Raw genomic sequence first — 287418 nt, forward strand, 5'->3', positions numbered from 1 at the left:
CCACCCCACCTACCTACCCACCCAGGGGGCAATGCGAGAGTTCCTGGGAGGCTGCGCACTCCCGAGGCTGTAACTGACAGGAGCTTTACTCCAACCAAAACACGCCATTTGTGTTTTCACACACGGCGGGAGGAGAAGCGGCCAATCAGTGACAAGAGAAGAGCAGGAAGCGCTCCTCCCTCTGCGGGAGCAATGGCTCCGTCCGTATTCCAGGCTTTTCCGCTCCCTTCTCCCTCCCCCTCCGGTTGCCGCAGGGCGGGCCGCACTCCCGCCTGCCTCTCACCACCTCTTCCCCTTCCAGCGTAACAAACGATATGCTCCCGACTTCCCGCTAGGGAAGGCGACCCCCGTTACCGGTCAGACCACCTCAAGCACCCATCCCCCGCCAAACCGCCGGCCCTCCCCCAAACCAGAGTCCCGCTCCCCTACCTAGCCGAGGCTCTCTGAGGAGCCGGAGCCCCAGAGCACAGCCTCTTCTCTAGGCGGCCCCGGCGGCTTCCGCTGATTGGCGGGGAGCTGGCCAATGGGTGCGAGACGGTGGGCGGAGGGGCCAATGGCGCGGCGGGAGGGGGCGTGTCCCGGGTGCCCCTGGCGCCGGCGCTGGGAATCCCCGTGCGGTCAGTGGCGTTTCCGCTCGGGCAGCGGGCTGAGTGAGCTGCTGCCGCCGCCGCCGCCGCCGCCGCCGCCGCCGCCGCCGGGGGAGGGGCGGCCGCCGCCCGCCTGCGCTCAGAGACTCACGCAGCCCCAGTCCCGCCAGTCCGCCAACACAGTAGTGCCGGCCCCCCTCCTTCCCTGGCCCTCCCCCCTCACCGCCTTTGGCTCGCTCCGCCTTTTTGCCCCCCACCCCCACCTCACGGGCACGGGCCATTCCCGGCCAGGAAACGCCGTGGCGCCGCGCTGGGCCTAACTCGAGTCCTGCTGCCTACCGGGAGTGCCGTGCGCCGCAGCCCGGGCCCAGGCCTGGGACAAGGTAAGGGTGCGACAGAAAAGAGAGACCTCCCCTCACCACCGGGCCCCGGGGGAGGGAAGGGTCACCTCCTCCGTCTCCTCGCGCTTGCTCTCGGGACGTGGGCCTGGCCCTCCCCCGGCTCTCAGCAGGAGGATGCTGCCCCTTCCCATCCCCCCTCGCCCCCCCCCCCACACCGCTGCACCCCTCTTTCCCAGGCGGAGAGGCCCCCTCCTTAATCTAGTCGACCCCACTACCCTTTTCATGTCTTTCCTGGGTCAGGACGTTTCCCCTCCCCCCACGCCTCTTCACCCCTTTTCCTGTGAACTGCCTACTCCACGTATACCTTTTACTTGAGAATAGGCCTCTCGCCGCCCTCCTCAAAATACACAGCACACTTTTTTTTCCCCTCCCCAAACCCCACCCCCACCCCCGTTCGCGCGGCCTTGTGACAACTCTGGTCGCTCTGGGGCCCTCGATCTCCCCCCTCCAAGAATGTTCCTGGACGCCTTTCCTCTCGTCCTAGGGTCCCTATTGCAGATGATTGCTTCTTTTCCCACACTAAAGACGTTGGCCTTCGCCACCCCCACCTCACATTCTTGGGCTCTCAGTGGCGTATGCCCCAGTATCTCTGAAATGGCCCCACTGAATTTGTAGGGTTCTAGCTTGGAGTTGAGCCAGATTGTGTCGTTTTCCCTGTCTTGGGCGTGGAGAGAGATCATTTGAGAATATCTTTAAAGGCAGAAAAATGTAGCCTCTGTTAATTGCCTTTCCCTCTGCGTGGAAGCCAGGGATGCGAAGTGAATGGTGGTGAGAAAAAGCCCTGGTTTTTAAGTAGGTGAATCGCGTGACAAGGAAAGTTTAACTGTTGGGAAAGCCCCTTCTATGCTAATTTATTCTATAGAGCTCTTTGCTTGTCTCACTTCTTGGGAATAACTGGTCTTTCCCTTGGATATTGATGCTGCAGCCAGCTCTGCTGGTCTGGGTCAGGGGTGCGTGTATGACCTGCATTTTCTGCTTTCTCATGTTACTTGTGCAATGTGTTCACCACCAAGTCATTTTTTGCCCAGACCTCTGGGTTCCATTGGGCTTTGTCTATACTTAGTTCATTTTTCTAGTTTTCCCTGTGCTCATAGTACTGAAAGAATCCCCAGGTTCTCTGATAATTTCCTTTGTCATTTTATTAAACAAGTTGCATTTAAATGACATATTTGTGACCAAGGTCATATTTACATTTTTTTTGTTGTTGGGCAGATGTTATTTAGCAATACTTTGAGTAGGATCCAGCTGAGTTGAGTATTCTGAGCTCTTCAGGAGAATGTGTACCCCCTATTTGGGAAAAATTTCTTGATTAGTTTTATATCATTAATGTTTTTAGGTCACTCAGAAAAATTGTAAGTGGTAATTTTAGATGTGTGGAATCTGAGCTAGTACTAAAGCAGAGAATATTCACATTATCAGAGGTTTCTGGGCCTCTTGGAGGACAGAGGTAATTTTTTTATTGGATTCCTACCAGTTTTCTCAGGCGGATCATTAGTTTTCTGTTATAACCAAAAATTCTAACCTATTATAGGATTAAAGTCTTTAAGGTTTACTCAGACTGTCATTATGTATAGGAGAATGAGTTGTGTCCTTTGGTAGGACATGACACAAGCCTCTGTCCTTAGTTGAAATTTTATATTTGTCTGTAAGGAGAGCATTTGGCAAATTGGCCTTTTGAAGACTAAAGCTTAATCTTCACTCTTAAATTGCTGGCTTATTAAAATGGATATTTTGGATTTGGTAAGTGTTGATTTTTCTAATAAAAAGCTTTATTTAAAACTAAAAGGGTGACCTTAGGATTGTTTTTTCTTCTAAAGGCATAATTCCAACCCTTCTGGCATGAGGCACTGGTCCCCCCCCCCAAAATGTGTAAGGAGTGGGGGTGGGGTAAGGAGAAGGTTGTTCCTTTGGGTTGGATCACAGGGGTGAGTATGCAAGGCAGCAGCAGCTGCTGGCTCTGGAGCTGTGGTTGCTACGTGAGAAGCTTGAGTAGTGCTGGCTGCTGTCTCCAGGGAAGGACAGCAGTGCAGCGTCCATTAATGCTGTTGGCTGCAGGGAGCTGCACTTAGGCAATGGCTGCTTTAGGACTAAGAAGAAGCCTTGCTTTCCTGGGAATTTTCACTGCTGAGCTGGTTTGCGTTTTATTGGTGGGGAGATGAGAATTAGCAATTCATAACCTTCTACCCATTTATGGATATTTAGCATCTGGAAACTGTATCATAGTTAAAGACTTTTCTTTTTTGTTTGGTTTTTGGGGGTTTTTTTTGGCAAATTTTTTATTTGTATCTAGGGATTTTGCTTGGCTAGGACTCAAAGTTCCATTCGAGTTTTAATTTTTCAATCCATTTAAAACCAAAGTAGTAAGAATTTAAGGATCTTCCTGAGAACCAGAATGGGGAAAACATCAGTTTATTTTTCTGCAACTGACCTGCTTTTCTCTATCTCTTTAATTGTTAAATTAATTTTAATACTTCATTGTTTGTCTCCTTCCTTCCTGTTGTGAGACCATATGTAACCTTATTGAACAGATGTTTTGCCAAACATTTTACTCATTTGGAAATCTTAAACTCTTAAAAGAACTATCCTTTTTGGAATGATTTCTAAATATAAATATCAGGTATTTCCTCTTATTTTCTTTATTAGTAATAGACCTCCCCAGATTAGATTATTTCTTTAGAATTTGAACTATAATATTGATTCATTATAATATGTGTTGAATATATAGTCTTCTAAGATCACAAGGATGTATATGTTTGGCTATGATCCATCTGAAATATAGGGCAGACTAGAAGTAATAATCAGAAATCAAATAAATGCAGTGTTCAGGATACTTGAGAAGACAGCCTCTGAGCCTCTTATTTGGTCTCCCTTCCCCCACAGTTCCTACACTTTAGGAAGATCTCTGATTAAGCAGAACAGTTTGTTGAGTATGGAGGTACTTGAAGGAGAACCATCACTCTAGTACAACATCAGTTACATATGATACTTAACAAATGCCTGTGTGATGTTTTCTTTCCCCCTAAGACTCTTGCATCCTGTATATTTTTTCCTTGAGAATTTTGATAGGATCAGTTTTGTGTAAATGTACACAGTAGGTGTGATATGACTTGGCATTTGTGGCGGGAACCAAAAAGAATGGAAATGAGTTTTGTCATTCACAAATGTGGCTTGTATTGTTTCTCAGTGATGAAAGCAGACTAATGAAACAGAACTTTAAGTGAATAATATTTTAGGTGGCTCTAATTCTTATTACTACCAAAATAAAAGATGTTGTATCAGATAAATAAGGTTTGGCTCATACTGGCTGTTTAACATAATTCAGTTTTGTCTTTTAGTTTAAGTCATTGCATTATATGGAAGCTACCTTAAAAATCATTGCTTTAACTTGTATTTCCTGTTTGGAACTCCCTTGTGATCTTAATGTAATCATTTCCTTAAAAGCATAAGGGGCCTTTTTATAGGAATTATATGAGTATGCTTGAAATTTTTAATATCTTTTGATAGTATTTTGTGTCCAGGAATTTACATATTTTCTGGACTAATTTTGGCCTTTCTGGAGAAACGTGGGTATTCCATTTTTTGCTTTTGGACACGAAAATAATTCAGTACAAAATGCAGATGTGCAGACAACCAGTTTTACTTTATCCTTTTCATATTCAAATAACTTACATTAGGCCACAATTAAGGACAGTCAGTGATTGTTGGATACAACTCATTGAGAAGTTGGATCATGAATAGAATAAAAAAATTCTTCTAATTTTTGGTTCAACTCTGGTGATAATTCAGTTTTACTTGAAACTAAAAGGCCTAGTGAATTTTTTTATAAAAATTGTTTCAGGTTTGATAACTAAAAACATTGAAAAGGATGTTTTGTTTAAAACAGAACTTTGCAAAAGTGAAAAAATATATTTACTAATATAGCTGGTGGTTATTTGTAATTTGATTAAAAACATCCTTTCAGAGGCACTTACTAGAAGAAAAGTATACAGTACCTGTTGTAAACAGGGATTCATTCGTACCATTCTTCATTGCCAAAAATTCCAAAATATGTAGTGAAATGGCATTTTTAACCTTTCCCTTGATGCAGTGAGTGATTTCTCCTGTGGTAAGAAGTCCGGGAAGTTCATGAAAGGTTGATAAAATAACACTTCTTTAATTTCTCAATACATGTTTTGTCAAATCAGAGTCTTATGAAAAGTATCCTTTGTATATTCATTCTAAATTGAGTAAAAGATACCCCATAAATTTGGGGTATTGGAAAGCATCACTTTAGAGAATTCTCTTATTCTGACAGATATATTTAAACACTTTATTAAGAGAACTATGAGAGATAATAAAGAAACAATGAAGCAGAATCTGTCTACTTTGTATGAGCCCTCCCTGAGCTAGGAATTTGTAATCCCATCCTGCCTCACTCAGTTTTTCCATCATATTGATTTTGTTTGCTGAGTACCTCAGGGAGAGAGATGTAAGGGTCACGCTTACTATCTTTGATATAAAGACAGCGAAAAGAAATTTTCTGCTTATTGGAATAATGTCTTAGTATTTTTAAAACACTAAGACTATTGGCCTGTTTTGCCTGGCATATATGACTTTCTATTTGATCTGCTGTGCTCTTCTGTCTTCCTTGAAGTATGAGAATTCTGAGTTTGATGGCAAATTGAAGTAATAAGAATCATTTCTTTAGCCTGTTAGTCATGTGCATATACCTAAAGCTGAGGATACTTACTGGCCTATGTTAAGAATCGCAAAAAAAAGCAGTAGACATAGGACTTTATACTGAATTGGTTTGTATCTGGGGAATCAAGTTTTTGATGTGCTACTTAACTGAGGGAAAATGCAGGATTCCTTGCTGCACTATTTGAAAAATAGATGGAAGCATGGGAGGAGCCTGAGACCTCTGCAGCAGGATTTGGTCTGAGTAGAAAAGGAAGATTTTTGTTTCAAATTGCCAGCTGCTTATGTCAGACTGACTCCCTTATTATGCTTCTAGTTGGCCTGTCAATATGGCCAAACAGCTAGATAAGTGCAGGGCAGGACAAAGGGCTCTTTGCACAGCAGGGAGGCAGTGTTAGTGGGGGAGGGGCAGGAGGTAGGAAAGGCAAGAGAAGGAGATTCTTTTCCTTGGGAGATTATTCAGTTTGGCATACAATTAAAGAAGTCATTTATAGTTCCCACTCAAGCATTGAATTTGTGCCAGCCATATACTGTTAACCCCCAATTTAGTGTATCCCTGAATATCTGGTAGGAGCTCATCCCCTCCTCCAAGGAAAAGTAAAAAAAAAAAAAAAAATTGGAGCTTTATATAGTTTAAAAGAAAATAAATCTCATGTCCTCTACTCGCCTAAATACAAATCACTTCCTGAGTAGACCAGTTCTAGAGTGTTTTACAGCTGAATTCTCATTAAAAAAAGATGGAACAGAATCTTCTGTCTGAATAAATGTGCATTTAATAAAATGTGTATTGTCTTATTTGGATTAGGATTAGACTGGAATAAATAGAATAATTTGTTTCCCTTTGTGAAATAGTTGCATATTGTGAGCTCCATTTTATATCAGTATTATGCTGAGAACCCTCCAGCAGAACCCTCCAGCATTCATGTGTTGGGTTGCCATCAAGTAAAATGCTAACTGCAGAAAGGCTACTTAGTTTCAGTCTCATCCCTGCTTCCTGGAGAACTTGCTATTCCTTGAAGATTACCCACCCACCCCCTTTTAAATTAGGCACAGCCTTGTTTGTTACATTTATGCTCAGCTCTCCCTCCCAAGTAGGATGGATGCATTTAGCTTATTAGCATTAATATGAATCACAGAGTTGGAAGATATTTTTCATTATCTGGTTAAGCAAAATAATAAGGTTTAAAATATACATTAAAGTTTGAGCCTCTAAGGAAGTTTTCATTTAAAATGTTAAAAGTATCAATGTCCTGAATAGTAAATATAGTTTAAAAATGAATATCTAGTAGGTGTGCCATTTCCTTTTTTTAGTGTTGTTTTTTATTTTTATTTTTTAATTATTCTTATTTTTTTTCCATTATAGCTGGTTTACAGTGTTCTGTTAATTTTCTCCTGTACATCAAGGTGACCCAGTCACACATACATATATATTTTTTCTCACATCTTATTAAAAAAACAAAATATTAAAGAATTGCATTCCTAAATTGGATAGCAATTATTTTGATTACAATTGGATTCCTAGTTTATAAAAAGTTTATTCTGAGGTTCTTTGAAATGTTGACCATATTTAAGAGAATTTGATTTTTAGAAATAATTGGCTTGAACTCAGTTTTCCAAGAGTACATCTGTTGCTTGAATTTAGATACCACCTGTATTGTAATGTTCTTAAACTAGCCCTTAAAGTTTTCCCTCTGTCCAGACTGCAGGAGACGATAAAGGAAATTGGAGTACTAATTTTTACTTAGGGATTCAGAGCTTGTGGCTGATAGCAAAGAAAAGATGTTTTAACTTAATAGAATAACTTAAAACTGCCTTTAGGAGTTCCCGTCGTGACTCAGTGGTTAATGAATCCGACTAGGAACCATGAGGTTGCGGGTTTGATCCCTGGCCTTGCTCAGTGGGTTAAGGATCCGGCGTTGCTGTGGCTTTGGCGTAGGCCGGTGGCTACAGCTCCAATTGGACCCCTAGCCTGGGAATCTCCATATGCTGTGGGAGCGGCCCAAGAAATGGCAAAAAAGACAAAAAAACAAACAACAAAAAAAAAAGCTGCCTTTAATGCATATTGTAATACTACACAAACCTAGCCAAGCTTTGTGTCATTTCCCTCTGTAAAAGAAACATAACTGTGTTACCTCCTTAACATTTATAATTTTATGTGCAGTGGTCTTGGCAGTAGTGATATATTTTGACCTGAAAAGGGAAATTTGAGTGACTAATTATCATTGCCATTAGAAGTTTTTAAAAAATCTGTAAAATAGTAACAACATTAACATGAAATTTAGTGAGCTGTATTTTTTATTCCTATAGATACTTAGGATAGTCATTTCTTCTCTTTATAATTCATTCACATGGATTATTTCCATAGATTTGTGAGACTAAAATAGAAGCCATCTAGTTCAAACCCTGGCCTCCATTCCAGACAGTTTTCTCTGCATGTACTTAAACCCACATTGCTAGTTCTGTAAACATCCTGTACACATAAGCGTGTACACACATACACATAGTTCCCAACTAATTAAAAATCTCTTTATTGTGGCTTTTAGTCCTCTAATTACTTGAATCTTGCCATGGGCCTAAAAAGTTCCTGGTGAAAGCGGGGGCATATTTTAATCCTGAAGGTCTTAATAACTGCTTTAGCTCCCCAAACAACTCATCTCATTTTCAGTAAGACCTGGTCATCAGTAGGCTAGAATGGAGGTGAAACGCACAGCACTATACCTCATCTTGCCTGTGCAGCAGTTCCACCTTATTTCCTGCTATTATTATCCTGTAACACCTCTCCCCAGCAAAAGAAGAAAGTAGGACAAAGGGGGAAATTGGTTGGGCTAATATGATTTTTATTATGGTTAGATTGTGGATTTGTTTTTTATGTACAAATAGAGCTAATTTGTCCTATTTTTGAAAGTCAGTAGTGAAAGAGATTTTATAACTTTAGTATCTTATAATGTTTCCTAAAAAACATTTCAGTTGTTAACCTTACAGGTTTTAAGCACACTTACTTTTCATTGGTTCGTCACATAATCATTTTTACCACCAGATGGCCACTGTATTATTGGCTTGAAAAAAGGGAGAGTCTTCTGTAGATAATATTTGCAATCTGAATTGGGAATTACTAATTCATATAATTCATATAGTTATATAAAATAAGGTTAAAAATTAAATATGTATGCTTGCCCCTTTGCCTCGGTGGAGGTGAAATTAATTGTTTGAATATAGATTTTTCACTCCTCAGAGTTCTTTCTTCCAACTGCATAAATTATGTTCTTCAAGCCTTCTTTTTCCCACACAACTCCCCCACAAGACATTTTATTTTTTATCATTTTTATTGTTTTCTGGTGCTGAAATTTTTCCCTCCCCATTCCTGAAATGTGAAGATAAAAACCCAGTACTCTAATAGGGTGAGTGTACTGCTGAGTGTAGTAAGAGGATTATTTTATAATTCTTAGAAATTATGATCTGGTTAGGATGTTCTATATTTAATGATGTCGACTTATTAATTTTCATGTATGTCCAGGTGGATCTCATTGTTTTATGTTTGCACCCATTGTCATTTTGTATTAGGTGGGGTTTTGTTTCTTTTCCTCCCTATCTCCATGTTTTGGGTTTTTTTATTCCTGTCCAGTTGTGGGTTTTACCTGTGTTGAAAATTTCTATTTCCTTCCACCAACCTCTGTGCACACCACAACATATACAATTTGTATTCTCAAAGCTCTATGAAGGAGGATGTTCTGTAGTTAATAACCAACTATTTGGGCATTCTTGGTTTCCAAGAATGGTATTGTTTATTAGGAAGAACCTGGAAGAACCTGTTGGCATTTAGACTGCCTCTACATTTATGTTACATTTTCCTTTATTAATGTAGGCTGTTGAGAATTGACTTATTCTATAAGAGAAACTAGACAAAAACAGAAGGGCCGCAGTTAGATCAGGTTATTTAAAAAATAATTGTTTATTATGATAACATTTGTGATAGAGTCTAAAGGTCATTTTTAAACTGTATTTTAGTTCTAAAGAATTTAATCTCCTAAAATAAAACAAAGAGAAGAACTTCTGAGGCAGTGTGACTGATGGCATGCTGAATGTAGCATTAGATTGTTGTATGAATACATAATTTTTTTTTGGTCTTTTTGTTTTTTTAGGGCTGCACCCACAGCATATGGAGGTTCACAGGCTAGAGGTCCAGTTGGAACTATAGCCGCCAGCCTACACCAGAGCCACAACAACATGGGATCTGAGCCACATCTGCAACCTACACCACAGCTAATGGCAACTCCGGATCCTTAACCCACTGAGCAAGGCCAGGGATCGAACTCGTGTCTTCATGGATGCTAGTCAGGTTCGCTAACCACTGAGCCATGATGGGCAATTCCCTGAATATATAAATTTCTATTTTCTCCGTTTATGATGCAGACTCCTATAGCCATGCAAGTTAAATGTCTTTATGTCCACAGCTTCATAAATATTACTTTAAAAAAAAAAAAAGATTTGAAGAAATTATAGAAACAAGCCCCATTTACTTTTTTTTATTTTTGGTCCACCCCACAGCATATGGAGTGCCTAGGCCAGGGATCAGATCTGAGCCACAGTTGCAACCTAAGCCTCAGCTGAGGCAACACTAGATTCTTAACCCACTGTGCCAGGCCAGGGATCAAACCTGTGTCCAGTGTTCCCAGTTCACCACCAGTTCTGTTGCATCACAACAGCAACTACAAATTTTTGAAGTCCATTTTTGATTATTTTTGTACTTGCTAGACAAATTTAGTTTTATTTATAGCTTTTAGAACCTTAATTTTGTAGCTTAGTAATAGCACAAAATAAAGGTGGCTTGACATGGTATCCATGTATGTTTTAGGATGGGACTAAATTGTACCAATTTGTTACATATTTTCATATTTAGGCTTTTATTGAAAAGATTTACCCAATATTTTAAAACCTATGAAATAGCATAAAATATTCACATTTTAGTAGATAGCCATCTGTTGGTGGAACATTATATAAGCAATGCTAAAACCAGATATTTACTTAAAATCAAAAATGTGAAAATTATGTTAACATGTATGGAGGTCTGCAGTTACTATAACCGTATTACTTTAGAACAAGTAGGTAAAAAAAATGCCAGCCCCAAGGCTCTTCCTTTGGAGTCTAGGCTGGTTGACCTAATCAAAACGTTTTTGTTTACTCTTCCTTACTTTACCCCTAGGCTGTTAAGATTGAAGTGTTGCTAGGAATAAGGTATCCATTCATATATTGAGTAGAAGTCTGATTAGGTCATGTGTGCAAGCCCATAGGAAGGCATGAATTTTTAGAAGAGCAAGGCTCTCGGTAAGTGTAACTTTCCTCTAATAGTTTATTATGAATAGTTGGTATGAAAAGGAATGGTTAGAGGTTTGCAGGATACACTGAGCAAGAAGAGAGATAGACATATCTCATTTGATATAAATATGTCAGACAAGAGAGATGAAAAGTAATTTTTTATGTACAATGCCTTAGCTTTTCTGAACTCAATAATATTAAGATTGTATTTCTGTGGAAAATAGCTTACCCAAAGGATTGAGTTGAATATCTTTTGTGAAAATGATATTTTAAATTTGATCTTTTATGGATAGAGGAAACTTATGTCTTGATTTCCATACGATAGTCCTGGTTTATGTCTACCAAGTAATTAGTAATAGCATCCCTTTCCCTCAGAAATGTCCCGCTTTGGACCATAAATTATATGCTCACCCTAATTAGAGAGGATCATGAAATTTTTCATCACTCCATAGCAACACATTTTTCTTTTCCAGAGCTCTTCTGATTCTTCTATCCGCTAGGATTTTTCTCTTGGCTTCTCTGAATTCGCATTTCTACATGGACAACTTAATTTTTTTAATTTTGTAATTATAGTTTATTTACAATGTTCAGTCCATTTCTGCTGTACAACAAAGTGACCCGTTATGCATATATGTATGTTCTTTTTCTTGTATTATTTTCTGTCATGTTCTATAGTTCATAAGTGCCTGGATATAGTTCCCTGTGCTATACAGTTGGACCTCATTGCTTGTCCATGTTAAACGTAATAGTTTGCATCTGCCAACTCCAAACTCCCAGTCCATCCCATTCCCTTGCTCCCCCAACTTTGGCAACCACAAGTCTGTTCTCTATGTCCCACATGGACAATTTTAGAATAACTTTTTCTTTTCTTTTTAGTTGGTATTGAGGGAGGGGATAGATAACAGATTTACTTTTTCTATTATGAAAAATTCCAAATACAACAAAATAGAAGGAATAGAAAAATGGACTCTTTTTCTCATACTATTTTCCATCATGTTCTATCCCAGGATTTTATTTAAACCATTCCATATGATCAAGATAAGGTCCATATAGTCACTTGATTGATAAGTTTGTGTCCTTCTAATTTATAGGTTCTCTCTTTTTTTCATATAACACACTTGTTAATGAAATTTATCACTGTGTTGAGTTAGCACTCTTGGTTTTTGGAAATTTATATCTCCATGATGTCATTTAACATATTCTGTTATTAGATGACCCTCCCCCCATATTTTAAGTAAATTAGTGATTAGATCCATTGCAAGTATACTTTATAAAAAGTACTGTGTACTTCCATTAAGAGTTATATAATGTCTACCTGTTTATGTGATATCAGGCAGCTGTCAAAGACCCCACAGTTTCTGTGTGTGTAGGTTCTTTGGAGAATTTACTGTATTAGAAACTAAAAGTGAGAATACTTTTAAAATATTTATTCACTAATTTTAGAGTAGCAGTAACAAATCTTGACATAAAATGATTGTTATGAAAAGTAATTTTTAATAGCATTGTTTTACATTTTTGCAAATCTCTTTAGTAACTGCTTTTTTTTTTTTTGCTTTTTGGGCCTCACTCACAGCATATGGAAGTTCCCAGGCAGGGGTTCCAATCAGAGCTGTAGCTGCTCACCTACACCACAGCTCAAGGCAATGCCAAATCCTTTAACCCACTGAGCGAGGCCAGGAATCAAACCTGCATCCTCATGGATACTAGTCAGATTCTTAACCCACTGAGCCACAATGGGAATTCCTGGCAACTGCTTTCATATAGGTGCTTCTACATTTAATTTGTTGTGATAAGTTGTTTTGGTTGAGGACTGAAGAAAATCTGGCTTTATACAGGTGTGTAGTTGAAAAGGGGAACACTTAACTCCCTGAATCTCAAGAACTCTAGAGTTCTCAAGTCACATTTTGAGAAGAGTAAGCTTAGATCCATTATTTCCTTTATGGTTATGAAATAGTGATATTCTATCACTATTTCATTATTTTCTGTAATACTCTAATTAATTATTTGGATACTGTTTGAAAACAAAATTAAGATCAGTACTTGTTTTCTTTTTATTAAAGTATACTTTATTTACAATGTTGTGCCAATTTCTGCTGTATGGCAAAGTGACCATATATGTAAATTCTTTTTTTTTTTTTTTTTTTTTTGCAGAAAGAGACACTTAATATTTACTGTTCAGAACAATGTTCTGGCAACCAGGGGGCCTCAGGGGTGAGCAGGGAGAGCCTGGTGTCCTTGGCTTTACCAGGTCACTGGAGGATGGGAATGTGAACCAGGCCCAGGGTCCCCTGTTTAGCCAACTTTTGGACTGGGCAAGAGAGGAAGTGGGTGCAGGGCTGGAACCCTGCTGGTGTTGGCAGCTGCCTACCTTGGTCTGGTGGAGACAGCCTGGGCCACTGTCCAAAGGCGGGGGGGTATGGTGACCGGCTCAGGACAGAGAGGCGCCTGTGATTCCCCCACAGGGCCCCAGCAGTCGGGGTCTACATTCTTTTCCTCATACTATTTTCCATCATGTTCTATCCCAGGAAGATTGGATATAGTTCCTTGTGCTGTACAGCAGGACCAACCTCATTGCTTTATCCATTCAAAATGTGATAGTTTTCATCTACCAATGCCAAACTCCTCATCTATCCCACTGCCTCCCCCCTCTCCTTTGGCAACCCACAAGTCTGTTCTACATATCTACAGAACATGTTTCTGTTCTATAGATATGCCCATATTTTAGATTCCAAATACAAGTGATGTCATATGGTATTTCTCTTTCTCTTTCTGTCTTTACTTATTATGAGAATTTCTGATTGCATCCATTTTGCTACAAATGGCCTTATTTCATTCCTTTTTATGACTAAGTCGTATTATTGTGTATATAAACCACATCTTCCTAATTCATTCATTTGTTTATGGACATGTAGGTTGTTTCCATGTCTTGGCTATTTTGAAATAGTGCTGCTATGAACATAGGGGTGCATGTATCTTTTTCAAGGAAAGTTTTGTCTGGATATATGCCCAGGAGTAGAATTGCTGGATCATATGGTAGTTCTATATTTAGTTTTCCGAGGTACCTCCATACTGTTTTCCATAGTGGTTGTACTGATTTATATTCCCACCAACAGTGTAGGAGAGTTCCCTTTTCTCTACACCCTCTTCAGCATTTGTTATTTGTAGACTTATTAATAATAGCCAATCTAATTGTTGTGAGGTAGTACCTCATTGTAGTTTTGATTTCCATTTCTCTAATAATTAGTGATGTTGAGCATCTTTTCATGTGCCTGCTGGCCATCTGTATGTCTTCTTGGAGAAATGTCTATTTAGGTCTTCTGCCTGTTTTTTGATTGGTTTGTTTGTTTGCTTTGTTGTTGAGGTGTTTGTATATTTTGGAGATTAAGCCCTTGTTCATTGTATCATTTGCAACTGTTTTTTCCCATTCCTTAGATTGTCTTTTCAGTAGGTTTTGGGGGTGGGGTTGATTTCCTTTTCTGTACAAAGCTTTTAGGTTTGATTAGGTTCCATTTGTTTATTTTTGGGTTTTTTTCTATTGCCTTAGGAGAGGACCTAAGAAAACATTTGTATGGTTGATGTCAAAGAATGTTTCTTCTGTGTTCTCTTCTAGGAGTTTGACGGTTTCTTCTCTTATGTTTAGGTCTTTAAGCCATTTTGAGTTTATTTTTGTGCGTGGTGTGAGGGTGTGTTCTAGTTATCATTGATTTACATGCAGCTGTCCAGTTTTCCCAACACCACTTGCTGAAGAGACTGTCTTTTTCCCATTTTATATTCTCACCTCCTTTGTCGAAGATTAATTGATCGTAGGTATCTGGATTTATTTCTGAGTTCTCTATTTTTTTCCATTGGTCTGTATGTAGTACTTGTTTGGTTTTTTCTTCCCTTCTTTACTTACCAGTTCTAACAGTAATGGGTTGGTAACTTAGCAACCTCTAGAAGTGAGCAGTGAAATGTTTTATTATTATTGTGTACTTAAAATTTCATATCTGTTTATATCTTTCAGTCTCTTACAGTTTTTAATTTTGACATTTGGCTCTTGGCTCCTAAGTCCTTTTTGCCCATTCTCAATAGTTTCCTAGCTTTTTTTTTTTTTTTTTTTTGATTCCTTGCTTTCTAATATGACAAGATGTTCTAGGATCATTTTGTGCATTTCCTGCCCCAAACCTGGGATTACTCATTTCTACAAAACTCTGGTTTCTTTAGTGGGAAATGGTACTTAGAGACCATGATCTGAGTGTTGGGAGTATTTAATGCTCTTGGGTTGGGACTTGTTTCTAGGCCTTTTCAATGGGCAGAACTAAAAAATGGTTTCTTTCCTTTCCTCTTTTTTTCCTGTTTTTAAAATATCACTGGTTGGTATTTGATAAATTCAGTTTTGAACTTAGTGCTACATAATATTTACAGAAACTTAATTGTTTCTTTATGCCCCAAATCCCAATTTCTACTAATAAATGATGTAATTACTCTTTGCTTTGTCCCACAGCACACACACAACAGTTTTATTTTATTTTTTATTTATTTATTTATTTATTTATTTTTGTCTTTATAGGGCCTCACTTGTGGTGTATGGAGATTCCCAGGCTATGGGAGCAATCAGAACTGTATCTGCTGGCCTGTGCCAGAGCCACGGCAATGCTGGATCCTTAACCCACTGATCAAGGCCAGGGACTGAACCCACAGCCTCATGTATGTATGTCGAGTTCGTTAACCACTGAACCACGATGGGAACTCCATACACAACAGTTTTAAAGTGGCAGAACTGGGAATTCCCATCATGGCTCAGCAGAAACAGTCTGAGTAGTATCCATGAAGACACAGGTTTGATCCCTGGCCTTACTCAGTATGTAAAGGATCCGGCATTGCTGTGAGCTGTGCTGTATGTTGCAGATGCAACTCACATCTGGTGTTGCTGTGGCTGTGGTGTAGGCCAGCAGCTGCAGCTCCGATTCACCCCTAGCCTGGGAACCATATGCCATAGGGGTGGCCTTAAAAAATAAAAAGATAAATGAAATGGCAGAACTGGCAGTACTTTTTTGTATGAGTACTGAAAAGTGAGTTTGTTTTTGCCCTTAGGATATATCTCTTCAAGGATATATAGTCACATTACAGTGGTTTCAGATCACTTGGGATAGTTCTCTATGTGGTTGATATACCAACTTGATACACAGTGAGGTTAATTTGTTTTATTTCACTTTTGGATGTTTCAGGGATTAGTTTCTGTTTTATAATTGTATAAAATATGGTAGTTGAATGAAATTTGCAAATCTGAATATAGTCAAAGATCTAGCTTCTAGTTTTTTCTATTTTTTCCTCTCCTTGTCCCTATGTGTAAGACTTGACAGATTCATTCATTTATGAATATTATTTAAAGTGATATTTTATCATGGTATTTGTTTTGTAATACAAGAAGCATTTAAGTTAGTTTATTTACTGATACTGTCTGCTTCTAGATTTTTCAGTAACTAATAGCTTTTAGGCCATGCAAGAGGAACATAGACCTTTCTTCTAGGATCCATAATTTCTTGCCTTGATATAAACAGTTCAAGATAAGAAACCTCCTTCTCAAGTAAAAATTATCTCTTGAAATGCTAGATCATTTTCCATTTGTCACTAATGATTTCAGATACTTAAACCTGATGATCACTTGGGACACTGGTGCTACTTGTAATAGAAAGGTCATCAGTAACATTTTTTGAATGGTTCGCCCTTAGACCTGAAATTTAGATGTTACATTAAAAAGGATGTCATCTAATTTTTACCTTTGTCTTTTAAAAGTCAAATTATTTGATTGTATTAAGTTTTAAGTTAAAAATAAAATAGTTGAAAATCCTAAACCTGTTAAATATAAAATCTATTTTGTCCTTTCAAATTATAATATCTAAAAGGAGTTATAATATCATTTCATTAATCTGTCACATTATATTTATTTTATAGTCTAAAAAATATTAAAATCAAGATATGCAAAATGGTAAAGCAGTCGTGGTTAAAGGCATGAGGATTCTGAAACTGGATAGACCTTGGTCTATTTTGCAGTTTTCTTGCTCTGTCCTTAAACAGGTTTCTCAACTTGGTAAGTTTAATTTTTTGATTACACAAGAATAGTACCTTACTCGTAAAATTGTTGTGGACATTACATGAATTGATGCATGTAAAGCGATTGAGGACACTGTGGCTATTAGAAAGTAAGCACCCTGTAAATGTTAACTTTTATTTTGCTAGTTGTTATTATTAGGAAGATATGATCAATCCTCTAAACTCTATCTGCATCTTAGGATAAGTAATGCTTATATGTTGTAAATACAGCACCTGATTTTCATAACTCTACTATATGAAAAGAACCAACTGTTAACAGAGGAATAATAGAGGTGTCTAGCTAAAGTTTGAGACTTCTAGCAAATACGCCAGTGCTTGCCATGTAAGTACAATTATGTTAAAATTTGTAGTAGAGAAGAGAACTTTAAGGGAACAAAACTCTTTTCAAGATGCTTTTCAGAAGTTATTAGAAGTTTTATTTGAAGTAGCTTTAGGGCACCATGTATACTGAGGTAAAGGAATTTTTTTTTAACTCTGGAATTTTAGGGCACATCAGCCTTTTAAGTGCCTTCACATAAAGCTGTGGCTCCCTATTAGGTCAGGTGTTTGTGGTTTTTAGTTTTGGGTTTGTTTGTTTTGTTTGTTTATTGAGGTATAATTGACAAGATTGTAATATATTCATAGCATACAACATGATGATTTGATATACACACATATTCTGAAAGGATTCTAACAGTTAATTAACACATTCATCTCTCACATGTTTCCCTTGGTGAGTGTGTGAGAACCTGTAAGTTCAAATATCTCAGCAAATTTCAGTTTTACAGTATGTGTTAACATTAGATCCTCAGACCATATACACGTTTATCATCAAAGTTTGTACCCTTTTACTAACCTCTTCCCATTTCTCTTTCATTCCAGCTCTTGGAAGCCATCATTCTACACTGTTTCTCTTGAGTTCAATTTTTTTTTCTTTTTTCTTTTTATCAATTCCAAATGTTAGTGGTACCATGAAGTATATGTCTGGCTCTTTCAAGGATCTATTGACTTTTTTTTTTTTTGGTTGTCTTTGGGAAAATGTCTGTTAAGGTCCTTTGCCTGTTTTTTAGTTGAGGTTTTTCGTTTTTCTTTTTTAGGCTGTTGAGTTTGAGTTACTTAAATGTTTTTGATGTTAACCCTTTATCAGCTATGTGACTTGCAAATGTTTTCTTCCATTCCAAAGATTGCCTTCTCATTTTGTTGACCGTTTCTTTTGCTGTGCAGAAGCTTTTAGTTTGTTGTGGTCTCTCTTGTTTATTTTTGCTTTTGTTATCCTGGCCTTTGGTGTCAAAAAAGTCATTGGCAAGATCAGGATCAAGGACCTTATCCCCTATGGTGTGTTTTTGTTTTTGTTTGGACTTTTAGTGCAGTATATGCAAGTTCCCAGGCTAAGGGTTGAATCAGAGCTGCAGCTGCTGGCCTGTGCCACAGCCACATGGGGTTCAAGCTGTGTCTGCAACCTACACTGCAGCTCATGGCAATGCTGGATCCTTAACCCACTAAACAAGGCCAGTGATTGAACCCACATCCTCATCCATACCAGTCAGGTTTGTAACTCCCTGAGCCACAATGGGAATTCCCCCTGTTTTCTTTTGGAGTTGTATGGCTTCAGGCCTTACATTCAAGTCTTTAATACATTTTGAGATTTTTCTCTGTGATGTAATATAAGGAATAAGGTCCTGTTGCCTTTTTTTTTTTTTTTTTGCTGCCCTTGCAGTGTGCAGAATTTCCTGACGCAGGGATCAAACCCAAGCCACAGCAGTGACAACATTGGATCCTTAACCTGCTAAGCACCAGGGAACCCCCTCTAATTATATTCTTCTGATTGTGGATATTCAATTTTCCTGGTACCATTTATAGTAAAAAGAGACTATCCTTTCCTCATTATATATTCTTTTTTTTCTATGAATGAAAAATTTAATTACATACATTTCTATGTTACATTTTAATTATATACAAATTTAAGAGCCTCTTTTCTTGCACAGCCTCTATGATTTACAGAAATTATTTACATAATTTAGTCAGGAAATATTAAAATGCTGTTGTATAAATTTACATTTAAAATTAAATTCAGATTTAAAACAAACTGATTTATAGGAAGAGTTAAATTTACAAGAAAAATTATTCCATCACAATCACCAGCTCTCAAAGTACTATGATTTATATTTTAAAATAATTTATCAGAAGTTTTTCCCATTCCCCCTTCCCCTTTGGTAATCACAAGTTTGTTATGTCTGTGAGTCTGTTTCTGTTTTATAAATAAGTTTGTGTTAACTTTTTTAGATTTCACATATAAGTGATGTCATATATTTGTCTTCACTTATGTCCCTTATTATGATAATCTTGAGGACCATCCATGTTGCTGCAAATGACAGTATTTCATTCTGTTTATGGCTGAGTAATATTCTATTGTATAACAGCTTTAGTAACAGTTGGATCAGCAGAAAGATACTTCTTAAAATTAAAGGATATCCAAAGAAGTCCTTATTCATAGCTTTTGTTAAATTTCTTCACTTTGTTGAAAAGTAGTTTACAAGTACATGCATAGGTTTATTTCTGGTCTCTCTAATCTGTTAACCTGTGTGTCTGTTTTTGAGAGAACACTATTTTGGACCTTCGTAATATAGTTTGAAGTCAGGAAATGTGATACTTCAAATTTTTCTTTCTGAAGATTGCTTTGGTTATTCAGAGTTTTTTGTAGTTCCATAAAAGGAATTTTAGGTGTGGTGTTTTTTGTTTTCTCTGAAAAATGTCATTGGAATTTTGCCGGGATTGCGTTGAATCTGTAGATCACTTTGTGTAGTATGGGCATTTTAGCAGTGCTCTTTCAGTTGATGAGCATAAAATATCTTTCCATTCACTTGTGTCTTTCATCAGTATTTTACAGTTTTCAGTGTCTAGATCTTTCACTTGGTTAAATTTACTCATAAGTATTTTATTCTTTTCAGTTCTGTTATAAATAAAATAATTTCTTGGAGTTCCTTTTGCGGCTCAGAGGTTAACGAACCCAACTAGGATCCATGAGATTGCCGATTCAATCCCTGGCTTCTCTCATTGTGTTGGGGATACAGCATTGCCATGAGCTGTGGTGTAGGTCCCAGACACGGCTTGGATCTGGCATGGCTGTGGCTGGCAGCTGTAGCTCTGCTTCAGCCCCTGGCTTGAGAACTTCCACATGCTGCAAATGCAGCCCTAAAAAGCAAAAATATAATAAATAAACCTGAAACATTTTTAAAAATTGTTATAAAAAATAATAATTTCTTTTTCCTGTAGTTCATTGTTGGTATATATAAAGAACTGATTTTTTTTTAACATTGATTTTTTTTTTTAATCCTGTGACTTTACTAAATTTGTTTATTCTACAAAATTTTTTGGTAAAATCTTTAGGGTTTTCTAGATATACCATGACATCTGCAAACAGACCATTTTACTCTTCTGATTTGGATGTCTTCTTTCTCTTTTTTCTTTCATTTCTTTTTCTTGCCTATTGCTTTGGTTAGGATTTCCACTACTGAACTGAATAATAGTGATGTTTAGTAGAATGCTAAATAACAGTGGAAATCTTTCTCTTGTTCCTGGTCTTAAATGAAAAGCTTTCAGCATTTCACCATTGATATTAGCTGCGGGTTTGTCATATATGGCCTTTATTATGTTGACGTACCTTCCATCTATACCTTATTTGCTGAGAGTCTTTTAGCATGAAAGGATTTGGAATTCGCTAAATGCTTTTCTGCACATATTGGGATTATCATATCATTTTTATCCTTTTGGCTGGTGATGCCCAAAGTATATGGAAGTTCCAGGGCCAGGGATAATAAAGCAGAGCTGTAGCAGTAACAATGCCATGTAGTTAAGCTGTGGGCTACCAGGGAAGTCCTGATTTTTATTTATTTATTTTTTTCCCTCACTCTCTAGGGCAACATCTGTAGCATATGGGAGTTCTCAGACTAGGGGTTGAATCAGAGCTACAACCATCAGCCTACCCCACAGCCATAGCAACACTGGATCCCTGACCCACTGAGCGAGGCCAGGGATTGAACCTACATTCTCCTGGATACTAGTCAGATTTGTTTCTGCTGTGCCACAATGGGAACTCCCTGATTTTTATTTTATTTTATTTTTTTTGTTAATGTGTATCACATTGATTTGGGTAGATGAACCATCCTTGCATTCCCAGAATAAATCCCAATTGATGGTATGTGATCCTTTTAATGTACTGTTGAATTGAGTTTGCTAATATTTTCTTGAAGATTTTTGCATCTGTGTTTGTCACAGTTATTGATCATTAGTTTTTTTTGTAGTACTCACATCTGGCTTTGGTATCAGGGGAAAATGAGTTTGGAAGTGTTCCCTCTTTAATTTTTTGGAAACTTTTTGGTTTGTTTACTTTGGGATTAGAGTGAGATTGAGGAGTGTTAAAACGAATTCACATGAGATGGCAATACTTAAGATATAAGAATGGGAGTTCTAGGAGTTCCTGTCCTGGCGCAGTGGTTAACGAATCTGACTAGGAACCATGAGGTTACGGGTTCAGTCCCTGGCCTTTCTCAGTGGGTTAAGGATCCAGCGTTGCCGTGAGCTGTGGTGTAGGTTGCAGATGCTGCTTGGATCCCATGTTGCTGTGGCTCTGGCGTAGGCCAGTGGCTGCAGCTCTGATTAGACCCCTAGCCTGAGAACCTCCAGATGGCGTGGGAGCGGCCCCAGAAAAGGCAAAAAGACAAAAAAAAAAAAAAAGAATGGGAGTTCTAGGAAATGACAAAATGGTGGCTAAAGTTATCTTACCCCTAAAACAAAACAGGAACTAAATTGCACATTTAAAAAAAAAAAGAATTTATCTTTTAGAGATACATGCTGAAATATTTATGGATGAAATGATGTATTACTGGCATTTGCTTTAGAATGGAGAAAAGGTGAAATAAGATTGACTGAGTTAGTGATTATTGAAATGATGTAAAGTAAGTGAAGTTCCTTATAAAATCCCGCTTTTATCACCTGTTTAAATTTTTCATAGTAAGAAGTTTTAAAGCTTAAAATTATAGACGTGGCTGTTGTGGTTCTTGGTTAAAGCAGATTAGTCACATACTCAGATGTTTTGGTCTCCCCATTGGTGCTGCTTGCCTTCTGAGCCCAATTCCTCTGTGACTTTCACGTGATATTTCCAATCAGTGGAAAAACAGTGACTACACAGATATACAGTGATTTTGTACTGAGAGGGAATCTTCCTATTTTAAAGAAGTCTGTTTAGATTTCTAGAAAGCATTCCTGACAAGAATTAAGACAGGATTGAAGAACAAGTGGGTAAATCAACAGTATGTTCAGAAAAGGAATGGATATATGTGTATAAATAACTGATTTACTTTGCTGTACACCTCAAACTAACACAACTTTGTAAGTCAACTATACTCCAATAAAATTTATATTTTAAAAAACTGTATTTAGGATATAGTAGATTTCATTTTATGAGGTGGTTGAATTTCTAAAAATATATCTTATAAATATCAGATCAATGGCAAACAGTTAAGATTTCTCTAAGAAAATTAATAGAGTATTTGACTAAGGGTGCAGATTATTCTATGACTGTTAGCAAGTCTTAATGTTAGTGGATTTAAGTTACCAACAAAGCTCAAACCGTAGATTCTTCCACTTCACACTATTGCCTTGGAAGCAGGAAATTGGTTTCTATTTGCTTTCCTTTTGCTCTCTATTTACTTCTTTAATATTGTAACCCTACATACCAAGAGTTGGTATCTGCAATATGCTAGGTATTTTGGTAAGTTCTCTTAAGGATGTTATCTTACATAATTCTCAGAGAAGTGCTCTAGAGTGGTTTACAAACAATTGAATCAGAGTGATCGTACAACTAGCAGTAAGGTGAGTCAACTCTATGATTCTAGGATCTTTTCATTATAACATATTACTTATATTATTTAAGGAAGTCCCCATCAATATAATGGGCCCTTTGTTCTTCTCCTTATTTTGGGTGTTGCCATCCATCTGTAGTTTTTCTCTTTTCACTTTTATCTTCTAGGGTTCTTTGCCTGTAATTGGATGTGGATAGAGGAACTGGATGGAGCTTTATTGAACTTTGTCTCCTACTAGACTAAGTGTATATTTTGACTTCCTTGGTATTTAAAAAAAAAAAAAAGTAGGCCTCTTCCAGTCACCTTTCAGTCAGTTACAGGTTTCCTTCATTCTAGACTGCCTGCAGTTCAGGAAAGGGTGTAGATCACAGGCTTATGAATCCCTTGAATTTTTACCTCAAGTTTTGTCGCTATATTTTTGTGAGGAAAAAGTTCATAATCTTTATAAGATTCTCACAGAAATCTGTGATTACTTTTCAAAAAGTTTAAGAACCTAGATAACCTAGGATTTGGTTCCTAAGAGACTGACTCAACTCAATTGATCCTTCACCTGAAAAGGGGCCCCCCTTTGACCTATTGAGCCAAGCAGCAAACCATCACAGTGTCCACCTAAGAATATACTTGTTTTCTTATGAAGAAATAATCTGTGAATTATTTTTTATGTTTGAAAATTTAAATAATTTTGCTATTAGAGATAGAAACCTACTTGTATCACGTTGACATAAATGAATACTCATTTTTGCTTGGTAAATCAATTTCCCAAATAAAATACCTTTTAAAAGGGAAATAGGCATTCCTGTAGTGGCTTTAGCGGAAATGAACCTGACCAGTATCCATGAGTATTCGGGTCTATCCCTAGTCTCGCTCAGTGGGTCCTAAGTGAGCTGTGGTGTAGGTCAAAGATGATGCTGGTGCAACAGAAGAAAGGCTGGGGGAAAAATGTAATTGTAATGTATACATGTAAGGATAACCTGACCCCCTTGCTGTACAGTGGGAAAATAAAAAAAAATTAAAAAAAAAGATGATGCTGGGATCCCTCGTGGCTGTGCCTCTGGCCAGCAGCTGTACCTTTGATTCGACCCCTAGCCTGGGAACTTCCATATGCTGTGGGGGCAGCCCTAAAAAGCCAAAAAAAAAAAAAAGTGAAATGAAAAAAGGAATTAATAATAGGTCTAGAGGTCAGAAAAGCTTCCTAGAGGAATTTGTCTTTCTATAAAATAAGAAATGGTGACAAGCAGCTACCAAACATTTGTCTTTAAAATTTTTTTTGGCTTGTAGATTAGGATTTTATGGAATTATAATAGGGAGATAGTCAAATAAATGTTGACTGTAGTTTCCCTCAAAGAAAGATCAGGCAAATGCTGTTTCCTTTGGACAGTTCAGTAATGCAGAGTTGGTAGGAATTCAATGAATGTATGTGTGTTCAAATAATAGCTAAGAAGTATTAAGTTTGAAATCTGCTTGAAAAAACAGTAACAAAGGAATTCCTTTCATGGCTCAGCAGTAATAAACCCGACTAGGATCCATGAGCACGCAGCTTCTATCCCTTGCCTCGCTCAGTGGGTTAAGGATCCTGTGACTTAGGTCACAGACGTAGCTTGGATCCCGCATTGCTTTGGCTGAGGCACAGGGTGGCAGCTGCAGCTCCGATTCAGCCCTAGCCTGGGAGCTTCCATATGCCAGGGATGTGGCCCTAAAATGACCAAAAACAAGAAAAGCAAAGAAAAATGATAACAAGGTAGTTATACCCCAAATGAACTTTGGTATATTAATACTAAAGCAAATAGAGAAGCCTGCCTTGTGGGTTTCCTTCTTGCTTTCATGTACACATTGGGGAAGAGTTGGAATTTAAAGCATGAAACATAATCTTGAATCTCGGTAGATTCTTAAGAAACCCTAAATTCATTGAAGAACCGTGGTTCATGTTAAGTTTTTTTGAAAATTCATCATTGCTTTAACAGGGGGCTCTATGGTGGTTTAGCCCAAGGAAGGCATCTTTTTAGACAGGGATCTTCTTTGTTTCCCTTTTTTTGTTACCTTAATAGGTATCATCTGATATATTTATCAGAGTATAAATTGTTTAGTCCTGTCATGACTAAATAGATAACAGCCTTTAAGGACATCAATGAAAGGTTCTTGTGCAGAAATATTGTCAGTTATCCATAGTTATTATTCTTGGACACTGATACTTTGTGGGCCAGGAGCCCCAATTGCAAAGAAGCTAATGTGTTGACCAATTCATGGTATATTTTTTAACTGTATTTTCCGAATCAACATAAAAGATTTCCTGCACTTTTTTGGGGGGCTAAAAGTCTGAGATCAAGAAGTAGGCTAGGAGTTCCCGTCATGGCTCAGTGGTTAACGAATCTGACTAGGAACCATGAGGTTGCAGGTTCAGTCCCTGGCCTCGCTCAGTGGGTTAAGGATCCGGTGTTGCCATGAGCTGTGGTGTAGGTCACAGACTCAGCTCGGATCCCATGTTGCTGTGGCTCTGGCATAGGCTGACGACTACAGCTCTGATTGGACCACTAGCCTGGGAACCTCCATATGCCAAGGGCGCAGGCCTAGAAAAGACCAAAAAAAAAAATGCAATGTAGGCTAGGTTGATTTCTTCTGAGACCTCTCTCCTAGACTTTCAGATTGTTGCTCTCTTGCCTCTTTATGTGACTGTCCCTATGTGTGCACATCCCTGATATCTTTGTATGTCCAAATTTTCTCTTATGAAGACATTGGTCGTAATAGATCAGGGTCTACCCTAATGGCCCTGTGACTTTTTAAAAAATTTTTTAGTTGATGTGTAATTAACATATTAGTTTCAGGTCTACAACATAATGATTTGATATTTGTATTTATTGTGAAATGATCACCACAGTAAGTCTAGTTAACATTTCTCACCTTAAATAGTTACTTTTTCTTTCTTTCTTTTCTTTTTTTCCCCCCATTTATGGCTGCACCTATGGCATATGGAAGTTCCCAAGCCAGGGGTGCAGTCTGAGCTACAACTGCGGCCTATGCCACAGCCTTGGTAACTCTGGATCCAAGAGTTGCAACCTATGTCATACTTGTGGCAGTGCTGGGTCCTTAATCCGCTGAGCAACGCCAGGGATCAAGCCCTTATCCTCAAGGAGACAACGTGGAGTCCTTAACCTGCTGAGCCACAAAGGAACTCCCAATTTTTTTTTTCTCATGATGAGAACTTTTAAGATCCATTCTCGGAGTTCCCGTCGTGGCGCAGTGGTTAACAAATCCGACTAGGAACCATGAGGTTGCGGGTTCGGTCCCTGGCCTTGCTCAGTGGGTTAAGGGTCCGGCGTTGCCGTGAGCTGTGGTGTAGGTCGCAGACTCGGCTCAGATCCCAAGTTGCTGTGGCTCTGGTGTAGGCCCGTGGCTACAGCTCCGATTCGACCCCTAGCCTGGGAACCTCCATATGCCGCGGGAGCGGCCCAAGAAATGGCAAAAAGACAAAAAAAAAGAAAAAAGAAAAAGATCCATCCTCTTAGCAACCTTCAAATATGCAATATAGTATTATTAGCTAGTCACCATGCTATAGATTACATCCCTGTGACTTACTCACTTTGTAGCTAGAACTTTCTACCTTTGACTCTCCCACCCACGCCATTTCTTCTGCTTCCAAAAATTTTTCCACTTTAAAAAAACTATCTTCATGGCCAAAAATATTGGTTACCCACTACTATAAAGTTATTAGTTGTGATCTATAAGAAATTTATCAAAATCTGGAGCATAGATTTTTTTTTTTATTTATTATTTATTTTTTTGGCTTTTCAGGGCTGCACTGGCAGCATGTGGAGGTTCCCAGGCTAGGGGTCTAATCAGAGCTGTACCCACTGGCCCACACCACAGCCACAGCAACTTGGGATCTGAACCATGTCTTCTACCTACACCACAGCTTATGGCAACGCCAGATCCTTTACCCACTGATCGAGGCCAGGAATCGAACCCGCAATCTCATGGTTCCTAGTCAGATTCGTTTCCACTGTGCCATGAGGAGAACTCCTGGAGCATGGAATTTTTTTTAAAAAGATGTCTTAGGGGGTTTTTGGGGGGAGGGAGGTACCAAATACTGGAAAGGGAAAAAAATACTCAAAAACAGGTAATATTCAACATTTAGGAGTATTTTACTCAGGAAAAAATAAGTTTGTAAATTGAATATGCTCTAACAAAAAGGATGAGTAGAAGCTAACTCCTGGAGTTCCCACAGTGGTGCAGTGGGTTAAGACTCCAACTGCAGTGGCTCTGGTTGCTGCAGAGGTGTGGGTTCAATCCCGTCCCAGGGAGGTGGGTTCAATCCCGTCCCAGGGAGGTGGGTTAGGTGGCCATGTATATATGTGTGTGTATGTATATTTGTGTGTGTGTGTGTGTATATATATATATTTTTTTGTTTTGTTTTGTTTTTTAAGCTAACTCCTAAAAGGAGTATTTCACTCCTCTTTATTCAGTCTAGAATTCTGGGCTTTGCTTAGGGTACAACTCTGGTGGGACAGGAAAACCTATACAAAAAATTGAAAGAGACAATAACTGGGAAATTTTAACATCATAAATGGTTGTGATTGTATTTTGCATAAGAATTTGGAAGAATTCCCTTTCTGGCTCACCAGGTTAAGGACACAACATTGTCTCCATGAGGATAAGGGTTCAATCCCTGGCCTCCCTCGGTCAGGGATCCAGCATTGCTGTAAGCTGTGGCATGGGTCACCAGTGCAGCTCGGATAGAGTGTTGCCTTGACTCTGGTGTAGGCCTTAGCTGCAGCTCAGATTCAATCCCTGGCCCAGGAACTTCCTTATGCTACATGTGCAGCCATAAAAATTTAAAAAAAAAAAAAAAAAAAAGGAACAACTTACTATACTAGTTGTATTCATTTAAAAGTACTGTTTTGTTCATGTCTTTACTAATGAATGAGAATTTTGCTCCCAATACAACCGAAATGTTTACTGAAAACGGTGTCAAAGATGAGCATCTGTGTTGAGGTTTTAAAATTATTTTTCATATTAAGATCTCCAGAGAATATTTCTACAGTCTCTAATATTTTTGATGTTTTTGCACAATGGCAACTCTTAAAATTCCTGGGTCTCATAACAAATTACTAACTAAGCTAATGGTCCAGAGATGTTCTTCCTCTTGAACTTCTAAGGAAATAATATACTTACCATAACAAAGATTTCATTTTAGTCAGTAACCTTCTATAAAGGTAAATACAGGCTTGTTTTTTGCTTAGGCAAAAAAGTGTACATCATTGTTTCCTTGAGTTGATCAATGTCTTCATCATTGTTACCTTTTAGATTACAAATTATCCTGAGTTTAATTTTGCTGTTAATATAACTTACAGAGAGTAGTTTGATAATAGAATATGTAGGGGTATATATTTGCATTGACAGTGGGCCTGTTTTCCACTGGCTGGATCTTAAGACATCTCTGCTTTGTGGTTTATATACAAATCAGCCATATATATCCCAAATGTTTCTATTACTGAGTTATTTTTTTGACTCAAAACATACCTCTGTGGGGTAGTTGAGCTTTTTTAACCCTAAGTTTGTCATCACTCTAAGGTTCTCTTATTACTCTTAAGAAACTTCTCATTAAAAGCACGGCCAGGGGCAGGAGGCGGGGGGACGGACTGCCACCTCAGATTGCTAGTGTGATAAAATCAATCCTTCTCTTTAATACACTGGTTTATCACCTTTATCTGCTTTGGTGTTTCTTCTGTGTTTTATCCATATTTACTTATTGGTATAGCATTTACGTATAGAAATGCTAGGTCACAGATATGGGTCACGTGGATACTGTACTTCACTATACTGTAAGAAGAAATTTGCATACCCAAGAACACAAGAAATTTTATTAATAACAAACTCAGAGCAAAAAATAATCACAGTGATTTCATTTTTAAGAAATTTTGTTGTTAACAAACTCATAGCAAAAAATAGTCATAGTACCTGCAGCATATGGAAGTTCTTGGGCTAGTGGTCGAATCAGAGCTGCAGCTGCGTGTCTTTGCCACAACTACAGCAACACTGGATCAAAGCTGAATCTGTGACCTATATCATAGCTTGTGGTGACACCAGTCCTTAACCCACTGAACAAGGCAAAGGATCAAACCCCCATCCTCATGGAGACAATCTTGGGTCCTTAACCTGCTGAGCCACAGTGGAAACTTTTTTTTTTTTTTTTGGCCTTTTTAGGGCTGCACCCATGACATATGGAAGTTCCCAGGCTAGTGGTCCAATCAGAGATGTAGCCGCTGGCCTACACCAGAGGCACAGCAACTCTGGATCAAGCCGAGTCTGCAACCCACACCATAGCTCACAACAATGCCGGATCCATAACCCACTGAGCAAGGCCAGGAATCGAACCTGCAACCTCATGATTCCTAGTCTGATTAGTTTTTGCTGCACCCTGTCGGGATCTCCTCCAGTTTTTTTTAAGTAAAGAATAATTAAGATATTTTTAATAGCCATAAGTGTATAATTGTAAAACTTAAACATTTCTCAGCAAATCAGTTTTGATGAATTCCAGTAAACTTTTTATCCAGTAATTTTTGCAGTGGAATGATAGTTTGTCTTTCTCTATTTATGATGAACGAGGGACAACTTCGCTCAGCAGATGTGATATGTATAACTGATATTTCTGGCATTACCTTTAAAATAATGCTGTTGAAGAGGAGAGGTTACAGATAAAATAAGACTGGCTATAAGTTGATTGTTGATTACAGCATCAGACAGAATAAATCATGTGATCAAAATTTTGAAGGGAAAAAAAACTAGTGAATAGCTCATTAACAAAGAAGATGGTCTTACTACATTTAGGCAAAGGAGTTTGAACTAACCCCATAGGTATTAAGAAGCCATTGTAAGTTCCTAATAGTAGGATGATAATGATCGAAGTTATGCTCTAGAAGGTTAACGTCATGGGAGAATGAAGAGTAGACTAGAGGGTTGAGAACCTAGAGGTAGTGAAACCGGTTCATTGCAACCTTAAAGTGGTGAGTAGTATTGGCGAATGGATGGATAAAAGATAGTCTGTGAAATATTTTGAGGGAGAAAGAAAATCTCTATCCAGGCTCTCAGTGTGGTGCTACTGCCAGCACAGCAAAAAAATGAGAGGTTTGGGGTTTTGTTGTTGTTGTGTGTTTTTTTTTTTTTTTTTTTTGGCCATGCCCACAGCATGTACAAGTTCCCAGACAAAGGATCAAACCTGCGTTGCTGCAGTGACAATGTCGGATCCTTCATTAACCCTCTGTGCCACAAGAGAACTCCTTGATGAGCTTCTTAATGTTTCAGAGTTTCTTCTCTATCCAAGGGTAATTAAAAATGAAGGCATCATATTTATACTACTGAGACAGAACTCGTAGAACAGAGTTTTGATAACCTGTTTAAAACTTGAGATCTCACATCTTCTAGGTTACTTGAATTTTTTGGTCATAGACCTATAAATGCCAGCTAGATTAAAGATGGCTAGCATAATTTGTTTTTTCATTCCTAGAAAAAGAAATTGAGAGCTTGTTGCTACCTTCTATTAAAAGTTACCTCATGGAACAGCTGTAAGAAAATTCTTTGGTTTTGAAAATAATGCCTGATCTAGGTTTTATTTTGACAGTCCCAGCCCAAATTTAGTGAAAAAGCAACTGAGATCTCAGATGACATCCAGTGTATCCAGTAATAGCATTAAAAATGTTTTGGACGTATTATGTGGCCATTGGGTTAAGAATCCAACTACAGCGACTTGGGTTGCTGCAGAGGCACAGACTTTATCCCTAGATTGGGAAGTTCCATAAGCCAAGGGTGTGGCCGTTAAAAAAAAGTATATCACAGAATTGTTAAGAATTTGCAGTTAATTTTCATTTTAAGGTTTTCTTTTAGGATGTAGAGTGTCTTCTAAGGAAGAGACTGAGGAATGTTGAAATTATCTTGGGGAGTTCTTGTTGTGGCTCAGCGGAAACAAATCCACCTAGGAAGCATGAGGTTGCGGGTTCGATCCCTGGTCTCGCTCAGTGGGTTAAGGATCCCACATTGCTGTAGCTGTGGTGTAGGCCAGCAGCTATAGCTCCAATTTGACCCCTAGCCTGGGAATCTCCATATGCTGTGGGGGTGCCCTAAAAAAGATGAATTAAAGTGAGCAAAACAGATTAAAGAACAGTAGGGTTATCAACTTTCATCTTTAGGGACTCTTTGGGAAGTAGAATTCTGTGAGAATTTCACTTCTACTTTTTATGCTTTTGTAATGTTTGTGTATTTCTACAAGCATTTATTTTTATAATAAGAATGAAGATACAGGAGATCCCGTCATGGCTCAGTGGTTAACGAATCCAACTAGGAACCGTGAGGTTGCGGGTTTGCTCCTTGGCCTCGTTCAGTGGGTTAAGGATCCAGCGTTGCTGTAAGCTGTGGTGTAGGTCGCAGATACTGCTCGGATTTGGCATTGCTGTGGCTGTGGCTGGCAACTACAGCTCCAATTCGACCCCTAGCCTGGGAACTTCCATATGACTCGGGAGCAGCCCTAGAAAAGGCAAAAAGACAAAAAGACCAAAAAAAAAAAAAAAGAATAAAGATACAGCTGTTGGTTGAGAGAGGATCTTTACTGTGGGTATCAGAATTATTAAGCTTTAAGTTCCTTTACTGCTATATACTAAGCTTCTTTGTCTGCCAAATAATTGCAGAACATGTATAGTCAGGTTCTGTTCATGATTTGAAAGTTCTGGCAACCTGTTGTTCTTTGTTCTATTAAGAATTCTTTAGGAGTTCCTTGGTGGCCTAGCAGTTATAGGATCCTGATGTGGTTTAAATCACCTCTGTGGCTTGAGTTTGATCTCTGGCCCAGGAACTTCTGCATGCTGCATGTGTGGCCAAAAAAAATTTTTTTTAATAATTTTTTATGAGACCAATAAATGGTAACTTTTGCCTAAATAGTGTAAGAGATTTGTAGAAAAATATGTTTTCAAACTTGTCTGTGTCACTGCTAACCTTTGGAGTGGTTTAGGGTTTTCTTTCTTTGATGGGAGGGTTTTGTTTTCACTTTAGGTTGACTCCTTAATCCTAGAGACACACTTTAGGATTTCCTTTCCCCTTCATGATTGTGAAAATGCAGTACTAGATACATAAGCAAACCAAGAGAGTTTGCAAAGTACCTAACCTCTTCTACTTGGGTAAGAGAAACATCTTAAAATAGCACTTAACATAGTTTTCTTTTATACATAGTAGTTACGCATCTCATGATTGTTGAATGACTGGAGAAAAACCTGATAAATCTAGATAATAGAAATGGAAATCCCAAGAGAGCCAGAAATGTTAATCTTGACTTGTTTGTCTAACACAATACCAGGAATAATTGGTGCTTAAGTTTTTAAAATTTTGTTTTAATTCAAACATTGCTGTCTAAAATAAGTAGTAATTATTGGGACTTCCCACTGTGGCTCAGTGGGTTCATGATGCAGTGTTGCTTCAGCTTGTGGTGAAGGTTGCAACTCTGGCTCAGATTCATTTCCTGTCCTAGGAACTTCCATATGCTGTGTGTGTGGCTGAAAAGGGGGGGAAATAGTAATAAAATTAAGTAAGTAGTAATTACTTTAGTAAATAGAGCCTATACAGTAAAATTCTAATTTTCTTTCTACTTTACTCCACCACTGTGTGACTTACTATAAATTAACTTTTTTGTAACTCTTGTTTCTTCATTTTTAAAATAACGAATTAGACTCTAAACTTAAAACTAAAGTTTTTATCAACTGGAGAAATTTTGCGTAAAGTACAGAAAAGCATAGCTTTGGGGGTTTTTTTTTTTGGTTTTTTTGGTTTTTTTTTTGTTTTTGTCTTTTCAGGGCCGCACTCACAGCATATAGAGGTTCCCAGGCTAGGGGTCAAATAGGAGCTGTAGCCACCGGCCTACGCCAGAGCCACAGCAACACAGGATCTGAGGTGCATCTGTGACCTGCACTATAGCTTATGGCAACACCAGATCCTTAACCCACTGAGCGAGGCCAGGGATTGAACACACAACCTCATGGTTCCTAGTCAGGTTTGTCTCCGCTGTGCCACGACAGGAACTCCATAAACTGTACTTTTATACAGTATAGTTTATAACCCACTTTGTGCATAACCCACTTTGTCTGCAGTAAGTATACATGGTTTGCATTTCAGGATTTGAAAATGAAAAAGGTATGGATTGAGAGTCAGCAAACACAGGTAGGTTCTTTTCTGATCTAGTGTGGTACATGCCTCTAAAGCATGATCTGAGAGTTGAAACATGGTAAGATAGAACCTTTAAAAAGTCTTGGGAATATAACTCTTTAAAGAGTTCATTGTTCAGAGTTCATTGAGAGTATCATCTTTGAGACTCAGAAGCCTAAAATTTTCCTAATTGATTATTGTCATAGGTAGAGTCTTCGCATCCTTGGTTAGTTTAGCAGTAAAAATCATTGTTAAATGGGTTATGAATACAATATTTCTTTTTCTTCATTGTTAAAATAATTTAAGATTGGAGTTCCCATCATGTCACAGTGGAAACAGATCCACCTAGGAACCATGAGGTTGCAGGTTCGATCCCTGGCCTCACTCGGTGGGTTAAGGATCTGGTGTTGCTGTGAGCTGTGTGGTGTAGGTCGCAGATGCGGCTTGGATCTAGCATTGCTGTGGCTCTGGCGGAAGCCGGCGGCAACAGCTCCGATTAGACCCCTAGCCTGGGAGCCTCCATATGCCGCGGGTGCAGCCCTATAAAGCCCTATAAAGACAAAAGACAAAAAAAAAATTTAAGATTATAGCGTTTAGTTTTACTATATATAGCATGTACTCTTATTCTGTTACTCGTCCCCCCTTCCTTTCAAGTACAACAATGTATGTCTTGGCCTCTATAATATTACCATTAATGAAGTTTTTCATGGGGAAAGAACTTCTTACAGGATTCCCCATCCACACCCCCTGCCCCATCCTTGCCGCATATGGTAGTTACTGGGCCAGGGATTGAATCCTAGCCATAGCTGCAACCTTTGCCATAGCTGCAGCAATGCCAAATCGTTAACCCACTATGCTGCAATGGGACCTCCTACAATAGGTTTTTGTTTGTTTTGTTTTGTTTTAAACTAGGTTTTGGAGTTCCCGTTGTGGCTCAGCAGTTAGTGAACCCGACTAGCATCCATGAGGACACAGGTTTGATCCCTGGCCTCACTCAGTGGGTTAAGGATCCGGCGTTGCTGTGAGCTGTGGTGTAGGTCACAGACACGGCTCAGATCCTGGGTTGCTATGGCTCTAGCGAAGGCCAGCGGCTACAGCTCCAATTTGACCCCTAACCTGGAAACCTCCATATTCCACAGGTGTGGCCCTCAAAAGACAAAAGGACAGAAAAAAAAACCCACCAAAAACTAGGTTTTAATTACCACCTCTTCTAGTAAACTTAGAGCTTTTGTAGACATCAGTTTATTGTGCCAAACCCAGTAGCCCCTAGAGGGAGGTTAGACGGAGGAGCCAAGGGATAAACAAGTGTTGAAGAAGAGGTGAGAGAAAAGGAAAACTTTATCTTGGCTCCTAATTATTAAATCATGGAGTTTCTTCAGTCTCTTATTTGTTTATCCCAACAGTTCTCTTTTCTTCTTTTCAGCCCTGAACTTCTAGATCCTTGCCTGCATTAACTTGCTCCAGACTATAAGCCTAACTTAAAATTTACACTACTCCAAGTAAATGAACTTTTTACCAGATCTCTGAACTTTCTCTTTTCTTGGAGTTCATCTCTTATTTTCCATGCTTACTGCTTACCTCTCCAATACTTTTTTCCTCCCATGTTTCCCACATATCCTTTTCTCACATTATTTACTGTAACAAAATTGAAATACTCACTGTTGGAGACAGTGAAAATAAATTTTAGCCACATTCAGGTTATTAGTAGTAACTTCTCTTTGTTTACATGTATTTAAAAGTTTCAGGGAGCCATTTACATTCTAATTTACTACAAATGATAATCCATGTGCACCTATGAGTCAGCAGAACAGTGAGAAAATGAGAAAACTGAGACTTTTCAGACATTTGCATGAATTGCCTGAGCCAGTACCAAGATTCATAGAAGTTTAGAGCAGGAGAAAAATCTAATGAAGATTTTACTTTGAGGAAGTTAAGGTTCATCTATAAAAAAGATTTTCTGACTAATTAAGTTGTAGCCTAGATCTCACATTTCCTAACTCTTAATGTAGTACTTGCTCTTAACATAGCTTTTCTTCTCCCAAGATAAAAAGCTTTATGTTACAGTACAACAGCTGTGTTTTTCCTTGATATTTTAGTGTAAGTTGGAAATTAAAGGATAAGCGTGTAATGCGGCTGCAACATTAGTTCCTAAACAAGTTGGTTTTAATAAAATTTCATTTGTATATTTATTGCATGTTTAACTATTTTTGATTTAAAAATCAAGTTGAGGGGTAGTAGTCATACAAAAAAAAAAAAAAAGTCTTCTAACATTCTTTCCCCATCTTCCCTTTTTACTGTTTGGTCATTCCAAAAGTAGAAATTTTAAGTATAAAAATATTTAATAATAGAAGTTCCTGCTGTGGCACAACAGGATCAATGGCATCTGTGGAGCACTGGGACGAAGGTTCGGTTCCCCAGCCCTGCCCAGGGGGTTAAGGATCCAGCTTTGCTGCAGCTTCAGTGTACATTGCAGATGCATTCTACATTGCAACTGTGGCTTGGGTCTGATCCCTGGCCTGGGAATTCCATTTGCCATAGGACAGCCAGGAAAGAAGTACTCAAGATCAATTCAACCTAGATGTATAGCAAAATTTTGAATAATGAGTAGATTCAGAAAATGAATCTTAAAATTAAAGGTTATTTTCTTTTAACCCTTATTGAAAATTTTTCTGACTTGTCTCTTAATTTAGTTGAATTTATTAATTTATTGGACTACTATAAAGATCCTTTGCCGCCAGAGTTATTCTGTGTATCTGTTCATTTTCATTATTTATTAGTTTAAATATAGGTATAGTAGATTAGACTGAATACATTTCAGAATACTTTTTTCCCCCCACATCACAGCATATGGAAGTTCTGGAGTCAGAGCTGCAGCCTTCACCACAGCTACGGCAACATCGGATCTTTAACCCACTGTGCCACAGTAAAATCTCCCAGAATGCATTAGAAACTTGTGTTTTTAGTGAATCCCAGTTAAAGGGTTATTCCTTTCAAAAAGAAATATAGTTAATTATGGCTTCTGGCTAGTTGGAATTTAGAGAAAAATGAAGTGTATTCTATACAGGGTCTTTTATAATGATTTTTGTTTTTTCCATTATAGCTGGTTTATAGTGTTCTGTCAATTTTCTGCTATACAGCAAGGTGACCCATTTACATATACATGTATACATTCTTTTTTCTCACATATACAGTGATACAGTGTCTTTTATTTAGTATGTGAAGAGGGAAAAAATTCTAGTAGTTTTATGACAGTACTATGTGAACAACCTGACATCAAAGCTCTGAAAAAGAAACCAGGCCTAGGAGATGAAAATCTAGGTAGGATTTTTAAGTTGAAGATATTTTAGATTCTACGATAGTAAGTTGTGGTTAATAGGAGGAAAATTATCATTAATTCTCATATGAGATCTGAAGTAATTGCTGCCCTTGAGAAAAGTGGGCATTGAAAACTGATATTATTCAATCTGCCTTTTATGTCAGCCTAAGCAAGATTTTTTTTCTGTAATACATGCCTGTTTTTAACACTTTGAGTTTCACATAATTTTTAAAATACCTCATTTTTAAAATGAAATTTGCCTTTCTGGCCCTGACTTAGTGAGTGTACATATTTGTCTTTACTTTGAAATCTCATAATTGGACCCTAGATTCTAGAGTGCTTTTAATACTTAGGGTAGCCACTACATGCCAAAACGTTTTGGGTTTTTTTGTTTTTTGGGGGGGTTTTGTTTTGTTTTGTTTTGTTTTTATGAGAGTGAGGGGGAAAAGTGTAAAATTTTGGTGTAAATAGCTTGCTGTTAACATGGGAATTCATAAAAGTAAAAATGATCTGATTGGTTTATTTAAAATTTAATAGAGGAAAAGCCAAAGAAACTAAAAAGGGACATCCTCAAAATGGCTTGTTTGTATGTCCCCAAATATATATTCACTTACATGTTTTGTCAGAGACCAAAATTCAGGAAGAAAAATTTGGCTTCCTGGTGGTTTCTGGAGAGAATTGATCAGAGATTGCTTCTTGGCTAAGTTGCTGTCTGCATAGGCTGTTAACAATTGTTTCTCTGGTAGCAGATCTTGTTCATCAGCATTGCATCATTTCTGGGAGAATGGCCAAGGTCCACAGCCACAGTACAAAGACTGTCTGAAGCATATGAGGCCTGTTCTTTTTCTGAAGCGGCACTCCTCTTCCTGCCAGTCCTCTTCACAGGATTACTGAAGCAGACTTGTTCTGAATTTCTTTCATTGGATTGGCTGTTTATTGGACTCTAAACTCCCAGCTGCTTCCGGCTCACCTGGCTGATGCAATTTCTTTTTCTGAAATCTCTATTGGAGTTGTTCTTAAAGCACTTTTGTCTGTCTTCTCTGAGAGTGACCAGACATATCAGATGGGTCTTGTGCTTTCAGCAAGTCATATAGGAAAGACACTGTCAGAATGTCAGATACAAAGACTGTTGACTGTTTCTGAAACCAATTTAAACAAATAATTACAAACCATTTCTGGCATGTTCATAACAACCTGTTTCTTAGAAATTGTATGTAAATGGTGGCTTCTCAACAGGCTGGTTCTGCTTCTGAGTCCAAGAACTTAACTACGCTTCCTGGGGTTCTGATAGATTGTTCTAGAAATAGTAAATTGAAATGCAGTTGAAGTTCTGATGCATTCCTTTTCCCCCCTTCTGTATACTCGTGTCCTTATTTCTCTTTTTGCTTCTGTTATTCTTTCTTTTTTGTTGTTGCTAAGGGAGTCTACTTCTTTGACTTAATTTTTTTCTTCCTCTTACTGTTACCTTCATACTTTTTAACTTTTATTTATTTTTTTTTTTTAGGGCCACACATGCAGAATATGGAAGTTCCCAGGCTAGGAGTCGAATCAGAGCTACAGCTGCTGGCCTGCACCACATCCACAGCAGCACCAGATCCTTTAACCCACTGAGCAAGGCCAGGAATCGAACCCACATCCTCATGGATGCTAGTCGGGTTTGTTAATCACTGAGCCACAAGGGGAACTCCCATACCTTTTATTTTTACAATTCTGAGTATACTCGTTTAAAATTATTTCTAAAGAATAGATTATTTTCCAATTCTTAATAAAAAGTTAGAAATCTATAAGATATCGATGTAAAGTACATTTTTAAAGTTTTTTTAAGTTTTTTATTTTTCCTTATTAGAGCCCCACCTGCAGCATATGGAGGTGTTCCCAGGCTAGGAGTCGAATTGGAGCTGTAGCTGCTGGCCTACACCACAGCCATGCTAGATCCAAGCTGCGTTTGCGATCTGCACCACAGTGGGATTCTTAACCCACTGAGCAGGGCCAGGGATCGAACCTTCATCCTCATGGATACTAGTCAGATTCATTTTTGCTGAGCCACAATGGGAACTCCCATCATAAAGTGCATTTACTCTCCATTGCCGGTAACTGGAATCCCACAAACAGATCTGTTCATTTTTATGATATGTTAACATATAACATGTTTAGTACCCCCTTCTGGCTAATGTTAAATTTGACTCTCTGCCTTCCTCCTCTCCCCCCTACCAAGCCCTGGATCATCACTTATTTTCCTTTCCTTTTTGGAGTGTAGGAAGCTACTTAAAGCTCTGTTTTCCACATTTTCCTTTGAGTAGTTGACCACAAATAGAATTAACTATTTGCCACTCTATAGTAGGACAGTAGGATGGTAGAATGGAGTGGGGGCAAGAAAGGAGTAGTATGAACTTTAGTAGTTGATGGTAGATCCCTGTCTGGAGAGTAATTCTGACATTCAACTAAAGAAGAGCCTCTGATTTTAGGAATGGGTCAGTAGAGAAGAGAAGCACCTCCTAGGAGAGATGAAAAAATCCTTTGGGAAATGGGAGAGAATTCTCATTTGAAGGAAAGAAAAAAAATTTCCCAGAGACGATATTTACCAATTTTTAAGTCAAATAAAGACATTTTCCTTTTATGTCCTTTGTTTTAATAGGTTCTGGCTTTATAAATAAGTGAGATGACAATATCAAGGGACAAAGATATAGTACTAAGTGGAACACAGAATGGTAAACAAGGCAATATACAGAAATGAAACAGAATTGTGAATAAAGTATTATTTCCAGAAGTTCCTGTTGTGGCCCAGCAGTAGCAACCCAACTAGTGTCCATGAAGAGTCGGGTTTGATTCCCTGGCCCCACTCAATGGATTAAGGATCTGGCATTGCTGTAAGCTGCTATGTATGTCACCGCCGCCGACACAGCTTGGATCTGGCTTGGCTGTGGCTGTGGTGTAGGCCAGCAGCTGTAGCTCTGGATCAGCTCCTAGCCTAGGAACTTCCATATGCCACAGATGTAGCCCTAAAAAGACAGAAAAATTATTTCTGTAGAATTCTATGTGTCTATCTATGTTATTTCTTTTATACTAATTATGTCTCAACTTTTTCTAGGTCTTCAGAGCTACTGGCAGATAATTTTGGGGGACTTCATATTCAGAGGTCTATAAAAAGGTGACTGAGCCAAATAAATTCTTTTAATTTGTTTGAATTTTTGTATTTTAATGAAGGCTAAAATTATAATTTTGATATAATGGTGATCATAATTTATTCAGAGAATATTCTCAAACACCCTTTATGTGCCAGGCACTGTTCTAAACTTTGGAGCTACAGCAGAGGATGAAACACAAAAATCCTTGTTTTCACAGAGTTTATGTTTCTGGTAGGAAGAGAGACAGACAAATTGTTTACAAGTAAAAGAAATCTTGAAACGGTTCCACCTAGAGACACTTAATTCTTTGCTGTTGTTGTTATTGTTGCTTTTTAGGGCCACACTTGTGGCATATGGAAGTTCCCAGGCTAGGGGTTGAATCAAAACTTCATCTGCCAGCTTATTTCACAGCCACAGCAATGCAGGATCCTAGCCAAATCTATAGCTTATAACACAGCTCATGGCAATGCCAGATACTTAACCCACTGAATGAGGCCAGGGGTCAAACCCACATCCTCATGGTTACTAGTTGAGTTGGTTACCACTGAGCCACAATGGGAACTCCAATTCTTGTCTCTCTTTCTAGGACATACCTCCAAACTATGTGATAAATTAGTAACTACTTTATCTACTAAGCTTGGTAAACTGTAGTTTACTAACTATATACTATTATCTTATAAAACTAAAGTAATTATAATAAAATACTGCATATGGATGGTCTGTTAAAAGTTTTCAGTTAACATTTTAATAGCTACATTTTGCAGAGCCTTCTTTAGGGAAGGAACTAGTTTCAGGATTATATGGGAACTTTGGTTTTGTTTTGTTTTCTAGTTTAAAAAAAGTGCCATTATTTTGAAAGCATTATTTGGAACAAGATAGCCAAGCGCTTCATCACAAGAGTAGAAGTCATGTAAAATTACCCAAAAAGAAAATGGAAGAATGCATGGGAAGAGAAACTCATAGTTAACTACTTAAAGTTATTTATCAACTGTCCAAATTAGCTAGGTCAGGAATTTATTCAGGAATGTATTAATCACTTGCTCATTTATTAAGGAGATACTGTCTGAAATGATTTCTTCTTCTTTTCCTTTTAGTATTCTTTTTTAAATTACTTAGAAAAATAACTACTGTCAGCTTAGTTTTCTAAGTTTTCTTTTATCTAGACACCTACTTTTTTATGGGCATATAGTAGTAATGGCTATGGCAAAGGATTTTTTAACAGTGTTGGGGAAAGGGGGCATCCTTTACTCAAAACACATGGTTAAGATTCCTGTGTCGGTCATGGGTGGTATGATCATTATTAGAGTCTGCTCTGGTTATTAAATCAGGCAGCCTTTGGGTTGTTGTTTTTTTCTTTCTTTCTTTTTTTAATTCAAATTATGCTGTGAAACCAAATAGAGAAAGAATAGTAACCAACAGGTCCTCCCCTGACCCCCCACTTTTTCTTTTGCTTTTTAGGGTTGCGCCCATGGCATATGGAGGTTCCCAGGGCAGGGGTTGAATCGGACCTATGGCTGCTGGACTGCACCACAGCCACATCAACGCAGGATCCAAGCCACGTCTGCAGCCTACACCACAGCTCATAGCAACACCCGATCCTTAACCCGCTGAGCAAGGCCAGGGATCTAACCTGTATCCTCATGGATGCTAATCAGATTCATTAACCACCATGCCGCAACAGGAACTCCCCCAATGTTTAAATATGCCCCTTTGGGTTTATTTGATAAATATTCTCTCTTCTATTATTGGTAGATTTTATTTCAGTTTCCAAGAGCCTTGGAGGATGTAGTCCTCTACTCTGTTAGGATGTGTTGTTAGAGAAATCAAACATTTATGAGTAAGATTGGCCCAAAGGCATAAAGTTATATTAGTCACTTCTCTTTTATGAGCTGTGAGGAAGCAGTAGGTTGGAAGATTTGCCCTTCTCGTTTCAGTCTCAAGTCTAACATGTCACCTCAGGTTGAGTAGAAGCAGGTATATTGCCACACCCAAATCTGGAGAGTCCTGGGTCCAATTAGTGAGATCTAGCTCTTTCAAAATGTAGGTGCCAGGGAGGACTGCTTAGTTTATAGCTGTTCTAGCATTTTAAAATAATGATACAAACAAGTAATATTACCTTTATGTGTTGTTAAAAGTCTTAGCCTGATTCATTGGTCATACTTGGCTTTTTTAACCTTTCATTTGGTTTGATTTTTTTAGTATATAAATAAACATTTACTGCTCTTGTCTTAATCTTAATTTGTCTTAATCTGTTAATAGAATCCTATTAATATCATGTATCAGTATATCAGCCATGACTTCTTTTGTAGTCTTCAGCAAAAATCTTTATTAACCTAGGTCTTTAACATTCACATTGACTTTCTTTCTTCCCACATAAAATGCTTCTTGTTTCATTCTTGTTTTTTTGTTTTTTGTTTTTTGTCTTTTTAGGACTGCAACCGCAGCATATAGAGGATCCCAGGCTAGGGGTCCAGTCAGAGCTATAGCCACCAGCCACAGCCACAGCCATAGCCACAGCAACGCCAGATCTGAGCCAAGTCTGCAACCTACACCACAGCTCACGGCAGCACCGGATCCTGAACCCACTGAGGGAGGCCAGGGATCGAACCTGCAACCTCATCGGATTCTTTTCCACTGTGCCTCAATGGGAACTCCTTATTTCATTCTTTTAATGCTTTTTTGTTTTTTGGTTTTTTTTAACAAAACTATAGAATCACTAATGTAAAATCAAAGTACACTTTTTCCCTTTACACTGTACCTCCAAATCTCTTAATCTACCTTTGTTTCTTTACACTTTGTTAGTTTGAGAATCTTTCTGTTCTAATTCCACTGGCTTTGGTCACCAGCTCAAGGTGACCATACAAACTTTTCAAATCTTTACCATGAAACTATACTCTTTGTAGTTTGTTTTTATTTGTACCTAATGATGTTACATCACAAATATAGTTAGATACAGTATCTTCTCTCAAAATTATAGTTATTAAAAAGCTTTAAAAGACAGAAAAGCATATTCTATGAGAGAAAGTGACAGTAAGAAACAGTTGTATTCAGTTGCATATAAACAAATTGATCTCTTATCATCGTATTTATTTTGGAATGAATAACATTATTGACTAATGGTAAAACTCTTTTATTTGTGACCAGGTAGAGTGGGGGGGGGCAGTTTAAATGAAGATCCTGAATTGTTAAAGAAACTATGAAATTTCTTTTAACTGTTCTCTGTCTTAAAACTTGTTAGTTAGATCCTAGGATGCCAGAAATTTTTGTTGGATAAGCAGTTGTGGAATGGGAGGAATGTGCCTATTATTGGTGAGCAAACTATTACGTTCCCTTTATCTGAAAAGGAAAAAAATTAAGATAGAAATGAAAAGTGAGCAAAACTTTTACTACCTCACTTTGTGAAACATTAACGCAGAACATAGTAAAAATGGGACAGTTGTGTTGATCCCTTGTAATTGTTTTATATTTATCCCTTAAAAGTGTTGTTCAAAAAAATAGAAAAATATTCAATAGCATTTGCAATAAATTAAAAAAACTGTTGACTAGATATTTTCCTTTTCTGTGGCAGGATTCCCCATGTCCGTAACATGTTGGTTAAGGCTCTGCAGCTCACCCCCACTCTCAGAGTGGCCAGTCTCCAATAATTGGACCCCGTGATTTCCACTCTCTGCTGTGTTGGACGTCATGAGCATTGCAATCCCTCTGGGAGTCACCACACCAGATACATCCTACTCAGATATGGCTGCTGGATCAGAGTAAGTGCTGCTTCCTAGGTAGTAGGTGCATTGCCAGATTGTGTGGAGATAAATTTCTTACGGGCATCTAGTAATAAATACATACAGTATTTTCTAAACCCAGGCCTAGCCCACTGTAAATGACATTAGACCTTTCCCTTTCACCCATAGAAGCTAGAGGCAAAAAAGAGTTAGAAGGGGGAGGAAAAGAATTTGGGGGGATGAGAATTCTAAATAAATAATTAATAGAATTATATTTGCAAAGTAGTGATTACATTTTCGTTTGTTTTGATGGGCAAGGAAGATCGAAATAAGTGGGTGTCACTACCTGCTTCTATAGATTATCTGATGAATGCAGTTGATAAGGAGGAGTTCTCTCCAACTGATTTTCCTTGAAGGCCTCTTCCTATGTACTTCTCATTGTTCTAGAGTAAAGGGGCTACAACTATATGGGCACATTACTTAGACCTGATATTTGGGATAGAAAATGTGGAAAGTAGTGTCATCTGTTTTTTATAATACTCATTGCCTAGAAAGAGGACCTTCAAAATCAGTGGTACCAAACTTTTTTTTCAGCTAAGAGCAGCTTTAGGAAATCAGAATTTGTCGAAAAGTCCAATCCCTAAAATAGACTCTCAGTTCTTGAAGAATTTAAATGCCAAATGGCAATGAAGGTAGGCTTTCATTATAAAACTTTATATATTATTCACAGTTAATAAAAATTTTAGCCTTTTGTATCCCTTCTCTTTTAAGTTGTCCAAGATTCCCCCTGCTCACAGATTCCCCCTCTTGTCCTTTTACCTCCCTTGTACCCAATCTTCCTTGCTTACAGAAAGGAAGTGGAAGCCCCCTACCTTTCAAGACGAAGTGGCACTACACCAGGATGTGAAAGTCCAGCGAAAGAGACCCAAGGGGCCTAGGGGGCAGCACACCCCCAGAAGCCAAGTCTATTCCAGGCAGTACCAGGGATTAGGGTCTGGGCTGGAAAAATCCTGGTGTTTTGAATATGTTCAGGTCCAGTTCAGACTCTTGATCCCACAGCCACTTCTTGAGTGAGGTGGGTGTTGCTCTAATTCCCCTGTTTCTCTTGCCATTTTCACAGTCCCTGGGGATTCTTTCCCCTTCAGCAAAGTAAAGAAACTGTACCAGAATTCTGGGTTCAACTGCATCCCTGATTATAGTGCTTTTCTTCCTTAAAACTGAGAATATTAGTAAAGAGCATGTATGTTTCTTCACAAAGCCACCTAGGATAACTGAACTGTTTACCTACTTCCTTAAAGAGGAAGACTTAAAATGAAGCTACCCTAAGAAGCAGTATATTATATTCTGGGGTAGTCTAGAACTGAAAGCTGTTTTTAGCCCTATTCCATATAAAAATGAGGATGGAGGGTGGGGGAAGTGGGAGGATGGATTGTGTTTATTTTTATTTTATTTTTTGCATGCCAAGAGATTTGGTTAAGCCAATAGCTGGGACTTACAAATTTACAACTATTTCCCAAAATAAAGTATTTTAAAATCTTCCTGCATTAATAGATAACATAGTTGTATAGTGTTAATGGATTTGTATAAGACCAACCACTAGGCTCCTATACAGATGACTGACAAACTATATGAGTAGACAGTATTAACATTTGTGGGAAATTTCAACAAAAAGATTATATCAATGAGTTTGGGATTAATAGATAAGAAAAATACCTAAAGCAATTAATTATCCCTAAAATAGGTATTTTTCCAGAGTACAGAGCTGACTGCCCATAAATATTGCTAGGGAGTCCAGAAGTAATTGCAAAATCAAAAAAAAATACTTCTGGCCTAAAAATTTGACTATAATGTTTCTATTTCCTAAAACATTTTAATTCATAATCTCCAGACATATTTCTGATACTGTGGTCATAGCTAATTATAGTTACTTGTTTAGTATTTCTACAAAGCAAGAGAATGTCAACAGTTAGCTCATACACCATTCTGTTAAATTATTGATGGTATTTGTTAATGCTTCACCATGCATATTTCACTGTCATGTATATTCCACTATTCTGGGCACTCTAAGATTAAACCTGGTATGAAGGACAACATATTCAACTAAGTAAAAGACTTAGAACTTACCTTGTGGAAATTTAAATCTGATGGCAATGGTATGCATTATGCTTTTTTTTTTTTTTTTTTTGTGTATTTGTAGGAAAACCTCTAGATGTAACAATAGAAGCAAAGACTTTTTTGAATTTACAGTACTACCATAAATGAATTTCAGACATTTTCTAAGAGGTAGTGTTAAAGCATCAGGCTGCGTATTGTACTTAGAGCACAAATTGATCTATTGTAAGCATGGCTTTTGGGAATGTGCCCAACTGTCATAGCAGGTCAGATATAGGGGAAGAAAGGCTATAGTTACACTTGCATAAAATGGTTGGTTAATAAGAGATGCAATCCTAATACTCCAAATCTTTAATCCATATTTTAAAACATAGATAAGAGCGTGTGTGTGTGTGTGTGTGTGTGTGTGTGTGTGTGTGTGTGTGTGTGTGTGTGTGTGAAGGAATATCTTAAGAAATCCTGTTGTTACCTCTCAACGTGTAACTATGTATTTAATCAATGGCCAGTTTGGAAATTGCAGTTTCCTCAAAAGATAATGAGCTTAAAGTTTAGTATTTGGCACGCATAGCCATATATTAAGTGCTATGCTTGACTAGAAAGTATTTTGCAGTGGGATGGCCTTTTAACCTCCACAATATACATTTTATTTTTATTCCGTAGACTTGCACATGAAGTGCATATGTTCATATTTACCCAGTTTGGAGATGGGTAAGATACAACCAACATAGCTCCATCTCCATGGCCATCTTTTATTTCATGCCACTTTCCTTTTTCCCGTCCAAAAAAAATCCATTTCTAATAAACAGCTGTCATGTTTCACTCCATGTGTTCAGTGGTACAAAATCTCTTGTGTAAAATATGCAGCTCTTTGGAATTCTTGTTTATCAAATAAATTAACAAAGTTGTAATATAAAGTTACTACTTTCTCTTAACTATTCATCATAGAAACTAAAATCTACCTTCATTTTATTAATGCTTGTTTGCCTTTGGTTTCATTTAGGAAACCCTACCTGTTTCCTAATACTAAGAGCTGATTGCCTCTCAGTGAGCCATGTTCAGATCATCTTTTTCTCAAGAATACTGACCTGCATTCTTGATGTATCCCCCCGCTCCACCCAGTTCTCATCTTGCAGACACTTTTAAGTAATAAAAATGCATGCACTTCACTAACAGAGAATACTTTCCTGTGTCTAAAGTTCTTCTTCACCTAGAAATTACCTTTGCTGTTATTTATAAGATCCCTTCTCACAGTTTTGGAGCATATAACTGGGTGAGTTGGATACATATCAGAATTTTCTTTTGTCCCTCACTTCTCAGCTGACATTGCAGCACATTGAACTACACACTTTATTCCTGCCAAGTACTATATAATGTGTATTCCCAAGCAGGAAGAATGAATATTACTTGAAGCAAACAGTATTCTTTATTTCTCTAAATGACTCTTTGATCAGTTGCTAAAGCTGAGTTATGCCTGTCTTTGAAGTTTCTAATTTGTGAATCTCAGTGCTTATTGATTTAAGTGACAAATAACCCATTATTCAATTCTGCAAAGTCAAACAGTATTCCTTAACTGTCTTTCAAAATTCTGCAAAACCTAACCAGATAACTAAGCAATAAGACTTAATTATTTTTGTCCCAAAACTTGAATTTGTCCTTTGCCATTTAAGCCTTTTTTTTTTTTTTAATCAAGTTAAGGCTTACATTACATTTCTAAATTTGAACACAATTATAATTTTTTATGTTAAAAAAATTGTATTTGAACAGTTTATTTTCCACTTAATGAGGGTATAAATCAAGCTTCTCAAGCTTCTCACTAAGCCGGGTTACTTAAGATTATGTAATTTTCTCTAAAGGAAGAAAGTTATTCTAGTTTCCAAACCGATTAGGCATAGTGGAAAGAGCACGGGCTTTGGGGTCACACATTGTTTCACATCCTGACTCTGTCACTGTGTGACCTTGATGAAGTCATGTCACAACATCAACTTCTCATTCTGTAAAAGTGGGGTGTTATTTACCATGTTTAGTAGTTGCAGAATAAATAAATTAATACATACAAAGCACCTGGCAGATAATGGGCAGTTCAAAGTGGTAGCCAATACTGCTGTTGTTATTTGTCACAAGACTAAACTTCTGAGTAGTTTTGATTAGTTTGAAGTTTTATGGTATTACCATGCAGCTATTAAATAATTGTGTCCTTGATATGCTTGCATGTCATTGATGGATGAGAAATTATTACTCTGATATTTGAAAGGTGTTTGGGGGTTCATCAAGATGAGAGGTATGATAAATATAAGATGCCATTGTTTTTACCTGTACTTTCTTCAGGGTATCCTGTCTTGGTAGTGAATGGAAGAGGGCCTGGTCCCTGGGGCAGTGCAGAAGGCACTTTCATCATCTCACTCACTGCAAATGTCATGTGAGGTTTCATGGAAGTATTAAGAGATCCAATTAAGAAGAATAGTTCTGAGTCTAAACCAGCCCAGAGTGGCTTCTCTAGGGGAAACTCCCTGCTCAGCTGGTACGTTTGTGTTTGTCATTAGGGACACCTTGTATCCCAGGTGCCTGCCTTGAGACATCTGCCTGTACTGGCTTCATGTTGCACACAAATCCACATTGAATAACACTCCTACTGTTATTTATAGGGTTAGTTGTGTTAATCAGATTGTTTCACTGAGTTCTTTCTCTTATTCTAGTGGCTGGTGGTTGTGGAAAGAGGAGGGGTTAGAATGGGAAGTTAAATCTTAGTTTCAGGGAAGATTAGGTGTTATGCTATCATGCATTGCTTTTCGCCTTTGTGCAGCCCTGAATCTGTGGAGGCTAGTCCAGCAGTTAATGAGAAGAGCGTGTATTCCACTCATAATTATGGGACCACTCAGAGGCATGGGTGTCGAGGACTGCCTTATGCTGTGAGTATGCATTTGTTTCTCTCCAGAGCAGTGATCTTCCTGGAGTGTAATCCATTCTTATACATTGTGACTTTCTTGAAATGTTTATATGCAGCATGACGAAGTTGCCCCTTTTGCACTTCCCTGCCTCCAGCGGACGTCTAGCCCTGCATCATTGTTCTTGTTTTTATGTCCCAGTTGACCTTGGCATTTTGTTTTATCACTTTCCTGGTTGAAGCCAAAAAACGAAGGGTACTACTTTCTTCTTTCTTTCCATATGTACCATACTTTAGGGGAGAGAGGGGCCAGTGTTTGGACACTGTTGATTTAAAAAATCTTATTTTCAGGATCATAATTACGGAGCCCCTCCTCCTCCGACACCTCCTGCTTCTCCCCCTGTCCAGACGATCATCCCTCGTTCTGACCTGAATGGCCTGCCGTCGCCCGTAGAGGAACGCTGTGGAGACAGCCCGAACTCTGAAGGAGAGACTGTTCCTACCTGGTGTCCTTGTGGTCTTTCTCAGGATGGCTTCCTTCTCAACTGTGACAAGTGCAGGTAAGATCGTGTTCTATCTAAATCCAAGCCTGGGTTACTGGGATTAGGGTTTCTTATTAGTAGGGAAAAGCTCAAAGTATTCTTTCTTGTGTTTGTTAATGTAGATGATTCCTTAGTGCTCCTTGGCTCGAATTCTCTGCACTAGGTGAGAATTGCTGACAACAAGGAATGAGAGATTGATGTTAAAGCTATTGAATTTGATATGAAATTTAATGTCCTGGAAACATTTGGTAGGTGGGAGGAATGGGGTAGTATATGCAGAGACACTTCTCCCATGTGTGCAGTAATGTGCTGCATGCTGTTGAAAGGACTACTTTAAGTTTATTTTCCCTCTTTAGGGGAATGAGCAGGGGGAAGGTTATTAGACTTCATCGGCGGAAGCAGGACAACATATCAGGTGAGCAGAGATGGGTTAGGCCCATGTTTTGACATATACTATTTTATGATTTTAATATTCATCCCAAGAACCCCTCTTGTACGTTCCCATGGTCCCCAGCTCTTTTCATGGAGAGAGATTGAGGTCCTCTCAAGACCGCTGTAATTCTGTTGTTGAGAATTAAATGTATCCACAGTCAACATTTTAGCCCTGAAGTAATCAAAATGTTCCCTGTGAGCACATCTGCGCGCACACATCCTTTTCTTTGTTATGTATACATTGAGGCAGTGAGGACTAAATACATACAGTGTAGATAAGTGCTATATGCTTAATGGCAGTTATGTAGAGTCTTGTTTTCATATGGAATATGGTTATTTATGTTCTACAAATTACAGAGTTAATAGTAGTAAAGACTTCTGGATATTGGCTGGATCTCAAGAAATAAGCTTCTTTTAATGAACTTTTGAGGCTTTTTGTACAACGTGAACTATGAAATAACCTTTTTTCAGGTGGGGATAGCAGTGCAACAGAAAGCTGGGATGAGGAGCTTTCTCCTTCCACTGTGTTGTATACAGCAACACAGCACACACCTACAAGCATCACCTTAACCGTTAGAAGAACCAAGCCCAAAAAGCGGAAAAAGAGTCCAGAAAAGGGTCGTGCAGCACCAAAGACGAAGAAAATCAAGGTATGAAGGGCTAAAGTATCTTAAATAATAGAGGTATGTCTGAAGTAGCTCAAATTTTGGACCAAGAATGCACCAAAATTCTTTAAAGAAGTTTGATCCAGATGTTTGTAGGGCCACTTTTGCTCTCCTTGCAAAAACCAGCTAATCAGTGTTGTGAACATGTAAACCAACCTCTCTTCTGCCACTCCATACCATCACAACTGGAAGAAAGTTTCTTTTATTCCAGCCCCCATCTCAGGTATGAAATCCTAGCCCCACCTGGCTCAAGCCCATGTGTGCTGCAGCCTCCAGTCTAAGCTTCTGCTGTCCTGTAGTATCTCCTGCCTCCTCAACCCCAAAACAGTGTGCAGTTCTTGTCCTGGTACCTGCCCAACTCATGTCATTGGTTGATTGTTTTTCCCTTGTTTCAAAAAATTGAGGGAACATCTCTTGAATGGTCTAGGCTTACTCAGTGTTGTGGTCACTTTCCTGTATTCTCAACTAAAAAGTTTTCCAGGAGGAACCTCTTCTGTTTTGTGTTCTTTCTTCCCCATCACAGCAACTTTGTTGCTCATAGGTGACTTGCCCACCCCTTGTTAAGGGGATTGGTCTTTGTTTCCTTCTTAATTTCAAAGCTGGTAAATCTGCAACCTTACTTAACATTTTAATTTACTTTTTCTTTTAGTGTCAGGGTTGCACATAGGATTTAAGTGATGCATGCTCTTCCCTATTAATTACCTAATTCAGCAATGGAAAGTATTGGAATTAGCCTTAGACTTCACTGGCCTTGTGTTACCCCTATTCTTGATAAAAGTGTGGGGAATTCCATTGTATTTGTTACCTAGGGAAAAGGGGACAGAATAGAACATTAGTTCTTGCCTTAGTTTTAGTCTCAGATAGGTATAACTGTCATTCTTGGTACCAAGTTTTGTTTTGTTCTACTTGTTTTCCTCTTTGGGATAGGCATTTCGAGAGGGATCCCGGAAGTCCTTGCGGATGAAGGTAAGGGGTATTCTTCCCTGATGCTGTGTTTTACTTCACTGTGATCTTGCGTTTTGGTCAGCTTCTTTCCTGACATTGATGGTCTGGGAATCTTGGACTCTGCTTTTCATTAGTTTGTAATTGTTGTCATTCAGTTTTCATAGAGGCTTTCTCCAAAGTAGATTTTCTTAGCCATTTTCTGAAATATTTTCCCTTTCTGTAATCAGCCTTCATTTATTAGTTTTTCATTAGCTGCTATTCTGGGGGTGGGGGTAAGTGACATTTTGCCAAACAAAATGAGACTGATGTTTCCTGTCACTGATTAGCCTCAACCTCAGTAGTAAGAGTTTTCCAGTGATAGAGGATCTCTTGTAAATCCACCCTAGCACCATGTGGGCTTTAATTACCAGTTGGAAGAATAAATTTCATCAGTAGAAAAGTAATAGAAGTGATAAGAATTATTCTTAATGGAATTACTTATTTTTGAGCTGTTTTCTCTTGGCGTATGTATTTGGTATAGAAGACTCAGATGATGTTAGTATGCTTCTTTTCTTCAGTTATCAAATAAAAGAGCTTACGAGGCATGATTTTAAGTAGTGGTTGGAGAGTAGAGAAATTATGTGCAATGATTTAAAGGGACTTTCAGTTACTAGGTGATAAGGAAATGGTGTACCCAGAGGAGATTTATATACTGTCTGGTGTCTTCTTAAACTGTGTGTACATATAGGACAATATACCTCCAAACCATTACTTATGCCTTCAAAGCATTTAATTAGAATTAAAATTTAGCTTAATTCAGACAGACTTGTGGTTGCCGAGGGGAGGGAGTGGGATGGACTGGGAGTCTGGGGTTGATAGATGCAAACTATTGTATTTAGAGTGGATAAGTAATGAGGTCCTGCTGTATAGCCCAGGGAATTATATCTAGTCACTTGTGATGGAACATGATAGAGGATAAATGTGAGAAAAATAATGTATATATGTGTGTGACTGGGTCACTTTGCTATACAGTATAAATTGATAGAACACTGTAAACCAACTATAATGGAAAAAATAAAAATCATTAATGAAAAATTAAAAAGATCTAGCTTAATTCTATAAGTATTCCTATGCCTGAATGTGTAGATGGTATAAAAGCAGGATCTTTCATGTTGACAGTTATGTAGCAAACATTAAAATCTTTCAGTGGGAGTTCCTGTCGTGGCTTAGTGGTTAACGAATCCGACTAGGAACCATGAGGTTGTGGGTTTGATCCCTGGCCTCGATCAGTGGGTTAAGGATTTGGCGTTGCCATGAGCTGTGGTGTAGGTTGCAGATGCAACTCAGATCTGGCATTGCAGACCCCTAGCCTGGGAATCTCCATATGCCACAGGAGCGGCCCTGGAAAAGGCAAAAAGACAAAAAAAAATCTTTCAGTGAAGATAAACCTTCTTAGGATTTATTTTTCTATATATTTGTACTTATAGGGAGACCAGCATGACTCATGTTTAAAAGATCACAGATGGTGGAGTTCCCATCATGGTGTGACAGAAACAAGTCCGACTAGAAACCATGAGGTCATGGGTTCTATCCCTGGCCTTGCTCAGTGGGTTGGGGATCCGGCTTTGCCGTGAGCTGTGGTGTAGGTCGCAAATGCAGCTCAGATCCCAAGTTGCTGTGGCTGTGGCATAGGCCAGCAGCTATAGTTCCGATTCAACCCCTAGCCTGGGAACTTCCATGTGCTGCAGGTACGGCCTTAAAAAGCAAAAAATTAAAATTAAAAAAAAAAGTTCACAGATGGCACTTTTTAGTAAATAAATGTATAAAATTAGAAGGCATCACCTTGCGTATACTTAAAAAAGACTTGTTCGTGTCTATAAAAGAGATGGGAGAGGACTTAGAGCTCAAGATCATCAGAATCCTAGGGTGTCTTAGAACACAGTGGCTCTTGCTTGATTATCTCCTGCAGGGAGCCATTTACTTAGAGGAGACCTTAAATAGACATAGCCTTGATCCTATCTTTTAAGCCCTTTTCTCTTTTATCAGCTAAGTATTATAACTTGCCTTCAGAGGTTTGAAATCTTTTGAAAGTTATTGACCAGCTCTCCCAGAAAAACTACATGTAAATCCCAAACATTGCTTACAGTTTTGCGACGTTGACAAATAGTTCCATAAGCATGTTAAAATTTAGATAACAAAAAAATACAATTTGGTTTATTTTGATTCTCATATCAGAATTTTAAGTTAAGTTATAAATTTTATACCCAGAATTTATTATTAGCAAAAACTCCACCAAAGATCTGAGTGGGAACAAGATCTGTTACTTGGATTATTTACCCCAAAGTTCAACTTCCTTACTGGAGACTGCTCTAAACCAGGATATCTCAACCTCAATATATTGAACCAAATAATTCTTTTGTATGGAGCAGAGCTGTCTTTTGCATGACTGTAGGGCATGCAGCAGCATCCTTGACACAAGTACACTGGAGTTCCCGTTACATCGCAGTGGAAACAACTCCAACTAGTATCTGTGAGGATTTGGGTTCAATCCCTGGCCTCACTCAGTGGCTGTGGCATAGGCCGGCAGCTGCAGCTTCAGTTTGACCCCTAGCCTGGGAACTTTCATATGCTTCAGGTGTGGCCCTAAAAAGCAAAAACTTAAAAAAAAAATTTTTTTAATAACAGGTACCAGGTGATAATCAGAAATTACTTCAGATGTTACTAAACATCTCCTTGGTGGTGGAATCACCTCTGGTTGAGAACCGCTGCTCTAAACTCACTGAAATGGGGTCTTCAGTTCTCTGAAGAATGGGATAGAAGAATAGACAGAGCTATATTAGTGTTCAATAGCTAAAACTTTGGGAAACGTTTCCAATATACGTTGTTTAACAAGTCATAAGTTTAGTGATCATACTGGATGCTTAAACCTGGAAATAACTGTTTGGGCACCTTTAATCTCTAGTCTTATAAGCACCTTTAAGTCCCAAGTTTTGTACTTTTCTTTTGCCTAGCTGTTACTAACACTTCAAGCCAATGATATTGTGTTCTCAAAGTGTTGGCCTTAGGTGTTTGTTAGATCCCTTTGTTTATCGTTTATTCTTTTGGACTCTAGTAAGAAACATGGAAAACAGTGGTGTTTTTTCCTTCCATTTCCCTATTCCTTGGGGAAAAGATAAAAGATGATAGACAATAATCAGTCAAAACTAGTGATACAGAAGTGTAGGAAAGTAAATGTTATGATGGGTTTAATGCTTACTCTGTCATTCGTGGAAACCATATTTAATTTTTTTTATACCTGTTGTTGCAAGTTTAGAGTCAATCAACATGGATTTGCAGGTAGCTTTGGTGCTATAATGTCTTTTCCTTCTAATCACTAGTGTGACATCATCATTATCAGTGTTTGTTTTGTTTTCTAATGATACATTAAGTTTTAAACACCATGGAGAAGAACATGTAGCAGACTTAAGCTGTGTCTGTGTAGCTCAGGCACATATAAAACTGTCTATTTAGGAAGATGTTGCTGAGATGTAATTATCTTTTCTCAGTACTATAGTATCCTGGCAGTAGTTTTCCTAGATAAGTGTGTATATAGCAAAGTACCTCTCAGTGTTCCTTACGCTGCACCCTTACCCATGCCCATCCCCACACTTCACCTCTTTTAAACTGTCAAAAATAGAGTGCTAGAAGGATGTATTCTAAATGATAACTTTTTCTCTGGGAGGTGAGATGATGAGTTACTTTTTTTTTTTTTTTCCAAGAGAGATTATTTTTATTTGAAGAAAACTGAAAAAAACTCATACGCTTAACATATCACACCTTTAATAAAACTCATATGAGTTACTTCTTTATTTGGGTCACCTGTGTTTTTAGAATGAACATGTATTAATTGTATTAATAAAAATAATGAGTCATACAAAAACATTCTCTTAGTATTAAAACCATAACTGATGTTTGATAAGTATTGAAATTTAAGTAGCGTGATATTTTGAGGTGTCTCTAGTGTTTGTTTTTATGATTTTTCTTTTTTTTCGGATGCTCCCTCAGCAACCTGTGCCACAGCTGTGGCAAAGCCAGATCCTTAACCTGCTCTGCCACAGTGGGAACTCCTATAAAGATGTTCTTATGAATTTAATGTCTTTTTTTTTAAGTATAGTTACAGTGTTTTGTGATGTGATTCTTACAAGTTTGATTTTATGGCTAAAAATGGTCATAAAATAAGTGATGGGATGGAATTGCAGTCCTGATTAATATCTTTACTCATAAATGAGGAAACTGAGCCTCTTACCTTATTAATAATGAAACCATGATAGAAGCCAGATCCTGACTCCCAGGCCATTATTCTTATGCCACACCAACTGCCAAGGGAAAAAAATTTTCTCTGGAAATTCAACCTGTTCCCCTACTCCACCCCCACCCTCACCCCCACCACTTTTTTATATATAGACTCTCCTAACCTACATGACTTTTGTTCTCTACAGAATTCTCCTTCTGAAGCACAGAATTTAGATGAGAATACAACTGAGGGATGGGAAAATCGGATAAGACTATGGACTGATCAGTATGAAGAAGCCTTCACTAATCAGTACAGTGCAGATGTACAGAACGCCCTTGAACAACATCTTCATTCTAGCAAGGAATTTGTGGGCAAACCTGCTATTTTAGACACTATTAATAAGACTGAATTGGCCTGTAATAATACAGTTATTGGTTCCCAAATGCAGGTAAGGATCAAAGGGTTAAAGACTCTTTAAGTAATTAAGGTTATAAGAACCCAGGAAGGGAGTTCCCGTCATGGCGCAGTGGTTAACGAATCCGACTAGGAACCATGAGGTTGCGGGTTCGGTCCCTGGCCTTGCTCAGTGGGTTAAGGATCTGGCGTTGCCGTGAGCTTCGGTGTAGGTTGCAGAGTTGCAGATGCGGCTCGGATCCCGAGTTGCTGTAGCTCTGGCATAGGCTGGCAGCTACAGCTCTGATTCGACCCCTAGCCTGGGAACTTCCATATGCCGTGGGAGCGGCCCAAGAAATGGCAAAAAGAGCAAAAAAAATAAAGAAAGAAACAATGAACCCAGGAAGAAGACATATTTTGAAATTACATTTCTTTCAAGTTTATAAGGTGTTAGAATAACAAATTAGCCAGACACTGAGCATCTTTAACCAAAAGCAGGTTATAGTAACTAGAAACTGTTCAGATACATATTTTTAAACTATGTATCTTCATTAATTAAAAATAGATAAATTAGGATATATTTTATACTGCCTCAGTAAGAATTATTCAGATTAATAGAAACCTAAACTCGTGCTTTCTCATTCTTAGATTAGCAGTAGAGCTGCTAAAATCTTAATCATGTATTTTTCTTTGATTTTTCTTTTTTTTCCTTGCCTTCAGGGATTAAGGGGTGGCAGATTCACTAGATGGAGCCTGTTTCCTAGAATTACTGTTTTATGAAGTTTTATTTTAACATTAATACCTGATCATTAAGCTAAAAAACATATATAGGAGTTCCTCTTGTGGCTCAGCAGTTAAGGAACCCAGCTAGTATCCATGAGGATGCAGGTTCAGTCCCTGGCCTCTCTCAGTGGGTTAAGAATCTGGCGTTGCCGTGAGCTGTGGTATAGGTTGAAGACGTGGCTTGGATCCCTCGTTGCTGTGGCTGTGGCGTAGGCCAGTGACTGCAGCTCTGATTTAACCCTTAGTCTGGGAACTTGCATATGCCACGGGTACAGCCCTAAAAAGCAAAAAATAAATAAGTAATATATATAAATAAAACCTACAAATATTGGTGCCTTTTTCTTAATTAGGAAGTATTTTATATTTTATTTTTTGCTTTTTAGGGCTGCATGTGCAGGATATGGAAGTTCCCAGGCTAGGGTTTGAATTGGAGCTATAGCTACCGGCCTACGCCACAACCATAGCAACTCGGAATCCAAGCCGTGTCCTCAACCTACACCATAGCTCACAGCAACACGGGATCCCTAACCCACTCATTAAGGCCAGGGTTCGAATCAGCAACCTCATGGATACTAGTCCGGTTCATTTGTGCTGAGCCACAATGGGAACTACTCAATTAGGAAGTGTTTTAAATGTCTTTTAAGCTGCTGTTGATATTGTCTAATGTTAATACTTTGATTTTATTCAGCTACAGTTGGGAAGAGTCACTCGTGTTCAAAAGCACCGGAAAATCTTGAGGGCTGCAAGAGATTTGGCTTTGGACACTCTCATAATAGAGTATCGAGGCAAAGTCATGTTACGGCAGCAATTTGAGGTCAATGGGCATTTCTTCAAAAAGTAAGAACATCCTTCTTGGAGCATTGAGGTTCAAAGTGGGTCTGGCTGAGCAGTATGGCTGTAAAAACCATCCTGGTTGATAGTATGCTCTCGAAGGAAAAGATTACTCAGATAAGCTCATGCCTTTCTGCTGTTTGTAGACAAGTGCAAATAAATCTGCAAATTGTTTAATGTATAAAGTGACAGTGACTCCTTTCCAAGCCAAGCATTCCTTGCTTTGTGCTTATTCTTTAATCAGAAGCAGACAAGCATGTGATGTTTTTCCAAGTTTAGGCATTGCAAAGGATTGCTGCTTCTTCTGTCAGCATATGCTTCTTGTTTGAAGTCATGGGGTGGCCTTTTTATTTGTGTTGATAATTACAGGAATTTTAATTATATCCCTAGACCATATCCCTTTGTGCTCTTCTACTCAAAATTCAATGGTGTAGAGATGTGTGTGGATGCACGTACTTTCGGTAATGATGCTCGGTTCATCAGAAGATCATGTACACCAAATGCAGAGGTAAGATTTTTGTAGCAACTTCTCTTTGAATGGAACCATCAAAAGGACAAGTCAACTGAAGAAACAGTCTGAAAATTTCACCCATATTAAGGTCTGTAGATAATGGTTATGATCTTTAATTGTACGAAATGAAAAACAGAAGTAATAATGCTTGAAGTTTCCTTCATGGCACGGTAGTTAACAAACCCGACTAGGATCCACGAGAATAAGGGTTCGATCCCTGGCCTCTCTCAGTGGGTTAAGGATCTAGTGTTGCCATGAGCTATGGTATAGGTCACAGACACAGCTCAGATCCCACATTGCTATGGCTATGGCATAGGCTAGTAGCGGTAGCTCCAGTTCAACCCCTAGCCTAGGAACTTCCATATGCCGTGGGTGCAGCCTTAAAAAGCAAAAAAAAAAAAAAGAAGACGAAGTAATGGTGCTTGTCTTCTGTGAGGATGGGGACAAGAAATGGATTTTCTTTAGAGAACACAGAAATGGAAAAAAGCAAGTTAGCGTTTGCTAAAGAGAACAAGCTAGAAAGGATGAAAAGTCAATGAGATTCTATTAAATAATCATCATATAACAGAAGATGATATTATTTGGCCAAAACTAAGGTGTGTAGTTGCAGTTTTTTAGAATTTAGGTGTTAGGGTTGTAAGAGAGATTCTAGACATTTCTATCATTCATTAGTCTGTATTCTGCATAATGAGTGCAACCACATCAAATGCAGGAAGCAAATCTACAGAGTTCTTACAAAAGAATTTTAATTTTCTCTTATAACTAATAACTTTAAGATAGAGAATATTGATCTTCGGGAGTTCCCATTGTGGTACAGCGGAAGTGAATCCGACTAGGAACCATGAGGTTGCCTGGGATCTGGCATTGCTGTGGCTCTGGCATGGGCTGGCAGCTGTAGCTCCAGTTAGACTCCTAGCCTGGGAACCTCCATATGCCATGGGTGTGGCCCTAAAAAGAAAAAAGACAAAAAATAAATAAATTTAAAAAGATACAGAATAGTGATCTTAACCCTATAGCTAATATCTCAAAATTTCTCCATTTATTTCTAGAAATATCATAAGTTTTCAATTATTATGATAGTTTCAAATGAAATGATGTAGTTAAATAACAAGATTACCATAACTTTAAGTGGGGAGATATTTGGGTAAAAGGTTATCCTCCTATGGAGAATTCCTGGTCTTTTTGATAAATCATAACCTTAAGCGTTGTTCACACAGGTGCGACATATGATTGCAGATGGGATGATTCACCTCTGTATCTATGCTGTGTCTGCCATCACCAAGGATGCTGAGGTCACCATAGCATTTGATTATGAGTATAGTAACTGGTAAGATCTCCACAGCCTTTGCTAACATGAATGGCCTTGTCTTACACATTAAGCTATTCTATTAAGTCTGCTTTTGTGCCTTACAGTTCCTCCTCTTTTTTTTCACCTAGTCTTTTCATAAGTAGTGCATTTTCTGCCTAGAAATTGTGGAGGGAAGAATAGACTCAGGGTGTTTTTTAAAGAGACACAAGTACAGTGAGATATTGTTCATCAGTCAAGGCTGTTTTCACTTACACCTCTGTAGAGTGAATAACACAAAGGACATTACCAGGTACTCTCAGAAATTGCATTATCTGTTATTATACACACAGCACCTGTACCAGGGATCATATAGAATAAGAATACAAAAATTCGCCCCATCCATTCAAATCGTGTAATCTCTATATATGACAATGCAGAAAGAACACATGGCAAGTCATAGATGATTATATGATGGGTTTTATTAAATGGATGCTTTTTCCCTTTGGTCCTTTCAGGCAAAAAGGGGTTATGTGGTAAACTGATGTTTAACACAGATATAAGAAAAGGTATTAAATAGAGTCTCAGAAGGTAAAAGTAAAGACATTGTGAAAGTAGACACAAGTATGGCCCCTGTAGACTCTGTCACTGATTCACTGCCAACTAAATAGCATAAAGACTGTTGGAAGAATTGAATTTAGTGGGATATGTAGGAGAAGAGTTGGGGCTATAGAGAAACACAGAATATTGGAAATATCTGTAGGACTCTAATGTCTCTGAAAGATAATATCAGAGGAAATTACTGTAGTAAAATTTCAAGAGAATGAATAGGTAATATAACTGATTTTCAAGGGTACTGAGACAAGCACTTTTGGTTGTTTCTCTGGAGCAGTAATTATAAAGTGGACTGTGCATGTCACAAGGGGAACCGGAATTGCCCAATACAAAAAAGAAATCCCAATGCTGCAGAACTGCCACTTCCACCTCCTCCAAGCCTACCCACCATCGGAGCAGAGACAAGGCGTAGAAAAGCACGACGGAAAGAGCTAGAGATGGAGCAGCAGAATGAGGCTCCAGAAGAGGATAACAACCAGCAACCAGAACAAATTCCTGAGAAAGTAACTGTATCCAGTGACCATGAGGTAAACTCCTTGGTCAGAGGATGTTGCTATGATGTTGATCTTCTCCAAATGAGGAATATTCTAGCTTGACACATGTTGTTTTATGTAGGGAATCTATAGTAACACTTACTACCCTTCTTATCAAGGTGGGTGTGCTTTCATTCATTCTTTCTGACTTTTTTCAATGTCAAGAACATTCTTTCAGGTACTTTTTCAAGTTTCAGTCAGAGAAGGGGGTTTATCACCATATGACCCCACATGGATAATATAAAGCACTAGAAATTGTTTCTAGAAAGTTTTAAGTTACCAGGGTTGGAGGAGGGAACCACAAGGATTGATTTTTCTTGGAGCCTAAGAGTACAGCTGAATATTGCCTCTGTCTCAAAGGAAATAGACAATCCAGAAGAAAAAGTAGAAGAAAAAGAAGAGGTTATAGATGACCAGGAGAACCCAGCTCATAGCAGGAGGGTAGGTACCTGCTGATTTCTGCAGCCTGTAGCATGTATACCCCTTCTCTTCTGAATGTGTCTTCTTTGATAAGTTAATATACCATCACCTCTGGGTCACAGTTTGGGTCTTCTCTGTAAAGTGGATTCCATTATGTTTTTTTACAGACATGGATCCACATAGTTCACCAACTTAAATGAGGATAGTTTTAGTTTTAATTTTTTGTTTTGTTTTGTTTTCTGTTTTTTTGCTTTTTAGCGCCACACACACAACACATGGATAGTCCCATGCTAGGGGTAGAATGGGAGCTGCAGCTTCTGGCCTACACCTTAGCTCTCGGAAATGCCAGATCCTTAACCCACTGAGCGAGGCAGGGAATCCAGCCCATGTCCTCCTGGATCCTGTCTTGGTTCATTAACCTCTGAGCCACAAAAGGAACTCCACCAAGAGATTTCTTAACAGCATTCTTGTTCCAAAAATTTTTTTGAAATAACATATCTATGCTTTGGCTACTTTCTCTGTTAAGGATCCACTGTTGCCACAGCTCTGGCTCAGATTTGATCTCTGGCCCAGGAACTTCCGTATGCCATGCATGTGACCATTTAAAAAAGAAAAAAGAGACCCATATGGATTCAAAAAATGTTTTTCATGGCTGAAACCAGTCATGTTTATTTCTGTCCCTGAGAAGCTACTTAAGAAAATCTAGTTGAATTTTTTTTTTTAATTCTGAAAATGCAGAGAAAAATTGGATTTGATTGCTGTTTTTCTTTTGTATTAAAAAGTTTCAGGAAAAGGAGTTCCCATCGTGGCGCAGTGGTTAACGAATCCGACTAGGAACCATGAGGTTGCGGGTTCGGTCCCTGCCCTTGCTCAGTGGGTTAATGATCCGGCGTTGCCGTGAGCTGTGGTGTAGGTTGCAGACACAGCTCGGATCCCGCGTTGCTGTAGGCTGGCGGCTACAGCTCTGATTCGACTCCTAGCCTGGGAACCTCCATATGCCGAGGGAGCGGCCCAAAGAAATAGCAAAAAGACAAAAAAAAAAGTTTCAGGAGTTCCCGTCGTGGCGCAGTGGTTAACGAATCCGACTAGGAACCATGAGGTGGCAGGTTTGATCCCTGGCCTTGCTCAGTGGGTTAAGGATCTGGCGTTGCCATGAGCTGTGGTGTAGGTTGCAGACGCGGCTCGGATCCTGCGTTGCTGTGGCTGTGGCATAGGCCAGTGGCTACATCTCCGATTCGACCCCTAGCCTGGGAACCTCCATATGCTGCAGGAAGCGGCCCTAGAAAAGGCAAAAAGACAAAAAAAAAGTTTCAAAATAGCTGACCTTTTCTGAGACTTTCAAGTTTGACCTTGCCTTCCTTTGCAACTCTTTGCAACATTTAAAATGAAACGCTTTCATTTTAGTATTTATTTTATGTTCTGCAAGATACATGTCTTGTTTTAATTGTGGTTTCTATAAATGTCCATGAATTTCCATTAATAATACTTGTGAAAAGCTGTCCCCTTCTCCTGGTTGAAGCATCCTTCTATGCTAATGTTATTTCTTTCTAGACTCGGGAAGATAGGAAGGTTGAAGCCATCATGCATGCTTTTGAAAACTTAGAGAAAAGAAAGAAGCGGCGGGATCAGCCCTTGGAACAAAGCAGCTCTGACATAGAGGTTACTACCTCTACCTCAGAGACTCCTATGGGAGAAGAAACAAAAAATGAAACCCCTGAATCTGAAGTTAGCAACCCAGTTTCAAACATTGCCATCCCAAGCAACCCACAGAGTGTTGGAGTAAACACCCGGAGGTCTTCCCAAGCAGGGGTAAGATGACTTGACTTCAGGCCCAAGACAGCCTCAATTTTGCTTATGTCTATTACCTATCTTTTTCGAATGCTTGTAGTCAGCATTTTCAACTTCGCGTTATATTGCAGTAAATAGGGCGGTTTATAATCAGCCAATCTGGGAGTTCCCTTCATGGTGCCGCGGAAACGAATCCGACTAGGAGCCATGAGGTTACAGGTTCGATCCCTGGCCTTCCTCAGTGGGTTAAGGATCCAGCATTGCCGTGAGCTGTGGTGTAGGTCACAGACACAGCTCGGATCTGGTATTGCTGTGGCCATTGGCATAGGCTGGCAGCTACCGCTCTGGTTCAACCCCTAGCCTGGGAACCTCCATATGCTGCTAGTGCAGCCCTGGAAAAGACCAAAAAAATAAAAATATTATCAGCCAATCTGTGGGATTTGGAGAGACAGAATTTGAATGACTAGAATGCCAGATAAATTCTTGGTGGTAAGTTCTTAAAAATCATTTGGGGAGTTCCCACCGTGGCACAGTGGGTTAAGAATCCAATTACAGCAGCTTGGGTCCCTGTGGAGGTGCAGGTTCAATCCCTGGCCTGGGAACTTGCGTATGCTGCAAGTGCGGCTGTTTAAAAAAAATTTTTTTTTAGTCATTTTGCTTCTCTTTGGCCCTCTGAATAGCACGGTTATATACCTGACCTTTCACAGGATTCTCAGAATTAACTCTCCTTTCCTTTTCCTACCTTAGCCATGAATTCTAAGCCTTAAGCTAAAACCTCAGTATCTGAGGGAAAACAAAGGGAAGAACTATCTTCTCTGTTGAGAATCCTAAAAATTAGGTGGCTATTCTCAACTTTTTGGCCTATTTTGTAAATACTTATTAGCAAGAAATAATTAACCGAGACATTCTGTTATTGCATCTTTAGCTGATTTTAATATATCAATTTTGTAAGGATTACAGTTGAAATTAATGGGGGTTTTTGTTTGGTTTCTTTTGCTTTTTTTTTTTTTTTTTTTAAGGCCACACCTGCGGCATATGGAAGTTCCTAGGGTAGGGGTTGAATTAGAGCTGCAGCTGCCAGTCTATACCACAGCCAGAGCAATGTGGGTTCTGAGCCACATCTGCACCCTACACCTCAGCTCATGGCAATGCCAGATCCTTAACCCAAAGAGCAGGTCCAGGCTTTAAACCCACATCCTCGTGGATATTAGTCAAGTTTGTAACGCACTGAGCCACAACAGGAACTCCTGAAACTTTTTAATGCTCACTTTTTTTTACCAGTAAACATTTAGAATGCTTAAAGTGAATAGGAAACTGACCAGAATGTTTACTGACAAGAAATTTCTGGTAAGCAGTTGACTTTGCTATCATTATAGGATGTTGCCGCAGAAAAACCAGTTCCCAAACCACCTCCAGCAAAGCCCTCTAGGCCCCGACCGAAGAGTCGAATTTCTCGATACCGGACCAGTTCAGCCCAAAGACTAAAGCGTCAAAAGCAGGCCATTGCACAGCAGGCAGAATTGTCACAAGCTGCCTTAGAAGAAGGAGCAACTAACAGCTCAGTAACTCCTACTGAAGCAGGGAATGTCGACAGTTCAGGAGAAAATAGACAATTAACAGGGTCTGACCCAACTGTAGTATCAGTTACTGGATCCCATGTCAACCGTGCTACGTCTAAATACCCCAAAACCAAAAAGGTAAGCTCAAGTATATCTTCATAAGTGTAGTCTGGCAAAAGGTGTGGCCTAGTAAAGTGAAAGGACTTGTAATCCCCAGGGGGAAAAAAATAATCTAAGAATTATTAGATTGAAAGTTTTAGATAAAATGGCTATTAGTTGCAAAAGGCTGAGGCCACCCTGCTACCTTACTATTGTTTCCATAATTTTTAGGCAGAGCTTAAATTTCTGATAACTGAAATCATTCCTCCCGTAGTGGTCTTGGAGAAGGTGAAAGAAAACACTCTTGTGCTCTGAATGCACAATTCATACTTCCTGCAGCTGCTGTATCTATCTATGTCCTAGTTTCTAGATGAACCACACTGCTGCCTCTGACTTTGACATCTGCAGCATTAACTGACATCCTTTTTTTTTTAACTTAGTATCTAGTTACAGAATGGTTGAATGACAAAGCAGAGAAGCAAGAATGCCCTGTTGAGTGCCCTTTACGGATCACCACGGACCCAACTGTACTGGCAACGACCCTGAACATGCTACCTGGTCTTATCCATTCCCCATTAATTTGCACCACCCCCAAACACTACATTCGCTTTGGCTCACCCTTTATCCCTGAGAGGCGTCGAAGGCCACTTCTGCCTGATGGCACGTTCAGCTCCTGTAAAAAGGTATGTTTGTGTTTACATGTTCCTGTTTTTGTTTTTTTTAACCTAGGATTCCTGTAATGGTGACATATCTAACGTGGTTCTCTAGACAGCCGTACTCTACCCATGTGAGTTTACAATGAGTTAGCTGTTAAGCCGTGAATTCTAATGCATTAAGGGTCGGTGATGTATACTGTATTTTTGGTACTCAATTTGTGAGTATTCACTGACGTCTTTTCTGAAAGCCCTTGAGGTTACTGAGTTGGGAACACACAGCAGTTGGAGACTGAGTAGGGAGGGATGTTTTGTGTGTGCTCTGTGGTGTTGGTTAACATGTCCATTGTGATTATTGTGTGAGATTGGGCCCCAGGTACTCTAGAGCACTGTTGCACAAGTAAAAAGTGATCAAATTGTGTTTTGAATGAATTCAATTGATATTATCATTTGAATGAGAATAGAGGAAAAGTCTATTACAATCGGCATAATTTCTGTTCCTTGATCAAATGACAAGTTGGACTGTTTATTCCCTAGTGATTATGAAACCTACTATAAAATTTCCTCTCTTTTTCTCTTTCTCTCTTTTCCCTGTAGTTACATATTGTTTTTGGATCTAGTGGCAGTAGTATTGGTGGTTGTTTGGTTTTGGAATGCTCTTTCTTAATTCCCAAAAGCCCTGCATATTTTCCAAAGGTGTCTCAAGAATAAATCATGCCCTCAGACCTATGACGTTTTTGTTTCTACAAGTATAGAGCACCCTTTCATTTGGTCTTCCTTTGAGGTAGAGTCTGTTCCCTGGAACACCCTTTTCTCTTATCCTCAGATCTGGATTCAGGCTGCCTTCCTCAGTGTCTGCTATTGCCCTCCTCCACTGGCATCACGTACATGAGGATGCTGCATATAGATTATTTGATGTGATGAAGTCTCCAGCTCCAGGCAGGTCTTCCCTGACTCCTCCAAACTTAAAGCTTTTCTCTTTTCCCAAAGAGCAGATAATTATTTCTTGGGGGGAGGGGGCATGAAAGAAGAGCCACAGTGGTGTGGGATATGGAGGGGAGGAGGGCAACAGGGATCTGTACACAAAGGAAGGGGACTTCCACTGAATGAGCAGCATACAACAAAGAAAGCCTTTCCTAATTACACATCTTATCTAAGTGTTTGAGTCACTTAGTGGTTTATTTAGGGGAAATTCTTAAGTGGAAAAACTCCTAAAGAGAAACTTGACCATGAAATCTTTACCAGAAGGTTTTGTGGATAATGGAATAACATGAATAACTTTCAGGTATCAGAAATGAAAACACTGACAACTTTCTTAGGAAGAAAATAAGACTAGAAATTTGCCAAAATGATAAAGGATGGTTGGCTCTCTGGAGATACCAGTTTACTTATCCTGGCTATTTCAAAAGGAGAAAAAAGTATTCGCCATTTAATGAGCATTATGATTAACCTTATTCTGTAATAATTGGGAAGTTCTGTTAACTCCAAGTATGGCATGCAAAACTAAACTCCTTATTGCGTTTAGCCCCATCTCTCATTAAGAGTAATAGCTCGGAATCAGGCTGTAGTGGCTCAGGTCGCTGCAGAGGTATGGGTTCCATCTCTGGAGCAGCACAATGTGTTAAAGGATCTGGCATTGCCATGGCAGTGGCAGAGGTTTCAGCTGGGGGTTAGATTCAATTCCTTCTGAGGGTGGGGCTGTTAAAAAAAAAAAAAGAAAAAGGTGGCGTTCCCATTTTGGCTCAGCGGGTTAAGAACCCACCAAGTATCCATGAGGATGTGGGTTCAGTCCCTGGCCTTGCTCATTGGGTTAAGGATCCAGCATCGCCACGGGCTGTGACGTAGATTACAGATGCAGCTCGAACGTCATTTCTGTGGCTGTGGTGTAGGCCAGCAGCTGCAGCTCTGATTCGAGTTCTAACCTGGGAACTTGCATATGCTGCAAGTACGGCCCTAAAGAGACCAAAAAAAAAAAAAGCAACAACTCAGAATCTTAACTACATTTTCAGAGTAGTATTGAACAATTAGAGAAGCTATAAATATGGTCTTTTGTTTGGAGGAGCAAGTCAAAAGAAGGGTTAATACATATATGAAATAAAATAAATTTTTTCCTTTTGTTCTGGGTATAGAACTAGGATATTAACTTTTGTCAACTCAGATATTACAATTTGTTATCTTAAGGGGACAGGAGTTCTTGTGGCACAGTGGGTTAAGGATCCATTGTCACTGCACCAGCTTAAGTTGCTGTTACGGTGTGTTTAATCCCTGGCTCGAGAAATTCCATATGCCGTGGGTATGGCTGAGAAAAAGAAAAAAAGGTTAGACAATTATTACTACAGATTAATAGTCTGAATTGTAAAGAGTATGGTCTAGCCATGCTATTTGAAATGACATGATCATTCTGATGCTGGGTTATAGTCTTTCTGTTTCCATCTTGCTACCCCAAGTAGTAGAGTTGTGTGGAAATAAAAAAACATGTAGAACTGTGACTTCAGATATGATAGAAAGTCCATTTCTTAGAGCCTTCTTTACCTGCTTATTATTTGGGACTTGTATTTTTATCTCATTGAACTCAGCTTTATCCTAGGTAAGGATGGAGAAGATTTTTTTTTTTTTTTAAGATTGGTTAGAAAGTACTCATTCATGTAGTGCAGGACCTAAGATTTCCATGATTAAATAAAATTGTAATAAATTTATAAAAATCCCTCAAATGAGAATGTAAGTTAGATGAGAATGACCATCCTCCTTGTTATTAGTTTAAACAGTTTATATTCCTAATAGGCTTACTCTTTCATCTCTGACTGAAAAGCTTCATATGTTAAAAGCAGTGTAAAGTTGCTTATTATATTTGCACCTAGATTCTTAGAGTATTTGTCAAAATGTTTGATGATATCTCTATAGTTAAACTGAATAAGAGTTCTTAACTAGCATGTTATGGTGTATCTTTTGTTAGATTTTTACTTGTTATTTTAGAATAGAAGCATTTATATGTGGCTAGCAAACTTTTCAGTAGTATCCCTCCCTGTTCTTGTTCAAGCTCTAAGTTTACCTTCTAGGCATAATACGTGTGGGACATTTGGTCTCCCATCCTGACTGAAAATGTAACACCGTGCTTTGCATTGATATTTCATTGTGTGTACTGGAGGGTTATTAATCTGTGTATCTCTATATAGCACTGAAATTCAGTTGAACAAGTCCTCACTGAACATATGTGCCCAGTACTAAGCTCCCAGCTTTCCTCACATGCATTCTCTCACTTAGCATTTGTGATAACCCTGTGAAATTGGGCTTTTGGCTTAATTTACAGATCCAGAATCTTTGGCTCAGAAGTGTTAAGTAACTTGCCCAGAGGCAGGCATCTAGTAAGAGGCATGGCCAAGTTTCAGTCCAGATCTTTGGACTCTAAAACCCAAATTAGTTCTTTGCTCTTTCTCCATCGTAATGAAACTCTTTAAGACATTCCTCTTGCCCATCATTAAGCTTCTTAAAAAAAAACTCTTTTGGAGTTCCCGTCATGGCGCAGTGGTTAACGAATCCAACTAGGAACCATGAGGTTGCGGGTTCGGTCCCTGGCCTTGCTCAGTGGGTTAAGGATCTGGCGTTGCCGTGAGCTGTGGTGTAGGTTGCAGACGCGGCTCGGATCCTGCGTTGCTGTAGCTGTGGCATAGGCCAGTGGCTACATCTCCGATTCGACCCCTAGCCTGGGAACCTCCATGTGCCGCGGGAGCGGCCCAAGAAATAGCAAAAAGACAAAAAAAAAAAAAAAAAAAACTCTTTGATACAGAGCTTCAGAGAAGGTTCTTTTGACCTTAATAACCATAGCTAGAATTTAGGGGGGGAAAGTTGTCTAAAGTTAATTTGTTATCTAATAAGAGTGATTGGAACTTGTTAGATACAAGAAGCTGTTCACATTCCTTCATTATGGGCCCTACAATATTGTGTAGACATACAATAGAGGAAGGAGGAATGGGTTTGATCATGTTTTTGTTTGACCTTAAGCTAACCAGAGCAGCATCTTATTCCTTAGACTACCTCTGTCCTGGCTTTATTTTCCCTTTTTGTAGTCCTCAGACCCAGATTATAAGGTCTTTTATGGGTGTATCTACTTGAACCTGGGAATATAAGAAATTAAGTTCTTTTAGAGGAAAGCACAGCGACCCCAAATGAGTCCTGTCATCTGCCCTGAAAAGAAAAACTTGTCCTAAGGTATCTACAACAAAGGATTTTGACTCATTTTGTCTTCCTGAGCCTAATTCTCCCCCATCTCTATGTATAATGAATACTTTGTACAAGATGACCTCCGAGTTCTCTTCTGTGTAAGGAGCTATGGTTCTGACAGTTCGTCTTTATCTCAGTATTTTATATATAAAAGAGTTAGTTCATACTTGGCCTTTGGCTTTTTTTTTTTTTTTTTTTTTTACTTTTTAGGGACCTGGTCATACCCTAAGATGTTGATGTGATTCAGTTGACTGTCGAGCTCTCTTTTTTAGATATTTATTCATTCTTTATCTCCTCATATTTATAATTTTATTTTTGCTTTCATTTAGCAGAGCACAAAGCTATTTACATGATTTCTTGGTTTTTTCACATTATTTCCTAAGAAATAATTATTTGAGAGCATAAATCTATTAGAATTGCTCTCTTGTTAAAGAGAATATTTACTTACCTGTAATATTTGTTCTCTAAAGGTGTAAAGTTATAATCACCTTTGCTCTTCCTATTTGGGATAGGGTCTGACTCAGAAATTGATGTTTATCAAAATTCGATCTGTCTTATGTCAGGGCAGGAGAACCACAGAGTGGTGAGCAACCTACAGCTCTGTATCTTAAGAGAACACAATTACAGGTAAGAAATTTTCTCTCTTCCACAGGATGCATTCTAACCTAAATTTGTTTCCATCGTTTTAGACTCCAGTATTCAAGACAAAAAATGTGACTGACTAGAGAGCCCTTTTTGACTTTTTTCTTCTTTTTGATTCTGCAAAAGGTCACTTATTCTGGTGATTTGCATTATTCATGCGTAATTTAACCAAACTACTTAACATGGAGGGGAAACTCATAGGATATTCTGAGAGACTTTTTGGACATCTTTAGGTACTTGTAGTGAAGAACTATTTATTCTCATCCAAAGTTTTCTTGTGAATCTTTTCTATTATTTCTTCAGATATCCCTGGCACAAGGCAGACAACTCTTGAGATCTTTTATCTTCCTTCTGTGCACTTAGTTTTATCATGTATGATAAGAATCTCTCTTAAATACATGATGAGATTTCTTCCTTATCTTTTCCCATTTATCTCATTTTAAGCAATGTGAAAACTTAAATAATATGTCTGTATTTTTGGTTTGTTTTTTTTTAATGGGACTTTATTCTGTATAATCCAGGTTTTCTCATTTGTGCCCTATAGAAAGAATTAATGGGGCAGTATCCTAAAATGCTGAAGCACAAGACAAAACATACTTGACTGTGGACCTGAATGTGTTAGATTGTTTCTCTCACCATTCGATGTGTAATGACCTGGTTAATGCATTTAAAATAGGTGAACTAAATGATTTTAAATGATTATTAATAATTCTCTGCTTCTTTTCCCATTATAGCGCTGGATAAAGCAAGCCTTGGAAGAAGGGATGACTCAAACATCATCTGTACCCCAAGAGGCTAGAACTCAGCACCTATACCAAAGTAATGAGAATAGTAACTCTTCTAGTATCTGCAAAGACAATGCAGGTACGTGTCTCAAACCTTTCTGAATACATGAGCAATGATTATTTAGGGTCTACATAAAAAGTTTCAGTATGCATACTTTAAAGGTCTGCCACAGAAAAGAAATAGCACTGTTCTCTAAATAGTTACTTTATATCTGTCTTTACAGAGGAAGAGAGATCTCAAGTCAGGAATCAGTTTTCCCAGGACGACAAAGAAGGAACTAGACAGTGTACAGATAACAGCAGGAATGGTTATAAAAAGGTTAGAAATATATAAAGTAGTAAGTTTAGGAAACCTATTGCCATAGTTAATAAGAGGGGAAATAAGCAAGAAAGATGTGGAGGTGGGCACTGTTCAGGAAAGAATCAAAATTATAGGTGATTGAATTGGGTGGAACTTATTTGGAGGGGCAGGGAATGATTGAAATAAATGAGAAATTATTATGAAATGGTGATTTTCAAAAGAGTCTGCCCAATTAGGTTTGGTTTTTTTTCTTTTTTGTTTTTTTTTTGCCTTTTATGGCTTCATACTCGGCATATGGAGATTCCCAGGCTAGGGCAGAGCTACAGCTGCCGGCCTACAGCACAGCCACAGCATTGCAGGATCTGAGCCACATCTGCGACCTACACCACAACTCAGGCATCACCAGATCCTTAACCCACTGAGTGAGGCCAGGGATGGAACCCGAAACCTCACGGTTCCTAGTTGGATTCATTTCTGCTGCACCACAGAACTCCAGTATAAATTTTTTTAGGAGGCATCACCTTGAATCCAGTTTGAAGTCCTCATGAGTTTTCAAACTAGAGAGTCCTGAAAAATCATCTAGTCCATCCATTGTTTTCCAGTGACACTTGGAGCGATTTTCATTGAATTTCATTTGAATGCACTGATGCATGGACTTGTGATGCCAACTTAACATTCTTTGGGATAGTCTTTTTACCAAAGTTTTCCTTGGTAATACTAGTTTAATTGAAAAGTTCCCTGTGATTTCTGTAAGTTTATCTCAGAATCAATTTTGTGAATATTATGCAATCAAAACAAAATACTAGCAGTTCCCATTGTGGCTTAGTAGTAATGAACCCAGTCTGTAAGGATGCAAGTTTGATTCCTGGCTTCGCTTAGTGGGTTAAGAATCCGGTGTTGCTGTGAGCTGTGGTGTAAGTCACAGATGTGGCACAGATCTGGCATTGCAGTGGCATAGGCCAACACCTGTACCTCTGATTTGACTCCCAGCCTGGGAACTTCCATATGCCATGGGTGTGGCCCTAAAAGTAAATAAATAAGATGCTGAGGTTCATGCAAGGCTATAGCTAACATGATAATATTTCAGATTTCCATAAAAACCACCTCATTGTTGATATTTGCTCCCTGAGTAAATGCGAACTTGAATTAAATAAGGAGATTTGTGCTAGTAATATTGACTTTATATTCAAATTCTTTTTTGTTGTTGTTTTTTGGTTTTGCCTTTTGCTAGGGCTGCTTCTCTCGGCACATGGAGGTCCCCAGGCTAGGGGTCAAATCGGAGCTATAGCCACCAGCCTAGGCCAGAGCCATAGCAATGCGGGATCTGAGCCATGTCTGCGACTTACACCACAGCTCATAGCAATGCCAGATCCTTAACCTACTGAGCAAGGCCAGGGATCGAACCTGCAACCTCATGGTTCCTAGTCAGATTCATTAACCACTGTGCTACAACGGGAACTCCAGTATTGGCTTTATATTAAAATTCTGTATGATACTGGGAAAAACATAGGCTACTAAAAATAATTATTTTCAAATTATTGACTTTTTATTTTTCTGTCCCCACATTTGGATTATACTTTGTATGTTATCATATGTGTAACCTCAGGATAATAAAATCCCAGTGTAGGAGTTCCTGTCGTGACTCAGTGGTTAATAAACCCGACTAGTATCCAAGAGGATGCAGGTTCAGTCCCTGGCCCTGCTCAATGGGGTAGGGATCTGGCATTGCCATGAGCTGTGATGTAGGTTGCAGACTCGGCTGTGATCCCGAGTTGCTGTGGCTTTGGCGTAGGCCGGTGGCTACAGCTCTGATTCGACCCCTAGCCCGGGAACCTCCATATGCTGTGGTTGCAACCCTAAAAAGACAAAAAGACAAAAATAAAATAAAATCCCAGTGTAGAAAACATCTGGAAGATAAATGACACTGTGTGTTTAAAATATCTTACCCTCTCTACCAAAAGATAAGGGAGATTTACTCAGACCAAGTTAATATAAAAAAAATGCTGGTTTTGGATATTACCGAATTTGTTGGACAGCTTTTAAAGAATATGCTTATAATTTAACCAGCAATCTTCTATCTCATATACACACAGACATATGTGTATGGTCTGTGTGTTTTGTGTGTTGTATGCATTTAAGTTTGGGAAAAAGAGTCTGTATTAGCAATTCATGTCCTGAATGGCAAAGACTCATAGGAAAAGTGCACTTATTACTATGTGCCCTGGTTGGAATGGAATTAGGACTGTAGTCACCAACCTTTATTGAACTTCTCTCATCTCTACCAGTGAGAAATATTCAAAGAATGTACCTTGCCTTTAAGGTACAACATAAACAGAAAATATTTAATTGAAACTAAGTAGTACTCAAGTGACTTGGTATACTGCTGCAAGTTAGTGTAAATTCTGAAGAATTATTTTTATGTTTTGTTTTTGGTTTTGTTTCCCTCTCCAAAAGATCAAGAAAATGTAAATCAAGAAAGGGATGGCTGTGGCATAGACCAGCAGCTACAGCTACACTTCAATCCCTAGCCTGGGAACTTCAGTATGCCTCAGGTGCAGTGCTAAAAAGACCAAAAAAAGAGAGAGGGAGAGAAATTGGTGTAGTAGAAAAAAATCTACTACAGACCTGAATTTGAATACTATCTCTATCCTTGTAAACTACGTTAGGCAAGTTATAAAACCTCTCTGAGCCTCATTATGAAATAGGTATGGGAGTTCCCTTTGTGGCTTAGTGGTTAACGAACCCAACTAGCATCCAGGAGGACATGAGTTCAATATCTGCCCTTGCTCAGTGGGTTAAGGATCTGGCATTGCCATGAGCTGTGGTGTAGGTCACAGATGGGGCTCAGATTGGTCATTGCGGTGGCTGTGGCATAGACTGGCAGCTACAGCCCCAGTTGGACCCCTAGCCTGGGGTGCTCCTTCCCTTGCTCTGCGCGGACAGGTCCCTGGGAACCTGTACATAAAGCACAGTATCAGACCCTAATAGGAATTATTACTGTCATCATTCTACACAAAATTCTATTTCTTATGAAGCATTTATGAAACATTTGCAGAAATCAATCAGAAACTAGGATACATTAAAGATTCAAAGTTCCCAGAGTCCCCTGGTGGCTTACCAATTAAGGATCTGGCATTGTCACTGCTGTGGTACAGGTTCAGTATCTGACCTAGGAACTTAGACATGCCAAAGCTCAGCCAAAAAAAAAAAAAAAAATTCTAAGTTCCTAAAAGCTTAAGTCGTATAGAAATAAAAGGTATTACTCTTGAGGCAGAGGAGGACATGATGTACATTATTTGCAAGTGAGGTGGATATATACCTAGGAGAGCCTAAATAATCATTGAAAAAATTAATATTTCAATAATACCACTAAAAGAAACATATATATATGTGTGTGGCTAGGTCACTTTGTTGTATAGCAGAAATTGGCACAACATTGTAAGTCATCTATACTTTAATAAATAATAATACCACTGGATATACAAAAATTAATAGTATTTATGTACCAAGAAAATAAATGAAGGGAAAATTTTCATTCCCAAACTTAACAAAATTAAGAAACTGCCTAGGAATAATGGTAGGGACATGTAGAATAAATCATTAGTGAGAAATATATAAGCAGTTTCTTTCCTGTCTTCATATAATTTACATCAAACTAGCTTATTATGGTGTTTGATTCAATGATCTTAGAGGTTTATCCTAAAGTAACGTATAACACAAATGACCTTACATACAAAACAAACCCACAGAACAGACATAGAGAACAGACTTGTGGTTGCCATGGGGGTAGGGGTTAGGGAGAAGGCATCGATTGGGGGTTTCAGATTAACAGATGCAAGCTATGATATATGGCATGGATAATAAAAAGGTCCTATTGTATAGCACAGGGAACTATATTCAGTATCCTGTGATAAACCGTAATGCAGAAGAATATGAAAACAAATGTATATATGTATGTATAACTGGATCACTTTGCTGTACAGCAGAAATTAACACATTGTAAATCAACAGTACTTCCATAAAAGAAAATTCAAAAATCAAAAGAGAAAATAAGAAAAAAATTGAAAAAGAATGATGAGGAAGTATTTCACCCAGAAGTATAAAACTAGTTTCTAATATGAAACTAGAAGCTAGTAATTAAATTAGTAGAATAGTGGTGCAATAATAGATATGTACCTATGCAACAGAATAACAAGAAACAGGCCTCGTATAAATGAAAGATTTGATAAATTATTCTGGAATTTCTGCTTCAGAGGTTGGAAAAAAAGAACGTTTCCGAAGTAAATTCTATGCACATTCAATTTGTTTCTTTTGATTATAGTTAAGTAACAATGTTTTTGTGTCTTTAGTTTTCTGAATTAATAGAGGACAAAAATATTGGGAGAAAGGATTTGCAATAAAAATGGCAGGGGAGTAATATCTCTACTAGTAATTTAGTAAGATTTATCTTATGTATTACAAATACTTCTATTCCTTAACCTTGTAATTGTTGTTCTAGGTACTTCTTTTTTTTTTTTTTTTTTGGCTTTTTGCCATTTCTTCGGCCGCTCCCGAGGCATATGGAGATTCCCAGGATAGGGGTCGAATCGGAGCTGTAGCCACCGGCCTACGCCAGAGCCACAGCAACACGGGATCCGAGCCACGTCTGCAACCTACACCACAGCTCACGGCAACCCCGGATCGTTAACCCACTGAGCAAGGGCAGGGATCGAACCCTCAACCTCATGGTTCCTAGTCGGATTCGTTAACCACTGCGCCACGACGGGAACTCCTCTAAGTACTTATGCAGAAATAGATGTGAACCAAAATTTTTGTACAAAGTGTTAGTCTTGGGATTATCAATAATTGTAAAATACACACAGGATTAAAACAATCTGAGTTTCAGAGTTCGCATTGTGGTGCAGCAGAAACAGTCTGACTAGGAACCATGAAGTTGCGGGTTCAATCCCCAGCCTCACTCAGTGGGTTAAGGATCTGGCGTTCTGGCGTTGCTGTGAGCTGTGGTATAGGCCAGAAGCTATAGCTGAGATTCGACCCTTAGCCTGGAAACCTCCATATGCCGTGGGGGTTGTTTTTTTTCTTTTTTTTCGTCTTTTGTCTTTTTTAGAGCCACACCTATGGCACATGGAGGTTCCGAGGCCAGGGGGTCCAATATGAGCTGTAACTGCCAGCCTACACCACAGCCACAGAAACAGGATCCAAGCCTTTGTTTGCCACCTACACCACAGCTCATGGCAATGCCAGATCATTAATCAGATCATTAATCAGAGCAAGGCCAGGGATTGAACCTCCATCCTCATGATTACTGGTTGGGTTCATTAACCACTGAGCCACAACAGGAACTCCAAATTTGTGGTTTATCTTCTATTGTACCTGCTTTTTTATGGAATACTATACAGTAGCATTCACTCTTGATGTATTAAATTACCCCCCACGAAAAAAAAGCATTGTACTACTTTTAAATTAGGTTTCAGTCATCTGAATCTTGACTCTGTAAGAATATTAAAAGAACAGTATATTATGACCAAATGAAAATTTTTCCCTGGAATGTAAAGGTGGTTCAATATTTGAAAATGTATTCATAAAATTAACTTACTATCCAGCTAAATGGAGGAGGGGGGGAGTAATAGGATAGCAAATGTGAATCTAAGAATAAATCTAATAAAATAACATACTTTTTTTTTTTTCTTTTACATCTATTTGAAAAGAATTGGCAGGTATGCTTCATGGTGAAACTAGTTAGATTATATCTTTAAATGGGTTATCAAATTATCTTACTGTTACCATTCTTATTTAACAACATTTAGAATTGTTATCCATGGAGTTCCCGTCTTGGCTCAAAGGTTAACGAATCCGACTAGGAACCATGAGGTTGAGGGTTTGATCCCTGGCCTCACTTAGTGGGTTAAGGATCCGGCGTTGCCATGAGCTGTGGTGTAGGTTGCAGATGTGGCTCGGATCCCGCGTTGCTGTGGCTCTGGCATAGGCCGGTGGCTACAGCTCCGATTTGACCCCTAGCCTGGGAACCTCCATATGCCGTGGGAGCAGCCCAAGAAATGGCAAAAAAAAAAAAAAAAAAAAGAATTGTTATCCAAAGTGATTGCCAAAAAAAAAAAAAAATACTCTGTGAGATAAAAGTATTGGTAAAGAGAATGTGTATGTTATTGTATACAAATAATATATTTAATTGAAAAAGCCAAGAGAATTAACTGAAAAACGTGGACATCGATAGGGTAGCTTGGCACAAAAAATATGTGAACATTTTCTTATATGTTAGCAATAACATTTAGATAATATTCAGTGAGAAATACATCCAGTTCACAGTAGTAACAGGAAATAGGGAACACTGGGGCATAAACCTGATTTGAAATGTAGCAAATCTGTAATGAAGAGTGATGTAAATGAAGGCATGAGTAGCTAAAAGATTATACCACTATGCTGAATGAGAATTCTCCACAAATTATTCATGAATTTAATACAAGCCCAGTCACCATTTGGAGGATGGGGTAATGTCAGCATAGTTGAATGATTTCTACAGTTTGTTGACATGAACAAGTATGTTGGAATAGGCAAAATATTTTGGAGAGCTAGAGTAGAATAACTGGAAGTGCCCAAACAATTTCACTAAAAAGTGGACAGAATAACATTCTGGTAGGACAAATGTTGTATTTCAAATCAGTGGAGAAATTTTGATTATGCTGCTTTATACTAAAGTATGTTCTATTTGAGTTAAATTGAAAAATTAAATATGGGGATAAACGCTAAATAGGTCAGTGTTTTTATAGTTTTGGGTTGGGATGTCAAATACATGCATCTCAGAGGCAGAAAATAAAGGAAATAGTTGATACTTATGACTGTATAAAAGTATAAAACATTGTATAGCCAAAAAAGACTCTTAATATTAAACTATAATTGTAGCATTTTGGTCATGGTCATGGAAAGATTTTTGTTTTTATTTATTTGGTTTTTTTTCACTCCCTCAAACCATGTAGAGTTCCCAGACAGTCTATACCAGATCCTTAGGTCACTGGGCTGGGCCAGGGATTGAACCTGTGTCCAGTGTTTCAGAGATGCTACCTATCCCATTGCACCAAGTGCTCTGTGGGCACTCCACAGAGATTTTTTTTTTTTATCACGACACCCATGGCATATGGAAGTTCCCAGGCCAGAGATTGAGTCCGAGCCACAGCCTTTACTTACACCCCAGCTGTGGCAATGCAGGATCCTTTAACCACCTTTATCAGGCCAGGTATTACGTATTTCTGAAGGAAAATAGTAGGTTATTATCCAGTATGATTTAGACAAGAGTCAGTAAGGCCATGTCAAGAAAGAGCTCAAGATGAAAATACACCAGGATACTCACAGTACCTTAATTTGTGGATGTGATTTCAAGTTACAAATGTATTTCAGTGTGTGGATGTTTGTTTATATAATCTTGGGAATTACTTGAGTAAAGGTTTAAAAAAAAAAAGTAAAAGATGGATTTAATCCCTTGAAATTTGATAATTATGTGTGGCAAAAAGAAAAATTAAACTTGAAAAAAATTTCAAGTGTAGTGCTATTCATCGAAAATATAGGCGTATTACAAAGTAAACTTTGGGCAAGTATCAGATCTGGGTTTTTTTGTTTGTTTGTTCGTTTTGTCTTTTTGCGTTTTCTTGGGCTGCTCCTACGGCATATGGAGGTTCCCAGGCTAGGGGTCCAATCAGAGCTGCAGCCACCTGCCTATGCCAGAGCCACAGCAACGCCAGATCCTTAACCCACTGAGCAAGGCCAGGGATTGAACCCGCAACCTCATGGTTCCTAGTCGGATTCGTTAACCACTGTGCCACGACGGGAACTCCACAGTAAATATTTTAAAAGAACATTATAATGCTAGGTCCAACACTGTGACTGCTAAAGGCAATTTTGTAAATGATAAAGTTCATTACAGAAAAGTTACAAAGTTCAGATAAACTCTCCCATCCCCAAATCAACTTAAAGATCATTCACTTAAAATGCATTCACTGAGTTATTCAACAAAACAGATATGATACTGGAGTTCCCATTGTGGCGCAGTGGTTAACGAATCTGACTAGGAACCATGAGGTTGCGGGTTCGATCCCTGACCTTGCTCAGTGGGTTAAGGATCTGGTGTTGCTGTGAGCTGTGGTGTAGGTTGCAGACATGGCTCGGATCCTGCATTGCTGTGGCTCTGGCGTAGGCAGGTGGCTGCAGCTCTGACTGGACCCCTAGCCTGGGAACCTCCATATGCCGCAGGAGCAGCCCTAGAAAAAGGCAAAAAGACAAAAATAAGTAAATAAGTAATAAAATATTTACTGTTTAAAACTCTTACAGTATAAAAGGTATTCTAAATATGTCATGAATCACATGTTTGTTTTTCTTGGCACTTTTCAAAAGGAGAAAAGAAAAAGAAAACTTAGTATCTGGAATAAAAGGAATATTCAAGTATACTTCTAATCTAGGAAAGTAAAAAATTCTGAGATATCAAAAAAGGAAAATATGTTTCTCCTTTTTTTTTTTTTTTTTGGTCTTTTTAGGGCCATATGTGAGGCGTGTGGAAGTTCCCAGGTTAGGGGTCAAATCAGAGCTGCAGCCTCGGCCACGGCCACGCTAGGTGTGAACCACATCTCCATCCTACACTGCAGTCCACGGCAACGCCAGATCTTTAACCCGCCAGATCTTAACCTTGAGAGGGACCAGGGATCGTACCTGAGTCCTCATGGATACTAGTCAGGTTCATTACTGCTGAGCCACAACAGGAACTCCTTCAATATTTTTTACTTTTATTTCTTCTCTATCCATTTCAACATCTACTGCCCTAGTTCAATGCCCCCATAACTCTGTTTTAACTATTCGATTAACTTCAAAGAGTTTCCCAATGTCCACTATCATCCTAACCATTGTTGCCAGGGGATCTTCTCAAAGCATAGCTTTGATGCTGTCCCAAAACTTTCCCTCAAAGGTTTAGGATAACTGTCACTCCTTCTACCAAGCTTTGGGGATATAATTTAACCATATGATTAAGAATAAAAATGGAGGAGATCCCTGTGGCACATAGGGTTAAGGATCCAACATTGTCATTGCAGCAGCTTGGGTCACTGCTGTGGTGCAGGATCAGTCCCTCACCCAGGAACTTCCTCATGCCACAGGCACTGCCAAAACAATAGTGCTGGGTTTACAGAGTTACTCAAATTAAATGTGGTAATTCACATAAAGCACATGGTATAGTACTTGGTATGTTAATAAGCATTTGCAGCATAGTTTTTTGTTTTTTCTTTTACTAACACATGATTACCTCTGTTGAGGTTCTTAAACCTATATTAAACATGTTTTATATTTTTTTCTTACGCATTTGTATACCCCTTTAAATAGAATACATGGTAACAGTTTTCCACACACACCTAGTTCACTGGTTTTCATATAGTAGGTACTAAGTAAATAAATAACCTTGAACTGTAAATGAATAAAAGTAGATTTTTCCTCTGAGAAAGTGAGATAGGTACATTAGCCTGAGTGGTCACAAAAATTTATAGCCTTTCTTAAGTAGATGTAAAAATATAAAGAACTGCTGGAAAATAGCAAAAATATATAAAAGGAGTATGGAGTTCGCATTCCAGAAGCTTGAGCTGGTGACATGGCAGTTTAGTAAATGGTAATTTTTAAGATGTGTCACAGATTTGAGATTTCAGAAACTCAGTGTGAAAAATGTAAGATTATATTTTATGCTACAAGAGGTTAACTCAGCTCCAGTCATTAAAAGTGTCACATTCATCTCATGATATTTTGGGAGGTAGAGAGTTTTGAGAATTACTTTAAGTGTGGCCGCTTCTTTGGGCTTTTGGTTTTATTATAGGCATGAGACAAGAGATGAGTTATGAGCCATTATCAGCTAGAGATTAATGGCTTTACTACAAAGCCTCTCTTTAAACTGTAGTTTCAAACCTCTCATCCCAGCTTTGTATTTCACAGACTTGTTGAGCCCATTAAAGAAATGGAAGTCTCGCTATCTGATGGAACAGAATGTCACCAAGTTATTGCGGCCTCTTTCTCCAGTCACACCACCCCCTCCCAATCCAGGCTCAAAGAGCCCTCAGCTGACCACACCTGGCCCATCTCACCCAGAAGAGGAGTGTCGAAATGGATACAGCCTCATGTTCTCACCAATCACATCTCTTACCACTGCTAGTCGCTGCAATACTCCTCTACAGTTTGAGGTGATTTGGGATTGGTGGTTGGGTGTGCTAAATATGAAGATCATCACTTGTACCTCCTCATTTAAAGTAGACGTGCAAATTTTTCCTTCCCATATTCTTTGCCCATCTTAGCAAGAATATGGGAATCCTCAGGATCATTGTGACCTATTACCTGGTAGCCTCTCATCTTGGCAGTCCCCCTACTTCCCAAAATAGGACTAGTGGTCCCACTCGTGACATTTATCTGTCTTTTGCATGCAATTCATAGTCTCCATAACTTCAGATGGTAATCATGCTAGATTTTCATCTTTGCCTAACTATATGCCTTGGTTAAAATGGGCCTCTAGGACTTCTCATGTGGCTCACAACAAAATGGGCCTCCAGCTCTGTAGTAACCATTAATGACACTAGCCTGAAAGCTCTCAGGTCATACTGATTTGTTGTAACTCTGTGTCTAGGCCTTTAAATCAGTGAAATGTCTTTGTTATTTTGCATTCTCATTGTAGCCTTAGTAAACTGAATTTAGAAAGCATTAGGGTATACTTTATAGCAAATTAGAGGTTTTTTTCTTACTCCAGGTTACTTTTCTTTCTTGTATTAGGAATGAGAAGTAGAAAGAGGCTACAATGTGCATTTATAAGAAGAAGATAGATGATACCTACTCTCTTGTCAGCTGTTTCAAAAAGTTAATTCCAAATTGTTTTAGTATTCAAGTTTGAGTAACAGCAGGTTTAGGAGGTAGAATCCATGTACATTTAAAAAAAAATGTATTGCATGTTGCTTTGATATATAAACAGACACTATCTATTCTCAGAAAAATTTTTTCCAATAACTAAATACACTTAGGTCTGACCCTAGCTTGAACTTCTCCGTATGTGTTCTTCAGTGAAAGTTAATGTTCTAACCAGTGCCATCCTAACTGTTCAGTTTTTATGAGTGCAAACTTTTAAATGGCTGACTCAGGTAAATAACAGTGTTGAAAAGAAGAGGCAGCTATTCTGTACCTAAACTAAAACATTAACTAACTTTTGGGACACACCTCTTTCTGAAATATAACCTTCCTCGTTACATTTAATTTTCAGGGTGGTTACTCTTTACCGCATTCCCTGTGGCATTCTTTTTAGCCAGATTGCAAAATAGCTGATGCAGACTTTACTAACTTTAGTCTAATTGCAATTAACTTTTCAGTTAGCAGCTAAACTTTGACAGTAAAATTTCAGGAGAAGACATATTCCTTGGGGGAAAGTAGATTATAGGAATAGGATTTCATACTTTATTATAATTAGAGGTTTTATTTTAATTAAATGTGAAATTAGAAGGTAAGTCACCTTCTAGAAGGGCTGAATTTAGCATTCAGTATTTGGGTAACTATTAAGCAAATATAAGGGTTTTGGGGATTTTTTAAAATCAGTGATTATTTTAGTGATGCATAGTTGTAAGTATATTAGAATACTAAGAGGGAAAGAAAATATTTTAATAAATAGCCCATCCCTTCAAAAAGTGTAGTGCATGTTTTTACTGTTTTAGTCTCATGATTTAACTAAAGAAATTTGGCCTTTTTCAATTAAAAAAATTTCATCATCCTGACCATCTTTATCACCAATCTAATTTCCATACTCTTTCCTACATTCTAATATGTGGAGGTGGGGAGCCTTATTTCCATCCAAGACTGTGACAAAGAGTCAAAGAATATCAGAAAAATGTTGCAAGATCAGCTTGATTGAGGGAAGAATATTTTTGAAAGGAAAAATGTTAAGTATTCCAAGAGAAGAATGGGAAATGCCAAGGGAATGATTTGAGGAGACATGTAGTGGAAGAGAAAAAAGATCATGAGGAAGGGAAAGCATCACAAAAAGAGTGGAAGCAGCACTGGGAGGGGGGAGGTCAAGCTTAATTAGCCTCTGCTTTCCACCAAACTACCCTTCTCTTGTCTTCTTGCCTTAAGAGCCATACCCCACCACCCATCTAATTTATACTACCACCCCACCAAGTAACAGCCAGCACCCCTGCTCTGCTAAAGCAGCCTCATTTCCCCTGCCATAGGATAGATCAGCCACCCAGGCCACAGCTGTCTAGAGGCTGTAACATTAGGAATCCCCCCGCCCTTACCCCTGAACCCTTGTCACAGCTACCACCATCATTTTCTACTTATTTATCTTTCATATTTTCCTGTCTGAGCTCTCGGCACAGTTCCTATTTGATACGGGAGTGCTCCCTCAGGCCAAAGCCCTAAAGGTAGCCAGGGACTTGAAGCTTGAAGTGTACACATGTGCTGCTTTGGGATTGGGTTTGTTTTGTTTTGTTTTGCTTTTTTGTTTTTTTTTTGTTTGTTTGTTTGCTTTTTCCCCTTTTCCCTCTCCCTCTTTCCTCCAAAGTATAATGGATTTAATATTGAAGAAATTGAAGAACCTTAGTAGAGGTGATCAGATCCAGTTGGGTTATGTTAAGTACCATCTAGCATATGAGCTAGAGAGTCCATCAGTTGTAACCCCTGTAACTGTTGTTCAAGAGAAACTGGCCATCTCCCTAGCCCTACTGGCCCCAGCATGCTAAGCAATTTCCCTGGGTAATGGTGGTGGGCCTTAGTCACACAAGAGAATGAGGAAATGTGATCAGAACAGGGTGTGGGGTGAAGTTGAAAGGTGCCCTCATGGAGGAATGAGTGGTAGAGTGCCCATCAATAACAGATACTATAGGTTGCTCATATCTCATATAACATAGAAAGATATAGAATAAAATCTCACAAATTTAACTTTTTTGATAGCTGTTTGAGATGTTTACTTATAGCATGAAATATAACCAATGTATCTTTAAATGCTTTCAAGGACACCAGGAAGCATTTTAACAAGTCATTCTGTCCATTGAGATGAATTCTGCATTTAAACATTTCCCCTGTGCATTCTCCCTGCCCTCCCCTCCTCAAAAAAGTTGTGGCTAACCATCTATGCTTGCCTTTGCTTTATTTTTTGTTTGTTTTGTTTTGCTTTGAGTAGATGAATAACAAGATGCTTTTCCCTCCTCTAGAACATATCCTCCCCTGAGAGTTCCCCTGCGAATAGGCCCGAGTCCCTGTCACCCGAGGTAGTTATTACACCATCTCAATCACACTTGGAGGCTGAGAGTGAGTGTGCATGAGTGTGTTCTTGCGTGTGTGGGAAGGGCTGGGGTATCTGATTGAATGGGGGTGATGGGCTAGAGAGTGGCTGATTGGTCACTCTAAGTTGAGTGTATCTTCCGATGTGTGACTGTGTTTACTCAGAACTCTCAATGTAGATGGAGGAAAATAAAGTAGCTGTGTATGTGTGGTGGGATTTGTTTTTTTGTTTTTGTTGGGGGAGGGTATGGTTGAAGAGTTCTTTTAACAAAGAACAGAATCTAGAAGTCAAGTTTAAAGGAGCTGAAGATGTGGTGGGAACCTTGTTCAAGAAAATCCAACAAAGTGTGTTTGTTAAAAAAGGAAAGTTAAATCACCAGTTGGTAGGAGCTGTCTTTTGGTATTTATTATCTTGGGCCAATAAAGGAGCCACTTACGTTGGAAAAGTTAGGCAGTGATTTATACCTTATTCCAGGGTGAATGCGATAGCTCTGTTTAAATGGGTATTTTGAGCTCTGGTTGATAGATTAAGCAGCTTCTTTAAGAAGGAAGAGTCATGCCTCTCAGCTTTCTAAGGCAGCCCATGGCTTCTGTGACTCTAGCCTCAATTCTGCAGTGGTTGGGAATGGTTGCTACACAAAGGATATCTCTTAGAATATCAGTTGAGTGCTTTTCTTAGAAATCCTACTGCTTTGAAAATATTAAATTCAGATTTTAGTGCTAGAATTTCTTACAAGATTTGGACAAATGTAGTAACGATTTACTCCATGAATCCACGTGGAGCATTTTTTTCTCTTGAAGAGAAAGTTGTAGTCTCTCTGAACTGTTAACCCCACACCCTCCCAGTAAAAAATTAGTGCTAAACAGGTGACCAAATCCTGAATGAGTAGGATTTTATAGATCTGTGTGAAACTGAAGAAGATTGTGGTCTTAGTGTACTAGAGGTTTTCTGGATGTTTTTTACTCTATCTTGTAATAGATTTAAAACTCTTTCTTCTCAGTTGCTAAAGATTCTCAGCTTAATTTGGAGGCTGACATGGTATATAGTATCTGGGTTTCTGGTCCTTTTCTTTCTAGAGAGTTAGCTTTAGTTGACATAGTGGCAGAAAACCTTGATGTTCAGAGGTAATTATGACCATATAGATGGGTTTATTTTTGGTACGTTTCAGCATTTCACGTGCTCTGCAGTGATGAGCATTAGTGGTCTTGTGGTGTGTTGACATACATTAGAGGATGCAGAAAGAAGAATTGAGTGGCCAGAAAGTTTTATGAGAAACACACCTACTTAATAGTGAAAGCGAGTGAAGAACTGATTGGTTGATGTCTTCAACTAACACCATTCTCTTTTTCTGAACCAATAACTTAAGTACTAGACTTCTCGTCTACTTTGTATTTTCTTTCACCTTTTCCCCTCCTCCCACCTTCCATCAGTATTAGTTTAGAAATGAGTAAAACAGAAACCAGTTATCCTAAGACACCCTTTTCACCTCTGTAGCATCCATGGGGCTCAGGTAAAACCCTGATTATGCTGCCAGTACCTGAATGTAGTACAAGGTGACTCAACAAACCTGATGAAAGGCTAAGCAGGCAAAACTGTCACATTTGGCCAATTATCTAATTCTGACTTTCCCAGTATTCTCATCCAGAAAGATTTTCAAGAAATTTGGGAAAGGCCAGGGTTCTTTGGTCATCTGGCATATATACACTGGTGCTACATGGGACCTATACAGATGTTAATGGCTTTCTCTCTTCTACTTCTATGCCTCTTTCCTTGTTCACCTGTGCCCCCTCCCCCATTTCCCTTCTTTTCTGCCCTTTGACTTTTGCCTTTTTCCCCCACCCCATTTCTCCAATGATTTTTATTCTTTCAGCTTTGTCACCGGAAAGACCTGGACTTGACAAAAGTAGGCTACCTTGACTCCAACACTAACAGCTGTGCTGACAGACCTTCCCTGATCAACTCAGGTCATTCTGACCTGGCTCCTCATCCTTCTGTTGGGCCCACCTCTGAGACCAGCTTTGCAAGCAGGACTGGAGATGGACATCAGACCCTTGTGAGAAACTCGGACCAGGCATTTCGGACAGAGTTTAACTTGATGTATGCCTACTCTCCATTGAATGCTATGCCTCGAGCAGATGGATTATATCGAGGATCTCCCCTAGTAGGGGATAGGAAGCCTTTACATTTGGATGGGGGCTATTGTTCCCCTGCAGAAGGGTTTCCCAGCAGATACGAACATGGTTTTATGAAAGACCTCTCTCGTGGATCCATGTCACCTGGAGGTGAAAGGGCTTGTGACGGAGTCCCATCTGCCCCCCAGAACCCACCACAAAGGAAAAAGGTAAGTGTTTCACATTTTATAGGCCTTTTTGAAGAACATTAACTGAATAAGTCAGTAGATTTTTACTGAGGTAGCACTATGTTTTCAGCACTGTTCTCAGTGTAATGAAAACAAAGATAGTCGTGGTTTCAGCACGTCCATTGAAAGACTTTTAATACAATTTCATGAGTGTTGTAAATATTCACCACATTTAAATGCCTACCATGTGTGTGTTGTAGTCTTGGCTAGGCAGTTCAAAGGATAAAGCATTGAAAAGGAATAATGCTACTTAATGTACTTTGTTTTTGCTACACTGTGCAGTGGCTTGATATGAGATCTTGGCTCCCAGACAAGGGATTGAACCTGGGCTACAGTATGAAAGTCCTAACAATTGGGACCACACCAGGAAACTCCCTTGTGGCACTTTTCATGTTTTAGGTACTTACTTCAGCATTTAATCTCACAATAATCCTGTAAAATGAGTAATTTCCCATTTTGCAGATGATGAAATTAAGGCAAGTCAAATAACTTGCCCAGGGTCACACAGCTAGTACATGGAAGAGTCAGGACATTACCCAGGTCTCTCTGATTCCAGATTGCATGTTCTTGTTGCCACCATGCTGTATCATATCCCCTTCTAGGTTCTGCCCTCATGAAACTGATAGCAAGTGAGACTGAGTTTAGCAGGTAATTATATTAATAATGATAGACACTCCAAAGGAGTTGTTGAGATATGATGAAAACAACTTAACAGTGGAACATAGCCAAGTTGGATATATGGAGGGAACTTTGAGAACAAATGAGGCTCGTAGCCAAGTTTAAGGGGTAGTAGAGTGAAAGGTGGCAGATCACTGATTTGGCTAATCTCAAATGATAAATTTGAGGAAGTGAAGATGTTACAGAAGAAAGAGCAGAAATGAGCAACTATGTAACACTCCATAGATTGAGCACCAGGGATGCAATGTGGTTGCTATTGAATGTTGCTATGGTGTCATATGAAAAGTGAGGAGAGTCTGGAGGAGAATACAGAGAGGGCCAGACAGTGGAGAGCTGGTGTGGGGTCTGCCTTGTAACAAGTAATCCTGTTCTAGGAGTCACAAAGCCAAAAAGATGCTTTTTGTGTCAGTGGTTTTCAACTAGGGGCATTTGGAAATACATGGAAGTATTTTGAGTTTTTACAACTTCTATTTACTGGTCAGAGCTAGAGATGCTTAATGTTCTCTGTGTGACAGTCTCAAATAATTGCAGAATATCTGTGGTACTCTTGTTGAAATGTAGCCTAGTGGTTGTTTTTTGTTTTTTGTTTTTTGTTTTTTTTGTCATTACAACGAAATACGTTACCAGATTGTTATTAACTTTTTTCCAAGATTGTGCAAAGAAAATGCATGCACAAAGTTATCTTTGCAATTTTGTTATATTTTGTGTTTGAACATAAAAATGAGACACCTAAGCCGATAGAAGGAGGAAACAGTGGTAGATAGTTTGGAATAAAATAACATTGGGTTTCAAAGACTGTCGCATGAATAGTATTGACTATCAGTAACAAAAATGGAAACAGTCGTTGGGTTTTATTCATTATGTGCAAAAGAGGTTGGAATCATGATTTGTTATTTCAGAAATATTAAAAATATAGGGCAAGCCTATTTTTTACCCTCATAGAACATATAGTTTACAAATATATTAGAATATACTAGACGTTGTAAGAGGTCAGCAGCCTCTGTGCGCAGTGTGCTATGGCAGCAGAGAGGAGATGGACTAGCAGGCGAGGGAGAGGAGTTCTTTTGGGGCAGTCAGGAAAGAATAAGGGAGATAAATGGTGAGAGAGGAAGGAGTTTCCAAGTAAAAGTTTTCTGGTGCTGACTTGCTGAAATGTAAACAGGAAATCATTTCCTGGCTCCCTTTATTTACATTAGTTTCCTTATGTGTAAAACAAAAACAGTAATAAAGCCCTAGTATATCTTGAAAAATCGAGCACACTTTAAAACTCTGAAGCATTGCCTTTTTTAAAAAAACAAGTAACTCCAGGGATTCCTAGGGAGTGAGGAAGAACTATTTGAAACACTGGGAGACCTTTTCAGCTATACAAACTCCCAACTCTTCACCTTCCCTTTTCTAGGTGCTGTACCACTGTTGCAAATAACTATGACAGCACAGTTCTATTACTGGGAACTGTGAGGCAACAGGTTTTTTGGAAGGTGTAGTAAAGGTTGAGGTGTTCTGGTGAATGCCATTTTCAAAAATATCTCCTAATAAATTGTTTTCCTGACCCATATTTGACTCTTTTTTTTTTTTTTTGCTTTTTAGGGCTGCGCCCATAGCATATAGAGGTTCCCAGGCTAGGGATCTAATCAGAGCTACAGCTGCCAGCCACAGCCACAGCAATACCAGATCCAAACCACATCTGTGACCTGCACCATAGCTCACAGCAATGCTGGATCCTTAACTCCCTGAGCCGAGGCCAGGGATTGAACACACAACATCACGGTTCCTAGTCAGATTCGTTTCTGCTGCACCATGATGGGAACTCCATTTTTTGACTAATTTAAATATTTAGCTGTGCTCAGATGTTTCTCAGACCTGGAAAAAGTCACCTGTTGGTGCCTGCTTTGTTTACATGGCTTGCTAGTGGTATACTATGGTCCCGTCCTCTTTCGCCATTGCTAGTGATCTACTAATGATGTCTAGCTACAGTCTTGTTTTTTGTTTCCTTCCTAGGTATCCCTGCTGGAGTACCGCAAAAGGAAACAAGAAGCCAAGGAAAATTCTGCTGGTGGGGGAGGTGACTCTGCACAGAGCAAAAGCAAGTCTGCAGGAGCTGGGCAAGGCAGCAGTAACTCACTTTCTGACACTGGTGCCCATGGTGTGCAGGGATCCTCAGCCCGAACCCCGTCTTCCCCTCATAAAAAGTTCTCCCCATCTCATTCCTCTATGTCTCATTTGGAGGCAGTAAGCCCATCAGATTCCAGAGGCACTTCATCTCACTGCAGACCTCAAGAGAATATCAGCAGTAGGTGGTAAGTTTATCTTTAATGCTTTACTGATTAAATTAAGGAGGGATGTGTACATCTAGGCTAGCTCCCAGTTTTACCTAAAATATACGGGAATGCTTATCTGAGAAAGCCAGCCAAAAGCCAGCCAACAGTGCCACTTACCCTATTCAGCTGATTTAATAGTGTCAGCCATAATCCCTAGCCTTACAGAAGCAAAGAATTGCCACCAAGCCTGCAGAACAACATGTTGGACAGCATATAGTTGTGGACACAGAGGAGCTATTTTATTTGCTGGGCACTAACACTGCCTCTTCTGTTTTCTCATTTCTTGTGAAAGGTAAGTCAGGAGTTCAGTTCAGTTCCACTTAAATTAACAACAGATGTCTCAGTTCCACGTGGCTAGCATATACAGAGAGAAGTGACATGTTCTGAAAGGAATTGTCTGATTTAGAGGAGACCGCAAATAAATAAACAGTACTAGTCTCAAGTACTGAGTATCAAATGAATGAAATAAAGAATGAGGCATTTCATTCAATGAATCAATGAAGTCTGAGAAAGAAGAGACATGGCTCTAATGATTAATTTTCATTAATCTGTTAAATATTAAACTACTACATGCCAGGCACATGACTTCAGAGAAGATAAAATTTAGCATATTAAGATGGGGATTAAAAGAGATACACATCTTTAAATCCTCCTTTTCCTTGATTGCTTTTTCTTTTCTTTTTTCTTTTTTTTTTTTTTTTGTCTTTTTGCTGTTTCTTTGGGCCACTCCTGTGGCATATGGAGGTTCCCAGGCTAGGGGTCTAATCGGAGCTGTAGCCACTGGCCTATGCCAGAGCCACAGCAACACAGGATCCGAGCCGCATCTGCAACCTACACCACAGCTCACGGCAACGCCGGATCGTTAACCCACTGAGCAAGGGCAGGGACCGAACCCGCAACCTCATGGTTCCTAGTCGGATTCGTTAACCACTGCGCCACAACGGGAACTCCTGATTGCTTTTTCTTTTCAAGTGTTTGTTGTTCTGCGCCTGGCATAGCTTGAGGCAGAAAAGAATACCTTGTTTTAAATTGGTCCTACAGAAAAATAATGTTTAAAAAGAGGGTGTCTAAAGAGAATCTGTTGTATAGCCCTTTTGTCAGAGCTTTGTTTGTTCTAGACTCTTGACTCTGAAGTCCTTTAACATAAACCGGCACCTTTTGCCTTCACAGGATGGTTCCCACATCAGTAGAAAGACTCCGAGAAGGAGGGAGCATCCCCAAGGTCCTCCGAAGCAGTGTGAGGGTGGCCCAGAAAGGAGAGCCTTCCCCCACGTGGGAGAGTAACATCACAGAAAAAGACTCAGGTGAGCCCATGGCCTTCTCCTGCCAACCAGGTTCAGGGACACATGAGCCAGGCTCCACACAACTCACACCAAATGCTGGGCTGAGGTGAGTTCCTTTCTTAGGCAGTTGGGCTCCCCTGTGTGCAGAGTTTCCAGTATAGTCTTGCTTTCACTCTTTGGGGCTATAGCATTCTTAAGATCTAGCATTGCTTGCTCTCTGTCTGCTCTTTTTTCCCAAAGGATATCTTTCTGTAGCTCATCTCTCCAAAGGCCTGGAAATCACCCTGATGAAGGATGAAGAGAAAGGAGGAGACAGGAATCAGATCAAGCGTTTAAAATAGCCCATAATTAGGAGTTTCCTGGTGACTCAGTGGGTTAAGGAATCTGATGTTGCCACTGCTGTGGCACGGGTTCGATCCCTGGCCCAGGAACTTGTGCATGCCTTGGGCGCAGCCCAAAAAAAAAAAGTCCATGATCATTTCTTTTGCCCTTCTGGCATGCTGCACTTAACTTGATTTGTCAGAAAGAAAGCAGCATGTGTTGGTGCTGGCATTGGTGACTTGAATGAACAATGGCTCTCTCTCATTTATTGTAAAAAAATGAGTTTATTTCATATTACTTTCCAGACCCTACTGATGGTGAAGGCCCAGAGACACTGAGCTCAGCACTCTCTAAAGGAGCAGCCGTTTACAGCCCTTCCCGATACAGCTACCAGGTGAGACAAGAAAGTGCTCATCTCTGGGCATAGGAATTTGTTCTGGGTTCCAAATGTGTGTGATCCTGGCCATCCTTTGCAGTTGAGATGCCGTCTTTGCATATAGTTTCAGCAGCCTTGGAAATATGTCATCATCTGCTCATCTTCAGGTAATAAGTCATGCCAGAAAAATTGTGACCAAAGACAGCCATTTTACTTTTTAATCCTAAAAAGAACAGATGGTTAAGAAGATGAAGAAGAAGAAGAAAGTAGGGTATTTTAAATATTCACAAGCCTAAATGGCTTAAGTAGGGACTTTTTCACCTCCTTATGCTTTTCCTCCCAACTCTTTCTAGCTCCTGCAGTGTGATAGTCCACGGACAGAATCACAAAGCCTCCTTCAACAGAGTTCCTCCCCCTTTAGAGGACATCCCACCCAGTCTCCAGGATACAGTTATCGAACTACTGCACTGAGACCTGGGAACCCCCCTTCTCACGGTTCTTCAGAATCCTCCCTCTCTTCTACGTCCTATTCCAGCCCCGCCCACCCTGTGTCCACAGACTCATTGGCCCCATTTACGGGGACACCAGGGTATTATAGCAGCCAGCCACATTCTGGAAACAGCACCGGCAGCAGTCTTCCAAGGAGGAGCTGCCCTTCTAGTGCTGCTAGCCCTACCCCACAGGGCCCCTCAGACTCGCCGACCTCAGACTCGGTTTCCCAGTCCAGCACAGGAACTCTGAGTTCCACCTCCTTTGCTCAGAACTCTAGGTCGTCATTGCCATCAGACTTCCGGACTATCAGTCTGCCCAGTGCTGGGCAGTCAGCTGCCTACCAGGCCTCCAGGGTATCTGCGGTTTCCAATTCACAGCACTACCCACACCGAGGGAGTGGGGGTGTGCACCAGTACCGGCTCCAGCCACTGCAGGGGTCGGGGGTCAAGACTCAGACAGGACTTTCCTAGGGCTTCTGGATTTGGGCAAACAGAACTGAATGAGCCCATAGCTGCTTCCTTCCAGCTGCCTCTGGAACCTAGGCCGAGCATATTGCTGAGGAAGGGGGTACAAGGTGCCAGAGGATTGGGTCTGGTCGACAAGAAACAAGACTTATGGTCGCGACTGGCTCTGGCCTTGGAGAAAGATGTAAATCTTGTCTGAAGCAGAGACTATAAAGAAGTTTCTCCCTGCTGTTAAGGGTACATTGTTGACAAGCAAATGGTGTTTCGGTTAGTAATGGTTCTAAGTGCAATGAGTTGTGTTGAAGCCTCCATCTCCCATCCTTGCCTGTAACCTGAAGTCACTTGTGCAGTGAGGATATCTTTTTAAATCAAAAAAAAAAAAAAAAAAGTTTTCAAAGGAAAAAGTGAAAAGAGCCAATCTCAAAGCCCCAAGCCATCTGAGTAGTGTTAGGGTTTTATGCACTTAAGAAAAAAGGTAGGTATGTAAATGTTCACCCTAAGACAACCATTCCAAAAGCAAGTATCTGGCCAAGATGTTTCCACCAAGAATATTCCCTCTTTTGTCTTAAAAACATCAAGAAGAAAACGGATAGTGAAGCTTGGAATGTGCTCTGACTGAGGGGTGCCTGGATCTCTGAAGAAGAGCTCATGTTCAACTCTTGATTATTCAGGAGCGGATTATCCTAGTAGGTTGTCTGAGCCTCCAGCTGGTACCATCCATTTCACAGCTCAGTAACCCATGAAGTAAGTAGGCAAAGAAAAGGGATACATAACTGAGATGTGCCAATTTCGTTGCTACTTATCAGCTGTTGGCAATAAATTTGATTAGGAAGGGTCCCCCATGCTTTGGGAATTGTTTGAATTTTATTTTTTCTACTCCCCATTAATCAGGAGTTAACGATCCCCTGAGTAGGACCGCCTCCATGATTAGGGAGCATGCACTCGTGACTGCAGGGTAAGAGTGGAAAGACATGTTTGTGGAGTGGCACCGACAGGACTGTGATTGTGTGTGGGCATGGCCCACGTTCCTTTGGGGGATGCTTCTTTGAGAGTGGCCTAGGTGAGAGTATTCTAAAGCCACCCACACACCTACACTGTTCTGGATGAGAGACGAGAGCAGACTGGCTTCTCCCCATCAGTGCATTGTGCCTGTTGTACACCCCTGGAGTAGCCCTGGAGCCAGCCAGGTGGGGTACACAATCTTTTTAAATTCCATACGGTTGCCAGCTTATTTCTTTCACTTGTTTACTGTAATATCTGGTGTGTTTTTATTTATCTAATTTTGTATTCAGTTATAACCATGGTAGGGGTAGCAAATATATGACAGGTGTAATCCCTGGTGCTGCAGTGGACCTTCTTTCTTTTGGACAAGATAATACTGTGAGTCTCCCTCCTTCCTTCTCTCCAGTTTGTTTTCTCCTTTTTTCCCTAGCCTCTTGCATCCCCTTCCTTTCTACCCTCTCCTACAACTATCATATGCACAGTCTTCTCTCTTTGTGTGTGACTGTTACAAAATTTCACTTTTTCAAAATTGAAATCAGGTGTTTGCTCAAATGAGGGGAGATTTTTTTTTTTCTTTTTTTAAATGCTGAGACATCAGCAGAATACTTTTCTTTCTGATGTTTCCCCCACAAAACCCATCAGTCTGGGAGAGAGTTGGGAATGGAAATCATGTTGCCTGGGATGCTGGTTTCTTTGTATATTATATAAAACGTATGTAAATGTCTCTCCATTTGAGCTGGGGTTTGCATTCTCCCCTTGGCTATTAACCAGGGGGAGAGGCCAGCGGGCAGGCGGCCCTCACCCTGCCTGGCACGTGCAGAGACCCCAGCCACTCTGTGTGGGCAGGGTGCTGTCAAGACCAGACCTCTGGGGGGGGTGGGGGCGGGGGGTGGGGGGGAACTCTTGGAAGGGAAGAAGTATCACTTCTTTCTCAAGTGGAGTGTTTACACCTTGCTGTAACATTTGAACTTTCACAAGAGATGTAATAATTTTGATAATAAAATTCTTAACCATAATAATCATAAGTTGAGAACTTTGTCCAATTTTGTGACCTTGCCTTGCCTGGTTTTCCTAACTCTGTCCTTAAGTGAAGAAAGCAAAATGGATACATGTTCAAGAGGGTGCTCTTGGTAGAGTTGTTTTGCCCATAATGGGCTCAGGAATACGGATTGATCTTCCTTCACACCCCTTTTTTTTTTCTTTTTTTTTTTCTTTTTTTCTTTTTTACTTTATAGGGCCACACCTGCAGCATATGGAAGTTCTCAGGCTAGGGGTCAAATCAGAGCTACAGCTGCCAGCCTACACCACAGCCACAGCAACTCGGGATCCAGGCCGCATCTGTGACCTATAACCAGCTCTTGGCAATGCCAGATTCTTAACCCACTGAGTGGGGCCGGGTATCAAACCCACGTCCTCATGGATGCTAGTTGGATTCTTAACCTGTTGAGCCACAGTGGGAACTCCATGATATTCCTTCACACTTTTATGATTAAAATCAGGCCATTATTAGGACCAGTCTGCAACAGTGAAACTGAATTTTGAAGACAAACTTGAACTGGACTGGAGTTCGTGACCTTGGCCTCATTTATTCCACAACTATTTATTGACCTCTTTTCCATTCAAAGATAATACAAGGCAGGGAGTTCCCATCGTGGCTCAGTGGTTAACGAATCTGACTAGGAACCATGAGATTTCAGGTTTGATCCCTGGCCTTGCTCAGTGGGTTAGGGATCCGGCATTGCTCTGAGCTGGGGTGTAGTTCGCAGATGCGGCTATGATCCTGCTTTGCTGTGGCTGTGGCACAGACTGGCGGCTACAACTCCGATTAGACCCCTAGCCTGGGAACCTCCATATGCCACGGGAACGGTCTTAGAAAAGGCAAAAAGACAAAAAAAAATACAAGGCATTGTTTTTGATGGTGGGTTTATGCTGATTAGGGGTAAGCAGATAACATTTCTGCTCTCATAGAATTTACATTCTAGAGCAGTGTGGAAACGAACCTAGTCCATAATTTCAAGAGGTCCTGACCGTGTTATTATTTCATAGCAGGTATGTAACTAGGGAGATTGAAGGGGCAACTCTGGATTGGTTGATCCAGGAGGTCTCTAAGAGGTTGACATTTCAGCTGAGATCTCAGTGATCAGGAGTCAGTCATGGAAATCAATATGAATAAAGATCTTTGCAGTAAAAGATACTTAACAAGAAAAGCCTTGGTTGGGATAGAGTGAATAAGCAGGGCAGGGAGAGGGGGCAGCAGATAGCAAGAAGATAGGGTCAGATCATATAGAGCATGTCTCAGCAATCTTTCTATAAGGAGATAGAAAGTTAATACTTAGGCTTTGCATGCCATGTGGTCTCTATCCCAACTATTTTACTCTGCCCTTAAAGCATAAAGACAGTAGGCAATACTGGCTATGGCCAGTAAACAGTATTTACAGAAAAACATGGTCAGTCAGATTTGGCCCCCAGGTCATAGTTTGCTGGTCTCTGATGTAGAACCTTGTGGGTTTCGTTTAAAGAATCTGCATCCTAGTGGGAAAGTCACTGCAGGATTTTAAGCAGAGAAGTGACATGATCTAATTTATGTTTTGTTAATTGGTTAGTTTTTTTAAATTACTCTGTTTTGATCCAGGAGGAGTTAGGAATAGAAACCAGGAAACCAGTCTGGAAGCTATAGTAGTTCAGGCAATCAGCAATCCAAGGTGGCTTCTATGTAAGTGGTCATAGGGAGAAAGAAGTACTTAGAGTCAGGATGCTTTTTGTAAGTAAACAACAGTGCTTGCTAGTGAACCGGTGTGTCAGGGTTTTGTTCTAACATACATTTCACAAACATTTATCAAGAGAGAGTTACAATAGACTGCATTTGCTAATAAACACAGGGGAGTCAAAGACAGAGAAGATGCTAATTCTTAAAGAAGCTTAGAAAGTAACCAATTGAAGACAAAATTAAAATCATTGTCTTCTTAGAATGCCTAGGTGACCTTCCACAAGCCACAACTGAATTCTGCTTGCTCAAAGAGGAGAATAGGTGGGTGCGTAGTCCTCTTTTAAAAGCATTTTGATATTCAGCGTCGTATTTGGTCTCAGTTCTGTGATGAAAGCAGGTGAGGTGCTAGAATTTAAAGATGAGAAATTGAGGTCTAGTGCAGTGTCCTGTCTCTACAATGGAGCTTCTAATAATGGAAGAATAAGCTCATCTGATTTTTGTTAGAATTGAAAGGTTCTATTTTATAATTGTTTATTAGACAGCTACTGTGCTAGGCTGTGCTAGGTGCTAGGAATATGAAGGTAAGTAAGACACCCTTATCTATTAGGAATTTGTAGTCTATTTGCTATTGTTACCAAGTGTCTGCTCTGTTATTAGGTACTTTGCTTTTGATGTGGTATAAATGTTAGGAGCTGAACTGTATTAAATAATCAAGTGCATTAGTGCACTTTGTACACAACTTCTCAGTTGTGGTTCTTCCGTTTATGTCCATCAGCTATCTCATTCATCCTTAACAGTGTGTAAGGTATTATTATCATTTTACAATTTTAGTTTTAGAGGATGCAAATGTCCAAGATTTTGCTCTTCTAAAGGCAGACTCCACCTGACAGTCTTAGAAATTTTGCAGTTTACCCAGGAAACAAATAGAGATAGCTAGAGATGCTTCAAAACTGACTACAAGCAGTGGCGCCTAGAAGTTAAGGATCTGGTGTTGCTACAGTTATGGCTCAAGTCACGCCTGTGGCTCAAGTTTGATCTCTGAACTTGCAATTTCCACCTGCCATAGGCACAGCCAGGGTGGGGTCCGGGGACTGACTTAACTAGCTGAAAAAGTGTATTACACCCTTTGTTGCCTTAAAAACAGCAATCTGGCCTTTTCATCTCTCAAGCATCGGATTGATGGTTCAGGGTTTTCTGTTTAGCAAAGGACTCCCTGAAGAAAAAAATTCAGAATTGTCCCACTGGAGGAGGCTATTTACTTTGAAACTGCACTGATTATCAATTCATCGATTACAGAGGGGACAACCTCCATAACCTGCTATGAAACTTAGAGAGATAAAGGTCCTGTGCTGAAAATAAATAAAGGAAGCAGCTTGGAAAAAAAGCATAGTTATGGAAAGAGATGGTGTTCTCCTCTAACTTTTCCCTGCTTTTAGGTTCAAAAGCTTACCTGGCAGAGAATATGAGATAATAGTTTTGAATATTCTCACATACATCATAAAAACACACAGAAGTCATGATAGCAAAACAAAACCTTGGGCAACTTTGTAGGAAAACTGGGTATCCCCGTGACCCTCAAAACAAAGGAAAGAAAGGGCATTTCCCTGATGGTCTTGTGGATAGGACTCAAACACTGACTGCTGCATCTGGGTTTCAGTCTCTGGTAAGGGAACTAAGACTCCACATCACGCCTGCATGTCAAGCCCCCCCCAACCAGAAAAAAAAATCTCACAAAGGAAAGAAACGACCAATAACCACAAGATCTGCGTGGTAATCACGTTTTGTTCCAGAGAAAGCAATGGCATGTCTGATGTGTCTCAGAACTCCACAAGCACTCAGTCAGAAGTTCAATGAGCCATTGTGAAAATGACAGACTAGGAGGGGCTTGCTGTATGTACAAAGAAAGGGCACTTGGTTAGATCTGAAGGGGTTGCAACACTTTGGGCCTAAGAAAATTCTAAATAGCAAAGTTCACAGGATTGAGCACACAGACTACTGATAGAATCCAAATTGAGCAAGACAATAGAGTTGGAGAGGTAGAGGATCCCATTAAATGAAGTATTTTGAATAAGAGTGTGAAGCTAGGATTGTCCATTTAATCCAGTATTACCCTTCTAGGAACAATATGAAAGTATTAAATAATTTGTTCTTTAACTCCTGAGAGAAACAATTGATCATAAATTGGTCAATTAAAGCTGAATTTAAACAGCTTTTATTTTCACAGTCCATATTTTAATATTTTGCATGAAAAAAAGTACTATAGAACCTTGAACCTAGGAAAACTAATAAGTCGTGCCTTCTAAAAGTGCAGGAAAATCTAACTTGTATAGTAAATATGGGCAACAGAAAGGAACAAAGTCAAAATCCAAACAAGTACAAGAAAGCAGAATAATATCTGCACAGACAATGAAAGCATGCTAATTTAACAGAACAAAAAAAAAAAACAGGTATACAGATTGAGAAGGAAGAAGTAATAAACAGTCTTTGTTCACTATGGACATAATTGTTTTGTAGAAAATCCAAAAGAATCAATCCCCCTCCCCCAAAGAAAACATGCAGCTAATAATCAATTACATCAAGGTTGCAGAGTACAATGTTAATGATAGAAATATCAGCTGCTTTCTTATATGCCAGCAACAAACTATTGGAATTTAAAAGTTAAAACAGTTAACATTTATTCTGGAGCCAACAAAAAATGAAATAGTTATAAATTAAAATATCTAGAAGGCCTATATGGATAAGACTATAAAACTGATGAAATTAAAGAACTAAATAAACAGGAATATTCCATGGTCATGTATGGAAAGATTTGATGTCAGGATGTCAATTCTCAACTTGATTTTTGGATTTGTAATCCCAATTAAAACCCTAGCAGGTTATTTTGTGGCTATCCATAAACAAAGCTTATACACAGAGGGGAAAGACCCAGAATAGCCAACACACTGTTAAAAGGGAAGTGTTCTTTAGGTCAGACTTATTCTAAAGCTATAGCAATCAAGACAGCGTGATAATTGGAATAAGAACAAATGGATTGGTGGAAAAGAATAAGAATGCCCATAAAACAAACCCACACAAATGTAGTCAACTGATATTTGACAAGTAAGGGCAATGCAATGGAGAAAAGATAGTCTTCAACAAATGGGGCTGGCACAGCTGGACATCCGCATGCAAAAAATGAGTGTAGACACAGATGTTGACACTCTTCACAAAAGCTAACTCAAAATGAATCATGGACCTAAATATAAAAAGCAAAAGTATTGGAGTTTCCTGGTAGCCTAGTGGTTAAGGACTTGGCAGTTGTGTGTCTGGCAATGACTTCTCAGATACAATACCAGAGCCATCATATGCCACGGGTGCAGCCAAGCAAGGGGGGGGGGTGGATAAATTAATCAATTGATCAGTCTCCTGGAAGGAAAAGTACGCAGCGTCTTCCTTGACACTGGTCTTGGCAATGATTTTTTGGCTTTGATACTACAAGCAAGAGCAGCAAAAGTAAACAGGTGACATTACATGAAATTTAAAAGCTGCACAGCAGGGAGTTGCCGTCGTGGCGCAGTGGTTAACGAATCCGACTAGGAACCATGAGGTTCCGGGTTCAGTCCCTGCCCTTGCTCAGTGGGTTAACGATCCGGCGGTGCCGTGAGCTGTGGTGTAGGTCGCAGACGCGGCTCGGATCCTGTGTTGCTGTGGCTCTGGCGTAGGCCGGTGGCTACAGCTCCAATTCGACCCCTAGCCTGGGAACCTTCATGTGCCTCGGGAGCGGCCCAAGAAATAACTAAAAAAAGACAAAAAAACAACAAAAAAAAACTGTACAGCAAAGGAAAGGAAACCGTGTTCAATATGAAAAGGCAACCTACTGAGTGGGAGAAAATACTTGCAAATTATGTATCTGATAAGGGGTTAGTATCTAATAGATATATAAAGAACTCATAACTGAAAAATATTTCAATAAAAAATGGGCAGATCTAAACAGCTATTTTTCTATGTAAGAAATACAGATGGCCAACAGGTACATAAAGGGTGCTCAGCATCATTAACCACCAGGGAAATGGAGATCAAAATCACAATGAAATACCACTTGAGCCCTGTCTGTGGGGATATAAATTGGTGCACCCTCTCTGGAAATCATTATGAAGGTTCCTCAGATTAAAAATAGAACTATAATTAGGGTTCCTGTTGTGGCTCATTTGTAACGAACCCACCTAGTATCCATGAGGACGCAGTCTTGATCCCCGGCCTCGCTCAGTGGGTTGAGGATCCAGCATTGCCATGAGCTGTGATGCACGTTGCAGACATGGCTCAGATCCCGCTTTGCTGTGTCTGTGGCGTAGGCTGCAATTACAGTTCCAATTTGACACTTAGCCTAGGAACTTCCATATGCCTGGGTGCAGCCCTAAGAAGATGTAAAAAAAAATAGAACTATCATATAATCCAGCAATTCCACTTTTGGGTGTTTATCTGAAGAAAACAAAAACACCAAGTCAAAAATATGTTTGTACCCCTGTGTTAACTGCAACAAGATAGGGAACAACCTGTGTTTGTTAGTGGATGAATGGATAAAGAAAATGTATGCATGACAGCTATAAACAAAAAATGAAATCCTCCCATTTGCAACAACATGAATGCACATTGAGGGAGTTCTTCCTGAGTAAATAAATTAGAGGAAGACAAATACCTTATGATCTCATACAAAAATATAGAGAGTCTTCAAAAAAAAAAAATGAGCTTATGGGTACAGAGAACAGATTGGTGGTTCCCAGAGGTGGAGGATGTGGGGTTAAGCCAAATGGGTGACAATGGTCAAAGGTCAAACTTGGAGTTATAAATAAGTCCTGGGGATGTAACACAGCATAGTGACAATAGTTAATAATACTGTATTTGCTTGTCACTAAGGGAGTAGATCTTAAAAGTTTTTAGCACAATAAAACAATTTTTGTAACTGGGTGATGGATGTTAACTAGACATTGTGATCATTTGTGTGTATGTGTGTATATATATATATATATACACATATATATACAAATTGTGTGTATATATATATATACACAAATTGTGTGTATATATATACACACATACACACAATTTGTATATTTATGTACGTATATATAGATGCATTATGTTGTACACATGAAACTAAAAATGATACATGTCAATTACATCTCAGCTTTTTTTTTTTTTTTGACTTGGAGTTCCCACTGTGGTGCAGTGGGTTAAGAATCTGCAGCTTAGGTTGCTGCAGAGGTGCTGGTTCAATCCCCAGCCTGGTGTAGTGGTTTAAAGGATCTGGTGTTGCTACATCTGCAGCTCAGATTCAGTCCCTGGCCCAGGAATGTGCCATGGGCATGGCCATTAAAAGAAAAAAAAAGTAAGACTTGAGTGGGGAGAGCATGACAGCATATCTGATAGCCTTTATATCAGCCAATATGACTTTAATTTCTTTATGGTCAGGATTTTTTCACAGAAGAGAGGTGACTTTAATTTCTTTATGGTCAGGATTTTCTCACAGGAGAGAGGTGAGAAGCACTTTTTCAAGAAATAAATGAATTTTCCTAATTAGAAGATCCAGTAGATAAAGTTGAGGTCATAAAGTACAAGTTAAGGAAAATTTTTACCTGAAGAAACTTAAAATGATGATAAGGAAAGGAATAATGTTTAATTTACTATTTAACAGTTTAGCAAATCAGTCAAGCACATTGGTTTTTAAAGGCTCTATTTCAAGATATTTGTACATTTTAAGGTCCAGTGGTATTGACAGCCACCAGTAGGTATAAATCCTACTAGAACTCGTCAATTCATATGAAGCTTTATTTGTGGTTATCTACAGAATGCTTTCCTATCATATCTTGGCAAGATAAAATAGCCTTATTTTCAAATGGGCAAAGGTCTGAACATACACTTAGTATATATGCAAAGATGTTCAACATCATATGTCATTAGGAAGTTGCAGGTTGAAACAATGTGATGTCATTTCCTACCTATTAGATTGACCACAATCCAAAACACTAATCCCACCACATACTGCTGAGGATGTGAAGCAGCTGAAACCCTCACTCACTGCCGGTTGGAGTGCAAAACTTGGGAAAACATTTTGGCAGTATCTTACAAACTAAACATGCACTCAGTATACAGTCCAGCAGTTGTGCTTCCTAGTTTACACCCTAAGAAGCTGAAAATGTATGTCTATACAGAAACCTCTTTATAGATGTTGTAAGCAGCTTTACTGATAATTGCCAAATCTTGGAAGCAATCAAGATGTCCTTCAGTAGGTGAGTAAATAAACTAGTATTTCTGAAAAGTGAACTGTTACTCAACACCAACATGAAATGAGCTATCAAGCCATAGGAAGAACATGGAGTGGAGTTTCCACTGTGCTGCAGTGGGCTAAGGGTTCAGTGTTGCTGCAGCTGTGATACAGGTGTAGCTGCAGCCGTGGTATAGGTCGCAGCTCCAGTTTCCCTGGCCCAGGAATTTCCATGTGCCATGGATGAGCTAAAAAAGAAAAAAAAAAAATGGAGAACTTAATGCATATTACTAGTAGAGAAAAACCAGTCTGGAAAATCTACATACTATGCGATTCCAATTATATGGCACTCTAGATAATGCAAAACTGTAGAGATGGCGAAAAGATCAGCAGTTGAGGAGGGGGGGGGAATGAGTGAGAGGAACACAGGATTTTTAGGGTGGTGAAGCTATTTATGTGATACTGTAGTGGGAAATACATGCAATATACATTTGTATATACCCATAGAATGTGAGTGAACCCCATCCTAAACTATGGACCTTGGGTGAAAATGATGTCCAGTGTAGGTCCAGCAGTTGTACCATTTAGTGGGGGTTGTGGTTAATGAGGGAGGCTGTGAATGTGTGGAGCAGGGAGAATATAGAAAATCTCTGTACCCTCTGCTCACTTTTGCCGGGAACCTAAAGCTGCTCTAATAGTCTTTGTTCCAGTGACAAATACAGAAGACTGGCAAAAAAAAAGACATGTGTTAATACGTATTTCCAAATAAAGACAAGGCAAGGGAAAGAATAAATACCAAAAGTTTTATCTCAAGACTTTTCCTGAAATATTTCAAAGTAAAAATTGACAGAACATGTTGCATACCTTGTAAATTCAACCCAGAATGGTCAATATCAAAATATCCTAAAATTTTTGGAATGTAAAGTAAAGGAAAAAAATCCTTGGGTATCCAAGTAACTCCTAAAGTTACTTATAATGGAAAGAAAATTAAGCTGTATCAAGGTTTTTGAGAGCAACACATTATAGCAAAAGAGTAACACGTTTAAAATACCATGACTAAATGAGAACTTTCATACCAACTATACAATAGCAGCAGACTGTCATCTGCATTCAAGAACCTAGGGAACTTTATTCCCATTAACTCTTAGGAATCTGTTAAAAACTGAGCTCATTCCGGCAACCAAACTCTAGAAACATCAACAGAGGGAGTTCCCATTGTGGCTCAGTGGAAACAAATCCAACTAGTATCCACGAGGATGCAGGTTCCATCCCTGGCCTCGCTCAGTAGGTTAAGGATCCAACATTGCCATGAGCTGTGGTGTAGGTCACAGACGCTACGCAGATTCCATGTTGCTGTGACTGTGGCTCCAATATGACCGACCCCTAGCCTGGAAACTTCCATGTGCCACAGGTGTGGCCCTAAAAATCACACACACACACAAAAAGAAAGAAACATCAACAGAAAGTCTAGTAGTGAGTTAATTAAATGCAGTTAGCTACTCGAACAAAAATGAATGGGGAATATAAGGTGAGACGTCAGCTGGTTTATGTGAGTTAGGCAGTGTAAATACAGAGCAACTACAAAGAAGTAAGAAAATATTTTTTAGTGATTATACTGGTGGTGGTATATCTGAGGGCTTTAATATCGGATAAAACAAATGAATCGTGGCTCAGTGGTTAACGAATCCGAGTAGGAACCATGAAGTTTCGGGTTCGATCCCTGGCCTCCCTGGAGTAAGGATCTGGCATTGCCGTGAGATGTGGTATAGGTTGCAGACACTGCTTGGATCCCGCATTGCTGTGGCTCTGGCATAGGCCGGCAGCTACGGCTCCAACTCGACCCCTAGCCTGGGAACCTCCATATGCCAGAGATGTGGCCCTAGAAATGGCAAAAAGCCAATTAAAAAAAAAAAAATCCATTGCCCTTGAGAACCCAGATTCTAAATGAGGGGGAAAAAGGTGTCATTGATGTCAAGACAGAGGATGTTAAGCCAAAACCTTTCTTATATCAGTACCAACTCAGGAAGTTTTGTGTTTGTTTGCTCTTTTTGGCCACGCCTGAGGCATATGAAAGTTCCCAGGCCAGCAATTGAACCTGAACCAGAGCAGTAGCCTGAGCACAGCAGTGACACAGAGTCTTTAACCACTAGGCCACCAGGGAGCTCCCTAATGAGGTATTTTATCACAGACAGATTAGATAGATCCCATATCCACATATGTGTGTGTCCATATCTTAGCTCTATCGACTGGGAAAGGCTTAGAAATAGGGCTTCCTAGAGAAATGGCAGATTTGGGGATGAAGGAGAAAATGTCCAATATCAGTCTAAAACATCTTGTCATTATCAGAGAGCAAGGATACTATCAAAGATAATTAGCGTTAGGTTTAAAAGACTTCCGAGGTGGCTACCAAGTTTCTCTTTGGTTATGGTCAAAAAGGTATCATAGTTCATCTGCCCGTACATTTGTTTTATGCTGCAGCATGTCTAACAAAGAACAGAATCTTACATAGCTGCAATGAACAGGCAAACAACGCTGTTGCTAAGTGGCCTAAGATCATTTGAATCCAGGTCCTCTGTCTGATTTATTTGTGTATTTCTAGAGCCTGGCAGTACCTGACCAGAACAGGCATTTAACAAATGTTTTGTTGAATGAGTAAATAAATCCGAAGAAGGCTCCAACCCACACAGGTTGAATTTCAGCACCTAAGTGAGCTCCCAGCACCTCCGGGTCTGTTTGGATGCCAGCAGCCTTCTTCTCTGCCTCAGTGGACTTGAGAGGGGTTTCAAACCAGAGCCTGGTTGGAATCATGGAATCTGGTGAGTTCTCCCCACTTCACTCTCCTTAGTCACCCCATGAAATAGTTCTCCATGTCCTCTGGCTTTCCAGGGTTCTCTGCTTTTACCATTTCCCATCCTTCTCTCCCAACTTTCCTGTGGTGCTGTCCTCCTCCATCTTGTCTGTCAACCTTTACTGAATACAGTTCTCTCCGGAGGACACCACCTCCTTTGCAGCCCTTGATGTGGAGGCCGCTCCTGCTCTCACTTCTCGTTGCACGGAGGGTCTCCCCAGATGTCTCCAGACAAAACTTATCTTGTCCCTCAGATAAAAATATCCTGCACCCACCCCGAAGCTCACACATTTGGTTCTTGTGTTTCAACCCTCTTCACTGCTGTCGTTTTAACCTTCCAATGTCTCTCTCTGATTCTTTCTGCTTTTTGGCTTTTTAGGGTCATACCCATGGTGTACGGAAGTTCCCAAGCTAGGGGTGAAATCGGAGCTACAGCTGCCGGCCTACCACAGCCACAGCAATGTGGGGTCCAAGCCATGTCTGCAACCTACGCCATAGCTCACAGGAACACAGGATCCATGGCTCACTGAGTGAAGCCAGGGATTGAACCCGCATCCTCATGGATCCTGGCTGGATTCGTTTCCACTGTGCCATGACGGGAACTCCCTCTCTCTGATTCTCTCGAGTCTTAACTTTGGCTTGTCTTCTCCACCCCACTTTCTCCCACTGTCCTTCCCATTTGGGTGGACATCCTAACCAGGATGCCTCTCATCACAAAATCTTTTGCAAGAATTACTCAGAATAATTAGAAAAAGAAGAATAAACAAAACATAAAGTCAGCAGAAGGAAGAAAATCATATGAAGATCAGAGAGGAAATCAATAAAAGAGAGATTCAAAAAATAATAGAAAAAAATCAATAAAACCAAGAGCTGATTCTTCGAAAAGGTAAACAAATTTGACAAACCTCTGGTCAGACTCACCAAGAAGAGGAGAGGAAAAAAAACAAATAAACAAGAGAAATGAAAAAGGAGAAATCTCAGTGGATACTGCAGAAAGACAAACCATAAGAGAATACTATGAACAATTGTATGCTAACAAATTTGACAACCTTTAAGAAATGGACAACTTTCTAGAGACTTAAAGCCCACCAAAACTGAATCAAGAAGAAATAAATCAAGTGAACAGACCAATAGCTAGAAATGAAGTTGAGTATGTAATAAAAACATCCCTATAAACAAAAGTCCAGGACCAGATGGCTTCACAGGTGAATTCCACCAAACATACAAAGAAGAACTTATACCCATCCTTCTTAAACTTTTCCAAAGGTTGAATAAAAAGGAATACTCCCAAAGACATTCTCTGAAGCCAGCATCACCCTAATACCAAAAGAAAGATACTACCAAAAAACAAAATTATACATGCCTATCTGATGAATATAGACACAAAAATTCTCAATAAAATTTTAGCCAACAAATTCCAACACCATATAAAAAAGATCATACACCATGACCAAGTGGGATTCATCCCAGGTTCATTAGGATGGTTCAACATATGCAAATCAATCAATAACATACACCACATCAACAAAAGAAAAATCAAAAACCACATGATCATTTTAATAGATGCAGAAAAAGCATTTGGCAAAGTCCAACGTCCATTCATGATATAAAAAAAAAAAAACTTACCAAAGTGGGTATAGTGTGAACATACCTTAACATAATGAAAGCTATTTATGACAAACCCAGAACCAATATATTACTCAATGTAAAAAAGCTGAAAGCCTTCCCACTAGAATCTGGAACAAGACGAGGATGCCCACTCTCACCACGTTTATTCAACATAGTATTGGAAGTCCTAATCACAGCAATCAGACAAACGAAAAGTATCCAAATTGGAAGAGGTGAAATTGTCACTTTATGTGGATTACATGTACTATATGTAGAAAACTCTAAGGACTCCACACAAAAACTACTCAAACATGGGGAGCTTGGGGTTAATAGATACAAATTCTTGCCTTTGGAACAGATTAGCAATGAGATCCTGCTGTGTAGCACTGGAATATGTCTAGTCACTTATGATGGAGCATGATAATGTGCAAAAATAGAATGTGTGCATGTATGTGTAACTGGGTCACTATGCTGCACAGTAGAAAAATAATTGTATTGGGAAATAAGTATTAAAAATAATCATTTTAAAACAATTGTCAAACAATAAAAATGGCAATAAGTACATGCCTATCAATAATCACTTTAAATGTCAATGAACTAAATACTCCAATCAAAAGTCACAGGGTCGGTGACTAGATGTTAAGCCTTTAGCCAGGCTCATTAGGGTTAGCATTAGACAGGGAAATAAAGTAAGAAATACAAGAGGAAAAGTTACAACTGATATCACAGAAATATAAACAATTCTAAGTGAATGTTATGAGCTGGTATAAGTCAATAAATTGGACAAACTAGAAGAAATGGATTAATTCCTAGAAACATACATTTTTTTCAAGAATGAATTAGGAAAAATTGATAATCTGAAGAGACTGTGTTGAAACTGAATCAGTAGTCAAAAAACTCCCCCAAAACAAAAGTCTAGGAACACATGGCTTCACTGGGGAATTCTACCAAACATATAAAGAGGTAATACCTCTCATTCTCAAACTATTCCAAAGAAATAAAGAGAGGGTAACACCCCAAATTCACTCTACAAGGCCACCATTAATATGACACACACACACACAAACTTCTCAGACTGATCAATGAATTCAGCAAAGTAGCAGGATACAAGATAAACATTCAGAAACTGGTTGCATTTCTGTATACTAATCATACTATCAATTAGAAAAGGCATACAAAAATACAATACCTTTTAAAATTGCACCCCACAAAATTAAAGACCCAGGAATATACCTGACCAAGGAGGAAGACTTATATGCTAGGAACTATAAAACGTTAATCAAGGAAATTAAAGAGGATTCAAAGAAATGGAGATATTCCATGCTCCTGGGCTGGAAGAATTAATATCGCAAAAATGGCCATACTACCCAAAGTAACCTACAGATTCACTGCAATCCCTGCCAAATTACCCATGACATTTTTCACAGAACTAGAACAAACAATCCAAGAACTTATATGGAATTTTAAAAGACTCAGAATTGCCAAAGCAATTCTGAGGAACAAAAACCAAGAAGGAGCCATAGCTCTTCCAAACTTCAGGCAATATTACAAAGCCATGGTGATCAAGACAGTGTGGTACTGGTACTAAAACAGACATACAGACCAATGGAACAGAATAGAGAACCCAGAAATAAACCCAGACACCTACGGTCAATTAATCTTTGACAAATGAGAAAAGAATATAAAATGGGGAAAAGATAGTCTTTTCAGCAAGTGGTGCTGGGAAAACTGGACAGTCGCATGTAAATCAGTGAAACTGGAAAACACCCTCACACCATATACAAAAATAAACTTCAAATGGCTTAAAGATTTAAATGTAAGACAAGACGCTATTAAACTCTTGGAAGAGAACATAGGTAAAACATTCTCTGACATCAACTTTACAAATGTTTTCTCAGGTCAGTCTCCCAAAGCAACAGAAATAAAAGCAAAAGTAAACCAATGTAACCTAATCAAACTGACACACTTTTGCAACACAAAGGAAACCCCCCAAAAAAACAAAAACACAACCTACAGAATGGGAGAAAATAGTTTCAAATGATGCAACTGACAAGGGTTTAATCTCTAAAAGATACAAACAACTTAAACACAATTCACCAGCAAAACCAACAACCCAATTGAAAAATGGTCAAAAGACCTGAATAGACATTTCCCCAAAGAAGACATACAGATGGCCAACAGGCACATGAAAATATGCTCAATGACTAATTATTAGGGAAATGCAAATCAAAACTACCATGAGGTACCACCTCACACCTGTCAGAATGGCCATCATTAACAAGTCAACAACAAATGCTGGAGAGGGTGTGGAGAAAAGGGTCCTCTCCTACACTGTTGGTGGTAATGTTATTTGGTACAACCACTATGGGAAACAGTATGGAGGTTCCTCAGAAAACTAAATATAGAACTACCATATGATCCAGCAATCCCATTCTTGAGCATATATCCGAACAAAACTTTCCTTGAAAAAGATACATGCACCCCTACATTCATTGCAGCACTATTCATACTAGCCAGGACATGGAAACAACCTAAATGTCCACTGACAGATGAATGGATTTAGAAGCTTTGCAATATATAAACAATGGAATACTACTCAGCCATAAAAAGAATAAAATAATCCCATTTGCAGCAACATGGATGGAAATAGACTCTCTAAGTGAAGTCAGAAAGAGAAAGACAAATACCACATGATATCACTTATATCTGGAATCTAATACATGGCACAGAGGAAACTCTCCATAGAAAAGAAACTCATGGACTTGTAGAACAGACTTGTGGTTGCCAAGGGAGAGGGGGAGGGAGTGGGATGGACTGGGGGTCTGGGGTTAATAGATGCAAACTCTTGCATTTGGGGTGGATAAGCAATGAGATCCTGCTGTATAGCTCAGGCAACTATATCTAGTCACTTGTGATGGAACATAATGGAGGATAACGTGAGAAAAAGAATGTCTATGTGTGTGACTGGATCACTTTGTTGTACAGAAAACTGACAGAACACTGTAAATCAGCTATAATGGAAAAAATAAAAATCATTAAAATTAAGTAAGAGCTGAAGAAAAAGAATTACTCAGAATATTCAGGTCAAATACCTTTCTAACTATAATCTCCTAAACGTCCAGCTCTTTCACATGCCTTAATTTCTCCATTTTCATTGTCAGTCTGCCCCATTTTCCCATAACCAGCCTATATCTGATGGTGGGCCTCTGACTGTGCTGACCTTGCACCTGCCTTCCAGTTTATATAGTCTTACTTCTGTGTCTACCCTCCCATCTCTTGGTGCCACCATAGTTTCATGGTCACTAATCAGTCCTTTCATATCTTTTGACAGCTCCTTTAACAGCTGTTCCAAATTTTCATCATTCTTCTCAAACCCCTTGCTCATTCCCTTGACTTTCAGTAGAGAATATTGCCTCCTGCTTCACTGAGAAAAATGGATGCCATCAGGCAAGAGTTCCCTAACTAAACCTTATACATCCTAGCCTTTTCCATTAGCAACCTCTCTTAATCTTTGAACTCTTACTGGCTATGACCCACAAATATTCAGAACTCTTCCATATTTAAAGAAAAAGGGATTCCATTTCCTCCTTTAAATTACATGCTGATCCTTGTCCACTGCTTGTTCACTATGTACACTTAGCATTTCCTGAATGAATGGAGTCATTTCTTTCCCCTTCTTAGCCACTCTTCTCCAGAAGGTGATCTTCTCAGTTAGCTCCCATTCTCTCCCTTAACAGGCCTCAGTGTGGCTCTCCTCACACTCCTCTGAACATGCTTTTATCAAATCCAGCAGTGGCCTCTTTGTTCCCAAGTTTAGTGGGCACAGATTTCAGTCCCTAATTCTCTGCTCCACCTGACCAGTTGAACTTCCCCTTAAGTTCCAAGTCCTTGGTTTCCTTAACACCACGTCCTCACTGTTAAGTAGCTCCGACTCTCCTTTTGGACAGCCATTCCTCTGACCTTTATACATTGGTGTTTTCCAGTGATTCGTAGCCCCATGCTCTCTTCGCACTACACAAGTCACCCTGAACAAGTTCATCTGCACTTCACGTTTCAGCCATTACATGCATGTTCGTGTTTCTCTTGGGCTCCCAAATCCATGTAAGTCAGCTGACTACTGGGCAATCTACCAGGATGTCCCATATGCATGTCTCAAATTGAACTGTTCATCTTGTTCCCCCACTACACTGGCAAACTTTTCTTTTCCCCTAAGCCAAACGTTTTAACTGTCCTCCTTGATGCCACTCTATCCCTTATCCCCATAATCGGTCAGTTACTAAATATCCTCAATTCTACTTCCTAAATATAAAATTTCTTACCTCTCTCAAAACCACTGCCATCACCCTGCTTCAGGCCTTCCCTTTCATTAAAACTGATCTTTCTGGAATGCATATCAAATTGTATTTTTTTCAGGCTTAAAATCCTTCCCTGGTTCCCAAGGGTCCGAACTGCTGTACACAGCCTCTAAGCCTTTTCATCATCTGGCCTTTGCCAAGCTCTGCATGTTAATCTCTGACTCTCCCCACCTCACAGTTTACAGTTCAGCATTACTAAATTGCTTTTACTTCTCCACAGGTTCAATTCTGTTTCTCACCTCAGTCTCTTTCCTCAAGCCGCCTACTCTTTCATGAATGGCTTTCCTGGCACCTGCCTGCCTACCTCCTGTTCATCCTACTGCAAAACCTTCCATCCCCGGCTCTACTCATCCCACCTCAAGCCACACAAGGTACTCACAATACCCTGCACCAGGTAGATTTCACATTGTTTTTTATATGTTTATTTCCCCAATCAGACTGACCTTGAAGGATTTTGTTCAAGTGCTCAGCAAATACTATGTTCTCAAAGTATGTTGAACGAAGGCTCACTTACCAAGTGCAAAAATTATAATCATTGTAGTTCCCACATGAGGCGTGTTACTGTGTGCCAGACACTTCAAAGCAATTCACACGCATTCCCTCGCTGGTTCCTTAAAACTTCCCAGAGATCACTGTCATCATCCCCACTTATTCGGTGGGGACTTAAATAGAGGTGAAGGGACTTGTCCAAGGCCACACAGGCTGAGAAGGGTGGAGCCTTGTTTTCAAGCCCATGCAGGAGCTGGCAGACACTGCCAGCTGGCAGAGACTGCCAGCTCTTCTCTCCTCTTTCTTTGGAAACGTCTCCAATTGTATTTGTTAACAGACTACATTTCAGTTAGGTGTGCTGTGTGCCTACTCAGTCTTGTGGAATCTCCAGAAGTCTCCTTAAAACAAAATGTGGATCAAAGTGACTAGAGCCCCAGCAGCCACCCTGGGCCATGAGGTGTCCTTGAGGATGGAAGCCAGGATTGAAAGTGTTCCGGGGTTCCTGATAAAACTGGCCATGTCAGTCATGGTCTGGCTACCTCCAGTAAGCTCTGGTAATATGCAGCCACACCTGATACAAAGGGTCAAGTTGAATCTAGCCCTTCTTGATCCCCTGGGGGCCAACTCAGAGAAGGAGAAGCTAGCATGGGTGATATAAAGTGTTTCTTTATTTGAACGTCATTCCACCTGCACTGAAGCTCAAATCCAGCAGCAGCAGAAGGGGTGAGGACCAAAATCAGTTACCAAATTGGACGACAGACAGCGCGGACACATTCAGACATAACTTACTAATGGGGTGTAGACAACACCAAGCTATCCTAATGACACAGCAACGGCCCTCGCATGGCCAGAGCTCAGGGAAGGACTGTGGCTCCCTTGTTCCCTTCTCAGAAAACTCCAGTCCCACCTGAAGGCTGGCCCTGAGCCATGCAGGGGCCTGTGGAAGTTTCTTGTGCTGGGAAGATCCCAGCTTCTCCAAAGAGAGGGCCTCCCTTTCTCAGTTCACACTGGAAACTGGAGAAGAGTGATTCCCGTGCCCAAGCAGAACCGTGAGACAAGGCTGCGGGGGGGTTTCCCCATGGCCTCGTCTGAAAGCTCTTCTTGGCTAAGCCAGGCCTGAAAAGACCTTCGATCATTTGATCCTACCCATGGTGTTTTCCTCCATGGGTACTGGTCCCCAAAGAGGAAAGTCCTCACATTCCAAGACCTGGAAGGACTTGAGCAAGTGGTGCTCAGAACCTCCCCCCCCCAAAAAAAAAAAAATGTTGGAGCTGCCTTGGCCTCTCCTGAGATAGTCCCCCACCAGGCAGAGGGACCCAGGTGGTGCCACAGCCCACTGGTCCAGGCATGGCTTGGGAAGGAGTGCCTCGGTGGGCCACTCAAAGTGCAGCCTCTTTCAGGGACCAAGGGACCGAGCCCAGGTCAGGAACAGACAATCTCCTCTGCTTCAGTCTCCTCCCAAAGGTGAAAGCCAAGCCAGCCGTGGGTGAGAGCAAACCACAAAGTGCTGTGATGGCTTCCTGGCCCCCGAGAGCCGTCTGAGCCATAGGCTTGGCTGCAGCCTCACCTGGGGCCTCTGGCTGAAGCATCTGTTTCCCCCCTCTGCTGAAGCCTCAGAGACAGGGCTTTGGTTTGGTCCCCAACTGAAACTCTTTCCCTTCCCTAAGGTACTTGGTGTTCCTCCAGCTCCACCAACACTGCCCCCTTCACCCCAAGCTCCTGGGTGATTATCCTAACTGCCCCTCTCTCAGCCAGAGCAGCAGCTGGAAACCACCCTCCCTCTCTCCCACTAACCTGCTCCGGGATCACCTGGACTCGGTTCTCCTGATGTGATGCCTCAGCCTCGGAGGAGGTAGGTTCTAATTTCCTCCCAGGGCACAGGGGTCTGTGGCCCCCTTGGGCAGCAGGCACCCATGGGGGAGTGGGCTCTCCCCTCGTAGAGGGCACACAGCAGCCTGCTCCCCGCTCCTCCGAGTCCTGTCTCCTGGCCTCCCACAACTCACCTCTCCCTTTGTCTCCTTCCCCTTCCTCCAGCTCTGGGCACCTCCCCGCCCCCACCCCAGTTCTCCATCCATCACCCCCTCTCTGTTCACTCTTCCTCCACCTCTGTACCTCCTCAGTCTCCCCCTCCTCCTCAGACTCCCTCCCTCCTCTCCCTATCTCTGCACCTCCCTCTTTCTCCCATCTCTGTCTTCTCCCCATTTCTAGTCACTTGCTTTGAGTTCCTCTCTCTGCTGCCTTCTAACATTCGGCTTTGGTTTGGATCTTGGAGGAACTCACTTTTGCCCTCCTCCCTCCCCACCACAAGGCTCCCCCAACCCTTCCACTCAGCCCCGGACCTGGTGGGGCTAGGAGAGAAGCACAGTGCTGGGGCTGGAGCACAGGGGTAGCTGTTTGCCCAGGAGGAGGGAGTAGAGAGGTTCAGGGTCAGAACTTCGTAAGTTCCAGGTTTCAGGAATCCTCTGAGGACCCAGCACGTGATTCCAGTTAGAGTGCAGGCTGGGGACTCAGGCAGAGGATTTCTAGGGTCTGTCTTGGAAACCCTAACTCTCAGGTCCAGGTCCTATGGAAATGAACACAAGGTTGCAAATACATGGCACTCGCTGCCTTTCTCCCAGGCGGACATGACATGGCAACATGCTCCCCCTCCACAGCTGGAGGGGTACCTGGAGACAGAAGTAGGCACACGAGATGAAGCCAATCGGCCACTGAACTGGGGGCTGGAAGAGGCCATCCACACCCCAGACCAGATGGCTCTACCATCAGGTCCGCAAGGCAGTGAGGAGGGGTCAGAAACACCTGCAATCTCCCTCCTGTGCTCCCTGCCAGGCGGGGGAGATGCCCCCACAGGGGTTAGAGAGGGATGAGAAGACTCATCATCTGCCCCACACACACCTACACACACACACACACACACACACACACACACACACACATTCACTCATGCCTTGGCTCTAAGCATGCCCGTCAGGCTGCAGACCCTGGGCAGACCACAAGGCGAGAGGTGGGAAGAAGGAGGAAGTGGGGACAGGGTTACAAGGCCTGGGGAAGGGGACAGGGGGTACCCTGTTCAGAGGTGACCTGCAAGTTCAAGTTATGCAGAAAAGTATCAAATAGGCAAGACAGTCTCTGCTCTTGGCAGATGTCGGGGGGGGAGGGGGACATGAGAAGGGGCAAAGGGGTGATGCATCCCCTAATTCCCACCCATGGGTCCCCCTCCCCAACCCCCAACCCTGACAACAGGGCCACAAAGTCTGTGCTGTACAAAACAGGCCAGAGTCAAGGGTCCTGTCATTGGTGAGCCATCTGAGCAGGGAGAAGGCCAGGCCAACCCCAAGCTGAGCCACTTGCAGCCCCAGTGGCCAAGTGCCACCAAAACGGGATCTCAGCACTGCCTCCGGAGCCTGCCTATCTTTGCTCAGCGTCTGTATGAATAGGGCCCCAGTCAGCAGCTGACCAGCAGGCCCTATGCTCTCTCCCTTGGTGCAGTTCGGACTCCTGTGGGAGAGCTGGGAGCAGGCTGGAGCAGGAGAAGAGAGGCCCCAGGGCAGCCGGGGGTGCTTGGAGCTCTGTGATGAGATGATGGAACCATCATCAGCCAAAAGAAAGGTAGGAAAGAGTCTGGTCTGCCTGGATCAGTGTCTTAGTTGAGTTTCTGCAGGAGGCTGGGGACCAGAGGAGGGGAGGACAGAGCCAGGCAGCAGCCCTCCAGACTGAGGGAGGCTGGGGAACCAGAACCACGGTGCCTCCTGCCCCTGGAGACTCTGCAGGGCCCCCAGCCAGGATGCAAGGGAGGAGGAGGCCAGGGACTGGGGGCCAGCTCCCTTCGGCCAGTTGAGGGAGGTGCAAAACCAGGCCTTCCTGGGGCCTTCAGGGCCTCCTCCCCTCCCCCAGGCTGCATCCCAGTCCCAACCTCTCTTCAAAGCCTGGAGCTTGCAGACGGGTAGCAGGTGAGAAGTCAGTCCAAGACCGGGGTCTTCCCTCGGAGCTTGAATGGAGGGATGAGAGGGCAGGAGAAAGACAAGCTGAGGGCAGGTCAATTCCTGGGCTGTGGTCCTGGCCTTCAGGGTCCCTGTGAGTGAGCGACGGGACAGGGGAGGACTCCCCATCCAGAGACATCACCTCCTGGCCGCAACACGGAGCTTACTGTAGAGCCCACAAAATCTGAGAGAGAGAGAGAATTGCAGAAAGTAAGAGGCCGCCCAGCTCTGGGGCTCCCTCAGGCTAAAGCTGGGCCTGACTAGTTGGATGGCCTAAAGCCGGCCATTTGGCCTCTCTGAGCCCTAATTTCCTCATCTGTAGAATGGACATAACAGCCTACTTCTCCACAGAGTGATTCTGAGGGGTCAAAAAGACCTAAGTAATGCCAGCCAAGGGTTCTGCATGGTATTTGGCACATAGTAAATATTACGTTTGTTCCAGAGGTCTCTGGCTCAGAACTGAACTGTGAGGCTCACTCACCTTGAGCTCCCAGTGAGGGATGGAGATCCCTGGATGCTGAAGGAGGCAAACTGGGGATCCCTTGTGCCACTTGTAACATACCAAGCTGTTACGTTGCGTCAGGGAGGGAGGAGAGGATGCTGAATGGGCCCATCTCATCCCCAGGCCCCTTCCAAAAGGCCACATGGAGGTCCTAGTCTTGCACTTCTGGATGCTGCCACCAGAGGGCAGGCCCCGACCTCACACCAAGACCATAGAAATCACTGGGTGTCAGAATCTCCAGGGACAGGAGGTCAGGGGACAGCTTATCAGCCCCAGAGGGTCTGAAGCAGAAAAGAGCTTGCCTCTGGACTTATACCTGGGCTCAAATCCTGGCTCTACCACTTTGGTGAACTTGGGCAAGTTATTGGACCTCTCCAGACCTCTGCTTTCTCATTCATAAAATATGGTCATAATGCCTGCCTGGTGGGGAGCTGTGAGGAGTGACAGCATTCACCAAGCATTCCCCACTGCCCCTCTGTGAATACAAACTTTCTTCTGTACAGGACAGCCTTTTTTTTTTTTTGCTTTATAGGGCCGCACCTGCAGCATGTGGAGGTTCCCAAGCTAAGGGGTCTAATTGGAGCTACAGCTGCCAACCTAAGCCACAGCCACAGCAGTGCAGGATCCGAGTCACGTACGTCTATGACCTACACCATGGCTCACGGCAATGCCGGATCCTTAACCCACTGAGTGAAGCCAGGGATCAAACACGCATCCTCATGGTTCCTAGTCGGATTCATTTCTGCTGTGCCAGGACATGAACTCCCACAAGACAGTCTTTTAAGGCAGTATGAGTTTCACCACTCTTGCTTTAGGTAGTACAGGAAACTGAGGTTCCAAGAGGTGAAGGCATTTCTTAGCTCAACCTGCTTCCAACACAGTCTGCCTTCACGGTCCAGGGGAATTCATACCTCAATTCTAGGGTACCTCTTGTCAAATCAGATAATAACCCTCACTGTCATTATCCCCATTTTATAGATGAGAGACACCAAGAGATGAATGAAACTGAAGGAAAGGGACCATAGACCTAGCACATGCTAACAGCTCAAGGAAAGGTGAGACCACGGGAACAAGAAAATCTGACTTCCCATGGCAGAGAATGCTCACCCAGACAGATTCAGTATACCCCTTTCTCTGCGGTCAAGGGCTGGGTCAGAAGACTGACCTTCCTTTAGAGAGCAATCTTTTTGTTGTTGTTGTTGTTGTTGTTGCTATTTCTTGGGCCGCTCCCTCGGCATATGGAGGTTCCCAGGCTAGGGGTCGAACCGGAGCTGCAGCCACCGGCCTACGCCGGAGCCACAGCAACACGGGATCTGAGCCGCATCTGCAACCTACACCACAGCTCACGGCAACGCCGGATCGTTAACCCACTGAGCAAGGGCAGGGACCGAACCCGCAACCTCATGGTTCCTAGTCGGATTCGTTAACCACTGCGCCACGATGGGAATTCCTAGAGAGCAATCTTGAATTATCCCTACAACTGTGAGTGTACAATGCACTTCTGGAACAACACTGAAAAAACTCTTGTGTATAAGAAGGCAAAGACAACTGCCTCACACCAGTCAGAATGGCCATCCCTAATAAGTCTGCAAATAACTAATGCTGGAGAGGGTGTGGAGAAAAGAGAACCCTGCTACACTGTTGATGGGAATGTAAAATGGTACAACCACTATGGAAAACAGTATGGAGGTTCCTCAGAAAACTAAATATAGAACTACCATATCATCCAGCAATCCCACTCCTGGGCATATATCCGGACAAAACTACAATTCAGAAAGACACACGCTTCCCTATGTTCACTGCAGCAGTATTCACAATAGCCAAGACCTAGACACAACCTAAATGTCCATCAGCAGATGAATGGATTAAGAAGATGTGGTACCTATAAGCAATGGAATACTACTCAGCCACAAAAAAGAACAAAATAATGCCATTCGCAGGAACATGGATGCAACTAGAGAGTCTCATACTAAGTGAAGTAAGTCAGAAAGAGAAAGAAAAACACCATGATATCACTTATATGTGGAATCTAAAATATGGCACAGATGAACCTATCTACACAAGAGAAACAGACTCACAGACATGGAGAACAGAATTGTGGTTGCCAAGGAGGAGGGGGAGGGAGTGGGACTGCCTGGGAGACTGGGGTTAGCAGATGCAAACTCTCCTATTTAGAATGGATAAGCAAGAGGTCCTACTGTATAGTACAGAGAACACCTGTGATAGAACATGATAGAACATGATAGAAGATAATATGAGGAAAAGAATATAGACATATATATGTGTGCGTGTGTATGACTGAGTCAATTTGCTACACAGCAGAAATTGACAGAACATTATAAATCAACTATACTTTAATAAAAAAAATTTTAGTAAGTTCCTGTTATGGCATGGAAACGAATCCAACTAGTATCCATGAGGATGCCAGTTCGATCCCTGGGCTTGCTCAGTGGGTTAAGGATCTGGCAATGCCATGAGCTGTGGTGTAGGTTGCAGACATGGCTCGGATCTGGTGCTGCTGTGGTTGTGGTGTAGGATAGCAGCTTCAGCTCCGACTCGACCCCTAGCCTGGGAACTTCCGTGTGCCATAGGTGTGGCCCTAAAAAAGCAAAAAAATAAATAAAAATAAAAAGAAGGCCAAGATAAAGATGGTCTCCAGTAATAGTAAAAACTTGGAAACCTTCATAACAGCCCCTACAAGGAGAGTGGTTAAGAAACTACAATTCCCTCATCTTATGTAATGCTAAGCACTGGATATAAAGGGCAAGACAGTTCCCCATAAAATGATAAATATCTTTAAGATGTGCTCTAGAGTCGAGCACAGAAAGCCAACTAAGGAGGGATTTGTTTCACATGATGTCTCTCCTGCATGAGCACATACTACCACCATACATTTCATAAAGGGATCTAACAATGTGCTTAGATACACAAATAAGCATCTAATAACAGGTTATTCCTGAGGCTCTGGCCTTAGGTGTCAATTTCTTTCTTTCTTATATATTACTGTTACTTGAAACATATGAAAGTTTATGCATAATATACTGGGTATAAAGCAACTGTACCAAACATCTGTGGGCTCACCATGCAAGAACATAACTCACCCATAATTTGGACATACCTGCCTGTCCCCCACCTCATGCCCTTGCTTCCCTGCTTCCATCCCAACCACAGAGAACCACAGTCCTACCTACCTTTTGTATTGATCATTTCTTTGCTTTTTTAAAAAAATACAATATTTTTATATATACATATATATTTAAACTGTATTTAGGGTAGTGTTGCTGAGTTTTTTAGCTCAAAAAAAATTATCACGGAGTTCCCGTCATGGCGCAGTGGTTAATGAATTTGACTAGGAACCGTGAGGTTGCAGGTTTGGTCCTGGCCTTGCTCAGTGGGTTAAGGATTTGGCGTTGCCATGAGCTGTGGTGTAGGTTGCAGACACGGCTCAGATCCCACATTGCTGTGGCTCTGGTGTAGGCCGGCAGCTACAGCTCCGATTAGACCCCTAGCCTGGGAACCTCCACATGCGCGGGAGTGGCCCTAGAAAAGGCAAAAAGACAAAAAAATAAAATAAAATTATCACTCTGTCATCTTCTGGAACTCAATTTTTTAACTCCTCTCTCTCTCTCAATATTATGTTTCCAGGCTGTATCTATTCATTCTGTTACATATAAGTGAAGTTCATTCATTTCCACAGTTGTGAACTGTGCCGTGATGTGAATACATCACCATGTATTTATCCATCCTCCTGTCAATGGCCATTTAGGTGTTGGCTATTTTGAAATTGCTGCCAAGAGCATATTCTTAAACATTTCTCCTGAGTTTATGCTCATGGAAGAGTTTGCTGGGTCAGGCATGCAAATGTTGAGATTTGAGGGATAACTTCAAACTGTCTCCAAGGCAGTCTGCCTGTCTGTACGGTTTCTAACTTGTGCTTCACTTGACTTTTAAGGTGCTCCCGCCCACACACCCCCACCACCGCCAGCCGCCCACCAGAAGCAAAGCGGAAGCATGCACGCTCGCCTTTGTTCTCCTGCTTGAGTTCCTCCTGCAGCAGGTCTGTTTGCCGGTTGCCCAGCACGAAGGCGAGGAAGGAGAGGATGAGGGCGTTGAGGATGCCGATGATGGCCAGGATGTATGCCCAGCGCACCGAACAGTCCCCCAGAGAGTACTTCCCAGTCTTGGCCCCGCACATGTCCCGGATTGTCTCGGCGTCCCAGCCGTCGGGGAAGATCATGCAGCCTAGCACGAGGCACAGAGCTGAGAGGGCACCAGGCCGGGCCCACCACCAGGGTCAGGAAGGAAGAGAGAAGGGGATGATTACTCCCCAGAGCCTGAGGACCACCAGAAGCCCCCTAAGGCTGGGCCCCACACTCCTGCTCCACCCAACAACCCAGGAGCTTATTAACCACCTCCAGTGGATCCAGAAACTCTGCGTTTGGGAGGGCCTCATGTGTTGGGGAGCAGAAACTTTCCAGAATGCACAGTGCCTTCCCCTACCCCCATCAAATCAACTCCACCTCCAGGAAGCATTCCTGGAAATAGGAGAAAATAGCAAACCACAGTGACCTCCTTCAGCTCCTTTTATGCTTACCCTCTCCCATCCTCACCATCCTTTATTTTTTTCATGTATCCAACAAATATTCATTGAGCATTTTACTTTCCTTCATGTAGCTAGAAAAAAAAAAGGTCTCATTCACAGTTGAGCAATGCACTTGGAGCGAGAACAATGGGGTTTGAGCCTAGTTCTTTCACTTAGTGTATGACTTAGGGGATTCTTCTTGTTTGCATCTGTGCAATGGAAATCATGGTACTTACCTTCCAGCGTGGCTGTGAGGATTTAATGAAGTTATGCTTAAGAGAACGCCCAGGACGAGTCCAAGAGCACTCCAGCATTTATGGGGCAGGAGAAGAGGAAGAGCCTATCCAGAAGGCTTGACCCATCCATCTCCCCATACATCCCTGACATTTCGTAAGACCCTCCAGGACCCTAAAAAGGGGAGAGGGTCAAACTGCCACGGATGCGGAAGTGGGAGATAAGGAGCCTCCGGAGCCCAGCCCTTCACATCCCAGGGCCCGTTGGGAGAGGGAGATACATTCCTACCTCTCCATCCTTAACCCCTTGGTTCTCCAGCTTGAGGCAGGGGTGAGCAAAGAGCCTGGAGGGGAAACCCACCCAGCCCCTCCACCTCCTCTCTCTCCTCTCCCGGGAACAGCGCGTTTCCTCTCCCGCGCAGGGCATCAACGTCTCCATGGAAACCGCACCAGTATCCTGCGGGTGGTCCTCCTCCCTCTGCAAGCCCTTACTGGGCGCTCAAAGTGGCTTTCTTCCTGAGGCTGTGCGCCTGCACTGCATGTTCTCTGTCTCTCTTCCTCATCACTAATGTACCTCTAGCCGTGTGTGTCTAATGCTTTTTCTTCTCCACCCTTTTCATCTTTTTTTTTTCTTTTGCCTCCCCCCCTCTCTCCAGCTAGTCTATACCTGCTCAAGCCTCAGCCTCTTTCCTCCCTCTTCCCTTTCCTCCTTGGATCTCTCAGCATTTGACATTCATTCAATACCCCTCCTCTTCTCTCTTCCTTTTCTCACTTCTCTTCCTTCTCTTTATCTATGCCTTCACCCTTTCCTCTTCCTGCCTCTCCCTTCGTATATTCTACAAATAAATTCTGAATGTCTTCTAAGGGTTAGGCACTGTGCAGGGTGCTAGGGACACTGGCAGGTATGGTTTCTTGCCATCAGGAGCAGAGGTGTGTGGAGAGGAATCAAGTCAAATCAACACACAAATAGAGAATTTATACATGTCAGGGAACTCTTGGAAGGTGACCCAGGCTGCAGGGGCACTCTCCATCTCTCACTCACTCTCTGCCTCCTTTGCTTTGCAGTGTTTTAGGTGGCAGCTATGGGGCCCCAGAGGCTGCTCTGGGAACGAGAAACAACTAGAGGTCAAGCAAGTGAAACAAACCAACCAGATGGGTTTCCTGGGAACTGGGGGAAGAGAGCAGGGGACCTCTAGGGACAGCCTAAGCCAGGTAAGTGACCAAGAGGCTCAACCATCAGGAGGTGGAATAACTAGAGGCAAGGAAGCCTTCAGCACCCCCATTTGCTGGATGAGGAAACCAAGGCTGAGGGTTTGGAGTCTAAGTTCAAGTCTCTCTTGGAAATAACAAGTTGGCTGAAGAGTAAGCTGCAGTGAGGCACAGAAACAGATGCAGGGTTCAGGGTAAGTAAGGTGGGATGGATAATGGGATGTTTAGCATCACCCCTGGCCTCTAGCAACCACCTGCAGTCAGAGCCATTTTTTTTTAAGCCACAAGACACAGTTGAATGTCCCCTTGGGGGCAAAGGTGTCCCTGGTCGAGAACCACAGGTCTTAGGAAAAGGGGCCCTCAGATGGGGCATCACTCTCCAGTCGCCCTACAGCTTACTGACTTCCAAAGCAGCAAGGAGGTGTTGTGACAAATTTAAGATGTATAATATTAATATTATTAGTAATATGATAATGTTAACAAATAGTATTGAGTGCTTAACTATGCGCCAGGGTGCTAAGCTCCTATGTTTCATGATCTCATTTAATCCTGTAACAAATCTATGAGGTGGAAAAAATGATCATCCTCACTTTACAGATAAGGAAACCAAGGCTTAGAGGAACTAAGTATTGTACCTGTGTCACACAGCTAACAAGTGACAGGTTTTGTATTCAAACCCAGACAGGGTTTTTGTTTGTTTGTTTGTTTTGTTTTGTTTTGTTTTGTTGTTTGTTTTTTTGTCTTTTTGCCATTTCTTGGGCCGCTCCCCGCGGTATATGGAGGTTCCCAGGCTAGGGGTCCAATCGGAGCTATAGCCACCAGCTTACGCCAGAGCCACCGCAATGCGGGATCCAAGCCGTGTCTGCAGCCTACACCACAGCTCACGGCAACGCTGGATCCTTAACGCACTGAACAAGGGCAGGGACTGAACCCGCAACCTCATGGTTCCTAGTCGGATTCGTTAACCACTGAGCCACAACGGGAACTCCCCCAGACAGGTTTTTATTTAATGTTTCTCTTTGAACACTTAATTTTATTTTTTGGCCACACCCATGGCATGTGGAAGTTCCCAGGCCAGGGACTGAACCCTCACCACAGCAGCAAACCAGGCCACTGCAGTGACAATGCCAGATCATTAAACCACTGCACCACAAGGGAAATCCTGAACACTTTTTTTTTTTTTGGTCTTTTTGTCTTTCCTAGGGCCGCTCCCGCGGTATATGGAGATTCCCAGGCTAGGGGTCTAATCGGAGCTGTAGCCACCGGCCTACGCCAGAGCCACAGCAATGCGGGATCCAAGCCGAGTCTGCAACCTACACCACAGCTCACGGCAACGCCAGATCCTTAACCCATTGAGCAAGGCCAGGGATCGAACCTGCAACCTCATGGTTCCTAGTCAGATCTGTTAACCACTGCGCCATGACGGCAACTCCAATGAACACTCACTTTTAAACTGAGAGGAATTTAGTTTATTTTTTACTTTTTTTTTTTTTTGTCTTTTTAGGACTGCACCCACGGCATGTGGAGGTTCCCAGGCTAGAGGTTGAATTGGAGCTACAGCTGCTGGACTACACCACAGCTCATGGCAACACCAGATCTCATGGTTCCTAACAGATTTGTTTCCACTGCGCCACAACAGGCATTTACTTTAAAAGTAAGTTTTATGTCACTATCAAAGAAGAAGCCAGGATCATTTGCCATAGATAGAAGGAAACTATAAGCATAAATATAATCAAACAAAAACATTGTTCCTAGGTTCTACCTGGATACTTTTTTTTTTTCTTTTTTAGGGCCACACCAACAGCATATGGAGGTTCCCAGGCTAGGGGTTGAATCGGAGCTACAGCTGCTGGCCTACACCACAGCCACAGGAACGCAGGATCTGAGCCGATTCTTCGACTTACACCACAGCTCTTGGCAACGCCAGATCCTTAACCCACTGAATGAGGCCAGAGATTGAAACCACAACCTCATGGTTCCTAGTCGGATTTGTTTCCCTAGCTGAATACTTTTATCTGCCAAGCGCTCTAGAGGAGCCTGAGAGCGGCTCCCTCTTAAGACTTCTTAATGTGAGTGGAATTCAGAACACATCAGCAACAAACTGAGACTTTCTCCTTGAAGTTATGAAACACTGCCCACCCTGTACTGCCTCAGCAGGAAGCTCAAACCACTCTTTACTGTGTGATCTTAGGCACAGTCAGATGACTGATCTGGCCCTTGGTTTCTTCACTTGTGAAATGGGCATCTGCCCTACTGATTTCTTAGAGCTTTTGTGAGAATCAAAAGATCGGCAAGAAGACATGTGGCATGATATTAAGGGTGAAGTGGGGGCAGGTCATGGCAACTCTTGGCAGAGTGGAAAAAATTTTTGGACAACTGAGACAAGCCTTTTCCCAGATACTCAAGAAATGCTAACAGTGACTGCCTGGAGATGGAGATAAGCTTAATTTTTACACATAACCAGGACAGAGACTAATAGTTTACTATGGTATCTATTTATCCCTTCTTCCTTAGTATTAGAATTCCCAATTTTAAGCTGAAAACTTAACTATTGAAAGTAAGGACTACATTTTCCAGCCTCCCTTGCAACATGACTAAGTAAAAAAAGCATGCAAATGTATTATGTGTCTTTAAGGAAAGATATCATATATGATATATATATGCAATGATGTGCATATGTTATTTTTGCCCCTTTTTTCTTTATTCTTTTATCTGGCTGCCTGGAATGCAGATTTGATAGCTACAGCTCTAGCAGCCATCTTCAACAACAAGGACAAGGCATTTGCCCCAGGAGTGGTAGAGCAGAACTCTGGAAGGAGCTGCTGACTTCAGGGGCTACCATACCAGCTCTGGAATGCCTAACTTTTGGGCATTTGTTTTATAAGACTCACACACTGCCTACAGTGCTAAGGAGGCAACTTGGATTTTTGTTTTACATGAGAGACTAGAACCTGTGTCATTAAACTACAATTACTTTGGATTTTCCTATAACCTACCTCCAAACCTAGGCCTAATTGATATGATAATATATTATTCCTTTTCAATTTTTGTCATGTGTGTGTACTGGGAAAAAAACTTTAACTGTGTGTCCTTGGGCCAGTCACTTCACCTCTCTAAACCTCAGTTTTGTCATCATAGAAATGGTAATGCCTCTATCCCAAGGCTGGGAGGTAGATTGGATGGTCACCATCATCACTGTAATGGTGGTACACCTCATTGTGGGGTGGGCACCTGAATGGTACATTCAGCCTGTTGGAGGACAACATGGCAGTGCCCATAAAAATCATAAATGCTCTTATCCTTGACTCGGAAATTTATCCTATGGCTAAACCTGTGCATGTATACAAAGGATGTATACGAGATGTTCCTTATGCCACCATCTATGTAACAAAGGACTGAATGTCTATTTAGAGGGAACCAGCTAAACAAAGTATGGGGCATCTATGCCAGGGAATACTGCAAAGCCATTAAAATGAACGGGGTGCTACTGTATATGGTGTCATGGAAAATCTTCTAAGTATATTAAGAAACTTAAAAATCAGGAGTTTCTCTCATGGCTTAGCAGAAATAAATCTGATTAGCATCCATGAGGATGCAGGTTTGATCCCTGGCCTCGCTCATTGGTTAAGGATCCAATGTTGCTGTGAGCTGTGGTGTAGGTCGCAGACACAGCTCGGATCCTGTGTTGCTATGGCTGTGGTGTAGGCCAGCAACTTCAGCTCTGACTTGACCCTAGCCTAAGAACCTCCATGTATCGTGGGTGCAGCCCTAAAAAGATTAAAAAAGAAAGAAAGAAATTTAAAAATCAAAGTACAGAATACTCTATAGAGTGTGATCCTTCCTGTGTTTTCTGAAAAGGATGTACCTATTATGGAATACACACAAGAGGTAGAAAGGAGGGGTGAGTCCATAAGGACTGACACAGCAAGCTCTCAGAGACATGAGATCTACTACAAAGAGACGTCATAATTTTTTTGAGGCAGGGAGAAGGAAGGATTTATTACTTGCAAAAAGGAAGGAGAAAACTGGGGCTCCTTCTCAAAGCAGTGTCTCCAATCATAATTTTTTAAAAAATCAAACAAGTGGCATTCCCATCATGGCACAGTAGAAATGAATCCAACTAGGAACCATGAAGTTGCGGGTTGTAATATAGGTCAGAGACGTGGCTTGGATCTGGCGTTGCTGTGGCTGTGGTGTAGGTTGGCAGCTGTAGCTCCGATTAGACACCTAGCCTGGGAACCTCCGTACACCACAGGTATGGCCCTAAAAAGCAAAAAATAATAATAATAATAATAATAATAATTTTAAAAAATAAAGCACGTATTCAGTGTTTTCTATGTGCCAGGCACTATTCTAATGGCTTTATGTGTATTAATTCATTGTTATCCACATTTCATAAATGACAAAACAGGCCCAGAAAGGTTCCAAGGTCACAAAGCTAGGAGTCAGGCCCAGTCTGCCTGATACCACAGTGGTGCTCTGTGACATAATAATCAGGTATGAGTCCACCTGCCCTCAGGCTGCTGGCGCCATGCCCCTGCTGCAGTGATTCCTGCCCTTCCGAGGGCTTGCTGGGTGCTCACGGGCCTGAAGGACCTGCACCGAGTTCACGTCGGCACATGTGGACCCCGACAGGGCCTTTGGCTTGGGGCCACCCTGCCTGGGCACCCCTTACATTGAGGACAACCTGCTGCAGGGCTTCCTGAGGAGACACCTGCCCCCTGAGAGAGAAAGCCAATGACAAAGAATTGCCAAATCAGGATTAATCAGGATGGTGGAGCAGAAGGACTGGAGCTCACCTTCTCTCTTAAAAGCAACAAAATTACAGCCAACTGCTGAACAACCTTCAACCAAATAGACTACAAACTATCAAAAAAGATATCCTACTCCAGAAGACAAAGAGGGGGCCACATCGAGATGGTAGGAGGGGCAATATATATTATATGATATAAGCAACCCCATACCCACTAGGTGGGTAGCCCAGACTAGAAAGTAACTATATTACAGAGGCTCACCAACTGGAGTGAGAGTTCTGAGCCCCATGTCAGGTTCCCATGCCTGGGTATGGGGTGGGAGGAGGAGCTCCCAGAGTTTTTGGTGTTGCTGTCCAGCAGAGTTCGTGTGCAGGAGCTCCATAGGACTGGGGTAAACAGAGACTCCACTCTTGAAAGGTGTACACAGGCTTTCATGTGCACTGGGTCCCAGGGCAAAGCAGAAGACTCCATAGGAATCTGGGTCAAACCTGCCTTCAGTTCTTGGAGGATCTCCTGGGAAAACAGGGGGAGACTCATTGTGGGGAAAGGACACTGGAGGCAAAGGCCCTGGGAATAATCATCAGCATGAGCTCCTCTGGAGACAGCCATTTTGGAAAAATCCAGCCCCACTTGTCAGGGCTGAGAATCCCCAGCCCAAACAACAAACTGGGTGGGAAACAAATAACCCATCAACAAATAGACTGCCTAAAGACACCCCCAGGCACACAGATGCCTCTAATCACACCCAGAGACAAAGCCCCACTCACCAGAGGGATAAGAATCAGCTCCACCTACCAGTGGGCAGGCACTAGTCCCTCCCATCAGGAAACCTGCAGCAAGCCCCTGTACCAATTTTAGCCACAAGGAAGGCAGATATCAGAAGCAAGACAGGCTAACACAGTTGTCTGCAAAAAGGAGACCACAACAAAAATCTATACAAAATGAAAAGGCAGAGAATTGTGACTCAGGTAAGCGAACAAGAAAAAAACAGAAAAACAGTTAAGTGAGCTGGAGATTACCAACCTCCATGAAAAAAAACTTTAGACTAATGACAGTAAAGATGATTCAAGATCTTGGAAATAAATTGGATGCAAAGATTGATAAATTACAAGAAACATTGAGCAAGGAGATAGAAGATAGAAGGATTAAGCAAGCAGAAATGCAAAATACAGTAGCTGAAATAAAAAATTCACTAGAAGCAACCAATAGCAGAATATAGGAAGCAGAAGAACGAATAAGCAAGGTGGAAGACAGACTAGTGGAAATCACTAACATGGAACAGAAAAGAGAAAAAAGATTAAAAAGAAATGAAGACATTGGAGTTCCCGTCATGGCTCAGTAGTTAATGAACCCGACTAGTATCCATGAGGACACAGGTCCAATCCCTGCCCTTCCTCAGTGGGTTAAGGATCCAGTGTTGCCATGGGCTGTGGTGTAGGTTGCAGACAAGACTCGGATCCCACATTGCTGTGGCTGTGGTGTAGGCTGGCAGCTACAGCTCCAATTTGAGCCCTAGCCTGGGCACCTCTATATGCAATGGGTGCAGCCCTAAAAAGACAAAAAGACAAAAAAAAAGAAAGAAAGACAGTCTAAGAGAACTCTGGGACAACATTAAATGCACCAACATCCATATCATAGGGGTGCCAGAAGGAAGAGAGAGAGAGAAGGAGCCACAGAAAGTATTTGAAGAGATAGTAGCTGAAAACTTCCCTAACATGGGAAAGGAATCACTCACTCAAATCCAGGAAGCACAAGTATCATATAAAATAAATCCAAAGAAGAACGCCCCAAGACATGTATTAAGCAAACTGACCAAAATTAAATTAAAGACAAAGAGAAAATCATGAAAGCAGCTAGGGAAAAGAAACAAATAACATACAAGGGAACACTGATAAGATTAACAGCAGATTTTTCAGCAGAAACCCTGCCGCCTAAGGGAATGGCATGATATACTTAAAGGGATGAAAGGAAAAAAAAAAAAAAACCCTCCAACCAAGATTACCCAGCAAGGCTCTCATTCAGATTTGAAGAAGAAATCAAAAGCTTTACAGACAAGCTAAAGCTAAGACAATTCAGCACCACTAAATCATATTTATAACAAATACTAAAGAAACTTCTTTAGGTGGAAAAGAAAAAGTCACAACTAGAAACAAAAATATTACAGATGACAAGGCTCACCGGTAAAGGAATACATACAGTAAAGGTGGGAAATCATCCACACACAAATATGCTACCAAAACCAGAAATCATTAGAAGAGGAGGGTACAAATGCAGGATACTGGAGATGCACTTGCAATTAAGAGACTAACAATTTAAAACAATCATTATATATATATAGGCTTCTTTATCAAAACTTCATGGTAAGCACAAAGCAAAAGTGTACAATGGATACACACACAATAAGAACAAGCAATCCAAAACACAACACTAACGATAGTCATCAAACTGCAAGAGAAGAGAACAAGAGAAGAAAGGAAGAAAAAATAGTAACAAAAATAAATCCAAAACAGCTAATAAAACGGCAATAAGAACATACATACCCATAGTTATCTTAAATGTAAATGAACTAAATGCTCCAATCAAAATCCCCAATGGATTTTGTATCCATTCCATCCTGAATGAATATAAAAGCGAGACCCTTATATACACTGTCTCCAAGAGATCCACTTCAGTTCTAGGGACACATACAAACTGAAAGTGAGAGGATGGAAGAAAGTATTCTATGCAAATGGAAATCAAAAGAAACCTGGAGTAACAGTATTTATATCAGAATATTATTTTTAAAATTTTTATGCTTAAAGAATATTATAAGAGACGAAGGAGGACACTACAGGGAGATCCCATCATGGCGCAGCAGAAACAAATCAGACTAGTGTCGATAAGGATACAGGTATGATCTCTGGCATTGTGCAGCTGGTCAGGGATCTGGTGTTGCTGTGAGCTGTGGTGTAGGTCACAGATGTGGCTTGGATCTGGTGTTGCTGTGGCTGTGGCATGGGCCGGCAGCTGTAGCTCTGATCCAACCCCTAGCCTGGGAACTTCCATAAGCCACAAGTGCAGCCCTAAAAAGGAAAAAAAAAAAAAAAAAGAAGAAGAAGAAGAAGAAGGACATTACATAACGATCAAAGGATCAATCCAAGAAGAAGATAGAACAATATAACAATTGTAAATATATGTGCACCCCTAATAGAAGCACCTCAATATATAAGGCAACTGCTAACAACCTGAAAAGGAGAAATTGGCAATAACACAATAATAGCAGGGGACTTTAACACCCCACTTAGAGCAATGGACAGATCATCCAGACAGAAAGTTAACAAGGAAACACAGGCCTTAAATGATGCATGAGACCAGACGGACTTAATAGATATTTATAAAAAATAAAATAAAAAATAAAAATAAAAATAAATTAAAAAAAAGGAGTTTCCGTTGTGGCGCAGTGGTTAACGAATCCGACTAGGAACTATAAGGTTGCGGGTTCGATCCCTGGCCTTGCTCAGTGGGTTGAGGACGCGGCGTTGCTGTGGCTCTGGTGCAGGACGGCAGCTTCAGCTCCGATTAGACCCCTAGCCTGGGAACCTCCATATGCCGCGAGAGCGGCCCTAGAAACGGCAAAAAAAAAAAAAAAAAAAAAAAATTATACATTGTGATATAGCAAAAATGAATCTGAATAGTATCCAGGAGGAGGCAGGTTTGATCCCTGGCCTTGCTCAGTGGGTTATAAATCCAGGATTGCAGTGAGCTGTGGTGTAAGTCTCAGATGCAGCTCAGATCCCATGTTGCTGTGGCTGTGGTGTAAGCTGGCAGCTATAGCTCTGATTGGACCCCTAGCCTGGGAACTTCCATATGCCACAGGTACAGCCCTAAAAAGCAAAAAAAAAAAAAAAAAAAAATTAAGAACTAAAAAATTAAAATAAAAGGTATTCATATAACTTTCATCCAAAAGCAACAGAATACACATTCTTCTCAAGTGCACATGGAAAAATATCTAGGGTAGATCACATTCTGGGCCACAAATCGAGCCTCAGTAAATTTAAGAAAATTGAAATCATATCAAAGCATCCTTTCTGACCAAAACCCTATCTAACTGGAAATCAACAAGGAAAAAAAACAGCAAAAAAAACCCAAACACATGGAGACTAAACAACATGCTACTTAACAACCAATGTATTACTGAAGAAATCAACGAGGAAATTCCAAAATACATAGAGAAGCAAATGGCAAGAAAGACACACAATCCAAAACCTATGGGATGCAGCAAAAGCAGTTCTAAGAGGGAAGTTTATAACAATACAAACCTACCTCTGGAAACAAGAAAAGTCTCAAATAACCTAACTTTACACCTAACTTTACACCTAAAACAACTAGAAAGAGGACAGACAAATTCCAAAGGCAGCAGTAGGAAAGAAACCATAAAGATCAGAGTAGAAATCAATGAAATAGGAATGAAGAAATTCATAGAAAAGATCAATGAAACTAAAAGCTGGTTCTTTGAAAAGATCAACAAAGCTGATAAACCCTTAGCCAAACTCATCAAAAAAAAAAAAAAAAAGAGAGAGAGAGAGAGAGCGAAAGGACTCAAATCAATAAAATTAGAAATGAAAAAGAAGTTACAACAGGCATCACAGATACAAAGGATCATGAGACTACTACAAGCAACTATATGCCAATAAAATGGACACTGTAGAAAAAATGGACAAATTCTTCAAAAGGTACAATCTTCCAAGACTAATCCAAGACAAAATAGAAAGATGAATGGACCAATGACAAGTACTAAAACTGAAACTGTGATTAAAAAACTTCCAACAAACAAAAGTCCAGGACCAGATGGCTACACAGGAGAATGTTATCAAAAATTTAGAGAAGAGCTAACACCTATTCTTCTGAAACTATTCCAAAAAATTGCAGGGGAAGGAACACTCCCAAACCCAATCTATGAGGCTACCATCACCTGATACCAAAACCAGACAAAGATACCACAAAAAAAGAAAAGTACAGGCCAACTTCACTGATGAACACAGATGCAAAAATCATCAACAAAATACTAGCAAACCCAAATCCAGCAATACAATAAAAGGACTGTAAACCATGATAAGTGGGATTTATCCCTGGGATGCAAGGATTTTTCAGTATCTGCAAATCAATCAGTGTGATACACCACATTAATAGGCTGAGGAATAGAAACCATACGGTCCTCTCAATAGACGCAGAAAAAGCCTTTGATAAAATCCAACACCCATTTCTAAAAACAAAAACAAAAACCTCCAGAAAGTGGGCATAGAGGGAATCTACCTTTACATAATAAAAGCCATAAAAGCCATATACGACAAACCCACAGCTAACATCATTCTCAATGGTGAAAAGCTGAAAGAATTCCCACTAAGATCAGGAACAAGACAAGGATGTCCGCTCTCACCCCTAAACTTCAACATAGTTTTGGAAGTCCTAGTCACAGCAATCAGAGAAGTAAAAGAGATAAAAGGAATCCAAATTGGAAAGGAAGAAGTAAAACTATCACTAATTGCAGATGACATGATACTATACCTAGAGAATCCTAAAGACTCTACCAGAAAACTGTTAGAGCTCATCCATGAATTTGGCAAACTCACAGGATACAAAATTAACACACAGAAATTGATGGCATTTCTATATACTAACAATGAAACATCAGAAAGAGAAATTAGGATAGCAATCCCGTTTACCATCACATGCAAAAGAATAAAATACCTAGGAGTAAACCTACCTAAAGAGACAAAAGAACCTGTACTCTGAAAACTATAAGACACTGATGAAAGAAATCAAAGATGACACAAAGAGATGGAAAAACATACCATGCTCTTGGATTGGAAGAATCAATATTGTCAAAATGACTCTACTACCCAAGGCAATCTACAGATTCAGTTCAATCCCTATCAAATTACCAACGGCATTTTTCACAGAACTAGAACAAAATATCTTAAAGTTTGTTTGCAAGCACAAAAGACCCAGAATAGCCAACGCCATCCTGAAAAAGAAAAATGGAGCTGGAGGAATCAGGCTCCTGGACTTCAGACTATACTACAAAGCAACAGTCATCAAAACCGTATGGTACTGGCACAAAGATAGAAATATAGATCAGTGGAACAGGATAGAAAGCTCAGAATTAAACCCACGCACCTACAGCCAATTAATCTACGACAAAGGAGGCAAGAACATACAATGGAGAAAAGACAGCTTGTTCAATAAGTGGTGCTGGGAAAACTGGACAGCCACATGGAAAAGAATGAAATTAGAACACTCCCTAACACCATACGCAAAAATAAACTCACAATGGATTAAAGACCTAGATATAAGACCAGACACTATAAAACTCTTAGAGGAAGACATAGGCCAAACGCTCTCTGACATAAACAACAGCAACATCTTCTCAGATACACCTCTTAGAGTGATGGCAGTAAAAACAAAAATAAACAAATGGGACCTAATTAAACTTAAAAGTTTCTGCACAGCAAAGGAAACCCTAAACAAAATGAAAAGACAACCCACAGAATGGGAGAAAATCTTTGCCAATGAAGTGACTGACCAGGGATTAATCTCCAAAATTTATAAACACCTTCTACTGCTCAATATCAAAAAAACAAACAACCCCGTCAAAAAATGCACAGAAGATCTAAACAGACAGTTCTCCAAAGAAGACAAACAGATGGCCAAAAAGCACGTGAAAAGATGTTCAACATCACTAATTATTAAAGAAATGTAAATCAAAACTACTATGAGGTACCACCTTACACTGGCCAGAATGGCCATCATCAAAAAGTCTACAAACAATAAATGCTGGAGAGGGTGTGAAGAAAAGGGAATCCTCTTAAACTGTTGGTGGGAATGTAAATTGGTGCAACCACTATGTAAAAGAGTATGGATATTCCTCAAAAAACTAAAAATACAATTATCATTTGATCCAGCAATCCCACTCCTGAGCATCTATCCAGAGAAAACCATGACTTGAGAAGCTGTGTGTACTCCAATGTTCATTGCAGCACTATTTTCAATAGCCAAGACATGGAAGCAACCTAAATGTCCACTGAAAGAGGAGTGGATAAAGAAGAAGTGGTACAATATACAGTGGAATATTACTCAGCCATAAAAAGGAATAAAATAATGACATTTGCAGCAACATGGATGGACCTAGAAATTATCATGCTAAGTGAAGTTAGTCAGTGATACACAAACATCATATGCTATCACTTATATGTGGAGTATTAAAAAAGGGTACAATCGACTTCTTTGCAGAACAGAAACTGACTCACAGACTTTGAAAAACTTATGGTTACCAAAGGAGACGCGTTGGTAGGGGAAGGAAGGGGTGGGGGTTTGGAATGGAAATATTGTAAAATTGAGTTATGATGATGGTTGTACAACTATAAATATAATAAAATTCATTGAATTTTAAAAAATAATCAGGTAAAAAGACAGTGCATGATCTGTCTTGTTTCAAAACAGTAGGAAGTATTCTATATACACAATGAGATGTTATTCAGCTTAAACAGGAAAGAAATTCAGACACATTCAAAAACACGGAAGAATCTTGAGGACATTAGGCTAAATGAAATGAGCCAGTGACAAAAGGTCAAATATTGTATGATTCCACTTATATGAAGAATGTAGAGGAGTTCCCATTGTGGCACAGCAGAAACAAATCCAACTAGGAACCACGACGTTGTGGGTTCAATCCCTGGCCTCGCTCAGTGGGTTAAGGATCCAGCATTGCCATGAGCTGTAGTGTAGGTCACACATATGGCTCAGATCCAGCGTTGCTGTGGCCCTGATGTAGACAGCAGCTGTTGCTCCAATTGGACCCCTAGCCTGGGAACCTCCATAAGCTGCAGGTGTGGCCCTAAAAAGCAAAAGAAAGGAAGGAAGGATGGACATAGAGTAGTCAGATTCCTAGAGACAGAAAGTAGAATGGAGGTTGTCAGAGGCTGGGGGAGCAGGGAGTGGGAAGTTAGTGTTTAATGGGGACAGAGTTTCAGCCCTGCAAGGGAATAGAGTTGTGGAGATAGTGGTGATGGCTGAACAGCAGTGTTAATGTGCTTAATGACACAGAACCAGACACATAAGAGGAGTTAAAATAGTAAATTTTGGAGTTCCCAAAATGGCAAATGGGATTGGCAGTGTCTTGGAAGCACTGGAATGCAGGTTCAATCCCCAGCCGGGCACAGTAGGTTAAGGATCCTGCATTGCCGCAGTTGCAGCGTAGGTCATACTGTGGCTCGAATATGATCCCTCGCCCAGAAATTCCATATGCTGAGGGATGGCCAAAAAATAAATAAATAAATAAAAACAAAGTGGTAAATTTTATGTTGTGTATTTTACCACAAAAAGAGAGGAGGGAGGAAGGGGAACACAGAAAATGGCACAATGTATTTTCCTCACGGATGTGTATGTAAATGCACAGAAAAAGACCAGGAAAAATAAAAATTAAGTTTATAAAAATTGTGGCCTCTGGAGAAGGACTGATGGGGACTTGAGTGTGTTTGCAATGCTTCAGCTTTTCAAGGAGTGAACGTATTCATATATTACTCATGAAATTAAAAGCTTAACTTAAAACCCTGGTTTTTCAAAGAATAACATATATACATACATAAGCTTGCATCTCTATAGACATCTCTGTGTTTTTTGTTTTCTTGTCTTTTTGCCTTTTCTAGGGACACTCCCACGGCATATGGAGGTTCTCAGGCTAGGGGTCTAATTGGAGCTGTAGCTGCTGGCCTACACCAAGCCACAGCAACGCGAGATCCAAGCCGCATCTGCGACCTATACCACAGCTCATGGCAACGCCAGATCCTTAACCCACTGAGCAAGGCCAGGGATCAAACCCGCAACCTCATGGTTCCTAGTCAGATTTGTTAACCACTGAGCCATGGCAGGAACTCCTCTATAGACATCTCTAGAAGGATAAAGAAGCAACTTAATGATGAGTACCTCTGAGACATGGCCCAAGGTGATGGAGGAAGGGAGGGAGATACCAACTTTTTGTTCTCTGCCCTCCTGTACTATTGAAAGTGTTTAACATCAGCATATATTACTTTAATAATAAAAATGACATTATTATATCCAGTCCTTTTCTACCTATGTCTGGCCATGAAATCCTCTTACACTTTTTAAAAATAATTAAGAAACTAAAGCAAAGTTAAAAGCAAAAACAAGAGAAAATTAAATACAGAACTACCATATTATCCAGCAATCCCACTCCTGGGCATATATATGGACAAAACTTTCATCCAAAAAGATATATGCACCCTATGTTTATTGCAGCACTATTCACAATAGTCAAGACATGGAACAACTTAAATGTCCATTGACGGATGAATGGATTAAGAAGATGTGGTGCATGTACACAGTGGAATATTACTCAGCCACAAAAAAAGGACAAAATAATGCCATTTGCAGCAACATGGATGCAACTAGAGATTCTCATACTAAGTGAAGTAAGTCAGAAAAAGAAAGAAAAATATGGAGTTCCCGTAGTGGTGCAGCAGAAATGAATCCGACTAGGAACCACGAGGTTGTGGGTTTGATCCCTGGCCTTACTCAATGGGTTAAGGATCCGGCGTTGAAGTGAGCTATAGTGTAGGTCGAAGACTCAGCTTGGATCCTGCGTTGCTATGGCTGTGGCATAGGCCGGCAGCTGCAGTTCTGATTGGACCCCTAGACTGGGAACTTCCATATGCCTCAGGTGTGGCCCTAAAAAGCAAAAACAAACAAAAAAAAGAAAAATACCATAAGATATCACTTATATGGGGAATCTAAAATATGGCACAAAAGAACATATCTATAGAACAGAAAAAGACTCACAGACATGTAGAACAGACTTGTGGTTGGCATGTGAGAGGGAGGAGGAAGTGGGATGGACTGGCAGTTTGGGGTTGGTAGATGCAAACTATGACATTTAGAATGGATAAGCAATGAGGTCCTACTGTACAGCACAGGGAACTATATCCAATCACTTGTGATAGAACATGATAGAAGATAATATAAGAAGAAGAATATATATATGTGTGTGTATACATATATATATATATGTTTGACTGGGTCAATTTGCTATACAGCAGAAATTGATAGAACATTGTAAATCGACTATTATAAAAAATGTTTAAAAAACAAAGTACGGAGTTCCTGTTATGGCTCAGTTGTCAACAAATCCGACTAGGAACCACGAGGTTGTGGGTTCGATCCCTGGCCTTGCTCAGTGGGTTAAGGGTCCAGTGTTGCTGTGAGCTGTGGTGTAGGTTGCAGACGCAGCTCAGATCCCGCATTGCTATAGCGCTGGCATAGAGCGCTATAGACCCCTAGCCTGGGAACCTCCGTATGCCGTGGGAGTGGCTCCAGAAAAGGCAAAAAGACAAAGATAAAAAATTATAAAATAAAAAGCAAAGTACAATAAGAATTTTTTTTTTAAAAAAAGGAAAAACAATACTTGACTTTGGGGAATAAACGCAGGATGGGGCTAAGAAGTAATATACAATATATTGGGGGGTTGTTTTCTGTAATGCTTGTGTACAAATGTGCCTTTATATAAAGCTTTTTAATGATGCATTTTATGCTTAGATATCTTAATAGCGTTTCATTATGATACCATTACACTATCCTCAAGAGACATCCACTGAGCTGGTCACTCCTAAAGGGAGGCCTTGGTTTATGCTCAGCTGTCCCTCCTGATGCACCACAGCTGCTACCCATTACTGGAGGGACAGGCTAGATGTCCCCTAGGGCTTTCTGTCCCTGAGCTGACTGCAAAAAGGCTTGCTATGGCCTGAACTGTGAATATCCCCACAATATTCGTATTTTGAAGCCCTAACAGCCAATGTGATGGTATTAGGAGATGGAGCCTTGGGAAGGTAATTAGGGTTGGATGAGGTCATGAGTGTAGAGCCCCAAGATGGGATTAGTGCCTTTATAACAGATACCAGAGTCTGCTCTCTCCCTGCACCTGCCATGTGAAGACACACCAAGAAGGTGGCTCCTGCAAGCCAGGAGGAGGACTCTCACCAGAACCAGGCCATGCTGGCACCTAGATCTTGGAATTCTACTTTCCTGAACTGTGAGACAATAAATGTCTGCTGTGTAAGTCACCCAATCTATGGTATTTCATTATGGCAGCTTCATGCAACAACTTAGATGAATCTTAGAGTCATAACACTGAGAAATAGTGTGATTTCACTTGTATAACATTCGCACTGATAATCCTGGTTACTTTTAAGGAGGGGACTGAGGGCGGGAACCCAGCATAGGAGGAAGACCTTGCACTGCTAGCCTGCTGCATTTTTCTTTTTTTTTCCTTTTTTTTGGGGGGGGGGGTCTTTTTAGGGCTGCACCCACAGCATGTGGAAGTTTCCGGGCTATAGGTCGAATTGGAGCTGCAGCTGCAAGCCTACACCATAGCCACAGCACCTCGGGATCTGAGCCGGGTCTGCGACCTACATCACAGCTCACAGCAACACCAGCCAGATCCTTACCCCACTGAGTAAGGCCAGGGATCAAAGCCACATCCTCATGGATACTAGTCGGGTCTGTTGCTGCTGAGCCACAATAGGAACTCCACTATGCCTTATGAATTCAGAACCATGTGAATAAGTTACCTACTGAAACTGTAAGCTAGGTGGGAGTTAACCACTAGTAAGTGACTTCTGCCAGAGAATTTCACTCACTTGGCTTTTTTTTTTTATTCACTTGGAATGAAATAATTAAAGCAACAAAAAATTGCAATGCACAAGCCAAATGGAACTCACAGAAATAATGGATTAATCACACAAAAAAAAAAAATGTCTAGACCCCTTTTGACTGAGCTTGCCAATTTCTAGGAATTTTTCCTAAGAAAATCCTCAAGGATCTGCTCTAAGATTTAGCTGTGAGGATGTCTATTATGTCACAAGAGAGAAGAAAAGAAAGAGGAAAAAGATGAGGAGGATAAGGGAGGAGAGAAGGGAGAAATAATAAAGGAAGGAAGGAAAGAAGAGTTCCTGCTGTGGTGCAAAGGGATCGGCAGTGTCTCTGGAGCACCAAGACACAGATTCAATCCATAGCCTGGCTCAGTGGGTTAAACAATCTGATGTTGGCGAGTAGGTCGGAACTGTAGCTCAGATCTGATCTATGGCCTGGAAACTCCATATGCCAAAGGGCGGCCAAAAAAAGAAAAAAAGAAAAAAGTAAAAAAAAACAGAAAGAAAGAAAAAAAAAGGAAGGAAGGAAAGAAAGAAGCAACTGATTATTGAACAACACTGGAATATTCTTTCATACTGTGGACTACTATTCCACTATGAAAATTATAGTGAGAGGGATTTAATGATACAAAAAATATTCATGATGTGTTAGGTTTCAAAAGGATATAAAAAATAACACAATTTCACTTTGGGAGGAAATACATAGTTATAGCAAAGAGTTATATAAAATTTAACACACCAGACACCATGCTAAGTATTTTACACACATTACTTCATCCAATTCCCACAACACTCTGTGGAGTAAATACTGTTATTGTCTTCTTTATACAGATGAGGGCACAGAGAGGTTTTTCAAGTTATCAAGGTCACACAGCTGGTAATTTACAAAACCAGGATTTGGACCCAGACAGCGTGGCTCCTGAGTATGCTCAGAACCAGTACTCTAAATTCTTACAATTGTAAACAACAGTTAAGAATGATTGTTTCTGGAAGAGTGAGATTAAGGTGTAATCTTGCTCATCTATAGCCTCCAAATTTCATTCAAAGAACAATGATAATTTTACAGAGCAGTAGAAGTCTTAGAAAAGGTGAGATACAGAGAACCAGGACAGCATCTGAGAGGAGCCCAGAGAAGGGCTGGTGTTGGGACTGTGACCACGGCATTCCACACAGCGTCCCACGCAAGTGCTGCCCCAGGCCTCACACTGGGGGCTATAGGGAGAACCACCTGCAGCAAGACGCCCCCCACCCAGAGAAGAAAGTTGTCCTCAAGCCCTCACACCAGTTGCACCAGCTCCAACCTGCCCACCCAGGGCAGGGGCTTATTGTACAAGGGAGAATGGGCATCTCCTAAGAGTCAACCCCAACTGGCTAGATGTGAAGATTCAGGCCCAATCTTAGTGTCTCCATCAGCCAGCGACCTCAGGAGACAGGAGTCACCTGGCTCCCTACACCCCATCCAGCTCCCAGACATTAAGAGGCACCCTGATTCCTCCCTTTCCCTCACCCCCACATCCAATCCAAGGCCAACTGGCTGGACCTCTAAAAAATATCTAGGACTGACCTCTTTTCTCCATCCCCACTGCCACCATCTGTCCAGCTGCCATGAGCTCCCTCCCCGATGACCACAGTGGCCTCCTAACTAGCTTCTCCACTCTCCTCATTGCCCCATCATCATCTGTTCTCCACTCTGCATCCAGAGTGATCATTCAAAAGCACATGCTGCCATGCCACTCCCCTGCTTGGCACACTTCGAAAGCCGCCATTACATTCAGGATAAACCCTGATACCTGGTCCTGGGCTAAGTGTCCCACAGGTTTGCCCCACCTTCCCCAGCCTCTCAATCCCTATTCTCTGGCCACACTGGGCCTCCTTTCTAGCCTTCACCCTCACCCTTGTTTCAAGTTCAGCCCCCGCCTGGAGCCTTTGCACTGACCGTTCTCTCTCCCTGGGACGCTTCCTCCAAGTCATTCAGTCCCTGGCTTGTGGTTCCTGATCTCAGGGAGACTACAGCTTTAGTAGGGGGACATTCAAGAATGCACATAATTGTACCTGGTGTCACAGATGCTGTTATGAAGGGATGCAACACCCATCACTTTGTGTGGTAATTATTCAGGAGCAGTATTTACTTTTATTCCACCGCCCCTGGGCCCAGCCTGCACAGAGCCCACAGGGCCTCTTGACAACCTCTGGAGCCCCTGTCCACTGCATCCCTGGCTGCCCTGGCTCGGCTCTGCTGCACTCATCTCCAGGGTTGGGTCTGAAGCTCCCCACACCCTGTCTCACCCCTCCAGTCTGGCCCAGGCCCATCCAGGGGGTCCGACCTTCCCCGTCCCCTCTGGCTCCTCCAGCCAGCTGTCCTTTCTCAAGGCTATTCTGTTTCTCGGTTGCTAATTTGAGCAGCCCCTCTGGCTCCTCCTCCCCCTGCAGCTTAAAGGTTGGTGCTTCCAGGCTGTCTCCCCTTTTCGCTCCACACGCTTTCCCTGGGCAGTTTCCCCCACACTCAGTCTCACATCTGCATCTCTGAGACCTCTCTCCTCAGCTGCAGGCCGGAACAGCCCACAGCTTGTCAGACCCTGCCTCTTGTGCTCCCACAGGGACCGCACATTCAGCACTTCCCAGCTGAGTGGATCTCCCTGCTGTGTCCCTTGGAAGTGTCATGCCAGAGACCCAGTCCCCTGATGAGGGGACCTGAGTCTTCTGCAGGGCCTGCCTGTCCTCACCCCCAATATCTGCTGGGCTCCTAAATAGGTCTCCAGTTTCTTCCCAACCTCTCTCCCCCAGCCCCAGCCCCTCTCACCAGGACCACTGCCCACTCCTTGTCTGCCAGCAAGCCTTGGTCAGATCCATTCCCTGTAGCAGCTGCCCAAGTCATCTCTCTACACCCATGTGGCCCTGGTCACTTCTATGCCTTAAGAGTGACTGCCCACCACCTAAGGATAGGACCTACACTCCCAATTTTCAAAGCTCCCCATCAGCCAGCCCTACCTCTTTTCCAGGCATTTCTCCCACTTTTCAACCTTTCCTCCCTGGCAGTAGCACAGACCAGGGAATGTTGGAACCAAAGGGTTTTGATGCAAGTCACGCAACAGCTAATAATACTCGCTATTTTGCAAACTGGGTTTCCTTTGTGCCAGGGTCTGTACACATATTCACAATCAATCCTTCAACAGCCCCACAAGGCAGTTACTAACATTACAGCCCCTATTTTATAGAGGAGGAAATGGAGAGTCAGAAATTACATGACCTTCCTTTTTTGGGGGGGCTGTGTCGGCAGCATGCAGCAGTTCCCAGGCCAGCGATTGACCAGAGCTACTGCAATGTCAAGCTGAATCCTTCACCCACTGCTCCATGAGAGAACTCCTGAACGACCTTCCTAAGGACACTTAGTTGGTAATGTCACACAGGGTTCCAATTCAGTTGGCTGACTATCGAATATGCTGCTTCCAAAGGAATAAGTGGTGGAGCTAGGACTTAAATCAGAGCTTATCACTCATTCATTCAATAGGCACTTGTTAAGCACCTACTATGAACCAGGCACAGACTCCTGACCCAGGGCTCTCATTATGCCATTATGCCAGCTCTAGAATTAAAGTAAGGTTGATAATGATAAATAATATGAAATGGGAATGAAAAGAAAAAGACAAAAATAAGAGTCTGTCAGGATAGGAACAGTTCAGCCCTCGTCCTCCTGACACCTCCAGCCCATTCTCTCTCCCAGCACTCAGATCCCTCCCCTGATTGCTCCCCTGCTCAAAGCCCTCCAAGGCCTTCCTATGTATTATACTACGCCCGGGAGCCATAAAGGAGGGAACTGATGATCTGCTTATGTTAAGAAAAAACAAATTTCACCATAAGGAGAACATCCATAGCAAAGTCAAAAGATGACCTGAGAGACAATATTCATAACATATCACAAAGAGCTGACTTTCTTAATTTATAAAGAGTTCTTACAAATCAAAGAAGAAAAATACCATTAGCTTGGTAGAAAAATACTTATGAACTGACACCTCACAGAAAAAACACAGGCATACTTTGGAGATATTGTGGGTTCCATTCCAGACCACCACAATAAAGTAAGAAGACAAAATTTTCTTTTTTTTCTTTTTAATTCTTTTTTTTTTTTTTGGTCATATTTTTAGGGCCGCACCCGCGGCATATGGAGGTTCCCAGGCTAGGGGTCGAATCGGAGCTGTAGCCACCGGCCTACACCACAGCCACAGTGACAACCACGCCAGATCCAAGCCACGTCTGCAACCTACACCACTGCTCATGGCAAGGCCGCATCCTTCACCCACTGAGCGAGGCCAGGGATCAAACACGCAACCTCATCATTCCTAGTCAGATGTGTTTCCACTGTGCTATGGCAGGAACTCCAAAATTTTCTTTTTTTGGTTTCCCAGTGCATATAAATGTTTGGAGTTCTAGCTGTGGCGCAATGGGATCAGCAGCATCTTGGGAGCACTGGGGATGCAGATTCAATCCCTGGTCCAGCACAGTGGGTTAAGAATCCAGTGTTGCTACAGCTGCAGCCTAAGCCCAAGAACTCCATATGCCTCAGGGCAGCCAAAAAAGGGGGGGGGGGAAGGAATTATGTTTACACTGTATTGTAGTCTATTAAGTGTTCAACAGTGTTATGTCTGAAAATGTACAAATGTGGGAATTCCCGTTGTGGCTCAGTGGGTTAAGAATCCAACTAGTATCCACAAGGATTCAGGTTCAATCCCTGACCTCATTCAGTGGGTTAAGAATCTGGCATTGCCACAAGCTGCAGTGTAGGTCGCACATGCAGACTGGATCCAGCGTTGCTGTGGCTGTGGTGTAGGCCAGCAGCTGCAGCTCAGATTCAACTCTTAGCCTGGGAACTTCCATGTGCCACAGGTGCAGCCATAGGAGGAAAAAGAAAAGAAAAAAAGCACAAATTTAATTTTAATACTTTATAGGTAAAAAAATGCCAAAACAGTTAAAATAATAACATTAAAGATCACTGATCACAGATCACCCATAACAAATACAATAATAATAAAGTTTGAAATATTGTGAGAGTTACCAAAATATGACACAGAAACACAAAGTCAGCAAATGTGGAGCTCCCTGGTGGCTCAGTGGGTAAAGGAAACTATGGTTTTGATACTGCTGTGGTGTGGGTTTGATCCCTGGCCCAGGAACTTCCACATGCCATAGGCATGGCCAAAAAACAAAGGCAGGGGAACAAATGCTGTTGGAAAAATGGCACCAAAAGACTTGTTCAACACAGGGTTGCCACAAACCTTCAATTTGTAAAGAAAGAAAAAAATAACACAATAGCTGTGAGGCATAATAAAGCAGAATGCAATAAAACAAGATCTGCCTATATATATAAAACATGCCCAACTTCATTCATAAAAGAAAGACAAATTACTTCTGCCCATCAGGTTGGCAAAAATAAAGTATTTGTTAACACACTCATTTGGTAAGAATGTGGGGAAACGTATTCTCAGACATTGCCGCTGGGAGTAACTTTTATGGAGGGGACTATGCCTGGATCTGTCAAAAGTATAAACATGTAGAACATTTAATCCAGCAATTCCACTCTAGGTCTTTATTTTATCCTCATATACATAGGTACCAAATTATTTATATACATTATCCATTGAAATATTGTTATAGTTGTATCAAGTTATTTATATACATTATCCATCCAAATATTGTTATAATTGTTAACTGTAAACAACTTAAATATTTATTACACATATGATGACACATCTGTACAAAAGTGTATTATGCAGCTCTTAAGAAAAAGGTAGCTTTTTATATGCTGATTTGGAACAATCTCTAAGATATGCGTTCAATTTAAAAGGCAATATAAACCAAGTGCTTAGTATGCTACCATTTGTGGTGGTTTTTAAATATGTCCACAATTTTTTAAAATATACTTCCTTTCAAGAGGAGGAGTTGAATTCTCCTCCCCTTGAATGTGGGCTGGATTTAGTAACTCACTTCTAATAATAGAGTGTGGCAGAAGTGATGGTATGTGATGTCTATTAGGACATAAAAAGCAGTTGCCACGACAAAGGAGGCACAAATATACAGTGGAGAAAAGACAGTTTCTTCGGCAAGCGGTGCTGGGAAAGCTGGCCAGCTACATGTAAACCAATGAAATTAGAATACTCTCTCACACCATATAAAAAATAAACTCAAAATGGTTTAAAGACCTAAATATAAGATATGACATCATAAAACTCCTAGAAGAGAACATAGGCAAAACATTCTTGGACATAAAATGTAGCAATATTTTCTTAGATCTGTATCCCAAGGCAAAAGAAACAAAAGCAAAAATAAATAAATGGGACCTAGTCAAACTTAAAAGCTTTTGCATAGCAAAGGAAACGGTCAACAGAATGAAAAGACAACCAAGAGAATGGAAGAAAAGTATCTGCAAACAATGCAACTAACAAAGGATTAATATCCAAAATATATAAACAGTTCACACAACTCAAAAGCAAAAGAACAAAATACACCAATTTTAAAATGGGCAGAAGATCTAAATAGACATTTCTCCAAAGAAGACATACAGATGGCCAACAGGCACATGAAAAGATGCTCAATACCACTAATTATTAGAGAAATGCAAATCAAAACCACAACGAGTTATCTCGCACCAGTTAGAATGATTACCATCCAAAATTCTACAAAATAATAAATGCTAGAGAGGGTGTGGAAAAAAGGGAACCCTCCAGTACTGCTTTGAGAATGTAAATTGGTGCAGCCACAATGAAAAACAGTATGGAGGTTCCATAAAAAACTAAAAATAGAGCCACCATATGATCTAGCAATCCCACTCCTGGGCATATATCCAGAAAAAATAAAAAAGACAAAAAAGATGTGGTATATGTATACACACACACACACACACACACACAATATATTACTCAGCCATGACAAAGAAGGAAATATTGCCATTTTCAGCAACATGGATGGACCTAGAGATTATCATACTAAGTGAAGTAAGTCAGACAGAGAAAGACAAACATTACATCACTTACATGTGGAATCTAAAAAATAGTACAAATAAATCTATATACAAAGAAGAAACAGACTCACAGACATTAAAAAAGCAACGTGCGGTTACTAGAGAAGAAAGGGAGTGGGGAGAGGGATAAATTAGGAGTATGGGATTAACACATACAAATTACTACATATAAAATAAACAATAAGGATTTACTGTATAACACAGGGAACTATACTCAATTTCTTGTAATAACCTATAATGGAAAATAATCTGAGAAAAAAATATATAACTTTGCTGTATACCTGAAACTTAACACAAATGGTAAATAAACTATACTTCAATAATTACATATATATTTTTTTTTTACTTTTTTTTTTCTAGAACTGCAACTGAGGCATATGGACGTTCCCAGGCTAGGGGTTGAACTGGAGCAGCAGCTGCAAGCCTATGCCACAGCCACAGCGATGCCAGATCCGAGCCTTGTCTGAGACCTACACCACAGTTCATGGCAATGCCAGATCCTGAACCTGTTGAGCGAGGCCGGGAATCCAACCCGCATTCTCATGGACACTGGTCGAACCTGCTGAGCCACAATAGGAGCTCCAATAATAATAATTTAAAAAAAGGCAGTGTGATGGCCAAAACAATCTTGAAAAAGATGAAGAAAGTTGGAGGACTCAAACTTTCTGATTTGAAAACTCACTACAAAGCAACAGCAATCAGGACAGCCTGGTACTAGCATAAAGACAGACATACAGGTCAATGGAATAGAACTGTAAGTCCAGAAATGAACCCATGTATCTACGGTCAATCAATTTTTGGAAAAGGTGCCAAGATCATTCAATTGACAAAGAACACTCTTTTCAATAAATGGTGTTGGCAGAGATTAAGATAGTGGAATAGAAGGACTGGAGTGCAACTTCTCTCCTAAAAACAACAAAATTCACAACTAAATGCTGAGCAATCTTCAATCAAATGGACCGGAAACCTTCAAAAAGATATTCTACACCAGAAGACCAAGAAGAGGCCACATCAAGAGGTAGGAGGGGTGATTACATGATATAAGCAACCCCATACCTCCCAGGCGGGAAGCCCCACAGATTGGAAACTAATTGGCTCACAGAGACTCACCTACAGGAGTGAGAGTTCTGAGCCTCACATCAAACTCCCACATATGGGGATCTGGCACTGGGAGAAAGAGCCCCCCAGAGCATCTGGCATTGAAGGCCAGTGGGGCTTGTGAGCAGGAGCTCCACAGGACTGGGGGAAACAGAGACCCCATTCTTAAAAGGCACACACAGACTTTCATGTGCACTGGTCCCAGGGCAAAGCAAAGTCTCCATAGGAATCTGGGTCAAACTTGACTGCAGTTCTTGGAGGACATCCTGGGAAGACGGGTGAATGTGGCTTGTTGTGGGGGAAGGACACTGGAAGCAAAGCTCTCAGGAATATTCAGCAGCCTGCCTTTCTCTGGAAGCAGCCATTTTGGGAAAATCTGGCCCCACCCATCAGCACTGAGAAGCCCTAGGCCAAACAACAACCCAGGTGGGATCACAGCCCCGCCCCTCAGTAAATAGGCTGCCTAAAGACCCCCACAGGCACACAGCCGACTCTAATCCCATCCAGAGACAAAGCCCCACCCACCAGAGGGATACGAATCAGCTCCACCTACCAATGGGCAGGCATCAGTCCCTCCCATCAGGAAGCCTACAGCAAGCCCCCATACCAACTTCAGCCACAAGGGGGGCAGACACAAGAAGTAAGAGAGGCTACAACTCTATTATCTATAAAAAGGTCACCTCACCAAAAACCTATAAAAATGAAAAGACAGAGAACTGTAACTCAGATGAGACAGAAAGAAAAAACCCCAGAAAATCAGCCAAGCAATCAGCAGATTCTCAGCCTCCAGGGAAAAGACTTTAGACAGTTGATGCCAAAGATGATTCAAGACATTAGAAATAAACAGAAGGCAAAGATGGATAACTTACAGGAAACACTGAGCAAAGAGATACAAGATATAAAACTTAAACAAGAAGAGATGCAAAATACAATAACTGAAATAAAAAATTCACTAGAAGCAGCCAACTGCAGAATACAGGAGGCAGAAGAACGAATAAGCAAGATGGAGGACAAATTAGTGGAAATTACGGATGCAGAGCACAAAAGAGAAAAAAATTGAAAACAAATGAAGAGAGTCTCAGAGAACTCTGGGACAATGTTAAATGCACCAACATCCATATTATAGGGGTGCCAGAAGGAGAAGAGAGAGAGAAGGGGACAGAAAAAATATTCCCAGAGATAAGAGCCGAAAACTTCCCTAACATGGGGAAGGAATCACTCACTCAAATCCAGGAAGTGCAACAAGTACCATATAAAATAAACCCAAGGAGGAACACCCCGAGACACATATTAATCAAACTGACCAAAATTAAAGACAAAGAGAAAATCATGAAAGCAGCTAGGGAAAAGAAACAAATAACATACAAGGGAACCCCAATAAGGTTATTGGCAGATGTTTCAGCAGAAACTCTGAAGGCCAGAAGGGAGTGGCATGATATACTTAACGTGATGAAAGGAAAAAACCTCCAACCAAGATTCCTTTACCCAGCAAGGCTCTCATTCAGATTTGAAGAAGAAATCAAAAGCTTCACAGAGAAACAAAAGCTGAGAGAATTCAGCAACACTAAACCAGCTTTACAACAAATATTAAGAAACTTCTCTAGATGGAAAAGAAAAGGCTGCAACAGGAAACAAAAATACCACAAATGGCAAGACTCACCAATAAAGGTATATATACAGTAAAGATACAAAATCATCCATGTGCAATTATGCCACCAAAATCAGAAATCATGGGAAGAGGTGGGTATAAATGCAGGACACTGGAGATGCACTTGCAATTAAAAGACCAACAACTTAAAACAATCTCATATATATATATGTATATACTCATATCAAAACTTCAGAATAACTGCAAACCAAAAATCTACAACTGATTCATGAACAAATAAGAAAAGTCAACTCAAATACAACACTAAAGATAGTCATCAAACCAGAAGAGGAGAGAACAAGAGAAGAGGGGAAGAAAAAAGAGCACAAACACAAATCCAAAGCAATTATTAAAATGGCAATAAGAACGTACATATCAATAATTACCTTAAATGTTAGTGGACTAAACACCCCAACCAAAAGACATAGACTGGCTGAATGGATACAAAAACAAGATCCACATGTATGCTGTCTTCAAGAGACGCACTTCACTTCTAGGGACACATACAAATTGAAAGTGAGAAGATGGAAGAAAATATTCCATGAAAATGGGAAGCAAAAGAAAGCTGGAGTAGCAATACTCATATCAGACAAAGTAGACTTTAAAATTAAAATATTTTAAGGGGAGTTCCTGTCATGGCGCAGTGGTTAACGAATCCGACTAGGAACCATGAGGTTGCGGGTTCGATCCCTGCCCTTGCTCAGTGGGTTAACGATCCGGCGTTGCCGTGAGCTGTGGTGTAGGTCGAAGACGCGGCTCAGATCCTGTGTTGCTGTAGCTCTGGCATAGGCCGGTGGCTACAGCTCCGATTGGACCCCTAGCCTGGGAATCTCCATATGCCATGGGAGTGGCCCAAGAAATGGCAAAAGGACAAAAAAAAAAAAAAAAAGAATATTTTAAGGGACAAGGAAGGTCACTACCTAATGATCAAAGGACCAATCCAAGAAGAAGATATAACAATTTTAAATACCTACACACCCAGCATAGGTTCACCACAATATATAAGGCAACTGCTAACAACATTAACAAAATGAAGAATATAAACCACATGATCCTCTCAATAGAAGCAGAGAAAGCCTTTGATAAAATCCAACACCCATTTCTGATAAAAACCCTTCAGAAAGTGGGCACAGCAGGAACCTACTTCAACATAATAAAAGCCATATATGACAAACACACAGCTAATATCATTCTCAATGGTGAAAAGCTGAAAGAATTCCCACTAAGATCAGGAACAAGACAAGGATGTCCGCTCTCACCCCTAAACTTCAACATAGTTTTGGAAGTCCTAGTCACAGCAATCAGAGAAGTAAAAGAGATAAAAGGAATCCAAATTGGAAAGGAAGAAGTAAAACTATCACTAATTGCAGATGACATGATACTATACCTAGAGAATCCTAAAGACTCTACCAGAAAACTGTTAGAGCTCATCCATGAATTTGGCAAACTCACAGGATACAAAATTAACACACAGAAATTGATGGCATTTCTATATACTAACAATGAAACATCAGAAAGAGAAATTAGGATAGCAATCCCGTTTACCATCACATGCAAAAGAATAAAATACCTAGGAGTAAACCTACCTAAAGAGACAAAAGAACCTGTACTCTGAAAACTATAAGACACTGATGAAAGAAATCAAAGATGACACAAAGAGATGGAAAAACATACCATGCTCTTGGATTGGAAGAATCAATATTGTCAAAATGACTCTACTACCCAAGGCAATCTACAGATTCAGTTCAATCCCTATCAAATTACCAACGGCATTTTTCACAGAACTAGAACAAAATATCTTAAAGTTTGTTTGCAAGCACAAAAGACCCAGAATAGCCAACGCCATCCTGAAAAAGAAAAATGGAGCTGGAGGAATCAGGCTCCTGGACTTCAGACTATACTACAAAGCAACAGTCATCAAAACCGTATGGTACTGGCACAAAGATAGAAATATAGATCAGTGGAACAGGATAGAAAGCTCAGAATTAAACCCACGCACCTACAGCCAATTAATCTACGACAAAGGAGGCAAGAACATACAACGGAGAAAAGACAGCTTGTTCAATAAGTGGTGCTGGGAAAACTGGACAGCACATGGAAAAGAATGAAATTAGAACACTCCCTAACACCATACGCAAAAATAAACTCACAATGGATTAAAGACCTAGATATAAGACCAGACACTATAAAACTCTTAGAGGAAGACATAGGCCAAACGCTCTCTGACATAAACAACAGCAACATCTTCTCAGATACACCTCTTAGAGTGATGGCAGTAAAAACAAAAATAAACAAATGGGACCTAATTAAACTTAAAAGTTTCTGCACAGCAAAGGAAACCCTAAACAAAATGAAAAGACAACCCACAGAATGGGAGAAAATCTTTGCCAATGAAGCGACTGACCAGGGATTAATCTCCAAAAAAAATTTTTTTTTCTTTTTGCCTTTTCTAGGGCCGCTCCCATGGCATATGGAGGTTCCCAGGCTAGGGTCTAATTGGAACTGTAGCCACTGGCCTACGCCACAGCCATAGCAACGCGAGATCCGAGCCGCATCTGCAACCTACACCACAGCTCACGGCAACACTGGATCCTTAACCTACTGAGCAAGGCCAGCAATCGAACCCGCAACCTCATGGTTCCTAGTCGGATTTGTTAACCACATAGCCAAGACGGGAACTCCAATCTCCAAAGTTTATAAACACCTTCTGCAGCTCAATATCAAAAAACCAAACAACCCCATCAAAAAATGGGCAGAAGATCCAAACAGACAATTCTCCAAAGAAGACAAACAGATGGCCAAAAAGCACATGAAAAGATGTTCAACATCACTCATCACTAGAGAAATGCACATCAAAACCACTATGAGGTACCACCAGCCAGAATGGCCATCATCAAAAAGTCTACAAACAATAAGTGATGGAGAGGGTGTGGAGAAAAAGGAACCCTAGTACACTGCTGGTGGGATTGTAAATTGGTGCACCACTGTGGAAAAGAGTAAGGAGGCTCCTCAGAAAGCTAAAAATAGAACTACCATTTGATCCAGCAATCCCACTCCTGGGCATCTCTCCAGAGAAAACCGTGACTTGAAAAGACAGATGTTCATTGCAGCACTATTTGCAATAGCCGAGACATGCAAACAACCTAAATGTCCATCAACAGAGGAGTGGATCAAGATGATGTGGTACATACACATAATGGAATATTACTCAGCCATTAAAAGGAACGGAATACTGGCATTTTTAGCAACATGGATGGACCTAGAAATTATCATGCTGAGTGAAGTCAGTCAGACAATGAGACACCAACATCAAATGCTTTCACGGACATGACATGTGGAATCTGAGAAAAGGACACAATGAACGTCTTTGCAGAACAGATACTGACTCACAGACTTTGAAAAACTTATGGTTTCCAAAGGAGACAGTTTGGGGGCTGGGGGGATGCGCTGGGGTTGTGGGCTGGAAAGCCTATAAAATTGGATTGTGATGATCATTGTACAACTATAAATGTAATAAATTCATTGAGTGATAAAATAAATAAATAAATAAATGCTGTTGGGACAACTGGATATCCACAGGCAAGTAATGAAGTTGAACGCTGACCTTACATCATATACAAAAATTAACTCAGATTAGAGACCTGAGGGTAAGTGCTAAAACTATAAAACTCTTGGAAGAAAACATAAAGGTAAATTTCTGTGACCTTGGATTTGGCAACAGATTCTTTTTTTTTTTTTTTGTCTTTTTAGGGCTGCACCTGCAGCATATGGAGTTTCCCAGACTAGGAGTCAAATCAGAGCTGTAGCTGCTGGCCTACACACAGAGCCACAGCAGCACTGGATCTAAGCTAAGTCTGCGACCCACAGCACAGCTCAGTGAGGCCAGGGATCGAACCCACGTCCTCGTGGATACTAGTCAGGTTCATTAACCACTAGCCACATGACGGGAACCCCTGGCAATGGATTCTTAGGGCATCAAAAGCACAAGCAACAATAACTACAAAAAAAAGATAAAATGGACTTTGTATAAATTTAAAACTATTTTGCTTCAAAGAACACTATCAAGAAAGTAAGACAGTCACAGAATGAAAGAAAATATTTGCAAATCCTACATCTGATATGGAACTTTTATCAAGAGTATAATGAACTCTTACAATTCAGTAGTAAAACAAAAATTATAATAACCCAACTAAAAAATGGTGAAAGGGGAAGGAGATAGGAGGAGGAAAGAAATAGGTGAGGGAGATTAAGAGCTACAAACTCCCAACTATAAAATGAGTCATGGGTATGAAACGTCCAGTGTGGGGAATACAGTCAATAACCAGGTAATAGCTTTACATAGTGGCATATAATAACTAGACTTATCACGGTGATTGTTTTGAAATATATAGAATATCAAATCACTGTGTTATACAATTAGAACTAATATAATGTTATAGGTCAATTATACTTCAAAAACAAATAAATATAGAAAAACAGATCAGACTTGTGGTTACCAGAAGGGTGCAAAAGGAAGATCAGACTTGTGGTTACCAGAGGGGTGCAAAAGGAAGGGGGAAACTTGATAAAGGCAGTCAAAAGGTCCAAACTTCCAGTTATAAAGTAAATAAGTACTAGGGATGTAATGTACAACATGATAAATATAATTAACACTGCTATAGGTTATATATAAAAGTTGTGGGGTGGGTTGGGGGTTTTTTGTTTATTTGTTTGTTTTTGCTTTTTAGGGCTGCACCTGAGGCTGATGGAAGTTCCCAGGCTAGGGGTCGAATTGCAGCTACAGCTGCCGGCCACAGCCACAGCCACAGCAACATGGGATCCAAGTCGTGTCTACAACCTATACTACAGCTCATGGCAATGCTGGATCCTTAACCCAATGAGCAAGGCCAGGGATGAAACCCTCATCATGGATACTAGTCAGGTTCATCATTACCACTAAGTCACAACAGAACTCCCATAAAAGTTGTTGAGAGTAAATCCTAGAGTTGTCATCACACACAAAAATTTTTTTTCTATTTCTTTAATTTTGTTGTGATAAATCATTTCATGACATATGGAAGCCAAATCATTTTGCTGTACACCTCAGGCTTATACAGTTTCATACAATTATATCTCAATATCATTAATTATTAGGAAAATGGAAATCAAAATCACGATGAGATAACAGTTCATACTGAGTAGGATGGCTATAATTAAAAAGTCAGATAGGAGTTCCAGTTGTGGTGCAGCAGAAACGAATCTGACAAGGAACCATGAGGTTGCATGTTCCATCCCTGGCCTCGCTCACTGGGTTAAGGATCTGGCATTGCCGTGAGCTGTGGTGTACGTTGCAGACTCGGCTTGGATCTGGCGTTGCTGTGGCTCTGGCATAGGTCGGCAACAACAGCTCCAATTAGACCCCTATCCTGGGAACCTCCATATGCTGTGGGTGTGGCCCTAAAAAGACAAAAGACAAAAAAAAAGAAAAAAAGTCAGATAATAACATAAGTGTCAATGAGCCTATGAATAAGAACCTTCATACACTGCTAGTAGGAATGTAAAATGGTGCTGCCACTTTAGAAAACAATCTGGCAGTTCTTCACAATGTTAAATATAGAGTTGCCACTTCAGCCAGCAATTCTACTCCCAGGTATACATCCAAGGGAAATGTAAACCTGTATCCACACACAAATGTGTACACAAATGTTCATAGCAACATTACTCATTCACAATGGCCAAAAGGTGGAAACAACCCAAATGTTCATCAGCTAATAACTGGGCAAACAAAAGGCAAGATATCCATACAATGGAATACTACTCAACGGTAAAAATGAATGAAGTATTGACACAGGTTACAACGTGGATCCACCTTGAAACTATTATGCTAATTAAAAGATGCCCATCACAAAGACTACATATTATATGATTATACTTATACAAAATATCCAGAACAGGCTTAAGAGGCAGGAAGTACATTAGTGGTTGCTTAGTGGCTGGAGAAGATGGGGGTGGTAGGCTTAGGAAAGATAGGTAAAGAGTATAAGGCTTCATTTTAAGGTGATGAAAATATCTTAAAATTGACTGTGGAGGAGTTCCCGTCGTGGCACAGTGGTTAACGAATCCGACTAGGAACCATGAGGTTGCAGGTTCGATCCCTGCCCTTGCTCAGTGGGTTAACGATCCGGCGTTGCCGTGAGCTGTGGTGTAGTTTGCAGACGCGGCTCGGATCCCGCGTTGCTGTGGCTCTGGCATAGGCCGGTGGCTACAGCTCCGATTTGACCCCTAGCCTGGGAACCTCCATATGCCGCGGGAGCGGCCCAAGAAATGGTAAAAAAAAAAAAAGACAAAAAAAAAATTTGACTGTGGTAATGGTTACACAACTCTGTAAATATGCTAAGAACTACTGAATTGTACACTTTATATGTGTGAATTGTACGGCACATGAGTTATATCTCAATAAAGCTATTACCAAAAGAGGGGGAAGGGCAATGGAATGTCTTATTTCTCTCTCTTGGATCACTCATTTGGAGGTCTCCTCCAGCCCTAGTCAACCTTCAGATGATCCCAGACCCCACTAAGGTCTTTTTTTTTAGGGTCACATTCTCGGCATATGGAAGTTCCCAGGCTGGGGTCAAATTGGAGCCACAGCCACAGCAACGTGGGATCCAAACCATATCACCGAACTACATCACAGCTCACAGTAACACTGGATCCCCGACCCACTGAGCGAGGCCAAGGATCAAACCAGCAACCTCATGGATACTAGTTGGATTCGTTTCCGCTGCACCCCAATGGGAATTCCCCCCACCAAGGTCTTGAGTGTGACTTCATGAGAGACCTCAAGCCAGAAATACCTATCTAAGCTACTCCCAAATTCTTGTGACTCACAGAAAGAGAAATAAATGCTTATTGCTTTAAGCCACTCAGTTTTGGGGTAATTTGCCATGTAGTGATAGATAATAATATGCCATTTATGTAAAAAGAATATTGTTTGCATTTGCTTGTGTATTTATGAGATTTCTTGGAAACGATATTCAAGAAATGGTAAAAATGGTTGCTTCTGGGAGGTGACCTCTGGGAAGACCACTGGAGGATGAAGGCAGGAAAGAGACTTAGATCTGATTATATACCATTTAATCGTTTGAATTTCATTTCATGTGCATGTATTAACTTTTCCAAAAAGCAAATGAAGGTCTGAAAAAAATTAAATGCTTGAAAACAGAAGTCAACAAATTAACTATACTCCAATTAAAACAAACAAACAGGAGTTCCCGTCGTGGCACAGTGGTTAATGAATCCGACTAGGAACCATGAGGTTGCGGGTTTGGTCCCTGCCCTTGCTCAGTGGGTTAACGATCCCACGTTGCCGTGAGCTGTGGTGTAGGTCACAAACGAGGCTTGGATCCCATGTTGCTGTGGCTGTGGGGTAGGCCAGCAGATGTAGTTCTGATTTGACCCCTAGCCTGGGAACTTTCATATGCCAAACATGCGGCCCTTAAAAGACAAAAAAAAAAAAAAATGCCAAGCAAAAGTCAACAACTATCTGCTGCTTACAGATAGAGTCTCAACTCCTGACCATGACTTAGAAGGCGCCCACAATCCAGCGCCTGCCCATCTCCCCAGTCTCAGCTCTTACTTCCCCTTGTGCTAATTGTTTGTTGTGCCCCAAACACATCAGGCTATTTCTTTCCCCCATCCCTTAGATCATACTATCTCTTCTGCTTGGTTCCCCTTCTCCTTCCTTCCCAACCTTTAAGACTCAGCTCAAATGCTGTAACATTTTGGGGAGAGGACCTCCCTGGCTGTCCTTAACATATCAGAAGCCCCCTCTGTGCCCCCAGGATACCCTTGCATGATTCAAGGATTTCATGTTTTGTCCTGCAGTGTGATGATCTAATTTCTTTCCTGCTTCTTCCATTAGACTAGGAGCTTCCTGGGATCGAGGACTCTTACTCAGGATTCCCTGAGCCTAGCACAATGGGTGACACACAGAGGAGGCCGCCGGTAAAGGACTGACATGAGAAAGAAAGGAAGGGAGTAGGGGGAGAGGGAGCAAAACAAAAACTGAAAGAGGTGGAGGAGGGAAAGAAGGTGGTAAGTGGGAAAGAAGGAAGGAAGGGAGAGTTGGGGGAGAAAGAAAATGAAAGAGGGGAGGAGGGAAGAAATTCCCCCAGTGTGCTCAGCAGTGCCATTACATACAACCAGGACTCACGAGATGAAGAAAATCCCAAACCAAATCTGAAATGCACTCCAAAAGTGGGAAGGAATATGGATGCATGTTCTACTCTGCAGTGACACTGCTGCTCTGCACCCAGAGGCCTCTGATGATGGAGGACACACACCTGGAAGGCTGGAAGAGGCTAACCTCTGGATCACCAACCAGCCCTGACCCCTCCACCTTCAATCTCCACAGCTCCCACTCCATCTCATTCTGTTCTCTGCTCTGATTCTAGCACCAGGCACTGCCTGATGCAGAACAGGCTCTTAACACTGAGTAAATGTGCTCAAAATCATCTCCCTTCTGGGGACAGTAGAGTCTTGCTTTGTGGCCATGACTTGTCTCTTCTCTCTAGGACGCAGATTTTTCATCTGTACAAGGAGGGAGTTGGGCCAGCTGATTAATAAGACCCTTCCCAGATGACAGTCTATGACTTCTCAGGGCCTTTGATCATCTTAGGAAATCCTAACTCTTTCACCTGAGTAGCAAGGATTCCTCACAAGCTGCTCTTCACTCAGCCTATGCCACAGGAATAACGGTGACAATTTATTGAGTGTTCACTGTACACCAGGAACCACATTCAGCATTTCAGCTCCACAGTTTCATTTATTCCTTTCTATCACCTCTGAAGTAGGTACAATAATCATCTCCATTTTACAGATAAGGGATCTGAGGCTCACAGAGGAAACCCCACTTATCCAAGGTCACACAGCTGGGAAGAGGCAGAGCAAGAATTCTAAGTCCTTGGCTTTTACACCCTTACCCTGCACTGCCCTCTGGGACCCTGGACCAGGCTTCCAGCCTGGGTCTCTACTTCAGCCAGCAACCTCCCCTTGGCTACTCTCACCCAGCCCACTGGTAAACACTGAGTACACAGAGCTTACAGTTGTAATCTGTGTATTCACATTCTGGGTTCCAATTCAGGGTTAAGAATAAGTTCTAGATCCATTTAGACTTGTGCAAAGTTTCAGCTTCACCCTTCACTAGATGCATGACCTTTGGCCAAGTCATTTTAACAGATGAAGGTAAATGGCATAACAAATACAAAAGTGTCTAGCATAGAAGTTGGCTGTCTCGCACAAAGGCTTGTGTGTTCTCCATAAATGAAAAAGACCAAATGAAGAGCAGCAGAGATATCCTGAGAAGCCCTGAAAAGCTGACCCCTAACTCCACAAAGAGCCACCTGAGTCTCCCAGCCTTTCTGCATGGCATTCAACTCTTTTGGCAAATTCATTCTGTCTCTATCCCCATCCTAAATGCTCCTTTATAAATCCTTCATAAATCCCTGAGCTTTAGAGTCAGACAGACTGAGTTACAATCCTGGCTCCACCACTTACCCCCTACATGACCTTGGACAAATGACTCTTTCCTTTCTGAGGCTCATCGTTCTCATCTATGAAATATTCATAATGGTACCTACTCCACAGGATTGTTGTGAGGATTCAATAACAGTATGTATGTATATATTTAGCACATGGTCAAGCATCTAGGAAAGGCTCAGAAAATGCTATTTTTTTTCCTGAATAATAACAGTGGTAATAGCTTTGAACTGCCTACTGGTTAAAGTCCAAATTCCTTGATCCCGTATTCAGAGCCTTGCACACTGGACCCCATCATTCCTTTCTGGCCTCTCCCCAGGCTGCTCCCCTAAGTGGATGCCACAATCAAGCCAGAGGTAGCTTTTTCACTTCTGTGTCTCTGCCCACGATCTCCCTGTCCATTCAGAATGTGCTCTCACACCTCACAGCTGTGCATACCATGCCTCACTCAAGCTTCACCTCTCAGCTAGGCCAGTAGCCTCCTGGATTGCCCTGGGTTTCCACAGTACCTAAAGCCCAGCACATATTAGTGCTTAGACTGTCCAGGGCGAGGCTTGACTGCACTTGTCTTACCTACAGTGCCCCTCTTTCAGTAGGCACACCTGATTTCCCTTTGTGGAAATTTATCTTTCTCCCCTATTAGTCCATGTGTTCCAGGAAAGTCGCACTAATTAGTTAAGAAGTAGACACTTGACCAAAGATGAGCCCATCAGAATCAGCCCTGAAACTTTTGCTGGAACCAGTGGGGAACTGGTATTCTTTTTCCATAGGCATTGCTAAGCACAAGCAACCTAAATTCAGAACTGCTGGTAGCCTGCCTTTCCACCTTCAAGAGAGAAGTGGACCTAAAAATGAGCTAATTTAGAGGAACCAAGAAATGGAGAGAGATTTTTTTTTGGGGGGGGTGTTTTGTTTTGTTTTGTTTTTGCTTTTTAGAGCAGCACTCATGGCATATGGAAATTCCTAGGCTAGGGGTCCAATTGGAGCTACACATGCTGGCCTACACCACAGCCACAGCAATGCCAGATCCAAGCCTCATCTGTGACCTACACCACAGCCCTTGGTAATGCTGGATCCTTAACCCACTGAGCAAGGTCAGGGATTAAACCCGCATCCTCATGGATACCAGTCAGGTTCATTACCACTGAGCCATGACAGCAACTCTGGAAGAGATTTATTTTTAATGATGTTATTTGAGCATCTGGGTCCATCTGTGCCTGGAGCCAGCCCTCTTGACTTTTAATGCACGTAAGCCAAAACCACCACCCTCTTTACGGTATTTTAGTTTACTTAAATCAGCATGAGTTGGGTTTCTATCATTTTTCACTGAAAGACTGCTGACCAATATAGTGATTCAATGAGATAGTAAGCTTCCTAAGAGCAGGGATTGCATTTCATAGACCTAAGATTCTTGTGGCCAGTATTACAGTATTATAGCACCTAACAGAGGTGAGATCACTGAGCAGGTGGGGAATGAACAAAGAAATAAGTATTGCTTTGTATTGTCCCAATGGTCCAGTGTTCTGCACTCAGAAGATTCTAAAATATTACTTTAGAGTATTCTAATTCTTTTCTTTCTTTCTTTCTTTCTTTTTTTTTTTTTTTTGGCTTTTTAGGGCCATACCCAAGGCCTGGAAGTTCCCAGGCTAGGGGTGGAATAGGAGCTACAGCTGCTGGCCACAGACACAGACACAGCAACGCCAGATGTGAGCCACGTCTGCAACCTATACCACAGCTCATGGCAACAACGGATCCTTAACTCACTGAATGAGGCCGGGGATCAAACCCACAACCTCATGGTTCCTAGTCGGATTTGTTTCCTCTGCACCACAACTGGAACTCCTAGAGTATTCTAATTCTTATCTGACACAAAGAAGGCCTTCTGCTTCTCTGCAGTTCATCTGAGGATGACTGAATTCTCACTTCCTGAGTGGGATGATCTTGGTGAAAGAGTCGTTCTAGGTACCTACCCCACAAGACTGAAAGAGATACTGACTAGTATTCCACTGCACAGATGAGAAAACTGAGGTTTAAGCTAAAAACAGTTGCTTAACGCTGCATAGTGAGTCACAGGCAGAGTCCACTAAGAACCCTCCCCCAGTCCATGACTCCCAGTCCAGTGCCCTGGCCTATGCCCTGGTGTCACTTTAAGCAAAGTGAATCAGTCACTTACCCAGAGAACTCAGCAATATGTAAGTAAAACAGAATGAACTGCTCAACTCTGATAACTACCCTCAGGGGTGAGGCAGTAACACAAGGAAAAGAGCACTGGGCCAGGAGTCAAGACTAGTTTACTCTATGACTGGCTGTGTGACTTTGGGTAAGACCTTCATTGCTCTAGGCTCATGTCTCTAAAATGGGGGCAGAGGAAGGCAGCGTTTGAAGGAGCTTATTTCTAAGATTCCTGAAATTCTATATTTACATGGTGGTTGTTGGACAGTTCATCAAATCCCCAAGATTAAACCCACATAGATTACAGAGTATTGGAAGGCCAAGAGGTCAGCAACCATCAGCAGACTACAAATTAAGGCTCAGGAAATGGGTGCTCCAGTTGAGCATCTATTCTCTCCGGTTTGACTTTTGAGAGTAGAATAGGAAATACATAATATCACCTTCTGGGTACTGATAAATAGGGTGATAACCCTCATATTTTACAATTCCCCTTCCTAACTTTCTTCAAAAATTTTAAAAGACCTCCATATAAGTTGGAGTGAGATGGATTTGAAACAAGCCCACTAGAATGTCCACACTGAATAAATGCTAACTTCTTCAAAGTAATCCTTTTGGGAGTTTGAGCAATTCAGCTAACAGTGCAGTAATTCCTCCCAGCATTTGTTACCATTCTCTTGGGGAAGCAAACTAGCCTCATGGTTTTGGCTTGACACCTTGGCATTTATCTCCAGTGACAATTCTTGGTTTGATCACCTATTGTTTTTTCTACACTTGGCTGTTTCCAAAAATCATATTCCTCCTTTAAACGATGGAGGTTTCCCCTCAATGATGAGGTTCAAGGGTGTACACCCCATAACCCAAAGGCAATTCCCTACACTGTTTTGCGCAAGTGATGTAAGTGATATAACACCTTCAGGAGGTCTCTTGTGAAAGGGCTGACACTTGTTGAACGTCCTGAAGTGTTTATTTTTTTTAAAAAAATCTCAGCTGCATGATCATTACATTTTCTCTTTTCTTTCTCAACTTGGAGGGCTCTAAATTTTTTCCTTCACCAGCTTCATCAGCCTTCCTTCTCCACCCCTGCCATTCCCCTGGCCCCACTTTCCCCAGCCCAGCTCTCTATCTGGCCTGCAATTAGGCAAATGCCCAAGTTGCTGAATCTTCAAAATCTGTCTTCAATCGAAAGGTACACAGGGGACTTTAGATGGGGGACTCTAATGGACACTGGAAAACCATCTCAGCAGTTCTCATTCCCAAAAGCCTCTTCTCTGGTTCTTAGGGCAAGTTGTTTGTCTTATTGAAACATTTCAGAGGGCCCCAGGGACTCATTCCCACTGGGCATAGCACCACAACCTTTTCTGCCTTGGGTGGGGGTGGCTAGAGACCTGCCCTTTCCAGACCCATGTTGTCCAGTGCTGTCAAGCACCCACACTTCTAACACTGGATAGACACTAACAGACAGCCTTCTCCTACACCACCCCCCCCCCATGTCATAGCACTTCACAGTTTACAAGATACTCTTTCATGAGTTCTTGGAATCTGAACTGTTTTATAGATGAGGAAACTGAGCCTTGGAGAAGTAAAGAGAAACATAGGAGTTGATAATGTTAGTAAGTTAAAGGTCAAAGTCAGATCTCCTGATTCTTCATCTCATGCTTTTCCCAATGCAACAGAAATTGCTCACACCTAGAGTAACTCCTCATTCAGAAATTATTTCCCCTAAGACAGCGAACAGCCTCTCAGAGACCCTCAGAAACTCAAACATAACGCTAAACCACCAATAAACGCAGTCTGCCCATATTCAAGCACACAGAACTACAGATCCTGCTCCAAGGTGTCTCAGAGAATCCCTCCCCAGTGGTTTCCAAAAGTCAGCAAAGGAGGTGTGTCTTTAGACAGAGGAGTAGAATCTATCTCTGACTCCTCCAAAAAGGGGTCCCGGAAGGAAAGAGCCCCGTCCCCCGTGTCTGTTCTAGGAGTCCCGCTCCCGCCCCTACCCTACCTGCCAAGAGCTGCATCCAGGCGCAGATCTTGTAGACCGTTGCGGTGTTGCAGAAGAAGAAAAGCGCAAAGCAGGTGATGCAGCCGAGGATCAGCACCATGGAGAGCAGCACGAAGAAGGCAGCCGCCTTGAAGGCGCCAGACGGGATGGTGCTGAAGTCGGTAAACGAGCCGCGGCAGGTGAGCTCTCGGCCCGCCAGCCCGCTGCCCACACAGTAGTGGAAGAGGCCGAAGTAGCCAGGCTTGGGGGTGCTCACGCTGTCGCCCACCCAGTAGGGCTGGATGAAGACCACCACGTTGATGATGGCGAAGCAAATGGTGAAGATGGCCCATAGCACGCCGATGGCCCGCGAGTTCCGCATGTAGTGCTCGTGGTAGAGCTTGGAGGCCTCCTGCGAGGGCAGCATGGTGCCCGGGGGCGGGGCCGGCGGCGGCGGCTGGCGGGGGCCGCCGGCCCAGGACCGACCGCCGGGCTGCCGAGCAGGAGCTGAGGACGCAGGCGAGAAGGGGCCCTGAGCCCAGGAACCCGCGAGGGCGGGGCCTGAGGCGGAGCTGAGAGGACCTGGGGGCTGGTAAGGAGGGGCTAAGAGGGGGTCATGAGTGTATTGGGGAGGTGTCGGGTGGGGAGCACTGGCAAAGATCTCCAATTGGGGGACTTAGGAAGAACCAAGTGAGTGTTGGGGGGCGCTGGGATGAGAATATGGGAGCTGGAAGGGAGGCGCTAGAAAGTGGTCATGGTGGCTTTGGGGAGGGGGTTTGGAGGATAATATTGGCGGAGTAAGAGTGGGCCGTGGGGAGAAGGAATGGAGGCTGGAGACGAGTGCTGGAGAATTAGCAGAGAGGTTTTAGAGGGAGCTCGGAAGGGTATTTAGGGGCTGGTATTAGGGGTAAAAAGAGGTCTGGAATTGGGTGTCTAGAAAGGGGCTGTGGAGAGGGGGGTGGGCACTTCTATGAAGGGGTAAGAAGGGGATATAAGGGGCTCATACTAGGGGACAGGGAAGGTGATCAGGGGCTGGAACAGGGAGGGCGAAGTGGAGGAATCAGGATGAGGCTAGAGAGGAATCGTGGGCTGGGACTGCAGGATCTGAACACGGGGCGAGGGGGTTGGGAGGGTCCTCCAGAAGACAGGGCTGGATGTAGGCGGGGGAGGGGGGGGAGCCTAGGTTTGGCGGGCCAGGGCTAGAGAAAAAGCTTCTCCAGGCCAAGGGGAGGAGAGACCGGGGACGGCAGGCAGCCTGGGCGGCAAAGGGCGGGCAGGGGGCCAGGGCTGTCCCCGGGGCGCGGGGGAGCGGCCGGGCCCGGGTAGGGCCGAGGGTGGGGGGAGCAGCTGCCCCGCGCCGAAGCCCGACGCTCGAAGAGGCTGCGGCCGCCGGGAGTGGGTGCGGGGTGACCAACCTGGGCCCGGTCCGGGGCAGGGTCCGGGACTGGCACGGCTTAGGCACCGCGGCTCGGCGCTCCCAGTAGCGGCTTCCCGGGCCCAGGCGGCGGCCTCGGCGCGGCCTCCATTTTGCTCGGGTTCTCCCCGGGGCGCGCTCCCGCGCCGAGGCGCGAGCTCTCGTGCACCTGCGCGGCCCGACGGAGGCGCGCTCCTGCCGCCGGCGTGCGGGGCGGAGCGGAATAGGAAAGGAACGGGAGCTCCTGGTTCAGGCAGTCAGGGAGACCGGTAGGCACCGTCCCCGGGGTCCCCCGGCCGGAGCAGTAAACCCACTTCACAGTAAAGCCTTCTAATTTGGAGGACCCCCTTCTTCCAGGACCTCACGGTAGGGTTGAGGGTCTCCGCAAAGCCCCTGGGAATGGGGGAGGGGCCGAACAGGGTATTATTTGATAGGGTTTGAACGGATTTCTTGCTCCCAAATTACCTACTGAACAGCCTATCACAGTTGCACCATTACGCTTCCAGTCCTTTGGGTCGTGGAGGCGTTGAAGTTTCCCAGAGTCTCCTAGGAAACTACCAACATTTCTGGGAAAGGGAAGCCCCGAAACTTAGCAGCCCACGCCAGCGGTGGGGATTCGTTGGCCGCCAGCGTGTGGAGCTGGGCCTGGAGCAAAGGACCCCGGGTGAGTATGAGGAACAGGAGAGAAGAGGGCTGGGGACGTGTTGATTTCTCTCCCTACACTCTCCCAGGGCTTGGTGTGAAGTGGGCACGTGATGAAGATATGTTAAATCATGGAGTCCAGGCCCGCAGAGAGGCCCGAGGACGCACGGGGGCCACTCTAGGGGAGCCAGTACAGGTCCCAAAGGGATATAGGTTTTGGTTTGTGTTCTGCCCAGATGATCAGGGTGGGCATCCAGAAAAAAGTAGCTACTATTTAACTGTTTTCGTGGCCTTGCACTTGCTCTCTGAACCTCTCCTTTCCCATCTCTAAAGTGGGCAGGTTAAGCCCCACCTCACAGGTATTGGGGTGGTGTGGTGAAAATAATGTTAGTGAGTTCCAAATACTAGATCTACACAGGGGTCAGTCTGACAAAATTTAGATCCTAAAAAAAAAATCATGTAAAGTTGTAAACTTTGCTGCAGTTGGATTATTTTTATTTTATTATTATTATTTTGCTTTTTAGGGCCACACCTGCAGCATATGGAAGTTCCAAGGCTAGGGGTCGAATTGGAGCTACAGCGGCTGGCCTATGCCACAGCTACAGCAACGAAGATCCAAGCCATGTCTGCAAGCTATGCCACAGCTCACAACAATGCTGGATCCTTAACCCACTGAGCAAGACCAGGGATTGAACCCATATCCTCATGGATACTATGTTGGGTTCTTGACTCACTGAGCCACAAAGGAACTTTCAAAATTCCATTTTTAAAAGAAATGTTGATGATAATTAATGGCAAGGTTTTTTTTCATTGCCTTTATTTGGCAAAATAATAAATAGGCAATGTTATTTCTTCTCAAATTAAAAAAAAAATGTGTGAGATCTCCCACGGTGTGGGGACCACAGGCCCACGTGAAGACCTGATACAGTATGCTAAATAAATTTGGTTTCTCCTTCCATTGGTTCCTTAAAGAGATATCCAGGCTTTTTCCTGAGAACCCCAAAATCTTAGAATCATGAGCTGGAAGGGGCTGTGGAGAGAGTCCCATTCTACACTTTCTCCCACTTGACAGATGGAGAACAGAGGCCAAAGAGGGGGACTGACTAGTACCAAGAGGTGAGTCCATCCTGCCTTAAACTAATCAACTCGATTCATTAATTTTTTTCATCCACACAATAAATTCATGATGGGCTCCTGCAGTTGCGAGCACAGCACTGTGACAGTGCTTGGGAGAAGATGGTGGGTGAAACAGAAGTGGTCCCTCCTCCCCTGGAGATAGAAGGTGCTAGGAGATGGGAAGTATCTCAGAGTATCTCAAAGTCTCTTTCTGTGGGTGCTCCTGCTGTGGATACTGTTATGAACATAATTGATGGAGCCAGAAGCACCATCTTTTCTCCTTATTCTGCCATGTATTCTTGCCCTTTTTTCCTACCCCACTGAACCAATCTAGGCATCCAGGAAAAAAAAAAAAATCAGAGGTCCACACTATTACTACTCTCTCTTGAAGGAAGAACTAAGAGTTCTTGCTCAGATGGGCCCCCAGCTCCTCACCGGTTGCTCAATTTTAGCTCTGCAGAGCAGAGGCACCCTGAAGGGAGCTGCCCACCACCCATGCCAGTTCTGACATCAGTACTATTTCTTTAAAGAAATTCCTTTCCCCCTCACTCATTCCATCGATTTAGTGAGATTCACCCTCCACCACCACCATATTCCTCTCTAGAGTAGGGCAAATGATCAGGCCCAGGCAATGAGAATACTCCACTGTTCCTGACACAATGAATGTCTCAGGGGTGGCCCCATAAGCCAACTCAGGTAGTTGAGAAGGATATCCAGGTCATTTTCTGCAGTTTACAAGAAAGAGGTTGTTCCGTTTCTGCTGAGTTTGTTGAGCTGGGGCTTTGGCTTCAACCACAGGGGGCCATCTTGGAAACCCCAAGCAGAGAGATTATCTAAGAATAAAATGAACACAGAAAGACACTAAAAGTGGAGAGAGACAGTCATGATGACATAGTTTGAGTACCAGGATTCATCCATGCCTTAAGACCTGCTTCTGGATTGTTCTGTTAGGTGAGCCATTAAATTCTGTTTTTGCTAAAGCCAGTTTGAGTCAGATTTTTGTCACTTCCAATCAAAATAGTTGCAAATAATTTACTACCTACATCTCCCCCAAGCAGAGCTGGTATGCTGGATTATTTATATTGTAAAAAAAATGCCTGAAAGGGTAAGCTACCCCTGACATATTGGAACCATGCAACAAGAATTTGAGGTCCATCTCTGCCCCTGACCAATTCTGTGACCCAGGACAATGATGCTACTCCTCATAGCCTTGTTTTCTTCATTTATAAAATAGAGGAAAACATCCTTCTTCCTACAGATGTTATGAGTGTTAAAAGACAGAATGCATGGAAAAGAGCTTTGTAAACTGAAAATGGCTTTATAACTGTTAGTAACTGTCATTAAATTTTAACAAGTGGCTCACCCAAGGAGTAGAAATAGCAATAGCACTGGGAAGGCATTTGCTGAACAATGAGAAGCTGGGACAAACTGTCCTCATTGAGCAGTTACAGAAAGGAAGTTCGAGAACTCTCTATAGAATGAACAGAACAGAACCATTATGGGCTCAAGATTGGGACTATAGAACATTAGGCAAAGATGATCCTGGAATGAGAGCACCTGGCCAAGTGATGCCCTCAGGGCAATTTCAGCCAATCTCCTAGCAAAGATTTGTGACTTGCCAGACACCCTTATGCCTCAAATAAGTATTCAGTTACATTGAACATGTATTGGAAGTTCACTGGTGGTCTCATGGCTAGGACTCAATGCTTTCTCAATGCTTTTACCTCTATTGTCTGTGTTCAATCCCTGCTTTAGGAACTGAGATCCACATCAAGCAGCTGTACACCACACCCATAAAAAAATAGGTAACTTAAAAAGTCACTTACTAAGCTCTTACAATATTCTAAGTCCCCCAGTTTTTTCTTTAGATATGTAGTCCCACTTAATCTTCACAATAACCCTATGAGGTGGTCTTATGGGCTGAATTGTATCCCTCCCCAGCCCCTAAATTCACATGTTCAAGTCCTAATTTTCACTACTATGAAACTATAGTAATCACAATGGTATGGTACTGGCATAGAAACAGACAAATAGATCAATGGGACAGGATAAAAAGCCCAGAAATAAACCCACACACCTAGGGTCAATTAGCCTATGACAAAAGAGGCAAGAATATACAATGGAGAAAAGACAATGTTTTCAATGGGTGGTTCTGAGAAAACTGGACAGCTACAGGTATAAGAATGAAATTAGAACATCCTCAAACACCACACACAAAAATAAACTCAAAATGGATTAAAGACTTTAATGTCGGACAAGATGCCCGAAAACTCCTAAAGGAAAACATAGGCATAACACTCTTTGACACAAATTACAACAATGTTTTGGATCCATCTCCTAGAATGATGGAAATAAAAACAAAAATAAATAAATAGGACCTAATCAAACTTAAAGGCTTTTGCACAGCAAAGGAAACCATAAACCAAATGAAAAGACAACTTATGATCTAGGAAAAAATTACTTGCAAACAATGCCTCCGACAAGGACTCAATCTCCAAAATATACAGACAACTCATACAATTCGATAACAACCCAATCAAAAAATGGGCAGAAGACCTAAATAGACATTTCCCCAAAGAAGATATACAGATGGTCAACGGGCACATGAAAAGATTCTCAGTAATTATTAGAGAAATGCAAATGAAAATTACATGAGGTAACGCCTCACACAAGTGAGAACGGTCATTAAAAAATCTACAAATAATAAATGCTAAGAGAGGGTATGGAGAAAAAGAAATTCTTCCATGCTGTTGGTGGAAATCTAAATCGGTGCAGTCACTATGGAGAAGAGTTTGAAGGATCTGTAAAAAAGTAAAAATAGAGTTACCATATGATCCTACAATCCCATTCTTGGGCATATATCCAGAAAAAAACCTTAATTTGAGTCTGGCACCTTAGACCACTTGGCCATCCTGACAGCGATAGAAAACCCTAATTTGAAAAAATTATGCATCCCAGTGTTCATAGCAGCACTATTTACAATAGCCAAGGCATGGGAGCAGTCTAAATGTCTATCAAGAGATGAATGGATAAAGAAGATGTAGATATATTTGTACAACATATATAATGAAATATTACTCAGCCATAAAAAGTAATGAGTAATGCCATTTGCAGCAATATGGATAGAGATTATCATACTAAGTGAAGCTAAGTCTGACAGAGAAAGGCAAATATCATATGATAGCACTTACATGTGGAATCTAAAAAAATGACTTATTTACAAAAAAATGAACTTATTTACAAAACAGAAATAGACTCAAAGACAGAAAATAAATTTATGGTCAACAAAGGGGAGAGCAGGGTGCGGGGTTGGGGGATAAATTAGGAGTTTGGGATTAACATATACACACTAATATATATAAAATATATGGAAGTTCACACTGTGGTATAGTGGGTTAAGAATCTAGCATTGCTGCAGCTATGGCACAGGTCACATCACAGCTCCTGACTTGGGAGCTTCCTTATGCCACAAGTGCAGCCAAAAAAGGAAAAAAATAAAATTAAAAAAATAAAAATATATAATCAATGAGGACCTATTGTGTAACACAGGGAAATACAGTCAATGTCTTGTAATAGTCTATAATGGAAAAGAATCTGAAAAAGTATATGTATATATGAAACCGAATCACTTTGCTGTACACTTGAAACTAACACAACATTGTAAATTAACTATAATTTAAAATTTTAATAAAAAAGGTTTGTGCATTTCTTTGTAAAATTCATTTCAAAAAAAATTGCAATCAGATATTCAACTTTAGTTAATGAAGTCTTTAAGGGAAAAGGAACTGTTTCTACAGCTTACTTTGAAATGCTCACAAAATAAGATGGCTTAATAAATGGATAGAAAGGTGGTGAGATTGGAAGTTCCCTTGTAGTATAGCTGGTTAAGGATCTGGCGTTGTCACTGCTGTGGTGCAGGTTCGATCCCTGACCCAGAAATTTCCACATGCTGTGGGCGTGGCCAAAAAAAGGGAAAGATTGATAGGTAAGTGAAAAAGCAAATACAGAGTAAAAGTGTAATTGGTAGAATTAGGCAGTGAGTATTCGGATGTGCACTGGAAGATTCTTCCAGTGCTCTGAAAAATGTTGGCAGGGGTGGGGAGGGGGAATCCCCCCATTATAATCACTGACTTTCCAGTTTCTCCTTGTGAGTCTATTGATTTTCTTGCCACATATATTGAGACTAAGTTACTAGATGCATCTAATAACTAATAATCTTTTGACTAGTATTTCCCTAGTATACATCTTTTTACCTTTAGTCTTTCTGTGTCATTATGGTTTTGGAATGTCTTTTTTTTTTTTTTTTTTTTGGTAAAAATCCAAAAGCTTTAAAAAATCCAGTATGAGGAGTTCCTGTCGTGGTGGAGCAGAGACAAATCCAACTAGGAACCATGAGGTTGCGGGTTCAATCCCTGGCCTCGTTCACTGGGTTAGGGATCTGGCATTGCCGTGAGCTGTGGGGTGGGTCACAGATGTGACTCGGATCCGGCGTTGCTGTGGGTCTGGCATAGGCCAGCAACAACAGCTCTAATTCGACCCCTAGCCTGGGAACCTCCATATGCCTCGGGTGCGGCCCTAAAAAGACAAAAGGCCAAAAAATAAAATAAAATAAAAATAAAAAATCCAATATGGGTCTCTGGCTTATTATAGGTAAACATTAATCTGTTTACATTTATTGTAGTTGATCAATTTGAACTTATTTATACCATGTAATTTTATGTTTACATCTCCTGTGCTTTTTCTATGCATTCATTTTCTACTTTCCAACTATTTTAATATTTTAATTTTCTTTATTCTTGTTTTGCTTCTGCTGGTTTGGAAGATCTGTAATTCATACCTTATGAAACATTTCCCAATAAACATTTCCTAGAAGAATCTTCTTGGTTTTCTTTTTTTTTTCTGATTTACCTTTTTATTTTTAATTTTTTTATTACTCAATGAATTTATTACATTTATAGTTGTACAATGATCATCACAATCCAATTTTATAGGCTTTCCAGCCCACAACCCCAGCGCATCCCCCCAGCCCCCAAACTGTCTCCTTTGGAAACCATAAGTTTTTCAAAGTCTGTGAGTCAGTATCTGTTCTGCAAAGACGTTCATTGTGTCCTTTTCTCAGATTCCACATGTCATGTCCGTGAAAGCATTTGATGTTGGTGTCTCATTGTCTGACTGACTTCACTCAGCATGATAATTTCTAGGTCCATCCATGTTGCTAAAAATGCCAGTATTCCGTTCCTTTTAATGGCTGAGTAATATTCCATTATGTGTATGTACCACATCATCTTGATCCACTCCTCTGTTGATGGACATTTAGGTTGTTTGCATGTCTCGGCTATTGCAAATAGTGCTGCAATGAACATCTGTCTTTTCAAGTCACGGTTTTCTCTGGAGAGATGCCCAGGAGTGGGATTGCTGGATCAAATGGTAGTTCTATTTTTAGCTTTCTGAGGAGCCTCCTTACTCTTTCCCACAGTGGTGCACCAATTTACAATCCCACCAGCAGTGTACTAGGGTTCCTTTTTCTCCACACCCTCTCCATCACTTATTGTTTGTAGACTTTTTGATGATGGCCATTCTGGCTGGTGATACCTCATAGTGGTTTTGATGTGCATTTCTCTAGTGATGAGTGATGTTGAACATCTTTTCATGTGCTTTTTGGCCATCTGTTTGTCTTCTTTGGAGAATTGTCTGTTTGGATCTTCTGCCCATTTTTTGATGGGGTTGTTTGGTTTTTTGATATTGAGCTGCAGAAGGTGTTTATAAATTTTGGAGATTAATCCCTTGTCAGTTGCTTCATTGGCAAAGATTTTCTCCCATTCTGTGGGTTGTCTTTTCATTTTGTTTAGGGTTTCCTTTGCTGTGCAGAAACTTTTAAGTTTAATTAAGTCCCATTTGTTGAGAATCCTCTTGGTTTTCAATACCAGAACTTCACACAAATTTTCTATCTCTTAATGCAACATTTTCTATAAGAAAATTTTGTATTTACATCCCCTAAAACTTGGCACAATGCCTTAAACAAAACTCAGTGTTGGACTTCCCACTGTGGCTCAGCAGAAGTAAACTCAACTAGTATCCATGAGGATGTGGGTTTGAACCCTGGCCCCAATCAGTGGGTTAAGGATCTAGCATTGCTGTGAGCAGTGGTATAGGTCGAAAACACCTTGGATCTGGCATTGCTGCTATGGCATAGGCTGGCAGCTGCAGCTCTGATTCAATCCCTAGCCTGAGAATTTCCATGTGCCGCATATGTGGCCCTGAAAAGCACAATCAAAAAACTCAGTGTAGGAAATATCTTTATATTCCAACTACTATTGGTAAAATATCAGAATTAAATATTCTTTGTAAATTGTGCCTCCATGTCGACTAAAGAGGTGTGTATCTCAGGGAGTTCCCATCATGGCGCAGTGGTTAACGAATCCAACTAGGAACCATGAGGTTGCGGGTTCGGTCCCTGCCCTTGCTCAGTGGGTTAATGATCCGGCGTTGCCGTGAGCTGTGGTGTAGATCTCAGACGCGGCTCGGATCCAACGTTGCTGTGGCTCTGGCGTAGGCCGGTGGCTACAGCTCCGATTCGACCCCTAGCCTGGGAACCTCCATATGCCGTGGGTGCGGCCCAAAGAAATAGCAAAAAAAAAAAAAAAAAAAAAAAAGACAAAAAAAAAGAGGTGTGTATCTCAGATATTGTTGGTGCTAAGGAAAGTGCCACAGTATAATGCTATTGCTCACAAAGCTATCATTTGCTAACAGCAGTATCATTTGTTTGGTGGTTAGGAAGCAATGGTTTTTGAATCAATTTGTGTGTGTGTGTGTGTGTGTGTGTGTTAAAATATCCATAACAAAACTTAGCATTTTAACCATTTTTAAGTGTGCATTCAATGGCATGAAGTATAATCACAATGTTGTGCAAACATCCCCACTTCCATTTCTATAACTTTTTCATCATTCTCAACAGAAACTCTGTACCTGCTGAACAATAACTCCCTATTTCCCTATGTCCTTCAGCCCCTGAGAACCTCTACTCTACTTTCTCCCTCTATGAATTGGCCTATTCTAGGTACCTTATCTAAGGGGAATCATACTATATTTGTTCTTTTGTGTCTGGCTTATTTTACCTGCAATAATGTTTCCAGGGTTCATCCATGTTGTAGCATGTATCAAAATGTTATCCCTTTTTAAGGTTACGCTTTCATTGTATGTATCATATTTTCTTTATCCATTTATCTGTGGATGAACATGTGTGTGTTGTTTCTAGTTTTTGACTATTGAGAATAACGCTGCTATGAACATTGGTGTACAAGCATCTGGGTCTCTGCTTTCAGTTCTTCTGGGTATATAATTAGAAGTGGAATGCTGGATCATGTGTTAATTCTGTGTTTAACTTCTTGAGGAACCACCAAACTTGTTTTCCATAGCAGCTGCACCGTTTTGCATTCTTACCAGCAATGCCAAGAGTTCGAATTTCTCCATGCCCTTGCCAACACTTATTTTCTGTTTTGTTTTGTTTTTGTTTTTTTATAATTGTCATTCTACTCCATATGAAGTAGTATCTCATTGTGGTTTTAATTTGCATTTCCCTAATGACTGAGGATATTAAACATCTTTTCATGTGCTTATTGACTGTTTATGTATCTTCTTTGGAGAAATGTCTGTTCACATCATTCCTCATTTTTGGGGTTGGGTTGTTTGATGTTGAGTTGTACGAGTTATTTATAAAGTCTCAGAATACTAATTTCTTATCAGATACGTGATTTGCAAATATTTTCTCCCATTGAGTGGATTATTGTCTTTTCACTCTCTTGATAGTGTTCTTTGATGCACAAATGTTTTAAATTTTGATGAAGTCAAATTTATCAATTTTTTCTTTTGTTGCCTGTGCTTTTGTGTCATATCCAATAAATTATTGCCAAATACACTGTCATGAAGCTTTTCCTTGTGTTTTTTCTAAGTTTTAGTTCTTATGTTTAGGTCTTTGATCAATTTGAATTAATTTTTGTAAATGGTGTAAGGTAAAAGTCCAACTTCATTCCATTCCATGTGGCTATCCAGTTGTCCCAGCATCATTTATTGAAAAGATTGTCCTCTCCCCCATTGAATGGTTTTGGCACCCTTGTTGAAAATTGGTTGACCAGATATGTGAGGCCTTATTACTGGGTTTTCTAATCTGTTAAATTGGCCCATGTCTATCCTCATGCTAGTACTACACTATTTGAAGGAAGCAATGGTTTTAATCATATTAAATCTTAACATGATAGACTGTTACTTATATGCAGGTGTTTCACTGTATCTTATGTTTTAGGAAACTGGGGTTTGGTGTTGATACCTCATGTATTATAATTTTTCCCATTTAATGGGAACCAGACTTTCCAATGGTCTGCTTTATCATGCAGAACATCTGATTTCTAACACAGATTCCTTGTAGGAACTCCAGATTCTTGATCTTAAGTAAGAGATTCTTGTATATTTCTACCCTTTATTGGTTAGCCCTACATTTTTTAAACAAAAATGCTTAACACGATATCTAAAGTAAATTAAGATGTCTATACTCCTCCTACCCAGAAATGGATTTTAGCATATTCTAAACTTAGAACTGTATTATTCCATCTTCGTTGTTGCTGCCTATGTTTTTTGGGGAGTGGGGTGGGGAGGGGTTGGCTGTTCTCGCAGCATGCAGAAGTTCCTGGACCAGGGATTGAACCCACACCACAGCAGTGACCGGAGCCACAGCAATGACTGCTGGATCCTTAACTGCCAGGCCACCAGAGAAACCCTGCCTATTATTTTTAATCCCATCTTCTAAAGCTTCCCAAAGTATAATTTTTAAATATCAGATTCATTGAAATACAATTTACATACAATAAAATTGACTCTTTCAGTACTGACAGACACATAGAGTTGTGTAATCCCTGCCACAATTGAAATAAAGGACAGGAGTTCCCGTCGTGGCTCAGTGGTTAACGAATCCGACTAGGAACTATGAGGTTGCGGGTTTGGTCCCTGCCCTTGCTCAGTGGGTTAATGATCCGGCGTTGCCGTGAGCTGTGGTGTAGGTCACAGACGTGGCTCGGATCCCATGTTGCTGTGGCTCTGGTGTAGGCCGGTGGCCACAGCTCCGATTAGACCCCTAGCCTGGGAACCTCCATATGCCTCGGGAGTGGCCCTAGAAAAGGCAAAAAAAAGACAAAAAAGGAGTTCCCGTCGTGGCGCAGTGGTTAGCGAATCCGACTAAGAACCATGAGGTTGCGGGTTCGGTCCCCGCCCTTGCTCAGTGGGTTAACGATCCGGTGTTGCCGTGAGCTGTGGTGTAGGTTGCAGATGCGGCTCGGATCCCGCATTGCTGTGGCTCTGGCGTAGGCCGGCGGCTACAGCTCCGATTCGACCCCTAGCCTGGGAACCTCCATATGCCGTGGGAGCAGCCCAAAGAAATAGCAAAAAGACAAAAAACAAAACAAAACAAAAAAAAGACAAAAAAAAAGAAGAAATACAGAACAGCTCCATCATCCCCCTAAAAAACATTCCCACACCCTTAGCCCTGAGCAACCACTTGGTTGTTTTCTTTCCCTGGGGGTTTTGCCTTTTCAACAATGTCACATAAATGGAATCATGCAGTATGTACCATTTCAGCCTTACTTCTTTAGCTGGCATAAAGCATTTGCAGTTCAGCTGTGTTGTTAGGTGTATCAGTAGTTGGTTTCTTTTAACTGTTGAGTAGAGATTCATAGTATGAATCATAGTTTATTTATTCAGCAATTGAAGGTCATTTGGATTGTTTCCACATTTGGACAATTATCAATAAGGTTATTATAAACATTCATGTATAAGTTTTTGTAGGAATACAAGTTGTTATTTCTTTTAAGGTAAAGACCTAGGCGTGAGACTGTTGAGTCATATGGTAAGTATATATTTAACTTTATAAGAAACTGCCAAATAGTTTTCTTGAGTGGCTGTACTGTATTGCATTCCCACTAGTAAAGTATATGTGTCTTAGGTGCTTCATATCTTCACTAGAACTTGGTACTTTTTTTTATTGTGTTTTAATTTATATTTCCCTAATGACTAATGATGTTTAGCATCTCTTTATGTGCTTATTGACTTCACTGTTGAAATATCTGTTCAAATCATTTGCCCATTTTCCATTGTGCTCTTGGTTATCTTACTACCAAGTTTTAAGAGTTCTTTATTCTAATAATAGTCCTTTATTAGGTAAATATTTGTGAATATTTCCTCTTCATTTGTGGCTCATAATTTCATTTTATTAACAGTATCTTTTGAAGAGCAAAATTTCTTAATTTTGATGAAAGCCAATGTATCATTTTTATTGACTGTAATTTTTATAAAATATGTAAGAAACATTTGCTCAATCTAGGTAATAGAAATTTTCCTCTGTGTCTTCTTTCAGAAGCATTATAGTTTTAATCTTTACATATAAGTCTGGGAGTTCCCGTCATGGTGCAGTGGTTAACGAATTTGACTAGGAACCATGAGGTAGTGGGTCCCTGGCCTCGCTCAGTGGGTCGAGGATCCAGTGTTGCCATGAGCTGTGGTGTAGGTCACAGATGCGGCTCGGATCCCGAGTTGCTGTGGCTCTGGCGTAGGCCGGTGGCTACAGCTCGAATTCAACCCCTAGCCTGGGAACCTCCATATACCGCAGAAGCAGCCCTAGAAAAGGCAAAAAGACAAAAAATAAAAATAAAAAATAAAACATAAATAAAATACATATAAGTCTGTCATCAGTTTTGAATTACTTTTTTATTTATGATGAGAGCTTAGAATTGAAGTTCACCTTTTGGATATGAATATATACTTGTTATGGCACTATTTGTTGAAAATACTATCTTTTCTCCTTTGAATAGCCTTTTCACTTTTGTCAAAAATCAAGTGAATCACATTGAGATACCTCTACAACAACTAGGGTGACTAAAATTAAAGAGACAGATAATAGTAAGTGTTGATGAAGATGGAAAAATTGGAACTATCATACATGGATGGTAGGTATACAAAATGGAAAGCAACTTAGAAGTTTTTCAAAATGTTAAACCTAGTATTGACCCAGCAATTCCACTCCTCACATAGAACACTGACTAGGTTACACCCTCAGATCTGGACACAGGAAGGCTAAAAGATGCAGAAGTGATTGCTCCTGGGAAACTCTCAAAGACTAGCAGATGCCCTAGAAACAGATTCACACAGTGGTTCTAGCCTGACCATCTGGAGATTTACGTACCCTAAATATACACAGTTCAACTTAATTTGGGGGCAAGTGAGTACTCTCCATATGTTCCAAGCTCGAAGTGTTCCTAAGAGAACTAGATGTTCATAGTGGCACTATTCATATTTTTAGCACAATAGCTAAAAAGTGGAACAACCCAAATATCCATCAACTGATGACTAGGTCCATAAAATGTGGTGTAGCCATACAACAGAATGTTATTCAGCCATAAAAAGGAATAAAATAGGAGTTCCCATCATGGCTCAGAGGAAATGATTCTGACTAGCATCTATGAGGACACTGGTTCAATCCCTGGCCTTGATCAGTGGGTTAAGGCTCCAGCGTTACCGTGAGCTGTGGTGTAGGTTGCAGATGTGGCTCAGATCTGGCATTCTATGGTTGTGGTATAGGCCAGAGGCTACAGCTCCAACTAGACCCCTAGCCTGGGAACCTCCATTTGCTGCCGGTGAGGCCCCCCCCAAAAAATGAACGAAGTAATAATACACTATGCTAAGTGAAAAAAGGCAGTCACAAAAGACCACATATTGTATGATTCCCTTTACATGAAATGTCCAGAATAAGCAAATCCATGGAGACAGAAAGTAGAAGTAGATTAGTGGTTGCCTAAGTCTGGAGGAGTGAGGAATGACTGCTAATGGGTATGGAGTTTCTTTTTAGATGATGAAAATGTTCTAAACTTAGATTTTGGTGGTTTGCACAACTCTGTGAATTATATCTTAATAAAGATACTTTAAAAATAAATTGACCATGTATGTTTGGATCTTTCTGAACTCTGTTTTGTTCCATTGATCTGTATCTATTCCTTCAATGATACCAGTTTACCCTGGATAATATAGCTTCATCATAAGGTTTGGCATTAGATGATATGAGTTCTTCAACTTTGTCCTTTTTTTTCCAAAATTATTTTGAGTATTCTAGTTCCTTTACTTTTCAGTGTAATTCTTAGCATTAGACTTTTGATGCCTCCCAAAATTCATGCTAAAATTATGAAATGGATTGGACTGAATTTATAGATCTATTTAGGGATAATTAACATCTTAACAGGAGTTCCCGTCGTGGCGCAGTGGTTAACGAATCCGACTAGGAACCATGAGGTTGCGGGTTCGGTCCCTGCCCTTGCTCAGTGGGTTAACGATCCGGCGTTGCCGTGAGCTGTGGTGTAGGTTGCAGACGCAGCTCGGATCCCGAGTTGCTGTGGCTCTGGAGTAGGCCGGTGGCTACAGCTCCGATTCAACCCCTAGCCTGGGAACCTCCATATGCCACGGGAGCAGCCCAAGAAATAGCAACAACAACAACAAAAAGACAAAAGACAAAAAAAAAAAAAAACCATCTTAACAATATTGAGTCTCCTAATCCATGAACAAAGTACATCTTGCCATTTTTCTGTTTTCTTTGATTTCTTTCACTAGTGTTTTGTAGTTTTCAGCATACAAATTTTATACAACTTTTGTTAGATTTATACCTACTTGATGTTTTTTTTTCACTCGATGTTTTTTTATGATCTTGTAAATTACATTGTTTGTTACATTTCAATTTCTTTTTTTGTCTTTTTTTTGTTGTTGTTGTTGTTGCTATTTCTTGGGCCGCTCCCGCGGCATATGGAGGTTCCCAGGCTAGAGGTTGAATCGGAGCTGTACCCACCGGCCTACGTCAGAGCCACAGCAACGCGGGATCCGAGCCGCGTCTGCAACCTACACCACAGCTCACGGCAACGCCGGATCGTTAACCCACTGAGCAAGGGCAGGGACCGAACCCGCAACCTCATGGTTCCTAGTCGGATTCGTTAACCACTGCGCCACGACGGGAACTCCTACATTTCAATTTCTGATTGCTCATTGCTACTATACAGAAATACGAATAATTTTTTTTTTTTACATCCGCACCTGTAGCATATGGAAATTCCTGGGCTAGGGGTTGAATTGGAGCTGCAACTGAGGCCTGTGCCACAGCCATGGCAACAATGGATCTGAGCCAAATCTTATGGCAACGCTGGATCCTTAACCCACTGAGCAAAGCCAGGGATCAAACCTGTATCCTCACAGAGACAACACTGGGTCCTTAACCTATTGAGCCACAACAGGAAATCCATGACTTTTGTATGTTGACCATGTATATAGGCACCTTGCTAAATTGCTTATTAATTCTTTTTTTAGAGCACATAGACATAAGTGATTTATTTGGACTTACTAATTCTAATAGTTTCATTTATAGATTTGTTGGGATTTCAACAGTGATTGAGTCAGAGATGAAATCATAAGAGAAGTTTTTCAAAAAATCTTGAAACAAATGAAAATGGAAGCACAACATACCAAAACTTATAAGATGCAGCAAAGGCAGTCCTAAGAGGAAGATATAGTGATAAATGCCTACAATTAACATAAAGAAACATCACTAAACAACCTAACTTTACACCTCAAAGAATTAGAAAAACAACAAACTAGCACAAAATTAGCAGAAGGAAAGAGATGAGGAAGATAAAAGTAGAGGGAGTTCCCATCATGGTACAGCTGAAATGAATCCGACTAGAAACCATGAGGTTGTTGGTTTGATCCCTGGCTGTGCTCAATGGGTTAAGGATCTGGCGCTGCCATGACCTGTGGTGTAGGTCGAAGACGTGGCTTGGATCTCGTATGGCTGTGGCTGCGGCATAGGCTGGCAGCTGTAGCTCCAATTCGACCCCTAGCCTGGGAACCTCCATATGCTGCAGTGTGGCCCTAAAAAGCAAAAAAAAAAAAAAAAAGAGAGAGAGAGAGAGAGAGAGATAAAACTAGAAATAAATGATATAGAGGATAGAAAAACAATAGAAAAAAGTCAATGAAACTAAGAGTTGGTTTTTTGAAAAGGTAAACAGAATTCAACCTTACCTAGACTTACCAAGAGGAAAAGAAAGATTCAAATAAAATTATAAGTGAGGAGTTCCTATTGTGGCTCAGTGGGTTAAGAACCAGACTAGTATCCATGAGGACGCAGGTTTGATTCCTGGCTTTGCTCAGTGGGTTAAGGATCCAGCATTGCAGCAAGCTGCAGCACAGGTCACAGATGTGGCTCAGACCCTGCGTTGCTGTGGCTATGGTGTAGGCTGGCAGCTGTAGCTCTGATTCAGCCCCTAGCCTGGGAACTTCCATTATCCACTGGTGCAGCCCTTAAAGAAAAAAAAAAGAAATTTTTAAAAAAGAGAAAATATTACAATTAATACTACAGAAATATAAAGGACCATAAGAGACTACTATGAACAATTATATGCCAACAAATTGGACATCTAGAAATAATGTACAGATTCCTAGAAACATATAACCTGCCAAGACTGAATGACAAAGAAACAAAAAATCTGAACAGACCAATAATGAGTTAGGAAACTGAATATGTAAATTAAAATGTCCCAACAAAGAAAATCTCAGGCCAGATGTCTTCATGGGTAAAATCTACCAAACATTTAAAGAAGAATTAATGCCCATTTTTCTCAAAATGTTTCAAAGAATGGAAGGGGAGGGAACACCCCCAACCACATTTTATTTTATATTTTATTTTATTTTATTTATTTTGTCTTTGTTTTTTCTAGGGCTGCACCTGCAGCATATGGAGGTTCCCAGGCTAGGGATCTAATCAGAGCTGTAGCTGCCGGCCTACACCACAGCCACTGCAACACAGGATCTGAGCCGCGTCTGCGACCTACACCACAGCTCATGGCAACACTGGATCCTTAACCCACTGAGCGAGGCCAGGGATCGAGCCTGCAACCTCATGGTTCCTAGTCAGATTCATTAACCACAGAGCCACGACGGGAACTCCCCAACCACATCTTATGAGGACAGTGTTACCCTGATACCAAAGCCAGATAAGGATATTACAAGAAAAGAAAATTACAGGTCAATATGCCTAATGAATACAGATGTAAAAATTCTCAAATACTAGCAAACTGAATTCAACAGCACATTAAAAGGAGCATACCTTGGGAATTCCTGTAGTGGCTCAGTGGTTAATGAACCCAACTAGTATCCATGAGGACTTAGTTCAATCCTTGACCTCACTCAGTGGGTTAAGGATCCAGCATTGCCATACCTGTGGTGGAAGTCAAATATGCAGCTTGGATCCTGCGTTGCTGTGGCTGTGGTGTAGGCTGGTAACTGCTCCGATTTGACCCCTAGCCTGAGAACCTCCCTATGCCACAGGTGCGGCCCTCAAAAAAAAAAAAAAAAAGCATACATCATGACCAAGTTGTATTTATCTCTGGGATGCAAGGATAGCCCAACATATGCCAATCAATAAATGTACTATATATCATATTAATGGAATGAAATACAAAAGCCATATGATCATCTTAATAGATCATTGCAAAAATAATTTAACAAAAGTCAACATAATTCAACATCGTTTCACAATAAAATCTCTCAACAAATTTGGTATGGAAGGAACATACCTCAGAGTTGCTGGTGGCTCAGAGGGTTAAGGATCCAATGGTGCTGCGAGCTGTGGTACAGGTCTCAGATGCAGTTCAGATGCAGTGTTGCTGTGGCTGTGATGTAGGCCACTGCTGCAGCTCTGATTCAACATCTCACCTGGGAACTTCCATATGCCCTGGGTGCAGCCCTAAATAGCATAAATAAGTAAATAGATAAGGAAGAAGGAAATACCTCAACATAATGAAGACCATATATGACAAATGCACAACAAACATAATCCTCAATGGTAAAAAGTAGCAAAGATTAAAGTTTCTCAGGTTAACTTTGTAATTCAATAATGACAAGGACCAGAGAAGTTCCCATCTTTCCTCTCTGCAATCCATCTGTAATAGTCTTCATTATGATCACGGGATGGCTGTGATGGCAGAAGAAGGGGCACTTCCTCCCACGCATCTCTTGAGGAGTCTTCCCTGAAGTCCCTTTGCAGACCTTCCCTCAGATCCCATTGGCCAGGACCCAGTAACCTGCCTATCTCCGTGAGAGAGGCTAGAAAAGTGCATTTGTGCATCCTCCAGTCTCTATAGAGTGGGAGGCAAGGCTCTTCCAATGGTGAAAGAAAGGCAAGTTGCAGTTGGAAATGGTTTTTATTTTAATTTTCTTCTTAGGGCCGCACCTGCAACATAAGGCAGTTCCTGGAGCTGGGGGTCAAATCGGAGCTTCAGCTGCCAGCTTGTACCACAGCCACAGCAATGCCATATCTGAGCCTCATCTGTGACCTACACCACAGCTCACGGCAATGCTGGATCCTTAACCCACTGAGCAAGGCCAGGGATCCAACCAGAATCCTCATGGATACTGGTTGGTTTCCTAATCTGCTAAGCTACAACGGGAACCCCTGGTAATGGCTTTTCAGTAGGCAGCATTTCCAAACATTTTTAGGAGTGTGGGCCAGGAGAAAAGATATTTTGTCACCAACGCAGTCTACCATATTGGCATAAATTCAGTATTTTATAATTAGAATAAAATAGGGCTAATTTACTTTTAAAAACTCTGTCCCCCAAATCCCAGCCATTTTACACAGGTGAGCCCTTGAAGACCACGACTGCTCCAGACCAAATACCTTGACCTGTGAGTGGAGTCAGTCAATCTTTATCTCAAGTGCGTTGAAATTTCCAGATCATCAACTATTTTTTCAAAAAATGAAAACATCTATAAACTTCCTTAAACTTCCTTATAGCTGATACCTTACAAAAAATGTGATAATTTATTTTAAGCAAAGATTGAGGAGTCGATATAGTTATTGTTGTCAGTTGCAGTATAAACTTAACAGCTATAGTCTAATTATGGACAAGATGGACATTTCCAATAAATGTGTTATGATGTGTTCCCAGGGCTTGATGATTTCACATTTCTTCTCTTTTCTAAATGTCTTTTCTACATTCCCATGAAGGATAATTCTTATTACTGTAAACAGCCAGCAATTTTTTTTTCCTGAAGTGTCAAATATCATCCTAGTTTGAAAAAAAAAAAAAAAAAGACCAAAGAGATATACAACTAAATGAATCCCTAGGATAAAATTTGGTTTACTTAAAAAAAAAAAAAGAATAACATCCATTTTAAACTAATTCCTGGCCATCCCCTCTGGAAAGATACCCAACCTGTTTAGAAAGCCCAATTGATTGGAATGTCACTTTGTGCAGGAAGGAAGAAAGCAATGTTTGTTCTTGACAAGCGATGTTTTGGGTCTTTACAATATGTATTATCTTTAATCCTTTTGATGACCCAGTGAAAAGATGCCAGGGTCCCCATTTTACAGATGAGGAAACTACAACTTACAAAACAGAAGGGCCTTGCTCAAGGTTACATTGCCTGGAACCCCAGCATAGCCAGGTCTCCAAAGCTCCAATGTTCATGCACTTTTCTTTGGGCCATTCTTCCTCTTGATTCCCTGTCTCAGTTAATTGTAAGGAGAGACTTGAGGGTCAGCATTGTCATTTCCTGGACTTCAACTGAGCCCAAAACATCCATCTTAAAGTCAGAAGTCATCAGAGTGGGGCTTCTTTAAAATAATCCACCAGACAGGCCCTTGATTAGCAATAGTGAAATTCTACCTAGAATCTCTCTGGGGATGCCATTTAGCAATATTAAATTGAGGCCGTAAATTAGTCTGGCTGAAGAGTTAATTCTCTCTCTGATTCAGGCAACTGTCCTGAGAGCAATGTCCACTGGGAACTCAACATTCTGGTTCAGATTTTCTGCGGATGAGATTCCAGAAGAGCAAACTTTTCCCCGAGCTTCTAAACTGCTCTTTTTCTGCACTCAACCCACTGAATATCTGTTTACCCTCTGCCTTCCCTACAAGATGGCGTGAACAGCAAAGCTCCCCGACCTGGCTCACCGCTGACACCCAGGCCCTGCAAGGAACCTGACATGTGGTAGCACTCTGTTCAGACATGGGTAATTAGTTGATTGATTAAAAATCATTGAGGAGATCCCCTTGTGACTCAGCAGTAATGAACCCAACAAGTATCCATGAAGATGCCGGTTTGATCCCTGGCCTCATTCAGTGGGTTAAGGATCCTGCGTTGCTGTGAGCTGCAGTGTAGGTCACAGATGTGGCTCGGATCCTGCGTTGCTGTGGCTCTTGCATAGAGGGGTGTTTCTGCTTTTCATGAAAATTTCTGAATATATTATACAGTTTTATTTTGTGATTAATCACCATCTTGAACATTCCCACCGAATCTCTCCTTCCCGTCTCCTCATGCTCTCAGGGCAGATCTGGAGGTTTGTTGCTCTACTTCAGTTATTTCCATGTACAAGTCATGATCTTTGAGGACAACAAGGCATCACTGTTTATTTTCTTAGGTGCGATAATGATACTGTGGTTATGCAGGAGAATGTGTTTATTCTTAGGAGATGGGTACAGAAGCTCTTGAGGGCGGAGTGTCTTGCCTTCTACTTACTTTCAGTTGGTTCAAAAAATAAAAGTAGGAGTTCCCGTCGTGGCGCAGTGGTTAACAAATCTGACTAGGAACCATGAGGTTGCGGGTTCGGTCCCTGCCCTTGCTCAGTGGGTTAACAATCCGGCATTGCCGTGAGCTGTGGTGTAGGTTGCAGACGCGGCTCGGATCCCGCGTTGCTGTGGCTCTGGTGTAGGCTGGTGGCTACAGCTCCTATTCGACCCCTAGCCTGGGAATCTCCATATGCCGCGGGAGCGGCCCAAGACCAAGAAATAGCAAAAAGACCAAAAAAAAAAAAAAAAAAAAAAGTAGAGATAGAAGTAGAGGTAAAGTTAATGTAACCAAATACTAACAATTACTGCGTTTAGGTGGACAGTACTCTAATGTTTTTGTACATTATTTCAATTTCCCTATATGTTTGAAAAATTACCACATTAAAGGCTGGGGAAAACAGATGCTTAAAAGAGTCCAGTCCAGGAGTTCCTGCTGTGGTGCACTGGGATCAGCAGCATCTCTGCAGCACCAAGGACACAGGTTGGATCCTCAGCCTGGTTCAGTGGGTTGAAGAGCCAGCATTGCCACAGGTGTGGCATAGGTTGCAACTGAGGCTCAGATTGGCCTGGGAACTCCATATGCCATGGAGAAGCCAAAAGAAGAGTCTAGTCCACTCTAGAACAGTTTAAATCCTCAATGTTCTTTCCATCTTAGGGTGCCATGTCTACCCCTCCCTACCACCCCAGCCAGATATTCTTCCTCTCCTCATGTTCCTCTGCTCTGAACTCGCCCAGGGTTGAGGTGGAAGCAGGGATTAAGGACAGCACACAAAAGGACAGAAGAAATCCCTTCATGGATGCTGAAGTCCTCTGCATGAACCAAACGCTAGGTCATTTGGGGGCCACATGTATTTCTTTTGGAAGTCCTGTAAAGACTCTAACACACACACACACACACACACACACACACACACACACACACACACACACAAATGCAGCTCCCAGACGTTGGAGTGACATCCAGAAGGCCACTTCTGACACTCCCCTTTCCTCTGCCCACCACACTCATGGCCTCCTGATGCTAGAGTCTGCTTACCCGGCAGAGAACTCTTTGAAGTACAGGACGCTGAAGATGGCTTAAGCCACAGCCAGCTTCACTGTCCACATGACCCACAGGATGCCCATCTTTCCTTACAATGCACAACAGCATATAGCAATGCAGGCTGCCCATTGCTCCTACAATCTCCCCTTGTTTCCCCTTTTCCTCTGTTCAAACAGCCTGGAGAGCAAACCAGCAAGTCTGCTACGTGAGATGTCCAATAATGAATGAGACAGTCATCGCCCCTTCTTGCCACCAACACAGTCTCTCTGAGTGGTTCTCTTTGGACACCCCACTTAGCTAGTCATTCTTTTTGGACACCCCACTTAGCTAGTCATTCTTTTTGGACACCCCACTTGTGTGGAGGGCAAGGAGTAGTCACCTTTGAGGTGTGGCTCACAGATTCAGCCAATCCAGGAAGACTCAGAGGTCATGAGAAGGAAACCCAACAGGGCAACGTGGACCAAAAACTGAAGACAAAAATGAATGAGAATGGCTCGATGGATGCCACCATGGGTGGCTATCTCCCCACCTCCACCATGTTTCGCCACCCTGGCATAAGCCCTCTGGATCTCTGACACAACTCTAGGTAAAGGAGAACTTGGGGGTAAGAGGGTCCTGAATTGAAAGACATTTTTTTTGGTCTTTTTTTTGTCTTTTTCCAGGGCCACACCCATGGCATATGAAGGTTCCCAGGCTAGGGGTCGAATCAGCACTGTAGCCACCAGCCTACACCAGAGCCACAGCAATGCGGGATCCGAGCTGCGTCTGCAACCTAAGCCACAGTTCACAGCAATGCCAGATCCTCAACCCACTGAGTGAGGCCAGGGACCAAACCCGCAACTTCATGGTTCCTAGTCAGATTTGTTAACCACTGAGCCATGATGGGAACTCCAAAAGACATTTAATTTCATTTATGCAATAACATGGGAGCTTTTCTGAGAAATTATATTTTTCGAATTCTTCGGGCATGTAGATCTTGCTCTTCCTATTACAAAGCAAGGGCTTTCCACTTGAGGAAGGACTTGCTGAGAAGGCATCAAAACTAGATACAGCGTTTCACAACAGCTGGTTCCAACACCCCTGCCACTCAAAATGTCATTCTGGAACCAGGAGTAATGGCTTCACCTGGGAATTTATAAGAAATCCAGGGAGTTCCCGTTGTGGCGCAGAGGAAACCAATCCAACTAGCATCCATGAGGATGTGGGTTTGATCCCTGGTGTCACTCAGTGGGTCAGGGATCTGGCGCTGCCGTGAACTGCAGTGTAGGTCACAGATGCAGCTGGGATCTGGAGTTGCTCTGGCTGTGCTGTAGGCCAGCAGCTAGAGCTCCAATCTGACCCCTAGCCTGGGAACTTCCATATGTCGTGGGTGTGGCCCTAAAAAGCAAATAAGCAAGCAAGAAAGAGAAAAGAAATGCAGAGGCTCAGGCTCCACCCCAGACCTTCTGAATCAAATCTGCATTTAGCAAGTTTCCCAGGTGATCCATGCACATCCAGTTTTGAGAATTACTGGTCTAACCAAAGCCAAAGCTGATAGAGGACCATGAGCTCTAGCTTGGACCCCAACCAGACCTCAATGAAGACTCCTTCCCAGTCAGGGAAGAGTGAATTGTTTTAAGGCACTGCTGAAGGGTATGCTGGATCCAGGGTGTAAGGTCAATCCTTAGCACAACTGTGATGACCCCCACTCCCTTTCTAGCACAAAAGAGTCGTGGTTTCACCCCTGCAGGGAGCATTCAGTGAGTATCTTCCCTGCCCGGCAAATAGATCACCTTGGCTCTTGCGTTGATCACTATAATGAACATCGTTTTCCAATAACAGTTGCTGCTGTAGGAGCCCCTTCATGGCTTGGCGGAAACAAATCTGACTAGTAGTATCCATGAGGACTCAGGATCGATCCCTGGCCTTGCTCAGTGGGTTAAGGATCTGGCGTTGCCATGAGTGGTGGTGCAGGCTGCAGACACCGCTTAGATCTGGCATTGTTGTGGCTGTGGTATAGGCCAGCAGGTACAGCTCCAATTTGACCCCTAGCCTGGGAACCTCCATGTGCTGAGGGTGCAGTCCTAAAAAATAAAAAAATAAAAAAAGTTGCTGCTGTAAAACTTCCCCACCACTGGCCTAAATATCTTGCTCAGGGCAGTCTGTGGCCTACCCAACTTTACAAGGGTTTTCATGATGAGAAAAATAATTGGAAAAATGAGTTGTGAGTTGGGTACTCAGAATGAGTTTGGGTTGGGTGAAAAGTCATCAACAGAGACAATGGTCTATAAAAAGTGAACTGAATTATGACCACCTGTCAGAAGAAAGCACATTTCCACTTGAGCTAAAATAACTGAAATTCATATGATTCTGGGTATGTTTGACATAGTCCTGTGCCTAGAAATCCCAGTAATCCTGGCTTGCTCTTTTTACTACAAGAGCACTATGTTTAGCCCACCGAATGCTGGACGAATCAGGCAGTCTCAGGGGGAGTTGTTAATGGGCACTGGATCTCCAACATCAGCATCAGTATCCTGCTGGGAGACTGCTAAAAGTGCAGATTCTCGGGCCTGACCCCCAGGGCTCTGATTAGTTGTCCCAGAATCTATAATTTAAATAACCTCTCTAATCAGTTTGATACAAGCATCTACATTTCACAGAAAGTTGGTTTTCACATGTCCATCATGCACTAACGATCTATGGGGAGTGCCCATTGTGGCTCAGGGGGGGGAAAGGACCTGACTTTGTTTCTCTGAGGATGCAGGTTTGATCCCTGGCCTCAGTGGGTAAAGAGTCCGGTGTTGCCATAAGGTAGGGCATAGGTCACATATGTGGCTGGGATCAATACTGGTGTGGCCATGGTGTAGGCCAAAGCTGCAGCTCCAATTTCACCCCTGGCCCAGGGAACTTCCATATGCCACCAGTGGGGCTGTAAACAAACAAACAAAAACTACAGGGCACAAGGTTCTTCCCACAGTAATCTCATTGAGAGGAAGGAGAGGGTCTTAGTGTTGCCCGTATCCTTGCTCAACACAAGGCATGTCCCAGATTCCTAGAGAATGTTTGCTGAGGAAATCAGCCCAGGTTCCCCCCTCAGTTAGCCCTGAGGCTGCAAAGTGGGTGCCAATGGAAAAAATGTGGGCTCAGGACAGCCTGCCTGGATGCAGAGTTCTGCCACTTTAGCTGTGGGTCCTTACTTTACCTCTCTGTGCCTTGATTTTCTCAAAAGCAAAATGAAGTCAGTTAAACCAAAAAGTAAATGAGTTACCACATGAAAACATTATCAGTTATCCACAGTGATACAAGCATAAGCTATGCATTATGAGTACTTTGTCCGTAGCTTTGGCAGCCACCAAATACTGGATAATGTTATGTTTCAGACACCCTGATAAAGGCTTCACATACACTGTCACATCTCATCCTACCACCTCTCTGAGGCAGAGGAGGTATACCTGTTTACCAGTGAGCAAACAGACTCAGTGGCAATGCCAGATCCTTAACTCACTGAGTGAGGCCAGGGATCAAACCTGCGTGCTCATGGACAGTATGTCTGGTTCTTAGCCCGATGAGCCACAGTGGGAACTTCAGAAATTGGATATTTAATGAGGACTCCTTAGCGGGGAATTCCCTGGTGGCCTAGCAGGTTAAGGATCTGGTGTTGTCACTGCTGTGACTCTGGTTACTGCTTTGACACAGGTTCGATCCCTGGCCCAGGAACTTCTGCATGCCATGGGTATAGCCAAAAAAAGGAAATCTTTAGTAGGATATATCTTCAGGAGAAAAAGAATTATGAAGCAAACAAAATTGAATTCACTAATCATATTATTAGTATAATCTTAGTATTATTATTTTGAACTGTTAAAAACAAGACAATGAGCCCAAAACGGAGTCACTTATGCTAAGATCCCTGGCACCAAACTAAGATTTAACGTAATTACAATTTCAACTCTTCCAGAAATAGTAATCTTAAACCAGTCAATCAGGAATCACCTGATTGGCACCAGTTAAGTAATCTCCCTGATAGACATCTGCCACCCCCTAGAGAAAGGTGACTTTGCCATAACCAATCTATTTTCTGCTAGTATAACTTCCTTGTCCTGTTCCCCCCAGCCTATGAAAGTCCTTCTTTTTGTACACCTCCTCAGAGCAGCTCCTTTCTATATTTAGACTGGATGCTGCCTAATTCATGGATGGTTGAATAAAACCAGTAAGATCTTTAAAATGCACTTAGCAGAATTTCATTTTTTAACAGTTTTAGTGGCAGTTATGGAATCTGAGAGAGGCATTAATACCCAATGAACCCTGTGAGTTCACAGTCTTTCTCTCTGTTTCAAGGTCTGTAGGTCAGTTCCTCTCGGATCCCAGCTCTCCCCTCTTTGATTTGAGCTCCTAATCTAGTTGGTTTTCAGGGTAATAGATCAGTCTAGACTGACGGGAGGCACTAACAGAGTACCAGTTCCTAGCCCTTGGTTATCCTACAACCTTGATTTGCTGGTTTCTGCTGGTTCCACCCAAACTTGGAAACTGCTGCTTTTGTTCATGTGCACCTAAGGCCTTCTTTTGATCAGTTCACAGAACCACCACCTGCTGATGTCCATAGTTCTGTTCCCTTGGTTACTGTTGGTTTCTTTTCCCAGGCCAGGGATGGAGCCCAAGCCACGGCAATGACAACACTTGATCCTTAACCCGCTGTGTCACCAGGGAACTTCCTATATGAAGTTTTTTGACCTAGAACCAACTTTGGGACTTCCCAAAGGGCCCTTGGAATATTTGCTCTCTCTCCCTATAAAAAGATAAAGTTGGATAAACAACAAGTTCCTCCTATAGAACACAGGGAACTACAGTCAATATCCTGGAGTAAACTATAATAGAAAAGAATAGGAAAAAAAGAAAAATGTTACACTAGTTAGACTTATTTGATATGTTCAATTACATAGGAAACAGTGTCAAATAAAAAGTGATGTCTGGGAGTTCCCATTGTGGCTCTGGGTTAAGAACCCGACTAGTATCCATGAAGATTCAGGTTTGATTGCTAGCCTTCCTTGGTAGGTTAAGGATCCGGTGTTGCTATGGCTGTAGTGTAGGCCGGCAGTTGCATCTCTGATTCAACCCCTAGCCTAGGAACTCCCACTTGCCACAGATGTGGCCCTAAAAAAAAAAAGTGATGATTAACTTTAGGTTACATTTCCATGGATATATTATTACAAACATAAGTGTTTCAGAAACTATATAAAAGTTCTAAAAATCTGATATGTTTTATTGTAATGTCATCAGTCATGATTCCAGTTAACATCTTTAAAATGTTGGGTGTCACAGAAATAACCAAATTTCCTTGTCAATTTGATCATAATGAATTCTCATCAGATCTCCAACCGTGAGCATTTTAAAATCTTTTGTCATTTAGTGACAATTATTGTCTTATTTGATTCTTTTGCAAAAATGAGATTCCCAGAAAGGAGCCTATTAAATACTCTTGACCACTAACACCACTGCCAAATTACAAGGTGTCAAAACTTGGGTACACATTTTGAAAAAGGCTCCACCTGTCTGGTTCTACGTAAACACAAGGACCTCAAAATCTAATTGACTAGAAAGAGAAGTAGCGGACACTGAGGTGCAACCGCCTCCTCCCAAGAAATCAGGTTAAGAACATTTCCTTCCATTCCTCCTTCCTTCTCTGACCATCCTTTTCCCAATTCTTACATTGTGAAGGTCTTTATGATTCTTTTCTCCACCTTTTGCCTTGCTCTGGCCTGGGAAGATAACTGTTCACATATCTCTGCCCATTTCAAAGGAGGATAAATTAACTGTTGGCTTTGCTTTAATGCTGGTGATCCTATAGTTCTTTCTACCAATCAAAAACTTCTCCCTGATTTCCACTGCCTCAATTTCTCTGGAACAAGTTCCGTAGATAAATACTTTTAGTAAATAGTTACACAAAATACATGAACACACTGACTGGCTTAAGGGAATGTCTCTAGTTTTCTTGCTGGTTTGAAACAAAGGGACATTGGCTCAGGAGTACTCTCCAAATCACAGACGTTGTTTTGTTGCTAGTAATTATTATTGTCAGCCTAATAAGCTGGGTTCTCTCAAAAGTTTTAAATGTGTATGGGCAGCCATTGACCAGCCAACAGATGGTCTCTCTCTGAAGTGCAATGACAAAAGTGAAAGAAAGAATGGAACCAGCTCCAAGAATACAAGCCTGACATCACTTTTTGTGAATACTACACTGAGACCAGAAGAGGCAGTGGTGACTGAGGGTCATGTTAATACTGAATACTGATTTCTTTTCTTTTTTTAAAGGTTTTATTGAATTATAGTTGATTTACAATGTTGTGATCATTTCTGCTGTACAGTAAAATGAATACCGATTTTTTTTTCCAAACTTCTTAGATGATCAATAGGATGATAAAAGGGGGAACTGCTGAAATATATTTCTAGGCCAAAGATGGAGCCACTCCTGCCCAGGCTGCCATGGCAACATACCAAAACTTAGATAACTTTTGTAAATGTTCTGCTTGACCAGTAACATACTATATCTAGTCAGCCAATCCCCAAATGCCAAGCCAACTGTAGGCTCTATACTTACTTCCTTGCTCTTTAATCATTTTTTATTTTTCACTTCCTTATTCTTTATCCTACAAAAGTTTCCTGCCTCCAGCTCCATTTTGCAGTTCTTTGGCCCCTTGAGGACAAACACTGGAGGCTTCATGAAGTATTAGTTTCTTTAACACCTAAATTGTCTTTCTTAATTATTTTTCTAACAATACTAATCTATTAGAGATAAATCACTGACGTATTCTCAGGTTAAACAATGAGATGCGCTTTGAAATAATTCTACTAGATGAGGAAAGGCTGATTAAACAACAGGGTGGTATATGCTGATTATTGTTGAAACCAGCTAATGGATACATGGGGGTTCATTATACTATTCTCTCCTTTTCCGTGAGTGTTGGAAATATTGCACTAGATAAAAAGAACAGTAATATGGGCCTTTTTCATCATGTAATTTCAAGCCAGTCATTCCCACCAACCCCCGCGTTTCTTCTTCAATAAAATGGATTGACTATTGCAGCACTGTATTCGTAGGGACATTTTGAGGAGCAGTGAAAGCAAAGTGCCTTAGAAAATGCTGTTTTCTTACTTACTAGGGTTGCCAACACTAATTAGTTGCCTCCAACAGTTCCCTCCTCCTCTCCTTGTAATGGTTCATTCCACTGTTCCGCTAGTCTTTCCCGTGGTGGTTCCTTCCTCTCAGTTACCACGCTATTTCCCCCCCCCCCCCCCAGCCCCAATGGTTTAGTCCGGCTTCCCCGGGGGAAACCCCGTGGGGAGGAGCACAAGGTTTCTGCGAGTGGCCGCGGTCCGCTCCCTGGAGACCACTTGGAAAGCTCCGCGTCAGGGGGTGGGCCGATAATCTTGAGGCGGGGCGCTAATCTCGGGCTCCGATTGGCCAGAGCCGGAGTAAACATCCGGCAGGGTGGGGCGGGGCCGGAAGTGGAAAGGCAAGGCGGCGGCTGAGGCGGCTCGGGAGGTTCCGGACCGGAGTATGTTCCTCCCGCTGCTATGGGCTGTCCAGATCGGTGGTGAGGGGGCCTCTGGGCGCTAAAGGGGACGCGGGACTGGGCCATGGCCGGCGCTCGGGCCGCCGCCGCTACTTCGGCGGGGTCCTCGGCTTCTTCGGGCAACCCGCAGCCTCAGGAGCCGGGGCTCGGGGAGCTGCTGGAGGAGTTCTCCCGGACTCAGTATCGGGCCAAGGATTTTAGTGGGACGGGAGGCTCTAAGGTGAGTCGGAGGCGCGGTGAGCAGCAGAGGGTCCCTGGCTTGGGAAGCTACTGAGGAGAGACATGTCAAAGAAAGGAGGGAGAGAGGGAGATTGCCAGGATCTGGACCTGTAGAGCAAGGGTCGGGTTTAAAAACCGAAAAGGAGGAGCTGGGATCAGAATGAGCCAAGGAAGGACGACGTTTTGGTTTGAGACAAGGGATTTGGAGGCTAGGGATCCGAGCTGAGGGGCCATTCAGAGATTAGAGAGGAGGAGCTGAGGAGGGTTGTTCCCCTGCATAAAATACTAGCACAGAAGCCTCCAAGTCTAGAATTAAAAATCTAGAGGAATTTTCCTGGAGGGGTGGGGCAGGATGAAGTCAAGAGTTAAACTGGAGTGTGTTGATTCTTTATACAGTCTCAGAGTGACTTTAGAATTAGGACCATCCCTTTCCTTTCCCTTTGCGCATGAAGGCAGCCCACACTCCCTCTGTTCCTTTATGAAAAACAAGTCTTGGTTCCTCTTTTTTTTCTGCCTTTGAGTTTCCTTTCAGTCTCCTTATGGCCAGACCTGGAAGGCTTCCAGTCTGATCAGGCCATTCCCATCCTAGGGAATCTTGCTGACCCTGCCATCTTTCATTCCCCACGTGGTTTTGGAGGGGTTAGCATCAGGTTTTCCAATGGGATTCTTTTTCATCCTGGGTCATGAAACTCTGGTTTGGCTCCAGGGGTTACCTATGCTGGGACACACAGCAGTTGGCATCTGCTAGTCTCTAGAGTAACCCAGGGAAGGCTTCAGTAACTATGAGTTTCCTCCACTGTCCAAATGACTTATTTCTCAGCTCTTAGCCTGAGGACTACCCACTTCAGCATCATCTGGGGTGCTTGTTGGTTTTTGTTTGTTTTTTGTCATTTCTAGGGCTGCACCCGTGGCATATGGAGGTTCCCAGGCTAGGAGTCTAATTGGAGACGGCCTACGCAACAGCCATAGCAACGCCAGATCCGAGCTGCATATACAACCTACATCACAGCTCATGGCAACATCGGATCCTAGATCCGCTGAGTGAGACCAGGGATCGAACCCGCAACCTCATGGCTCCTAGTTGGATTCGTTAACCACTGAGCCACGACAGGAACTCCTGGGGTGCTTGATAAAAAAGTTTCTTTGGTCCTATCCAGTCCTACTGAGTTAGAATTTCTGAGAGTAGTAATTTGTATTTTTTTAAATAGGCTTGTTAATGATACGAACCTTGAAATTTGAGGATTGCTAGTTTAAGCCACTGAGTTTTTCCCTCGCCATTGGTCTTTTGGATGGGTAGAGGGTCAGTGGTTTTGCTGGGCCCCCTTTCCATTGTAAACACCCCTGAAGATTAGGGTTGTAAAGAGTTACACCTGACTCTCACTCTAGCTGGCCTTAAATTTATGATCTCTTGCAGGCTTCTTGGGATGTTACAGGTCTTATGTCTTTCTTCTAATGGGCCTTTCCCTGAGATGAGCAAAACCACAGCAATTTTAAGGGTGCTGTTTTTTCTATTTCATAAGCAGATTGTGTGTAAGGAGACAGCTTTGTCTGCAGCTTTTACTCATTATGCTAACTTGAGCTTCTAGGTACCGGTCTTTGGCTGGAGAATGAAGGAGAATTTCGGGGCAAAGGAAGATAATGGATTAGTGCTACTTAAAGTAACCTAGGCAGGAGTTCTTAATATTTCATGGATTGTGGACCCCTTTAAGAATCTGTAATCCTCTCTTCAAATGCTACAAGATTTCCCTGAAGCATTGAGGGAAAGAGTCTGTCCTAAAGCCTACCATATATGGGTTCATGAACTACACATTTAGAGCCTGTGACCCAGCAATGTGTCTCTTCCCAGCATTGAATTATCATCACAGAGGCACATGGCATTCCCAGTGACCTCTCCAGTGATTCAACCTCAGAACCCCAGAATCTTCTTTATGCTCAGGTCTCCTCCTCTGTGCAGGTTGAGCGCATTGAGAAGAGGTGTCTGGAGCTGTTTGGCCGAGACTACTGTTACAGCGTGATCCAGAATGTGAATGGGGATATCTGCGGCCACTACCCCCAGCACATCGTGTTCCTGGAGTATGAGAGTTCTGAGAAGGAAAAAGACACGTGAGCATCTTGTAACCAAAGCTGCCTGGCTGGGGAGACCTCAGCAGCTTATCCCCAGGGTCAGGAACCCTCAGCTGGGCAGGGCAGGCTCACTTTTCCCAGGTGTTAACCCTTATTGCCATCTTTGTTTGCTTCAGGGGTTGCCATCTTAGATGGGCAGAGTAGCACAGCATAGGAGGAGGGGTTCGGAATCATAGCCCTGGATTCTTATTTTACTCCACCCTCTAGATCATTGTCCTAAGGCAGCTGATTTCACACCTCAGCCCTCTGAACCTCAGAGTCCTTTTTTAAGAGAGGGTGAGTGGTCCCAGTAATCCAGTATATTAAAAAAAAAAAAAAAAAAAAGGGAGTTCCCATTGTGACTCAGAGGTTAAGGTACCCAACTAGCATCCATGAGAATGTGGGGTTGATCCCTGGCCTCACTTGGTGGGTTGAGGATCCAGCATTGCCATGAGCTGTGATGTACGTTGCAGATGAGGCTTGGATCCAGTATTGCTGTGGCTCCGGCGTAGCTGGCGGCTACAGCTCCAATTGGACCCCTAGCCTGGGAATTTCCATATGCTGCAAGTGCGGCCGTAAAAAAACAAAAAGACAAAAAAAAAAGAGTGAGTGAGAGGTATGCTTTGTCAACATGATTATGCACACTTACCATGTGTAGCGCTTAGGATCCCAAGGTCTGGGGTCAGACTGCTTCACTGTACATGCTGCCTGCCCCACTTGCTGGCTGGGTAACTAACTTGGAAAAGTTTCTTAACTTCGTTGTCTGTTAGTTTTCTCATCCGCAAGTCTGACTCTATTTAGAAAAGCAGCTACTGTAGTCTCTGCTGATAAATGGGGCTATTCCAAGCCTGACATGTTTGCTATAAGAATGAAGAGTAAGAGATACCATATATTGAGGGCCTACAAAGGCCCAAGTGCTGTCTTCATGGTAATAGTTCACAGCAGAGCAGACAGAGATCACTGGCACAGGATGCAGCCCATAGGCAGTCAGTAAAGGGTAACGCTTGATTGACACAGCCCTGAGGCTGTAGGAAGTGCTTTATATTGCTCTCAGAGTGTGTTTCCTTAGGCTCCCTGCTTGCTGTTGATTTTAAGAGAGTTCCAGGAGCTGTTGCCAAAATATCTGTGAGAGCTGAGCCCTGTGGAAGCGCTGTTAGGATGAGAGCTATGGTTGAGTCCCACTGCAAAGTGCAGTGGGCCCTCACTCCTCAGAGCATGCCCATCGGTGCACCCAGGAACTGCCTAGAGATTCTAAGCCATGCTTAGAGCTGCCACATCAAAATCTCAGCAGAACAAGATGGCACGATGATTCGTCTGCACATCAAGCTTTGAGAGACACTGCTGTAGAGGAACTGGAGAGAAGGGTTGATTCCGCCTGGTGTGTGAGTGTTTGGGGAGACATGTTGCGATGCCTTTCAGTGGGAGTTGGAAAGATGAGTAGAAGTTTCCCTGACATATCCTTAGTTTTTGGGACGAGCCTGTAGAGGGTCTTGATCATCAGGCCAAGGAGTGTGGACAGCTGCGGTTAGTTAGTGGTTGTGTTGTGCTAGTATCTCCTGAGCACTTAGTGAAATCAGAGTCAGAATTTCCAGAAACTCCATCTCAGCTCCCTAGATGAGTCTTACCTTTGCCATAAGCTGGGAACCTCAGGGAGCCAGAGAAGCTCCAGGGTGGAGGGGTCTCCTCATCTGCAACATGAGATAAATGGCCCTTCTTATGAGGTCGAGGTGGTGTTCACTGAGAAGAAGACATGTATTAGAAAAACAAGTTGTATGTCGATCTTAGGAATTGTATGCCTGCCGCTTTCTGTCACCACCATGGCGCTTCCACCTTATTTAGCAGGGTCTTGCCTTCCAGAAGTCTTACACGGCCTTGAGATGATACCCAGTAGGCGATGCCTGCTGAAGACAAGGGAGTATGCGCATGTTGAAGTGGGAAGAAGTCAGACTTTTGACTTCTTTATGTGTGCCCGGGTTTGGTGTTAATGTGACACTAACTAGACTGAGTTACACAGGGTAGAACTGGACTCAGGAAGTGAATCGGTCCTGTTCGCCCTCCTCCCCAGTTTAGCCCATTATCTGGGAATAAACACCTAGATAGGGATCCCTAAATGGCCAAGACATGTGTTTGTTATCAAGACAAACTGCTGCCATGTGGCAGACCCCAGGGGTCCAGTTGGAGGTCCTACCAGAGAGATGAAGTCCCTACCTTCAGGTTTGGTGTGTAACACGGACCCGTAAATGAGCAGTGACAGTGTAACAGGGCTGGAATGAGAGCAGGTACAGGTGAGGCACTGGGAGATAGTGGTTAAAATTCTGCACTTGATGATTACGGCATGTGCGTGTGTGTACATGTGCATGTGCACGGTGGGGGATATTGGCCCACACCATTAACTTTTGGGCACCAGCTGGGTGCTGGGTGTCCTACAGTTCTACTCAATTCTTTTTTGTGTGTGTGTGTGCTTTTTAGGACCGCACTCATGTCATATGGAAGTTCCCAGGCTAGGGGTTGAATCGGAACTACAGCTACCAGCCTACACCACAGCCACAGCAACACAGGATCCCAGCCACTTCTGTGACCCACACCACAGCTCATGGCAGCACCATATCCTTAACCCACTGAGTGATGCCAGTGATTGAACCCACAACCTCGTGGATCCTAGTCGAGTTCGTTAACCACTGAGCCACGAAGGGAACTCCGATTCTACTCAATTCTGACACTCTCTACCCTGAGATAACATCAGATCCCACAGCTTAAGGGACACATAAGACAACATAAATAAACAAACCTATAGTTTTCATTTGTTTAATTATGAGTATCATGTGCCAAACTCAGCCCACTGCTCAATACAGTAAGAAAAAGATCCTAATGTCCAAAGATAATAAAAATAAGAACAGGAACCACTGAGAACAGAAATTGAGTTGTTTCTTTGAGTAGGGGACCCAGGAAAATACACCACCAGGTAGCCTAACGAGAAAAAGTGCGCCTTCCTCCACAAGACTTCCAAGAAGAGCCCCCCAGGGAGAAGTGCTGGCATGTTCTCTTTCTCAGTTTTGTGGAGTATTGCTGAGTGGAAGGATTCAACTTCAGGGAATCAAATGCAGTCTCAGGGCATTTGGAGCTGAGGGAGCAGCTGGTGTGAGTTCAGTGAGAGTCAGCTGAAATGCGGTGCTGACATGTCTGTGCAAATGGCCCGGGGCCATCAGAGGTGGGAGGAAGGCTGCTTTGAGCTGTATTATGTGTGCTCTGTTTATATTCTCATGACGTCTGAATTTAATTAGGCCATTGTTTCATACTGAGGTGCCTTTTTATTTCTTAGAGCACTTGAGTGTGAGGAAGGTGGCAGAACTTGGTTTTCAGTGAGCATGTGTTTTCTAGGGCCTGGCTGGTTGGCTCATGCCACTGTACAGTCACCTTGAAGAGGTGGCCCAGCCTTCCTCTTTCCTTCAAAAAAGGGAAAAAAATCTTTTTTTTTTTTTTTTTTCCCCCTTTTTAGGGCCAAACCTGTGACATACAGAAGTTCCCAGGCTAGGGGTCGAATGCAGAATCCAGGCTGCATCTGTGATCTACACCAGAGCTCATGGCAACGCCGGATCTTTAACCCACTGAGCAAGACCAAGGATCGAACCTGCATTCTCATGGATACTAGTCAGGTTCATTACTGCTGAGCCACAATGGGAACTCCCAAAAAGAAAAAAATCTTGATTATAAAAGTAGTATCTTGGGCGTTCCCATTGTTGCTTAGTGGTAATGAACCTGACTAGTGTTCATGAGCATGCGGGTTTGATCTCTGGCCTTGCTCAGTGGGTTAAAGGATCCAGCATTGCCGTGAGCTGCGCTGTAGGTTACAGATGAGGCTCGGATGCTGAGTTGCTGTGGCTGTGGTATAGGCTGGGAGCTATAGCTCTCATTCAGCCCCTAGACTGGGACCTTCCAATATGCTGTGGGTGTGGCCCTAAAAAGACAAAAATAAATAAATAACAGGAGTTTCCATCCTGGCTCAGCGGAAATGAATCTGACTAGTATCCATGCATCCTCATGGGTTAAGGATCCAGCGTTGCCATGAGCTGTGGTGTAGGTCTCAGACAAGGCTCGAATCTGCTGTGGCTGTGGCATAGGCTGGCAGCTGCAGCTCTGATTCAACCCTAGCCTTGGAAGCTCCATATGCCAAGGGTGCGGCCACAAAAAGCAAAAAAATAAAAAATAAATAACATCTTACATAGTCACATCTCTGTTGTTTGAATCGGTTATAGTAAGGATGTAATTTGTGATCTAAAACAAAATAAAGTGTTTTTTTGTTTTTGTTTTTGTCTTTTCTAGGGCTGCACTCACAGCATATGGAGGTTCCCAGGCTAGGGGTCTAATCGAAGCTGTAGCCACCGGCCTACGCTGCAGCCACAGCAACGTCAGATCCGAGCTGGGTCTGTGATGTATACCACAACTCACTGCAATGCCGGATCATTAACCCACTGAGTGGTGCCAGGGATCAAACCCGCAACCTCACGATTCCTAGTCGGATTTGTTTCTGCTGAGCCACAACAGGAATTCTAAGGACCCCTTTTTAACTTCAATTTCAAATCCACCCTTGATATAGTTATTATAGTTATTTTCTTATTAACTGGCTTGAGAATATAGCTATGAAGGCTGCTAAGAAATTAGCAGTGCAGTTCCCGTCATGGCTAAGTGGTTAATGAACCTGACTAGCATCCATGAGGACTTGGGTTCGATACATGGCCTTGCTGAGTGGGTTAAGGATCCAGCATTGCCATGAGCTTTGGTGTAGGTCACAGACACAGCTCGGATCTGGCATGGCTGTGGCTTAGGCTGGCAGCTATAGCTCCAATTGGACCTCTAGCCTGGGAGCCTCCATATGCCGTGGGTGAGGCCCTAAAAAGACAAAAAAAAAAAAGAAATCAGCTATGTTTTTATTTTTTTAATTTTTTGTCTTTTTGCCTTTTCTAGGGCTGCTCCTGCGGCACATGGAGGTTCCCAGGCTAGGGGTCCAATCGGAGCTGTAGTCTCCAGCCTACGCCACAGCCACAGCAACATGGGATCCAAGCCACATCTGCGACCCACACCACAGCTCACGGCAATGCCAGATCCCCAACCCACTGAGCAAGGCCAGGGATCGAACCCTCGACCTCATGGTTCCTAGTCAGATTCGTTAATCACTGAGCCATGATGGGAACTCCTAGCAATGTTTTTAAAGGACTGTAGTTTTATGAATGCTAACAGCATCCACATATGCTTTAAAATGTACCACAAATGTAGGCGTCATTGAACATCCTCATGCTGAAACAGTTATTTGTGTGCATGTGCAGTGCAGTCACATGGGATCCCCAGCAGGATGGGGTGTGGGAGGAACAAACGGCCTCTCAGACCTGGCCTGGGAGCTCAGCCCCTGTAAGGAGGGAACAGGCGTGTCCTCTCTCCATCCCTCCTGGGTGATTCTGCCTGGCGGTGCTTCCCAGTCCTAATTTTTCTGCCTCTTGTTTCTCTTGCAACCAGAAGCTCTAACTGGCTGATCTGGAGCCTTTTGTTAAGATTCAGTAGTTAGGATCTACTGCTGTGGCACAACGGGCAGACTCTTAGGAGCCGCTAGGATGTGGGTTCGTTCCCTTTCCTGGCACAGTGGGTTAGGGATCTGGCATTGCTGCAGCTGCAGCTTAGGTCGAGACTGTGTCTCCAATCTGCTCCCTAGCCCAGGAGCTCCGTATGCCACAGGGTGTCCAAATGTGACCAAGAAAAAGAATTGGTAGGTGAATCCAAAAAAACCTTTTTTTTTTTCATGTTCTAGGAGCTCTCTTAGTAAATCTTGTGTATTAACTGCCATGCTTCTCTGCCACCAATAGCTTCTTCTTCACCACCTTTGCTCCAGCGTTCCCTGCCCTGTTGGTGTCCAGACTGTTAGAGGTAGTTGGAATGTTGGTGAAGCATCAGAGGCTCAGAGCCGTGTGGAATGTAAACCTTCATCTTATCCTCTAAAAGATCACAAAAATGGTGATTTCCAGAGGGTTCCCCATGCACATATTGTCTTACTTTGGGAGTAAAAAACGACACCATACACATAGTCAACATTCAATTTGCTATATGTTTCTATATCTTATATACCATGCCTTCAGAGTAGCTTACCTTTTTTTTTTCTTTTCATCTTAAAGGTCCTAAAATCAGGATGACTTTAATTTTAGTATCTATAATACAGCATTTTTTTTTTCCTTTTCCTGAAAAGCTTAAAATGTCCATGGAATTTTAACCATCTATTAAGTTTCAAATGAGTATTCACACACACTTCCCCTAGTATGGGGTACCCAGTGCACACACAGAAGCAGCCTGACCTGTCTCTCTTGCTCTGTTAGGTTTCAGAGCACCGTGCAAGTGAGCAAGTTGCAAGACCTCGTCAACCGCAGCAAGACAGCCAGGTGCAGAGGACGATTTGTCTGTCCAGTGATTCTGTTCAAGGGCAAGGTAAGATCATGCCATAGCTCACACGGGTACCTGGCTTAATGCAAAGGTCTTGTTCTTTTGCCAGCTGAGTGTTGGGTGCCTGGTGCTTGGCAAGCAGGACAGAGAAACAGGCCAGTTTTGACACCACTTTCGGGGTGAGTCTAGGTAGGAAAGGGATAGTCACACCAGAGGACCCACCCTGCATTCCAGAGCCAGACTGCCTAGGTTCAGATCCTGGCTCTGTACTTCCTATCTGTGTGAGGCCTCAGTTTCCTTCTCTATAGAATGGGAAGATTAATCTTGCCTACATCAAAAGTTGATGAATTGATTAGCTCAAATGAGTTAATACATTGTTAGTTCATCCTTTTAATTGTATATTTCAAAGAATTTATTGAATGTGTATCATGTTTCAGGCCTTCAAATATATCACCATGTAAAGTAGACAAAAGTCCTTACCCTTATCAAGCTTATATTCTAGTGATTTGTTAACTTGGCTCCACAATATGGTCTCTTTTCACCTCTTTTTATAATCCTTTGGTGTATTGGATGTTCCCATTTTGCAGATGAAATGAAGGCTCAAACTGGTTCAGTAACTTCCATAAGTTTACCTTACATGACAGAGAGCTGGGATTTGAACTTAGGGCAAAACTCTCTCAGGCTCCCACATTGCAGCTTAGGGTCACTCGGTGTGGTTTCAGGAACCCACTTAAGATGAGCAGCACTGTGGACTGACAGACATGGCCTCATGAAGTAAGCGGGACTTGGCCAAGAGCTTCAGAGGATAAGCAGAATGCTGACTGATGGAAGGGTGGGAGGGTGTCCCAAGCAGGTGGCCAGCAGTGGGGAAGCACTGAGGCAGGTGCCTGAGAGGCCGGGAGACTCCCTGACTGGAGTGGAAGGTACATGGCAGAGCCAAGGGTGAAAGGCACTGAATGCAGGAGGCCAGATGCCAGTCACAGTGTTTATGTTTGCTGGGAGAGCCACTGTGATTTCTGAGCAGGGAACACAGGATACACATAGCATTTGTTTTTAAATTTTTTATTGTGATTGATTTACAATGTTTTGTTAATTTCTGCTGTACAGCAAAATGATCCAGTCATGCATATATATATATATTCTTTTTTTCACATTATCCTTTGTCATGTTCCATCACAAGTGATTAGATACATAGTTCCCTGTGCTATATAGCAGCACATAGTGTTTTGAGGAAGATTAATCCAGAAGGAACAGACTAACATAGAGAGCAGGGGTGTGGCTCCTTATTTAATTAACAGCTACCTGAAAGCATCAGGACCCACCCCCACCAGGGTAGGGCAGTGGGGAGGGGAGCCGCAAGGCTTGTTTCAGTCTCTACATTTCTTTCATCAAATGGGAGAAGGGCAAGTTTGAAAGGGGCAGCAGGAAAGGCTTTCATAGGCAGGTTGATTTTAGGGAAAGGTATGTCTGGAAGTTAAGTTCCATAAATTGATCATCTTAAAGCTATTTCATTCCCCCTTCCCCTTAGGAAGGTTTTGTGTTCTTCTCAGCTATCAGAACTCCAGGGTTTTTGTGTTTATTTATTTTGTCTTTTTAGAGCCGCACCCATGGCACCTGGAGATTGTGAGGCTAGTGGTCGAATCGGAGCTATAGCCATTGTCCCACCACAGCTCAGGGCAACGCTGGATCTTTTAACCCACCGAGCAAGACCAGGGATCAAACTGGTGTCCTCATGGATGCTAGTCAGGTTCGTTAACCGCTGAACCACCACAGGAGCGCCAAGGCTGGATTCTTAACCCACTGACCGAGGCCAGGGATCAAACCTGTGTCCTCATGGATACTAGTCAGATTCAATTCCCCTGAGCCACAATGGGAATTCCTATTCATTTGTGTTTAGTTGCTCCTCTGTCATGTGGAAGTTCCCAGGCTAGGGATGGAATCCACATCACAACAGTGAAAGTGCCAGATCCCTAACCCACTGATTCACCAGGGAACTCCTAGATCGCCAATTTCGATAACCGCACAATGACACACTGCTCTGTGGAGCATAGTACTTGTCACTGTAATTTGTGAAGGAAATCATCTAACCGGTGTTTCCCAAAGTGGGTCCATAGAACAGTGGTTTTAGGATATACTTGTGCAAAGCATTCCCTGTCAAGCAAGAGAGAGAGATCACACCTGCTGGTTTTGGCCTGACCCCAACACTCCAGATGCAGGAATACATCCACGTGTGCACATTGACATAGGAAGGGTTCTGAGAAGTCCTATAGCAGAAGGACCTGTGTAGCTTTGTCGGGCATGCCATCTCTCACTCTGCAAAACTGTGAGGATGAGACTTTACTGAATGCACTTGGGAAACAGCACACAAACAGCTGAGTCCAGTGAAACACCGATAGGGCCCTTTGTGAGCACTGGCAACTGACTTCTGAAGGAGAGTGGTGAGGAGTTCCCATCGTGACCGTGAGCTGTGCTATAGGTCGCAGACATGGCTTAGATCCTGTATTGCTGTGGCTGAGGCGTAGGCTGATGGCTACATCTCCAATTAGACCCCTAGCCTGCGAACCTCCATGTGCCCTAGAAAAGACGAAAAGACAAAAAAAGGAGAGTGGTGAGTCGAGGGAGGTGGCTTTGGCGTTTAAATGTTGATGAGGGCTTTACCATTCATCCCGCTTTTTTCCCCCTTTCTCCCATTTTCTACAGCTTCCCCTGACCTGTTTGCTTGCACAATCTCCTTAGATAGTTTTGCTCCAGCTGTGTTTGAACGTCTCTTGTCTCCTGTCTGCCCACTCTCTTTGGAGGGCACAGGCCTTGTCTTCCTGTATCCTCCCAGCGCCTAGCACATGCCCACCCAGCTTGGAAGTACAGACTCGGTTGGAGGACACTCTTCTTGGGTAAAGCGGGAGTGGACTCTGCTAGGTTCTAAGAGTCCTTGTCCCTGTGGTGCTCAGGGAATGGGAAAGGCAGGCCTGGGAACTAGCCCTTGAGAAGGAGATTGGGACAGGTCGGGGTGTGTCTTGTGTTGTGAAGTGGGGATCTCTTCGTCAGAGATATGGCTCCTAGCAGGCCCCCAGCAGCCAGTGCGGTGCTGGCTGAGTTTGGTACCAGCACACCCTTGGAAGCACCTACACCTGCGTGCTGGGGAGGGGGTTGCATTCAGAAGGGACTGCTTCCTTCCAAATTCAGTTCAGTGTGGCTTGTATAACTGAGGAGCTAAGTGTCTGATTATATTTCATTTCAGTTAATTTACATCTTGTAGTGAAGCAGTGTGGACATTTTTTGGTTAAACAATTTTATTTGGGGACAGGACTGCATTTCCCTTTTTTGGGGGGGGGGGTCTGTTTGTCTTTTTTAGGGTCTCACCCGCTGCATATGGAGGTTCCCAGGCTAGGAGTCTGATCGGAGCCACAGCTGTCAGCCACAGCCACGGCCACGCCAGATCCGAGCCTCGACTGAGACCTGCACCACAGTGCACAACAACGCCGGATCCTTAACCCACTGAACGAGGCCAGGGATCAAACCCACAACCTCATGGGTCCTAGTCGGGTTTGTTTCCTGCTTTGTCACACCGAACTCCCAATTATATGTTAACGTAGTAATCTTTTGGATATATTAAAACTCAGTTCAAGCATTTAAGGGTTCTCCCCCAACACTTGTATCTGGCTTTTAGGCAATAAAATTTGGAGCAAGCCATATTTCTTTGTTTCCTCCCATAAGTGATGGGAAGCATAGGTCACCTCCTTTTATTCTGTATGCCCAGAGTTGCTTACTACATTAGCAAATCCTACAGAGCAATATTCCTCCTGCAGAAGTAGAGGCCACTCCTAATTAGGTGAATGGAGAGCTTGCAGAACCCATCCTGCTTTTTCAGTCAAGATCTAAGCTTGAAGTACAGAAAGGACAGGTGATGAATTAGAGTCCTGAGGCCAGGGAGCAGGGTCAGGAATTAGACTCTGCAGCTGGCTCAGCTTCCCCAGGCCCCAGCTTGGGACCTTTCTGCAGAGCTTGGTGCTTCACTTGGGGAGATGGCTGGCTTGCCCATTCTTCTCCATCCAGCAGGTCCTCTGGGGCAAATGTGGCCACCTCTGTTACCAAAAAAAACAGGGAATGATACTTCAAAGGGATGTGGAAAAAGAACTGGGAACAGAAAGAAGAATCTGAACTTTGAAAAGAACTCAAAGCTCACCAGCCAAAGAGGGAGTGTATGTCTTCTCTGAAATGATCTAACAAATAATGCAGAGAAGAGTGAGATTTGGTGCCAGCAGCTTAGATGATAAAGGGTAGGCATGATAACACATGCCAGTTGCCCTCAAACCACACCCCCCAACACTGTCTTGCTGTCAGAATCAGAATCCCCCCTTACCATTAGAGTCTTGGGGGTCTTCAGCTTTAGGATTTCCACTTCTCTGTGGCAGCTCCCCACTTGACTGCTCCTAGTTACCAGGCTGGTCCCTTCAGAATCGGGGATAGCATTGGGTCCCTGGATGGACTCAGGACCTAGAGATGGAGGTAAGCTCTGGTGTGTACATTTTTATCCAGAGACAGTATCATTTTCATCAGATTTTCAGAATGCTTTTGGACCCGGAAAGAGTGAAGCAGCCCCCACAGAGTGCATCCTGCTCAGGCCAGCAGGAGTCTCTACCCAAGCCCTTCTTCATAGTTTCCAGGACAGCCTTCCCCCAAATCCATTGTTGCCCTCAGCACTGGAAAATTGCCCCACCCTGCCCCAGGGTGTAGCCAGGTTTCTTTTCTATTAGCGTCTCCTGCCCCAGGCTGCCACCACCTCAGAAAGCCAGGTGATGACCTGCCGATTCTCACCACACTCCTTTCCTGTAGCAGCAAAACTTTCCTATTATCTTACATGGTGGAGAAGGAGAAGCCCTCGGGCAGTATTTTGCAGTCTTCTAGGGGCCCACAAAGCCTGTGTGACCCATTCAAAAATGCCTTCACACCCTCTCTCTAGGGTAATCTCCCAGTCACCCTCACTGCCACCCCTAGCCTTTAGTTAAACCCTGTGGTCACCAGGTATCTCCTCCCATTTCCCCAACCCTTCTGGATCTCATCAAACACAGTTTATAAAGATTCAGCCTGGGAGGCTGGCAGCTCAGTGGGTTAAGGATATGGCTTTGTCACTGCTGTGGCTCTGGTTACTGCTGTGGTTCAGGTTGGATCCCTGGCCTGGAACTCCCACATGTCATGGGCGTGGCAAAAAAAAAAAAAAAAATCCAGCCTGAAAAATTGTTGGCGAAGTTCATGCCAGTTGCAGGGTTGCTAGAATTCTAGCTCTCCTTCAGTGATGAGGAAGAGTAAAAGTGTTATGTAAGCAGTAAGAGCTATTATATTTCCTTGACGCAGAGAAGACAGAATTTATGATTTCTTTCAAAAAAAAAAAAAAAAAGCCCCCTGGGAGTGTGGTGTGGTGGAAACAAATCTGACTAGTATCCATGAGGATGCAGATTTGATCTCTGGTCTTTCTCTGTGGGTCAAGGATCCAGCGTTGCTGTGGCTATGGTGTAGGCCAGCAGCTGCAGGTCTGATTTGATCCCTAGCCTGGGACTTATGCCCCAGGTGCAGCCCTGAAAAGCAAAAAAAGCCCCAAACATTGCTCCCTTAATTGACCCTCCAGCTAAAGATTGTCCATCCCTGTGCTGAACAGTTCAGGTAATGGGAAGCACCATCAGATCCCAGCTACACCCTCATCGTGGGACCTTAGGCATCACTGCATCTCTCTGTGCCCCCTTGTCATCTCCTTGTCACTGTCTGTATCCTTGTCATCTGGGAAGTAGCAACAGTCGTGCCACCTGTCACATCTGCCTCATGGGCTTGTGAAAATTCATCAAGAAGTGGCATAAATATTTCAGTTCCATGCTTAGCACACATATATGTGTGATAACCACCAGGTGTTACCCAGGTACACACACACCAACCACTGAATCTCCTCATTACTGTTAGTAACTAACGCTCTGGTGCCTCTAATTCAGTAGATAGAACCCCTTGACAGGCAGTGGGTTAAATTCTAAGCATATCTCAGACTGATAGCTATGGCCTTGATGCTGAGAAAACTTGGGGAAGTGTTCCTGCACCCATTTTGCTGGCCAGGAATGACGAGAGCAGTCCCAGGTGTGCCTTCCAGGCATTCACTTCAGAAAAGCATCTGTTGGTCACAGGGCGCAAACTTCCGGTTAATGAGATGAATAAATGCTTGTCTTATAATACTGTGTTATATACTTGAAAGTTGCAAAGAGAAGATTTTAAAATTTTCACTACAAAAAAGAAGTGGTAATTAGGTGACATGATGCAGGGGTTAGCTAACTGGAGGTGTCAAATCAGCACACCTTGGACTTACACAGTGTCATATGTTAGTTACATCTCTAGAAAAATAGAACCAAAAAATTCTGGAAAACCACAGTTCCCACTGTAGCTCAGTGGGTTACGAACCTGACTGTATCCATAAGGATGAGGGTCTGATCCCTGGCCTCATGCACTGGGTTAAGGATCTGCCATTGCTGTGAGCTGCGGTGTAGGTTGCAAACTGGACTCAAATCTGGCATTGCTGTGGCTGTTTTGTAGGCCAGCAGCTATAGCTCTGATTTGACCCTTAGCCTGGTAACATCCATGTGCCACAGGTGCGGCCCTTAAAAGAAAAAAGAAAAACAAACAAAATACTAGGAAACCACCTGACCCTGAAAATGCGGTTTCCCTCTCAGCACATTTGCAGGTCGGCTACCCTTGCTGGATGGGGGGAGCTGTATGGACGCACCGGCTACAACTATATTTTCTCAGGTGAGCCTTGAGATCCCCATGTCAACCCGTGACTAAGAGCAAGAGCCCCGTTGTGGAGAACAGCCACCCCAAAAAGCCTCAGTGGCCTAGATGGAGGGTGCCAACAATTTGGTGGTTGGGGGGAGCAAAGGAGTCTGGGGTCCTGCCTTTCTTCCTCTCTTGTGATGCTTGGGATGAAGAAAACTGCCAGCCCGTGGAGTCTCTGGTGCTGAGAGACAGGGAGCTGGGAGGAGGCTGATGCGGAAGCCCTGGCCACCACCTCCTTGGCAATGACCACAGGCTTCTCCTGCAGGGGGTGCAGACGACGCCTGGGCGGATGTGGAGGACGTCACAGAGGAGGATGGTGCTCTTAGGTCAGTGCCAGGCTGTTATGTGTCGGGGCTGGGCGGGGGGCCATGGTTCCGGACCAGTGGTGGCCGTTTTCACACTGATGGTTGGGACCTCCTCAGTGGTCCAGGTACGTGGATTGGCTCCCTCTCTCCCGCCACCAAGTCCATGCCCCTGAAACAGGGTTGTTGAAGCCCATCCTGTAGCTTCACCCCAAAGCTGACTTTCTGGATTCCCTGCTCGCCAGGATCCCAGGGAGAGTGCCCCAGCCCTGGGGTTCCTGGCACCACAGGGCCAGGACAGGGGCCAGACATCTGTGTGTGTCTTCAGGCCCCATGGTTGCCAGGCTGCTAACGTCTGGCCTGGCAGGTGATGCCTAGTATGCCTGGTGCCAAGGCCCAGGGCGAGGGCTGTGTCCCATCATGGATGCCATGGCACTTGCAGCTCCCCAGCCATGTGTGACAGGTGCCATGAGAGCTGGGTACAGAGTTGTATTTTAGGCCCCCTTGAGGGGAAGGAATGGGCTGGCTCCCTCTCTTCCTACCTCTTTTCCTAATACTTTTAGAGAACAACAGTAATGGATATTTTGGAAAAGCTCTTTTGCATGGTCTGTACCATGTGGAAAGTCTCCGACTGGTGTCAGGTGTCTCTGGAATGCAAAGCAGCACCCTAATCAGATCAGTGGCCCCAAAATCATGGCTTGTTGCATCAAAAGGCATCTCACTACGCCCGCTTCTGCCCATTAATTCCCAGAGCAGCGGTTCTGGCTTGTGCTCAAGAATGCTGGGCTCTTCCCCCGGGAATAAGTAACCTCTGCCCCAGCCAGGCCATCTCCCACAGCAGACACTGTTCTTGGCAAGGAGTCTGCTGGGGACAGCAAAGCAGTGGGCTTTAAAAAAAATTAGTGATGACTGTTACTCGTTCTGCTTTTGCCTTTATCTGTATGGCTGATCAGAAGGCTTCCTGGGGATTAGGAAAATTTTATCTTTCTCCTTGCTTCATAGGCCTTCTAAGTAGAGGGAATTCACTTGCTTGAATTTCACAATCAGTTGATAAAATATCTCTAAAAAGTCCATCTCCCAATGAGAATTTTAATCTGTTACGTTTTGAGCAAGTCATATGGCTAAAAATGATCATAAATGGGGGAAGGATGGAGGATGGAGAGAGATAAACTCCAATGGAAGCTCAAAGAGTCCATCAGCCACTAGAGATTATCTTGAGTCTTCTGGCTTAATGTCAAGCAGTGCCAAAAAGCCCTTTCCTGTTCCAGCTGCAGATTGCTCCTCTTTGAAATTCGCCCCAGAGAGTGAGATAATCTCTTAGAAAGTCACCTTCCCTGCCATCAGTTGTCCTGTCTTGGCCCTCCCTCCCTCTTCTGGACAAGGGGACAGAAGTTCTTCTGTAGAAGAAGTGGTACCCACACCTCCTTGAACACGGCCCCCACCCCCAGACCTCTGTGAGTAAATGCTTCATGCAGCTTCTCCCTCTGGCTCTTTGTTTCAGAAGTTCCGACACGCATCTTTTTGATAAGGTCAGAGGCTATGACATCAAGCTGCTCCGGTACCTGTCAGTCAAATACATCTGTGACCTGATGGTGGAGAACAAGAAGGTGAAGTTTGGCATGAAGTGAGTGCAGGGCACCCCTGCCAAGTGGGTGGAGGTACTGTGGTCACAGGCACGGGGGGGTCGGTGATGGCACAGAGCAGTTACTCACTGGATCTTCACATGGCCCCACAAGGCAGGTTTCAAGTCTCCCTCTCTTGCCGGGGGGAACTGAAGCACGGAGAGGTTCAATCTCCTGCCCAAGGTGGTCCAGCTGATAGTGAGGAGGTGTGTCTTTGACCTGTGCTCTGCTGCACAGAGCGGATTAGATTAGAGTCTCTTAAAGTGGATCCACAGAATCAGCATTTACTCAATTTTTATGTCCTGTATGGACCACATCTTCATAAAATAAGGCAAAATTTCATAAAATGGAGCCTGGGCTATGGTGATGACATTTGGGGGATTTTTCCAAAGTGTTGTTTATTTATGTTTTATAATAGCGGCTTTTAATTATGCTGAGTTTGTCTTAGAAAATAAGACTTGCTGGGGTCTAAGGTACAGCTCAGCCGTCAGCAGATGCCCAAGTGTTCCCCTGGCCCTCTGTCGCCTGTCAACATGGCCCTGCGTCTCTCAGGTGCCGTTTGGGAGTGTTCTCAGTGAATGTTGAAAAGGGGGTAGGAGTGACAGTCCCCCTCAGGGTCCCTTATGGACAGTGTCATGGCTTTTTGCTCCTAGCTCACTCTGCCCTCTGGTTCAGAGTCGTTTGTGGGACTTAGACGGAAGGTGGTTCTGCATCTTGGGTTCCATTGCGTGTGCTGCAGTGCTGGGGAGAGGAAGCCCTCACCTGGTGAGTTAGGGTAGGTGGCAGCCAAGTTCTGCCGGAGGAATGGTTCCTCACTCTGAAGAGTAGTTCCTGTAGCAGGAGGATGATTCCAGCTGTTAGACGCTCATGGGGAAAAGTGTGTGTGCCTTGTGATGCTTTACATGTTTCCTGTTTTGTAGTGTAACCTCCTCTGAGAAGGTGGACAAAGCCCAGCGCTACGCCGACTTCACTCTCCTCTCCATCCCATACCCAGGTAGGAGCTCTTTTCAGGGTCCAGGCAAAGGACAAGCTTCCTAGGGCTGGGGGCTCTCGGAGGGTGCCTGTAGGCCCTGGTGTCTCATGCTGGGGTAGAACACCATCCTGGGAGGGTGCAGGATCCTGGCTCAGGTGTGCCTGACTGCAGCCTGGAGCCAGTTACTTCAGCTGTCCCAGCCCAGGGTTTTGTAAGAATTAGACGAGATCACTTATGTCGGAGTGCTTCCCTGTGAGATGACTCGTCGGTCCTCCCTGTCAGCAGCCCACTGTGCTGCGCTAGCTGTTGGGGATGATAGAGGACATAAGCACTGTCTCCTGTTGCACATGGTTGGTGGCCTCACCCTTCACAGAGCACTTTGGTGTACACACAGTCGCTGCTTTGTCTCTGGCACACAGAAGTGTATGCGACTTGGGGCCAGGCCAGTTTTCTCTGTGCTGGATAACAAAGCTGTGTTGGTCCAGTTGGTAGCATTTAAGCTTGCTGGCAACACCTGCTTGTTCAGGGAGGTATTAGAGCGCTAACATCAGCTTCAGACTCTGTCAGCAGACAGCAGGAAGTGACCTCTTTCTCCTTGAAACCTCTCTTCTGCTTCTCAGCACTAGCATCTGCCTTCCATCCTGTGCTGGATCCTGTCTCCTTGGAACTATGTAGCCAATAGCAAGAGCAGACTGGTGACAGCAGGTCACTGTGTAGCCAGGAGGCCTTCTTAATAGAAGCTCAGGCTCCGGTGTGGAGAGGGTATCCTCATGGGTTAGAGCTTATGGTATCCCAGCCATGCCCCCAGCTAGCCTGGCTCTCACATGGGCCTCCATTGGAGTCTCTCCTCACTCTTCTCTGCCAGATTAGCATTTGTGGCATGTAGAGCTGGGCACGGATCTCAGCTCCAGCACTGTGTCCTTGAACGAGTCCCCTTAACCTGTCTGAGTACTGGTCTCATCCTTCATGAAATGAGGATAATGGTGCTTACTTTAAAGTGCCAGGCCCATCGTAGACATCAGGCTGAGTGGCGGTTATACGGGAGGAAAGGGTCACTTTGGGCAGGTGCAGACCGTGACGATGATGCCATGGGCTCTGTGGGGCCAGAGCTGTATCATGACACGGATGTCCCCTCAGGGTCTGCACTGTAGCACCCATCATGTAGCTCTAAAGCTGGTCTTTAAACCAGGCTCCTGACTCTAAGGGGATGCTTTGGGGGTCGTCTGCCCAGCAGGCAAGGTCTGTGTGGATGAGGAACCAGGCATCAGCTTTCTTTATTTGTATTCAGGTCCTAAGTAGGACTTGGTTTAGGAAAAACTGTTTCACTCCACAGAAGTAGCAGTATCCTTTCTGCTGTGGTTTGGCAACTTGTTACAGGACTCCCAAAATATTACCACCCTTTGATCCATAATCCAGCCAGCTTGGGGCTGAAGATGTTCATCATGTGTGTTTATTTTATTTTATTTTTTTGTCTTTTCTAGGGCTGCTCCTAGAAAAGGTATATGGAGGTTCCCAGGCTAGGGGTCTAATCGGAGCTGTAGCTGTCAGCCTACACCCCAGCCACAGCAATGTGGGATCCAAGCCACATCTGCGACCTACACCACAGCTCACGGCAATGCCGGATCCTTAACCCACTGAGCAAGCACAGAGACCGAACCTGCAACCTTATGGTTCCTAGTCGGATTTGTTAACCACTGAGCCACGACAGGAACTCCCATCATGTGTGTTTATACCAACCACACATGGGAACTGTTTTCAGTGTTCAGAGTAATGATTATGTAAATGATGATAGAGCCATCACTAGTAGAATGAGATATTACATTATCATAGAAAAATGCTTAGGAGTTCCTGTCATGGCTCAGCAGAAATGAATCTGACACTAGAATCCAGGAGGATGCAGGTTTGATCCCTGGCCTCACTCAGTGGGTTGGGGATCCAGCATTGCCGTGAGGTGTGTAGGTCATAGTCAAGGTTCAGATCCTGAGTTGCTGTGGCTGTGGTATAGCCCGGCAGCTGTAGCTTCGATTAGACCCCTAGCCTTGGAACCTCCATATGTTGCAGGTGTGGCCCTAGAAAGACAAAAAAAAAAGATAAAAAGAAAAGGTACTAATAAGCAAGATATGAAATTAAATAGCACAGTCTCAACGGTCAGAGAAAAAGCACACCAAAGGGTAAGAAAGAAATTTGCCAAGATGGTAAGATGATACCATCTATGTGTGAGTTTTTTTACCCTCTTCCCCAAATATTTACATACCATATCTGATAGTCGTGTGTGTATGTGTTGAGGGGCGAGTAAGGGGGAGCAATAAGAACAAGAAAGCCCGGGGCGGGGGGTGCCATTGTACACCCAGGTGAGGGGGCAGGAGGAGCACTTTTTTTTTACCTGCTGTGTTTGAATTTCTTTACATGCTTATATTCCTGCACACCAAGGGAGAGGAACAAAATTGCCATCATGCAAACCAAGTCCTGAAGTGCACTCTGCTGCCGTTTCAGGGGTCTATGTTGAGCCCTCTGATGGCTTTGAAGCCCAGACAGGAACTGTGGTGCTATACGTTCTAACTCAAACTAATTTTGGCTTAGACTGGCCCTTGAAAATGAGAAGTGGTCTGGGAGCACTTCCTCAGGGCACCAAAATAGACAAGCCAAAAACTCCCCAGCGCGTGTCTGCTGTGGTTCCTTCTTGAGCGAACGGCCGTCCTCACTTCACTCTTGGTCCTGTCCCTTTGCCTCTCAATGGGCCTCGAAGCCCACACAGGTAATGAAACTCAGGGCATCGCCTAGGGTACCGAATCTGTTTTAATTCTCTCCATTTCTCACAGTAAATTGCTTCTGCGTCAGAAACCAGTCAGAGCTCAGCCCAGAGCCTGCAGTGTTGATTTGAGCGCTCAAGTTTGGGAAAACAGAGCTCTTCACGGGTGTTCCGAGAGATAATTGGTGTCTCTTCTCAACCTGGGTTTATAAGCTCAGGACATCTGTCTGACAGATTTCTTTCTCCCAGTGAGGCACCCAGAATAGGCTGAAGTGTTATAGCTAAGGATTGTTTCCTGACTTCCAAGTCAGCCATGAGGCCAGGGGATCAGATGCAGGACTGTGTTGGGGGTGAGAGCCAGGCCTGCGGGGCACACAGGCTGGTCCAAGAGCAGCTGGAGAGTTCTGTGAATGTCCATGGCCTGTGGCTGCTTTGACAGAATTCAGGAAACTGTTTTGTTGCCTTTGGGGACCTCACCAGGCTTGGACCTGTGGCCAGAGCCAGGTGCTCTCCGGAGGGTGCACAGGAAGCTGCTTCGGCACTCTCTGGCCCACGACCCTGGGGTGCAAGCTGCAGAGCTCAGCTGCACTAGGCTCTCACTGCAGCAGCAGCATGACGATGGCACCAGCATGCTGTCACTTGTACCAGTGCTTTGCCAGGTGTTTTATATGTTCTGTAACAACTTTACAAATGAGAAAATCAAGGCTTGGAGAGAGAGGTTAACTTGTTTGAGTCACAGAGGCGAAGTGAAAGCCTGAGGTTTGAAGCTGGGAATATTGCCAAGGCCCTTTTCTCTCCACAGTTGTTCTGTGTGTTCCTGAGCTCTTACCCTGGTGGAGATTCTAAATTTTTCTAGCAGATGATACAGAAAACACATCTTAGCAAGGTTTGTTGGAGATGGAAGTATCCCCTGAGCACTTGTCACATTTCAGGCACTGTCTGTGGGCCTCTCCAAAGTGAGGGTGTCCAGTCCTCACCGAAAGCCTGGGAGGTTGGTACACTGTTACGCTTCACATGTTGTTTTTTTTTAGGGCCTCACCCAAGGCATATGGAAGTTCCCAGGCTAGGGGTCGAGTTGGAGCTGCAGTGCTACAGGCCTACACCACAGCCATAGCAACTCCAGATCTGAGCTGCATCTGTGACCTATGCCATAGCTCGTGGCAATGCCAGATCCTTAACCCACTGAGCGAGGACAGAGATCGAACCCACATTCTCATGGATCCTAGTAGGGATCGTTAACTGGTGAGCCACAAAGGGAACTCCCACTTTTTTTTTTAATTGTTCTTTCTTTTTTCTTTTTTTTTTTTTTTTTGGTCCGCTCCTGCAGCATTTGGAGGTTCCCAGACTAGGGGTTTAATTGGGAACAGCTGCTGGCCACAGCCACAGCCACGTGAGATCTGGGTCGAGTCTACGACCTACACCACAGCTCACAGCAATGCTGGATCCTTAACCCACTGAGCAAGGCCACAGTTCAAACCTGCATCCTCATAGATGCTAGTGAGATTCATTTCCACTATGCCACAAAGGGAATGCCCACTTTTTTTAATAATTTTTTTATTTTTTTGGCTGCACCTGTGGCATGAAGAAGTTCCTGGGCTAGGGATCAAACCTACACCAAGACTGCAGCCTGCGTTGCAGCTGCAACTTGTACCACAGCTGCAGCAATGCAAGATTCTTAGCCTGTCATGCCACAAGGGGACTTCCTGTATTGCATTTTTTGTAGCAACCCCGTGTCAAGTCTTTCGGCACCATTCTTCCAACAGTGTGGGTGCACTTCATGTGTCTGTTATATTTTGATAATTCTCAAACTGTTTCAAACTTTCATTATTACATTTGTTATAGTGACCTGTGATCAGTGATCTTTGATGTTACTGCTGCAGCTCAAAGTAGACTCAGATTATGGTCAGCATTTTTTAGCAATAAAGTATTTTTTATTTAAGGTATATACATTTTTGTTAGACATAATGCTGTTGCAGATTTAATAGCGTAAACATAGCTTATATATACTTGGAAACCAGAGTATTTGTGTGACTCGCTTTGTTGCAGTATTTGCTTTATTGTGGCGGGCTGGAGATGAACCCAGGATATCTCCAAAGTGTGCCTCTGTTAGAGAGATAAGAGGGTAAGCCTCTGAAACTAAGTACATTGCTGAGAAAGTATTGGTGGGGCTCATGTTATAAGCCACATTTTTGTTTGCTGGCCGTTGGCACTTCAGTGACACCTAGGACCAAGGGACTTGAAATGAGAAATGACCAACGGCTGGTGAGCAGAGGTGGAGAGAGCTACAGAGGTGTGTGGGCAGGCAGTACCTCATCAGGAAGGGCTGTGACTAGAAGCTCAAGGAGTGTGGAGGCTGGTTCCCCAGCTCTCCCCCATCGGTTCTAGTCCCCACTCATGTCAGCTTTGGGCCTCCTCTGGGGCCTGGTGTGGAGTGTATGAGCTGGCGGCCGCCTCGGTCCTTCAGCACTCAGGGGCATCTCAGGAGACGGGGCTAGGAAGGGTGGTGCCATAATTCTGCCCTCTTTTCCAGGCTGTGAATTTTTCAAGGAATATAAGGATCGGGATTACATGGCTGAAGGGCTTATTTTTAACTGGAAGCAGGTATGAAGAATAGCTTTCTTCAACTTGAGTCTTATGTTTCTTTGTGAATGGGCAACAGCTAGTAATCTTTTGAAGGAAAACAACTACCGTTTCTCTTCTCTTCCCTGAATGAGTCTCGGTTGTTTCTCTCCCTTTTCTCCTTGTATATACATGTTTAAACTCTCATTAGTCACATCTTCCTCTCCCCCTTACTTTCTCTGTTTCTTTAAAGGAGCTTTTAGGGACAAGGTGGAAGTCCTTCTGCTCTGCTCACCCTCTGTGGAAAGAGCAGGAGCAGCAGTCTGCTCCTTCCCAAATTACTGGGAGCAGGCACAGGAGCTGTCAGAGGCCGAATACAATTGATCACCCCATCTCAGCAGCAAATACTTGAACGGCCAACTAAAAAGTTCCACTTGACAGCAGTATTTTGTCCCTTGAGGTTTTTTTTGTTTTTTCTTTTTTTCTTTTTCAGTCACACTCACAGCTTATGGAAGTTCCCTGGGCCAACAATCAAATCTGAGCCACATCTGTGACCTACACCCCAGCTGTGGAAACGCCATAAAGACTAGCCAGAGACAAACCAGATCCTTAACCCACTGCACCACAGTGGGAACTCCTGGTCCCTTGATTTTTTTAAGCTGTCACTCACAGGGTGGCACAGAGAAGGCAAGCACTGTGGGAGGATATCTGGCCTGCCTGTGGTAGCCACAGCTTCAGGGGCTCGGCCTGCCCAGTCCCCAGGGTTTCTCCTGGTGGCCTACCCGTGTCTCATGGTGTCTTTCTGCCCCCAGGACTACGTCGATGCCCCCCTGAGCATCCCCGACTTCCTGACTTGCTCTCTGAACATTGACTGGAGCCAGTATCAGGTGAGGGTAGTATAAGGGAGGGCGCCGAGGGGACCCCTGGTGCCTGCCCCACAAGTCCCCAGGCAGAGGCAGCCTGGCTTGTGCTCTCTGACCTCTGACAGCCTAGGAAGGGAGGAGCTGCTTCTTTGTTTAACTCTCTCCTGATTTGCTCTTGGCCCAGAAAATCAAAGCTTTCTGAACGTGACTCACTCAAAGATTTACATCCACTAGGGGTTTCTGTTTCCAGAGGAGGACCTCATGGAGTCTGCTTTTCCAGCTCTGGGCTTCAGTGGCTTTTTTTATTTTACCTTTTAAATGTGTGTTCTTTCATAGGAAGTATGGAGCTGCCTGACCTGATTTGATTATAGAAACCTTAAAGATATTTCCATTGTGCTTCTCTCCTCTGTCATGTGTGCCAAGGAAGGGGCCCTGGTCTGACTCGATGGATTCATATTGATACCATCTTTAGCCCACCATCCAGGCCCACAGGCCGTTAGCAGTCCTGGTGCCACTTGCCTCAGCCAGGACAAGTAGCCTCGTTCTTCCCATTGCCTTCCCCACATCTGAGCCCTCCGCGTGGCTGGCCCTCCCCACCTCCTCTTGGCTGGTTGATTTGGCTCAGATGTCCACTCCAGGAAGCCTTCCCTGACGTGCCTGCTCTCCCACATCCCCGCTGGGCTGGATGCCTGCATCTACATTCCCGTCAGCTGCTGGGCATGTCCACCTTGGAGTTTCCCACTGAGCCACAGTCCTAAATTAGAGATTTCAAGAACCGCTTCCACGTCTCCCATGGACTAAGCTCCAGGAGGATGGGGAACCATGGCTTGTGCCTCCCAGCCCTGAAACCAGCCTAAGCTGGAAAAGCTGAGCCAGTGAATACCTTGAAAGCATCCTATTTCCCTCCTCATTGATCCTAACCCCCAGTCTGGACACATCTGTCCAGCCCTGAACTCTTCCTGTTAGGCAGCTTTTTTTTTTTTTTTTTCTCTTTTTGTCTGTTGTTGTTGTTGCTATTTCTTGGGCCGCTCCCGCGGCATATGGAGGTTCCCAGGCTAGGGGTTGAATCGGAGCTGTAGCCACCGGCCTACGCCAGAGCCACAGCAACACGGGATCCGAGCCGTGTCTGCAACCTACACCACAGCTCACGGCAACGCCGGATCGTTAACCCACTGAGCAAGGGCAGGGACCGAACCTGCAACCTCATGGTTCCTAGTCGGATTCGTTAACCACTGCGCCACAACGGGAACTCCCTGTTAGGCAGCTTTGTGTTCCAGTATCACCAGGTCTGTGAAGCTAGAGGCCTTGCTTTTATCCTGTTTTATCTTGTCCAGCCCCTGGCCACAGAGCAGATGCTCCGAGACAGTTTGACGTGTCTGAGTGGTATTGGCTCTTCTCCCTGCAGATGTTTCTCTGGGAGAGGAGCCTTAGGATGCAGAGCGGGCGAGTTGTTTGTTGTGCCCCAGAGGCCTAGAGAAGGAACAGGGTGGGGGTTAGGAGGGTATGTCTCCTGCCCTGAAGTCCCAGGCTGTCCCTAGACAGGTAGGGTAGCCAGAGGAACTCGCAGGCCTGCTTCTGAGCTTGCTGTGTGGAGAGCCCTCAAACAGGCCCCTCCAGCCCCTGTCACTCTCCTTCTGGTACTGTTCTTTCCCCTTATGTGTAGAGAGTGGGTCTGAGAATTGCTTCCCCAGCAGTACCAACCGCAGGGTGGTATTGCCAGTGTCATATTGGTGCTGCCAAGGATGTTTGTCTCTGGGAAGGTCCCTCGAAGTGAGGTCTGCTAGTGGATGGAGGCTTTGGACATGAGCTCACTGGTCTCTTTGCAGGGCTCTGTGGCCTTGAGCAAGTACCCTCACTTCCATCAAAAAGTGGACTGGGCAACGCCTCTTTCTGAGTTGTGACGAGGTTCAGATATGATCACTTCATGAACGTGTTCTCCTAACTGAAATGCCAGACCAGTTGGATGATGATGATGATTAGGAAGTAGGCTATTGGCTTGCTAGCTCAGGGGGTGAATGCACTTAACATTCCAGATACGGGAGCAGCGGAGCACGGCTTCTGCTGCCCCTCCAGTGTTGCTCAGCCAGACATGGGCTCTGCCCTTTCAGCCCCTTCATCATGGGTCCCCTCAGCCTCCAGGTCCATCTCTCCTCTCCTCCATTAGCCCTCTCCTGGCCATCCACACCTACCTCACCTCCATGGGTCCCTTCGTGCAGCCACCTCAACCTCAAGCTACCAGTTCAAAACAGAATTGGCCCCAACCCACAGCACTCCCAGGCCTTCCACCATGTACCTGGAGGCACAGGCTGGAGATCTGGTTGCTCTTCCTCCCCCACCCATGGCCAAGTCCCATTGATTCACCATTGAGTGAATGAGGTAGACACAGGGCTGGGTCCACTCAGCTCAGCTCAACTGTGTGACCTCGGGCCTGGACACAGTGGCGGATGGTGTCTGCTGCCACTCCCTGGCCCCCTCAAATCACCACCATGGTTGTGGGGCCCTGCAGACTCGTCCTTGGTCACTGCCCACCTGCCTGGCCTCCCCAGGCTATCAGCTATATAGCTCTCACCCCTCCTGCTCTTCCTCAGCCCACCATAATCACAGCTCAGAGGAAATCTCTTGGCAGTGGCAGGTCTGACACATTGAACCAGATGTGGAGGGACCCCTGAGCTGGTGTGGATAATAACGTGATGAGTGCAGTGCTACAGTAGCTTCCTCTAGAGCTGCTCAAAGTGGGTCAGGACTCTCCAGGGGCCATGGGAGGGTCAGGTAAATGAGCCTGTTTTCAGTTCCAGGGAAAACCATTCCAATTACAGGTGCTATGTTCGCCCCCCATGGGAGCGCTCTTGCTGGCATCCCCCGCCCTCCCTGCTCAGCTGCAGACACTGAGAAGTAGTTGTGTTAAGAGACTGTCCCCAGCTAGGGGGAAGGGGACACAGAACTGGGTCAGGCCCCTCCCTGGAGTTCCGGATTCCAACGTGGACTATTTCTCTGAGCATCTAGTCTAGACCTTTTGCTCAGGCTACAACAGAGGTTCCGATCTCCACGGTGTTTGCTTATTTTTTGTCTCCCATGGGCCTCCAGTTTTAAGAGATTTTTGTCTACCAAACAGACCTCATTTATTAATCATGAAGAGACAGTATGCAGGGAGTAGCGTTAAAAAGTGAATTAAATGTGACTGATGCGAAAGTTGGTACTCCTTAGTTCCTGTGATATGATAGCAGATGAAGAAATGGCTCTTCCCATTTGGTGACAGTGGCCCTGGGCTCACGGCTCTTTGTTTGCTTCTGTTAACTCCCTGGACAGCTGTGCCAGGAGACCAGGGCTCAAAGGCTAATTCCCGGCTGCTGCTGCTGCTGCTGCTGCTGGTATGGGGCTGTGGGTTGTCCAGGCCTGTGTGTGGTTTCCCCATCCTCACCATCAGGTTGGGTTAGAGCACTGAGGGTGCAGGGAGAGGTGGGGGCAAGGTCTCAGTGAGTCTGGGATCTTCAACCTGTCACCTGTGACCAAGAGCTTGGGCCACTTCTTGCCCCAGAATTACTCTTAGCATTTTATTTTTTAAATACTTTTTTCCCATTCTGTGTTAAATACCTATTCCTAGAATACTTTTATTTTTCTTCTCCAACAGAGTTGGGACCTAGTACAACAAACACAAAACTACCTGAAACTGCTGCTTTCTATAATTAATAGTGACGGTGAGTTTTCCTCTACCTGCCTTTTTATTTTTTATTTTTTTATTTTTTCTTTAAAAATTTTTTTTTTCTTTTGAGGGCCACACTTATTGCACATGGACGTTCCCAGGCTAGGGGTTGAACTGGAGCTACAGCTGCCGGGCTACACCACAGCCACAGCAATGCTAGATCCAAGCTATGTCTGCAACCTACACCACAACTCATGGCAACACCAGATCCTTAACCCACTGAGCGAGGCCAGGGATCAAACCTGCGTCCTCATGGATCCTAGTCAGGTTCGTTACTGCTGAGCTACAGCGTGAACTCCTGCTTCTGCTCACCTTAAGCCATTGTATCCTCTGGGTGTTCCCAGGTCCTGACATGGCAGATGTGTGTTTACTGGGGCCATATGCCCACCGGTTGCTCTTTGGGATAAGGATTTGGGGAATCCCTTGTTAATGGAAGATTTTATTCTATGTCCTCAAAATCCCAGAAAACAAAATTATGAACTTGTTATCATCTGATCCACACACAGGGTGTTTGTGCACTGGGTCAGCTGGTCTTGAGCTTTGAGTATCAGCCTTGTATGGGGGCCACAGTGGCCTCTTCCAGTTCAGAAAGGTGACAGAGAGTCCTGGCTCCCTTCTGGGCACACACAAGCCGCACAAGGCCTGTTCTCTGGATGATTCTCCAGCCAGTTTGGCTGTATTGACTGGATAAGCCCGTCACGCTCAGTGTCCTAGGGCAGCCTGACTCTGATTCCCCTGTATTAATTGGGACTTCTGTGTGATCACACTTGCTTGAGCAAGTGGAAAGGTATTCATTTATACAACCAGGAAGGCCCAAGAGCAGAGGCAGGTGCCCAACAAATTCCACAGAGACTCTCTCATACCTACTGTTCAGTTAGCCTCGTGGTGGGACGTGTTCCAGACTTGGTTTCCTGCCATCTTACCTCTTCTAGAAGAGAGAGGCAGCCTCTGTCCCAGAACTCATGCTTATTGCCTCAGTTTGGGTCAGGTGCCCATCCTTGAACTGGTCACTGTGGCCAGGTTGGCAGCCCCTGAAGCTAGGCTGTGGGTGTGAGGTGGCCTGGTCAGGGCAGCAGCACATGCCCTCTCATCAGCCCATGTCTGCTCCATTCATGAGTAGATGACAGCGGACTGCTGGTTCACTGCATCTCAGGCTGGGATCGGACACCGCTCTTCATCTCTCTCCTGCGCCTTTCCCTGTGGGCTGTGAGTACAGATGGGTGAGGCCATGGGGTCCAGGGGGGTGGGGGGGGTGGGGCGGGGCGTGGGGAGCGTGTTTGGAGGCCCTACCAGGTTCTACCCTTGGACTGTCTTCTAAGCAGAGGGCCCTTGAGTGTCCAGAGCAGGTGTGGTGTTTAATCCTGCTCCTGAGGCTGCTGGCAGCCTGGTGTCACTGGGTCTGTGGCTGTGACGTGGAGAGGAGGCTGTCATGGGGAGGCTTCTTTCTGATCTGGGCGCATGTCCCCATCTCCTCCAGGATGGGCTCATTCACGCATCCCTGAAGCCTGCTGAGATCCTCTACCTGACTGTGGCCTATGACTGGTTCCTCTTTGGGTGAGCCTGTGGGGACTGTCAGGCGGTGGGATGGGAGCCGTACATTGGGAACTGCATTTTTATGTGCGTGGGTGTGGGGGCTCCTGTGACAGGGTCAAAGGTGAAGACAGAAGGTGCTGATCAGGCCCACCCCACGTGCTGTCCCTGTGGCTCCAATCCCCCTCTGTTCTCCTGTCTGGGCTTTGACCTCCTCGCCTTCTTGTTTCAGGCACATGTTGGTAGATCGGCTCAGCAAAGGAGAGGAGGTGGGTACCACTCGTGGTGTGCGAGTGCTCATCAGGGCCCGCAAACTCTGGCCCCTCCACTCACGAGAGGGTCAGGATGATGGTCTCTCTGGTCCACTTTGGAGGCGGTTCCTCGCCTGGTGTGTGCTAGAGTCAGGCAGCCTGGCAGGAAAAGCACCAGCACAGTAGCCCGGCTCTGAGGTTCAGAGGTTCCCTGTCACCTTCACATGTCAGTCCTCTGCCTCCTCCGCACCGTCCTTTTTACCATGACCTTGTTTTCTGCACTCAGCTCTGAAACCAGTTTCCAAGGCCTTTCCTGTGCATCCTCATCCTTCCAGCAAAATTACGGAAGCTCTTCCCTGTCCTCTCTTCTCTCATCTCACCTGCTTGGCAGCTTTTAAGCCCCAGGGCCATCCATGCACAAGGGTCCTGCCCGCTCCTCATCACCAGCCCAGCCCCAGACCAGACACGCCAGTAGGCTGTGGGTCCCCATCCTGTCAGGTGCTGTCCCTCTCTCCTCTCTGCCCTGTCCACGCCTCGTCCTTTTGGCTGCTTTTCCCAGTCTTTGCCTCTTGTTTTCTGCCTGTTTCTCTCTCTCTCTCTCTCTCTCTCTCTCTCTCTCTCTCTCTCTCTCTCTCACACACACACACACACACCTGGAGTTGTATCACCTGGGTGACCTTGGGTGATGTGATTAACCTTGAGTCTCTTAGTGTCGATCCTGCTGCCTCAGGGAGAGAATGAGTCCAGACGCCCACGTACTGTTGGCTCTTTCTGCCCCCCCATCCCATTTTCCTGAGGCCTCTTTCTCACCCTCCTGAGGTTGCCTCTTTCTGTGCATCTTATCTTGTGCCTGCTTTTGTTCCTCCCTCTCGGCCGTTTCTTTCCCCTTCCAAATCTCCTCTCCTGAGCACTTATCGCATCTGCAGAGCTCGTAAGCCTGTTTCTCAGAGGCCATCCCAAACTCTGTCAGAGGCAGTGACTTTGGCAGTGAAATTGGCACATCAAGCCCCTTCTCAGCCTCTCATTTTGAGACCTGCTGGTGCTGACGTCTCAGGACCTTCTGCCCTCTGTGCTGTCTCCCCACCCCAGAGCAAGCCAGATTCCATTTTCAGAGATTGAGCAGGGGTTGAGGCTCAGCCCATGGCGTTCTGGATTCAAACCCTGGCCATGTCTCAGCATAAACAAGACGGAGTCCTCAGCTGGGAAGGTTGACAGGATGGGGGCCTTTCTCCTAGCCCTCCTTTCCCTACCCCCATGTACTCAAGACACTGACACTGTAAAAAATAAAAAGTAGGAAAAGCTGGGGCCTATTAAATATCACTCCATAACCCTTCTTTGCCTTTGAGGCTCACAGAGCACATTTGAATATTAAAGAGTAAAAAGTCCAGGAGTTTCCTTGTGGATCAGTGGGTTAAGGATCCAGCATTGTCACTGCTGTGGTTCTAGTTACTTCTGTGGTGCAGGTTTGATCCCTGGCCCAGGAACTTCTACACACCACATGTGCAGCAGAAAAAAAAAGTAAAAAGTCTATGGTAAAGACATTTAGTTTTCATACTGACCTCACCTGGACAGCCTCCCTCCTTTTTTATTTTTGGAAGAAATCATGTGAGGCGAGGTGGGGGGCTCTAGGATACCCTATGGATATTTTTCCAAGTGAGGGGTTGACGGACCACACCTTTCAGAATCACTGGGGAGTTTGCTTGAAAACTGCATTTGTATGTGCTTTATGGAGGCCTGTTGGACTAGGGCACTGACTGGAGGGGAGAAGAGAGAATTTGCTCACACAAGTGGGGGTGGTGATGTGGGGTCAGAGGTCAGGAGCTTCCTCCTGCCCCAGCTCCCCTCAGACTTAGTCCTGCCCCTTCCCGTTTGTGAGCAGTGCAGGCTGTGGGCCAGGTAGTGGCTGCCTCTCAACCCTGGTTCTCCTAAACCACTGCTTCTGGGTATTTCCCCCTACAAATCGGATCCCTTTCCCTTCCATTGTGCTGCTGCCGTGTCCATTAATCTTGTCCTAAATTCTCTCTCCCCCAGCTGTCTGCCTCTCCCTAGGCTTCCCAGGAGAGGCTGAGGGGAGAAGCTACTGTCTCCATACTTTTCAATAGCTTGAGAACATGTGTGTTGAGTTGCAGGTAGTTTGAAGCATCACCAGCTCACGTCTTACATTCTCAGGAGAGAAACAGTCCCTTCCTGCCCATCCAGGTCTAAGCACACCTGCCCGACCTGCTAAGCCTTCCATCTCCCAAGCTATTTCTGCCCCACAGTATCCAGCGGGGTGTCTAGAGCCAGGCTGCTGTCCAGCAGGGGGTTGAACAAGGTCACTGGCTGTCCTCTTCTGAAAGTTCTGCCACCTTGAACCTTCTCTCTAGAGAAGGCTGTCTTCTCACATGTGCTGCTTTTTGGTCTCTTCTTCAGATTTTCTTCTTCTGCTTCAATTTTTTGAAGCATATCATCTCTGAGGAGTTCTCTGCTCTGAAGACACAGAGGTACGGGGAGGCCTGCCCTCACACCAGAACCAAGGCTCTGGGCAGGGCTATGCCAGAGCAGGCGGGGTCTGGCTCTCTGTCTTACCCTGCCCTGCTTCCCTGCATGCTTGACAGGCTGGCCTCCTGTTCCCTGCCTTCCCTCTGAGGGCAGGTAGGGGTACCTGGGGAAGGCCAGTGGGTGAAGAAAGAGGCTTGTCTTGTACAAGGAGAGCAGGGAGCATTGCTGCAGGGAAAAGCCAGCCCAAGGACAGGAGGTCTCCCCACTCCCCATGCCACCCCAAGGCAAAAGACTCTCTGGCCTGAGCCAATTACAGCCCCACCTAGGCTACTGGTCTGCCCAGCCCAGTACCATGGAGCAAAGTCTGCATCCAGCCTGGGAAACACAGGGTCTTGCCTGGCAGTTACTTTAGGACTCCTGTGAGAATAGGTGTCTTCTGCATTCCCTTACCTTCCAAATGCAAGCTCCTAGTGTGTTGGGCCCTACTTGAACTCTGAGGGGCTGAGCTGATAGGGAGCAGGCAGGCTTTGCTCACCTCCCAGAAGTGGGCCTGGCCTTTTGCAACACTGTAGGTAGGACTTGTCTCCATGAGTTTCCTGTGAACTGGAGCTTCTGCCCCAGATAGACAGCATAGAGGAGACAGAGGCGTCCTAGCCCAATCTGGAGTTCACCATTCTGGCTTCTGTTTACAGGAGGAAGAGTTTGCCAGCCCGGGATGCAGGCTTCACCGTGGAAGATATCTGCATGCTGAGTGAGTCATGGGCCCCAGCAGACTTGCTCTATGCATCTTCTGAGTATACAACACGTAGGGACTGTTCTAGAAACTTTTTTTTCCAGATGTATTGTGTAGAAGAGGTGGGTTCCTATAGTGGGAGAAGATAATGTGCTGACTGACAGCACTGGCTTCTTTCAGGACGAAAGGACCGTGGCAGCACCACCAGCCTTGGCAGCGACTTCTCTCTGGTCATGGAGAGCTCCCCAGGAGCCGCCGGGAGCTTCACCTATGAGACCGTGGAGTTGGTCCCTGCAGGAGCACAGACTCAGGCAGCTTGGTGAGGAGCCAGGCTGGAACTAAGTTTGCTCACAGCTGGGACCCTGAGCTCTGGCTCCAGGGAGCCCCAGGAACAAAGGGGCCCCCGACTGTGGTGCTGAGAGCTCAGCTCCCTGCCCTGCTGTCACTCCTGGGCCTCAGAGGCCAGCCATCTGGTTGGTGAGGGGCACTGCCGTGTGGCCTGAGAGCATACAGGGCTGGGGCTCCCTGTGGGATGAAGGAAGAAGCTGCAGCACTGGGTGGGGTGAGGGGAGGCTGGTGCTAAAGGGCCTCAATGGGGGCACTCCTTTGTGTGGTTTGCCTAGGAGGTGGGGGTGGGCAGTTTAGAAGAAGGATAAAGGGGGTGAGTACACAATGATGATTGGGAATTGGGAGCTTGTTTGGGGTCAGCTCCTTTGAGAATCAGATGCTTTCCTCACCAGACAAAGGGCTCAAGGTTATGTATAATATTTGGAGGGAAGGGAAGGCACTATAGTGTTTCTTAAGAATCCATTTCTGGAAATTCCCATTGTGGCTCAGCAGTAACAAACCTGACTAGTATCCATGAGAATTCAGGTTCGATCCCTGGCCTCACTCAGTGGGTTAAGGATCTGGCATTGCTGTCAGCTGTAGTGTAGGTCTGACGTGGCTTGGATCCAGTGTTGCTGTGGCTGTGGTGTAGGCCGACAGCTACAGCTCCAATCTGAACCCTAGCCTGGGAACTTCCATATACCGTGGTTGCTGGCTTAAAAAGACAGAAAAAGAAAAAAAAAATTTTCTGGAGCTCCCGCTGTGGCACAATGGGTTAAGAATCTGACAGCAGCTGCTTGGCTCGCTATGCAGGCATGGGTTTCATCCCCAGCCTGGCACAATGGGTTAAAGGATTGGGTGTTGCTGCAACTCGGATTCAATCCTTGGCCCAGGAAGTTCCATATGCCATAGGTGAGGTCTTAAAAAGAAAAAAAAAAAAGAATATCCACTTTCTGGCATGTGCACTGAGGCCAGTAAGGCCATTATTGTTTGGGTGCCACAGTCTGTGTGAACACCCAGCTCTTGTCCATGGCCAGGCCCCAGGGAGTGCGGATGGGTGTCCACTTCCCTGTGGCATTTCTCCAGTGGAAGTAAAAACTGGGCCCTGAGATTCAGAACAAGTGGGCAGAGGGCTTGCCTGAGGTGGCCCCTTAGCCACCAGCCCTGTCTTTCCACTGCAGGAGGAAGAGCCACTCGTCCTCTCCACAGAGTGTGCTCTGGAACCGGCCACAGTCCTCAGAGGACCGCCTGTTTTCCCACCAGGGGCTGGTGGAAGCCAAGTCCTCCAGCTCCTCATCCTCGAACCATTCTGACAACTTTTTCAGGATGGGTAGCAGTCCCCTGGAGGTCCCCAAGCCCAGGTGAGGAGTTCCAAAGTCCTAATGGTGGGGGGGCTAGCCCTTCACTCTTAATAAGGCTGGAGAATGGGTCCCGGCACCTAAGCTGGTACCACAGGTGGTGTCTTAGGTCAGGGCCCCAGGGTGTGCGGCCTGGTAGGCAGTATACCCAGGGGGCCAGAGGGCTTGACAACCTTCAGGCTCACCCGCTGTTTGGAGGATGGGTAAATGTTGGGATACAGCGCAAGGGCTGGTTTTGGAGTGCTTTGAGACTTGTCTATCCTGGAGCCCTGGGGGTTCAGATGGGGAATCCAGCAGGTGTGAGATGATAGGCAGGGCACTGAGACTGCTCCACCTGATGCCTTTGCCAGGTCTCGGCCCCTGTGGACTTCACATTCCAATTATAGAGATGGAGCTAGATCCTCAGAGTTGCCTCTGGCTCTCAGATTCCTCATTTCAACTGGTGGGGTACTGAGGAAAACAAACAACAGGGAGCGAGGCTAAATGTGTGTGGCTCTGGAGACCACATACCTGGAAAGGGAGCAGTTCAGCCAGGGCAGACAGGTGTTGCTGGAGTGTGCTACAGAAATGATGTTTCCTAGATGAGATTAAAGCTGAGCATTGGGCAGGTCTTCGATTTGAGGGATGGCCTGGCATTTGGGGAAAGCATTTCCTGGCTGACTGCTTGCCACTTTTCCATGTCATACCCCCCAAGGAAGGAACCTTGTGAATAACTTTATTTTCCAAAGCCTTGAGAATATCTGGTCCTTCTGGAGAGAGCAAAGCAGTCTGTAACTCAGGAGGTCCTTAATAAATTCCAGGGAGAAAGAGACATTTAGCAGAAAGATGAGTGGTGGAGTCCACTCCAGATGCAAGCCCAGCTCTGTGGATGCTGCTCCAGAATTTTAGCTCTTTCCTTATAGCACACCTGTTATCAAAGAGGAAACTGAGCCCCAGGGTCACAAGTGTATTGCAAGGAAAGACCCAAAACTTGAGCTCTCCTTCCATCGCTATCCTCCCGTTTTTCCTTTCTGGGTAAAAGCTGGCAATGGAGGAAGGTGGGGAAGAGCACCCTCCCCACATAGGCTGGCGGGTCAGCTGTGGTGAGTAGCAGCTCCACTGTCCAGAGGGCTCCTGTGTGCTTGCCTCTGAAGGTGAGCCCTTCAGCCTGGAGCACTGCTGTGTCAGCACAGGAGCTGTCTGTCAAACAAAGGCTACAGCCCCTCCATCCCCATGGGTCTGATGGCAGCAGCCGAGCAGAGATGGTGCCAGGCCAATAAGTCCACGTGCCATGCTCGTTCGCGTCCCCCATGTGCCACGCTTGTCTGCACGCGAAGCTTTCCTCTGGGCTGCACAGGACTGCGCGACCCTTGCTCTTCTGGGCTGGAGCTCTTGCTCATCATCCCTGTCTCCTTTTCTGCCTGTGCGACATTGCTGGACAACTGGAAAGGAAGCCGGAAGATTGCTCTTGTCCTCTAGGTTGTAGTTTGCTCTTAACTGTCCCCAGCTGGGGGCTCCTCCACTGAGACAGCACCCCATCATACACTCCAGCTTTTTACCGTTCCCTTCTTCCTGACAAAAGACCCTAGTCTCCAGTCTTAAGATCGTTTCCCTCAGTCTCAGCAGTGCTCCACCACCTGCACTGGGTGGCTTAGATGCTTGTGGCTGGTCCAGGATGGCCACCAGGGCCCCTCCCTTGGGGGGTTGAGGTGGATTGGGGGTATCGTCCTCATCTCACAGCCCTGTGAACCGAGGCCTGGTCAAGGAGGCTGGGATAAGTGGACCAAAGTGGGGCATAAGACCTTGGAAAGGCGTGGGGTGCACTGCTGTGTGGCATTTGATAGCTTCGCTGATCTATTCTGGGAGTGCCTGCTTGCAGCCAGGCTGGGCTGACCAGGCAGCAAGGTTCTGGATTGGATGCTTGTTTGCCAGATTTTGAAAGACTAGATTACTCAGATTTGAAGCATTCTAATTATATATTTCCATTAACATTAACTTAGTCTCTTTTAAAGTGCCTGAGGGATCCTGTCTTAGCTTTTGTGCTTCTTTTATGTGGCAGTAGACAGTCAGCTTTTTAATGCCAAAGGGGGAACTATATGGAAAGAAACCCCTTAGTAAAACTCTCTGTGACAGCCAAAATTGCTCTCACAATATGCATTCTCTGGATTTCATATGCTCCATATTCCCAAATACCACAAGCATATCTCTTTTGAGACAGGATTTCCCTGTGAAAGGAACTGTTGAAGCCTCTTTTGAAGTTGAGAAGTAAGTGTTGAGTTGGGAAGAAGGTTCTGAGGGGGGCTGATTCTGACCCAGGCCTGATGTCATACCCCATTCCTTTTGGTGGTAGTCTCTGCTCCAGAGTCAGATGGCCTTAGGGCCAAGGGGTTGCTAGCACAGCACTGTCCGAGCCTGAGCCCAGCTTGAAGCCAGGCCGTCTGAAGAGCAGGTAAACGTGGCTGAGGGACATCCAGCAACATGATTGAATAGCTCAGTGACAACAGAGGCACCAACCTCTGCTGCCCAGGTGGCTGCTTTTTCCCCATTCTCTGCCACCAGTAACTGCATCAGCTCTGTCCCAAGCTGTGTTTAATGAGGCAGAGAACCCAGATTGCTTTCAGTAACACATAGGGTTCCTGTCCCAGGTTTCATGTGTTCTTGCTTGGGGCCACAGCTCCAGACCAGGAGTGATTGGTGAGAAGCCTAAAGGCACTGCCAGCTTGAAACCCAGAAGAGAAAAGTTGGAACCCCAAAAGACTTCTTGGGCTAAATTCAGTTCCCTGGTTGATGCTTGCTCTCTATCTCTGTCTCTCCCCCCCCCCCCGCCCCTTCTCTGTCCAGGCTAGGGGAGCGTGATGATTTTTCAAATCTAGGAAACCCTGCCCTAGCCATCTCTGAGTCAATTCTTTGGGGCAGGTCCTTACTGAACTGAAAAACTCTTCCCCAAAGCCCCATTCCTGGAGGCATTCACTTGGGCAGAGGATGTGGGACCATCATCTGGAGACTTGGATGTGGGGAGGTAAATATAGATTAGGTGACATCCAAGTTCTCTGATTCTAGGATTCTAGGTCTTGGTCAAATGTTCACTCCCTGCAGGAATTCAGACATATCACTTGGTTCATGTGGAAAAGTCCACTGGAAAAAAAGGTAGCTTTCAGGCACAACCTGATCAAAGCTCCAGCTCCATTTCCTGGGGTTCTTTCCTCTTGCCTCCTTCTCCATGCTCCCTTGGTCTTCTGCCACTTTCCCTAATGGTGTCCAGCTTTCCATGTGCTTCCTTTCTCACATCCAGGCATTACATGAAGGCTTCTTTCCCAACCACAGATCAGAAGCTCTGTGCTTTATTCTAGTTGGAAGTTATGTGTCTGTCCCTGAGCCAGTCTCTGAGGCACCCCCCACCCTTTATCAGAAAGGAAGATCAGTACATTAGGGGGCTAGCATGGGTTTGGGTCAGACCTGGGTTTCAGTCCCATCTTTGCCACTCCCAGCTTTGTGACTTGGAAAAATGCTTCCCCACTTTTTTTTTGACTGTACCTACAGCATGTGGAAGTTCCCAGGCCAAGGATCAAACCCACACCACAAAAAGGACCTGAGCCTCTTCAGTGATAATGCCTGATCCTTAACCCACTGTGTCACAAGGGAACTATAGAATGTTTCCTTTCTGAGCTTTTTTTTTTTTTTTTTAATCCTTTTTTTAAAGTGGGGATAATGATCCTGGCCCTCATAATTTCGAGTTCAAGTGAGAAAATGGATCAGAGTTCCTGACACATAGTAAATATTCATCCTGTCCACAAATGCTCAGTAAACTGTAGTTGCGGTTAAGGACCTGTCCTTCTCAGTCTCGTATCTGAGGGACTCTGGGCTCTTTCTGGGCACTGGGCAGCTAGGTAAAAATAAGGCCAGATCAAGTACCTCAGGCCAGACCTCTCTGTTCTCTCATCAGCTGTGTGGGCTGGGCCAGCTCTGTTTGTATGGGTATTCGGTTACCTGCTTCCTGAACACACTCACCTGAGCTGGCACAGGGTAGGTGTCTGGCAGGTGTGGGGGAGGGTGGGGGGTTTAACTCTGTTGGTGCGATGAAGAGAAGCCTGGGCATGTCCATTTCAGGGAGTGAAGTGGTGCCAAGAAGCCACCCTCCTGGGCACAGGTCTGAGCCCTGGGGAAGTGGACTGATGGCTTTGGAAGCAGTGTCAGTGTCCCTTTTTCTAATCTGAGGGTGGCTTGGCCCCTTGTTCCCTCCAGTCCTGTAGATAAATTGGAGGAGGCAGAGCACGGAACGTCTCGCTGCTCTGTTTGCACTTGAGTGAGGGCACAGGGCAGAAGAGCGTGGGGCCATATTAAAGCTGGTTGCATTACCTGTGTGCTGCAGCTAACTTGAAGGTTTTCCTTTCTTCTTTCACCTTCAGATGCAGGTGCTTCCTGTCATCTTTAGGTGTCCCCTCTAGTCAGCTAATCCAGGCTAGCAGTGACAAGTACGTCTCTACTTAGCACAGCCCCTTGCTCTCAAACCCAGGAACTGAGTGGTTGCTCTGCAGTCCTTTGACGGAAGCCTCAAGTGGAAAGATTCATGTGGAGCCTGTGCACTCACTCTTGAAAAAGATGGAAAAGTTGGCTTTCGACCCCTGGGATCACATGCCCTGTCTCTCTCTGTGCTGCCCACTCCACACCAGAGCTGTCTCCTGGCCGCTTCAAGCATGGTTCTTGCCTGGTGGTCCTACCTGCTGGACACGGGAAGTACAGGGAAGGGACTAGCCTTGGGGACCCCTCTAACTACATTCTATCCATCTCTCATTTTTTCTATTGGCACTGTGAGTCTCTGGTAGTCCTAGGGAGTGGGGTTGGAGCCTAAGAAACCACCACGTTCCCCACTTCAGGGGGCCTCATCCTACCCAACCTCCTCCACTTCACATTCCTTCAACACTCTTCTCTTCAGCAGTTGTTTTCCCAAAAACTGGAGGAGAAACTCTGCCTTAAAGTTTGAACAGTAGATGAGATCTGTGGAGCCAGGACGATCCCAAGAGGGTTTGTGTTGACTGAACACCCCAGCCTGACCCAGGGGAAGCACAGGGTAGGCACCAGACTGTGGCGTGTGCTCTCTCCTGGGCAGCGGTCTGGTTGATTTATAGACAGTAAAGGGTCACCACAGATGCAGTGAGTCCTACCAGGTTTTTCCATCTAGAAGGAAGGAAGACCTGCTCTGTTGGTCACCAGAATTCCACCAGGTAGCGGAACACATCCGTGTCATCTGCGGTGCCGCTGTCACACATCTTCCAGAACAGAGCAGGAATGATGAATGTAGCAGGTCTCTGTTGCAGGGGTTTCTGATTTGTGGCAGCTTTAATGTAGAAAGCCATCTGTTTTCTCTGGTCTCAAGGTGGTTCTGTGCAGGACAAATCTGTAACCCAAGTGGGCTTTAGAAATCTCTTCTTGTGCTCACTCACTGTGGGACTAGGGGCAAGTGTCTGACTGCCCTTTCCCTGTCTCTAAGCTCGGGCTGCTTTAGGATCACCAGAGATGCTGTGCTGGCCAGAGCTGCACGCAGCTTGGTAACTGATGGTGGATAAGGCTGACCTGGGGACCCATGGGGACTGTCTCCTCAGCCTAGGAGCCCTTGACGCCAGTCACATGTGTGGGCAAGGTCACTGAATTTTTCAGTTCCCCACCCCCTATACCACTCTTCATGCTTTGTCTCTCTTTCTCGGTCCCAATGGGAGCACTTTCCACTATTCTTGAATTAAAGAATAAAGGGTCAAGCATCAAAGATGAGGCACCTCTGGGGACTGGGACCCGGGGTGGCTGATGGAAGGGCCTTGTTTGATGTTTCCCTGTCTCCTCCCCGCTTCCCCCACCGGCTGGGCCACTGTCCAGACACAGAGAGGGCTTGGCTGTGAGTGAGGAGGCGGCAGCAGTGGTAGATTCCTGATACAGTTTGCCTCTCCCCGCACCCCCCAAACCTCCATTTGAAAAAGGCCTGATGAAGCTGTCAAGTTGACTGCCTGATTCATCCCTTCCCTCTGGGCATAGCCAGGGAGTTTGCTTGTGAATACAAACTATGGCTCCTGGAAGGCACTGCAGTGGAAGAGGGGAGGCCTCAGGGCTCCTGTCACCTTACTCTTCAATCTAGGTCACCACCCCCCACTGTCCTCAAGAGGCTTGTTCTCCCATCTCTCCGATAGGCCCTCAGTGTTCTGGGTTCTAGGTTGCCCACCCTGCTGGTCTGCATGCCAGGGGCTGTGGAGAGAGCCTGCCTCCCTGGTTCCTGATGCGTCCAGCCTCGCTCCCCTGCCTTTGGTGCTGTTGAGATTTTATTTGATTTGTCAGCAGCCAGGGCAGGCATCCCAGACCCCAGGCTTTGGTAGCTGGCTCACCTTCGTCGCCATGCTTTGCTCTTGTTCTTGTTTGCTTCTCTGTCTATGCATGAAGCACTGTCGTCACAACTGAGCCTGCCTTATGGTCTGTACCCTTCTTTCTTGGTCATAACCTGTCCTGCTGTTTTTGCCCTTGTGGAGAAAGTGGTTGACTTTACAGGTGCTCCACCAGCAGATCCTTGTGGCTGTGTCCTAGGGCCACCAAAGCACCACCCCCCTCCTCCAGGGCTCCCCCACATCAGGCATGTGACTGACTGCATCATCTCCCCTCTCTCTCCTCTCTGCCCCAGATCAGTGGACCATCCCCTGCCCGGATCCTCTCTCTCCACAGACTTTGGCAGCTGGCAGATGGTAACAGGCTGTGGCAGTATTCAGGAACGGGCTGTCCTGCACACAGACTCCTCTCTCCCTTTCAGCTTCCCGGATGAGCTCCCTAACAATTGTCTGTAAGTGTCTTGCTTGAAAAGACAGGATGCCCCCCTGCTCCTATCAGAAGCTGGTGAGCAGTCAAGAACGTCGGCCAGGAAAAAGGCAGAAGCCAGCTCCGGGAAAGTGGCCTGGGCTCCCTGCCCCTCTCGAGGACCCCAGCTGAGTGTACCTCACTGCTGCTGGACCCTGAGGTGTGAAGGAGGCCTGGTGGGCTGCTCCAGAAGTGTGCTGGTGTGTGTGCACTTCCCCAGCCTCTAAACCTGCTTGGGTGTCTTGGGGCACACCCTTAGGGAGAGCTGTCTGGACTGTAACTACAGAAGATTCTATTTCTGTCCAAGGTTTTGCCTGACGTGAGAATCCTTTGAAAGCAGAACAGTGGGGTAGTGAAAGTAGGTGTATGGTGGAGACCAGAGCCAGAATGGAGCTGGCTTAGCCCAAGGCCTCTGCTCCTCCCAAGCAGAACCAAGGGTTCCTTGCTGTCCCCTCGCCGCTTTTGTCATTTGCTCTTGCCACCGGTCAGAAAAGAAAATTGGACGGGGACGCTAAAGCCCCAAGCCTGTGAAATCCTCTCCCTCCCAGGCTCCAGTACTGGGCCTCCAACTCTAGCAGTGCATCCACTCGAACAGCTGCCTCTGTGGCTGCCACCTGCCCCCTGCCTGCTCTGTTGTCTCACGGATGTCAAGCGGGGAAAGCCTCCGGCGGCCTGGGGAGCAGGATCTGCTTCTCAGCTGTGGCTGCCTGAGAGCCTTGACCTCTGCACCACGGGCTGAATGCATTTCAGGTCCTGGGTGCTCATACCTCCCACCCCCACCCCCGAATCCATCTCTTATGCTCCAGTGCTGACAGGTAGGAGGCCAGTTGCTCTCAGGAGTGAAGAAGGATCTCTGCTGAAGGAAGGTACCAGACCTTGGGTTTCCTATCTGGTGCTCCTAGGCCCTGGCCTGCAGCTTAGGGAGTAACCCAGGGACTTCAGAGGCCACAAGTGCTGGTCACAGCCTTCTCTGTAGCCAAGCCCTTAAGCCATGAATAAGAGCTCTGTCTTAGATTTTGAAGGCTAAAAAAATAATCATCTGGGAGTTCCCTGTGTGGCTCAGCGGGTTAAGAACCCGACATAGTATCCATGAGGCTGCAGGTTCTATCCCTGGCCTCGCTCAGTGGATTAAGGATCTGGCATTGCTGCAAGCTACAGTGTAGGTCACAGATGCGGCTTGGATCCCGCATTGCTGTGACTGTGGTGTAGGCTGGCAGCTGCAGCTCCAATTCGACCCCTAGCCTGGGAACTTCCATATGCCACAGGTGTGGCCATAGTAAGTAAGTAAATAAATAAAGTTATAAGCAAAAATGATTGTCTGAACCTTTCTGTAGGGACTTTCTACTTGAGCCGGATGCTTAGGAGCCATCTCTCAAGGAAGCAGACATCTCTGCCCTTGCTTGACAGCGCCCTTCACTTATCTGGCATTAGCCACTGCAGTAGGCAGCTCCAGCCCCAGAACCCACAGTTATACCTTGGATTGCTCTCTGTGCTCGTAGCCAACCCTCAAGTTCTTGCTGGTTCCCAGGAGGGGGCTAGGTTCTACGTGATCCCGTGCCTCCAAGATTGCAGGATGAGGGTAGGGTTAAGGTTGATTCCTGGTGAGGTCTCACAGTATGTGGGTTCATTGCTTGGGCTTTGGTGTCAGAAATTTAATCCAAATCCTAGCTGTTAGGCTTACCAGCTGTGTCTTTGAGTATCAGCCTTGACTTCTGAGCCTGCTAGCTCATCTCTTGAGAGGGAATGGCACTATGGTAGCTCCAGTCTTTGCTTGCTCTGCGTCCTCAGGTGGATCACCTGTTACCCTGGGCTCTAGTTTTCTTGTTTCTAAAGAGGTTGTGATCTCTTCCCCTTCTTCCTCCCATGTATTGGGGGCATTGAGAATGCACATATATGGACCTTTGGGTATTCTTGTAAATACAGAGTCCTAATCTAAATTTTTCCTGCTTGTATGCTCTAAGGAAAAGCTAAAGAAGCACACATCATCTCCAGCCTATGTGAAAACTAATTAAGAAGTAAAGAAGATCTAGGGCCATGAATCTCTCCCACATGCCAAATTAGACTTTGGAATTGTTCATAGTGTTGCAGGAATTCAGTATGTCCTATTTTATTAGAGCTGCTGTTAGAGCTATTTGACTTTCCTTCACCCTTGAATATCTCTCTCTCTCTCCTTCACACACACACTCTCTCTCTGTTCCCACCAGTCTACTTTCTCTGGGTCTCTTCTCTTTTCCACATACTTACCCATCACCCTTGAATATCTCACACATACACACACACACACTCACTCACTCACTCTCACTCTCTCTGCTCCTATCCCACCAGTCTACTTTCCCTGGGTCTCGCCTCCCCATACTTACCCCAGGACTGTCATCTCTCCTCCTATCTCCATCTGCTCTCCCAGGCCCTGGATGCAGGTGATTTGGGCTTGAAAACTGGGGACATGGCTGCAGCTTCTGACAAATGTGCAGGAGGGATTATCCCAGGATTGGTCTCAGGGGAAATTTTGAAGTAAATCTGTACTCAGGGCTGGTCTTGGTACTTAGGTGGATAGAACGTGAGGGCTTATCTGTAGGTGTGTGACCTTTCCTCTGTTTCCATGTCCCTCCTACCCCTCAACTGCATAACTTTGAGTCCAGAGGATGAGTGTGGCTGGTACCTTGGGCCTTTTCTATTAAAGACCCTTCAAGGTATCAAACAGCCTCAAGTGGAATGCATAAGCCTGAGTTTTCATTCACTTGTTCCCCTCTGTGACTTGTGATAAGTGCCTATAGAGGCCAGGGAGGAAAAAACAAAATCAGAATAGGAGTCCTGCTGGAAAGGCCAATACCTTCCTAGCTGTTTACCTGGGGAACTACAGTGACTGAAGTTGTAGCTAGGTTTCTGGTGAGAACACTGGCTTCTCTAGGTAGGAATAGCAGCCTGAGAGCTGAGGGAGTTTTAAGAAGTGAACAGGACCAAATATTTGGAGCCTGAACCACTTGGCAGATGCTGGCCTTTGCTGGTGAATGCAGAAGGCTAGGCAGTGTGGTGTAAGGAAGAGGATGTTGGAGCCTGCCCCAGGGTGATGTACTAATTCTGCCTCCTCCCTCCCTCTCTCCCTCTCTCCCCACAGGCTTGCAGCCCTGAGTGAACGGGAGACTCGGCTACAGGAGGTGCGCTCAGCCTTCTTGGCTGCCTACAGCAGCACAGTGGGGCTTCGGGCAGCAGCCCCCAGTCCCTCAGGTGCCATCGGCGGTCTGCTAGAGCAATTTGTCCGTGGTGTTGGACTCCGGGGCACCAGCAGCAGCACCTTATGAAGCAGCCAGCCCACAACAGCTCCTGTTCCTCTCTCACCTGAGCTCTGAGCAGAATCAAAGCTGTGCCTGGCCAAGGGGGTCCTTCAAGGTTGGGAGAAGTCTTCTCCCCATCTCTGCCATGCACACAGCAGCCCCATAACTGAGCAGGGCCAAGGACAGGGTTCTCCAACCCCCAGCTTCCTGACTGGTGTCCACCACCCCACTAGTCACTGCCTCCCACCCACCTTAGTCTTTGCCAGGATTCCTGTCAACACTCAGAATCGTGTGGGGTTTCCCTGAGTCCTTGTGAAGGCCAAGACCTCACAAAAGACCCCCACTTCCCATTCGTGTCTCCTGGGAAGGAGGAGTCACCTGCACTGAGAATGAGGCAGTTTGACACAGATCACAAAATAAAATCAAAGTCTTTTTGAACAGTTACTTTTTTTTTTTGTGGCCACACTCAAAGCATGCGGGAGTTGTTAAGCCAGGAATTGAACCAGTGCCACAGTGGTGACAACACTGGATCCTTAACCCACTGAGCCACCAGTGAACTCCTAACAGCCATTGTCTTGTATCATCATTTGACTGCTGTCTTTGTGGAGTTATTTGGAAAGTTCTCACTGTCCCTTGTTTGTGCTGGAAGAAGGGGTTTTTATGGGGATGGGGCAGATGAGGCAGGAAGAAAACTGGAGACTTGAGTGTGCCTCTTAATTTCGGAGCCATGAGAGCCTCTGGTGATATGGGGACATGTAGTCACAAGTTGTTAAGGTGGGAGCAGTGGTCCTCAGACCTGAGGGCTTTAGTCACCTAGGAAGCCTGTTTATCCATTGCAGATTTCAGGGCTGCCTGAAATTGCAACTTGAAGATGCTCAGATTTTCATTAACTGAGAAATGCATGGGGGAATCCATTTTTAACATATTCAGCAGACAGCCTGCTGCTGATACAGGTGACCTACAGCCCCTGCCTGTGATGAGCACTGGTTTCCAGGGTTGTGGAGGCAGTAGGCAATGTGGGGAGGATGGGCCTGGCTGATCATCACCTTCATGTACACTGTGACCTAGAGTGGGTTGCATCCTCACAGTGTATCTCTGACTTCTACCATGAAGTCCTGAGGGCTCAAAGACATGGGCAGAGGGCTTTGCACAGTTCTGTAACAGGCACCATTTACTGACTTCTCACTAAACACAGATGAGGTCATGAGTGCGAGTGCCCAGAGGAAGGGAATAGCAGTGAACATTTTCTTGAGTGTCCACTGTGTACAATCCCTTGTGCTAAGTCCTTCCTGTGGATTATCTTGATAAAATTTTACAGCACCCCAAGTAGGAGCTATTATGGCCTTTCTACCAATGAAGTGACTGAGCCACAGAGATGTGCAGTAACTTGCCCAAGGTAACACAGCTAATAACAGATGTGTAGTTCTTCCTATTCAGAGACTGAAGGAGGGTGGAAGGAGGAAGGGGGAGAAGATTGTTGAGGGAGCGACTAAGGAAGAAGAGTCCTCCCCAATGCCTCCCAGACACCCCAACCCTTCAGCACCGCGGACAGCTACTGTGGGGGTGGGTGGGCTGGGTTTCACCCAAAGGAAAAGGGCTGGGAGGGCTCTCCCACCTTGGGGATTGAAGTTGGATTTGTGTATGGTTCCTGGCCAGCTTGAGACTGCTCCAATGGGGCGGGGGCCACCCGCAGGGCCGGGCGGGGCTGTGTTGCCATCTGGAGCCGCAGCGCCAGCGGCCACAGTGAAGGCGCGAGCAGTGAGAGCGCACGCAGGACTAGAGGGAGTACAGCCGCCACCACCGCCTCCCCTAGCAGACCCGGTGTCCCCAATCTTGCAGCTTCCCGCAGCTTCGGCCACCCGACCAGCCATGTCTCTCAGCGGAGCTTCTGAGCGCAGCGTCCCGGCCACCAAGATTGAAATTACCGTATCCTGCCGGTGAGCGGGCCACTCTTGGGAGGGCTTGGTCACTGCCCCGGCACTACCCGGCTCTAGGGCTCTGTGCGGACAGAGGCTAAACGTGGGGAGGGGGGCGGGGGGGAAGAAACAACATCTGGGGCTGGAAAATCGCGGATGCAGACTCAGGGGAGTTACTAGGAGACTCAGGAAGGGGGTTTATTTAAACAGCCCCCACCACAAAAGAGGACTCAGCCTGCGGGTTCTAGAGATGAGTCGCTGGAATCCAGTAGGATCTGGGCCCCGGGAAGACAAAGTTCTGGGGGCTATCCATCTTTCCTGAGCCCTTGGAGGCAGTGTGGACATGTAGGCATCCAGACCGCAGAGATACGGCTCTTGGGCTGAGATTTCCGGTGTTGTCTAGCGTGCTGACAACGCGGACCCCCAGCAGGGTGTAGTGATGGCAGAGGGAGGTGTGATTTGAGCCCATGCCTCTCAGGCGCCTGGTTCTGGGCATAGTCAAGACGATGGGCTCCAGGATGACCCACCCCTTGTTCGTCTGTTTGTTGCTTTCTCCAGGAACCTGCTGGACCTCGACACCTTCTCCAAGTCCGACCCCAGTAGGCGGCGCCAGGGCCAGGAGGGAGGGAACTTGGGGTCTGGGAGCGACTGAGGGGAGGAGAGGGGGTGCGGGCCAATTTGACGTCCTGCCCTCTCCGCCTCTGCTCCTGCCTGCAGTGGTGGTGCTGTACACGCAGAGCCGGGCCAGCCAGGAGTGGCGGGAGGTAAGTCCTAGAACCCTCGCCTGGTCCAGAGCCTCCACGAGAAGTCATCTGCCCCCATGCAGGCCCCGCGCTGACTCTCCGCTCCTTATTCAGTTCGGACGGACCGAGGTGATCGATAACACGCTGAATCCAGACTTTGTGCGCAAATTCGTCCTTGACTATTTCTTTGAGGAAAAGCAAAACCTGCGCTTCGATGTGTGAGCCCCGCCCAGAAATCTGGCTTGGACCCCACCCCCACCCCCAGGCCCAGATTTATTGCTCTCTTTGAAGAGCTCCACTCAAGCCTCAGCCCCGCCCTCAAGGCTAGGTTAGCCCTGCCCTTAGGTCAGATCCAACCCAGTTCATTGCCCACAACTCTGCTCCCTAATTTGGCTCCGCCTCTGCCTACATCCAGCCTCTGACAGGACTCTGCCCCCAGCAGCAGACCCCAGGCTCCAACTCACCCCTCACCCTGACTCCTGCCCAAGAGAAATCCAAGTTGAATTCAGGGCCGAGGCCGCCCCTCCCTCCACCCACAATTATAACCAGGACTTGAAATCTGACCCCTTTTCCAGCCTCTCTCCCATCAGCCCTGCCCCACGTTGGTCCCACTCTCTTCCCAGGTACAATGTCGACTCCAAAACGAACATCTCCAAACCGGTGAGTGACTGTCCCCTCACAGGCTGGCTGGGCACAAAGGCAGCGCTCAGTGTGTTAAATGACCTTCCTCAGAGCCCTTCTACCCCTCAAACCCACCCTCCCTGCTTTCCTCATCTGTTCCTGCCTCAGTTTCCCTTCTGTGCCTCTTTCTCACTGCTATTCTTCCTTTTCGACTGCTGCTGGGACCCTCAGAAGGTGAGGCTGAAGGGCGGCTGGGCAGGAACAGGGTTATGGTGTGTGAGAGGTGGAATGGCATCCTGGCTTAAAGTGATGGCAGAACCAAGAAAGGGCAGCTTGCCTGGGGACCCCTTCCCCTCCTTAAAAGCACAGACCAAGTGCTTCTGCTGCCTCCAGTCTCCCTGGTCAGTGTAGCAACATCACCAGGACTGGACTGGGTCTCTGAGCCACCAGCCCCCTCCAGGCCTTGCTGACTCTGTATCCTGGTGCAGGATTTCCTGGGACAAGCGTTCCTGGCCCTGGGAGAGGTGATCGGAGGCCAGGGCAGCCGCGTAGAGCGACCCCTCACGTGAGCTCAACTGGAAGGCGGGAAGAGTGGGTCTCGGAAATCTCCTCATAAGGCCAGCTGACCCTGTATCAGTGGAGGTTGGGAGTCACCCTGGTCAGGAGCCTTCAGTGGCTCCCGTCATCATCGTGGGAAAATCTAATCTCCAGGGTTTTTGCTTAAGTCATTCTCAGACCTGACATGTCTTCCCTCTCTCTCTTCCTTTTTTTCTAAATCTGATTCAACCTTTAAGGTCCTCTTGCAGGCCCTTTTCCAGGAAACTTCCCTCACTAAATCAAGTCCTCTGGAATTTCCCTTACATTCACTTACTAAATGTTTATTATTAGCATGTTTTGTAAGCCATACCCTGTGTGAGGATCCATTCCACAAATACTACTGGGCACACTATGTCAGCCACTGTTCAAGGGGCTTCGGTTACAATGGTGAACAGAACAAATGTTCCTGTCCTCAGGGAGCTTATACTACAGAAGTGGGAGAAACAGTCCGAAATTGACATAATAAAGAAGTAAAATACATAATATATTAGAAGACATTAATTGTTGTGGGAAAAAGGCAAATTAGACTGGGATTAGAAGGACTGGAAATGCTGGGTGGGTGGGAGTTGCCAAATTTAACAGAATGACTGAGTAGGCCTCATGGAGAGGTAACTCCAAAGCAATGACCTGAAGGAAAGCAAGTGAGTCAGCTGTACAGATATGTGGAAGAGGAATATTCCAGGCAGAGAAAACTGCCAAGTGCAAAAGTCTGATACATTCAAAGAGCAGCAAGGAGGCCAGTGTAGGTGGAACAGGGTGAGCAGGGGGAAGAAAGGAGGAAGTGAGGTTAAAGGGTTCTCAGTTAGGGCCTTGTACCCACTGTAAGGACTTTAGCTTTTACTCTGAGTTGCAGCCACTGGAGAGTTCTGATCGGAGGAGTGACATGATCTGACTTGCTTTCAAATGAGGATGCTGGCTGCTGGGCTGAGATTAAAACTTGGGTGGACAAAAGTAGAAGCAGGGAGGTGTTACAGTGATCAGCGTGCTGGAGGTGAAGGAGGGGAGAAGTGGTCAGATTCTGGATATATCTCGAAGATGGATCCAATGGACTCCTGACCATTTGAATATGGATGTGAGGAAACAAGGAGTCGAGGATGACTTTGGCCTGAACATACGAAAGGATGGATTTGCCATAAACTGAGATGATCTTAAAAAAAGAAAAAAAAAAGTGAGGGAGTTCTCTGATGGCCTAGTAGGTTGAGGCTCCTCTGTTCTCATCACTTTGGCTCTGGTTGCTGCTGTGTGGTGTATGTTTGATCCCTAGCCCAGGAATCCCCACATGCTGCCTGAGTGGCAAAAAAAAAAAAAAAAGAGAGAGAGAGAACCTGAAATAAATGTTGCAACTCTCATTTAAAAAAAAAAAAAGTGAGAGAGTGGTAATTGTGGGGGGAATTCAATTAGTATTTCAATCTGACATGTTGAATTTCATATATGTAAATTTCATATATATGTATGTAATGTTTTTGGCCATGCCTGCAGCATCCGGAAGTTCCTGAGCCAGGGATCGAACTTGAGCCACAGCTGAGACCCAAGTCACTGTGGTGACAACACTGGATCCTTAACCTGCTGTACAACAAGGGAACCCCTTGAATTTCATAATTTTTATTAGATGTTTGAGTGGACATATCAAATAGGCAATAAGAAACATGAATCTTAGATGCTCTTTAAGGACATGAAATTAAATGAGATCACTAAAGAAGGGAGGAGAGAGAACAAGAAGATCAAAGACCAAAACTCCATGAGTTGGAACCAGGAAGGGATACTGAGAAGGAGTATTGTTGAAATGGGAGGATAATTGAGAGAAGGTGGTATTGTCCTGGAAAGGACACGTATCAAGAATGATGAGATTCTATCAGAATGCTGCTGCAGTTCAGGTAAGATGAGGATTGGGAATTGGCCATGGATTTAGAAATGTGAAGGTCACTGGTGACTCTGACAAACAGAGTTTTGAAGGAGAGGTGGGAATGACAGCCTGGTTGGGGTAGTTTAGAAGAGAACGGAAGAGAGGAATGGGAATTAGGAATCTTTCAAATGATTTTGCTACAAAGAGATGAGAAAAGGAGGGGTGACTGAAGGGAGAGGTGAAGTCAAGAATAGGTTTGTAAGAAGAGTTCCTGTTGTGGCTCAGCAGATTAAGAACCTGACTAGTATCCATGAGGATGAGGGTTCAATCCCTGGCCTTGCTCAGTGGGTTAAGGATTCGGAGTTGCCATGAGCTATGGTGTAGGTCCCAGACGCAGCTTGGATCCTGTGTTGCTGTGGCTGGGGCTGTGGCATACAAAAGAATGTAACTTTGTAACATCAGAAAAATGATACCACATTTGTATGCTAATGGGAATGATTCAATAGAAACTGAAATTTTGACATAATAAAAAGAGTAGAGAGTTGCTGGAGTGATGTCCCTGTGCAGCCAAGACGGTGTGGAATGTAGCACATAGTGGAGGGATAAATAGGCACACGGATAGTCATTTATAGCAATGGTAGGAAGGCCTTGTGTGGGTGAAGATACTGGAGGCAGGGTAGGTGTGGCGGTGGGTCTGTGGACATTCTCTTCTGGTTGCTTCAGTTTTGTCAGTGAAGCACAAAACAAGGTCATTGGCTGAGAGTGAGGATGGAGGAGGAGGCCTTTTGGGTTGAGAAGAGAGGAGGAGGAGTGAACTGTCATCTCAGAACCGGAGAACGAAGGGACTCGGGATGTACAGCATGATTAAGGACTCTCTGGAGGTTTGGGGTCAGGCATTTAAAATGAAACCAATCAGCACGAACGTGTGTTTCCCTCTGGCCATATTCAGCTGTACAGGTGCAGTATGGGTTAGGCAGAGCTGGATTTAACTAGGGCTGTGGTTCTGCCAAATAAGTATATAGAAGTGAAAGAAGGGCAAGGGAAAAGGAGTAGGATGCAAGGGAGTGATTATTATAATCCAGAGAGAGTGGAATTCACACTGGGTGAGGAGATGTGGGAGAACACTAAGGAGGCAAAGAACAGTGAGAAGGCAGTGGGATCGGTGCCTTGGTTCTGGATGTGCAGAAAGCTATGCTAGGAGTGCAGGTTGGCAGGCCCATATCACCAGGGTCCCTGACTACTGGAGAACCAAGGCAAACGAGGGGTGGGTGTCCTGGTGTGCACTCTTCAAGCACATGGAGGTGTCCCTTCCTAGATCAAAAGGGAATAAGGGTTCACAGGTCTTTTTTATTTCACTCTTCACAGTCTTCAGGAAGCACCGCATCTCTGACCCAACAAACCAGCCATTTCGGCCTGGGTCTGGATGGAAATTCCTCTCCCTCATTTGGGACTGCTGCATCATGCTCTACTTGCCTAATGACTTTGACACCCCACCTCTCCCTGGAAGCTCCCTGAAGGCAGGGTCTAGAAGATCTGGAAAGTGCCAGTTGGCCAATTCACACCTAGCACAGTTCCTGGCATATAGCAGACACAGGGTCTGCTTTGAGAACCACCTTCATATCTTCCAAGTTCACCAACTGCTTTTTCTTCCATGCACTCATTCTGATCTCTTCACAACCCTGAGAGGTGGGCAAGATTCTCCTTACCTAGACAACCAGGGCCCCAAGAAAGGGAAAATAACTTGCCCAGAACTCTAAATACTAAGACTTTCCCATACTAGCATTATAAAATGTCCATGTAGGCTAGGTTAACCCCTTCCTTCCAGACTACAGACCCCTCCCTAAAGTCAGGTCCTTCCCCACCAGGAGCCACCTAGGTGAACACACTCAGGGGACAGTCGGTAAATGGCAAATTAAATCCCCAACCCACCCAATCCCAAACGGCCACCCCCATCCTTGTTTCCTACTCTCCCCACCTCACAAAGAGGCTTTTTCTGCTTCCAGGGGTGTACCAGGCAAGAAGTGTGGGACCATATTGCTGACTGCAGAGGAGCTTAGCAATTGCCGGGTCAGTAAGGCCACATGCTAGACCCAGAAGGCTCTCTTCTCTCCCCAGTTCCCTTTATGGGCTGTCTGAGTCTGTAGGCAATGTGAATGTCAATAGCCTAATTTCATCTCTAGGATATTGCCACCATGCAGCTTTGTGCAAACAAGCTGGACAAGAAGGACTTCTTTGGGAAATCAGACCCCTTCCTTGTGTTCTACAGGAGCAATGAGGATGGCACGTGAGTCACTGCCCTTACCGTGACTATGGGCCCATTAGGGCTCTTGGCTGGAGCATCTTAGACTTCACAAAGACCTGAGCCCAGAATTCACCTAAGGCAGCACTTATGTTCTGGAAACCCCAAGAGTATCAGGCCCCACTTCTGGGCTCAAAAGGCAGGTTCCAGTTCTCTTATCCTCTCCAGGTTTACCATCTGCCACAAGACAGAGGTTGTGAAAAACACGCTGAATCCTGTGTGGCAGCCCTTTAGCATCCCTGTGCGGGCATTATGCAATGGAGACTACGACAGGTATGCTCAGCACAAGCTAAGGAGTAAGGGGACAAGGGCGTGAGAGTGGGGTTCTTGGGCCACAGAATGAAAGCAGAAATGTCTTGAATAGTGTGGGAAGATCCTGCTCAGTGAGACAGAGTTTTAGACATGGAGATGGGTGCACAGGGAAACAGATGGATAGCCTGCTTGGATGAATGGATGGATGGATGAAAGGGCAAATAAACAAATGAATGAGAAGAAATATGGATGGGTGGTCAGATAAGTAGGTAAATTGGTAAATGGATAGATGAGTATTTGGATAGGTATATAAGAGGACGGGTGGGTGGGTAGAGGGGGAGATGGATGAATGGATAGCAGATGAATGGAAGAGTGAACTGATGGGTGGATTAGTGGATGGACAGGTGGTGGGTGGATTAATGGATGGATGAGTAAAAGGATGAGAGGACAGACAGGTCTATGAGAGATTGGTGGATGGTTGGCAAGGCAGAGGGATGACTTGGAAAACAGGAGGATAAACAGAATGACAGGTGGATTAACAGACAGATGAATGGATAGTAGAGAGGTGGATGGATTGGTGGATGAGTTAGTTAATGGATGAGTGTAAAGTAGGTGGATAGGCTGACCATACGAATTAACAAGTGGGGAGTTTAAAGATAGATGGGTGGGTAGGAGGATGGATGAGCACATACATGGATGGCTATGCAGATGGATGGATGATCAGATGGACAAATGTCAGATGGTGTTTGGCAGGATAGATGAATGGAGAGACAGACAGATGCTTGTATGTATCCATGAGTCAGTGGAGTGCTGGATGTATAGTTAGATAGAGCTTAATAGGTAATTGGATTAGCAAATATATGGGTAAATAGGTGGCTAGATTGATGGATGGATGGTTGACCTGCTACACAAATCAATGGACATATGAGATGACTTAGGCATAGTAGTTAAGAACATGGTCTTTGGAACCAGGATGTCTGAACTTAAATCTCAGCTTAGTCATTTACTAGTTATGAACCTTAGTCAAGTTACTGTTTTTGTGCCTCAGTTTCCTTATTCCAAAATGATAGGTAGTCCCCATTGTGGCTCAGTGGAAACAAACCCAACTAGTATCCGTGAGGATGCGGGTTCAGTCTGTGGCCCTGCTCAGGGGGTTAAGGATCCGGTGCTACCACGAACTGTGGTGTAGGTCGCAGACACCACTAGGATCTGGCATGGCTGTGTCTGGGGTGTAGGCCAGCAGCTACAGCTCCGATTCAACCCCTAGCCTGGGCACTTCCATGTGCTGCAGGTACAGCTCTAAAAAGCAAAATAAATAAATAAATAAATAATAATAGTTTTTACTTTATAAATTGGTTGTTAAATTAGACAATCTGAAAATGCTGAGAACCACATCTGGAATATAGCAAGACTCAATAAGTAATAAAGAATAGTAATAGTAGTACAAACAGCAGCAGTAGTAGTAACAGCGATAATGGCAGTAGATAGCTGGGTACAGGCATGGACTGATGAACGGATAGAACAAAGGGGAGGAAGGTTATTAGAAGGACTGATGTGTGGATGGGAGGATGATTTGTGTGCAGTTGAGTGGGTGGGGGTGTCTCTGATTTATCATACACACCCAGCCTATGTTTATCTCCTGCATTTCAGAACAGTGAAGATTGACGTGTACGACTGGGACCGGGATGGAAGGTAGCAGTGCCCCGCATAGTACCACCTCCTCCTGTACTTAACCCAAACAATTCCCTGAATACAGTCACTAGGAATCCCACAGTAGCCTTGGAAGCCAGAAAGGATAATGATAGATGCCAGGACCTTGGGTACAATTGATGCCCTCAGTTGTCTCTGATGCACTGTCTCTTCCCCTTAGCTTGGCCCCTCTTCTGGCCTGAACCCCAGTGTCCTGCAGCCCAAATAGAGGCAGGGGATAGTGGGCATAAAAGACTGGTTTCAGGGATGGCTCCAAGCCACGAGCAGCTGTTGCTCACCCACCCCTGGCCTTATTGTAGCCACGACTTCATCGGTGAGTTCACAACCAGCTACAGAGAGCTGAGCAAGGCCCAGAACCAGTTCACAGTGTATGAGGTGAGAGCTCCAGCCCTGCCTCCATCCTAGTGTGCCTAGTGTGGGGTTCCTTTCCTCTGTTTCCCATCAGCACTGTTATCTTCTTCACTTAGGTACTTAACCCTCGGAAGAAATGTAAGAAAAAGAAATATGTCAACTCGGGAACTGTGAGTACTCCGTAGGGCTCTGGCCTTCCCTGGATCCTTCTGTTTCTATCCCCACTGACAGACAAATGCTCAGGGTACGGGAAGGCTGTGAGCACAGGTTACATGGTAGAGTGAGGTTGCATACAAGGTGGCACCACTGAAGTTTTCTTTTTTCTTTTTTTTTCTTTCACCTAAGGAAATCTTTTTGATCGTTACTCTTCAGATTTTTTTTTTAAAAACCTAAGTTATATTTCCCAATTTAATATACTTTTGGAAATCCCAATATGTTCCTGACAGCTTGCCCTTTTTGCCCTTCCAGAAATTGGACGGGTTGGATAAGGGTGTAGAATCAAGTGCCTTTTTCCCTTTTCCCACCCCAGCTACCCTTTCCAAAGTAGCAGGGCTGCCTCTTCTGTCCCACAGGTGACGCTGCTTTCCTTCTCTGTGGACTCTGAATTCACTTTTGTCGATTACATCAAGGGAGGGTGAGTCACAGGCCAAGCTCTGGGCCGAAAGCCTAGCAGTGAGTAACTCCCAGTTCTGAGCCTCAGTTTTACTCTTTATTAATGGTCAGGGTCCAGTGTGGTCATGAAGATAAAACTTTAAAACACCTGGCAGACCATAAAGTGCTCTGTAAAACACAGAGTGCTGCCCAGCTTAGTTCTCTTCACAAGACTACCTTTCAACTGTAGCTTCCAGTCCCTCCGGAAAGATGCCAGACTAGTGGTCTTCAATAACCTCACTGGGGCCCAGACAGAAGATATGGCTGGTAAAAGGGAGAGGCCAAGGAGAGAGAAAAGACAAGCTGACTGTAGGGGACATTCTGCCTGGTTTAGTGGAGGCAGGCAGACCTGGGAATGGTACTTTCTTCTCTAAACCTCATTCTTCACTAATGTAAAATGGAGATGTTAATTACTACTTCAGGGTACTCTAGTAAAGGTTAAGTTGAATGATATATAATGTACTTGTTGCAGAGAAGGCATTTAATCCTGCTACCCAAAGTGTGTTCCATGGACCAGCAGCATCTGCCTCACTTGGGAGTTTGTTAGAAATGTAGAATCTCAGTCTCCACCCCGGCCATCCAAATCATAAATTGTATTTTAACACAATTCCCAGGTGATTTGTATGCATACTACTGTTTGAGAAATCCTGGTGTAAGTATTAGTCCCTTATTTCTCAATCTATTTCCCCAACAGGACACAACTGAACTTCACAGTAGCCATTGATTTCACAGCTTCCAATGGTGAGGCATGGATGGGGGGATGGGGTACAGAGGAATTCTAAAGAAGTCATTAGGGATTGGCCTGGATTCTGACCTGGGAACTTACCCAGGAAACCCAGGCTTGAGGCAAAGCCCAGCCAGGCTGATACTGGGGCAGAAGTGTTGTGAGGAGATTACTGAATGTAATGGTAGAAGCTAGAAGCGGGTACAGAAAAATAGGGTAAACAGGTCAAAGAAAGCTGAAAGGATAGATAGCTCAAGAAGTGGATGAGTAAATAAATGGATGAGAGAGAACAGGAGTGTAAGGAGAGATGGATAAATGGGTAGAAAATGATGGCTGAGTGGGTGGATAGATGATTAAACAGAGTGGGCAAATGGATCACAGGTGAGTACAGTAGACTGGAGAGGTGGATGCATGAAACGGTGTGTGGGTGGACAAATGGACAGATGTTTTTATTGGGGAAATAACAGGTATGTAGATAGGGGAATGGATGAGTGCACAGGTAGGTGGATACATATCAGGATAGACAGAGATGTGAATGAATGGGATGGGTAGGGAAGGATGGATGGACAAAACAATATGGCTATGTGGATGGATGGGAAAGAAAGAGAAATGGCAGGTAGGCAAGTGAGCGGACGGATGAATAGATGCATAGATAGGTGGGTGGATAGTTGCATAAAAGAATGGAGAAGCAGATGGATAGAGATGAATAAATAGATTGAAAGCGAGTTCCCCTGTGGTGCCGTGGGTTAAGGATATGTCATTGTCACTGCAGTGGCTCAGGTTTGACCCCTGACCCAGGAACTTCTGCATGCCATGGGCGCAGCCAAGAAAGAAAGAGAGAGGGAGTTCCCGTCATGGCTCAGTAGCTAACGAATCTGACTAGGAACCATGAGGTTGCGGGTTCGATCCCTGGCCTTGCTCAGTGGGTTAACGATCCAGCATTGCCGTGAGCTGTGGTGTAGGTTGCAGACGCCGCTCAGATCCCACGTTGCTGTGGTTCTGGTATAGGCTGGCGGCTACAGCTCCGATTCAACCCCTATCCTGGGAACCTCCATATGCTGCGGGAGCGGTCCAAGAAATGGCAAAAAGACAAAAAAAGAAAGAAAGAAAGGCAACTATGGCCAGTGGATGGGTGATTGGATGTATGAGTAGGTGGATGAGCTGATGGATAGATAGAGGAGTTGGTGGATGGATAAATGAACACGTGGATGACTGGGTAAAATAATGAGGGAGCACATGGGAAAAGAGTGGATGAATGGATAGGTGGATGGATGCAAGAATGGACAGGTGAACAGACAGATGATCAAAGTGACCATGAGGAGGGGCTCATGTTTCCCTACAGGGAATCCCCTGCAGCCCACCTCCCTGCACTACATGAGTCCCTATCAGCTCAGCGCCTATGCCATGGCCCTCAAGGCAGTGGGAGAAATCATCCAGGACTATGACAGTGATAAACTCTTCCCAGCCTACGGCTTTGGGGCCAAGCTGCCTCCTGAGGGACGGATCTCCCATCAGTTCCCCCTGGTATGATATGGGTCAGAGTCTAGACTCCATGCCCTGGCATCTGGCCCACCTAAGTTTATACGATTCTTCACTTATGTTTCTTCTAAGGGTAAAGGACCTGCAGAGGAGCAGGAGCTAGGAAAAGATGGCAGAGCAGGGAGGGAAACAGGGCTGGAGTTTGGAGGGGAGCATGAGAGTAATGGAAAAAGGAAAGAGTGAGCTGGGGTCAGAGCAATCCTGGGCATACTGTGCATGGGCTCAGCCCAGGAGGGCCTCTTCCCTGACAGAACAACAATGACGAAGACCCCAACTGTGCGGGCATTGAGGGCGTGCTAGAGAGCTACTTCCAGAGCCTGCGCACAGTGCAGCTCTACGGGCCCACCTACTTCGCTCCTGTCATCAACCAGGTGGCCAGGTAAGCAAACTGGGTGGGGTTGGGAGGGATTAAGACAACCCAGACAGGTTGCTGTGGCTCTGGCATAGGCTGGTGGCTACAGCTCCAATTCCACCCCTAGCCTGGGAACCTTCATATGCCACAGGAGCAGCCGAAGAAAACTCAAAAAAAGACAAAAAAAAAAAGACAACCCAGACAGGGGACTGACTTCCCAAGGATTGTCAGGACCACTCTTCGGTGAATTTGGGCTTTAGGGAGAGGATGAAAGTTTCAGTATTGGCCAGGCTCTGGTATAAAGAGGTTTCATAATGTCTTATTTTGAGGTAGAGAGGATGTCAAAAAACTACCCCAGCCCTACTACCTTCGAACAACAACCCAGGCCTCAAGTTTAGGGAAGAGAGAAGGGCCTATGGAACAATGAAGAAGGCACAAGCTTTGGCATCAAAACTGGGAGTCATCCTGGGTCCACCCCTCACTTAACCATGTGACTTGAAGCAACTAAGCTTCTCTAAGCCTCCATTTCATCTCTGTAAATGGGTGTAATATTGGATAACAATAACACCTTCTTTGTATGGTTATTGGGAATTTAAAATTAGATAATAATAAAGAATGATTAGCACAGTGCCTGGCCCATAGTAAGTGTCATAGTAGATTAAAATGATCCCAAGTGGTAGATTAAAATATAGAAGACTAACTTCTAAAAGTAAAGAGTAACTTCAAATTTTCCAAATAAAGACATACAAAGAAAATCCAGCTCACTGATCAAATGATTTTATTTATTTTTATTTATTTATTTTTGGCTTTTTAGAGCTGTACCTGCAGCATATGGAAGTTCCCAGGCTAGGGATCAAATCAACAGCTACAGCATGAGGGGTCAAATCTGCTACTGGCCTACGCCACAGCCATAGCAATGCAGAATCTGAGCCATGTCTGCGATGTACACCACAGCTCACAGCAACGCCAGATCTTGACCCACTGAGTGTGTCCAGGAATCGAACACCCAACCTCATAGTTCCCAGTCAGATTCATTTCCGCTGCACCACAACAGGAACTCCTCAAATGACTTTTTAATGCAAATAAAATAAAATGACTGAACTAAAACCAAATATGTCAATAAACCTAAATTAGATAAATTCACCTATTGAAAGATAGTTTCTCTGATTGCATAAAAAATAATAAGTAAACTGTACTATATGCTAAACAAAAGCGACTCATATAAAACAAAATACCTCAGAAAGGTGGAAAGTGAAAACATGAAACAAAAAAAGAGAATAAAAGTGGAAAAATTTCAAGGAGATTTATATTTCCAGAGACTCCTTTTTTCTCTAATAAAGATTAGTTTATTTTCTAAGTCACACTGAGGATAATAGTTTCTTTAATTATAAAAGCATAGGAAATGGTGTTCCCATAATGGCACAGTGGAAACAAATCCGACCAGGAACCATGAGGTTGCAGGTTTGATCCCTGGCCTCCCTCGGTGGGTTAAGGATCCAGCAATGCCATGAGCTGTGGTGTAGGCCAGCAGCTGTAGCTCCGACTGGATCCCTGGCCTGGGAACCTCCATATGCCATGGGGTGTGGCCCTAAAAAAGGAAAAAATAAAATAAAAATAAAACAAAAAAAATCATAGAAAAAAATAAAAGCATAGCACTTCTCTTGTGGTTCAGCAGATTAAGGATGTGGCAGGGTCACTGCAGCATCCCTGGTCACTGCTGTGGTGTAGGTTCATTCCCTGGCCCGGAAACTTTTGCATGGTACAAGTGAGGCCAAAAAAGAAAAAAAAAAAGTAGCATAACATTGCCATAGAAAATCTCAAGGATGGAGGATTAAATAGGAAATCAACCAGAATACTGCCCATGGGAATATATATGTATATATATTTCTCGCCGGTCTTTCCTTATACAACTATAATGGCAGTTGAGTTACAAGTTTCTTGTATTTATTTTATTTTATTTTATTTTTTTTGTCTTTTGTCTTTTTTTTTTTTTTTTTTTTTTTTTTTTTTTTTTTTTAGGGCCACACTCACAGCATATGGAGGTTCCCACGCTAGGGGTCTAATCAGCTACGCCAGATTGAATCCACGTCTGCTACCTACACCACAGCTCATGGCAACACCAGATCCTTAACCCACTGAGCGAGGCCAGGGATTGAACCCGCCATCTCATGGTACCTAGTTGGATTCGTTTCGGCTGTGCTACAATGTGGAACTATGAGTTGCAAGTTTCACTACTGATTTTTTCACTTAATAATGGAACCTGAGGTTGTTTTTTCTTTTTTCTTTTTGGTGTTTTTAGGGCTGTACCCATGGCATATGGAAGTTCCAAGACTAGGAGTGGAATAGGAGCTGTAGCTGCTGGTCTATGCCACAGCCAGATCCTGAGCAAGGCCAGGGGTCAAACCCACATCCTCATGGATACTATTCAGGTTCGTTACCACTGAGCCAAGATGGGAACTCCTATTTTTTGTTTTATTAAACAGACTTTTAAAATATTATCTTGAGCAAATTCATCATTCATTCATTCATTCAATAAACATTCAGTAAAAGGGAAAGTAGCATGAATGTGAGCTATGGAGCTAGACTAGTTACTATACCCCCTCTACCTCTTAACCAGCTGTAGGACTGTGGACAAGACTCTTAACCCCTGTGCCTGTTTCCTCAACTGTACATGGGCACACTAATATCCACATCACAGGGCTGTTGTGAGGACTAACTAAATTAATATTTGTCGAGTACTTAGAATAGTGCCTGCCACATCATAAGTGCTATAGGTGTTAGCTCTATTACTGTTACTATTATTATCATTATTACTATTCAAAGGGCATCTGCGTTTGCTCAGTTCTCTGCTGGGGCACTGGAGACTCAGAGATGAATCAGTTCTAGTCTCTGCCCTTGGGAACTCCTGCCTTGGAGCAGGAGACAGAAATATAAATAAATCATTACATTCTGTAGGCCAGAGATTCCCAGACTTTTCCAGCAAGTTGCCTATTGGCAAAGGCAAATGACTGCTTCCCTTAGGGGAATCTGGGGGCATAGCTGAAAGCAGCCAAGCTGAAAATGTCTTTGAAATCTCCATATTTAACTTAAAAATTAATGCAAGTTTTTCATTCTTCTGCCATTGTGTCCATTTATGCTGTAATTTGGGGAGGAGGTGTTTTAAGTGTACTTAGAGTCATCTGGCTTTACCCATCAGATCATATAATAGAATGAATGCTCCAAGTATCCTGTGATCTTGAGTGCCCTTGAGCACACATGCTGGTACCACCAGGGGTGTGAGAACCCATTTGGAAGGGCAGAGAGACCATCTGAAAGGACCCAGGCAGCTCAGGCATGGAGAGGACTACTTGGCTGGGTGCAAAGGGTGAACTGGACTTTATCAGAGAAAGAGGTGCAGAGTAGTCCTGGCAGAAGGAGCCACTTGTGAAAAGTACAGAGGCATGAAAGGGCAGGCTCAATAAACAGTAAACAGTACCAGAACATGCCACGTATATAAGGACTGTACAAAGAGAAGGCCAGGACTGTAGATTGGAGGAATCAAGAGCTTAGGCTTTAGGCTCAGTTGGTCAAGTGGGGGCTTGGACCCAGGTTCACCACCCCTTGGGGATGCTACTCAATGTCTCCAAACTTCAGTTTTCTCATTTTAAAAATAGGAATAAAATAGGCGTTCCCGTCGTGGCTCAGTGGTTAACGAATCTGACTAGGAACCATGAGGTTGTGGGTTCGATCCCTGGCCTTGCTCAGTGGGTTAACGATCTCACGTTGCTGTGAGCTGTGGTGTAGGTCGAAGACACAGCTTGGATCCCACGTTGCTGTGGCTCTGGCATAGACCAGTGGCTACAGCTCCAATTCGACCCCTAGCCTGGAAACCTCCATATACCATGGGGAACAGCCCTAGAAATGGCAAAAAGATAAATAAATAAATACATAAATAAATAAAAATAGGAATAAAATATATGCCTATCTCATAGAATGGTGGTGAGGATTAAATGAGATCATGTATTTTAAGTGTGCAGCTGGGATTTTGATGATCACAGATGACTCTTCATTGTTTCCTGCCCAGCAGCTAAGTGGGGCACAGATTGGCCTTCCCCAGCCAGTCCCCTGGCTCCAGGTCTAAATGGGAATGCCAGGTATCTGGCAGGGAGCCAAAGATGTACCTCCCATGCCCCAACTGCCCTGGCTCACAAATCCCTTCATGAGGGGCCCCTGCCCACTGCTACAGCCCCGTCTTTCTGCTGTAGTCCTACCTGCGCCTCCTAGAACATACTTCCTATGTTTGCACATGCCATTCCTTGTCTCTGGGACACTTCCCCTTTACCTTCCCATCCCCAACATCCCCACTCTCACCCCTGCCTGGATAATTCCTACTCATTCGTCAGGTCTTAGGTTAGATGTCATGTCCTCAAAGTCCTGACCTCAAAGCATCTTAGTGGTATAAGCATCCATCTCCCCCCAGAACAGTGATGCATGCTCAGTATCAAACTTGGTGTCTGACACTCCGCCAGTGTGCAATGACTATTTGCAAAATGAGTGAGTGACTGGAAGCAGTACCAGCCTAAGCCTCTGATGAGACTGCAGCCAAAATTCAGGAAGGGAGCTGGGGCTGCTAAGAAGGATCATGGCCCACCCTCACCCTGGGCAAAATGAACTATACCTATTTGTTTATTTTTATTTATTTTTATTATTTTTGCTTTTTTAGGGCTGCACCCATGGCATATGGATGTTCCCAGGCTAGGGGGTGGAATTGGAGCTATAGCCATCACCCTACACCATACCTTATAGCAAGGCCGGATCCCCAGCCCACTGAGTAAGGCCAGGGGGTTGAACCCACATCCTCATGGATACTAGTCGGATTCATTTCCACTGCACTGCAACTGAACTCCTATACCTATTTGAATCCTCCACTCTCACCATGCTTTCCTCTGATTTTTTTTTTTTTTTTTGGTAACCACACGGGTTCCAATAGAACTTCCTGCAGTGATGGAAATGTTCTGTATCTGTGATGTCCTCTATGGTAGTTACCAGCCACATATGGATAGTGAGCATTTGAAATGTTGCTAGGGTGAACAAGGAACTGAATGTTTAATTCTATTTAACTTAATTAATTTAAATTTCAATAGGAACTAGAGGCTAACTTACTGGATAGTGCATAGTGCAGCTCCATCTTTTCCAACCCACACAGGGCTTGAGATTGGAAGTCAAGAGATCAGGTCTGCCACAGCCTTTGTGCTCTCTGAGGTCTTTTTTTTTCCTTATGTATACAATAAGGGGACTAGACGCAATGATTTCTGAGTTCTTTTCTGATCAAAAAATCTTAGATTCAAAGACTGATGGTAAGAGAAGGAGAAGGAGCTCTGGAAGCAGCTGTTAGACTGGCAGAGGACCAGAAGCCTAGGCAGTGGGACGTGGTCAGCAGAGAGGAGAAGGGAGAGAGAGGGAGGAAAGGAGGCATTCAGCCTTTGATCTTGCTTTTGCATAAAACCCAAAATCTTTCCAGGGCCCACAAAGCACTGCATGGTCTGGGCCCTGTCCCATCATGTGGTTCATTCTGCTTTCTTTACTTGCTTGGCTCCAGACAGGGTGGGCTTCCTCCAGTCCCATCGTGGGGCCTTTGTCCATGGCTGTTCCGTCTACCTCGAATGACCCTCCCTTCCCTTAGCCTCTTCTCTTTCCTCCTCTCCTTCACCCTCAAACATTATTTTCTTTCCTTTTTTTTTTTTGTCTTTTCTTGGGCTGCACCTGCAGCATATGGAGATTCCCAGGCTAGGGGTCTAATCGGAGATGTAGCCACCAGCCTACGCCAGAGCCACAGCAACACAGGATCCAAGCTGCGTCTGCAACCTACACCACAGCTCACGGTAATGCTGGATAGTTAACCCACTGAGCCAGGCCAGGTATTGAACCTGCAACCTCATGGTTCCTAGTCGGATTTGTTAACCATTGTGCCACGACGGGAACTCCAAACATTATTTTCTTAAAGAAGACTTCACTGTCCTTCTGGGCCATGTCACAATCCCCTACAAGACACAGTCATAGCAGTGTCTCTTTCTATCCCACTTATCATTGCAATTTTATAGCTATTTCTATGATTCTTGAATCAGTGCCCCCCCTTTGAAAAGACTGAGATGGACTTGTTTTTTCCTTACTGTGTACCTCCATTGCTTAACACAGTACCTACCATAGTAAGTGCTCTATAAATGTTCCTGGAGGGATGGCAGGTGGGGCAGGAGCCAGGTCTGGGGAAGGAGCCTGAGCTTCAGAAGCCCTAGCCCTTGCTACTGCTTACATGCTGGCTGTGGAAGTTTTAGGGATGGTGTGTTCCTTTGGCCTTTCTGGGATTTCAGCTGGATTCTGATCTTGGCCTCTCACCCAGGGCTGCAGCCAAGATCTCTGATGGTTCCCAGTACTATGTTCTGCTCATCATCACGGATGGGGTCATCTCTGACATGACACAGACCAAAGAGGCCATTGTCAGTGTGAGTCTGAGGAGGAGGGCTTGGTGGGGAGGGGGTCACTGTTAGTACTGTGAAGGGGTTGAGATTTTATCCTAATGCAAACTAATAATTTACCTTGCCAATTTCTTTTTTTTTTTTCCCACTGTACAGCAAGGGGATCAAGTTATCCTTACATGTATACATTACAATTACATTTTTCCCCCAGCCTTTCTTCTGTTGCAACAGGAGTATCTAGACAAAGTTCTCAATGCTATTCAGCAGGATCTCCTTGTAAATATATTCTAAGTTGTGTCTGATAAGCCCAAGCTCCCAATCCCTCCCACTCCCTCCCCCTCCCATCAGGCAGCCACAAGTCTCTTCTCCAAGTCCATGATTTTCTTTTCTGAGGAGATGTTCATTTGTGCTGGATATTAGATTCCAGTTATAAGTGATATCATATGGTATTTGTCTTTGTCTTTCTGGCTCATTTCACTCAGTATGAGATTTTCTAGCTCCATCCATGTTGCTGCAAATGGCATTATGTCATTCTTTTTTATGGCTGAGTAGTATTCCATTGTGTATATATACCACATCTTCTGAATCCAATCATCTGTCGATGGACATTTGGGTTGTTTCCATGTCCTGGCTATTGTGAATAGTGCTGCAATGAACATGCGGGTGCATGTGTCTCTTTTAAGTAGAGTTTTGTCTGGATAGATGCCCAAGAGTGGGATTGTGGGGTCATATGGAAGTTCTATGTATAGATGTCTATACCTTGCCAATTTCATGGATGCTGGCAGCAGATACAAGACTTCTGGATCAGAGACAAAGAACTTTGCTATTCCCAACAACAGCAGTAGCTCAACAATTAGCATTTTCTCTTATTCTGTAAGTCCCAAATCCCACAAGATGATGTGCAGAGGGCCAAATGGACCTGTACCCACAGTGGATTGCATTATAGAATAGAAACCCTGAGCTTAGGAAACCCAAGTCTTGTATAATGGGCAGTAAGCATGCCCTTTGTTCCAGTGTGAGACATTTTATCATACTGGACAGTAAAAAAACCTACCCTTTGCTCTAAAGGAAGACACTGTATCTTTCAAGACTATTACATATTCAGACATCCTTGATAATCTGGCTCAGCGGGAATCAGTGCTTCTACTTCTAAGATGTGCAGAAACATCACACACAACATGCAGAATGGTCTGCCAATAGTCACCTCCCTTGTTACTGCTGCTCACCCCAACCATTTACTCTCTTTCCCTCACAGGCCTCCTCCCTGCCCATGTCTATTATTATTGTTGGTGTGGGACCAGCCATGTTTGAGGGTGAGTAAGATGTGGGGTGTCCATGAGTGGGACCATGAGCTGGGGGAAACAGAGGAGAACCTGGCCACCCAGGCCTCCCTCACAGAAATGATACTTCCTTCTTGGGGTTCCTGGGAAGATGCAATGCATGGGAAGGCATAATTACTTCATTACAATCCCAGTATTTGTAGGACTTTGACACAACCATTAGGCCTTCTCCTGATGACTCCACAGGGGAGCTAAGAGGGAGGGTGCAGCATGGGTTGGTGTGGGAAAGGCCAATCAGCTAAGGGGTGTCTTTTCTGCAGCAATGGAAGAGTTGGATGGTGATGATGTGCGCGTGTCCTCTAGGGGACGATATGCAGAGCGGGACATCGTTCAGGTAGACCTGACCAAGGAGAGGAATCATAGAGCCAAAAGGCATGGTGGGAGGGAGAGGCTAAGTTAGTAGACATTCCCTTCCTGACTTTTTAATCACCTACCCCCCCCCCAACCCCATCCCCTGCATTCTTTCAGCCTTCCTATATTCACTGAAGAAATTCTTTTTGAGAAAGAGGCAGGTTGCCACAGCCATTGTGGATTCATAGTATAGGAGATCCTCGAGGCTCCTGCTCTTTAGTAGAAGCAACCAATAATAATCACACAGCTAAACATCTCATTAGATTGTGATCAGTGCTCCAGAGGTACAGCAAATACCACTATGAGAGCCTATAACAGGGACCTGATTGGGTACAGTAGTCAGGGAAGGCTTCTACAAGGAAATGGCATTTGAAATGAAACCTAAAGGAAAGTATAAGCATGACGGTAGAGAAGCAGCATGTGAGAAGGCTCTGAGGCTCTGGCCCAACCATGGAGAAGGCAGGAGGCCAGGGTGGCAGGATCACAGTGAGTGAGGAGAAGAGGAAGCCAAGGTCTTGCAAGTTAAGGTGAAGTTTGGGGCTTTGCTCTAAAAGAATTGGAAAGCTCTTGAAGGATTGTGCATAAAGGAGTCAGACTTGCATTTAAAGACATGCAGAGGGAAGTTCCCATCTTGGCTCAGCAGTAATGAATCCAACTAGTATCCGTGATGACACAAATTCAGTCCCTGGCCTCACTCACCATTAGCTCTGCTATAGGTCACAGATGCGACTCAGAGCTGAAGTTGCTGTGGCTGTGGTGTAGGCAGGCAGCTACAGCTCCAATATGACCCCTAGCCTAAGAACTTCCATATGCCACCAGTGCAGCCCTAAAAAGGCAAAAAAAATAAAAATATAAAAAATAAAGACATGCAGAGGAGTTCCCATCATGTCTCAGTGGTAACAAACCCGACTACTATCCATAAGGACACAAATTTGATCCCTGGCCCTGTTCAGTGGGTTAGGGATCCGGCACTACTCTGAGCTGTGGTGGAGGTCACAGACTTAGCTCGGATTGCATGTTGCTTTGTGGCTGTGGTGTAGGCCAGCAGATGTAGTTCTCTGTCAACTCCTAGCCTGGGAACTTCCATATGCCACTGGTATGGCCCTAAAAAAGACAAAAATAAATAAGTAAAGACATGAAGAGATGCTTCATGTAGGGTGGACTATGGCAAGGTGAGAAAGAAGCTGGTAGACCCATTAGTGAGGAAGCCTTTGAAATAGTAGAGGATATTTGGATGGGAATGGAAACAGTGAGGATGGAGAGAAGAAGAAGATTCAAAAGATTTAAGAGCAATTTACAGAAGTTGAAGATCTGATTAAATGGTGACAGGACATGAGGAAGGCTTCAAGGGTGATTCTCGGTTTTCTAGCTTGAGCAACGAGGTGAGTGATAGTCCCAAATTGGAGGAGGAGCAGATTTGGCAGAAAAGCCTATTATTCAGTTGTGAACACATTGAGCTCAAGGTATCTAAGACAACTGAAGGGAGATGGGATATGGGCAACTAAATATGTGTCTCTGGGCTTTAGAAGAGAGAATGGGAATGGATTATAAAGTTGGGAGTCATCAGGGAACTTTTTTTTTGACAAGTAGAGCTGATTTTCTTTCTTTCTTTCTCTTTTTTTTTTTTTTTGCCATTTCTTGGGCTGCTCTTGTGACACATGGAGGTTCCCAGGCAAGGGGTCTAATCAGAGCTGTAGCCACTGGCCTACACCACAGCCACAGCAACGCAGGATCCAAGCTGCATCTGCGACCTACACCACAGCTCACAGCAACGCCGGATCCTTAATCCACTCAGCCAGGCCAGGGATCGAACCCGCAACTTCATGGTTCCTAGTCAGATTCGTTAACCACTGAGCCACAACGGGAACTCCTAGCTGATTTTCAATATATTAGTTTCAGGTGTACAGCATAGTGGTTCAGTGTTTTTAGTTTATACTCCATTAAAAGTTATTATAAGATAAAATCTATAATTCCTTGTGTTATACAATATATCCTTGCTGCTTATCTATTTTATACATAGTAGTTTGTATCTCTTAATCCAGGGAACAGTTTTGTAAAGTCACAGAAGTTTGAAATCACCCAGGAAGAGAATTGAGAGAAGGGAACAGATTTAAAGATCAGGTAGACCAAGAAGAATAGGAATGAAAAAGAAAAGCATTCCAGAAGGTAGGAGGAAATCTGGAAGAATGTCATGTATCAGGAGTGGTATGTCCAGGGAGATCATGGTCAAACATAGTGGAAAGCTAAAGAGGAGTCAGCAAGATGAGGACTGACAGTCATTGCCTGCTGGAGTTGGGAACGCAGTGTTGCTGACATCCTTAGCAACAGCAGTTTCAGCTGTTCAGCAGTAGACTGCATGAAGCCAAGCTGGAGTGGGTTGAGAGTGAATAGAAGGTGGGGGGAAAGTAAAGTGGGTGGGGAGAAAGCAAATGTAGAAAGCTCCTGAGGATAGGAGATAGTGTGATATTTGGAAAGAGATGTTAGGGGTCAACAAGGAAGCTTCCCTACTGCCCCTTTCCTTACTCCTCTCTCTTCTGGCCACTGCCCACATCTGATTGTCTGTCTGTGCTTGTTCCAGTTCGTCCCATTCCGAGACTATGTCGACCGGTCAGGGAACCAGGTGCTAAGCATGGCCCGACTAGCCAAGGATGTGCTGGCTGAGATCCCGGAGCAGCTACTGTCCTATATGCGCACCAGGGACATCCAGCCTCGCCCTCCACCACCTGCCAACCCCAGCCCAACGCCAGCTCCAGAGCAGCCCTGAGATCGCAACTATCCATTGCCTAGCAGTCTACCGCCTGCCCACCTACTGCTTCTGCTGAAACCCAGAGGCACCTGGAACCCTGGATGTCACTGGGAGGCCAACTTGGAGGATCAGAGCTGGCTGATCAAGCCCTCCGCTCCCTCATCCAGAAGGGCCTAGCACTATCACCACCTCCCTGCCTTCATGCCAGTAATAAAGCTGATCTTTACTCCATGTCTGTCACATGGCTCTTGGGGAGGAGAGTGGGGGACCCAGGGCCTGAGGCCACACCAAGAAAAGGAGGGAGCCAAGCTCAGCCTCAGCTATGGTTCATCCCTTTTTTTTCTTTTTCCCCTTTTTAGGGCCAAACCTGAGGCATATGGAGGCTCCCAGGCTAGGGGTCTAATCGGAGCTACAGCTGCCAGCCTACACCACAACCACAGCAATGCAGGATCCGAGCCACGTCTGTGAGCTACACCACAGCTCACGACAACACTGGATCCTTAACCCACCGAGCAAGGCCAGGGATCAAACCCGCAACCTCATGGTTTCTAGTCAGATTCATTTTTACTATACCATGACGGGAACTCCCAGTTTATCCCCATTCTAACACACATTCATCTAACATTTCTTCAGATACTCTTCAAAGTGCATCTTTATGTGTGTACATTTCTCCTGAGAAGAGAAGCACATAGCTTTTATCAGATTCTCAAAGGGGTTCCTGACCTCAAAAGGGATCAGTTTTAAGATGATTCTGTATAACTCTGCTCTAATCCATTTAGCCTGAGTTATTTGAGTGAGGATAATAAAAAAGCTGATATTTTCTTTGAGTATTCACTACATATCAACACTATGTGAGAGTTCTCTTGTGGCCCAGAGGTTGAAGGACCAGCAGCAGCTTAGGTAGCTGCTGTGGTGCAGGTTCAATCCCTGGCCTGGGAACTTCAACATGCCAGTGTGGCCAAAAACATCCCACTGTGCTATGTGATTTACAAGCATCGTATTATTCAATCCTCACAACAATCCTGTAAGGTAAGCACTATTTTATCTCTATTATACACATGGAACCGAGGTTCAGAGAGTTTGTCATTTACTGAAGAGAACCCATCAGTTTGACTTCAGATCCCGAGATCTTAACCAGCAAATCTTTTCGTGAAGTGTCCATTTTACGAGGATGTTTGTGGGAAGATACTGAATGTGTAAACACATACTTTACAGTGGATTGAATGCAAGGTTTGTATTAAAGTAAAATAGAACCTTCCAGATGATTTGGGCTTTGCCCCAGAACCCTGGAAGACCCTTTAACTCTCCTCTTTGATGGCAAAACTGGAGAGGCTCAGCCCAGGTATTGTTTAGCAAGTGGACTCTTCTTGGCACCCAAGTTCTCCAAAGCGCCCAGGAACTCACCAGTAGAGTTGTGGCACTCCGCTTTACAAATAAGCAATATGAGGTAAGAAGAATTTAACAACCTGCTCAAATTCACATATCTACTAAGTGGCCCAGTCACATTCAAACCAGCTCTGTTTTGACACCATCTTCCAACCGGCGACCCATAGCCATGAAGCATTTCTCCACCAAGCTACAGGGCTCCCAGCATCTGAATCCCATTTTACCGTGCAAAAGCCCTTTCACACCCGACCGGCCTTCTGCACCGCCCCAATCCGGCTGCTACTTTCAAATGCACACCTTTTCTCCAGCCCTGCCCCTTTACCTTTTCCAAGCCCCGCCCACTCCCTTCAGTCTCGCTTCCGTTTTTCCCAGCTCTATTCTTTCTCGCTAAACCAGCTCCAAGTTTCAGGCCTATCCAAAACCCCGCCCTTTCTTTCCTATGGCCCACTCTTCTGTTTAGTCCCACCCTTTAACCCCCGCCCAATTCAACCCCTATTCTCCTTACTGGGGCCTGTTTTACAGATGGCCCCGCCCACTCCCTGCAAACCCCGCCCCATAGACTGGTTTATTCTCTTCCAGCCCCGCCCCGCCCTCACCAGTAACTCCAGGTCCCCCTTAGGCTCCAGCCCGCGTCCCTCTTGGTCCTGGCCCTGCCCCCAGCCCCGCCCCGCGGCTCCGGCCCCGCCTCACCGCCTTCCTCGGAGACCAAGGCCAGGTCCCTACCGCAGCCGCGGCGCCAGGAGGGAGGGAGGGAGGGCTAGGGGATGGGGAGGGGGGCGGGGGGGCAGGAGGCGGAGGGGGAAGGGAGAAGGGCGGGCTCCTCACGCCCAGTCCCGCGCTCATCGTCCGTGACCGCAGATTCGCTACAAACGGCCCTACCAATCCGGATCCCGAGTACTTCAATTTCAGTCTCCAGAAACTCAACTCTAAGATGGAGGTGCTAGAAGAGCACTGTGGGGTATCCAGAGGCCTTCCGAATCCTAAAGAATGGCCTCTCGAGCCTCAGCGGGCGGGCGGGGATCTGTGGCGAAAGTGCAGGTCGGCAGCGCCGCGGCGCCGCATTTACCCTGCGCAGACGCCGTCGCCGCCGCTGCTGCCGCCGCCGCTGCCACTGCCTTTGCCGCCACCGTCTCTGCTGCCGCCGTCCCCGCGTTGCCTCCGGGAACCTCTTTTGTTCCAGCAGCGTCGGGTCCCGAGGCCAGGCAACCTAGGGGTTCTCGAAAGGGGCGGCGGCCGCCGGAATTGAGACACCCGGGCGCCGGCGGGACTGGGAGCGGCAGGGGTCAGCGCGGGAATCCCAGGGAGCCGGGCCAGAGCGTGGGGCGGCAGGGGGCCGGGGTGGCGAGGTCTGCAGGCTCCGGAGTTGGGGCTTCCCCTCCCCTGCCCGTCTTTCCCCGCTGGCCTCCCCAAGTGGGGTCGGAGCCCCGGCGGGCGCCCCCGGCGATGAGCCCGGACTCGAGGTGGCCGGTGAGTGCGAGCCTGGGACCCGGGCGGGAGTGGCCAGCCGGGAAGGGGTAGGCTGCTTTCGTGGGGCGCGCACCGGGCTCCGAGGGCACTCGGGCCACTCCAGCCCGGAGAACTGACAGAGCGGTCGCTTCCAGCCGGCAACCCGGGGTAACAGTGTATCCTCCGGGGCTGCTTAGGGCTGCCTGGGCCAATGGCAGGAGGGGAACCTTGTTTAACTTGTTACACTTCGACAGAGGGGAAACGTCGCCGCATCCGGGAGAGGGCTGCGGGCACCGCCTGGGCCTGGCCTGATCCCTCTGGCCTCCGCCCCCTACTTCCTCCAGCCCCCTGAGCGCCTTGGGGCAGATACCGCCGCCAAACCCCTGAGCCTGGGGCCCTACCCAAGGGCTTTCAGGTCTAAGTTCCCGAGTCTCTTCTCTGTGTTTCTGTTGCTGAGTCCCAGCGGGACATTTGTCGGAGCTCTGTGCTACTTGGGGAGCCTGGGCAGCAGAGCTGCAGAGTTCACCAGGGACCCATCATTGAAAGAGGAGAGCTTGTTTGTGCTTCGATTGGTTTGTGTTTAAAGACAGCTACAGGTAGGAAGTAGGAGCGAGTTGTAGGAGTAGTTTAACTGATAAGGCAGTCAGAGGCTTTGACAGAGGCTGGAGCAGCTCACTAGCTTGGTTAGGTCGCAGGAGAGGAGCCAAGAGGTATAACTATTAGTGAGGGAGCTCAGGGTGGCTTTACTTGGAATGATGCCAAGCCCATAGTTAAATTAAATTGTTGGACTCAGCTAGGCCTGGAGAAATTGGGGCAGTGTCTGACCAAGCTGGGCTTCCTGAGGGCTAGTGCCATCTGCTGTCTCCATTCACCCAGGAACATTGGAGAGGAGGAAGGGAGGGTTCTGAGGACCAGCATGGAGTTGAGTGTGCCTGGACTGTCATGTCCCTGTTTGTACCCTTAGAGATCGGTACCACTCCCAGGGCCAGGGCATAGGTTTAGCCTAAAGACCTCAGCAATGAACTAATTCTATGATCCAGCGGTTTCTGCTGGAGTCCAGGGCCCAAATCATTGGCTACCCATTCAAACTTCTGCATGGGCAGATACTAGTTTCATCCATCTCTCTCAGCTCCAGACCTGGTGGTTCCCTCATTTAGCTATTCATTCAACAGGTCGTTTATTCATTTGCCGAAACTACACTACATGCTAGGTACTGGGGACATAGAGGTGGGTAGATTCTAGGGTTTGCACCGCACAGCTCCCAGTCTAGTAGGAGGAGGCAGAGAACTTCCAATGTGATGAGTTCCTTGGTGGAGGTGAGGATGAAATGTGGAAACAGCTCCGCATGGGAGACAAAGAAGTCCTAACAGAAGTTACATTTGAGCCACATTTTGAAGAATGAGTTGGAGCTCACTAATCAGAGAGGATGGAAGTCATTCTAAATAGAGATTCTCTTGCAGGAATGAGAGGCTATAACATTCAGGGCATGGCAGGTTGCCCTGGGTAGACAGAAATACAGCTATAACTGATGAAAAAAAGAATCTAGAAAGGAGGACTGGGGCAAAATGGTGAAGGGAGCACCCTGAATGTCATCATAAGGAATTTGGACACTACCTGGAAATAAGTGGGGAGTATTAGGAGGCTTTTAATCAAGAGACTGACATGATTGCTGGTACTTGGTGGAAAGATCATTCTGTGCACATGATGTGAGATTAGGCTAGAAGAATTGAGAGACACAGGGAAGGATGACCAGGCAAGAGGTGATAAGGCCCAGACCGTGGCCACAGTGTGGAGGAGGGTGGCATTTGTTGATGCTGTGGAGGTGGGCTGGTCAGGACCCTTGGGGAGAAGGAGGGCTGGAGAGAGTGAAGTGGGTGGCCAGAAACTTTTCCCTGGGCCTAAGCTAATTGATCTGTACATTCTAGATGTGACAGCATGGGGGTGGACTTTGACGTGAAGACTTTCTGCCACAACTTGCGGGCAACTAAGCCACCCTATGAATGCCCCGTGGAGACTTGCCGCAAGGTCTACAAGAGTTACAGTGGTATTGAGTACCACCTGTACCACTATGACCACGACAACCCACCACCCCCACAGCAGACTCCACTCCGAAAGCACAAGAAGAAGGGACGCCAGTCACGCCCAGCCAACAAGCAGTCACCCAGCCCCTCAGAGGTATCCCAGTCACCCAGCCGTGAGGTGATGAGTTATGCACAGGCCCAGCGCATGGTAGAGGTGGACCTGCATGGCCGAGTCCATCGCATCAGCATCTTTGACAACCTGGATGTGGTGTCAGAGGATGAGGAGGCGCCTGAGGAGGCCCCTGAAAATGGCAGCAATAAGGAGAACACTGAGACACCGGCTGCTACTCCCAAGTCAGGCAAGCATAAGAACAAGGAGAAGCGCAAGGACTCCAACCATCACCACCACCACAATGCTTCTGCGAGCACCACTCCCAAGCTGCCAGAGGTGGTGTACCGGGAGTTGGAGCAGGATACCCCTGATGCTCCACCTCGTCCAACTTCTTATTACCGGTAAGGCTACCTCCACCTCCTAACTCTGGAAAACTGGTCAAGTAGGGTTCAGGAGCCACAGATAGCTGACAGGCAGCAGATAGGAGAGTGGCAGGGGTAAAGAATAGCAGAAGCACACTGGTCCTGCAAGGGCAGTGAGAGGAAAAGTGTCCCAGCTAATGATGATGGCACTTGCTGTATACTGCTAATGATGCCAGGCCCTGCACTGGGTGCTGGAAAAGGACCAGACTTAGGAAGAGTCACATGCTAATAGATAGCTGAACTGGGATTCAAACCCAGGTTCCTTTGACTCCAAAGCTGTGATGTTTCTGCAATATCAGAAACTCCCAGTTTTTTGTTCCTAATCCTTTCTCTGTGTGACCTTGGGAAAGGCATGCAGCTTCTGGAGTTCCAGTGACCATGTCTGCAGAGTAGGTATAATATTTCTCTGCCAGCTTAAAGCACAAGAAGACTAGGGATACTCATTTCATATGGTCCTAAAAGCAACTTGTAAATCTGCAGAAGTAATTTTCCCATTACTTGTCCTGTTATTGTTACCCATCCTTTAGCATGCATAAGCAGTGTTTTCATCACCTGTTTTGTACTCCTCCAAGAACCCTTTTATTTGTTTCATTTAATTGTTTGTTGGTATCCCACATCCTTCCAAAAATTGACTTCTAATAAAGTCATAGGCATAAGGCTAAATTCCTTTAATATGAGATAAAAAAAATAAAGAGATGGGGGAAGTATGGTGGTAAAACCACATACAGAAACCCTAACTGAAGGATAATACAAAAAACATGTATAAAACCTCTCTGAGAGTCTTGACACCAAGCCAAAAATGATATTTGGGTTAGTTAAGGAGTACTCTTTGGTATTAGCTAATCAGGTGGCCTGATCTTTGACAAAGACTTGTTAAAAAGGTTTTTATAAGAAAGGTAGTTTTTACCAAAAGTTCAACCCATATGATATACTAAATCTCAGTTCTTGGAGTTACCACTATGTTCTCAAGGTGCTGCAGAGGCGTGGGTACAATCCCTAGCCCAGGAACATCCATATGCCTTAGGTATGGCAAAAAACAAACAAACAAACAAACAAAAAGAAAAAAAAACAACACAAACTTCAGTTCTTTAAAAGCAAATCTTTAGGAACCCAACATTGGCCCCAGTGTGTCACTATCCTTGCCCCCCCATCCCCTGCCACCCCATTCACATGTCGCCTAGTCTCCTCCCTCCTTCCTTTCATCTGTCCAGCCCAGGTCCACCTCCTTCTGGCTTTCCACTGGCTCTCTTCTCTGTTAGTACTGACTGCCATGCCCACCCCCAACACACAGACCACTTTCTGGGCCTGTCCTCTCTCCCAGTGGCTCTTCAGCACTCTCTGCTCCGGTAGGCAGCCCAGCCCAGCTCTTCTTTCCCCTTTTCTTCCTCTCTCCACTCAGATTCACTCTTCCCTCTTGGTGATCAGATCTGTTCTCCAGGCAGCAGATCTCAGCTGGTGCACTGCAATCAGTTGGGAGGTGTGTTGCATGTAATTTGTTACTACTGTTAGCAGAACTGCCCATTTTAGAAATGATTTGCTTTTAATAAGATAGGAGAAGATTTGAGGTCATCTCTCTAATAACACTTCTTTCTCTTGCTCATCTCCGATACTCTTTCTTGCGGGAGGAGAGAGGGTTGGAGTGTAAGCTGGTGTGCCAGGAATTGTACAGGACATCCAGCCTCCCTTATCTGTGCCAGAGCCTATAATCTGGGTGCACTGTGGGATGTGTTTTGCCCCATCACATAACGTCACATGTGTCACGGCAGAGAAAAGGTTTAGAGTTGGTGCCAAGGCCTGGAAGGGGCCAGATAGTTCACACCAGCCCTGAGCCACACCCTTCTTCAAGGATAAAGATGTTGTAGTCACCTTGGAGAAGAGGTAAAGGGCTAAGGAAGAAGCTACTTGTGATAGTAAGTAGAGCATTTTAGTCTCTCCTCCCTTCCACCCACAAAATGTCTTTCAAATGAACAACACTGAGCGTTTCTGTGTGGTGAATCAGACAAGGACCTTGCCTCTATCCACTAGTGGAGGAGTTAAGACACATAACAGTTATAAAAATATAAGACGGGGTGGGTCAGAGCTATACAAAAGCTAATAATAAAGCTGACATTTATTTAGTACTTGCTCCACACCAGGTACTGTTCTAAGCACTTGTATTCTCTTATTTAATGTTCACAACAGCTGTGTGAGATAGGTTCACATTAACATCACCACACAGATGTGGAAAGCAAGGCCCAGTGAGGTTAGCTCACTTGTCTGCTGTCATACAGAGCATGTGCTTGCCTGGCCTGCTCTAGCCCCCAGGGCCCTTGTGGAGCCGGTAAGGGCAAGAACTAATGTTTATTTAAGGCCTGCTGTGTGCCACTTGATTTAGCCCATTTGTTTTTGTAATTCCATTTAATCCTGACAGCATCTTTAGGAGTAAATAGTTTTGTCCTCATTCTATCATTAATAAAGCTGAGGTTCAGAAAACAGCATTTCTCTGGTAGCTCAGTGGGCTAAGGATCCAGCGTTGTCACTGCTGTGGCCCTGGTTGCTGTGGTGTGGGTTCAACCCTGGCCTGGTAACTTCCACACACTGCGGGCGCGGCCAAAAAAAGATAAAAGGAAACAGCAGTGATATCCTGAAGGTCACAAAGTAGCAGAGCCAAGATCAAAGCCCTTTTCTTTCCCTTGTAGCCTTCCATTGCCCCCATACTAGAGTCAGGCCACCTGGAACATGCATGGCAATGGGGTGGGAAGTCTGCTCTGGATCCCAGGCACCTGGAGCCATCCTCAGCTTCTGTCCTGCTGGCCCACTGAGTGCTGTAGGGTAGAGTTTGAGTCCTAGGTCTGCCACTTCCTGGTTGTATGACCTATCTGTGTTGGGCAGTTAACTTCTCAGAGCTTTAGTTTCCTTATCTGCAAAGTGAGGGTGATAAGGACATTGACCCTATGGCTGTCCTATGGGAAAATAAATGTGATGACTTAGCACAATACCTAGCTCAGAGTAAATGCTCATTAAATCTTAGCTCTCATGATTGTTAAGTCCCAAGGCTATCCAGAGAGCAAAGAGTACCTAGAGTTTGAGAGAGCCCTGAGCTGATGCTGGCACCAGCTGACAGAAGATCCACAGCACCTCCATTCAGGACATAGCCAGCCGGTGCTAAAATAAATATAATTTGCAAGTGATAACTGAGGACCTTCCTTACCCTGCCTCTTTGCACCATCACCCAGACCATCCCAGTAATGGGTCCTAGCTGCCCCATCCTCCCTTCAGAAATCCAGCTGAGCCTCTGCACCTCAAATGAGACAGTGTAACCACTAGGACAGGAGCTCTGGAATTGGCATGCCTGGGTTTGTATCCTGGCTCTGCGTCTTTCACAAGAGGGCCAGGACAGGTGATTATAAACATCCCCCCCAAAAAAAGTTAGGTTCCCTTTTATGCAAAACAGGAATGATTATAGGACCTATAGTACCTGGGGTAAAAATGAGGATAGAATAAGACAACATATATGTAAAGGCACAGGCCTGGAATAGAATAAGTGCTCAGCAGATGCACTTATTCCATTGTTTTTTTTTGTTTTGTTTTTTTTGTCTTTTGAGGGCTTCACCTGAGGCACATGGATGTTCCCAGGCCAGCTACAGCTGCTGGCCTACGCCACAACCAAAACCATGTGGGATCCAAGCCGAGTCTGCAACCTACACCACAGCTCACAGCAATGCCAGGTCCTTAACCCACTGAGTGAGGCCAGGGATTGAACCTACATCCTCATGGTTCCTAGTCAGATTCGTTTCTGCTGAGCCACGACGGAAACTCCAATAACCCATCGTCTTTAAGGGAGGGAAATCTCAACCTTATGATGCTGAGCTGCCTGTGTGCACTGCAGGTACATCGAAAAGTCAGCAGAAGAGCTGGATGAGGAAGTAGAGTATGACATGGACGAGGAGGACTACATCTGGTTGGATATCATGAACGAGCGGCGGAAGACGGAGGGTGTGAGTCCCATTCCACAGGAGATCTTTGAGTACTTAATGGACCGGCTGGAGAAAGAGTCCTACTTTGAAAGTCACAATAAAGGCGACCCCAATGCACTAGTGGATGAGGATGCTGTGTGCTGCATCTGCAATGATGGTGAGTGCCAGAACAGCAATGTCATCCTCTTCTGTGACATGTGCAACCTGGCTGTGCACCAGGAGTGCTACGGTGTCCCCTATATCCCTGAGGGCCAGTGGTTGTGCCGCCGCTGCCTGCAGTCACCCTCCCGTGCTGTGGATTGCGCCCTGTGCCCCAATAAGGGTGGTGCCTTCAAGCAGACAGATGATGGGCGCTGGGCCCACGTGGTGTGTGCCCTATGGATCCCTGAGGTCTGCTTTGCCAACACGGTCTTCCTGGAGCCTATTGACAGCATCGAACACATCCCGCCAGCTCGCTGGAAGCTAACCTGCTACATTTGCAAACAGCGAGGCTCAGGGGCCTGTATCCAGTGCCACAAGGCCAACTGCTACACAGCCTTCCATGTGACATGTGCCCAGCAGGCCGGCCTTTATATGAAGATGGAGCCTGTGCGGGAGACAGGCGCCAACGGCACCTCCTTCAGCGTCCGCAAGACTGCCTACTGTGACATCCACACACCCCCTGGTTCAGCACGCCGCCTGCCTGCCCTGTCCCACAGTGAGGGTGAGGAGGAGGAGGATGAGGAGGAGGATGAGGGTAAGAGTTGGAGCTCAGAGAAGGTCAAGAAGGCCAAGGCCAAGTCTCGGATCAAGATGAAGAAGGCACGGAAGATCCTGGCAGAGAAGCGGGCAGCAGCACCTGTGGTATCTGTGCCCTGCATCCCACCACACAGGTATGGGGGGAGCAGGTGCACAGGCTATTGAGGGAAGAAGCCCTCTATCAGCCCTGATAGCTCCCCGAGTGGAGTGACAGGGTTGGGTTATCTTCTTCCTATCGGGAAGTACATAGAAGTTTTGGTGGTTTTTTTTGTGTGTGTGGGGGGGAAGAATGTCAGAAGAGATTAGCTGTTCCCAACTTTTCCATTAGGAACCAGAAACTTCAACTTTTACCTGGCAGACCTAACAGGTGTGTTTTTAAGTACCCTCCCTTTGATGGGGTGGTTTAAGTTAGGAAGAAAGAGGATGGAATAGCCACCAGCCACAATGAAAGAAATGGTCTGATTCTGAAGGAAGAAATGAAATGAAAAGGGGGGGAGGAAATGCCCAAGGAGTTGTGAAATGATTACTGCTACGAGTAAGTCCAAATGAGGGCTGCAATCTTCAGTTAATTTTGACTCTTTTGTGCTATCCAGTCAGTTTCCTATAATTGACTGCTCTACAATAGTACCTCATCCTCAGGCTGAGTTGGGTATCCCAGGGTCAAGTAGAACTCTGGGCTGCAGTGACAAGAGCAGTCTTAGAGGCCAAGCTCCCTGACATTCTGGTGAACAGGGTTAGGGTCTGGCTTGGTGCTGGGAGCTTGGCTTCTTGTCTGCTAAGGTGCCATTGATGGCTGTTTGCTCCTTGTCTTAAGCCCAGTGTCATGGGCTTTTTTGACAACAGGTTTATTACTTATTCAACCTATTTCAGAAACTCTCATTGGGAGTTCCTTGGTGGCCTAGTGATTTAGGATCCAGTGTTGTCCCTGCTATGGCTTGGGTCACTGCTGTGATGTGGGTTTGATCCTGGCCTAGGAACTTCTGACTGTGGGTATGGCTAAGAAAAAGAAACTCATTGGTCAGAGACCCCTGCTCTGCTTGAGAAATTCAGGGCCCAAGAGATTTTTCTCTTTGCTCCCTGCTTCCCAGGCTCAGTAAAATCACTAACCGCCTGACCATCCAACGGAAGAGCCAGTTCATGCAGAGACTGCATAGCTACTGGACGCTGAAGAGGCAGTCACGGAATGGGGTCCCACTGCTCCGTCGCCTGCAGACACACCTGCAGTCTCAGAGGAACTGCGACCAAGTCGGGGTACTGTGTCAGATTCCCAGCTTTAGGAACTAGTGCCAGGAGGACGAGGACTGAGATTTGTGACTGTTAATTTCCAGTGTCTGAGGGCTCATTGGGCTGCTTTCCTTTTTTAAACTGGACCTCAAACCAGGCTCTGGATGAAATCCTTAACGCTTATCTTTAATACATTGTTCTTAATGTGTTCATTCATTCGTAACAAGCATATACTGTGAACTGACACTGTGCTGGGCCCAGAGGACGCATAGGTTGAAGAGCTTCCACTGTAGTTGGCGAGCCTCTCAATAAATTACTGTGCTCCCTCCTTGGCTTTACCTGTCCCTTGACCCAAGTTTCCTGGGCTCCTGTCCCTTCTGGCTGTCTCATCAGCTCCTGATACCTCCTTTGTCTCTACAGAGAGATTCTGAGGATAAAAACTGGGCCCTTAAAGAACAGCTCAAGTCCTGGCAACGACTTCGGCATGACCTGGAGCGAGCACGGCTGCTGGTGGAGCTGATCCGCAAACGGGAGAAACTCAAAAGGGAGACGGTGAGTGCACTTGGGTCAGCTCTTTTTTCACAGTAGAGAAAACAGACCCAGGAAAAGAGAGAATAGGAAAAGCACGTGTCCCCTGGCCAGGAAGCAATAGGACTGGTGCAGGAGTCAGGTCTCCCAGAGCTCAGTGTGCTCTCAGGCCCCCCAGGTAGCGGAATATCACAGGAGAGCATGAATGACTTCCTCAGCTATGTGATGCAGGTGGCTGGTACTGGAGTTCAAGGAAGGGAAAGTCCAGAGTAGTCAAGTATACCAGCTTTGGGGTGGGTGGGAAGGAAGACGAGTTCCCAAACCAGCTGCACCATCTCCTCAGACCCCTCTGCTGAGGGACTGGCCTCGGCCTGCCTGACTAGGCCTTTATGTGTGTCAGATCAAGGTCCAGCAGATTGCCATGGAGATGCAGCTGACCCCTTTCCTCATCCTCCTTCGAAAAACCTTGGAGCAGCTCCAAGAGAAGGACACAGGCAACATCTTCAGCGAGCCGGTCCCTCTGTCTGAGGTAACCGAATTGGACGAAGTAAGAATCCCTTCCCCTCACTCCATCTTCTTTCTGTTCCTCTCCCAGTTGGACCCCTGCTGCAGGTCTGGGCCAGGGACTAGGAGGGGACCTTGAAAAGAGGGGCTGGTGGCTCTGGGGCTCCAGGATGAACTGGAGCCACATGCATCACCTGGACTCTGTCTTGTCCCTGTCATACCCCAAAGGCCCAGAATGGGAGGCAATCTGCACTCCTTCCCCAGAGGCAGGGACTGAGTCTGCCATGTGAATAATCCCAGGGCAGGAAGACACTTTCCAGGTGCTGAACCCTAGAATGGAGAATTTAGAAGGCTCAGCACCTAAAGAACCATCTCTGAAGCCGTAGGTCCTGACTGGCAGACTCTTCTCTCTAAAAGGTATAAAATGAGAGGCCTGAGGTAGCAGCCTCCTTATAAGTCTTAATGATAAGTAAAAAGAACTATAGGAATGCAAGGTGGTGTTTTTCCCAGAGGATTCCCCTAGTCATTTTCTTACTAAAGCCACATGGCTCTAAGAGGTAGATATGGCTGTATTCCAGGTGAGGAAAAGAAGGCCCAGAGAGGTTAAGAGGCTTGCCAAGGTCACACAGCTTGTGACTAGAAAAGTCAGGACTAGAATCTAGCTTTCCATTCCTCTGTGCTGTATGCCTGCCTCTAACCATGGTGGGAGGAGTTTGCTGGATGCATTTCAAGGGGGGTATTAGGACGGGTTCAAAGGGAATGAGGAGCATATCTCCACTTAGCTACACCTACCATGTTCTCCCAGGTACCTGACTACCTAGACCACATCAAAAAGCCTATGGACTTTTTCACCATGAAGCAGAACTTGGAGGCTTACCGCTACCTGAACTTTGATGATTTTGAGGAGGACTTCAACCTCATCGTCAGCAACTGCCTCAAGTATAATGCCAAGGACACCATCTTCTACCGGGCGGCAGTGCGGCTCCGTGAGCAGGGTGGTGCTGTGCTCCGCCAGGCCCGGCGCCAGGCAGAAAAAATGGGCATTGACTTTGAGACGGGCATGCATATCCCCCACAGCCTGGCCGGAGACGAGGCCCCACACCACACCGAAGATGGTGGGTGATAAGTCACACACACATAGAGGCCAGTGCCAGGGATGAACAGCTTTCCAAAAGTCCCCTCCTGGGAGCAGGCAGTGTAGGCAGGAAACAACTAGGCTGAGCAGTGGCAAGCTGTGCCCAGGAATGCTCTCCAAGAAGCCAGACTAGGTAAATGGATAGCAGTCCCTGCCATTCCACATCTTGGTGCTACTATGTTACAGCTGTTCTGGTGAGAAGCGAAGGGGAGAAGAGTGGGTTTCTTGTTGCCTGCCCAGGTTCAAGGGGCCCAGAGGACTGCCCTGAGTCTGACCTTTCACCCCTATCCCCACCCCCTAGCAGCAGAGGAAGAGGGGCTGGTCCTGCTGGAGAACCAGAAGTACCTGCCAGTGGAAGAGCAGCTGAAGGTGTTGCTTAAAGAGCTGGATGATGTGAAAGCCAGCAAGCAGAGTGTAGGCCGCTCCCGGCGTGCAAAGATGATCAAGAAAGAGATGACGGCACTGCGGCGGAAGCTTGCCCACCAGCGGGAAACTGGACGAGATGGGCCTGAGCGGCACGGCCCCTCCAGCCGGGGCAGCCTGACACCCCACCCCGCAGCCTGTGACAAGGATGGGCAGACAGACAGTGCCGCCGAGGAGAGCAGCAGCCAGGAGACAAGCAAAGGTCTGAACCCCATAGGCCAGCCAGACTTTGACTCTGCAGCACACACTCAGCCCCTGCCATCCCCCAGGCAGAGGTTCCTCCTGCACAGCTAGCTGCACTTTCTCCCTCATTCCCCAATCAGGTTCCTCTTAGCTGCCTCTCTGGCTATTTGTCTAAGAGACAATATTCCCCATTCCATGCCCCCCAGATTATCTCCCCAACTCTAGTTGGAGTTATGGGCCTAAACACCCAGGTCATGCCCTGGACATACTCCCTTCCCACATCAGGCCCCTCACCGATTCTCCTTCTCTCTTTCTCTGCTCCAGGCCTGGGTCCCAACATGTCCTCAACCCCCGCACATGAGGTGGGCAGGAGAACCTCAGTTCTGTTCTCCAAAAAGAACCCGAAGACAGCTGGACCGCCCAAGAGGCCGGGCCGGCCCCCCAAAAACCGGGAGAGCCAGATGACCCCCAGCCACGGAGGCAGTCCTGTGGGGCCCCCCCAGCTCCCCATCATGGGCTCCCTGCGCCAGCGCAAGCGGGGTAGGAGCCCTCGGCCCAGTTCGAGTTCAGACAGCGACAGTGATAAATCCACAGAAGACCCCCCAATGGGTGAGCCTCACCATCACCCAGTCCCTCAGTAGAGTGAGAAAAGCTGCCATCCTTCCCAATATAACTCCCACCTATCCTTTCATTTGCCCATAATTTGTCAGAGCTAGCAGGGCCCTTAGGAATCCCCTCATTTAACAGATGGGAAAACTGAAGCCCAGAGACACTGCCCCAGCTAGATTCCCTTCCAGGGCCCCCCTCCATTGTATCACTTTACCTTTTCTCTTCTTATCCTCCTTGGGGAATCTCCATTAAGCCATTTGTGTCCTAAGGCCAGTAACTGCCAAGGGAAGTGCCAGGGGTGGGGCAGGGCTGTGGACAACTGTGGTGGACACTGCCCAGAGCTAGCTCTGCTGGCCAAGGTTGGAGGAATTTTCCAGCACAGAAGGGAATGCCAAGCTCTAAGTCCCTCTTACCCCCAGTAGATCTCAGAAATACATCTTCCTGACCGATTCCTTCCCTCCTCCCCCTCCCCCCAACCAAGACTTACCAGCCAATGGCTTCAGCGGTGGAAACCAGCCAGTAAAGAAGAGTTTCTTGGTATACCGTAATGACTGCAGCCTTCCCCGGAGCAGCTCAGACTCTGAGTCCAGCAGCAGTAGTAGCAGCAGCGCTGCCTCAGACCGGACCAGGTACCAGCCCTCCAGATTGAGGCCTGCCCCCGGGATGCCAGATTTCCCTATGGGGAGTAGGGTGGCAGCTATCTCAGCCTCAATTAAGATGGCTCAAACCACAGGTTCTCTGCAAAATAAATGGAATAGATGAGTGTCACCATAACTGAACGGAGGGGACCATCCTGGGTTAAGCTGATGTATAAGTTCAGGGAACATAAACTCATGCCCTGTGGTCTGGATTTGATCTACAGACATATTTTGTTTGGCTAGCATGTTATTTATTTATTTATTTTAATTTTTTGTCTTTTTGCCTTTTCTAGGGCTGCTCCCACGGCATATGGAGGTTCCCAGGCTAAGGGTCCAGTCGAAGCTGCAGCCACCGGCCTACACCAGAGCCACAGCAGTGCAGGATCCCAGCCGCGCCTGCGACCTACACCACAGCTCATGGCAATGCCGGATCCTTAACCCACTGAGCAAGGGCAGGGATCGAACCCGAGAACTCATGGTTCCCATTCGGATTCATTAACCACTGTGCCAAGACGGGAACTCCCTAGCATGTTATTTAAAAAAAAAAAAAAAAAATTCCAGAAGTGCCACATAAAATTCTCAGTTTCTGTATGTACTTTCAAAATCAAATCTGGCAATTCTGGCTGCTCTTGCCTTAAGACAGGGCATGTGTTCATCACTGCTGCTAAATCCAGCCCATTTTACCTAAATTACCCCCAAAGCCATTCAGTTTGAAATTGAAGTAGCCTCAGTTTTCCTAAAGTCTTAGACCCCCGAGTCTTAAAGAAGAGAGGACACCCATCATGACATTTCCCACTCCTCCCCTTCTTTGAGTTGAGTTTCTCTTTTGTCCACAGCACAACGCCTTCAAAACAAGGCCGGGGCAAGCCCTCCTTCTCTCGGGGCACGTTCCCAGAAGACAGCAGTGAAGATACCTCAGGCACTGAGAATGAGGCCTACTCCGTGGGCACTGGCCGCGGCGTGGGCCACAGCAGTAAGTACGCCTGCCCAAAGCCAGGGATGCCGGGGGCCCAGAGTCAGGGCCATCCCAGACCCCTGGCTGCTGACCCGCCCCCTCTCTCCCATTCCTATGAAGTGGTAAGGAAGAGTCTGGGCAGGGGAGCTGGCTGGCTGTCGGAGGATGAGGACTCCCCGCTGGATGCTCTGGACCTGGTGTGGGCCAAATGCCGAGGGTATCCATCGTACCCAGCTCTGGTAGGCTTCCACTTTTCTTGTCATATACCCCTTGCCTGCCAACCTCAGAACACAAACTCAAAAATTAGCAGATTTTTCCTACTCTCTGTTGAGGTGCAGAGCACAGGGGTCTTTGGCAGATAGACACTTAGAGGTCCCTGGTTAGTTTCCCCATCTCTTTTTCTTCCTTTTGCCACTTGGGCTCTGAAATAGTTTAGCATGGGAAGAAGCCAAGGGTTAGCATTGCAGCCTTAGTAGCATGATAACCTTTTTCTGTCCTCACTTCAGAGGTGGTCTCCACATTCTCAGATAGGGTAATCTTTGGGGAAGGAGGAGACTGAACTAAGTCAAGGTGTTATTACACCCTCAGATCATTGATCCAAAGATGCCCCGGGAAGGTATGTTCCACCATGGGGTTCCCATTCCTGTGCCCCCACTGGAGGTGCTGAAACTTGGGGAACAGATGACCCAGGAAGCCCGAGAGCATCTCTACCTCGTCCTCTTCTTTGACAACAAGCGAACCTGGTAAGCAAAGAGGGGAGCATTTGCCATGACTCACAGCCACAGATGCAACCCTGAGTATGGGGGCAGGCTGCCAGGGAACTCTAGCAGCTGACAGCCCGGACTGTCATAAATCAGTGGGGGAGGGACCTAGATCTTTAGACAAAACGGTCTATTGACCATAAGTCTGAGAGACTGAATGGGCAGCAGCTGATAAACAGCAGTAGCTAGAAACCAAAGGACTATCAGTGACTGTGACAAATGTGGGGGTGGCTACCCACCCAGATTCAGGTAGCTTCTAGACTTAGTTTTTCCACCTCCGCCTCATAGTGACAAAATGGGGATATAGCAGACATAATCATTCAGGCTCTGAATCCTGTTCTGTCACTTTCACGTATGTAATCTTTTGTTGTTATTGCCTGCAGATAATATTTAATATCAGTTAAATCTGCCTGGAGCCTCTGGGATAGGGTACTTATTTCAGGTTGAGATAGGCCTCTTTTTACACCCATAAATACCCTGTGGTTATCCCCCAGTAAGACTGTTTTCATCACTAGACTGTGAGCAGTTCCATAAGGGCAGGGACTGCATCTCAGTTTCTGTTACCTCCCACCAGAGCCTGGCCCAGAGTTGGCACTCAAGAGGTGTTTTTGAATGAATGAATAAGTAGGGAAGGCCGGTGCTTGTTGCTCTCCCAGAGATAACTTTTCTGATCCTCACTTCATCCTACAGGCAGTGGCTGCCCAGAACTAAGCTGGTTCCTCTGGGCGTGAACCAGGACCTTGACAAGGAGAAGATGCTGGAGGGCCGCAAATCCAACATCCGCAAGTCAGTACAGATTGCCTACCACAGGGCTCTGCAGCACCGCAGCAAGGTGCAAGGCGAGCAGAGCAGCGAGACCAGCGATAGTGACTAATACTGCCCAGAACAACCCAGCCTACAGTGCCCTGCCACCTCTCTCCTCCCCTTTGCTCACTGTCCTGGAGTGGCATCGGCCTCTGCACTGACTCATTCCTGGTCTTGGGGCCAGTCTCAGGGGAAGCTGGGTGGGGGAGGTCCCTCCCGCCCTGAGTGCAGCTGGACTGTACAGAACACTCCAAGGGCCCATGGTGGCTCTGCGCAATGAGAGGAGAGGTCCTACAGGCCAGAAAGCTCCAGAGACCTCATGGCGTTGCAGTGCAAGGTGGTGGGCCAAGGTTAGGACACTGTGTAAACAGGCCATCCCACCACCTGCCTGCTTGTGCCAGGAGAATCCTAACTGCCTAGTGGCCTGAGGCCCCTGAGGTGGTGAGGTGAGCGGGCATCTGCCCAGCCTAGCAGTGGGATTGATGTCTGTCCAGCCCGGAAGAGGGGCACTAGGTGACCCCCTCCCCTGCTGTTGTAAATACTGTAATTAGTGGAGAATTTAAATTATTCTCATTTGTAACTGCGTTTCCGGGTCGCGCCAGAGTCATTTGGTACTAAAAAGCCTGGGGCCTGTCCCCACTTCCCTTCTTCCCATAGATTTCCCTCTCCTTTCAAACTGGTTTGTATTTATTTCAAAGGAAGAAAATATATTGATTCTTAGAAAATAAATGGTCTGTTTGGAATTCTTGGTTCTTGCCTTCTGCCAGGGCAAAGGGATAAAAGGGAAGGTTCTCTCCCCCAGGGATGGTAAATAATTGGCCCCAAGCAGTTGCTTGTTGCTGTTTCTGCTGCATTTGTTAATAGCAAAAATAATGTGACAGCTCCCGTTCTCCATGAACTTAACTAAGTGGTAGACCCTGTGCTGAAGCACTTTTAGATAGTTTTGTATAATCCTTGAAGTAACTTTGGGCAAAGTTAATAGGGCACTTATCTCCACAAAGACATACATTGAGGTTTAGAAACATTAAGTAACTTGCCTAAGTCCCTACATCTGGGAAGTCACAGAGGTAGGATTTGCCTCTCTGCAAAGCTTGCCCTTTAAACAGCATGCCAAACTGCTGGAAAAGTCTAGTGCCTGTTTCTAGTGGACTCCAGGTGCTTCAAGTTCTTTGCCAGTTGGATGGTCCAAGTACTTCTTTACAGTCGCTATAGCTGTGACCTTCCCTGTTTAGCTGTGGACTGAGCAGGAATGCAAGGTTACTCTTCATTCATTCCCAACCCTGACACCTCTTCTGATTTCAACATTTATTGAAGGAAAGCCCTCCAAGTCTGGGCACCGATGAGCTGGCCTGCCTACAGATGAGAGGGCTACAGGCAAGCAGCTGCCCCGGCCTTGCAGCTACTGAGCAGGGCAATGGAGATGCTGCCAGGCTCTGTGGGTGGGTGGACACTGACAGATCAGCTGCCAGGCTCATTATTCATATACAGGAACCAAATATCACTATGCAGGGGAAAAACCACCCAAAGACAGTTCTTTGTCTCCTTGATTTTTGTCTTTTTCCAGAATGGAAGAAGTTACATGACACATCCTTCCTGGGCCAGCCCAAGGCGCTGGCATCTGGGCTGCCTCGGGACCACACACTTGGTGGTCCTGTGGCCTCTATGGGCCGCCTGGCCCAGTCCCCGAGGAGGCCCCAGGCTGGCTGCATCTGCAGGAAGAAGCAGCTGCGTCCTGAGACAGAGTTGTCAGATCTCTCACGAGGAAGCCCGTGAGGAGGTCTGAGGCTGCAGCGTCAATGCTCAGCGACAAGGTCTCCGAGGGAAGCAGCTCAGCCGGCGGGCGCAAAGGCAGATCCTCCGGACCAGGCGCTGTGGAGACACTCAGAGGCTCAGCGGAGCCGGAGCTGCATTCTGGCGCGATTCTCGGTGAAGGGGGCTTCATGGGAGGCGGACTGAGGAGGGGAGAGGCTCGGTGAGAAAAGCTATCTTTGGACGGCAGGGGATAGGACCTGATTCTGAGGGCAGGAAGACCCTGAGGAGTCCCAGGGCTCTGAGGAGAATGGACAGTGAGGACTAGGGCCTGAGGGCGCTCTCTGCGACCGGGCCGCGGGGCGTCGGGACGGAACCAGCGGGCGTGCGGAGCGAGCACAAGCCCAGAGAAAAAACCCGGAGTGGGCAGCTAGCCCAGCGCGCGCCAACCGCTGCGGCGCTGCAAAGCCCACCCACCCGACGCCACGCCCGATTTTCATTGGCCCCTCTTAGCTCTCCGCCGACTGGCTACCTCTGGATCCAATTAGCCGGGCTTGAGCCCTACTTCCGGCGCTAGCGAGGTCCGCCCCTTAAGAAACCGGAAGAGCGCGTCTGCGCGCGCTTCCCAAAGTCTCAGCCGCTTGAGGACCCATGGTGCGCGCCCAGAGGCTGTGGAGGGCAAGGGGAGGACATGTAAGGAGGATGCGCGGGAGGGTAGAGGCAGGAGATAGGACAGAATGGGAGGGGCGGAGCTTTGGTGGCCAGCAAGGGGCCGGGCCTGAGGGGAGTGAAGGAATTTAAATGAAACTAGCGGGGCTTTAAATCAATTTAGAGGTCAGGATTTGGTGGGGAGGCCTTGAGGGGCGTGGTCTTTTGGTGGTAAGTAGAGCTGCTATGGAGTGGGCAGGGCCATCATGGGGCAGAGCCTGAAGTGGAAAGATTAGCCCTCTCTCCGTTCTGCCCCGTAGCATGGGGCATCGCACCCTAGCCTCTGTCCCAGCTCTATGGGCCTCCATCCCCTGCCCACGCTCTGAGCTGCGCCTGGACCTGGTTCTGGCTTCTGGGCAATCCTTCCGGTAAGTCACCCTGGCTCTTGGCTCCTAAGCACTGCAGACCTGGGACGTAAAGAATCACTGGGGGTTTGGAGTTCCCGTCGAGGCGCAGCGGAAACGAAACCAACTAGGAACCATGAGGTTGCAGGTTCGATTCCCTGGCCTCGCTCAGTGGGTTAAGGATCCGGCGTTGCCGTGAGCTGTGGTGTAGGTCTCAGACGCGGCTTGGATCTGGCGTTGCTGTGGCGTGGCTGTGGCGTAGGCTGGCTGCTCCAATTGGACCCCTGGCCTGGGAACCTCCATATGTCGCCGCGACCTTAATAAGACAAAAGGGAAAAAAAAAAAAAAAAAAAGGGAATCATTCGGGGAGATGGAAGAAACTTCAGAGTACAAAGGGGAGACTGAGGCACGGGTGGTGACCCTGTTACCTCATTTATGAAGTGGAGATAATAAGCCTGCGGGTGCAGTGTAGCTGCGAGGATCAAATGATATAATTGCATTTTGTAAATCAGTTTTGTATATGGAGCAGCTGTAGAATGGGAGGGCCCCAAAGTGTGCAGGATGGGAAACTGAATGCTAGGCCTCCCATGTGCCTGGGGGCTCAGGTGGAGGGAGCAGAGCCCTGCACACTGGAGTGGCGTACTGGCGGACCGTGTATGGACACTGACCCAGACTGAGGAGCAGCTCTACTGCACTGTGTATCGAGGGGATAGGGGCCGGGTTGGCAGGCCCACACTAGAAGAGCTAAAAGTGGTGCAACAGTACTTCCAGCTGGATATCAGCCTTGCTCAACTGTATCGTCATTGGAGTACTGTGGACCCCCACTTTCAAGAGGTGGCTCAGAAATTCCAAGGTGAGTGCAGAGCCAGAGGTATGGGTTGGAGTACTTGTGATTCAGTTAGGCTACTCAATTTCACCATCTGTTAAGTGGAGATGATATCTATCTCAGGATTTTATGAGGGTTAAGGAAGCTAATACATATAAGGTGGTAAAGTGCTTGGAATAGTGCCTGACACATAGTAATTATTATTCCTGTTATTATTGTCCTGCTGACCACAATAGTAGAGTAACAAGGATACTGAACCAGTTCTTGGCTGTGTGATCTAGGGTTAGTGACATCATTCGTTCTGTAAATGTTTACAGAGCATCCGCTCTGTGACTGAGGATCCTGCAGTAAACAAAACAGAAACAAATCCCCACCCTCATAGTGCTTACATTGTGGCTTCTTCATCTGTGGAATGGAATGAGAACCCAGCCCTCACAAGATGCTATGAGAAATGAGAGCTCTGGTGTTGCTTTCTCTAAGAACATTGTCCCCTCATTCCCTTGGGAATTCCCCGCCCCTCAAGCCTTGGTGTCTAGGATCTCAGGGTGAGAGGAGGCCACTCCCAACTCTGAGGTGCTTTCTGATCCCCCTGCCTTTCTGGTCCCCAGGTGTTAGGCTCCTGCAACAAGACCCCATCGAGTGCCTTTTCTCCTTCATCTGTTCCTCCAACAACAACATTGCCCGCATCACTGGCATGGTGGAGCGGCTCTGCAAGGCCTTTGGACCTCGGCTGATCCAGCTTGATGATGTCACCTATCATGGCTTCCCCAGTCTGCAGGCCCTAGCTGGTGAGTAGGTGGGTCCCTGCCCCCAGGCTCTCCAACAGCTTCCAAAATCTGTTCGGGTTTCCCCTGGTACCCATCTCCCATCTCAAAGCTACCTGCCTTCCCAAACACTACCCTCATCCAGAACTGTCCTGCCTGATCAGCCCCAGTTATACCTCATATTCCCTATCTGGCCTAAAATGTCAGCACCTCACCAGTCTGTGCTTCTTACACAGATAGAAATAAAATTTTCTACCCAAAAGTGTTTGAGGAATGAATAAAGCAGTCATGAGGTAAGGTAGTGTAATGAGTTAAGAGCACAGGCTTGGTGCTCCAGGCTTCGTATAAGATCCCATGACTACCATGTCCTTTCTTTTTTTTTTTTTGTCTTTTGTTGTTGTTGTTGTTGTTGTTGCTATTTCTTGGGCCGCTCCCGCGGCATATGGAGATTCCCAGGCTAGGGGTTGAATCGGAGCTGTAGCCACCGGCCTACGCCAGAGCCACAGCAACGCGGGATCCGAGCCGTGTCTGCAACCTACACCACAGCTCACGGCAACGCCGGATCGTTAACCCACTGAGCAAGGGCAGGGACCGAACCCGCAACCTCATGGTTCCTAGTCGGATTCGTTAACCACTGCGCCACGACGGGAACTCCCCACGTCCTTTCTTGAACAAGTTACTTAATCTCTTCTAAGCTCTCATTTTCTCCATGGTAAAATGGGAAAAACAGTAGTATTGTCATCATAGGAAAGTAAGCATGATAATGTACCTAAAGCACTTGCCCATGCATGATACCTAGCATTTAATGATAGAAGCTGTTGCTGTTATTATGACTTATTTTAGATCATGGATGTGAACACCCTTTGGAAAGGTTAAGAAATTCAACTGGGGAGTTTCTTTAGGGCAGCAATTCCGTCTCAGTCCTTGTTCCAGTGCACAGCACATAGTAGGTGCTCAGAAAACATTTGTAGGGAGTTCCCGTCATGGCGCAGTGGTTAACGAATCCGACTAGGAACCATGGGGTTGCGGGTTCGGTCCCTGCCCTTGCTTAGTGGGTTAACGATCCGGTGTTGCCGTGAGCTGTGGTGTAGGTCACAGACGCGGCTCAGATCCTGTGTTGCTGTGGCTCTGGCGTAGGCCGGTGACTACAGCTCTGATTTCAACCCCCAGCCTGGGAACCTCCATATGCCGTGGGAGCGGCCCAAGAAATAGCAAAAAGACAAAAAAAAAAAAAAAGAAAACATTTGTAGAGGGGCAGAATCCAGGCCTTAAGCTTGCTTCCCTCCCCATTCTCACCCCCACAGGGTCAGAGGTGGAGGCTCAGCTCAGGAAGCTGGGCCTGGGGTACCGTGCCCGCTACGTGAGTGCCAGTGCCCGAGCCATCCTGGAAGAACGGGGTGGGCTTCCCTGGATGCAGCAGCTGCGCTTGGCCCCCTACGAGGAGGCCCACAAGGCCCTCTGCACCCTGCCCGGGGTAGGCACCAAGGTGAGGCTTCAAGGGGGTAGGAGCTGCCCTCACCATCAATGCAGAGAACAGCAGAACAGGAAAAAAGGCAGGCCTGAGAGTGGAATACAGGCATGGCTCCTGAAAGCAGAGCCAGGAGAAAGGATACAAGCAGATGTTTTATAGAGAATATGTAGAGGGCAGAAAGGGTATAAAAGGCATTGCCCTTTGAATGCATTTATAGAAAAACCATTTGTTCAGGTACTTATATACTCTGCTATATGTATGCAGACGTTTCCAGAAGGAATCACAGGAAACTTAATAATGGATACCTTGAGAACACAAATAAGATGTTTCTGCTTTTCATTTTCTTCTCTTAAAATTTTATGTACTTAGAGTTCCCACTGTGGTGCAGTGGGTTAAGGATCTGGTGTTGCACATCTGTACAGCTGTGGTGTAGATTGCAGCTGTGGCTCGGATTCAATCCCTGACCTGGGAACTTCCGTATGCCTTGGGTGCGGCAGAAAAAAAAGTTTTATCTACTTACAAAACTTTGTTTAGGAAGTTTCTGTGTGGCAGTGGGTTAAGGATCTGGCATTGCCGCAGCTCTGGTACAGGTTGCATCTGCAATGTGGTTTTGATCCTTGGCCTGGGAGCTTCCACATGCCACAAGCACAGCCAAAGGAAAAAAAGACAACAACATTTTGTTCAGTATCAACAGGGTTAGCTATGAGTAGAATAATTGGGAATTTATTTGACTTTTATTGTTTTCTTTTTTATACTATTCTGTACTTTTCTCTTTTTTTTGGGTCTTTTTGTCTTTTCTAAGGCCGCTCCTGAGGCATATGGAGGTTCCCAGGCTAGGGGTCTAATCAGAGCTATAGCCACCAGCCTACGCTGCAGCCACAGCAACTTAAGATCTGAGCTGAGTCTGCGACCTACAGCACAGCTCACAACAATGCCAGATCCTTAACCCACTGAGCAAGGCCAGAGATTGAACCTGCAACTTCATTGTTCCTAGTCAGATTCATTAACCACTGAGCCATGACAGGAACTCCTATGCTACTCTGTACTTTAAAAATGAATCTTTGGAGTTCCCACTGTGGCTCAGTTGGGTTAAGAACCCAACTAGTATCCATGAAGATGCAGGTTCAATCCCTGGGATCACTCAGTGGGTTAAGGATCTGGCACTGTTGTAAGCCGCAGATGTGGCTCAGATCTGGCATTGCCGTGGCTCTGGTGTAGGTCTGTAGTTATAGTTCCAGTTGGACCCCTAGCCTGGAAACCGCCATATGCTGCAGGTGTAGCCATAAAAAGAAAAAGAATATTTGTTTAAACAATTATTTTTAATAGGCTCTGAACTCCAGCCCAATATTAAATCTTGGTTCTGCATTTTTGTAGCGGTATAATGTTGGCCAAGTCACCTCATCTTTCAGAACTTCAATTTTCTTGTCTGCTAAAAGCCTTTTCAGGTTATGATGTGAATCTAGCATACATAGATGTTCACCCAGTAGCACTCTCATCACAGGTGTTTTTAAAATTATTAATAGAATGTACAGTAATAGTAACTTCAGAGTGCAGAAGAAAGCAGCTGGCTTTGGGGCTGGAAGTAGGTTGCTGAGTGGATGCTGCTATTCCTCTTCTGTGGCTCACTCATTTTCCATCACAGGTGGCTGACTGCATCTGCTTGATGGCCCTAGACAAGCCCCAGGCTGTACCTGTGGATGTCCATGTGTGGCAGATCGCCCAACGTGACTACAACTGGCACCCCACTGCCACCCAGGCCAAGGGTCCAAGCCCCCAGGCCAACAAGGAACTGGGTAAGGAGAGAGAGGGCTGCCAGGGTTGGCGGTGACTTAAAGTGGTGGGAACTTCCCACACCTCTCCCTAAAACCCCGCCCCCATGGATAGGGAGTGAGAGAGGCCAATTAATGTTGCCTCACTTCTTCTGGTTTAGGAAACTTCTTCCGGAGCCTGTGGGGACCTCATGCTGGCTGGGCCCAAGCAGTGAGTGTACCTAGGCTTCCCCTTCTTCCCCACCCCTGACCCACTGGACTCTTACAC

The 287418-nt window shown here is 44.0% G+C and overlaps 6 protein-coding genes across 50 annotated transcripts in view; 5 read left to right on the forward strand and 1 right to left on the reverse strand.

The window, feature by feature from the left end:
• The first annotated feature begins 620 nt into the window (after positions 1-620).
• SETD5 (SET domain containing 5) lies at positions 621-94103 on the forward strand. 19 transcript variants are annotated; one of them, XR_007134895.1, is made up of 27 exons: positions 680-970; positions 39492-39551; positions 43097-43283; positions 44095-44319; positions 47682-47874; positions 48157-48262; positions 48589-48797; positions 49136-49194; positions 49683-49861; positions 50804-50842; positions 55279-55521; positions 56938-57086; positions 57471-57588; positions 58809-58918; positions 59766-60018; positions 60385-60465; positions 61996-62253; positions 63609-63929; positions 64331-64573; positions 70138-70267; positions 80462-80706; positions 83710-83766; positions 85651-86121; positions 88816-89114; positions 90306-90439; positions 91045-91282; positions 91469-91602. XR_007134895.1 is itself a non-coding variant. In XM_047779780.1 (27 exons), the coding sequence occupies exons 5-27, from the start codon at positions 47783-47785 to the stop codon at positions 92075-92077; spliced, it is 4494 nt and encodes a 1497-aa protein (XP_047635736.1). In that variant the 5' UTR covers positions 684-970; positions 39492-39551; positions 43097-43283; positions 44095-44319; positions 47682-47782; the 3' UTR covers positions 92078-94103. The 19 variants fall into 19 exon arrangements, 18 of the variants coding, with proteins under 18 accessions (XP_047635861.1, XP_047635781.1, XP_047635827.1 ...); XM_047779780.1 differs by having other exon boundaries at positions 684-970; positions 91045-91133; positions 91469-94103; XM_047779817.1 differs by having other exon boundaries at positions 684-970; positions 59769-60018; positions 91045-91133; positions 91469-94103.
• Positions 94104-114255: 20152 nt separating this feature from the next.
• LHFPL4 (LHFPL tetraspan subfamily member 4) lies at positions 114256-162134 on the reverse strand. Its single transcript, XM_047754622.1, has 3 exons — positions 161729-162134; positions 119827-120063; positions 114256-115485 (listed from the first exon to the last, which is right to left on the reverse strand). Exons 1-3 carry the CDS (start codon positions 162132-162134, stop codon positions 115385-115387), a joined length of 744 nt encoding a protein of 247 aa, XP_047610578.1. The 3' UTR covers positions 114256-115384.
• Positions 162135-192037: 29903 nt separating this feature from the next.
• Positions 192038-237625, forward strand: MTMR14 (myotubularin related protein 14). Of its 12 annotated transcripts, none has more exons than XR_007134905.1 (20): positions 192038-192331; positions 194285-194433; positions 200790-200898; positions 207558-207633; positions 207926-207986; positions 209464-209586; positions 210505-210578; positions 215837-215907; positions 216678-216752; positions 220357-220423; positions 221549-221634; positions 221906-221982; positions 222191-222227; positions 224622-224692; positions 225383-225441; positions 225604-225742; positions 226932-227111; positions 231031-231110; positions 231601-232725; positions 233746-233882. XR_007134905.1 is itself a non-coding variant. In XM_047779995.1 (19 exons), exons 1-19 carry the CDS (start codon positions 192176-192178, stop codon positions 237212-237214), a joined length of 1950 nt encoding a protein of 649 aa, XP_047635951.1. In that variant the 5' UTR covers positions 192038-192175; the 3' UTR covers positions 237215-237625. The 12 variants fall into 12 exon arrangements, 10 of the variants coding, with proteins under 10 accessions (XP_047635951.1, XP_047635959.1, XP_047635987.1 ...); XR_007134906.1 differs by having other exon boundaries at positions 231601-232155; positions 233746-233881; XM_047779995.1 differs by lacking the exons at positions 231031-231110; positions 231601-232725 and adding an exon at positions 237031-237625 and having other exon boundaries at positions 233746-233901.
• On the forward strand, positions 237229-261905 carry CPNE9 (copine family member 9). 6 transcript variants are annotated; one of them, XM_047780109.1, is made up of 21 exons: positions 237229-237302; positions 239027-239124; positions 239662-239702; positions 239821-239867; positions 239961-240064; positions 240470-240506; positions 240956-241032; positions 244911-244974; positions 245088-245191; positions 245375-245479; positions 247109-247150; positions 247468-247543; positions 247636-247689; positions 248092-248153; positions 248865-248911; positions 250237-250418; positions 250685-250812; positions 257162-257264; positions 258493-258550; positions 258838-258911; positions 261507-261905. In XM_047780109.1, exons 2-21 carry the CDS (start codon positions 239057-239059, stop codon positions 261690-261692), a joined length of 1659 nt encoding a protein of 552 aa, XP_047636065.1. In that variant the 5' UTR covers positions 237229-237302; positions 239027-239056; the 3' UTR covers positions 261693-261905. The 6 variants fall into 6 exon arrangements, with proteins under 6 accessions (XP_047636065.1, XP_047636055.1, XP_047636073.1 ...); XM_047780099.1 differs by lacking the exon at positions 237229-237302 and adding an exon at positions 238509-238583; XM_047780117.1 differs by lacking the exons at positions 237229-237302; positions 258838-258911 and adding an exon at positions 238509-238583.
• Positions 261906-264137: 2232 nt separating this feature from the next.
• On the forward strand, positions 264138-280248 carry BRPF1 (bromodomain and PHD finger containing 1). 8 transcript variants are annotated; one of them, XM_047780174.1, is made up of 14 exons: positions 264139-264527; positions 266432-267040; positions 270930-271889; positions 272844-273006; positions 273400-273531; positions 273908-274054; positions 274817-275126; positions 275448-275771; positions 276077-276361; positions 276843-276990; positions 277836-277972; positions 278075-278193; positions 278543-278697; positions 279406-280248. In XM_047780174.1, the coding sequence occupies exons 2-14, from the start codon at positions 266442-266444 to the stop codon at positions 279587-279589; spliced, it is 3663 nt and encodes a 1220-aa protein (XP_047636130.1). In that variant the 5' UTR covers positions 264139-264527; positions 266432-266441; the 3' UTR covers positions 279590-280248. The 8 variants fall into 8 exon arrangements, with proteins under 8 accessions (XP_047636170.1, XP_047636113.1, XP_047636130.1 ...); XM_047780184.1 differs by having other exon boundaries at positions 275451-275771; XM_047780195.1 differs by having other exon boundaries at positions 273908-274036.
• A 1071-nt stretch (positions 280249-281319) lies between these two features.
• Positions 281320-287418, forward strand: part of OGG1 (8-oxoguanine DNA glycosylase) — a 7425-nt gene continuing 1326 nt past the window's right edge. Inside the window, exons 1-7 of one of the 4 annotated variants that reach the window (XM_047780268.1) lie at positions 281320-281445; positions 282237-282344; positions 282926-283173; positions 283755-283934; positions 285215-285396; positions 287024-287174; positions 287312-287361. In XM_047780268.1, coding sequence (XP_047636224.1) covers positions 282238-282344; positions 282926-283173; positions 283755-283934; positions 285215-285396; positions 287024-287174; positions 287312-287361 — 918 coding nt within the window. In that variant the 5' untranslated portion in view covers positions 281320-281445; position 282237. Of the gene's footprint in view, positions 281446-281470; positions 281962-282236; positions 282345-282925; positions 283174-283754; positions 283935-285214; positions 285397-287023; positions 287175-287311; positions 287362-287418 lie in introns of those variants that run through there. The other 3 variants (XM_047780261.1, XM_047780252.1, XM_047780275.1) reach the window with 3 other exon arrangements.

Source organism: Phacochoerus africanus, chromosome 1 (assembly GCF_016906955.1).
Source record: "Phacochoerus africanus isolate WHEZ1 chromosome 1, ROS_Pafr_v1, whole genome shotgun sequence".
Lineage (NCBI taxonomy): Eukaryota > Metazoa > Chordata > Mammalia > Artiodactyla > Suidae > Phacochoerus > Phacochoerus africanus.

What these genes read in the sequence shown, in the direction of transcription:
- LHFPL4 (XM_047754622.1), bottom strand. Translation starts at nt 162,134, where the DNA reads ATGCTGCCCTCGCAGGAGGCCTCCAAGCTCTACCACGAGCACTACATG. An exon ending in CTGGATGCAGCTCTTGGCAG is followed by an intron (nt 120,064 to 161,728) that starts GTAGGGTAGGGG and finishes GTGCCCTCTCAG; the next exon opens with CTCTGTGCCTCGTGCTAGGC. An exon ending in ACTCAAGCAGGAGAACAAAG is followed by an intron (nt 115,486 to 119,826) that starts GCGAGCGTGCAT and finishes TCTCTCTCTCAG; the next exon opens with ATTTTGTGGGCTCTACAGTA.
- CPNE9 (XM_047780099.1), top strand. Translation starts at nt 238,563, where the DNA reads ATGTGCAGTAACTTGCCCAAG. An exon ending in AGGAGCAATGAGGATGGCAC is followed by an intron (nt 245,192 to 245,374) that starts GTGAGTCACTGC and finishes TATCCTCTCCAG; the next exon opens with GTTTACCATCTGCCACAAGA. An exon ending in GTCGATTACATCAAGGGAGG is followed by an intron (nt 248,154 to 248,864) that starts GTGAGTCACAGG and finishes TTTCCCCAACAG; the next exon opens with GACACAACTGAACTTCACAG.
- BRPF1 (XM_047780157.1), top strand. Translation starts at nt 266,442, where the DNA reads ATGGGGGTGGACTTTGACGTGAAGACTTTCTGCCACAACTTGCGGGCA. An exon ending in GGAACTGCGACCAAGTCGGG is followed by an intron (nt 273,007 to 273,399) that starts GTACTGTGTCAG and finishes TTGTCTCTACAG; the next exon opens with AGAGATTCTGAGGATAAAAA. An exon ending in TTTGACAACAAGCGAACCTG is followed by an intron (nt 278,698 to 279,405) that starts GTAAGCAAAGAG and finishes TTCATCCTACAG; the next exon opens with GCAGTGGCTGCCCAGAACTA.
- MTMR14 (XM_047779995.1), top strand. Translation starts at nt 192,176, where the DNA reads ATGGCCGGCGCTCGGGCCGCCGCCGCTACTTCGGCGGGGTCCTCGGCT. An exon ending in TTGACTGGAGCCAGTATCAG is followed by an intron (nt 216,753 to 220,356) that starts GTGAGGGTAGTA and finishes CTTCTCCAACAG; the next exon opens with AGTTGGGACCTAGTACAACA. An exon ending in GGAAGATATCTGCATGCTGA is followed by an intron (nt 225,442 to 225,603) that starts GTGAGTCATGGG and finishes GGCTTCTTTCAG; the next exon opens with GACGAAAGGACCGTGGCAGC.
- SETD5 (XM_047779780.1), top strand. Translation starts at nt 47,783, where the DNA reads ATGGAAGTATTAAGAGATCCAATTAAGAAGAATAGTTCTGAGTCTAAA. An exon ending in CTCAACTGTGACAAGTGCAG is followed by an intron (nt 48,798 to 49,135) that starts GTAAGATCGTGT and finishes TTCCCTCTTTAG; the next exon opens with GGGAATGAGCAGGGGGAAGG. An exon ending in CGTTCAGCTCCTGTAAAAAG is followed by an intron (nt 64,574 to 70,137) that starts GTATGTTTGTGT and finishes TTCCCATTATAG; the next exon opens with CGCTGGATAAAGCAAGCCTT.